Here is a 288,358-nt window from a genome sequence, read left to right as displayed (position 1 = left end):
TAATCCAAGATTTACCTGTGGGTATGCGTATGTAAGAACATGCTTCTCATTTTGGACCTACCTTCGTTACCAATACTACAAGGCAAACATTGACACCTGATTTGGGAACATTGAGAAATATTCTGGAGTTTAATTTTGGGTAGTGCGGATACGGTCTACTCTTCTCTAGGGGGTGTGGAGGCTTTGGCTTTCTTGAAGGCTCCCTTTGAAGGCAGAGATACCAGCTATGCAAAGAATAGGCACTAAATTGGATAAATCGGATGAAATTTGTTCCTTCAAGAGGATCCGGAGGTCAAATCTGGGGATCGGTTTATAGGGGGCTATATATAATTATAGACCGATATGGACCAATTTTGGTATGGTTGTTAAAGACCATATAGTACCACCGCGTAGCCAATTTGAACCGGATTGGATGAATTTTGCTCCACCAAATATGGGGGTCAGTTTATATGGAGGCTATACTTAAAGTGGTCCGATATGGCCCATTTGCAATACCATCCGACCTACATCAATAACAACTAATTGTGCCAATTTTCAAGTCGATTGCTTATTTCGTTCGGAAGTTACCGTGATTTCAACGGACGTACGGACGTGGCTAGATCGACTCAGAATTTCACTACGACGCAGAATATATTTACTTTATGGGGACTTAGAGCAATACTTCGATGTGTTACAACCGGAATGGCAAAGTTAATATACCCCTATCCGATGGTGGAGGGTATAAATATAAAATGGAGAGTCTTTGGAAGGCCCTACAAACTGTTTTTGAGCAATCTTTACATTTTAAACTGAGATCCGAACGATCATTAACACCCTAGGCTTCTCCAACTTTGCCGAACAGGGATCGCTTTTATAATAGCTTCAATCCATTTTTGCAACAAATGGTTAAACTTCAAGGGCCGATGTTGATTTTGAATAAAACACAAACTATTTAGGAAATTATTGTAATTTTATTTTATTATGATATATTGGTATTACTCAATTATGCATGGAACAAAATATCGGCCAAATGGGCGCCGCGACCTCGGTGGCACACCTTCATCCGATGGTCCAAATTTTCGATGACGCTGAGGCATAATGGAGGTTCTATGCCGTTAATGTGCCGAATTATCTCACCCTTTAGCTCTTGAATTGTTGCTGGCTTATCGACGTATACCTTTTCTTTCAAATAACCCCAAAGAAAAAAGTCCAACGGGGTCAAATCACATGATCTTGGCGGCCAATTGACATCGCCATTACCTGAGATAACACGGTCATTGCATTTGTTGCGCAAAAGAGCCATTGTTTCTTTAGCTGTGTGGCAAGTGGCACCGTTCTGCTGAAACCACATATCGTCCACATCTTGAATAAAACACAAACTATTAAGGAAATTATTAAGGAAATTATCCATATCTTCCAATTCGGGCCATAAAAAGTTCGTTATCATCTCACGATAGCGAACACCATTCACAGTAACTGCCTGACCGGCCTCATTTTGGAAAAAATACGGCCCGATGATGCCGCCAGCCCATAAACCGCACCAAACAGTCACTCTTTGTGGGTGCATTGGTTTTTCGACAATCACTCTTGGATTCTCATTTGCCCAAATGCGGCAATTCTGTTTATTGACGAATCCCCTGAGGTGAAAATTTGCCTCATCACTGAAGATGATTTTCTTCGAAAATTGATCATCCACTGTTGCCATTTCTTGGAACCATTCTGTCCATTCACGACGTTTGGAATGGTCAAGAGGCTTTAGTTCTTGAGCCAATTGCACCTTGTAAGCGTGTAAATGCAAGTCACTATGCATAATGTTCATCAACGACGAGCGTGAGAGGTGCAATTGTTGGGCACGATGACGAGTTGAAGTGGACGGCTCTTCAGCCACCCTATCGCGAACAGCAGCAATATTTTCTGCAGTACGAGCTGTACGAGCATGCACTGGTGTTCCACATCTTCTACAGACCCGGTTTGCTCGATTTTTTCCACGATTTTTGCGATTGTACGCACATTTGGACGATTAAATTGACCAAAAAATCACGAAGTGCACGATATGCATTTTGATTTGAACGCCCATTTTAATAATAAGTCTGGATAACTTTAACACGTTGTTGGATTGTGTATCTCTCTATGGATCAAATTGAGTAAGTCTGAAATAGAGAAATGTCAAATAAAATTCGGAAAAAAACTTGGCGTTTAGGTGCGGTTCACATTCAACATCGGCCCTTACAATTTAACCACCCATGCTAACCGTCCAAAAACAATATTTTGCTTTAGGTGGTCATCATATTCCTTCTCTGGGCATACGTTCCATGTAGGATATCGTGCAGTCATGCTTGCCCAACTATTATACGTTTAAACTTTTTTTCTCTATTTTATTCATATAAAGAAAATTCTTTCCAATCTTTAGATAATACAAACATTTTCTTTTTTGCAATCTAGTGTTCACTTTTCTTTTCCTAAATTATATATTCTGATGGCGGTGATGAAATTGCAATGAATCAACGAAACTGGCATTCAAAGCATTCAGTAACCATGGGTTTTGTGCCTAAGGTGTTTATTACGGCAGTGTACACTCTTTACTTTCGTAATTCAGCACGTGTATACGACAATGTTACCTCCACCTTGCCTTTAATAATGAAATTTTAATCACTCGCCTGAAAGAATCTGTTAAAAAGGGAGAAAAAAGCACTGGCATTAAAATATTGCATAAATAAAAATTATATGAAAATGATGAAAAGTAAACAACAGGCAGAAAGGAGTAAACGAAGTGGGGGTCGTAGTCAGTGAGCACTCTACAGAAGCTAATATGAGCAGATAAGTAAAATCTCATTACTAAATGATTTTGAAGGTAAGTTAGTTCAAAATTGGTAAGTACTTACAATTAAATGGAAATCTAGTTTACTTTTACAAGGACATGTCCTATGAGGAAAGTACTTCCCTAGAGCATTACCGTAAGCTAAATTATAGGCATGAATGAAATATGAGTAAACATAATAGGTTGCGAGAAGCAAACAACAAATGTAAGTACTACGTGTACTGAAAAAAAGGCTGCCCGATTTCACAATTTTTGTCTTTGCACTAATAATTTAGCTATTGATTCCGAGCCAAAGAAGCGGAGAAGTGATCGTTTAATTTAATTTACTTGATTCTAGAAAACAAATTTTAATACATTCGTTATTTCATCTTTTTTCCTTCATGTGCTAGCAATGTTTTTTATAATCGTGTTAACGACAACTTATATTTCCAAATTCAGACTCGACTTCAAGCAGAAATTATTTCATCACGTAAAACGCGTCTTGAAAATAAAGTGTTGAAAAATATCTCCTGTTTTTAAAATCTTGTTTGCTTTGTAGTCAAGATAAAAAAGTCAACATATTTTAATACGATTTTATAAATTTTTAAGAATTTTTCTAAATTATTAAAGTCAAGATGAGATTAGTCTTTCATTTTCTTACAAAGACAAAGGGACTTTGCATACGTATTTTCAGGACATGAAATCTTTGGCCTAATGACACTATTTTTTCTGTATGAAAGTACGCATCAAAATCTGCTGTTGGGTTACCCAAACCATCAAGTGATGGTAAGTCAATATTTCCAAGCACATTGCATTGCTGGGGATATGGCATAAGGGCTCTGGGTAAGCAGTTTTTCACCCAACATAGTAACCAAATCTATACATGATTGCAAACAACTTCAGGTTACTATCGTTTCGCTCAACTGACAGCTAATTTCATATATACCAATGATACTTCAATGATATTTCTATCAAAAATTTTCTATAAAAAATTTTGTCACAATTCTATTTCTATAGAAAATTTTGACAAACTTTTCTATAGAATTTTAGAAATAAAATTTTGACAAAATTTCCTATAGAAATGAAAATTTGAAAAAGTTTCCTATAGAAATGAAATTTTGAAAAAAAAAATCCTATAGAAATGAAAATTTGACAAAAATTCCTATAGAAATGAAATTTCGACAAAATTTCCTATAGAAAAGTAATTTTAACAAAATTTTGCCAAAACTTCATTTATATAGGAATATAAATGAAATTTTGGCAAAATTTTCTATAGAAATAAAATGTTGACAAAATTTTCTATAGGAATAAAATTTTGACAAAAGTTTCTATAAAAATAAAATGTTGATAAAATTTCCTATAGAAATAAAATTTTAACAAATTTGACATTATTTCCTATAGAAATGAAATTTTGACAAAATTTCTTATATAAATGAAATTTATACAAAATTTCTTATAGAAATGATATTTTGACAAAATTTTCTATAGAAATGAAATTTTGACAAAATTTCCTATAGAAATGAAATTTTGACAAAGTTTTCTGTAGAAATGGAATTTTGACAAAATTTACTACAGAAATAAAATGTTGACAAAATTTTCTATAGGAATAAAATTTTGACAAAAGTTTCTATAAAAATAAAATGTTGATAAAATTTCCTATAGAAATAAAATGTTAACAAATTTGACATTATTTCCTATAGAAATGAAATTTTGACAAAATTTCTTATATAAATGAAATTTATACAAAACTAGCGTAACCCGGCCCGCTTCGCTGCGCCTTCCGAAGCATATTTGGAGGAATATTTTGCGTTAACTTAGTCAACTATATACTTCGTGCTGAAAACAAATTCGAAAAGTTTTGAATTCTTTTAAACAAATCGGACTACTTGATTTTTCGTTTATTGGTACAAATACGGCGGGAGAGGGTGTACCTTCTTCTATATTTCTTGTGAATTTTAAGTGTGGTTTGTCAAGGAAAGGTATCCTTCTCCTCAACATATCTGAAAATTAAGCACTATATTATAATGACATACAAAGAATTACTGTTTCCCATGCAATAAATCGGAAAAAGCAAAAATAGTAAAAAGTTTTACCACATTAACATTTGCCAAAATGTTGGAAAATGATGCACCCTCTACGTTGGCTGCCAATTTCATGTAAATTTAAGTTCTTTACTAAAAAGAAGTCTGGCAGAAGCCTGTGCAAAAATCATAAAATTATGTACCAAGTTCCCATTTACGGACAACCCTCTACTTTCAATTTAAGAAAAAACCAGTAAGGAAAGTCTAAAGTCGGGCGGGGCCGACTATATAATACCCTGCACCACTTTGTAGATCTAAATTTTCGATACCATATCACATCCGTCAAATGTGTTGGGGGCTATATATAAAGGTTTGTCCCAAATACATACATTTACATATCACTCGATCTGGAAGAATTTGATAGACTTCTACAAAATCTATAGACTCAAAATTTAAGTCGGCTAATGCACTAGGGCGGAACACAATGTTAGTAAAAAACCAGTAAGGAAAGTCTAAAGTCGGGCGGGGCCGACTATATAATACCCTGCACCACTTTGTAGATCTAAATCACATCCGTCAAAGGTGTTGGGGGCTATATATAAAGGTTTGTCCCAAATACATACATTTACATATCACTCGATCTGGAAGAATTTGATAGACTTCTACAAAATCTATAGACTCAAAATTTAAGTCCCATAAAAATATGGGAAACGTTTAAATCTGAAGCAATTTTAAGGAAACTTCGAAAAAGTTTATTTTTGATTTATCGCTCGATATATATGTATTAGAAGTTTAGGAAAATTATAGTCATTTTTACAACTTTTCGACTAAGCAGTGGCGATTTTACAAGGAAAATGTTGGTATTTTGACCATTTTTGTCGAAATCAGAAGAACATATATATGGGAGCTATATCTAAATCTGAACCGATTTCAACCAAATTTGGCACGCATAGCCACAATGCTAATTCTACTCCCTGTGCAAAATTTCAACTAAATCGGAGTTAAAAATTGGCCTCTGTGGTCATATGAGTGTAAATCGGGCGAAAGCTTTATATGGGAGATATATCCAAATCTGAACCGATTTCAAGCAAATTTTGCACGCATAGTTACAACGCTAATTCTACTCCCTATGCAAAATTTCAACTAAATCGGAGCAAAAAATTGGCCTCTGTGGGCAAATGAGTGTAAATCGGGCGAAAGCTATATATGGGAGCTATATCTAAATCTGAACCGATTTTGCTGATATTTTGCAAGTTTTTCGAGACTCATAAAATATTCGGATGTACGGAATTTGAGGAAGATCGGTTGATATACACGCCAATTATGACCAGATCGGTGAAAAATGTATATGGCAGCTATATCTAAATCTGAGCCGATTTTTTCCAAAATCAATAGGGATCGTCTTTGAGCCGAAACAGGACCCTATACCAAATTTTAGGACAATCGGACTAAAACTGCGAGCTGTACTTTGCACACAAAAATACATCAACAGACAGACAGACAGACAGACAGACAGACGGACATCGCTAAATCGACTCAGGATTTAATTCTAAGCCGATCGGTATACTAAAAGATGGGTCTATGACAATTATTTCTTGGCGTTACATACAAATGCACAAACTTATTATACCCTGTACCACAGTAGTGGTGAAGGGTATAAAAACGGACAAAAGGGAACCCTCCCCCCACCTTCGCTCCACTCCGACCTGATATCGGACTATCCCTATAAATTCTATCGGACTATGGTCCCTATAAATTCTATCGAAGTAAATCGACAAAGTTTATTTCAATTTTCCCCTTCACCAACCAGATATCGAAATCATATACTAATTTAAAAATCATGTATAAATTTAATCACCTCCTCCCACGTTCCCTGTAAATTTCAAGTAGATCGGCGATGTTAAATTTTGCTCTATTGTTTTAAAGGGACGTCACTTTCGACAAACACCGTAGTGAATAGCACCCCTAACCTTCCCTGAAAATTCTTGAAACTTTCCTTCAAGTGTGGGGCAAGGAAGGTTGCCTCTTCGTTCATAACCTTCCCCCACTGCCTATGTATATTTCAAGAAAACTTAGGAATTGTTGTTTTTTTTGCAGTTTTAGAGGAGGACCTCCTCCCCGATTAAATATCGAAAAGTGATGTAGCGTACCTTTTGTAAACGTCCCAGAAAATGTCAAGCAAATTATAAGCCTAAAAGGGCGACCTCTCTTCCGTCCAAATATCACAAAATCAGGTATCAACTATTAATATCGTAACCTCTCCCCAGTCCTCTGTAAATTTCAAGTAACTCGGTAAAAGTTTAATTGTTTCTCTGTATGTACTTAAGAGAAGCGGATGTCTCCCTATGCCCTTTTATTTTTATTAAAAAATCGAGAACCTGATATAAATTTCATAACCCATTTTTTCCATAAAATGTCAGTCGGGGGAGTTTAGTTTTGTTTGTACTTTCAAACAAAAAAATTCGGGCAAAGGGGTGGTCCCCCTCCCCGACCAAATATCGAAAAATAATGTACCTGATTTTTGTCTAGATGCCAACCACAACATTCAATGAAAATTTCAAGCAAATCGCATAATTTTGTTCAAAGTTTCAAAAAGTAGGGCAAGGGGGAGGTTCCCCTCCCCAACCACCTATGAAATCATCGGGTACCCCATATTAATTCCATAACCTGACCACATGATCTCTGTAAATCTCAGATAATTTAGAGAATTTTAGATTTTTCACTGTACTTAAAAAAAAAGTCGAACAAAGGGGAGGCCCCCCTCCACCACCAAATATCGAAATAAAAAGTAGCAGATCTTTGTCTAGATGCCAACCCCAATCTTCAATGAAAATTTCAAGCAAATCGGTCAACTTTGGTCCAATTTTCAAAAAGTCCGACAAAGGGGAGGTCCCCCTCCGCGACCAGGTGTCAAAAAATGAGGTACCCCATTTTCACCACATGAACGCTCCCTACGATCTCTGAAAGTTTCAAGTAAATCGGTTCAGCCGTTTCGGAGCCAACTCGGAACATACAAACAAACAAACAAACAAATAAACAAACATAGATTGAATTTTATATATATAGATTTCTTATAGAAATGATATTTTGACAAAATTTTCTATAGAAATGAAATTTTGACAAAATTTCCTATAGAAATGAAATTTTGACAAAGTTTTCTGTAGAAATGACAAAATTTTCTATAGAATTTTATTTCTGTAGTCAAAATTGTATTTCTGTATACAGTATACGGTGTATTTACAAACCTCTTGTGATTAAGTTCATTGTTTTTATACCCTGCGCCACACTGTGGAACAGGGTATTATAAGTTAGTGCATATGTTTGCAACACCCAGACGAAGGCGAGATAGACACATGGTGTCTTTGGCAAAAATGCTCGGGGTGGGCTCCTGAGTCGATATAGCCATGTCCGTCTGTCTGTGAACACATTTTTGTGATCAAAGTCTAGGTCGCAGTTTTCAAATTTGGCACAAATATGTGTTATGGCTCAGAAAAGATCCCTATTGATTTTGGTTGAAATCGAACTTATAATACCCTGTTCCACAGTGTGGCGCAGGGTATAATTATGACAACATTTTCTACAGAAATAAAATTTTGACAAAATTTTCAATAGAAACAAAATGTTGAAAACATTTTCTTTAGAAATAACATTTTAAAATTTTGAATTTGGTCCAATTTTGGCAAAATGTTGGTCCATACAAAAACTTCGTCGTGGCAACGTTGTGGTAGATATCACAAATCTAATGTGGTCTCCATAAGCGGAATTGTTACCATTTATACCGATTTTCTTGAAGGGGTACATTTCATCAAATCATTCTTAAATTCATGTACCTCGCTACGACGAGATTTTCTGAAAGGAAATTATTTTATTTGATCCGTGGTGGTAGGTATTCAAAATTTAGCCCAGCCGTATAAACTTGTTGTCAGTTAAGAATAATAAGTTTATTAAGAAACTTAGTTATTTAATGATAACAAAAAAAAACAAATCTAGAAAATTATATTTGTTCATTAACATCGTAAGCATAGTCGACATAACAAAACTAATATACTTATGTACTTTTTATCTCCACTTTAGGCTTGAATTAAGCCTAGTACTATCATATCTCTTATTATTAAAAAACTAATACAATTATTATATTTCGTGCTCAAAATAATCAAAAATCATCTATAAATCCCTTCGAAACTTAAGCCTTTTCTTAATAAACTTATTTCATTCCATAGCTTCAAACTTATAACCCCTTCTAAGGGAAAACAACAATTGCAATAATAAGCACTAATGAAAATAACCAACTTTCGGTAGGGTGCTGTGCAGATAAATTAAGCGGAAGGGAAACTTTTTTGTTTTATTAAAGAAAAATCAACAAAAATTGATAAAAACGAAAAGTACAACCCAATGATTTCTTTCCATTAGAACCACAGAACTTGCCATTCCGTTTGTATATTCATCTTTGCTTCATCTCAAGGCTATGCAATAGGAATGACCAAACAATCCAATATGGTATGGACGAAGAATAGGGGGTAAAAATTAACAGAAAATATCCTTAGAACTTGATTCAGCTCTTGGAATGGCAGCAAGGATTTCATGAAAGAAAGTTCCGAAAAAAACAACCTCAAAGATGTTGCTAAACAAATAGACCAGCTAAACAACCGAACATTATGGTTGTATTCTGTTGCCACGTTGCCATAAATTTGAGGTAAGACATCACACCAGAATGCGATACCATTCATGGTATCCATTGAAATATGAAGGTGCAGATGAAGATGAAAGAATTCCAAAAATCAACATTCACCGAAGAAAAAATGAAAACGAAAAAGAAAGAAGAGACATGGTATTCAATTTACCTGTGTTAAATTGAATTTACCTTTGGCGTCCTTGGTAGCAAGGAGCATGCTAGCTGGCCCAACCATCTCATCTTACCTTGGTTGCTTGTGGTCTTTCTCAAAATTACACATTCCTTTATCGTTCACGGCTAGTTGTTTAAGCTAACGCATTTGCTTTTCTGGCTCTTTCGTCTCATTTTACATTTTTAGATTAACATTGACTAACACCTATTCCACAAAAGAGATTCAAAACCAGCACAGGAATGGCTAAGGTCAAGCGAAACCGACTGCGCTGGAACCTACTGTAACTGCACATTATAAAAGAATTCCAACAAGCCTGGCTAGAGGACCTACAAAGATATATGTGCCAATTCTTCATATTCAACCAAAAGTGTGTTTAGGACCTAGCAGACTGGTTTCTACGTTAAGGATCCAGTGATTCCTAAGGAAATTACTAAATAGAGTAATGACTAAGAGTTTGGTCGTTCGAGCACGGTTGCCACAGTTGTCAGAATTCTACCAAAATTGGTAGACTTTTTAAAATTTTTAGGAAAATATTCCTCACCAACTACATTTTGACATTTTTATAAAAATAAAATGTAGATAAAAATGTAAGAAAAATGTTGGCAATAATTTCTATAGAAATAACATTTTGGCACAATTTTTTTATAGAAATAAAATTATTTATTATATTTATTTATTGTTTATTTTAATCATACAGCAAATGTATGATAAAAAGAGAAAAGCATTGTCAAAATTTTCGATAGAAATATTTTTTTTTTAATTTTGCTAAAATCTTCTATACACAGAAAAAAATTTCACGAAAATTTTTCCAATTAAAATCTTAATTGAGTTTTAAAAAATATTCAATTAAAAATAAAATCAATCACACAAATTAATAATATCAATTAATTTTTAATTGACTGTCAATTAATTTTTTCAATTGAAACTATCATTTCTGTGATTGAAGACATTTCAATTAAAAAATTAATTGGATCAATTAATTTCGTGATTGAATCAGAAAAAAAATTTTTTGTGTGTAGAAATAAAATTTTGACAAAATTTTCAATAGAAATAAAATTTTGACAAAATTTTGCCAAAATTTCCTATAGAAATAAAACCTAGACAAAATTTTCTATAAAAATAAAATTTTGACAAAATTTTACCAATATTTTCTATAGAAAAGGGATCCCCGTGGTGCAATGGTTAGCATGCCCGCCTTGCATACACAAGGTCGTGGGTTCGATTCCTGCTACGACCGAACACCAAAAAGTTTTTCACCGGTGGATTATCCCACCTCAGTAATGCTAGTGACATTTCTGAGGGTTTCAAAGCTTCTCTAAGTGGTTTCACTGGAATGTGGAACGCCGTTCGGACTCGGCTATAAAAAGGAGGTCCCTTGTCATTGAGCTTAACATGGAATCGGGCAGCACTCAGTTATAAGAGAGAAGTTCCCCACCGTGGTATCACAATGGACTGAATAGTTTAAATGAGCCTGATACGTCGGGCTGCCACATAACCTAACCTAACCTAACCTTCTATAGAAATAAAGTGTAGGCAAAATTTTCTGTGGAAATAACATTTTGACAAAATTTTCCATAGAAATAAACTATTGACAAAATTTTTCATAGAAATAAATTTTGACAAAATTTTCTATAGAAGTAACATTTTGGCAAAAAGTTTTATAGAAATAAAATATTGGCAAAATTTTCTATAGAAATATATATAGATATATATATTTTTTTTAATTTTGACAAAATTTTCAATAGAAATAAAATTTTTGCAAAATTTTGCCATTATTTCTATAGAAATAAAATGTAGATAAAATTTTCTATGGAAATAAAATTTTGACAAAATTTTCTATGGAAATAAAATTTTGGCAAAATTTTTTATAGAAATAAATTTTTGACAAAATTTTCTATAGAAGTAAAATTTTGACAAAATCTTCAATAGAAATAAAATTTTGACAAATTTTTCTTTAAAAATAAAATTCCCACAAAAAATTTTCTATAAAAAAAATTGACAAAATTTTCTATAGAAATAAAATTTTGGCAAATTTGACAAAATTTTCTATAGAAATAAAATTTTGACGAAATTGTCATTAGAAATAAAATTTTGACAAAATTTTCGATACTAATAAATTTTGCCAATATTTTTCTATAGAAATAAAATTTGGACAAATTTCTTTAAAGAGATAAGACGTAGAAAAAAATTTTGTATAGAAATAAAGTGTAGACAAAATTTTCCATAGAAATGTTTATTTTAAAATTTTTTATAGAAATAAAATTATGACAAAATTTTTTAAAGAAATAAAATGTGGACAAGATTTTGTATAATAGTAAAATTTTGACAAAAATTTTCAGAAGAACCCAGCAAAAAAAGCGTCGCCAAAAAAGTAATGAAAATGCTCTCTTTGGATCCGGAAGTGGTGCAAAATTGACGCAGAAGCGATGAATTTAACATGGGCTTGTCACTGAATTTGCATCACTTCTTTAGGTGTGATCCGAATTCAATGTTTTGGATGTAAATTAAAAAATTCTGTGATATTTTGTCAAATAAATATTTTTTATAATTTTTAATGGATTCTAACGCTTGTCGGAAACGTTTGACCTCAAATATTTTCAAAAACTCACAATTTTTTCAAATTGGATTTAGCATTTTTCTTACTCTGTTTTTAACCTATTTGAAACAAAAAAAGGTAAAATTACCCATTAAAAGTATTAAAAACCCAAGTTATAAAACATTGAATTAAAAGAACTTCCTGGATAGTGAAAATAAAGAACATCATTGGGAGTGCATCTTCTTGAAGTGCTTTTAAAGTTGTGCCTTTGGAAGAACTTCCAAATTTTTTTGCTGGGAAATAAAATTTTTACAAAAATTTCTATAGAAATGAAATGTTGACGAAATTGTCTATAGAAATAACATTTTTCTATAGAAATAAAATTTTGACAAAATTAATTATATAAAAATAAAACGTAGACAAAATTTTCTAAAGTTACTATGACCAAATATAGGACCCAAAATTCGACCTGCAAGCGAGAAGACAGACTGTGTGATCACTTTAGTGAATTGGGCTTTACTTAAGCCAATATCTTCAGAAGAAGAAGGTAATCCTATGAGATGTATTTCTACTGAAGCTACTAAATGGATCAGTGACCAATAAATAGAATCTAAGATTCGGCCTGAAGAGAAATTGACAGATGAGAGATCCTTTTGACGATTTGGGTTATACTTAGGCGTATATCTTTAGAACTTAATCTCTAGAGAAAGACTACCGTACGACCAACTTTTCCAGACTTATTATCAACCTGTCGATACGTCTGTAGAAACGCGATCCACCTTCAAACTGAGGTAATCCCTCACCTTTAAGTATGTTTAAGGTTCATTTGACTGATTTCTATCGAAGTTACTAAATAGGAAAATAAGCATGAGTGAAGACGTAAAAGTGCTCTCACAGTCAGAGAATGAAGCCAACCCATTTTTGTCGGCGGCGGCTGACACTAAATTTTTTACTCTGGCGGCGGCGGCTTGACGGCTAAGCTGATATAAATTTGTCCATTCTGCGGCGGACAATTATCCATTATAAAATTAATTTGAATTTATTCGAATGGTAATGAGATTAGTTGTACAACCAATCTTACAATCAAATTTTCATTTCGTTCAAATTTTCTGAGCTAAATTTTTGTAAAACTAATATAGCAGCTTGAAATTGGTTGATTGTGGGTGAAAGGTTTGAAATTTTGGCAAAAACTATGACATATGAGTCCATCATGTACTGACTTCAAAGTCCTATTGACGAAAGGAGGTATGGTTTCAAAGGGTTCAATTACCAGGCATAAACAATGAATTTCTTAAAAAGACAAAAACGCATAGAAGGAGAACTCTAGTGACTGTGAAGCCACGGAGTAATTGTGCCAGTCAATGGTTAGCATGCCCGCCTTGCATACACAAGGTCGTGGGTTCGATTCCTGCTACGACCGAACACCAAAAAGTTTTTCAGCGGTGGATTATCCCACCTCAGTAATGCTGGTGACATTTCTGAGGGTTTCAAAGCTTCTCTAAGTGGTTTCACTGCAATGTGGAACGCCGTTCGGACTCGGCTATAAAAAGGAGGTCCCTTGTCATTGAGCTTAACATGGAATCGGGCAGCACTCAGAGAAGTTCACCACTGTGGTATCACAATGGACTGAATAGTCTAAGTGAGCCTGATACATCGGGCTGCCACATAACCTAACCTAACCTAACCTAATTGTGCCAGTCACTGGTTGGATTTTCACATTAGTTATTAAAGGTTTTAAAGTGTCCGAGGGCTGACATGACTGTCGATTTTGATATAATCTCTCTGACTTTGGCTTTTTATACCCTCCACCATAGGATGGGGGTTATATTAACTTTGTCATTCCGTTTGTAACTCATCGAAATATTGCTCTAAGACCCCATATAGAATATATATATTCTGGGTCGTGGTGAAATTCTGAGTCGATCTGAGCATGTCCGTCGGTCCGTCCGTATGTTGAAATCACGCTAACTTCCGAACGAAGCAAGCTATCGACTTGATACTTGGCACAAATAGTTGCTATTGATGTAGGTCGGACGGTATTGCAAATGGGCCATATCGGTCCACTTTTACGTATAGCCCCCATATAAACAGACCCCCAAATTTCGCTTGCGAGGCCTCTAAGAGAAACAAATTTCATCCGATCCGGCTGAAATTTGGTACATGGTGTAAGTATAGGGTCTCTAATAACCATGCAAAAATTGGTCCATATCGGTCCATAACTATATATAGAACCCATATAAACCGATAACCAGATTTGACCTCCGGAGCCTCTTGGAAGACCAAAATTCATCTGATTCAGTTGAAATTTGGTACATGGTGTTAGTATATGGTATCTAATAACCATGCAAAAATTGGTCCATATCGGTTCATAGTTATATATAGCCCCCATATAAACCGATCACCAGATTTGATCTCCGGAACCTCTTGGAAAACCAAAATTCATCTGATTCAGTTGAAATTTGGTACGTGATGTTAATATATGGCCTCAAACAAACATACAAAAATTGGTCCATATCGGTCCATAATTATATATAGCCCCCATCACCAGATTTGACCTCCGGAGCACCTTGGAAGAGCAAAATTCTTCCCATTCGGTTGAAATTTGGTACGTGATGTTAGTATAGGGTATCCAACAACCATGCAGGAATTGGTTCCTATCAGTCCATAATAATATATAGCTCCCATATAAACCGATCCCCAGATTTGACCTCCGGTGCCTTTTGGAGAAGCAAAATTCATCCGATCTGGTTGAAATTTGGTCCGTGGTGGTAGTATATGATATTTAACAACCACGTGAATTGAAATTTGTGGATGACAGTCGTTCGTAGAAGTTTCTACGCAATCCATGGTGGAGGCATAAGCGTAGGAAGGTCTCTGGGGAGGGGGCTTAGACCCCCCAGAAAAATTTTAGCCCCCTCAGAATTTGAAAACCTATTTACGACTATTCTTTCATAAATTAATATCTTAATAATGCTGCAAAAAAGCGTAGCCAAAAAAGAAGTGAAAATGTTCTTTTTGGGTCCGGAAGTGGTGCAAAATTGACGGAGAAGCGATGAATGTAATATGAAATTGTCATAGAACGAATGTCCACCGTTTCAACAGCCGTTGCAAGAAATTTGCATCACTTCTTAAGGTGTGATCCGAATTCAGTGTTTTGAATGTGAATTAAAAAATTTTGTTATATTTTCCCAAATAATTAATTTTTATATTTTTTTATGATTTTTAATGCATTCTAACGCTTGTTTGAAACCTTTTCCCTCGAATATTTTCAAAAATTCTATAAAAAATTTCTATCATGAATTTAGCATTTTTGTGGCAAAATTTGAATAATTTGTACCATTTTATTTATTCTTACTTTTTTTAAAGAAAACAAAAAATTACGCATTAAAATATGAAAAAAATGAAGTAATAAAACTTCCTGTGTAGTTAAAATAATTAACTTCTTCGTAAGGACATTTTTGGAAGTGCTTTTAAAGTTGTGCCTTTAGAACAACTCCCAATTTTTTACTGGGAAAAGTGTGGAACTACTTTTAGTTGCTTTATTATAAATTAATTGTCGAGTTATTTTGATGTATATATTGTTATTCATTTTTATGAAATAAAACATTAATTGAACCTATAAGTTGATTCTATAAATTTTCAGCTAGGGGGGCTATAGCCCCCCCTAGGAAAATTGTCTAGCTACGCTAATGGGTGGAGGGTACGTAAGATTCGGCCTGGCCGAACTTACGGCCGTATATGCTTGTTTATTCTGGATTATGAAGTTGTTTCCTGGTATTATTATGGGTGCTCTTTGAGCCCCATAATAATACTAGAAAAATGGAGGGCAGCAAAAATTTTGGTGCAAAGCTTATCCTCATTCTTTCGTAAGATTCTCGGCTTTATTGAAGACTTACTTTCTATTAATGAATACGCAATTGTTACATTAAAGATGTATTCAATATCTTCGGTTAATCCCAAAGGAGAAGTTCTATCACCTTTAGTTAGAAATTTTGCATTAACGATTGCAGTTTTAGAGGCGAAGTTTCTATCCAAAATATGAACTTATTGTGTAACCTCCATGTGTTAATTTTATTTTCTGAATCTATATGGTAACTATACAGAATTATTAGTTGTCCTTAAGCATGATCTATTTATATTATACTTCAATCTCTTACAAAATGAATGAATAACTTATGATACCCTCCAATATCTCAGGAAGCATAGTACAAAAAAAGATCTAAAATATTCCTTCAAATCAAACAAACAAAAAAAATTAAATGTTCCCTTTTGTGGTTATGTTTAGACATGGCATAACCGACAAAGTGCCAAAGTTATCGTAAATAATTAAATTAAAATTTTATTTAAATAAATGAAAATTGTACACAAACAAAAAGAAAATATCCCATCGTAGGCCCAAAAACGCTAAAGACTATTTGGAAGCAAAAAACATGTTCTACGATTTAGACCTTATAGCGAATGTGTTAGAATGGAAAATAAAAAGGTATATTTGCTTTTAGGAAGCCAACGAAAAAAAATACATAAATGGTTACTTTTTTCCATTAGGACTTTTCCGTACAAAAGGACAATAAAACCAATGGTGCTATCGATGGTCCGGACAAGTACCGAAAACAATTTTGTTCGTTTTAATGAATTTTCCGAGAATTAGGAAACATTATGTCCACGGTAAAATAACAAAACAACAAAAAGAAATACACAAAAATAGGAATATTTTGGTATCTCTTATCGTCTTACAATGTTGATTTAGGCTGGTTGGTTGAGCTTTAATTCATAGGAAGTCCAACAAAAAAAAAAACTCAAAACTTAATGAATAAGACAAACTGATGGTTAACTAAGGAAATGTATATATTTAAATTTATTTAAAAATTTTAATAGAAATAACAATTAAATTTGTACCTTTTTCTCTTGAGATTTGTATTTAAAAAAATTTTTAAATGTTAGATATGTAGCCAAGTCCAAACGGCGTTTCATTTACGATTAAACCACTTAGAGAAATTTGATACACTTAGAAAAATTTGTCAAAGATCGGTCGAAACAGAGTTTGAACCCATTATCCATTGGTAAGGCGGGCATGCTAACCATTGCACCACAGTGGTCCCCCAAAAAAAGTTCTAATGTGACTACAGGTACATCAGAAGTCACCCTTAACTCCAGAGAGAGAGTTGGATGACTTCTAGTTTCGGGTATTCTCTTATTTGCTTTAGAAGGCTCATAGTGAACTGATTTTATATTTAAATTATCTTTAAATTTATCACTAAATAAAATAATTTTCTGCCCCCCTACCACCATGTCCTAAACATATGACCCAATTCCTTTGTAAGCCCACAAGTTAAACTTCTATGAAAATTAAAATTTTCGCCACTTTACCAGAAAAGTTAAATGAATCCAATTCAAATAATGACCAACTGTTTATTTGGACAATTTCGAGTGAAAACCATTTCCTTGCAATTTGATGCTCGAGTTTTACGTTTTCCTTTCATACCACATCCAGTGTTCCATTTTCATTGTGTCATAGAGACCACCAGAAGGCGTAAGGCCTAAGATTAGTTGAATAAATTGCGGCTTATTTGTTATGAGGTTTAGTTTGTTTTTTTTTTTTGGGTTTTCTATGCGTCCGCCTCCTGGTTTATGCCTTTTGGCCATTGTTTACAGTTCTATTTGTCAACAGGCAGACATTTATTAAAATGTGTTTGCCACATTTTTTTTTTTTTTGTGGAAAGCTTGCTAAAGCAGTGAGGAATGATATATAAACAGATGAAAATGAGATGGGAGATTTTACAAATGGCACTGGGAGAAAAATATGAGATTTTAATTTAATGGGTATTTCTAATGAAATTTCCAATTTGCTAAATATCAATCCATATCTTGGTATATAAATATAAGCTCACCTTAGGTTAGGTGGCAGCCCGATATATCAGGCCCACTTAGACTATTCAGTCCATTGATACCACAGTGGTGAACTTCTTCTTATCACTAAGTGCTGCCCGATTCTATGTTAAGCTCAATGACAAGGGACATTTTTATAGCCGAGTCCTAATGGCGTTCCACATTAAAGTGAAACCACTCAGAGAAGCTTTGAAACACTCAGAAATGTCTCAAAGCTTCTCTAAGTGATCTCACCTTGGATTCTGTCCATAGGAAAAAGTCCTAAACCTCGGCCGAAGGAAGGCCTCATATACCCTTTAGTCCACTTGGAATTCTGTCCCTAGGAAAAAGTCCTAAAGACTGGCCTAAGACAGGCGACATAAATCACTTCGGACTCTGTCCATAGGAGTAATTCCGAAACCCCTGCCGAAGACCAGCAACTAGTATTTCTTCTGAATCACTTTAGTCATCTTTGGACTCTACTCATAGGAGATAGTCTTTAAATCCCTGCCAAAGACCGGCAACTTATATCACTTTAGAATCTCGTTGGTCTACTTTAAACTTTGTTCATAGGAGAAAGTCCTAAAACACGGCCGAAGGCCGGTCAATTATACATTGAAATACCCTTAGCCCACTTTGGACCATGTCCATGGGAGAGAGTCTTAAACCCTGAAGACCAGCACCTTATATGACCTTGGAATAGATGTAACCGACTTTGGAATCTGTCCATAGCAAAAAGTCTCAAACCACGGTCGAAAACCGGCCAATTATATAACATTAGAATCACGTCAGACCACTTTGGTGTCTGCCCATACGAAAAAAGTCATAAACCCTGGTCGAAGACCGGCAACTTTGAATTATTACATTGCAATCGCATTAGTCTTCTTTGGAGTCTGTCTATGGTAGAAAATCCTAAACCACTTTGGACTCTGTCGGTATAGGAAAAAGCCTTAAAATCTCTGCCGAAGGGCGGCCACTTAAACCACGTTAGTGCCCACTACATTCTGTGGCAACCGTGGTTTTAAGACCTTCTCCTAGTCTTAAAACCACGGTTGCCACAGTTGATAGAATTCTACAAAAAATGATAGATTTTTTACTGTTTGGTAGATTGGTAGAATTCTTCATGTTTTGGTAAATTTTGCAAAATATTTCTCTGTGACAAAATTTCTATAGAAATAAAATTTTGACAAAATTTTCTATAGAAATAAAAATTTGAAAAAATTTTCTGTAGAAATAAAATGTTGACAAAAATTTCTAGAGAAATAAAATTTTAACAAAATTTTCTATAAAAATAAAACTTTTACAAAATGTCATATAAAAAAATTTTTGACGAAATTTTCTATAAAAATAAAATTTTGACAAAATTTTTTATAAAAATAAAATTCTGACAAAATTTTTTATAAAAATAAAATTTTGACAAAATTTTCTATAAAAATAAAATTTTGACAACATTTTCTATAAAAAGAAAATTTTGACAAAACTTTCTATAAAAATAAAATTTTGAAAAAATTTTCTATAAAAGTAAAATTTTGACAAATTTTCTATAAAAATAAAATTTTGACAAAAATTTGCATAACATTAAAATTTTCACAAAATTTTCTAAAAAAATATTTTTTTTTTATAAAAATGTTTGAAAAAATTTTCTATAGAAATAAGATTAGGACTAAAATTTCTATAGTAATTAAATAATGACAAAATTTTTATAGAAATAAAATTTTGACAAAATAAGATTTTGTTGGTTGGTAGGTTTTTGGTACAATTTGCTTAAAATTTTTATACCCTTCACCACTACTGTGGTACAGGGTATAATAAGTTTGTGCATTTGTATGTAACGCCAAGAAGGAAAAGTCTGAGACCCATCGTTTAGTATACCGATCGTCTTAGAATTAAATTCTGAGTCGATTTAGCGATGTCCGTCTGTCTGTCTGTCTGTCCGTCTGTCTGTCTGTTGATGTATTTTTGTGTGCAAAGTTCAGTTCGCAGTTTTAGTCCGATTGTCCTAAAATTTGGTATAGGGTCCTGTTTCGGCTCAAAGACGATCCCTATTGATTTTGGAAAAAATCGGTTCAGATTTAGATATAGCTGCCATATATATTTTTCACCGATCTGGTCATAATTGGCGTGTATATCAACCGATCTTCCTCAAATTCCGTACATCCGAATATTTTATGAGTCTCGAAGAACTTGCAAAATATCAGCCAAATCGGTTCAGATTTAGATATAGCTCCCATATATAGCTTTCGCCCGATTTACACTCATATGACCACAGAGGCCAATTTTTTGCTCCGATTTAGTTGAAATTTTGCACAGGGATTAAAATTAGCATGGTAGCTATGGGTGCCAAATTTGGTTGAAATCGGTTCAGATTTAGATATATCTCCCATATATAGCTTTCGCCCGATTTACACTCATATGACCGTAGAGGCCAATTTTTAACTCCGATTTAGTTGAAATTTTACACAGGGAGTAGAATTAGCATTGTAGCTATGCGTGCCAAATTTGGTTGAAATCGGTTCAGATTTAGATATAGCTCCCATATATATGTTTTTCTGATTTCGACAAAAATGGTCAAAATACCAATATTTTCCTTGTAAAATCGCCACTGCTTAGTCGAAAAGTTGTAAAAATGATTGTAATTTTCTTAAACTTCTAATGCTTATATATCGAGCGATAAATCATAAATAAACTGTACATCCGAATATTTTATTAGTCTCGAAAAACTTGCAAAATATCAGCCAAATCGGTTCAGATTTAGATATAGCTCCCATATATAGCTTTCGCCCGATTTACACTCATTTGCCCACAGAGGCCAATTTTTTGCTACGATTTAGTTGAAATTTTGCACAGGGAGTAGAATTAGCATTGTAGCTATGCATGCCAAATTTGGTTGAAATCGGTTCAGATTTAGATATATCTCCCATATATAGCTTTCGCCCGATTTACACTCATATGACCACAGGCCAATTTCTAACAGTTTTTTGCTACGATTTAGTTGAAATTTTGCACAGGGAGTAGAATTAGCATTGTAGCTATGCGTGTCAAATTTGGTTGAAATCGGTTCAGATTTAGATATAGCTCCCATATATAGCTTTCGCCCGATTAACACTCATATGACCACAGAGGCCAATTTTTAACTCCGATTTAGTTGAAATTTTGCACAGGGAGTAGAATTAGCATTGTAGCTATGCATGCCAAATTTGGTTGAAATCGGTTCAGATTTAGATATATCTCCCATATATAGCTTTCGCCCGATTTACACTCATATGACCACAGGCCAATTTCTAACTCCGATTTAGTTGAAATTTTGCACAGGAAGTAGAATTAGCATTGTAGCTATGCGTGCCAAATTTGGTTGAAATCGGTTCAGATTTAGATATAGCTCCCATATATATGTTTTTCTGATTTCGACAAAAATGGTCAAAATACCAACATTTTCCTTGTAAAATCGCCACAGCTTAGTCTAAAAGTTGTAAAAATGACTCTAATTTTCCTAAACTTCTAATGCATATATATATTTAGCGAGAAATCATAAATAAACTTATGCGAAGTTTCCTTAAAATTGCTTCAGATTTAAATTTTTCCCATATTTTGTTTCCTAACACTGTGTTCCACCTTAGTGCATTAGCCGACTTAAATTTTGAGTCTATAGATTTTGTAGAAGTCTATCAAATTCTGTCCAGATCGAGTGATATTTAAATGTATGTATTTGTGACAAACATTTACATATAGCCCCCAACATATTTGACGGATGTGATATGGTATCGAAAATTTAGATCTACAAAGTGGTGCAGGGTATAATATAGTCGGCCCCGCCCGACTTTAGACTTTCCTTACTGGTTTTTGACTAAAATTGTGTTTCACCCTAGTGCATTAGCCTACTTAAATTTTGAGTCTATAGATTTTGTAAAAGTCTATCAAATTCTGTCCAAATCGAGTGATATTTAAATGTATGTATTTGGGACAAACCTTTATATAGCCCCCAACACATTTGACAGATGTGATATGATATCGAACATTTAGATCTACAAAGTGGTGCAGGGTATAATATAGTCGGCCCCGCCCGACTTTAGACTTTCCTTACTTGTTGTAGTTTATTTTTGGCTCGAGTGTCAACCGTGCTTACAACAACTGACGAAGGCCGCTTACTTATTCTACTTTTGAAAAGCCTTCAAATCTCTGCCGAAGGCCGGCCACTTATACCACTTTGGAATTGCCACTTATACCACTTTGAAATCACATTAGCCCACACTGGATTCTGTCCATAGGAGAAAGTCTTAAAACCCGTGCCGAAGGCCGGCCACTTATACCACTTTGAAACCACAGAATCACTGGATTCTGTCCACAGGAGAAAGTCTTAAAACCCGTGCCGAAGGCCGGCCACTTATTCCACTTTTGAATCGCATTGTCGTACATAGGACTTTATACATAGAAAAAAAACCATAGAAAACCACGTCCGAAGGCAAGCCTCTTATACCACTTTCAAATGGCATATGCTCACTATGGACTCTGTTCATAGGAATATTTTTTAAATCCCCCTGCCGAAAGCCACTTCATAATTTGGAATTGTGTCAGCCCACTTTGAACTCCGTCCATTGGAAAAAATGCTAAACACCGGCCGAAGACTGTAAACTTGTGTTTCGCGATAACCCACTTTGGATTCTGTCCAAAGCAGAAAGTCTTACAACCCCTGCCAAAAGCCGGCCACTTATACCACTTTGGAACTGCATTAGCTAACTTTGGTATCTGTCCATAGGAAAGGTCTTAACACCCCTAAAGAAGGCCGGTAACTTACATCACTTCGGAATAGCGTAAGCCTACTTTGGAATCTGTCCATAGGAGAAGGTCTTAAACCCCCTTCCAAAAGACCGACCACTTATACCCCTTTGTATCGTTAGCCCACTTTGGACTGAATGTGTTGAAAACCCCTCCAGAAGGTTGGCCACTTATATTACTTTTGAATCCCGTTAGCCCACTTTGGATTATGGGAAAAAGGGCTAAACCACTGCCGAAGACCAGCAGTGTCCTCTGTTTATAGGAAAAAGTCCTAAAAATCTGGCCAAAGCTAGCCACTTATAGCACTTTGGAATCGCATTAGCCCACATTGAACTCTATTCGTAGGAGTAAGTCCTAAACCCAAGCTAAGTGGCGTCCACTTATGATAGTTATGATCGCGTTAGGTCCTAAACCACGCCCAAAGGCCGTCCACGCATACATCTTAGCCTATTTTGGAGTCTGCCATGGGAGAAAGCCTTAAAATCCCTGCCGAATACCGACCTATTATACCACTTTGGAATCGCATTAACCCACGTTGGACACTCTCTATAGGAGAACGTATTAAAACCCCTAGTGAAGACCGACCACATATACCACTTTAGGATGTCGTTATCCCACTATGGACTCTGGCCATAGGACAAAACCTTGAACCCCAACCAAAAACCGTCCATGGTCGCGTTGGCTCAATTTTGAATCCTTCTCTGGGAGAAAGTCTTAAACCTCGCCATCCATATCAAATCTGTTGCAATATAATGCTAATCGAAGCAACAAAAAGATGTTGAGTTGCCACCATTGTCAAATCCCACTTGTAAACGAAGCACAATCCCAAAAACGAAATTTGGAGGTAATTTTCATTTGAAATACTGGGGATTATTTTCATAATGCAAATGGGTCCCAAAAATAAAATGAATTTGAACCCCAAAATACATTAAACATTTTTTGTTGTTGTTTTCCATATAATTTTTAGGGTCGTACTTCCTTTGGATTTTGAGACACCTTTTCATGGGGTCAATATTCATAACACCGATTTTGGCGGCATAGAAATGGGCCCAATGAAAATTAGTTCTACAAATGAAACTAAGCCCAAAATGTGGGGAGATTCTTCATAATAAATACGAGCTCCATAAAAATGGGCACCAGCAAAACGTAACTGAAGCGTGAACATCGATCCGACCGAATTATAATTTTCACTTTTAATATAAACGACTGTGTGACAATGCAAGGAAATCGGGGTCAATTTTCGACCTTATCAAATTGGGCTCCAAGAGAATGAGCCTCAAAACCAAAGAAATCAGGACCTCAAAAATAGAGATATAATGAATGTGAACCCCACGAAAATGAGCCCAAAAAGCAAATAAAAATCGACGCCAAAATAAAATTGGGACTCATTTTACTTTTGATTTGAAAAACCATGTGAAAATTAATTCTAACTTAGGGGGGGGGGGGGAATATGAAGTTTTAAGAAAAAACTTAAATGTGTGTTGCTGAGTGCGAATCTCTTGGGAATCGCATTATCCATTGTTTTGAATATAATTTTTTAGGGACCTATTTTATTGAATTCTCGGGGATAATTTTCATGGGACCCATATTCATAGCGCTTAAATTTTTTTTTGAAATATTGGGACTCGTTTTTATAATGCAAATGGGCCCCAAAAATAAAAGAAAGTTAAACCCCAAAAAGCAGAACATTTTCGTGTTACTTTTTTCATTGATCTTTTTTTTTTGCCTACTTCAGTCTACTTTTAATGGGGATTTTCTGGACTAAAATCGACAGCCGTTTCATTTGGTCAAATCTATAATTGAAGGTACATATATCAGTATGGGTCTTCATTAACTTCGAATAATTCCTAATAAATATTTCCTTATGGACTCTAAAAATTCCAATCAATTCATTGGCCTAATCTACTCCTCAGCTACCTTTTCTTATCGCTTTTCTCGATGTAAAATACTATCCTTTAGTCCTTAGGCCAACTCTTCAGCAATTCACATAGCAAAATTATTAATTCTAGGGACTTCCGCGTAAAAATGTCCAATATAGGTCATCATTTCAAATGGCATGACAATATGACAGGCGGGTGATGTGGACACACACCACCGGTCTATTTCAAAAGGTTTTTTTTGATGATGACACATTTCATTCGTTTGCTTTTATTGCTTCCTGTCCTTTTTAAGTTCTCTTTAGTTAGAAAATACAGAAATGGTGAGTGATGACAGACAGACTAGACGACACAAGAGGAAGTAGTTTTATTTAATAATCAAAATCTCATCAAAAGCAAAACCGTCAAACTATTTAAGTGGAAACAAACTAAAAAAACAACAACCTAATGGTGAAATGAGACCGGGTTAATGTACGCAAAATAACGTTTTTTTTTCTGAAAGTTTACTTAATACAGTCTAAAGTAGGTTGAAATATGCAATAGTTGCTAGTTTTGAGAGTGTGTAGGTATATGGATGCGTTTGTATCAAAAAATGTCCTTATTATGGTTATGACCAAATATTATAAAAACAACTAGCTAGCTTTGACAAAAACAAAAAATTCTTTGAGATCGAAATCTTAAAATTTCCGTAAATAGAATGTAGCGTCTTTGTGAAAGGCAGCAAAAGTAGAACTCAAAAATTTTAATATTTTCCGAAAGGTTTTGTTTTAGCAAAACGGTAGTAGATTGGAGGTAAAAGATGGCCCACTTAATTTTTAAGATAATGTAAATGAATGCAATTTTTTAAATCCTATATTTTTTTAAAAAGTAAACTCCATTAAGTATGTAACTGTAAATCTCCCGCCATAATATCCCACAATTCTGAGAAACTAACGGTATTTACCATTTTCGTAAAAATTTTTAATTTTTATTTTAGTTTTGTCCTTTTAATAGCCAATGCTTAAATATAACGCATCGAATCGTAACTCAGGCACGACATTTAGTTGGTTAGTCACGCTCAAGCACACTCACGGCGTTGTCATCAGTGTGACTCACGATTCATCTTGTATCTTGGTGCCCTGAATATGGTGCTCTCGACATGGTAACTTTTTCCGATTTGCCTGAAATTCAAAATTTAGATGTATTGGAATCGAATCGTAACTCAGGCTCGACATTTAGTTGGTTAGTCACGCTCAAGCACACTCACGTCGTTGTCATCAGTGTGACTCACGATTCATCTTGTATCTTGGTGCCCTGAGTATGGTGCTCTCGACATGGTAACTTTTTTCCGATTTGCCTGAAATTCAAAATTTGGATGTATTGGAAAATGGTTCTTATCGGTCCATGTTATCCCACTATGAAATCCGTTCATAGGAAAAAGTCTTAAACCATATCCGAAGGCGGTCAACTTGTTCCACTTTGGAATCGCGGTAGTCCACTTTTAACTCTATCCATAAGAAAACATCCTTAAAACAAACTAATGACAGACAATTTATATTACTTTGGAATGGCGTTAGTCCAGCTTGAATTCTGTCCATCAAAAAACGATGGAACGCTGCCACTTATACCAGCTTGGAATCGCGTCACTCCGTTCATTGGAAATATTCCTAAATATTCCGGCCGAAGACCGGCATTTTATGTTACTTTGGAATCGATTTAGCCGACTTAACTTCTTGAACTTCTAGGCATCGCAAATTTTATACCCTGAACTTCTAAGTGGAGCCGAGCATTATGAGTTAGTACAACACCCAGAAAGAAACGAGATGGAGTATTTGGCAAATTTGCTCAAGGTCGGCCCCAGAGCACGGTCACCACTCGAGCCAAAATAATCTACCAAAAATTAGAGCAAGTGTAACCAAAAAACTACCAAACTAAAAAATCTTATTTCTATTGGAAGTTCTCTCAAAATTCTAATTATATAGACAATTTTATTTCTAAAGAAAATTTTGTCAAAATTTAATTTCTATAGAAAATGTTGTCAAAATTTTATATCTATAGAAAATTTTGTCAAAATTTTATTTCTATAGAAAATTTTGTCAAAATTGTATTTCTATAGAAAATTATGTCAAATGTTATTTCTATAGAAAATTTTGTCTATAATTTACTTGTATACAAAATTTTGTCAAAATTTTATTTGTATAGAAGATTTTGTCAAAATTTTATTTCTATCGCGAATGTTATGCTTTTTTTTCTATAGAAAATTTTCGAAAATTGTATTTTTATAAAAAGTTTTGTCAAAATTATATTTCTATAGAAAATTTTGTCATCATTTTATTTCTATAGAAAATGTTGTCAAAATTGTGTTTCAATAGAAAATTTTGTCAAAATTTTATTTCTATAGAAAATTTTGTCAATAATTTAGTTGTATAGAAAATTTTGCCAACATTTTATTTCTATAGAAAGTTTTGTCAAAATTTTAATTTAAACTGCCTGAATTTATTCTGATAATTGGTTGATAGTTTTGCTGCAAGTAGAGGATGCTGATGAGGAATGTGGTAATTCCGAAACGTGCATCCATCCAACCATCTTGCAGTCTATAGGGCTTTGCCCAAATAAATTTGACAAACATTCTTTTCCTCTGTTGGTTAAGCTACAATTGTAGTTTAGTCAATGTATGGTTTTAAGCTGAAATAAAAAACAACAACAATGCTTAAAGAACAAAACCAACAATAACAAAACAAAACAAATAAAATTTTGACAAAATTTTCTATAGAAATAAAATTTTGACAAAATTTTCTGTAGAAATAAAATTTTGACAAAAGTTTCTACAGAAATAAAATTTTGACAAAATTTTATATAGAAATAAAATTTTGACAAAAATTTTCTATAGAAATAAAATTTTGACAAAGTTTTCTATAGAAATAAAGTTTTGACAAAATTTTCTATAGAAATAAATTTTTTTGACAAAATTTTCTATAGAAATAAAATTTTGACAAAATTTTCTATAGAAATAAAATTTTGTAAACAATTTCTATAGGACTAAAATTTTGTAAAAATTTTCTATAGAAATAAAATTTTGATAAAATTTTCTATAGAAAAAAATGTTGATAAAATTTTCTATAAATATAAAATTTTCCGTAGAAATAAAATTTTGACAAAATTTTCTATTGAAATAAAATTTTGACAAAATTTTCTATAGAATTAAGATTTTGACAACATTTGCTATTGAAATAAAATTTTGGCAAAATTTTCTAATGAAATAAAATTTTGATAAAATTGTCTATAGAAATACAATTTTGACAAAATTTTCTATAGAAATAAAATTTTGACAAAAGTTTCTATAGAAATAAAATTTTGAAAAAAATTTCTGTAGAAATAAAATTTTGACAAAATTTTCTATAGAAATAAAATTTTGACAAAATTTTCTATAGAACTAAAATTTTGTAAAAATTTTCTATAGGACTAAAATTTTGTCAACATTTTCTATTGGAATAAAGTTTTGACGAAATTTTCTATAGAAATACAATTTTGACAAAATTTTCTATAGAAATAAAATTTTGACAAAATTTCTATAGAAATAAACTGTTGAAAAAACTTTCTATAAAAATAAAATTTTGACAAAATTTTCCGCACAAATAAAATTTTGACAAAATTTTCTATAGAAATAAATATTTGACAAAATTTTCTATAGAAATACAATTTTGACAAAAGTTTCTATAGAAATAAAATTTGAAAAAAAAAATTCTATAGAAATAAAATTTTCTATAATAATAAAATTTGGACAACATTTTCTATAGAACTAAAATTTTGTAAAAGATTATATATATTATGTATATATAACTAAAATTTTGTAAAAATTTTCTATAGAAATAAAATTTTGTAATATAAGATTTTCTATAGAAATACAATTTTGTAAAATAAGATTTTCTATAGAAATACAATTTTGAAAAAAAATTCTATAGAAATACAATTTTGAAAAAAAAATTCTATAAAAATAAAATTTTGTAAAAAATTATATATATTATATATAGAACTAAAATTTTGTAAAAACTTTCTATAGAAATAAGATTTTCTATAGAAATAAAATTTTGACAAAAGTTTCTATAGAAATAAAATTTTGAAAAAAAAATTTCTATAGAAATAAAAGTTTGAAAAAAAAACATTTCTATAGAAATAAAATTTTGACAAAATTTTCTATAGAAATAAAATATTGACAAAATTTTCTATAGAAGTAAAATTTTGCCAAAATTTTCTATAGAACTAAAATTTTTTAAAAAATTTCTATAGAACTAAAATTTTGTAAAAAATTTCTATAGAAATAAAATTTTGTAAAAATTTTTTATAGAAATAAGATTTTGACAAAATTTTCTATTGAAATAAAATTTTGAAAAAAATCTATAGAAATAAAATTGTGACAAATTTTTCTATAAAAATAAAAATTTCTTTCTAAGTTGTGTAATCTATTATATTAGGTCAATGGTATAATAAAAACGATCCTTTCCAACTTAATTCCACAAAATGTTTCGTATAAATTTATTTTTCGATTAAATTCAGACACTGTTCAAATCTGACGTCAGCAACACACAATCCTTTGCACCACCAATACTTTACGAGATAATGGTATAAATGACATAAATGATGCCTCCGGCAATGTTTGTATTAGTGTATTTAGACAGTGGTGATACTATGAGGCCGCCTCCAGTTTATGATGCTCTAGATTTGCACACTGTCCTTCCCTTCACTCTTCATCACCAACACAATTCTCTAATATCTGATTCTTGGTAGGATTCCGTCATCTAATGAAAAATTCTTGAAAATAGAAAACATTTCCAAAGCATAGTAGTATATGAGAGGCAGCCTAAAGTTGTAGAACAAAGTTTCAAAGAAAGAGTTTCATTTCATTTAATTGAAATCTGCGGCAAACGTGAAATCAACTGAAACTAAAAGCGATTTGCTTAGGAAATTTGCCCTTTTATGCATACAAATGAACATGACCTATCATCGTTTGGCACTATTACAACCATCCAGCCAACGTCATCCAGACTTGCTCAAGAGTATCCAGAGTAATATCCTCTTGGTAGATGGAAGTTCTTAGTTGAATCTATGGTATGGTGTGTTGTGCAAAGCAATCGTTTCCACATGCTTACTTAATGGTGTCTATGGCTTTGAGCGAACTATAGCACACGCGTGCAGAACACCATACAACCAAATCATATCCTTTCGCGTTGTAGAACCCTTAAGATGATTTTAACCACACGCACACACACACACATGCATACTCTCTGTCACACACTGCCGCCCCATGTTGCCCCGTTACTAGCCCTGAATATCTAACTAAGAAGTGCTGCTACAAAAATTTAACGTACGTCAAAGGTAGCTAAGTAATCCGGTGTAAAGTGTGTTAGATGCCGTCATTAAAGTCTATAACGACCAAATGACTCCCTACCTAAAAAGGTGCTAATAATTACCATTAGTTAATAAAGAAAAGTCCTTTATTTTAATCTTTCGAAAACAATGTTTAATTGAAAATCATTAGCTAAAATATGAAGTGGATGAGATGATGGGAAGGTCCTAAGAAAGGTGGAAAAGAGAAGTGAATTTTAAGGAGAAAGAAAGTTTAATTTTTAATGTTAGAAAAATTCTCGAAAAAGGTTATAAATGTATGTAAGAGTTATACCTCTTAGTTATGTTTTAAAAGGAGTGTCCCCTAATTAGGCATTCGCCAAAGATGATTTATATAAGGCATTGATAAGATATGCAAAAACCAAAGGGTAGTAAACCAATTCTTTTTACCATTAAAACAAAAAACACTACTCTTAATTAGAGTTTGGGGGAGTACCACGGATAAGCTACAATGGAACATTTTCGTAGCCTACTTTCAGGCGGCACATGCATACGATATAAGAAGGGAAATATGATTATAAATTCAAACTTACCCATGTCCGTAGAGCAAATTTTTTATAAAAATTTTAAAAATAAAATTTTCTATAGAAATAAAATTTTGAAAAATTTTTTTATAGAAATAAAATTTTGGACAAAATTTGACAACAACATTTTACAGAAATAATATTTTGACAAAATTTTTATAGAAAAAAATTATGATAAAATGTTCCAAAGAAATAAAAAGTTGATAAAATGTTGCTAAATTTTTCATAGAAATAAAATTTTGCTAAATTTTTCATAGAAATAAAATATTGCTAAATTTCTCTGCAGAAATAAAATTTTGACAAAATTTTCTATAGAAATAAAATTTTGACAAAATTTTTTATAGAAAAAAATTTTGACAACATTTTCAATAGAAATAACATTTTGAAGACATTTTCTATAGAAATAAAATTTTGAAAACATTTTCTATAGAAATAGCATTTTGACAAAAAATTTTTCTATTATAGTTGTTCAAAATTGTTTATTGAAAAAAATGTTAATAAAATTTTCTAAAGAAATAAAATGTTGACAACATTTTCTATAGAAATAAAATTTTGATAAATTTTTCCATAAAAATGAAATTTTGCTACATTTTTCTATAGAAACAAAATTTTGACAAAATTTTCTATAGAAATAAAATTTTGACAAAATTTTTTATAGAAATAAAATTTCGACAAAATTTTCAATAGAAATAACATTCTGACAACATTTCCTATAGAAAAAAAATTGTGACAAAATTTTTTATGGAAATAACATTTTGACAAAATTTTTTATAGAAAAAAATTATGATAAAATTTTCTAAAGATATAAAAAGTTGATAAAATTTTGCTAAATTTTTCTATAGAAATAAAATTTTGCAAAATTTTTCTGCAGAAATAAAATTTTGACAAAATTTTCTATAGAAATAAAATTTTGGCAAAATTTTCTATAGAAATAAAATTTTGACAAAATTTACTATAGAAATTATATTTTGACAAAACTATCTACAGAAATAACATCTTGAAAAAATTCTATAGAAATAACATTTTGACAATTTTTTTTTATTATAGTTGTTCAAAATTTTTTACATAAAAAAATTTTGATAAAAATTTCCAAAGAAATAAAATGTTGACAAAATTTTCTATAGAAATAAAATTTTGCTAAATTTTTCCATAGAAATAAAATTTTGCTAAATTTTTCTATAGAAATAAAATTTTGAAACATTTTTAATAGACATTAAATTTTGACAAAATTTTCTATAGAAATAACATTTTGACATATTTTCTATAAAAATAACAGTTTGACAAAATTTTTATAGAAATAAAATTTTGACAAAATTTTCTATAGAAATTATATTTTGACAAAATTTTCAACAGAAATAACATTTTGCAAAAAAATTTCTATAGAAATAACATTTTGACAAAAAAAATTATTATAGTTTTTCAAATTTTTCTATAGAAATAAAATTTTGACAAAATTTTTTATAGATATAAAATTTGGACAAAATTTTGTATAGAAATAAAATGTTGACAAAAGTTTTTATAGAAATAAATTTTTGACAAAATTTTCAATAGAAATAAAATTTTGACAACATTTTCTATAGAAATAAAATTTTGACAACATTTTCTATAGAATTAACATTTTGACAAAATTTTTTATAGAAAAATGTTATGATAAAATTTTCTAAAAAAATAAAAAGTTGATAAAATTTTGCTAAATTTTTCTATAGAAATAAAATATTGCTAAATTTTTCTGTAGAAGTTAAATTTTGACAAAACTTTCTATAAAAATACAATTTTGACAAAATATTCTATAGAAATTAAATTTTGACAAAATTTTCTATAGAAATAACTTTTTTTTAAAATTTTCTATAGAAATAATATTTTGACAACATTTTCTATAGAAATAACATTTTAACAAAATTTTTTATAAAAAAAAAAAATAGAAAAAAATTGATAAAAATTTTCTAAAGAAATAAAATTTTGCTAAATTTTTCTATAGAAATAAAATTTTGATAAATTTTTCTGTAGAAATAAAATTTTGACAAAATTTTCTATAGAAATAAAATGTGTACAAACTTTTCAATAGAAATAAAATGTTGGCAAATTTTGCTATAGAAATAAAATTTTGCTAAGTTTTTCTATAGAAATAAAATTTTGACAAAATATTCTATAGAAATAAAATTTTGACAAAATTTTTTATACAAATAAAATTCTAACAAAATTTTCAATAGGAATAAAATTTTGACAACATTTTCTATAGAAATAAAATTTTGACAAGATTTTCTATAGAATTAATTTTTTTTACAAAATTCTTTATAGAAATAAAATTTTGATAAATTTTTCTATAGAAATAAAATTTTGACAAAATTTTCTATAGAAATAAAATGTTGACAAAATATGCTTTAGAAATTAAATTTTGACAAAATTTTGTATAGAGATAACATTTTGACAAATTTTCTATAGGAATAAAATTTTGACAAAATTTTTTATAGAAATGTGATTTAAACAAAAGTTTTTATAGAAATAAAATTTTGACAATGTTTTCTATAAAAATAAAATTTTGAATAAAAATGTCTATAGAAATAATGTTATTCAAAATTTTTCTATAGAAAAATAAAAACAAATATTTTAAAAATATAATGCATTACATAGAGACCACTATGAATTCCAAAAACAGATTTAGGCTTTTGAATACAAAATGTTCATTTTAAAAACAATCAATAAACGTTTTTAAACAATATGTTTTGCAAATTGTTCTCAATTTTTTAATAAGTCTAAAACCTCCCAACAGTTGTTACAAATCCAAAGAAAAACAAAGTTTATCGTTTACCTAAAAATACATCCATACTAAAATCATTATAAGAAGTTTCAAAAACTAACATAACTTTCTTTGCCTTAGCGTTACAGAAAATATACAAACCATACATTTATGAACAATGCACACACGCATATACAAATATAGCAAAAAGTAATATTAAATATTCATTAGTATAATCTAAGAGTCAAGACGCCAGAGCTTGATATCATATGCACTGCCACGGCCAACACCATTAGCGCGTGTTTCGTGTAACTAGGTGGCCGCTATGCAACGGCAACACATTTTTATCTCTAAGGGCACATTCGCAGGAGCATTCAATCACGCACACCATTACGTAGGGAGGCTGTGAAGTATTTAATGTACTTAGTAAGTTTTTTTTACCTACGAGTTGAATATATTGTAATTCAAGGGGAAATTATGTTAAAAATAACTCATCATATAGTCAAATGGGACGGATCTATTGAAAATTTGCACCAACTCTATTTTATCAGAGAGTAGTTATACAGTGTGGCTTAAGTTAGTTTAGATTAGGGATAGTGGCCGCCTAATATATCAAACTAACTTAGACTATTCAGTCCATTGTGATATCATTGTGAGGAGAACTTCTCTCTTATCACTGAGTGCTGCCCCATTCTAGGTTTATCAAATGACAAGGGATCTCCTTTTTATAGCCTATTCCGAAAAATTTTGAAACTCTCAGAATACTTTTTGGTGTTTGGTGGAAACTTAGATTATACCCACGGCCATGCAAACAGAGCATCAGTTTACATTTGTTCGAATTTGCTAACTTAATAAACAAATTATGACCTTCAAATGGCCGACAAAGCCATCACACACTGAAAGAAAGTGGCCCTGCGGTATTTTGATCCATTCTCGGCAAATCAACGACTTAAGATTATCGCCACTTCGGTATTTTTTAGTGTCAACCTTAATGCCCCAGGCGCATTAAGATTGCTGTTGGAATGTCCATGGTCTGCCTCGAAATGGTTGCCTGCCCAAGGGTCGAAATATTGGTCTCAGCCCCCAACAGGTATATATTCTGGATCGTTGTGAAATTCTCGACTTGGCAATGTCCGTCCCTCCATCGATCCGGTTAAAATTTCGTACGTGATTTAATCCTATTCACTCTAAACAGCATGAAAACATAGAACTATATCGGCCCATAATTATATATAGTCCCCATATAAACCGATCTACGGATTTGATCCGGGCCTCGTAGAGTAGAAAATTTCATCCGATCCGGTTGAAATTTGGTACGTGATGTTAGTATATGTATGTCGTCTAACATTCATTTAGAAATTGGTCCATATCGGTATATATAAACCGATCCCCAGTTTTAATATCTGGAGCCTCTCGGATGAGTTAATTTCATCGGATAAGATTGACCTGGCCGAACTTTCGGCCGTATATACTTTTTCAATATATAACTCACGAATAAGTTTCGACCAAATCTAGCCTTCACTTTTCGATTCATTTATACCGTGCGCCTCCCTGATCTAACCAAAGCCAAGGCCGTCCGTCTGTCTGTGAACCCATTTTTGTGATCAAAGTCTAGGTCGCAGTTTTAGTCCGATCGACTTCAAATTTGGCCCAAGTATGTTTTTTGGGTCAGAATAGAACCCTAATGATTTTGAAATCGGTTCAGATTTAGGTATAGTTCCCATATACATATATTTCGCTTCATATGTACTTATATGACTCCAGAAGCCAGAGTTTTACTCCGATTTTGCACAAAGAGTAAAATTAGCATTCTAACTGAGCATGCCAAATTTGGTTAAAATCGATTCAGATTTATAGCTTTTATAGCTTCCATATATAGCTTTCACCCGATTTACACTCATATGACCACAGAGATAAAAGTTTTACTCCGATTAACTTAGAATTTTTCACAGGGAGTATAATTGACATACTTACTGTGTATACCAAATTTGGAAATCGGTTCAGATTTAGATATAGCTTTCATATATAGCTTTCGCCAGTGGTCATATGATCACAGAAACCAATGTTTCTTTTCGAATATTTTGACATTTTGCCTAGAGAGTGCAATTTACATTTTAGCCAAGCGTGCCAAATTTGGTCAAAACCGGCCTAAATTGAAACAAAGCTCCCCCATATATGTTCTTCCGATTTGGTCAAATATGACTAAAATAGATCAAAATGCTTTTGTAACATGGTAAATAATCAGCAATCTGAAGTTAATTGCGATACATATCATCCACCTCGTATAGGTTATTCATAAGACGAACTTGGTTTGTTGTGTTACAATAACATTCAAAAACATTTCTCTCAAACTCTCTCACTTCTCCCCTCGCACATTAGTCATCATCTAAGGTATGCATTTGTAAGCATGTGTGATCATATAAAGAATTTCGGCCCTTAATAGCTTTTACATACCTCAGAAGGGAACGTAGAGTTTATATTCATATATAGTGAATGACTCTCTCACTCTCTCTCTCCCCTAGCAGTCCAGTTAAAGAAGTTTACAGGAGAAGCTACATAGAGTTTATATTCATATATAATGAATGACTCTCTCACTCTCTCTCCCCTAGCAATCCAGTTAAAGAAGTTTACAGGAGAAAGAATATCTTAAGATAACGGAGTATGTTCTCTTGTAACATAATCTCATAGAAGAGATATGAAGTTAAAGATGTATTTATGTGCATGCTTGTGTGAAATGCACATGTATCAATTGGTTTCTGGCTAACTCAAATTGAACAATGAAAGAGAAAAATCATTTAAGACGCACACACACACACGCATTGCAATACATTCGACATTAATATTTGGTTTGTAAATATAGCTTAGTGTGTGCGAAACGCACATATATGTTTTTTTTGTGTTCTCTCGAATATTTGTGAAATTTTTACTCCTTCTTTGAGTTTGAGTTGTACGTGATGAGAATTCACAATGAATTCAAATTTATTTTACTTTAGAAAAGTTTATTTGTCTTTAACCAACACCTAAACAAACACTAATGCATTTGTTTGCCTATTTGTGTGAAAGCTAGGTGAATGTATAAATGATTACCCTAGGTTGTAACGAAATTAATATTTGTTATTGGATCAAATTAAATTCGATTTATATATGTTCTATCTTATTACATCTGGGTTAATATGAATGCAAATGCCAAAACATCTTTTGTGGAAAATTTGTTTTCTTTTCTCCTTGGAAAAAAATATCATGGGAAATAATTACAAATAATTGAAAATTCAAGGGAGCTATTTTTCAAATTTGTAATATAATATTGTTTACAGAAATGGTCCAATAAGTACCTGGTCTACACTGAGAAAAAATTTGTAAAGAAGATTAATTTTACGCTAAATTAATAAAATTTGGTATTTGGACTAATGCTCCCCTGTTGCGCTCATTGTGAATTGGGCCAAGCCACTATCTAACGCTTGAACGAGTAAGCTTTACTGAAAACTCACTATCTGTTAATTAATACACAATTTTGGCTTTTCTAGATATCCAAGGGGCATTCTATAACGTCCATCCGAGTTCGTTGGTAAATGTTTTGTCAACTCTGAATGTTTATCAAGGAATACTGAAGCTTGTAGTCGAACTTCTAACGAAGAGACGTATTGTAGGCACTCTAGTGCAAGCAAACATTTAATGTGAGTACCTCTTCTCACTTTAAGGAGGAGTTCTATAATCTCTACTTTGGAATATTTTTTTAATAAACAAACTTCTAGTTTTCCTAGAAAAAGAAAAGATAGAAGTGGTACCAAACGCAGATGATGTGGTTTTTGATATATTGAGATATCATACCGAGAGCCCTCAGGATGACTGAGAAATAGTCGAAAGAGAATGGTCTAGGGATAACTCCTACAAATACCATTTCTGTCTTTGTAGGAGTTATCCCTGTACTGCGAAGAAAATTTCCGAATATGTTCGTGACTATGTTTGTATCACAGTCGAATTCAGTAAAATAGGAATACATTGCCTTAATGTCATGTTGCCTCTATTGCCTTTCGATATATTGGCCAAACAGTCAGCTGCAGCAACGGATGTACGGTTTCGTGAGTTATCGCTCTGGTCTATAACAAAGCCCCAACACAAACTATAATGTTTTTCTGTCTGAGTTTATGAAGGTATTAAATAGCAACAAGTATATACGGCCGTAAGTTCGGCCAGGCCGAATCTTATGTACCCTCTACCATGGATTGCGTAGAAACTTCTACGAAAGACTGTCATCCACAATGGAATTACTTGGGCTGTGTTATCTTAAAACTTCTTAACATCGTTTTCTAAATTGTGAGTTAGTCCATACGTGGTATATATTAGACAAAAAAGGTATGTCTACAAATAATTACGAATCGATTTGGACTTTTGCACGGTACGAAGAGAGCCAGAATTAAAATATGGGGGTCGCTTATATGGGGGCTATATAAAATTATGAACTTGATATGGACCAATTTTTGTGTGATTGCGGATCGATTTATCTGAGGGCTATATAAAACTATAGACCGATATGGACCTAGTTAGGCATGGTTGTTAACGGCCATATACTAGCACAATGTACCAAATATCAAACCAAATCTCGGGATCGGTTATATGGGGGCTACATATGTTTATGGATTGATATGGACCACTTTTGGCATGGTTGTTAAATACCATATACTACCACCACGTATCAAATTTCAACCAGATCGGATGAATTTTGCTTCTCCTGCATGTTTGTTAGATACCATATATAAACACCAAGTACCAAATTTTAACTGAATCAGATGAATTTTGGTCTTCCAAGAAGCTCCGGAGATCAAATTTGGTGATCGGTTTATATGGAGGCTATATATAATTATGGACCGATGTGGACCAATTTCATTCATTAGAGACCATATACTAACACCATGTACCAAATTTCAGCCGGATTGGATCAAATTTGCTTCTCCTAGAGACTCCGCAAGCCAAATCGGGGCATCGGTTTATATGGGGGCTATATATAATTATTGACCGATGTGGATCAATTTCTGCATAGTTGTTAAAGACCGTATACTTACACCATGTACCAAATTTCAACCTGATCGGATAAAATTTGCTTCTCTTAGAGGATCCGCAAGCCAAATCGGGGGATCGGTTTATATGGGGGCTATATATAATTATGGGCCGATGTGGACCAATTTTTGCTTGGTTGTTAGAGACCATATACTAATACCATGTACCAAATTTCAGTCGGATCGGATGAAATTTGCTTCTCTTAGAGGCTCCGCAAGCCAAATCGGGGGATCGGTTTATAAGGGGGCTATATATAATTATGGACCGTGGTGGACCAATTTTTTCTTGGTTGTTAGAGACCATATACTAACACTATGTACAAAATTTCAGTCGGATCGGATGAAATTTGCTTCTGTTAGAGGATCCCCAAGCCAAATTTGGGGGTCCGTTTATATGTGGGCTATACGTAAAAGTGGACCGATATGGCCCATTTGCAATACCAAATTTCATCCGATCCGGTTGATATTTGGAACATAGTGTTAGTATATGTTATGGTCTCTAACAACCATACCAGCATTGGTCCATATTGGTCCATAATTTTATATAGCCCCCATATAAACCGTTCTCCAGATTTGACCTCCGGATCATCTTGGAGTATCAAAATTCATCCGATCCGGTTCAAATTTGGAACGTGGTAGAAGTACGTATATGGCCGCTAACAATCATACCAAAATTGGTCCATATCGGTCTATAGTTATATATAGCCGATCCCCAATCACACAAAAATTGGTCCACATCGGTTCATAATCATGGTTGCCACTCGAGCCAAAAATAATCTACCAAAATGTTATTTCTATAGAAAATTTTGTCAAAATTTTATTTCTATAGAAAATTTTGTCAAAATTTTGTTTCTATAGAAAATTTTGTCAAAATTTTATTTCTATAGAAAATTTTGTCAAAATTTTATTTCTATAGAAAATTTTGTCAAAATTTTATTTTTATAGAAAATTTTGTCAAAATTTTATTTCTGTAGAAAATTTTGTCAACATTTTATTTCTGTAAAAAATTTTGTCAATATTTTATTTCTATAGAAAATTTTGTTAAAATTTTATTTCAATAGAAAATTTTGTCAAACTGAATTATATATGTATTTAATCGGTCTTTTTTAATTTAATATATACCACGTATGGACTTACTTACAATTTAGAAGATAACTTGCCATCGGCAAGCGTTACCGCAACCCAAGTAATTCGATTGTGGATGGCTGTGTTTAGAAGAAGTTTCTACGCAATCCATGGTGGAGGGTACATAAGCTTCGGCCTGGCCGAACTTACGGCCGTATATACTTGTTGAATTAATCAGTTTGGCTCTACGGAAGAAAATAATCGGCTGGATTCAGCAGTAAAAACTAAAAGTGCTTACATGTAATAGGGTTTTAAGTTAATTTGGTAAAACAATGGTCTGAATAGTCTAAGTGAGCCTGAAAATAAGGCGGGATGCCGCTCCAATACCAGTCTCAAAGACCAACTAACTAACATTTCTACACGAAAACAATGCTGACTTTATATAAACTATGTCAAATTCTCAACTTATTCTAATATCGTGGCGACTATTGCCTTCTTTTAAAAGCTTCATTATGCAGCGTATCTACAAAGAGACTCTTATGAAAAATCTTGTCTACAAAAATAATCAACATATTAACTCCTTTATTTTAAGCAATTTTATAAGGATTATTTCCCAAAGCAAACCTCTGTCCCAAAACAACATGAAATCACTGAACTTCAAAATTCCTATAACCCCAAATGACTGCTCGATTTTTCTTTGTGTACACACGCACTCAATCCCAGAAAAGCCAAAAAAAAAATACAACAAAATTCAAATATGCGTAGGTCGTTAACGTAAACAAATGTTGCTGCGTAAAACATCAAACATCCGGTTACATTTTCAATATGAACGCACGAACGGCAACAACTTTTGTATTTACCAAAGCATTTTATGTCTGAGTGAACCTGTATTGGTATATCTGTGCTGTGAGCGTATATATGTATCTGTGTTTGTATGTGTGTGTCTGTTTCTTGATGTTTTTGTTTATTTTGCATTTTATGGATTTTGCAATTAAATATAATACATTCTTAATTTTGTTTGTTTGCCCAACATGATTTATGTACGCATGGACAGACACCGGCATAGAATACCAGAACTGACATAAATCCCTTCCGGCACTGTTCTGTGTACTTTACGGTTTTACGATTCTTGTATTTGGTTAACGAATAAACATCAAAGATTTACTCCTTTAACTGGCCATAAAAAAACAGGTAACAATAAATTTGAGGTGCGGAAATTTAAACCCACAAAATTAAATCATTTTTAAGATCTTAAAGAATATTCGAATTTCTTGAAGGAGGGGGTGGGTAAAAGCTGGTCTTTTGGCGACTGTCAAATATGAGGGTGGATCGATCTAGAACTTAACCTAGCAAAAAAAGGACATGTATTTGCAAATATGGCTATTTAATTTTCAATATGGAAACCCCCATGCTGCAATGGTTAGCATGCCCGCGTTGCATAACATACAAAGGATCATGGATTCAATTCCAGTTTCCATCTAACACCATAAAAATTTTCAGCGGATTATCCCCTCTCAGTAATGCTGGCGACATTTCTGAGAGTCTCAAAGCTCTTCTTAGTAGTTCCACCGCGATGTGAAACATCGTTGGGACTCGGCCCTAAGAAGAAGATCCCTTGTCATTGAGCTCAACATAGAATCGGGCAGTACTCAGTGATAAAAGAGCAGTTCACCTCTTGTGGTATTACAATGGACTGACCAATCTAAATGGACCTGAAATATTAGGCTGCCACTATACTTAACCAAATCTAACCTATGAAGTGTGGCTGATATGTATTGCAACCAAATTCAGGTTGATATAATTTCTAAACCCCGCGTCGGACAGATTTATACTAGTGAGTCCAGTTTATCATCTTGTTTACAATCCTTCAAAAGCATTTTGATTTATTTCTTGCTGATATAAAGTATTTTCGTGATGGAATTCAAGCGCTATAGTGTGATTGCTTTATATTTGATTGGAAAAACACAAGAAACTATGGTTAGAGCACTCCAGCATTTCAATGGGAATAGATCTTTTGATTCTCGAACCATTTAACGATATCATTATACTGGTACTGCATCGTATCCAAAAACTGGACAAACTGGAAAAACAATACCAGACATGATCCCAAAAGTTATAGCCTGATTTGATCGAAATCCAAGACGATAGAGGATTTGTTCATGAGCTGAACTTATCGCGAAAACGTATGCAACCCCTAATTAAAAATTATCTTGGACTAATGAGATTGAAATTCCAAAAGGGCCAAGAGCTTACCGATGCACCAAAAAATAACCATGGAGTTACTTCGCTTTTACCAAAATGACCAGTTACCGAATTTAGTTTTCTCCGATGAGAAACCATTTCAAATTGAGCAGCTTGTGAAAAAAAGTTGATGCGGTCACCCCCCAGTTTTGTAGCATATTCGAAGACAATTTCAGAAAACAAAAATCCTACGACCCCCGAAATACAATTTATTGTGCTGTGACGTCATTTGAAGTCCGATCGAAAAGAAACGCATATCGTTGTTCGTGGTTGATCAGGGGCTATATTTCGTGCATTGGTCATTTTTGACTCCGACGTCAAATTTGATTTTAATTTTTTTATTTCGCTTCGTATACCCCTATGATGGCCATTTCTGATAACCATTATAAAGATCTTAACAAAATATGAAACTTTTGCTTTTGAACTATTTACTTATATTCATAAACAAAAAAGTTACAGATATTTTAAAAAGTCAATAGGTCACCCTACACACGACCAAATAGCACAAATAGGGGTCGTAGGGTGCACGGAAAACAAAAGTTTATGTATTCTGAAATTGTTTTCGAATATGCTACAAAACTGGGGGGTGACCGCATCAACTTTTTTTCCTTTAGGCCGTGACCCTATCTAATGATCATGTCTACTTGCCAAAGAGGTTTTCGATTGGCCACAAGAAATCAAGCGCTTGGGGCGTAGGCCGCCGAACGGCCAATGGACGCTCCGTGATCGTAGCCATTGACCTCGCCGAATAATATTCGGAAAGTATCCTAAAGGCAGTATTAAAATCATATGCAGACATACATTTCTATAGCCATTCCAACTGGACTCCATTGCAATGCATTGCATCTAGCACGCCTCAACCAAAAATGGTTTAAAAAGGACGTTCCTCGCTTCATTTCTACCACATAATGGACACCAAAATCTTCGGATCGCAATCCCTTGGACTTTTAACTTACAAGTTTGTGGGTTCCAAGTGGGTTCTCGGGTTGCCCTATAGTCGTTGAAATTTGTTCAACTCGGTGTATGAAATTTTGGTTTAGCTGCTAAATCCGCAATTATGAATTGATTTCCATGATTTCGAGTTTTGTTTTGCAAAATTTTAACAATATGGGGTCAGTATTTTGGACTTAGGTTAGGTATAGTAGCAGCCCGATATTTCAGGCTCACTTAGACTATTCAGCACATTGTGATACCACATTGGTGAATTTCACTCTTATCACTGAGTGCTGCCGGATTCCATGTTCAGCTCAATAATAAGGCACATTCTTTTTATAGCCGAATCCGAACGGCATTTCACAGTCTATTTTGGACTAGAAAGGCCGTTTTTGAGTAAATTCTTATTTTCTTGTCTTAGCAGCATTTTGACGCATTTTAGAAGGAAGGAATTTGTATACCTACATGCTTCAGATTAAAAGTTGTAGAGTCCACAATTTGGTTGTAAGCCAAGTTAGTTCTTCTTCGGTTAATATAGAGGAGTCTAAAAAAATAAAAATGCACCGATATGAAATTTTTCGGCAAAATTCCAACCATATCGGATGAACATATCAGGTTTGGCAGGGCAAGCACGTGGTCCTTGGTTATAGATAGTACACACGTCAGCTAGGCTGCTATTAAACACTGATAGGTAGGAGTTGAAGCGGCTGCACTTGCCTGATCTTAGTAGGGTCAAAACTACGGGTGGTCCGCTGCGGGAGGTCTCTTTCCTCCGGTGCTATGGCTGGTGGGCGAGCTCCGAGAACAGGATTAACCTTGTAGCATCTCATCGCTTCAGCTACAGTAACCTCATGAATCCTGTTCAGACCAGGTTGGCATGCTGCCTGATCTAGAGGTTCTTTTTTGTAACGCTGGATCTCGTGCTCTAGTTGGTGAAGATCAACTCTTAAATTCTTGGGTGGTGGTTGCCTATCCACAAGATGGTGATGGCTACTTCGATAGCAAACCAGGAGGTACTGCTTATACAACATGTAGTTGTGTCTATGTACTGGGATGATCTTAGTCTCCCCATAAAGGTGATCCTGTGGTGTACTGCGGAAACAATCCGTCACAGTTCTAAGGGCAGCATGTTATTCCATTGCGTGTCGCTTTTTTAGATGTCCACAACACGGTTTCCTTGTCTGCGCCCCAAGTGCTGTCGTCAAGTGACTTGAGGACTTTGTTTCTACCGCGGAGCTTATTACAAATTGCAGTTGCATGAGCAGACGACCTAAGGGATGTCGAATGTGACCCCGAGAATCTTGGGGTAATTTACTGTTGGTATTATTTTGGCATTGACTTTTATATTCAATAGCCTGCGTACCTCCACCGTCCATGTGTGAAAAGTGTGGCTGAGGATTTGGAGGCAAATATCCTCAAATTTCTAGCAATTCTAGAAATAACTTGTAAGATCAGCGAGGTAAATGTTTATTCGATCGCATATGTCATCAACAATGGACTCGGATGCCATGATTGTGCAGTCATCAGCATAAGATACAATCTCGACGCCGCGGCGTGAGGAGGGTGTGGGATAGAGGACAGGTATAGATTGAACAGTGCCGGGGATATTATTCCAACTTGGGGAACTCCCAGTTTTACTCTACGGAGTTTTGACTTTTTATCTGTAAACTCCATATACGACTGGCGTCTGCACAAATAACATAATTTAGAATCCAACGCTTTATTCCTGCCGGTAGGGACCTATTCTCGATGTCTTCGAAGAGGAATAAAAATATTTATATATAGCATCCAACACGTTTGACGGACTTGATATGGTATCGAAAATGTGGATCTACAAAGTGGTACAGGTTATAATATAGTCGGCCCTACCCGACTTTAGACATTCCTTACCTGTTTAATTTTAATTATTTTATTTAATTTTTTTTAGTCAAGAGTTTTCCACATTCTTTCTGAAATAGGTTTAATCTTAAAACAAATAGTAAAAATTCCATAAACAAATTTGAATCGTAATTTTACTTCTACAAATCCTAGACTTAAAGTTTGTTTTCTAATTCTCCTCCAATTTTAGTTAAAGAATACAAACTTTAATGATGGTTGACTTTTATGATTTTCCCCTTTATGGATTTTAATATTATTCTCTACAAAAACAAAACAAATAAAAAACCACCACTTTATCACTAGTTTTTTTTTAATACTTCTAAATCATAAAAATATGACTTTCATTGCATTGTTCGTTTTGCCGATAAAAAGCTTACTTCAGGAGTTATGATTATTGCAGCAATTTTGTAAAAAAAAAACTCACACACAAAAACTTTTCAAAATACTTTTCATATTCATTTCGCATTTAATGGCATTTTTACTGTTCTCCAACACACACATACACGCTCACTCAAACTCAAAATGCCTAAACCAAATTCAAAAAAAGAAAATTCCTTTTGTAGTTTATTTTTACTGCAGCTGCTATTGTAGATCTGGAAATCCCTGCTCTATTGTTAAAGTCACCCATTTACAATGTTAGTTGGCTGTTTTAACAATTTCTACCACACAAATTTAATAATTTTAACCCCAAAACAAGAGACTAGTATGCTTTACTATCTTTTGGTCATTGTTAAGTATCCGAATAACAATGTCAGCAACACAACAATGGCCTTTTGTTTTCTTATGATAGAATTCTTTTGTTTTCTCACAAATTTAATGAGAGTTGGGAGAATGAGAGTGAGAGTGAGAGTGAGAGAGCAATAGAATGAAAAACACCTAAACACACACACATACACACATACCCAAGTCTTATGAAATATGCAAATTAAATTTCATTTCATGAAATGTCTTTCGGCTTTTGGACCGGAGAAACATTTTTGCAAGAATATAATGAACTCATAAATGTACTCGGTCTTGTCTATGCTAATCGGTCATCTCATTTTTGGGAAGTATTTATTACTGGCACATAGCATTTAAGCTTCTAGGTTCTGTTGGATACTATCCGGGCTGGTACTTGTGACTTGTAGTACACTTTATGAGAGAGTAGTATGGACTCGTCGATATTTTTGACGGAGAGACTGAAGATACTAGAAATTCGTGTTAAGGCTACACGTTTTGATAATACTGCTATTGTTTTAACCCTAGGATAGGCGATAAGCTTTCGATCATTAAGCGCTCAAAGTCAAATTTGGTCTGGCCAGACCAAGTAGTCTATCCTAGGGTTAAGGATAATGGACTGATCAGTATCTGGAGTTAGCGTTGAATCGGTTCGACATAGCATAGTTCTGTGATCGTTGTACATTTCACCAGGTACTCGATATCACCAGGTACTCGAAGTACAATTTGTGACTATAACCTCTCCATACAATGGGACAGTCTTAAGCATTCTTCAGGGCAAGTTAGAAGCAACTTTCCGTGATTGATCCATATTTCTTCGAATGAGACGAAACGCCACAGAAATGCCCTTATATTGCTTTGAAGTGTTGTCATGGTTTTGTTTTTCGGAACAAGCTAACGTGGCACCTCTCGAGATCAAAATTTAATACGCAACTTTCGATCTTTTGAAATGTCTCAACTATGTCGCCCATTTTCATTCGACGTCAATCTTACTGATGATGTGCACCTTTGTGGCAAATTTGCACCTTATTCAGGCTCCAGTAAATGACATACTTTTTATACCCTGCGCCACACTGTGGAACAGTGTATTATAAGTTAGTGCATATGTTTGTAACACCCAGAAGGAGACGAGATAGACACATGGTGTCTTTGGCAATAATGCTCAGGGTGGGTCCCTGAGTTGATATAACCATGTCCGTCTGTCCGTCTGTCTGTGAACACATTTTTGTGATCAAAGTCTAGCTCGCAATTTAAGTCCAATCGCCTTCAAATTTGGCACATGTTCCTAATTTGGGTCAGAATAGAACCTTATTGATTTTGGAAGAAATCGGTTCATATATATCTTTCGCCCGATATGCACTAATATGGACCCCAGAGATGGTCTGTATCAAACTTTTTTAGGTTTGCGACTGTCGCAAAGTTGTAAACGTCGTAAACGTCACATACGCGTCGTAAATGTAGAAAAAGTAACAAAAGTCGCAAACTGAAAATACTTTAGTCGCGTCGGCTAGGCAGCGAATTCGATGATATCCAAGACGATGGTAGGTGCGAAGAAGTTTCAATTCTTAGGAATGTTCCAATTTTCGGTTTTAGTCCCCACATTTTCCCTATTGCTTTTTGCACGAGTACAGGGTAACCGTGGATTTCCTCGTCCTTTCTTAGCTTTAAGTTCAGTCTCCTGTCCAATATAACTCCAAGGTATTTTACACACTCACTAACGGGAATTTCGATACCACCTAAGAAAATAGGCTTGACCATGGGAAAACTTTCACAAATTTCTGCAGAAACTCACAGCAAATGCTGTCAAACTAAATTAAAAAATGTTCAGGATTTCTTCTATTCAAAATTTGGTTTTCTACAGTAGGTTTACGACTTTTGCGACATACGTATTATACCGTCGCAAACGTATGTCGCAAAAGTCACAGTTTGTGACAGGCCAACCCCGATGGACCCAGCAGCCAGAGTTTTATACCGATTTGCTTGAAATTTTGTACAAACATAACACTTCGTCGTATAGTCAAGTGTGCAAAATTTGATTGAAATCGGTTCAGATTTAGATATAGCTCCCATATATATCTTTCGCCCGATATGGACTAATATGGTCCTAAAAGCCAGAGTTTTGGCCCAATTTGGTTGAAATTTTGCACAGGGAGTAGATTTAGCATTGTAGCCGAATTTGGTCGAAATTTTGCACTAGGAGTACAATTAGTAGTATAGTTAAGTGTGCAAAATTTGATTGAAATCGGTTCAGATTTAGATATAGCTCCCATATATATATTTCGCCCGATATGGACTAATATGGTCCTAAAAGCCAGAGTTTAGGCCCAAATTGGTTGAAATTTTGCACAGAGAGTAGATTTAGCATTGTAGCTATGCGTGTCAAATTTGGTTGAAATCGATTCAGATTTAGATATAGCTCCCATATATATCTTTCGCCCGATATGCACTTATATGGAACCAGAAGCCAAAGTTTTATCCCGATTAGCTTGAAATTTTGCACAAGGAGTACAAATGGTACTATAGTCATGTGTGCCACATTTGATTGAAATCGGTTCAGATTTAGATATAGCTTCCATATATATTTTTCGCCCGATATGGACTTATATGGCCCCAGAAGCCAGATTTTTGGCCCAATTTGGTTGAAATTTTGCACTAGGAGTACAATTAGTAATATAGTCATGTGTGCCTAATTAGATTGAAATCGATTCAGATTTAGATATAGCTCCCATATATATGTTTTTCTGATTTCGAGAAAAATGGTCAAAATACCAACATTTTCCTTGTTAAATCGCCACTGCTTAGTCGAAAAGTTGTAAAAATGACTCTAATTTTCCTAAACTTCTAATACATATATATCGAGCGATAAATCATAAATAAACTTTTGCGAAGTTTCCTTAAAATTGCTTCAGATTTAAATGTTTCCCATATTTATACCCTGCGCCACACTGTGTTCCACCCTAGTGCATTAGCCAACTTAAATTTTGAGTCTATAGATTTTGTAAAAGTCTATCAAATTCTGCCCAAATCGAGTTATATTTAAATGTATGTATTTGGGACAAACCTTTATATATAGCACCCAACGTGTTTGACGGATGTGATATGGTATCGAAAATTTAGATCTACAAAGTGATGCAGGGTATAATATAGACTTTAGACTTTCCTTACTTGTTACAATATTGTGACACTTTCTTGCCAACTTTGAGACACTTTTTAATAAATTCCTATTATTAATATATCCCTTGTTCTCGAAGAATTATAATTCAAAATTTGCATATGCTAATCTGACGGTAAAAAATTTAACTCGAAAGAGAAGTTAAAGAAGCGTTGAGTTATTGGCTAAATAAAATTTTGTGTGTTTCTGAATTCTTAAACCGAGTTACCAGAAGTTTTTCACCAAAAACCGCTAGATTTTCCAAAAATAACTCAAAAAAAAAGCCCGAAAAAAAACACCAGACTGATTATTGGATTCAGCTTGTGGGACACTTTATTCTGGTAGCAAGAATTAGATAAAAAATGCAGTTTTGTTCATAATTCAATAGAAACATGTCGAAAAAAGAGCTTTTTAGTATTTTTATGATTATTCTGATTTTTAGCTTTGTTCCTCCTGGGATCATAAAAAAAAACAATTTTGATTTGGAATTTTGTATGTGAGTGCGTGTGCTGCTTTCCATTCCGACAGTTAGCGTTTAAAGGCCAAAACTATATAGCCATGAAATGAATTTTTCTGCTCTAAAAATCTAGAGGGAAAAACTTGGCAATGCTGGTAATCAGGTATCTTCCATGAAATGTTAACTTACTAGGAGTGATTTTCTGTGCAATGGAAATAAAACTATTGTTAAAATAACATAGATCAGATCTAATTTTAAAATTCTACAAAATTCCGCTATGATCAATATTTTGGCATATTTTAGTGCCAATTTTACTCTCCAAAATGCCCTAGGCCAAAAAAGCCAAAGGATTGAAATTACGGCTACCACAGTTGGTAGAATTCTACCAAAAATTGTACATTTTTTACTGTTTGGTAGATTGGTAGAATTCTTGATGTGTTTGTAGATTTCGCAAAATATTTCTTTTCTACATAGAAATTAAATTTCAACAAAATTTTCTATAGAAATAAAATTTCTACAAATCTAAATCTGAACCGATTTCAACCAAATTCGGTACGCATATTTATAATGTTAATTCTACACCCTGTGAAAAATTTCACTTAACTTGGAGTAAACCTTTGGCCTCTGGGGTCATAGGAGTGTAAATCGGGCAAAAGCTATATATAGGTGATATATCTAAATATGAACCGATTTCAACCAAATGTAGTGTTCGTATTTATAATGTTAATTCTACTCCCAGCGCAAAGTTTTACGTAAATCGGAATAAAAGATTGACCTCTGGTGCCGTAGGAGTGTAAATCGGGCGAAAGCTATATATGAGAGCTATATCTGAGTCTGAACCGATTTGACTGATATTCTGCAAAATTTACGAGAATCACAAAATATTCGACTATACGAAATTGGAAGAAGATCGGTTGATAAATACGTCATTTATGACTGGATCGGTTAAAAATACGTATGGCAGCTATATGTAATCAATAAGGATCGTCTTTGAGCCGAAAAAGAACCCTATGCAAAATTTGAGGACGATCGGACTTAATCTGCGAGCTGGACTTTGCACACAAAAATACATCAACAGACGGACAAACAGACAGACGGATATCGCTAAATCGACTCAGAATTTAATTCTAAGCCGATCGGTATACTAAAAGACGTGCTTATGACTACTCTTTCTCGGCGTTACATACAAATACACAATCTTATTATACCCTGTACCACAGTATTGGTGAAGGGTATAAAAAATTTTTGCATACAATTTTCTAAAGAACTAAAATTTGACAAAATTTTCTAAAGAGCTAAAATTTTGACAACATTTTCTATAGAAATAAAGTTTTGGCAAAATTTTCTATAGAAATAAAATTTTCATAAAATTTTCTAAAGAAATAAAATTTTCATAAAATCTTCTAAAGAAATAAAATTTTCTAAAGAAATTCAATGTCGACACAATTTTTATAGACATAAAATTTTAGAAAAATTTGCTATAAAAATAAAGTTTTGACAAAATTTTCTATAGACAAAATTTTTAGCAAATTTTCTAACGAAATACCATTTTCATAAAATTTTCTATAGAAATAAAATTTTCATAAATCTTCTAGAGAAATAAAATTTTGACAACATTTTCTACAGAAATAAAATGTTGGCAAAATTTGCTAAAAAATAATTTATATAAATATATTATTAATTAAAAATAATTTAATTTGGTAAAATTTTCTATAGAAATAAAATTTTTGCAAAATTTTTCTATAGAAATAAGAGAGAAGTTCACCAATGTGGTATCACACTTGGACTGAATAGTCTGAGTGAGCCTGATACATCGGGCTGCCACCTAGCCTAACCTAACACACAGAAATAAAAGTTTTGCAAAATTTTCTAAAAAAAAAAATTTACAAAATTTTCTATAGAAATAAAAGTTTTGCAAAATTTTCTAAAAAAAAAATTTACAAAATTTTCTATAGAAATAAAATTTTGACAAAATTTTCTTTTAACTGCTGTAGGGCTTTAACTATAGCCATTTGTAGTTTTCCATCCAAATATAAAGCAATCACTTTATCAGGTCTGAATTCTCTCACGAATAACTTTATTTCTGAATGCAATCGGTCAAAATGCTTTTCTAAGCTTTTAAACAATAAAATGAACGTTCACTGGAATAATTCGTCAACCAGCTGTCAGACGAGCAATTTAGAAATGATAACAATACATATCAGCCACCCTGTAATTCTTATTTATTCCCTTCTCCACTACTGTGGTACAGGGTATAATAATTTTGCGCATTTACCAATGTTATTGTAACTTTCAGAAAAACGAATTAAAATAGCTTAAGTAAACCAACCCATTTATGTCTTTACTATATAAGAAAATGAGTTATTTATGCCCTGCAAAAATTAGGCAATTTTATAGACAAACAAAAAATTAAAATTTTTCAGAATCAAAATTTTAGACAAAAACATTTCTTTTAGGGTACAACAAATTTCATTCATACCAACTCCTAATGGTCATTTCAAATGTAAGAGCTGTGTAGTAATTGTCTTGATTGCTTGTCATTGTGGTGTTTTTGAGAAGGTTTTATTTCAGTTTGTGAGCTCTTTTTGGAATGGAATTGAAAATGTCCTTAATGTTGACAACAATAGACGATGTTGTTGTCGTTGTTGTTGGTCTTTTAAAACGCATTCAATTTTATTCGCCACAAGCAACAACCGAACACAAATATCAAAACTCTGTCCCCTATAACACTTAATTTTCCAAATGTCCACATTTTACACACTTTGTTAACACATACCAAGGACCAGAATATTATGGTGGGAGTGAGGGGAGGGGTGCAGATAATTGAAATGGGGGTATGGGTAAATACCAGAACCCTATGTTTACCACACTCACACTCATTTAAATTTGTATTTTATATGGAAAATACGGAAATACATATTTTCAGTTACTAACACTTGAGGGACTTAATAATTGAAGAGAAGATATGCTCCCAGCAGGACATTATTCTCATTTTCCAGGATTGTATGTGCAATACCATCAAAGGCAAACATCAAAATCTTCCTACTTTCCCGTATCGTTCATTTCATTGTGCTATTTCTCTCTTCAACCTTATCATCATTTCTAGCCATGCTTCAGCACCCCTCAATAGCTTCAGGACCTAGCCTAGTTAGCCAGCCATGGACCCAGGACCATAGATGGTTTCACTGTTGGAGAGTATTTGTTTGGTTATGCAATTATTGAATCGTCTCTAATGTGTTGTTGAATTTATCTAAGCGTTTGTGTGTGTGTGAATGTATGTACGATTATAAATATTCACCAGTGGTATATGGGCATGTGTGTGTGTGTGCATTCTAGTTTGTGTAAATACTGAATACGATATCCTTAAGCACTCGAGAGAGTTCTTTGAATATATCTATGCATATTTATATTTGAAAGAATATATCTGTGTATGGCTGAGTGTTTATTTGAGAGCGGAGGAGAAACAGATTATGTAGGTATGTGTTTAGCAGCGTTGCCACAACGAATTTTTATTTTGGACCAACATGCTTCGATAGAAAATGTTCTTATTTCTCCTTATTTCTATAGAAACGTTTGAAAAATTTTATTTTATAGAAATTTTTGTCAAAATTCTATTTCTATAGAAAATTTTGTCATCATTTTATTTCTATAGCAAATTTGGTCAAAATGTTATTTCTAAAGAAAATGTTGTCAAAATTTTATTTCTATAAATTTTTTTCAAAATTTTATTTCTATGGAAAATTTTGTCAAATTTTATTTCTATAGTAAATTTTTTTCAAAATTTTATTTCTATCGAAAATTGTGACAAAATTTTATGTCTATAGAAAATGTTAACAAAATTTTATTTCTATAGTAAATTTTGTCAAAATTTGATTTCTATAGAAAATTTTGTCAAAATTTTATTTCTATGGAAAATATTGTCAAGATTTTATTTCTATAGAAAATTTTGTCAAAATTTTATTTCTATAGAAAATTTTGTCAAAATTTTATTTCTATAGAAAATTTTGTCAACATTTTATTTCTATAGCAAATTTGATCAAAATGTTATTTCTAAAGAAAATTTTGTCAAAATTTTATTTCTATAGCAAATTCGGTCAAAATGTTATTTCTAAAGAAAATTTTGTCAAAATTTTATTTCTATAAATTTTTTCCAAATTTTATTTCTATGGAAAATTTTGTCAAATTTTATTTCTATAGTAAATTTTGTCAAAATTTGATTTCTATAGAAAATTTTTTCAAAATTTTATTTCTATAGAAAATTTTGTCAAAATTTTATTTCTATAGAAAATTTTGTCAAAATTTTATTTCTATAGAAAATTTTGTCAACATTTAATTCCTATAGCAAATTTCGTCAAAACTTTATTTCTAAAGAAAATTTTGTCAAAATTTTATTTCTATAAATTTTTTTTCCAAATTTTATTTCTATAGTAAATTTTGTCAAAATTTTATTTCTATAGAAAATTTTGTCAAAATTTTATTTCTATAGAAAATTTTGTCAAAATTTTATTTCTATAGAAAATTTTGTCAACATTTAATTTCTATAGCAAATTTGGTCAAAATTTTATTTCTATAGTAAATTTTGTCAAAATTTTATTTCTGTAGAAAAATTGGACAAAATTTTATTTTATAGAAAATTTTGTAAAAATTTTATTTCTATAGAAAATTTTGTCAAAATTTTATTTATATAGAACATTTTGTCAAAATTTTATTTTTATAGAAAATTTTGTCAAAATTTTATTTTTTTAGAAAATTATTGCAAAATTTTGTTTCTATAGAAAAGTTTGTCAAAATTTTATTTCTATAGAAAATTTTGTCAACATTTTATTTCTATAGCAAATTTAGTCAAAATGTTATTTCTAAAGAAAATTTTGTCAAATTTTTATTTCTATAAATTTTTTTCAAAATTTTATTTCTATTGAAAATTTTGGCAAATTTTATTTCTATAGTAAATTTTGTCAAAATTTTATTTCTATAGAAAATTTTGACACAATTTTATGTCTATAGAAAATGTTAACAAAATTTTATTTCTATAGTAAATTTTGTCAAAATTTGATTTCTATAGAATATTTTGTCACCATTTTATTTCTATAACAAATTTGGTCAAAATATTATTTCTAAAGAAAATTTTGTTAAAAATTTTATTTCTATAAATTTGTTTCCAAATTTTATTTCTATGGAAAATTTTGTCAAATTTTATTTCTATAGTAAATTTGTCAAAATTTGATTTCTATAGAAAATTTTGTCAAAATTTGATTTCTATAGAAAATTTTGTCAAAATTTGATTTCTATAGAAAATTTTGTCAAAATTTTATTTCTATAGAAAATTTTGTCAACATTTAATTTCTATAGCAAATTTGGTCAAAATGTTATTTCTAAAGAAAATTTTGACAAAATTTTATTTCTATAGAAAATGTTAACAAAATTTTTTTTCTGTAGAAAATTTAGTCAACATTTTATTTCTATAGAAATTTTTGTTCAAATTTTATTTCTATAGAAAATTTTGTCAAAATTTTATATATCTTTATAAGATTTTGTCAAGATTTCATTTTTATAGAAACTTTTGTCAAAATTTTTTCTGTGGAAAATGTCGTCAAAATTTGATATCTATAAAAAATTTTGTCAAGATTTTATTTCAAAATGTTTAAGCCAAAATGTTATTTCTATGGAAAATTTTGCCAAATTTTATTTCTACATACAATTTTGTCAAAAAAAAAATTTTCTATAGAAAATTTTGCCAAAATTTTATTTCTATAGAATTTTTTGTCACAATTTTACTTCCAAAGAAAAATTTTATCTTCTTCAATATATATAAAATTCAATCTATGTTTGTTTGTTTGATTGTTTGTTTGTATGTTCCGAGTTGGCTCCGAAACGGTTGAACCGATTTACTTGAAACTTTCAGAGATCGTAGGGGGCTTTCATGTGGTGGAAATAGGGTACCTCATTTTTTGACACCTGATCGCGGAGGGGAACCTCCCCTTTGTCGGACTTTTTGAAAATTGGACCAAAGTTGACCGATTTGCTTGAAATTTTCATTGAAGATTGGGGTTGGTATCTACACAAAGATCCGCTACTTTATATTTCGATACTTGGTGGTGGAGGGGGGTCTCCCCTTTGTTCGACTTTTTTTGAAGTACATTGAAAAAACTAAAATTTTCTAAATTATCTGAGTTTTAAAGAGAACATGCGGTGAGGATATAGAATTAATGTGGGGTACCTGATGATTTCATATGTGGATGGGGAGGAGGACCTCCCCCATTGCCCTACTTTTTGAAACTTGGAACAAAATTATGCGATTTACTTGGAATTTTCATTGAATGTTGGGGTTGGCATCTAGACAAAAATCCGCTACATTATTTTTCGATATTTGGTGGGGAGGGGGACCACTCCTTTGCACGATTTGTTTAAAGTCCACTGAAAACAAAAATAAACTCCCCCGGCTGAAATTTTACGGAAAAATGGGTGAGGTTACGAAATTTATATCAGGTTCCTGATTTTTTAATACAAATAAAAGGGCATAGGGAGACATCCGCTTCTCTTAAGTACATACAAAGAAACAATTAAACTATACCGAGTTACTTGAAATTTACAGAGGGCTGGGGAGAGGTTACGATATTAATAGTTGATACCTGATTTTGTGATATTTGGACGGAAGAGAAGCCGCCCCTTTAGGCTTATAATTTGCTTCACATCTCCGGTCTACTTGAAATTTACAGGGAACGTGGGAGTAGGTGAATTTTTACATGATTTTTAAATTAGTATATGATTTTTCGATATCTGGTTGGGGAAGGGGAAATTTAAAATAAACTTTGTCGATTTACTTCGATAGAATTTATAGGGACCATCGATATCAGGTCGGGATGGAGCGATGGTGGGGAGAGGGTTCCCTTTTGTCCGTTTTGTCCGTACCTATAAACGAAAAAGCAAGTAGTCCGATTTGTTTGAAAGAATTCAAATCTTTTCGAATTTGTTTTCAGCACGAAGGATATGGTTGACTAAGTTAACGCAAAATGTTCCTCCAAATACGCTTCGGAAGGCGCAGCGAAGCGGGCCGGGTTACGCTAGTTTCTATATAAAATTTTGTTAAAATTTTATTTCTATAGAAAATTTTGTCAAAACTTTATTTTCAAAGAAAATTTTGTAAAAATTGTATTTCCCAAGAAACTTTTGTCAAAATTTTATTTCTATAGAAAATTTTGTAAAATTTTATTTCCATAGAAAATTTTGTAAAATTTTATTTCCATAGAAAATTTTGTCAACATTTTATTTCCATAGAAAATGTTGTCAAAAGTTTATTTCTATAGAAAATTTTGTCAAAATTTTATTTCTGTACAAAATTTTCTTACTATAGAAAATATTGTTAAAATTTTATTTCTATAGAAAATTGTGTCAAAATTTTATTTCTATAGAAAATTAAAAAAAAAATATATCGGTTTGACGAAAATGGACCAAAATCAACCAAATTCCATTTGATCCGACCATCGGACCAAGAAAAAACAATTTATAATTTATTGGACCACTTAAAGTCCGATCGGACCAAAATGGCAACCCTGGTGTGTGGAATGTTCATTGTGATTCTATTTGCATTTCCTGAGTGTTTTGTTGTTATTGGTGGTTTTTGCTTGATGGGTTTACTTCGTTGTTGGTTTATGCATGAGTGTATGTCATTTGCAGGGTTTTTGCAAATGTTGTCTATGTTGGCATGTATACATGTGTCTGCGTGTATGTGTTTTTATTCTCTGCTTTGAGTCTTTACCAACGATGGAGGGTAATTTTATATCAACCGTATACAAATTAAACAAAGTTTTACTACACAACAAATAAAGCTATCATAACTATTATTCCATAAGGATAGATTTACACTGACAGAAATTCTATTCCATCAGGATAGGATTTCTAATGATTTATTTCATCAACAATGCAACACTAATTAGACATTTTGTTATGATGTGGTGATATGGGGAAAACGTATGATTATATGCAAATTTATCATTTTAATTTTATTGTAGGCATGATGTACATACAGTGAGGAAAAGATCACAAAAAATAAGAGAATTGGTGAAAATCAAGAAGGAAAGTCATGAGCGGCATATATACGAAAAAAAAACAATAATTATGTATGTTATCAAGTGGATTGTACAAGACTATTTGTTACACTAATAGAAAAAATTGAGTTTCACAATCGTGAACGGACGTTGTCAAAATGAAACGGAAACGTTCACAAAAATATCAAAACGGAATGTTCACGATTTCGTCCACGGGCGTTCACGATTTCATGAACGGCATTCGTTTTTCTTTGGCCATGAAAAGTCTTAAAATATTCGTTAGACGTTGTTATAGCAACTCCGCTGTTGGTACTATGTGCTAAGGCGACTGTTAACGCGTATCGTGCAGGCAACACAGGTTCGAGTCTCGGTAGGGGAAATCTTTTTTTTAATTTTGTTTATAAATTCGTAACCATTACGTTTTCAGATCATGAACGCTGGTTGTTGTTTTGACAACGTGTGGTGTCATTTTTACGTTGTCAGATTGTCTCCATCTGTTTGACAACACATGTGTGTTGATTCACTTTCATGAACGGATCGTTTCGAAATGACCACGCCGTTCATGATTTTTTCTATGGGTGTAGAACGGAGAACAACGGCACTCCATGCTCTCAAGAAATCAAGGATATCAAGTGGCCACATAAGTTAGAGTATTGCAAGAAAACGGGGAGTATATAGTGAAACGTCTCAAACTTGGCCACTCTGAAAACCGAACACCTCTCAAAAGTGGACAATTGCCGTAAGATGTTAACACATTAAAATTAGCCTCTCAAAATTGGACACCTCCCAAATGTAGACAAAATTTAGCGACCTTGTCCATTTTTCAGATGTTTCACTACAATAAATTTGCCATTCCGTTTCTAATACCGCCTGTGTGTTGATCTGTTAACATATAACACTGAAAAATATTTATCGTGAGGAAAAAATATTGTGGAGAGGCTAACGATTTCGTGTCCTTAAAATACAACTCTGAATTTTGATTGGCATAGAAGACACATTTCTCTGACATAATTTTTTTTCCTTGGCCAAAAGTAATTTTGTTCTTATTAAGGGTGGTTAAAATGTCAAGGGCCGATGTTGATTTTGAATAAAACACAAACTATTTAGGAAATTATTGTAATTTTATTTTATTATGATTATTGGTATTATTCAATTATGTATGGAACAAAATATCGGCCAAATGGGCGCCGCGACCTCGGTGGCACACCTTCATCCGATGGTCCACACACATTTCGATGACGCTGAGGCATAATGGAGGTTCTATGCCGTTAATGTGCCGAATTATCTCATTCTTTAGCTCTTGAATTGTTGCTGGCTTATCGACGTACACCTTTTCTTTCAAATAGCCCCAAAGACGAAAGTCCAACGGTGTCAAATCACATGATCTTGGCGGTCAATTGGCATCGCCATTACGTGAGATAACACGGCCATTGAATTTGTTTCGCAAAAGAGCCATTGTTTCGTTAGCTGTGTGGCAAGTGGCACCGTCCTGCTGAAACCACATATCGTCCACATCCATATCTTCCAATTCGGGCCATAAAAAGTTCGTTATCATCTCACGATAGCGAACACCATTCACAGTAACTGCCTGACCGGCCTCATTTTGGAAAAAATACGGCCCGATGATGCCGCCAGCCCATAAACCGCACCAAACAGTCACTCTTTGTGGGTGCATTGGTTTTTCGACAATCACTCTTGGATTCTCATTCGCCCAAATGCGGCAATTCTGTTTATTGACGAATCCACTGAGGTGAAAATATGCCTCATCACTGAAGATGATTTTCTTCGAAAATTGATCATCCACTGTTGCCATTTCTTGGAACCATTTAACACGTTGTTGGATTGTGTATTTCTCCATGGTTCAAATTGAGTAAGTCTGAAATAGAGAAATGTCAAATAAAATTCGGAAAAAAAACTTGGCGTTTAGGTGTGGTTCACATTCAACATCGGCCTTTACAATTTAACCACCCTTTAGTTAAATGATTCGACTTAAACTTGGGTATCCTAATATGAAAGGTAATTTTGTTTGACTAAGGTCAAATTTTGTCAAAATTTTATTTCTATAGAAAATTTGGTCAAAATTTTATTTCTAGAGAAAATTTTGTCAAAATTTTATTTCTAGAGAAAATTTTATCAAACTTTTATTTCTAGAGAAAATTTTATCAAAATTTTATTTCATAATAATAAATTAATGATTTTTCAAGCTCGAGGTCTTTTTTTGAATATTTTATTTATTTTCCCAATATTTCGCGATTGCCATATTGAATCGATTCTATAGGGGATCTACAATAGATTTTAAGAAATTGCATTTCATAAATATCACAGTATTAAAAAATTATAACATTTTAAATAAGTCTATAAATTATTTTCTTTTAATCAATAATTAATTGTCATTAAAAGAAAATAATTTATAGACTTATTTAAAATTTTATAATTTTTTAATACTGTGATATCTATGAAATGTAATTTCTTAAAATGTATTGAAGATCCCCTGAAGAAGCGAATGAATATGACAATCGCGAAATATTGGGAAAATAAATAAAATATTCACAAAAAGACCTCGAGCTTGAAAAATCATTAATTTATTATTATAACATAAAAAAGGTCGAATAAAATCAAATAAAATAATAAAATTTAATTTCTATAGAAAATTTTGTCAAAATCTTATTTCTAGAGAAAATTTTGTCAAAATGTTATTTCTATAGAAAATTTTGTCAAAATTTTATTTCTATAGAAAATTTTGTCAAAATTTTATTTCTATAGAAAATTTTGTCAAAATTTTATTTCTAGAGGAAATTTTGTCAAAATTTTATTTCTTTAGAAGATTTTGTCAAAATTTTATTTCTAGAGAAAATTTTGTCCAAATTTTATTTCTATAGAAAATTTTGTCAAAATTTTATTCCTATAGAAAATTTTGTCAAAATTTTATTTCTATAGAAAATTTTGTAAAAATTTTATTTCTATAGAAAATTTTGTAAAAAATTTATTTCTATAGAAAATTTTGTAAAAATTTTATTTCTATAGAAAATTTTGTTATAATTTTTTTCTATAGAAAATTTTGTTATAATTTTATTTCTATAGAAAATTTTGTCAAAATTTTATTTCTATAGAAAATGTTGTCAAAATTTTAGTTTTATAGAAAATTTTGTTAAAATTTTATTTCTAGAGAAAATTTTGTAAAAATTTTATTTCTATAGAAAATTTTGTAAAAATTTTATTTCTATAGAAAATTTTGTAAAAAATTTATTTCTATAGAAAATTTTATCAAAATGTTATTTCTAAAGAAAATTTTGTCAAAATTTTATTTCTATAGAAAATTTTGTCAAAATTTTATTTCTATAGAAAAGTTTGTCAAAATTTTATTTCTAGAGAAAAGTTTGTCAAAATTTTATTTCTAGAGAAAATTTTGTCAAAATTTTATTTCTATAGAAAATTTTATCAAAATTTTATTTCTATAGAAAGTTTTGTCAAAATTTTATTTTTATAGAAAATTTTGTAAAAAAAATTTTATTTCTATAGAAAATTTTGTCAAAATTTTATTTCTATAGAAAATTTTGTAAAAATTTTATTTCTATAGAAAATTTTATCAAAATTTTATTTCTAAATTTATTTTATATTATATTTTATTTTACTAATATACATGAGACAAGGCGAGTGAGAAAAAACACATAAAGATCTTAAAAAGAATAACGATACTTGATAATAAATACCCACCCCATAAAATCAATTGCTTTGCTCTACAACATTCATACCACTGTCTATAGCTGTTTTAACCACAATACGTTTTGTGTGTTAAATGTCTGTGTCAAAATATTTTATTATATTACCGCTGCAATTCCAAAAAATGTCGTCATTATTCCATAAATGACATAAACAGGTTCATACTCCATGCTTGGCGCGTGAAAAACCCCCGAAAATAACTCTGACATTCATATTACATCCAGCCGGTTATAATCCAGATTGTCTCAGCCTAAGTTTGGCCACTTGCCTGCCTGCCTGCCAGCTTATCTGAGATATGTCATTGCTATGACGATAGCAAAGCTGTAGCATCAACAAAATTTCTGAAAATGAAAATATTCCAAGCTACAGCATGCCATGTCACAAAACGATGAAATATTCCCTTCATATGAATGGAAATAAGATTTAGTAGAATTTTTTTGTCTGTTGATTTTTTTCTTTTTTTGCGGGTTTTTTGTTTTTTATCTCCTATATTTAAGAAGAGCTTAAACAACAAAAGTTGTAATATTATTTTAGCAGCCATCATGTAGCCTGTGCCAACCACCTATCATTCCATGCTGTGCCTACGCAGCTCAGCATCGCCTGTAAGAGGAACTCACATGGAAATTCCAAAAACAAAAATTAAAATCGCTCTCCAACTGATGGTAAAGATGCCATGTGGTATCTGTATATCTCGGTATCCGGAAATTTTGTATAAAATTGAAAAAAGGCAGAGGGGATATTTTGGGAGGCTTTCCGGATAAAGGCCTAATTAAAATCTTCAAAAAATGAACTAGAGCTAAATTAAATTTAAAGAAAAAATAATTAAAAAAATGCTAGGCCGACAGCTTGACGACTATAAAAATATGATTTTGGTCAACACTGAAAATTAATACAAGATAAATTAATTCCCAACACGTCCATCGGTAGGATGGTCCTCTTGCAATCAAAGCGGACTCGGAGAGAAGGTTGATTGCGACTTTTGACAATGCAGCCCTTTCTGCTTGCAGTTACAATTCTATCAGTGGCTCATTGCATATCGTTCTACTCGTAAAATGGTTCCAATTTTAAGAGATCTATGAAATCCGTTCCTGTGCACTTAATAGGCAGAGAAGGAATAAAATCACCCTGAACATGTTTCAAGAGAATAATATTTCCTTTTTAAGGGGACAATGTAACATTTTCGTCCCAAAAATATTGTTTTCTCGCCAAATAACCGAATTCAGAAACATAATTCACAACACAATAACATGGTTTATACAAACATGTAACATATTCCCTGTGAAAAAGTCATATTATGTTCTTGAAATATGATTGAGGTGATAATATTCTTTCTCCGAGTATAGTATCGCTGGCCTTCAGTTCAACCGCAGACAGGTCTACATTTCCAGCGTTGGGATCTTGCTTGCATGATAGTCATCACATAGCTGACTAGTTGCCCGGAGCTTTCACCGACCCGAAAATGCTTGTGAATCAAAACAACCACCAAACTGCTTCCAATACCGTAGCTGAAGCCAGACCACTTTTACGTGTCATTTCCGAGGCAATAACAACAATCAACTTTTGCAACTCAAATGCGCAGATCTTCTCAGTAGTTCCCAATTAACTAGAAATCGATTAACTACAAATTGAAAATACACCATTTTTTCCGATCACTAAAGAACCGAACTACTCAGCAATGACTAATCATCTACCCTTCAGTGAATTCAAAAAGTCCCCATTATCAACATCAACATTTAATCTCTAACGAACCAAGGTTCTTATCTCCATAATTGCTGGCCATTTACGAACAACATTCCGAATCGCTCCGAAGTTCTTATTAACTACCGATCATCAACAAACCGCACGATCAACTCCCTATCATCTACGGACCGGAGTTCAGATCTGAAGTTCTGAAAAACTACTAATCACCAACAAACCGAAGTTCATATCTACCTGAAATTATCTGTAAAGCAAGCAACCAACCGAGCAACGGTAGGTTAGGTTAGTTAAGGTGGCAGCCCGATGTATCAGGCTCACTTAGACTATTCAGTCCATTGTGATACCACATTGGTGAACTTCTCTCTTATCACTGAGTGTTGCCCGATTCCATGTTAAGCTCAATGGCAAGGGACCTCCTTTTTATAGCCGAGTCCGAACGGTGTTCCACATTGCAGTGAAACCACTTAGAGAAGCTTTGTAACCCTCAGAAATGTCACCAGCATTACTGAGGTGGGATAATCCACCGCTGAAAAACTTTTTGGTGTTCGGTCGCAGCAGGAATCGAACTCACGACCTTGTGTATTCAAGGCCATTGCACCACGGTGGCTCCCACCGAGCAACGATAAAAACTAGAAGTTCTCTTAAAATACCTGATTATTTTCGAGCAGAATTTCCTATCACATTCGCGTGAAACGAAGTTCTGATGATATACCGATCATCAACGACTCATCGACTACCGATAATTGAATAACCAAATTTCTCATCAACGAAACAACGTTCTTATCAACGAACTAAAGTTATCGCCAATTCCTGATCATTTACGAACCGAATTTCTCATCTACTTCAGATCGTCAACGAAACTACCGGTCATCAACAAACCGAATTTCCCATCAAATACTTATCATATATGAAGCCTCTGCAACCTCTGCAACCAATCATCAATGAACTGACCCGCGAATCATTTGTAAAACAACCAATATCCGATGAACTTCGTATCATCGACCGAAGTTCACATCAAGTACCGAAAATTTTGGAGCAAAATTCCTCATCAACTTGCAGTCGTCGAGAACCAAAGTTCTGATGAAATATCGATCATCGACTACCAATCATCGAATAGCCAGCATTATCATCAACTAAAACGAAGTTCTAATCAATTGATCATCAACGAAAACGAAGTTCTCATCAATTGCTAATCATTTACGAACAGATTTGCTCATCAGCTTTCGATCGTCAACGAATCGAAGTTCTAACCAACTTTCGATCGTCAAGAAATCAAAGTTCCCATCAACCTCAAATTATCTGTAAAGCGGTCAACAACCGATTAACGTAAAACCTCGACAAAATTCCTCATCAACTTGCAGCCTCGAGATTCAAAGATCTGATGAAATACCGATCATCAACGATCATCGACTACCTATCATCGAACAACCAGCATTCTCATCAACGAAACGAAGTTCTCATCAATTGCTGATCATTTACGAATCGATTTTCTCATCAACTACCGATCTTCAACAAATCAAAGTTCCCATCAACCTCAAATTATCTGTAAAGCAAGTAACCAAGTGATCAACGGTAAAACCTCGTCGTTTTTCTATCATCTACCGAGGTTCTCTTCAACTACCGATAATTTTCGAACAGAATTCCCTATCAACTTCCGGCTGTTCATGAACCGAAGATCTGATGAAGTACAGATCGTCAACGACTAATCGAATACCTACCGAATATCAACGAACTGAACCTCCAATCACTTTTAAACCAAACAATTCCCGATCTACTCCCTATCATCTACCGAAGATATCATCAACTACCGATCATTTACAAAAGAGAATTCCTCATCAACTTGTCGAGAATCAAAGTTCTGATTAAATGCCGATTATCAACGAAACAAAGATCTCGTCCACTATTTATTATTGACAAACCTGATTTCTCAACATCTACCGGTCATCAATGAACTGAACTTCTCATTAACTACTGATCAACTAAACTGCCATCAACCACCAACTGCAAAATATCGTAATCTCTCCATCATCTATCTACCAACGAATTCAATATTTTCCGACCAAATTTCTCATCTACTGCTGATCAACGAACTAAACCACCATCAACCAAAGATTATACGTCAACCAACCAAACCCCCATTCAATTGCAAACTTTGGTAATCTCCTCATCATTTACCTACCATCGAATTCAATAGTGTCCGACCGAATTTCTTATCCGATCACCTTCGCCATCTACCGATCATCAATGAACTGAACTTCTCGTCATCTACTGATCAACGAACTAAACCACCATCAACCAACGAACACACAATCAATTGCAAACTATGGTAATCTCCCCATCATTTACTTATCAACGAATTCAATAGTTTCTGACCGAATTTCTCATTAACTTCCCATTAACTTCACCATCTACCGATCATCAATGAACTGAACTTCTTGTCATCTACTGATCAGCGAACTAAACCACCATCAACCGCCAATCATTGGTAGACCAACGAACACACAAACAAATGCAAACTATGGTAATCTCCCCATCATTTACCTACCAACGAATTCAATAGTTTCCGAAAGAGTTTCTTATCAACTTCCGATAACTTTCGTCTCAGCGAAAATACCAGTTCCCGGTCATCCATATGCCGAATCCTTGCCTCTATTACATCCATGATTGAAAAAATTGCCTTAAAGCATACAAGCAGATTATGAAATAATTTTCGTCTATAAAACCAAGAAATTCACTTGGTTTTATCAATATATCACTCGAGAGAGGGGTTCTTTACCGAGAACAACGTTTAAATTTAAATTAAACAAGTATATATGGCCGTAAGTTCGGCCAGGCCGAATGTTAAAGACTGTACTTAAGACTGTCATCCACACTCGAATTACTTGGGTTTCGGTAACACTTGCCGATGGCAAGGTATCTTAAAACTTCTTAACACCGTCATCCCAATTGTAAGTTAGTCCATATGGGGTATATATTAAACAAAAATAAAAAAGGCCGATTAAATACATATATAATTCAGTTTGACAAAATTTTCTATAGAAATAAAATTTTGACAAAATTTTCTATAGAAATAAAATTTTGACAAAATTTTCTATAGAAATAAAATTTTGACAAAATTTTCTATAGACATAAAATTTTGACAAAATTTTTTATAGAAATAAAATGTTGACAAAATTTTCTATAGAAGTAAAATGTTGACAAAAATTTTTATAGGAATAACATGTTGACAAAATTTTCTATAGAAATAAAATTTTGACAAAATTTTCTATAGAAATAACATTTTGGTAGATTATTTTTGGGGATCGGCTGTATATAACTATAAACCGATATGGACTAATTTTGGAATGGTTGTTATCGGCCATATACTAGCGCAAAGTACTAAATTTCAACCGGATCGGATGAATGTTGCTCCTCCAAGAGCTCCGGAGGTCAAATCTGGGGATCGATTTATATGGGGGCTATATATAACTATGGACCGATATGGACCAATTTTTGCATGGTGTTTAGAGACTATATACTAACACCATGTACCAAATTCCAACCGGATCGGATGAATTTTGCTCCTCCAAGAGGCTCCGCAAGCCAAATCTGACCGTCGGTTTATATGGGGGCTATACGTAAAAGTGGTCCGATATGGTCCATTTGCAATACCATCCGACCTACATCAATAACAACTACTTATGCCAAGTTTCAAGTCGATAGCTTGTTTCGGAAGTTAGCGTGATTTCAACAGACGAATGGACGGACATGCTTAGATCGACTCAGAATTTCACCACGACCCAGAATATATAGATACTTTATGGGGTCTTAGAGGAATATTTCGATGTGTTACAAACGGAATGACAAAGTTAATATACCCCCATCCTATGGTGGAGGGTATAAAAACTCAAGGGCCCTGTGTTGCAATATCTACAACCCGAAAATCGTACGCTATGAAGTTGACACACACATACACTTGTAACATAGACAAGACACACATGTCACGCAACCAACATTTCCATACATATTATTTGATTTTATAATTTCCGTACCTCCCTCAAGGGATATTCGCTGTATTTTTCTGTTTTTAAATTAAAAAAAAAAAAAAAACAATTCAACACATGTATACAATCGCATGTATTACGCGACCAGCACCAGCACCCTCACAACCAGCCAACATTTCGTGCCAGGGAACACCTGTACCAATTGAATGAATGAATGAAAGATTGAATACCATCACCACCGCCACTAACACCAACAACTGATGGCCTCACGGGATGCCAATCATTCAAGTGTTGCATCTGTGACAAAATAATATGGAATGTGATGTGAGGAATAAATATTTATATTGGAGGTGTTTGCAAATACGGATATTGTAGAGGACATACAAGCTGATGGGATGCATTAAAGTGGTATGGATTTGACAACAGCCAAAATGGATGTAGAACATATGAATGAGCGTTATAGTCTATTTTGTCCTTGCTATACTCGTAATCACCCAGTTTTATGTAAATAAATGTACTACACGTTGCATTCGGTGTTACAAAATGTTAATTAATTATCCTATTACGATAGTTGAGTGACCAGATTAAATGGTGTGAATGGTGAAATTTCCCAGAAGGAAAGGATGGAAAATCTAAAGAAACTTAGATTGTAAGCATGAAGGTTAGTAAGATATTGAAATAATTTTAACCTAAAGCACCATATTGTACCATATTACATATAGGGAAATTTTTTAGCTATTTGCTTTTTCGTAACATTGGTTTAAACAGTTGACGCACGTTTCCAAATTATTGAATTTTATTATCAAAATACGTGCTCAGTTAAAAAAGTTCATCGCGCGCTTCCTCCACTTTATGGACAATTTAATCGTGCCACTGATACAATAGCCTATTTGGGCTATTGTGACAAAATTTCACAATATGTTTACATTGTTGAAATAACTGAAGAAAATATTAATCATCGATTCGTCGCCGTCACTCTTTTGGTCAACAAAAACTTTTGCTGAAGTATTTAAGTGTGAAGTCTTTCAAAATAAAGCTGGAGCAAGAATTGAAATCGAAGGAACTACCGCAATTCAGAATTTTTGCCAAGATGGCCGAAGATCTACTTTTTATACCCACACCCTCAAAAAAAATCGCTTCTCTAACATATGTTCCAAACATACTTTGCAGGAAGCACATATATTAGTGGATATTGCCGAAACATTATTATGTTTGTTTTATGTGAACATATTATATGTTTGGAAGCATTTTGAGCCCAAAAATATTATATGCTTGGAAGAATATTCTCCCCAAGAAGATTGTGCTCATTCCATCACTTAATTTTCACTTCCACGAAATTTTTAGTTCTTGGCACCTTTTTCTGTAATACAAATAATGTTGAAGAAATTATTCAATTTTATAATTTTTTAAATTTTACCTCTCGCCTGGACGGAGAATCGAACCGCGAACCATGCAATTTGTAAGCCAACACACTACCACTGGGCTACGTAGCTGTTATAGTCACCAATAGACAATTATCGTTATAAGTTACATTTATATAGCATAGTTTGCAGCGCCCACGAGCCCATGCAAACATAACATTATTTAACAGAAACATACATTTGTTGGCCACGTGGAGCAGTGGTTAACATACGTTCCGATTTCTTTTAACGAACCAACAACAAAAATTGTGCCCATAATGCCAAAATGATAAACAAAACACATGTCCACACATACATAAAATGCTGCTCTCAAGACGAAAACACACACTGTTTTTTTTTTTTTTTCAAATGTCTATTCTCTTGGTTCCGTATGTCTATTCTCTTTACGCCGAATACTCATTCTAATATTAAAATTTATTTAGTTTTAATATTTAGACTTAAGCATATAAAATTTTTGGCCTTATCATAAAACAGTTTTCCGAAACAACATACAAGCGGTTTCACAGAAATTGTTTTGATTCTCTTGCTGTGTTATGTTGATATCTTTCGTCAACCCTCCCGTCCATCTCTATTTCTTTCTCTATACTCTCTCTCTCTCTCTGTCGCTCTCTGAATAAAATATCACAACATATATATGTTTAGTCGAAATTTGTAAATTTATATATGTTTACATTCACACATATTATTTTTATAAAATATTCATGCCCCAAACATAATATATTCTAACATATTAACATATGTGTCCCAAACATTTAGTGTTAGTTTAGGAACATTACATGTTTGCACTTAAATATATTGTGTTTAGAAATTGTGTCCGAAACACATTTTGTTTATGTCGGAACATACGAAAAACATATTTTTCTAACAGTGCACCAGGTGTAATAAAATAGCCTCAATAGAAATCGACCCAATAGAAATCAAGACACCGCAATTAATATCCTATTTGCCTAAAATTGGAAATCTAGAGTTATTGCCCGAATTTTGACAACATTTTCTATAGAAATAAAATTTTGACAAAATTTTCTATAGCAATAAAATTTTCACAAAATTTTCTACAAAAATAAAACCTTGACAAAATTTTCCAAAGAAATAAAATTTTGACAAAGTTTTCTAAAGAAATAAATCTTCGACAAAATTTTCTATAGAAATAAAATTTTGACAAAATGTTTTATAGAAATAAAATTTTGACAAAATTTTCTATAGAAATAAAATTTTGGCAACATTTTCTATAAAAATAAAATTTTGACAAAATTTTCTATAGAAATATAATTTTGACAAAATTTTCTATAGAAATAAAATTTTGACAAATTTTTCTATAGAAGTAAAATTTTGACAAAATTTATATAGAATTACAATCTTGACAAAATTTTCAATAGAAAAAAAATTTGAAAAAATTTTCAATAGAAATAAAATTTTGACAAAAATTTTATTTCTATAATTTTGACAAAATTTTCTATAGAAATAAAATTTTCTATTAAAATAAAATGTTGACAAAATTTTCAACAGAAATAAAATTTTGACAAAATTTTCTATAAAAAAAAATTTGACAAAATTTTCTATAGAAATAAAATTTTGACAAAATTTTTTATAGAAATAAAATTTGGACAAAATTTTCTGTAGAAATACAATTTTGACAAAATTTTCTATAGAAATAAAATGTTGACGAAATTTTCTATAGAAATAAAATTTTGGTAACATTTTCCATAGTTAACATATAAAATTTTGACAAAATTTTCTATAGAAAAAAAATTTTGTATAGAAATAAAATGTTGACGAAATTTTCTATAGAAATAAAATTTTGGCAACGTGTTCTATGGAAATAAAATTTTGACAAAATTTTCTATAGAAAAAAATTTGACAAAATTTTCTATAGAAATACAATTTTGACAAAATTTTTATAGAAATAAAATTTGGACAAAATTTTCTGTAGAAATACAATTTTGACAATTTTTCTATAGAAATAAAATTTTTTATAGAAATAAAATGTTGACGAAATTTTCTATGGAAATAAAATTTTGGTAACATTTTCTATAGTTAACATATAAAATTTTGATAACATTTTCTATAGAAATAAAATTTTGTATAGAAATAAAATGTTGACGAAATTTTCTATAGAAATATAATTTTGACAAAATTTTCTATAGAAATAAAATTTTAACGAAATGTGCTATAGAAATAAAATTTTGACAAAATTATCTATAAAAAAATTTTTTTGACAAATTTTTCTATAGAAGTAAAATTTTGACACAATTTATATAGAATTACAATTTTGACAAATTTTTCAATAGAAAAAAAAATTGACAAAATTTTCTATAGAAATAAAATGTTGACTAAATTTTTTATAGAATAAAATTTTGACAAAATTTTCTATAGAAATAAAATTCTGACAAAATTTTGTATAGAAATTAAATGTTGACAAAATTTTCTGTAGCAAAAAATGTTGACAAAATTATTTCTAGATTTAAAGAAATAAAATTTTGACAAAATTTTCTATAAAAATAAAACTTTGACAAAATGTTTTATAGAACCAAAATTTTGACAAAAGTTTCTATAGAAATACATTTTTGACTAATTTTTCTACAGAAACAAACATTTTAACAAAATTTTCTATAGAAATAAAATATTGAAAAATTTTTCAATTGAAATAAAATTTTGAAAAAACTTTCTATTGAAATAAAATTTTGACAGGCCTTCGGTCTATGGCCGGAGTCCCATAGGATCTAACGTAATTCCCAAGAGATTCGTACTTCGACATGCCCCCCACATACCATGTTTCTCATAAAAAAAATTCTATAAAATTCGTTTACTCACCTGAGTATTTGTATGGTCACTTTAAAATGCACACAAACCAACTTCATTGTATCACTATTAATATCAATTTTGTAAAATGAAATTAAATTCCTTGTATTCTCTTTTAGGCCAAATCAAAGCAGACCAAAAAAACGAGAATGTAATTCGAAAATATTCAATAAATGAATATTAAACAATATCAATAAACAACTACAAAAGTGGTAGTACAAACAGCAAAACAATAACTGCCTATAAAAATGGCAACAACAAAATATACTATTAAAAACACCATTATTTCATTTAAATAAAAATAATAACGTCACAGTTATATTAAATTAAACATCACACAATCCACACAGACAAATGCTATGTCTACACGGATGAAAAAGACTGTTTTTCATATGTTTGGCTATAAACATTATATGTTTGGAACACAAATTTTTAAACACAATATTTTTGAGTGCAAGCATATAATGTCCATAAACTAGCATAACATGTTTGGGACATATATGTTAATATGTTAGAACATGTTATGTTTGGGACATAAAATGTTTGTAAATATAATATGCTTGGATGCAAACATATATTAATTTAGAAATAGCCTATAAACATAAATGTGTTTAGTAGCTTGGAGCGCTATTTAACAGGGAGCGATATTGAATTAAGTTGGTGGTTGTTGCTTGTTATTACAAAATTAACATTTTATTTTTCCTTGGGCAATTGATCAGCTACTTCTTTGATCCTTACAAACTGTGTGGTCCGCTGTTCGAATCCCCGTCCGACAAAAGGTAAAATTAAAATAAGAAAATATTATACAATTGAATAATTTCTTCTACAATGTTCGTATTACAGAAAAAGTGCTAAGAACTAAAAAATCTCGTGGAAGTGAGAAAGATGTGGGGGAATATACAATTGGGCAGAAACAACATTTTGAGCATTCAGGTCGAAAACCTATGTTGTTAGCACCTATATTACCTGTTTATTTTCATAATTCATTATGATTGTAAATAAATAAATAAGTAAATAAAATTTTGAGCACAATATTGTTTGGGAGAATTTTTTTTAAGCATATAATATTTTTGGGTGCAAAATGCTTCCAAACATATTATATGTTCACATAATAACATATTGTTTTTTGGAAGACAACATTATTGAATTTGGATGCAAAAATACAAAATGTTTGGAACTTAAACTACCCAAACATATATTGTTTAGACCAATGTGCTTTCAAACATATTATATATTGGAAGAGATCAAACATATAAATGTTTGGGCAATACCCAAAAATGTATATGCTTGAAGCAAAATATGTTTGGGAGTATATGTTACAGAAGCGATTTTTTGTGAGCGTGTAGCATATGGCATACGGCAATGGCAGTATTTCCTGCATATTGTATACTCGTATAAGCATGTCAACATGAAGACAATTGCAATAGTGTTAGTGAACGTTTTGGTTGGAATTTAATTTCATTGGGAAAATACCAATTGTGTGATAGGATATTTCATATGTAAATGAAATATCCTAAATCTCCATGGATTTAAATGTTAAGGGTGTGCTGTAGAAAGACTTCTACTGACGAATAATAAACGGAAGGATGCTCCCCCAAAGAACTTTTTATACCCTTCGCCACACTGTGTAACAGGTTACATGGATATGTTTCCACACTCAGGGCCGGCCACTGAAGACGGTTGCCTCTCGAGCCAAAAATAATCTACCAACATTTGATGAACATTTTACCAAAAAACCACAAAATAAAAAATTTGTGGTTATTACACAATTTGCAATCACAAAAATTATAGTATCAATCAAAGTTTTAATTGGGCATAACAAAAATACTAGATTAGAAATTAATTGATTTCAATTAATTTTTTAATTGACTCAGCTAAAAATTTAATTGATGCTGATTTCTAAACTTAGTAAATTTTTTAATTTTAACTATATTCAATTACTTCCTTAACTGACTTTGAGTTTTTAGTTTGATTTGATTGTTTGAAATAAATTTTTATTTAAAAATTAAAAAATACATTTTTAAATGACTTAGTCTACCGAGTTTGATTAAAAAGTTAATTGTATCAATCATTTTTCTTTTAATTTAAAAATGTCAATCATTGACTTAATTTAATGTTTCTATCTTGATTAAAACATTAATTGTATCAACTAATTTATTAATTGAAAATGTTTACCTTCAAACAACTGTTTAATTGGAAATATTTTGGTGATATTGGATATTACATTTTTTCCTGTGTATAAAATCAATTTTGTTTGAAACAAATGATTTATTATTTTATTTTAGAAGTTATTTCTTGTTTTAATAGAACATTTTGTCCATTTTTTTAATAGAAAAATTTCTTAAAATTTCATTCCTTTGGAAAACTTTCTGTAGGACATTTTGTCAAATTTTTAGTTTTATAGAAAATTTTGTCAAAATTTTATTCCTAGGGAGATTTTTGTCAAAATTTTATTTTTATAGAGAAATGTGTCACAATTTTATTTTTATAGAAAAAATTGTCAAAATTTCATTGTTATAGAAAATGTTCTTTCGGACACTTTTATAAAAATTTTATTACTATAGGATTTTTTTTATGTTATTTCTGTAGAAAATTTTCTCAAAATTTTATTTTTGTAGAAAAATTTGTCAAAATTTCATTGCTATAAAAAAATTTTGTAGGACATTTTGTCAAAACTTTATTTCTTTAGAAAATTTTATTTAAATTATATTTGTATACAATTTTTTTCAATATTTTATTCATAGAGAAAATTTTGTCAAAATTTTATTTTAATAGAAAAATGTGTCAAAATTTCATTGTTATAGAAAATTTTCTGTCGGACATTTTATCAAAATTTTATTTCTATAGGATTTTTTTAAGTGTTATTTCTGTAGAAAATTTTCTCAAAATTTTATTTTTATAGAAAAATTTGTCAAAATTTCATTCCTATAGAAAAATTTTTTAGGACATTTTGTCAAAGTTTTATTTCTATAGGAAATTTTGTTAAAATATTATTTCCATAAAAAATTTTGATAAAATTTTATTTCTAGAGAAAATATTGTCAAAATGTTATTCATTGAGAAAATATTGTCAAAATTTTATTCATTGATAAAATTTTGTCAAAATTTCATTCCTATAGAAAATTTTCTGTAGTACATTTTGTCAAAATTTTATTTCTATAACAAATTTTGCTAGGAAAATTTTGTTCATTGAGAAAATTTTGTCAAAATTTTATTTCTAAAGAAAATCTTTTTTGCAAAATAAAGCAAAGCATCAAGAATTCTACCAATCTACCAAACAGTAAAAAATATACCATTTTTGATAGAATTCTACCGACTGTGGCAACCGTGCCCCTGAGTCGATCTAGCCATGTAGGCCTGTCCGTCTGTCTGGGAACACATTTTTAATGTCAAATTTCAACTGACTCGGATGAAATTTGCTCCTCCAAGAGGCTCCAAAACCAAATCTCGGGATCGGTTTATATGGGGGCTATATATGATTATGGACTGATATGGACCACTTTTGGCATACTTGTTAAATATCATACCACCACGTACCAAATTTCAACCAGATCGGATGAATTTTGCTTCTCCAAAAGGCACCGGATGTCAAATCTGGGGATCGGTTTATATAGGGGCTATATATAATTATGGACTGATATGAACCAATTCCGGCATGGTTGTTGGATACCATATACAAACATCACGTAACAAATTTTAACCGAATCGGATGAATTGTGCTCTTCCAAGAGGCTCCGAGGTCAAATCTGGGGATCGGTTTATATGGAGGCTATGGACCCACTTCGACCAATTTTTGCATGGGTGTTTGAGACCATATATTAACACCACGTACCAAATATCAACTGAATCAGATGAATTTTGGACTTCCAAGAGGCTCCGGAGTTCAAATCTAGTGATCGGTTTATATGGGGGCTATATATAATTATTGATCGATGTGGACTAATTTTTGCATGGTCATTAGAGACCACATACTAACACCATATACCAAATTTCAGCCGGATCGGATGAAATTTGCTTCTCTTAGAGGCTCCGCAAGCCAAATCGGGGGATCGGTTTATATGGGGGCTATATATAATTATTGCCCGATGTGGACCAATTTTTGCATAGTTGTTAGAGACCATATACTAACACCATATACAACATTTCAGCCCGATCGCATGAAATTTTCTTCTCTTGGAGGCTCCGCAAGCCAAATCTGGGGATCGGTTTATATGGGGGCTATATATAATTATGGACCGATGTGGACCAATTTGTGTATGGTTGTTAGAGACCATATACTAACACCATGTACCAAACTTCAGCCGGATCGGATGAAATTCGCTTCTTTTAGAGGCTCCGAAAGCCAAATCGGGGGATCGGTTTATATAGGGGCTATATATAATTATGGACCGATGCGGACCAATTTTTGCATGGTTGTTAGAGATCATATACTAATACCATGTACCATATTTCAGTTGGATCGGATGAAATTTGCTTCTCTTAGAGGGTCTGCAAGCCAAATTTGGGGGTCCGTTTATATGGGGGCTATACGTAAAAGTGGACCGATGTGGCCCATTTGCAATACCATCCGACCTACATCAATAACAACTACTTGTGCCAAGTTTCAAGTCGATAGCTTGTTTCGTTCGGAAGTTAGCGTGATTTCAACAGACGGACGGACGGACATGCTTAGATCGACTCAGAATTTCACTACGACCCAGAATATATATACTTTATGGGGTCTAAGAGCAATATTTCGATGTGTTACAAACGGAATGACAAAGTTAATATACCCCCATCCTATGGTGGAGGGTATAAAAATTGTGCCAAATTTGGTTCAAATCGGTTCAGATTAGATATAGCTCCCACATATCTTTAGTCGGATTTACACTTATAGGACCACAGAGGCCAAAGTTTTAATTCCAATTTGCGTGAAATTTTGTACAGGAATTAATACTCGGTTCAGATTTAGATACAGCTCTCATATATATCTTTCGCCCGATTTACACTCATATGACCACCGGAGATCAAAATTTTACTCCGATTCACTTTAAATTGTTCACAGAAAGTAGAATTGCCAGTAGATTGGGATACCCATAGGGACAACTATTTTAGGCTCTATTACACGGATTAAAATTACAGTGTCTTGAAGCGCAAGAAATTAATTAGTACGGAGGATATACCAAACCATGGACCGATTCACGCTATCTTCAGCTCACATGCTAACTGATCTAAACTGCTTCTAGATTTCCATTCTCAAGCAAATCCGATAAAAGATTTGAAGTCTAGAAGCTTAAGAAGTCAAATCAGGAGATCGGGGGCTATATCAAGACATGGACCAATACACACCATCTTTAACACACTTATTTACGGACCTAAAAATCTCTAGTATTCCAATTTCAGGCAATTCGGATAAAAATTGCCGTGTCTAGATACTCAAGATCCCAAATCGGTGGGTCGATTTGTATGGAGGATATATCAAAACTTGGACCGAAATAGCCCATCTTCGAACTTGAGCTGCTAGCTGACAACAAATGAATCTGTGCCAAATTTCTGCACGATTATTATATTATTGAAGGTTATAGCCGGAAGAGATAGACGGACATGATTATCTCGTCTCATAATACCTCCTTGATCAAGAATATAGCATATATACTTTATATAGTCGGTGATTCATATTTCGATTTTTTACAATAGAATGGCAGACTTATTAAAGCGTCATCACCATTCTATGGTGGAAAGTATGAAAATTAATCTTTGTCAAATTTGCGTGTTGCGTGAATGCAACAGACAGACGTACATTCTTGGATCGCCTTGGAATTTTTTTTATTTAGTCCGAAATAGCTATTTCAATGTGTTACAAACAAAATAACAAACTTATTATACTCTCATGGTGATGAGTATAAAAACTGAGTGTCAGGGCAACAGCATAATCCAATCAAATTTAACAATTTTTCATTACGCCTCCATAACACACATGACCACGAAAATCAAATAACAAAAGATATATATTGTAAAATTACAAATATTCATTCACACACACAAACTCAAAATTATTTTATATGTGCATATGCATATGTGACTTGAATCCAGATACCCATGGTGTTATATGTGAGTATATGTGTGTATGTAAACTATTAATAGAAGTAAAACAACATGCATACAAAACTCTTGTATAAATTTATTATCTATGCAATGTAAACACACCTACTATTACTAAGTACTAACACACACACACAAACACACAACTTCATTCGTGTATACAACACTCAACACTTTTACCAGAAATACATTGTGCCATTGAGAACAAATATTTGTGTGAGGTCATGAAAGCTTTAAAGCATCAACAACAATGTTTACTTTGCAACCCAATCGAGGTGATGATATATTGCATCTGCCCTTTATACATGTATAGTACACGAGTGTGTGTGTGTATGTGTGTATATGGTGGAGAGTAATATAGTGTATGTGTGTGTAAGTATCTCTCTAGGTAAGTGTTACCTATAATCTGATAATAATGAAATATACCAAACCCAAGAACTTAAGTAACCAAAATACATACGCACATTGATAACGCAACACTTATCTATGATCGAGAGATCTTAATATGGTGAACAAGTACTAAACCAATTGAGAATGTTAAGATGAATTGCATTCTTGTAGTGAAATTACAAAAGGATTATGGGTGTACCTACATCGTTCTCCATTGCAATTACAATTTCTCAAGAATTAAGGATGCACCAATGATAAAGGGTCATTTATTTCGTATCAATAACACAAAATAGCATTAACGATAATGTTTATCTTCTATTACAGGAATTTGGAATACGAACAGGTAAATGGTGATTTTTTAAAAATTAAAAAAAACATTAAAATTTAGAAAAAGGCATGCAACTTTTATTTGAATCGTACAATCCATATTAGCGGTCTGCACAAATCCATATGTATACGCAGAGTACACGTGTATTTGCTCCAGTTGCAATCACGGTTGCCACAGTTGGTACAATGCTACCAAAACTGGTAGATTTTCTACTGCTTGTTAGATTGGTAGAACATTTAATGTTTTGCTAGATTTTGCAATTCATAAATAGAAAAAAATTAGACAAAATTTTCTATAATTTTTTTTTACAAAATTTTCCATATAAAATAAAATTTTGACAAAATATTCTATAGAAATAAAATTGTGTCAAAAATTTTCTATAGAAATAAAATTTGGTCAAGATTTTCTATAAAAATAAAATATTGTCAAAAATTTCTATAGAAGTGAAATTTTGTCAAAATTTTCTATAAAAATAATTTATTTTCTAAATTTTCTATAGAAATAAAATTTTGTCAAAATTTTCTATAGAAATAAAAATTTGTCAAAATTTTCTATAGAAATAAAATTTAGACAAAATTTCCAATAGAAATAAAATTTGTCAAAATTTTCTATAGAAATAAAATGTTGTCAAAATTTTCTACAAAAATAACATTTTGTCAAAATTTTCTATAGAAATAAAATTTTGTCAAAATTTTTTATAGAAATAAAATGTTGTCAAAATTTTCTTTAGAAATGAAAATTTGTCAAAATTTTCTATAAAAATAAAATTTTTTCAAAATTTTCTATACAAATAAAATTTTGTCAAATTTTCTATAAAAATAAAATATTGTCAAAATTTTCTATAGAAGTGAAATTTTGTCAAAATTTTCTATAAAAATAAATTTTTTCTATCGATAGAAATAAAATTTTGTCAAAATTTTTTATAGAAAAAAAAATTTGTCAAAATTTTTTATAGAAAAATAATTTTCTACAGCAATAAAATTTAGACAAAATTTTCAATAGAAATAAAATTTGTCAAAATTTTCTATAGAAATAAAATTTTGTCAAAATTTTCTACACAAAGAACATATTGTCAAAATTTTCTATAGAAATAAAATTTTGTCAAAATTTTTTATAGAAATAAAATGTTGTCAAAATTTTCTATAGAAATGAAAATTTGTCAAATTTTCTATAAAAATAAAATTTTTTCTAAATTTTCTATAGAAATAAAATTTTGTCAAAATTTTCTACAGAAAAAAGGGATATGTTTGTACGAATTTATTTCCTTTTTTCGGAAGGTTCAAGTGTAGTTTACTTTTGAGTTTAGGGAACTGCCTGAATTTATTCTGATAATTGGTTGATAGTTTTGCTGCAAATAGAGGATGCTGATAAGGAATGTGGTAATTCCGAAACGTGCGTCCATCCAACCATCTTGCAAACATACCGCTTTGCTCAAATAAATTTGACAAACATTATTTTCCTCTGTTGGTTAAGCTACACTTGTAGTTTAGTCAATGCATGGTTTTAAGCTGAAATCAAAAACAACAACCACGAAATGGAATTTTGTCAATATTTTCTATACAAATAAAATTTTGTAAAAAATTTTCTATAGAAATAAAATGTTGTCAAAATTTTCTATAAAAATAAAATTTTCTCAAAATTTTCTATAGAAATAAAATTTTGTCAAAATTTTCTATAGAAATAAAATTTTGTCGAAATTTTCTATAGAAATAAAATTTTGTCAAAATTTTCTATAGAAATGAAAATTTGTCAAAATTTTCTTTAGAAAAAAATTTTGTCAAAATTTTCTATAGAAATGAAATTTTGTCAAAATTTTTTATAGAAATGAAATTTTGTCAAACTTTTCTATAGAAATAAAATTTTGTCAAAATTTTCTATAGAAATAAAATTTTCTCACAATTTTCTATAAAAATAAAATTTTGACAAAAATTTCTATAGAAATTAAATTTTATCAAAATTTTTTATAGAAATAAAATTTTTTTTCCTTTTTGTTTGTTATTGTTGGCTTCTCTTCAATCGTTATTGTTGTTTTTTTGTTTTTTTGATCTCAGCTTAAAGCCATGCATTGACTAAACTACAATTGTAGCTTAACCAACAGAGGAAAAGTATGCTTGTCAAATTTATTTGGGCAAAGCCCTATAGACTGCAAGATGGTTGGATGTACAGCTGTTTCGGAATTACCACATTCCTCATCAGCATCCTCTACTTGCAGCAAAACTATCAACCAATTATCAGAATAAATTCGGGTAATTCACTCAACCCAACGTGAACTACACTTGAACCTCCCGAAAAAGGGTTTGATAGTCGACTACTGCCTAAACAAATTTGCCAGCATATCTCTTTTCCTTTGCCAAACTCAAATCATCGATTTGTATGTATTTGGCTGGGTTTGTTTTTGAGCGTGCTTCCTCTATCTTCATTCGTTTTGTTTGTTATTGTTGGCTTCTCTTCAATCGTTATTGTTGTTTTTTTGTTTTTTTGATCTCAGCTTAAAGCCATGCATTGACTAAACTACAATTGTAGCTTAACCAACAGAGGAAAAGTATGCTTGTCAAATTTATTTGGGCAAAGCCCTATAGACTGCAAGATGGTTGGATGTACAGCTGTTTCGGAATTACCACATTCCTCATCAGCATCCTCTACTTGCAGCAAAACTATCAACCAATTATCAGAATAAATTCGGGTAATTCACTCAACCCAACGTGCATGGCTTTAAGCTGAGATCAAAAAAACAAAAAAACAACAATAACGATTGAAGAGAAGCCAACAATAACAAACAAAACGAATGAAGATAGAGGAAGCACGCTCAAAAACAAACCCAGCCAAATACATACAAATCGATGATTTGAGTTTGGCAAAGGAAAAGAGATATGCTGGCAAATTTGTTTAGGCAGTAGTCGACTATCAAACCCTTTTTCGGGAGGTTCAAGTGTAGTTCACGTTGGGTTGAGTGAATTACCCGAATTTATTCTGATAATTGGTTGATAGTTTTGCTGCAAGTAGAGGATGCTGATGAGGAATGTGGTAATTCCGAAACAGCTGTACATCCAACCATCTTGCAGTCTATAGGGCTTTGCCCAAATAAATTTGACAAGCATACTTTTCCTCTGTTGGTTAAGCTACAATTGTAGTTTAGTCAATGCATGGCTTTAAGCTGAGATCAAAAAAACAAAAAAACAACAATAACGATTGAAGAGAAGCCAACAATAACAAACAAAACGAATGAAGATAGAGGAAGCACGCTCAAAAACAAACCCAGCCAAATACATACAAATCGATGATTTGAGTTTGGCAAAGGAAAAGAGATATGCTGGCAAATTTGTTTAGGCAGTAGTCGACTATCAAACCCTTTTTCGGGAGGTTCAAGTGTAGTTCACGTTGGGTTGAGTGAATTACCCGAATTTATTCTGATAATTGGTTGATAGTTTTGCTGCAAGTAGAGGATGCTGATGAGGAATGTGGTAATTCCGAAACAGCTGTACATCCAACCATCTTGCAGTCTATAGGGCTTTGCCCAAATAAATTTGACAAGCATACTTTTCCTCTGTTGGTTAAGCTACAATTGTAGTTTAGTCAATGCATGGCTTTAAGCTGAGATCAAAAAAACAAAAAAACAACAATAACGATTGAAGAGAAGCCAACAATAACAAACAAAACGAATGAAGATAGAGGAAGCACGCTCAAAAACAAACCCAGCCAAATACATACAAATCGATGATTTGAGTTTGGCAAAGGAAAAGAGATATGCTGGCAAATTTGTTTAGGCAGTAGTCGACTATCAAACCCTTTTTCGGGAGGTTCAAGTGTTGTTCACGTTGGGTTGAGTGAATTACCCGAATTTATTCTGATAATTGGTTGATAGTTTTGCTGCAAGTAGAGGATGCTGATGAGGAATGTGGTAATTCCGAAACAGCTGTACATCCAACCATCTTGCAGTCTATAGGGCTTTGCCCAAATAAATTTGACAAGCATACTTTTCCTCTGTTGGTTAAGCTACAATTGTAGTTTAGTCAATGCATGGCTTTAAGCTGAGATCAAAAAAAAAAAACAAAAAAAAAGAAATAAAATTTTCTCACAATTTTCTATAAAAATAAAATTTTGACAAAAATTTCTATAGAAATTAAATTTTATCAAAATTTTCTATAGAAATGAAATTTTGTCAAAATTTTCTATAGAAATAAAATTTTTTCAAGATTTTTTATAAAAATAAAATTTTGTCAAAATATTCTATAGAAATAAAATTTTTTCAAAATTTTCTATAGAAATGAAATTTTGTCAAAATTTTCTATAGAAATGGAATTTTTTTCAAAATTTTCTATAGAAATAAAATTTTGTTAAAATTTTGTATAAAAATAAAATTTTGTCAAAATTTTCTTTAGAAATAAAATTTTGTCAAAATTTTCTTGGTAGTTTTTTTGGTAAAGTTTCAATTTTCGCACGAAGTAGTTCATTCCTCCTCTAAAACAGTTTACGTTGTTACTTTGTATCAATTTATAGTAATCTAATCAATTCACCTGCTATTATTAATTTGGTTATTTTTCACATTTCTTTTATGAATAATGAACAAACTGTTTATTTATTAATATTCCGTTTTGCAAAAGACATCCATTTTGCATTTCATTGAATGTGCCATAAGCAATTTATCCTATTTGTTGCCTTTTTGTAGGATGCTACTTTTAATTTTGTTTTTTTGTTTTTTTCAGATACAAACAAAATATTTACCTGCCTTTTGTGCTTCTACCTCTCATTAAAACATTCCAACTCAGTTATGTTCAAGTTGATGCAAAGTTTTCTTTACTTTCGTTTGTTTTTTAATTTAATTTATTAAACATTAATAAATGTTTATATAACAAATTATTCATTCATAAGTATGAATGAACAAAAGGTAAAAGTTTAAATACCTTTTTTTCTTTTTTGTTATTGTGTATGCCAAATAATTACAATAGACTTTGGAGGAGGTGGCAAAGGTGAAAGGGAAGAGCGTAATCTGAAAGACAATAGGATATTATGTATGCATGTTTTATTTTCAAATAACACATAAAACAATAATAAAAAGAGCTTACAGTTTGAAATATAAGAAAAAATAGCTAACGATATTTTTTTTGTATTGTAAAAGTAACCAAAAAATAAAGCCATTAACCCCCATTTTCATGAAGCTCCGTTAGTACTACGTTAGCTAACGAACTTTTAAACCGTACTATGGAAAAATCTGCCATCTTGATAATATATTCAAAATGCCAGTTAGGAACTTAACTGTTAAAAATTTTTCAGTTAAAGTTAACCGGAGAGAAGATATTTTCATTTTACTTTCTGTTAACTGGGAGTTAAAGTCTAACGGAGCTACATGAAAATGGCCGTAAGTAGGGGAATTTTAACGTTAAGTGAGTATACCCTACATTGCTCTATAGGTCAACATTTAGATCTTGTAATTGAAGAAGTCCATATACAAATATAATTCACCATACGTAAACCAACCAAGACATATGCCAACGATAAAAGGTAAATGCTTAACCTACAACATCATTTAACTCATTTTACTTGGATTCTTGGTACATACAAGCAGATTCTATACAATTTCCTCTGAATTGTTATGTTTTCTTTTTTTGCTCCAGAGAATTACCATTTAATATGATTATTATTTTCGTTTTTTTTTCTCTTTTCACAGCAAAAATATTTCATTAAAATTATGTGGCTGTTATGGCATCTTTTAGAGGTTATAATGAAGGTATTTTTGTTTTTGTTGTAGTCACCTACATTTTTTCTATGCTCCGCAAGTAAAACAAGTATATACCGCCGTAAGTTCGGCCAGGCCGAATTTTATATACCCTCTACCATGGATTGCATAGAAACTTCTATTTTGACAAAATTTATTATAGAAATAAAATTTTGACAAAATTTTCTATAGAAATAAAATCTTGACAAAACTATATATAGTAATAAAGTTTTGACAAAATTTTCGACAGAAATAAAATTTTGACAAAATATTCTATAGAAATAAAATCTTGACAAAATTTTCTATAGTAATAAACTTTTGACAGATTATTTTTGGTGATCGGCTATATATAATTATAGACCGATATGGACCAATTTTTGCATGGTTGTTATCGGCCATATACTAGCGTAATGTACTAAATTTCAACCGGATCGGATGAATGTTGCTCCTCCAAGAGCTCCGGAGGTCAAATCTGGGGATCGGTTTAAATGGGGGCTACATATAATTATGGACAGATATGGACCAACTCCTGCATGGTCATTAGAGACCATATACTAACACCATGTACCAAATGTCAACCGAATCGGATGAAATTTTCTTCTCTTAGAGGCTCCGCAAGCCAAATCTGGAGATCGGTTTATATGGGGGCGATATATAATTATGGACCGAGCTGGACCAATTTTTGCATAGTGTTTAAAAACCATATACTTACACCATGTACCAAATTTCAGCCGGATCGGGTGAATTTTTCTCTTCCAAGGGGCTCCGGAGGTCAAATCTGGGGATCGGTTTATATGGGAGCTATATATAATTATGGACCGATATGGACCAATTCATGCATGGTTGTTAGAGACCATATACCAATACCACGTACCAAATTTCAACCGAATCGGATGAAATTTCCTTCTCTTAGAGGCTCCGCAATCCAAATCTGGGGATCGGTTTATATGGGGGCTATATATAATTATGGACCGATATGGACCAATTTTTGCATGGTTGTTAAAGACCATATAATAACACCATGTACCAAATTTCAACCGAATCGGATGAAATTTGCTTCTCTTAGAGGCTCCGCAAGCCATATCTGCAGATCGGTTTATATGGGAGCGATATATAATTATGAACCGATGTTGACCAATTTTTGCATGGTTGTTAGAGACCATATACCAACACCATGTAGCAAATTTCAGCCGGATCGGATGTATTTTGCTCCTCCAAGAGGCTCCGAAAGCCAAATCTGAGCGTGTGTTTATATGGGGGCTATACGTAAAAGTGGTCCGATATGGCCCATTTGCAATACCATCTGACCTACATCAATAAGAACTAGTTGTGCCAAGTCTCTAGTCGATATCTTGTTGCGTTCGGAAGTCAGCGTGATTTCAATAGACGGACGGACATGCTTAGATCGACTCAGAATTTCACCATGACCCAGAATATATATACTTTATGGGGTCTTAGAGCAATATTGCGATGTGTTATAAACGGAATGGCAAAGTTAATATACCCCCCATCCTATGGTGGAGGGTATAACAAAAAGGGGTCGTCTATGCGTATTTGCACTGAACACTGAACTGTTAACGTTAACTCTCTCACAAACAACACGCACACACAAACATAAAGGATCAGACAACAACCGTTATGGACATTCAATACACACACATATGCTTAGTACTCACTGTACTAATAGAATTGGTAAGAGAAATTAAAACCATGTAAATACGTATGTTATTTCGGTGGAGTCGAAATTAACGTAGCCTCTACATGGAATCGCATATAAGAAAATTCAACAGGCACGGAAACTTTGAAAATGGACTACATACACGTGTTAGTTCCCTGGTATATGTTAAAAAAATTGACAAAATTTTGTATAGAAATCAAATTTTGACAAAATTTTATATAGAAATAAAATTTTGACAAAATTTTCTATAGAAATAAAATTTTGACAAAATTTTCTATGGAAATAAAATTTTGGCAAAATTTTCTATGGAAATAAAATTTTTACAAAATCTTCTACAGAAAAAAAAATTGGCAAAATTTTGACAAAATTTTCTATAGAAATAAAATTTAGACGAAATTTTCTATAGAAATAAAATTTGAACAATATTTTCTACAGAAATAAAATGTTGACAAAATTTTCTATAGAAATAAAATTTTGACAAAATTTTCTATAGGAATAAAATTTTGGCAAAATTTTCTATGGAAATAAAATTTTGACAAAATTTTCTATAGAAAAAAAAATTGCAAAATTTACTATGAAATAAGATTTTGACAAAATTATCTAAGAAATAAAATTTTGTTAAAATTTTCTATAGAAAAAAGTTTGGACAAAATTTTCTATAGAAATAAAATTTTTACAAAATCTTCTACAGAAATAAAATTTGACAAAATTTTTTTACAAAAATAAAATTTTTACAAAATTTTCGCAGAAATAAAATTTTGACAAAATTTTCTATAGACATAAAATTTTGACAAAATTTTCTATAGAATTGAAATTTGGACAAAATTTTCTATAGAAATAAAATTATGCAAAATAAGATTTTTTAGAAATTCAAAAAAAATTGTCCAAATAGGTCTAAATTTATTGTACACTTTCGCAATAGTCTTTAAATTTGATATTATATAATTTTAGCACCTTTTGGCTTCGAAAAGTACATTTTTAATACATTTTTAGTACTTTAGTACCCCCTCACTATTTGATTTTTTCGTTTGTTTGAAATGATTAAGTACCGAATATGGCTCACATTAATGCGTTTTCTATTCGAATCTCGATCTAGATCAACATTGTCCATAAAATATTTTAGACAATATAATTCACCCCCTTACTATTCGACTTTTTTACGAACACTTAGTAAGTATTTTCAACGTAGTGTCTCACATAGTCTCCCACATGTTTTCCAGAGTTGTATAACCCAATTTGAAAAATCTTTTCTTGTCCTACAATTAAGGGCAACTACCCAACCTAAACATTCCTCAAACTACCTTTTCACAAGCCTTTTAGTCCTTTGACAAAGCTTCATATGTGTTGTTGGTGTTGTGTTCACCTACATATAAACCCATTACAACATGTTGCTGTCAACATATAGCTTCAACCTGGCTCATGATCTTTGTACCCGTATGCATGAGAATGTATACTGGTGTGAATGAGTGGCTAGATTTTTGCCCTGTTGAATGGTATGTGGGTGTTAAATTCATTTATAAAGAGGTTACTCTTTCTCACTCCCTCTCTCTCTCTCCCTCGTCGATGGTGTTGCGTGAGTGTAAGTTCGTAAAGAAAATTTGTATGCTCAAGTAAAGAGCATTAAAGATTACAATTTGTTTAACAAAAATTACATTTAATATAAAATACAAAATGCCATTTTCAAAGTGTTGATATAGTATACATGTATGTATATGTATATGTTTGTGAATTTTTCATCGGATCCTTGGCTATGTGTATTGTAAAGTTTTTTTTTTGTCTATATTACCTTCACCGTGTGCAGCCAGTAAGTGAGTGAGTGAAACAAAATGGATACAATAACCAAGTAAATTGAAAGGAATAATGAAAACATTGAGAGAAGTTAAAAAAGAACACTAACCACTTACATTGTAAGACCAAAATGAAAGAGTGAGAGCAGCCAGGCAGCTGTGTAAGCAAGCATGCCAAAGACCCCCTTCAATGAAATTATAAACCTCATATTAACGTAAATGCTCTTACATTTGCACATGTGGCACCAATAAATTCATTAAAAATATATAATCCCAATTAAATATAATAAACAATGAAAATAACAAAGTAATATAAAATACAAGCCGCTTATATGAATTCGAAAGACCTTAAGAGAAATTATGCATATAAGCAAATGATGAAATTTACTTCAATGTAATGGATTATAATTAAATGTGGACTTCCTTAAGATGATAATAAATGGACCATGATATCAATAAAGCGATCCAAAGGCATATACCTGCATGGATTGCGAAGCTCTATGCAAGAAAATGCTCTTCAAATTTCTGATTGAGGGACATATTATATTGGTGATCTGGGAAAGAACCATTGTTGATCATAATGAGGGATTGTTTAAATTAACTTAGGTTCAAAATCGGACTAAAAGCCGAGGAGAAGAAAGACGAGATTCACCTTTAAAGGATATACCGGGAACTGCGATATGACACTGATGCTCAAGTATGGCACTAATGATAAGGAAATAATTCACGCTGACGTGGAGCTGAGACTCCCTTTATGATTGATGAAGATCAAAACGAGAACAAATACTTACATATTCCCGTAAGAGGGTAACCAATAACACGGGATCGAGAGGATGTGTCTTAGGCTAGGGCTGGATAAAGAAAGAGAAAGTAAAAATGTAGTTGTAATAGAAGTAGAGAAATACTTTGAACAAGCATACTTTAGTGGGATCTACATAAGTTGCTCAGGGTGTAATGACTTTGAAATGCATCCATCCTAAATATTAGTCGTAGCTCCCACATCGTCTTTCATGTCTAGCAAATGCCTACAGACGAATTTTCATAATTTTAAATAGGACAAATTTTCCAAATTTGGATTACAATACTGTTGCCACTCGAGCCAAAAATAAACTAGCAAACTTTGAAGAAAATTTTAATAAAAATCTAAGAAACTAAAAAAAAAATTTATGTTTTTGATCATGTTTTTGTGCTTAGTAGGAAATGAAATAGTAGAAATTTTTGTCAAAATTTTATTTCTATAGAAAGCTTTGTCAAAATTTTATTTCTATAGAAAATTTTGGCAAAATTTTATTTCTATAGAAATTTTTTTCAAAATTTTATTTCTATAAAAAATGTTTTCAAAATTTTATTTCCATAGAAAATTTTGTCAAAATTTTATTTCTATAGAAAATCTTGTCAAAATTTTATTTCTGTACAAAATATTATTTCTATAGAAAATATTGTTAAAATTTTATTTCTATAGAAATTTTTTTCAAAATTTTATTTCTATAAAAAATGTTTTCAAAATTTTATTTCCATAGAAAATTTTGTCAAAATTTTATTTCTGTAGAAAATTTTGTCAAAGTTTTATTTCTATAGAAAATTATGTCAAAGTTTTATTTCTATAGAAAATTTTGTCAAAATTTCATTTCTATAGAAAATTTTGTCAAAATTTTATTTCTATGGAAAATTTTGTCAAAATGTTATTTCTATAGAAAATTTTGTCAAAATTTTATTTCTATAGAAATTTTTGTCAAAATTTTATTTCTATAGAAATTTTTGTAAAAATCTTATTTCTATAAAAAATTTTGTTAAAATCTTATTTCTATAGAAAATTTTAATTCCAGATTTAAATTCTGTAGAAAATTTTGTCAAAATTTTATTTCTATAGAAAATTTTGTCAAAGTTTTATTTCTATAGAAAATTTTGTCAAAATTTCATTTCTATAGAAAATTTTGTCAAAATTTTATTTCTATGGAAAATTTTGTCAAAATGTTATTTCTATAGAAAATTTTGTCAAAATTTTATTTCTATAGAAAATCTTGTCAAAATTTTATTTCTATAGAAATTTTTGTCAAAATCTTATTTCTATAGAAATTTTTGTCAAAATCTTATTTCTATAGAACATTTTCTCAAGATTTTATTTCTATAGAAATTTTTGTCAAAATTTTATTTCTATAGAAAATTTTGTCAAAATCTTATTTATATAGAAATTTTTTTCAAAATTTTATTTTCATAGAAAATTTTGTCAACATTTTATTTCTGTAGAAAATTTTGTCAAAATTTTATTTCTATAGAAAATTTTGTCAAAGTTTTATTTCTATAGAAAATTTTGTCAAAATTTCATTTCTATAGAAAATTTTGTCAAAATTTTATTTTTATGGAAAATTTTGTCAAAATGTTATTTCTATAGAAAATTTTGTCAAAATTTTATTTCTATAGAAATTTTTGTCAAAATTTTATTTCTATAGAAATTTTTGTAAAAATCTTATTTCTATAAAAAATTTTGTTAAAATCTTATTTCTATAGAAAATTTTGTCAAAATTTTATCTCCATAGAAAATCTTGTCAAAATTTTATTTGTATAGAAAATTTTGTCAAAATGTTTTTTCTATAGAAAATCTTGTCAAAATTTTATTTCTATAGAAAATTTTGTCAAAATTTCATTTCTATAGAAAATTTTCTCAAGATTTTATTTCTATAGAAAATTTTGTCAAAATCTTATTTCTATAGAAAATTTTGTCAAAATTTTATTTCCATAGAAAATCTTGTCAAAATTTTATTTCTATAGAAAATTTTGTCAAAATGTTTTTTCTATAGAAAATCTTGTCAAAATTTTATTTCTATAGAAAATTTTGTCAAAATCTTATTTCTATAGAAAATTTTCTCAAAATTTTATTTTCAGAGAAAATGTTGTCAACATTTTATTTCTGTAGAAAATTTTGTCAAAATTTTATTTCTATAGAAAATTATGTCAAAATTTTATTTCGATGGAAAATTTTGTCAACATTTTATTTCTGTAGAAAATTTTGTCCAAATGTTATTTCTATAGAAATTTTTGTCAACATTTTATTTCTATAGAAATTTTTGTCAAAATTTTATTTCTACAGAAAATTTTGTTAAAATCTTATTTCTATAGAACATTTTCTCAAGATTTTATTTCTATAGAAAATTTTGTCAAAAGTTTATTTCTATAGAAATTTGTTTCTAAATTTTATTTCTTTAGAAAATTTTGTCAAAATTTTATTCCTATAGAAAATTTTGTCAAATTTTTATTTCTATAGAAAATTTTCTCAAGATTTTATTTCTATAGATAATTTTCTCAAGATTTTATTTCTATAGAAAATTTTCTCAAGATTTTATTTCTATAGAAAATTTTGCCAAAATTTTATTTCTATAGAAATTTTTGTCAAAATTTTATTTCTATAGAAAATTTTGTCAAAATCTTATTTCTATAGAAAATTTTGCCAAAATTTTATTTCTATAGAAAATTTTGCCAAAATTTTATTTCAATGGAAATTTTTTTTTATTTCTGTAAAAAACTTTGACTTTTGTATAACTTTTTCTGTTTCTTGTTTTTCTCAGTTCACCCTCGTAACATTAACAAATGCAGCTTCAATAATCTGAGGGCAATGGGTAATAAGTGAAACTAAACTTTCGTTTCAATTCATTGGCATGAAGTCAAGAAATGTCTACAATGTTATTATAAATAAACAATCAATCTTGTGATCCCTTTCCTCAGTTGTCCTGCTTCTATACAGCAATGCCCAGCTTTTCATTTCACATATACTTACACACACACAAGGTGAAATCACATCTGGCGGCAAACAAATATAAAAGTTGAGAATAATGTAGATATTATTCAATAGGAAAACCACTTGGTTCAATGCAGAATGGTAGCAAATAAATTACCTAAAAGTATGCTATAATTTCTATTGAAAATAGGTAATGAGGAGAAACATTTATTTGTTCCCGCACCAATCCATCTACAACACACTTACTCCCCCCTCACAGAACCATTTCATTTTGGTAATGCAAACAAATGGGTTTGAGTTGTTGTTGTTTATTTGTTTACCCGAGTTATTGTGTGATAATCACAAAAGTAGATTCGATTAATTCCGTTAATTTACCAATAATAAAGAGAGAAAGAAGAGCGAGTGAGAAAAAGGGGGAGAAAGCAAATGAAAAGAGTACCTTATTGCCGCGCTATAAGCAAAATAATAGAAGGTCTTTGAAGTATGCAAATAGTGAGAACTCATTAAGAGAAATTTTTCACTTAAGATGTAATAAAATGGTGTTTACAAAATAGATTGAAGATTTCAAGGTTTAGTTTAATGATCAATAATGATTAGGAAAATTGACACTGGGAATTAACTTGCACTTATTACACTGTATGATGGTAAACAAAAACACACTGGATTACATTCACCAAGCATATTTATCGAAATGTTTATATGAATTTAAAGCTAGTCGGAGGGAGAGAGAGATAGAGAGACGGACAGAGGGAATTCATTCTAGTTGACTAAAGAAAAATTTAAATCCAATAATGGAAGTTTAAAGTGGTACGGGCTGATTACAGTGGATCCTATCAGTAGCAGATGGTTGCTTATGTTTTGTCCACTTATCGATACTACTCAATGATAATATGTCTGTTCGCGTATTTTTCCAGTAAAAAATATTCAGTACAAACTAGAAAGAGAGTATGTGTGCTTAAAATTGCTGAAAAGTACGCGAACGGCATCCAGTAACTTTTTTCACATTCAAAATTTTATGCTATGGTTTGATGTTACTGGAGAAAAAAATTCCTAGCGAAAACCTGCAACTTCTCTACCACATAACTGTCAAATATAGTCTCTCTCCGGCTCTCTTTTACTGGCTTTTTGGTGTAAACGAACGACTTCCAGTAAAAATTTCTCACGTTCTCTTTGAGGTGTATGAGCTTGCCACCAACAGCCAGTTTTCCAACCACTTAGAATGCAATCAGCTTGCCTCAAAAAATCGTCCCCTACCCGATCATACCATCTTCGTTTATCTCTTTCATACCTTTGGGGCAATAAAAATAATAATGACATAGTACACGATAAAAATTTTGACATAGTTTTTCTCCAGTACTATTCTATCATTTTATCTAGGTAACCTTTAATTGAAATTGAAAGGCAAAAGCAACGATGTCAATCAGTACAATTGGACAAAACGAACAGAAGACGCATTGAAATTTATAATGAGAATTTTATTTGGGAATTTCCAAAAGAAGCTTCGAACTTTTCATTTTGTTATTCATTTTGAGTTTCTTTTGCTATGGCTGAAAATGTGCCAAATTTTTTGGTAAATGAGTTATTGACAGAAAGCGGAAAATGGTCTTAAAATTTATCCATAGGAAGTTTTAATTAAAATTGATTTTTTGTCTCGTACGAAAAAAGACAACTTTGTTTGAATTTTAATTATAATCGCAAAGAGAAACAGTTTGTTAAATAAAAACTAATTGTACCAAAATGAAATTATGGCCCTATATTGGGTTGATTTAACAAGTCATCATAAGTTTTGACCAATGATGAATGTAGGTTAATTAATATTTAATGACACTACAAAAATAATTTAACTACTATATTACTCGAGTACTATAATTATAAGATTTTATCTTGTTGTACTGATCATACCATTGAAGAAATAAATGAACTGAAATATTTAATTTATTTAAAAAATCTATACCATGCTTTGGAAGAAAGAAAAAAACGAAGGTTTAGATATATTATGACAGAAATTTCGGCAAACATAAATGAACATGAAATTCTCCTGTTGAGAATATCTCTTCATTGAACATCAGGAACATGGATTAAATATGATTTTTATACCCTCCACCATAGGATGGGGGTATATTAACTTTGTCATTCCGTTTGTAACACATCGAAATATTGCTCTAAGACCCCAAAAAGTATATATTCTGGGTCGTGGTGAAATTCTGAGTCGATCTAAGCAAGTCCGTCGGTCCGTCCGTCCGTCTGTTGAAATCACGCTAACTTCCGAACGAAACAAGCCATGGACTTGAAACTTGGCACAAGTAGTTGTTATTGATGTAGGTAGGATACAGAGAATGAAGCCGACCCATTTTTGTCGGCGGCGGCTAACACTAAATTTTTGCCTCCGGCGGCGGCGGCTTGACGGCTAAGCCGATAAAAAATTGTCTGTTCGGCGGCGCAAAATTATCTATTATAAAATCAATTTGAAGTTTTCCCAATTGTAATGTGATTAGTTGTACAACCAATCTTACAATCAAATTTACATTTCATTCAAATTTTTTGAGCTAAATTTTTGTAAAACTATTATAGCAACTTGATACTAATTGATTAAAAGTGGAAAGTTCAAAATTTTGGCAAAAACTATAACAAATATTATTAAATTTTTCTGATATAAATCAATATTTTAGATTAATTGGCGGCTAAATTTGAGTCGAGATGAGTCGACATATTCGGCGGCGGCGTCGACTGCTAAAAACGGGTCGGCGACGGCTAAAATCGGCGGCGCGACTCGGCGGCTTCATTCTCTGGTAGGATAGTATTGCAAATTGGCCATATCGGACCACTTTTACGTATAGCCCCCATATGAACCGACGCTCAGATTTGGAGCCTCTTGGAGGAGCATCGGATCCGGTTGAAATTTGATACATGGTGTTAGTATATGGTCTCTCACAACCATGCAAAAATTGGTCGTCATTGGTCCATAATCATATATAGCCCCCATATAAACCGATCTCCAGATTTGACCTCCGGAGCCTCTAAGAGAAGCAAATTTCATCCGATCCGGCTGAAATTTGATACATGGTGTTAGTATATGATTTTTAACAGACATGCAAAAATTGGTCATCATCGGTCCATAATCATATATAGCCCCCATATAAACCGATCCCCAGATATGGCTTGCGGAGCCTCTAAGGGAAGCAAATTTTATCCGATCCGGTTGAAATTTGGTACATGGTGTTAGTATATGGTCTCTAATGACCATGCAAAAATTGGTCCACATCAGTGCATAATTATATATATCCCCATATAAACCGATCACCAGATTTGACCTCCGGAGCCTCTTGGAAGACCAAAATTCATCTGATTCAGTTTATATTTGGTACGTGGTATTAATATATGGCCTCAAACACCCATGCAAAAATTGGTCGAAATCGGTCTATAATTATATATAGCCCCCATATAAACCGATCCCCAGATTTGACCTCCGGAGCCCCTTGCAAGAGCAAAATTCATCCCATTCGGTTGAAATTTGGTACGTGATGTTAGTATATGGTATCAAACAACCATGCATGAATTGGTTCATATCAATCCATAATTATATATAGCTCCCATATAAACCGATCCCCAGATTTGACCTCCGGTGCCTTTTGGAGAAGCAAAATTCATCCGATCTGGTTGAAATTTGGTACGTGGTTTTACTATATGATATTTAACAACCATGCCAAAAGTGGTCCATATCAGTTCATAATCATATATAGCCCCCATATAAACCGATCCCGAGATCCCCATATAAACCGATCCGAGTCAGTTGAAATTTGGTACATTGTGCTAGTATATGGCCGTTAACAACCATGCCTAACTAGGTCCATATCGGTCTATAGTTATATATAGCCCTCAGATAAATCGAGGGCCAATCACACACAAATTGGTCCTTATCTAGTTCATAATTGTATATAGCCCCCATATAAGCGACCCCCATATTTCAATGCTGGGTCCCTACGTACCGTGCAAAAGTCCGTATCGATTCGTAATTATTTGTAGACTTACCTACACATACCTTTTTTGTCTAATACATACCACGTATGGACTAACTCACAATTTAGAAAACGATTTAAGATACAACAACCCAAGTAATTCGATTGTGGATGACAGTGGAGGGTACATAAGATTCGGCCTGGCCGAACTTACTGCCATATATACGTGTTTTTTTTGTCATATTAATATTCCCTGAACCAAAGTGATTTATGGCAAAATTATCTTTTATTCGCTCGTTATTGGCATCTCTAACTTTAGGGCACATAACTTGTTGACTTAAAGCGTTTTTTGCTGCAAAAACTAAACGTACGTGAAACAGAGCAACAGCGAAAACACATTTTAAAATAAAAACAAAACAAAACCTTTAAAAGCATTGCAATAACATTTGCAATGACCAACAAACATCAACCCACAACACGCAAACAACATAGCCCTAAATATTAACCGGTTTTGGTTTTAGGCCAACATAAAGCGAGTTATCCTGAATTGAGTGTGGATTAAGAGAAATTGAGAGAAGAAGGGATTGTAATAAATGTAGGGTTGCCAAATAGAATTTCAAATTATTTTTGCCAGAGATATCAGTCCAATCCCTATTAGACACGTTTCCTTACTGAACTCACTATAAAGAGAAATTTCCTAAATTCTATTCCAGTACAAAATTTGCTTTAAGACAGGGGGCCGAAAAAATACTAAAAATAGTAAATGCTAAATATCAATATCTGTTAATGGGCAATATTTCATATCTTGTAAAAGGCAACTGTCGAAATTTTAGCCAGTTCGGTCTCGGGTTTTAGTTTTTATCCAGTGAAAGCACATGGGAGATTATATTCTTGTTTTTGATGAGTTTCAACATTGTCATATGACCAAGAAATTGGGAACTAAAACCGGCTAAAGTGCCATTTTAGAGTAGCATTTTTAGCTTTTTAACAGCAACCCAAGATAATTTCTAGTTTATTTCCTCGAGGAAATATAGATCCTCTGGCACAGAGACCAAGAAACAGTCGAAAGAGTGGACCGAAACCGGCGAAAGTACCTATAGAGTGTAAGACATGTCCCATCGTCCAGAAAGGATAATGCCACACTTTGTGAGATTCACAAGGTGCCGTGAATTACCTACCTGTGGAAGGCATTTCATGACAACAAAACTCTGAATTAGAGAAAAACGAACTGCTATCACGGTTGCCATGAAACATGTTCCATCGTCCAGAAAGGATAATGCCAGACTTTGTGAGATTCACAAGGTGTCGTGAATTACCTACCTGCGGAAGGCATTTTATGACAACAAAACTCTGAATTAGAGAAAAACGAACTGCTATCAAATAATCTACCAAAATTTGAAGAAAATTTTACGAAAATACTACCAAATAATAAAAAATCTTATTTTGCAGTTTTTGACAAAATTTTTGTGGTTTTATGAAACAAATGATTTATTACTATTTATTACACTCTTAATAACGGCAATTTATTTCGGTGTATACATATCCTTTAAATGTGCCAAAGTTTTAAATATTTTTAGCTTGCACCAACAAGGGAAAATTGCTACTTCTACAAGAAAGGACAACTTGCCCGCAATGGACTTTGATAGTATGACCTAAAACGAGAAATCATTTTTTAAAGAAGTTTTCTTAACATTGACTTTATAGACAATTTTGTCAAAATTCTATTTTTATAGAAAAAATTGTCAAAATTTCATTTCTATAGAAAATTTTATTCCTAGAGAAAATTTTGTAAAAATTTTATTCCTATAGAAAATTTCATCAACATTTTCATACGAAAATTTCTAAAGAGTAAATTTGTCCAAATTTTACTCTCAGAGAAAATTTTGCTACAATTTTAGTGCCAGAAAATTTTGTCAAAATTTTTGTCAAAATTTTATTCTTATACCTCATTCACATTACACTCAAAATCCACATTTTCGAGATTCCACATATGCTTTTTATAAGGCAAATGAGAGCTGAAATCTAGTTAAAGTGGATTTTGGAAGTATAATGTGTATGCCGTATTAGAGAAAATTTTATCAACAATTTATTCCTAGAGAAAATTTGTCGAAATTTTATTTATATAGAAAATTTTGTCAAAATTGTATTTCTATAGAAAATTTTGTCAAAATTTTATTTCAATAGAAAATATTGTCAAAACTTTATTTATATAGAAAATTGTATTTCTATGTCAAAATTTTATTTCTATGGAAAATTTTGTCAAATTTTATTTCTTCAAAAATTTTTGTCAAATGTTTATTTCTATAGAAAATTTTGCGAAATTTTATTCCTATAAAAATTTCGTCAACATTTTGCTACAATTTTATTCGTAGAGAAATGTTTATCAAAGTTTTATTCTTATACCTCATTCACATTACACCCATAATTCACATTTTCGAGATTTCACATATGCTTTTTATAAGGCAAATGACAGCTGAAATCTAGATAAGTGGATTTTGGAAGTATAATGTGTATGCCGTATTAGAGAAAATTTTATCAACAATTTATTCCTAGAGAAAATTTGTCAAAATTCTATTTCTATAGAAAATTTTGACAAAATTTTATTCCTATAGAATATTTTGTCAAAATTTTATTTCTATAGAAAATTTTGACAAAATTTTATTTTTATAGGAACTTTTCTTAAAATTTTATTCCTATAGAAAATTTTGTCAAAATTTTATTTCTATGTCAAAATTTTATTTTTATAGAAAATTTTGCCAAATTTTATTTCTACAGATATGTTTGTCAAAAGTTTATTTCTATAGAAAATTTTGCGAAATTTTATTTCTATAGAAAATTTTGTCAAAATTTTATTTTTACAGAAAATTTTGTCAAAATTTTATTTCTATAGAAAATGTTGTCAAAATTTTATTTCTACAGAATATTTTATCAAAATTTTATTTCTATTGAAAATATTATCAAAATTTTATGTCTATAGAAAATTTTATCAAAATTTTATTTTTATAGAAAATTTTGTGAAAATTTTATTTCTAGAGCAAATTTGTCAAAATGTTATTTCTATAGAAAATTTTGGCAAAATTTTATTTCTATAGAAAATTTTGACAAAATTTTATTTTTATAGAAAATTTTGCCAAATTTTATTTCTGCAGAAATGTTTGTCAAAAGTTTATTTCTATAGAAAATTTTGCCAAATTTTATTTCTATAGAAAATTTTGTCAAAACTTTATTTTTACAGAAAATTTTGTCAAATTTTATTTTTACAGAAAATTTTGTCAAAATTTTATTTCTATGTCAAAATTTTATTTCTATTGAAAATTTTGCCAAATTTTATTTCTACAGAAATGTTTGTCAAAAGCTTATTTCTATAGAAAATTTATCAAAATTTTATTTCTATAGAAAATTTTATCAAAATTTTATTTCTATAGAATTATTATCAAAATTTTATTTCTATAGAAAATATTATCAAAATTTTATGTCTATAGAAAATGTTGTCAAAATTTTATTTATATAGAATTATTATCAAAATTTTATTTCTACAGAAAATATTATCAAAATTTTATGTCTATAGAAAATTTTATCAAAATTTTATGCCTAGAGAAAATTTGTCAAAATTTTATTTCTATAGAAAATTTTGTCAGAATTTTATTTATATGTCAAAATTTTATTCTTAGAGAAAATTTGTCAAAATTTTATTTCTATAGAAAATTTTGACAAAAATTTATTTCTGTAGAAAATTTTGTCAAAATTTTATTTTTATAGAAACTTTTCTCAAAATTTTATTACTATTGAAAGTTTTGCCAATATTTTATTTCTATGTCAAAATTTTATTTCTATAGAAAATTTTGCCAAATTTTATTTCTACAAAAATGTTTGTCAAAAGTTTATTTCTATAGAAAATTTTGCGAAATTTTATTCCTATAAAAAATTTCGTCAACATTTTGCTACAATTTTATTCCTAGAAAAATTGTTGTCAAAATTTTATTATTATACCTCATTCACATTACACCCAAAATCCACATTTTCGAGATTTCACATATGCTTTTTATAAGGCAAATGACAGCTGAAATCTAGTTAAAGTGGATTTTGGAAGTATAAAGTGTATGCCGTATTAGAGAAAATTTTATCAACATTTTATTCTTATAGAAAATTTTGCCAAAATTTTATTCCTATAGAATTTTTTTTCAAAATTTTATTTTTATAGAAACTTTTCTTAAAATGTTATTCCTATAGAAAATTTTGTCAAAATTTTATTTCTATAGAAATAAAAATTTGACATAGAAATAAATTTCTATAGAAAATGTTGTCAAATTTTTATTTCTATAGAACATTTTATCAAAATTTTATTTCTATAGAAAATATTATCAAAATTTTATGTCTATAGAAAATTTTATCAAAATTTTATGTTATAGAAAATTTGTCAAATTTTTATTTCTATAGAAAATTTTGTCAAAATTTTATTTCTATAAAAACTTTTGTCAAAATTTAATTTCTATAAAAAATTTTGTCAAAATTTTATTTTTATGTCAAAATTTTATTTCTATAGAAATAAAATTTTGTCAAAATTTTATTTCTATAGAAAATGTTGTCAAATTTTTATTTCTATAGAATATTTTATCAAAATTTTATTTCTATAGAAAATATTATCAAAATTTTATGTCTATAGAAAATTTTATCAAAAAATTTTATTACTATCGAAAATTTTGCTAAATTTTATTTCTACAGAAATTTTTGTCAAAATTTAATTTCTATAGAAAATTTTGCCAAATTTTATTTCTATAGAAAATTTTGTCAAAATTTAATTTCTATATAAAAATTTTGCCAAATTTTATTTCTATAGAAAATTTTTTCAAAATTTTATTTCTATAGAAAATTTTGTCAAAATTTTATTTTTACAGAAAATTTTGTCAAAATTTTATTTCTATGTCGAAAATGTATTTCTATAGAAAATTTTGTCAAAATTTTATTTCTACAGAAAATGTTATTTCTATAGAAAATTTTGTCAAAATTTTAGTTTTATAGAAAATTTTGTCAAAATTTTATTTTTATAGAAAATTTTGTCAAAACTTTATTTCTATAGAGAATTTTGTCAAAATTTTTTTTCTATAGAAAATATTATAAACATTTTATTTCTATATTTCTCAAAAACGTTTAAAACCTTTAAAAGCATTGCAATAACATTTTATTTCTAAATTATCAAAATGTTATTCCTATAGAACGAAAACTATTGTAGAGGGACTGTTTTGGGAATGTAGTGGAAAGTAGTGAACTTTTTTATCCTTGTAAGGTAAAACGAAAAATTTTCCTGGCAACACTGCCAAAATATCATTATAATCTCTATTTGCAGTTCTCTAAACAATTTTTGTATGTAGTCGTTGTCATTCAGACTTATGATTATATTTTTTGTAATGAAGCTAGGATTATAAATAATTTCATTCCTCAAAAAAAATCATACAAGTGAAGTACATAATTTTACTAAATTCGAAGTTCGTACCAAATAGTTCATATTTTTCTGAAACAAGTCAATCTTATTTATATTGTCTTCATACGTTTCTAAAATGAATAAATTTGACTGAAATTCTCTCCGTCTTGACTTTGTAAAGATATGTTGACAATTTTAATACCAACATTTTCTCTTAATAATTTATTATTTTAATAAAGTTTCTTTAACTCGGCAAAAAGTATTAACTTATTTATACCATGGTGGAATTAGTACATTTGTATAGCTAAATTTTTCTAATGTAAATCTTCATTTTCAAAAGTTTTTATTTAGCATTCCAATTAATTCATTTTCTTCCAAACGCAAATGGCAACCCTTCCATTTAGAGCTTATGGTCTTTTTTGCAAGCTCAAATCAATGTACATGTGTGTATTTTCTTAAATCCTGCTATGTTTACTGTATAGTCAAATTAATGATCAACAACATATGTTCTCAATTCACATAACTCTCATTTGTAAATTGTACGGGTCTCCCTCTCTCACTCTCTCCACTTAATATCATAAATATTGAGAATTCATTAGAGATCTTAAAGATACTCATCTTCGAAGCCAGTTCAATACAAGGCAAACGAATCTTATGTAGCTCAGTTTCATTTGGGAATCGAAAGTGTTAACATTACCAAGTCAATTGAAGACAACAACAAAACAAGAAATATTCTAAAATCCAAAGAACGAACAGTGTACAATTAAGTGACCACAGTCAATTTTCTATTCCTCACACAAATGGGATGGCTTAATTGATTTTGAGTTGATCGCAAGGAAATTAAAAAAGAGCGATTTAATATCAAAACCCTTTGGGATATTCATATTACAATGAGTTCCCATTGATCAATAAGTGTGTGCATGTGTGAATTATGAACCTCACAGAAAGTAGACGACAGCCTAAGAAAACAAAAAAATTATTTAACTCTAATGAATGTCGTCTATTGGTTTCGGGGTCAATTTCAATTAAACAATTAAGTGAGTAAATGGTGCATCGTCATCAGTATCAGAGAACTACGCTTTTGACATTCGCTGTTCTCATCGTCATATGTCGCATACGCAATTTGCAATAAAGCCGAAAAAAAACAACTAAAAATCTTAAAAACCAAAATGTTCACCATGAATTATTTACTACTACTCATCATCCCAGCTTTCTGCGTTTTAATGGTGTCTGCCAATAAAGAGCCTAAAATTTGTAAATCAATAACAATAAGAACTTTTGAAGATTTTCAAAAATTGGACAATTGTACCATACTTGCTGGACACATTCGTATAGTTCATATGGATTTTAATGAGACTACTTTAACGATGCTAAGACCTTTAGCCATTGAAGAAATCACCGAATATTTATTAATCTATCGTGTTAATGGTTTAGATACTTTAGAGAGACTTTTCCCCAAACTTTTGGTTATACGTGGTATTAAGTTACTTTATGAAAAATATGGATTGGTGATTTTGGAAAATCGAGATTTATTGAATATTGGCTTGGTGGAATTATTAAGAGTCTTCCGTGGTTCTATACGCATTGAATCGAATCCAGTGTTGTGTTATACCCATACCATCAATTGGGTATCGATATTGGGTAATAGGACTAAAAAATATCATTACATATTGAAGGTAAGGAAAAATTGAATGCAAACAATCACCATCTCTATGTGGTGTTAATGTTAATATCTATATTGGACTTAGGTTACGAGTTGTGTCAGATCGTTATTTTACGCTCACTTAGACTATTAAGTACATTGTGGTACCACAGGTGGTGAACTTCTCTCATATCAATGAGTGCTGTCCGATTCTATTCAAGGCACCTATACTATTCTTTTCATAGCCAAGTCCGAACGGCGTTTCACCTTGCCACTTGGAGAAGCTTTAAACACACAAATTTTTAATTGTACCAATTAAAAAATTAATTAAATGTGCCGAATACCAATTAACTATGCTTTTATCAAGTAAATTTTTTTATTGCCAATTAATTTTGTGATTGATACTATCATTTTCGTGCTTGACGAATTTTCCATTAAAAAATTAATTGGATCAATTAATTTCGTGATTGTATCAGAAAAAATCCATCATAGGATGGGGGGTATATTAACTTTGTCATTCTGTTTGTAACACATCGAAATATTGCTCTAAGACCCCATAAAGTACATATATTCTGGATCGTGGTGAAATTCTGAGTCGATCTAGCCAAGTCCGCCCGTCAGTCTGTTGAAATCACGCTAACTTCCGAACGAAATAAGCTATCGGCTTGAAACTTGGCACAAGTAGTTTTTATTGATGTAGGTCGGATGGTATTGCAAATGGGCCATATCGGACCACTTTTATATATAGCCCCCATATACACCGTCCCCCAGATTTGGCTTACGGACCCTCTTGGAGGAGAAAAATTCATCCGATCCGGTTGAAATTTGGTACGTATATGGCCTCTAACTCCCATGCAAAAATCTATCCAAATCGGTCCATAATTATATATTTCCCCCATAAACGGATCCCAAGATTAGACCTCCGGAGCCTCTTGGAGGAGCAAAATTCAACCGATCTGGTTGAAATTTGGTTCGTGGTGTTGATATATTGCCTCTAACACCCATGCAAAAATTGGTTCAAATCGGTCCATAATAATATAAGGCCCCCATATAAACCGATCCCCAGATTTGACCTCCGGAGCCTCTTGGAGGAACAAAATTCATCCGATCCGGTTGCAATTTGATACGTGGTGTTGATATATGGCATCTAACTCCCATGCAAAAATTGGTTCATATCGGTCCATAATTATTTATAGCCCTCATATAAACCGATCTCCAGATTTGACTTCCGGAGCCTCTTGGAGGAGCAAAATTCATCGTATTTGGTTGAAATTTGGTACATGGTGTTTATATATGGCCTCTCATATCCATGCAAAAATTGGTCCAAATCGGTCCATAATTATATATTGCCCCCATTTAAACCGTTCCCCATATTTGACGTCCGGGCCTCTTGGAGGAGCAAAATTCATCCGATCCGGTTGAAATTTGGTACGTGGTGTTGATATATGGCCTCTAACACCCATTTAAAAATTGGTTCATATCGGTCCATAATTATTTATAGCCCCATATAAACCAACTCCCAGATTTGGCTTGCGGAGCCTCTTGAAGGAGAAAAATTCATCCGATCCGGTTGAAATTTGGTACGTGGTGTTGATATATGGCCTCTAACACCCATGTAAAAATTGGTCCAAATCGGTCTATAATAATATAAGGCCCCCATATAAACCGATCCCCTGATGTGACCTTCGTACCTCTTGGAGGAGCAAAATTCTTCCGATCCGGTTGAAATTTTGTACGTGGTATTGATATATATCCTCTAACTCCCTTGCAAAAATTGGTACAAATCGGTCCATAATAATATAAGGCCCCCATATAAACCGAACCCCAGATTTGACCTCCGGAGTGTCTTGGAGGAGCAAATTTTAACCGATTTAGTTGAAATTATGTATGTTGTGTCGGCTTTTTTGTCTAATATATACGCCGTGTGGACTAAGAGTTTTTTAACATACCATGACATCGGCAAGTATTTCCACATCCTTTGGAGGAGCATATGTCATCCGATGCCGTTAAAATTTAGTATGTGAATTTAGTATATCTCTCTCCAGATTTGACTTCCGGAAGCGTTTGGATGATTAAATTTCATTCGATCCGTTTGAAACTTCATATGTGATGTCAGGTTGTGCTTCGTCATACCCATGCCAAAAATCGTCTATACCGATATAGAAACCGATCACTGAATTTAAATTCCGGATCCTCTTGGAAGAACAAATTTCAAGCGATCTGTTTCATTTTAAAAACTAGAAAAGAAAAGTTTTTGGAATATTTTAAATAGTCTATTGTTATTTATTTCAGAAAACGTTTACATCCAATAATATTTTAATATCAAGAGAGTAGGTTAGGTTAGGTTAGGTGGCAGCCCGATGTATCAGGTTCACTTAGACTATTCAGTCCATTGTGATACCACATTGGTGAACTTCTCTCTTATCACTGAGTGCTGCCCGATTCCATGTTAAGCTCAATAACAAGGGACCTCCTTTTTATAGCCGAGTCCGAACGGCGTTCCACATTGCAGTGAAACCACTTAGAGAAGTTTTGAAACCCTCAGAAATGTCACTAGCATTACTGAGGTGGGATAATCCACCGCTGAAAAACTTTTTGGTGTTCGGTCGAAGCAGGAATCGAACCCACGACCTTGTGTATGCAAGGCGGCCATGCTAACCATTGCACCACGGTGGTTCCCTCAAGAGAGTATGAAAATCAATAAATTATATTAAAATCTAAAAAATGGCTACAAACTGGAACACCGGCGCCAGTCCTGTGATAAGTCCGTCAGTGGAAATTTACACCAATTTCCCGTTGAGAAACTCCACATACAATTTAGAAGACATTGTTGAGAATTAAAACTATACCTTGCCATCGGCAACTATTGCCAAACCCCAAGTAATTCGATTGCAGATGACAGTCTTAAGTAGAACCTTGTACGCAATCCATAATATCCGGCCTGGCCGAACTTTCTGTTGTATATACTTCTTTTAAATTCATTTATTACTACAACTATCTTTTTTTTTCAGAACAACAAACCACCCAACTTTTGCCCTCTGTGTCATGGTCCTAAGGCTTCGGACGGGGATCGTTATCGTCAATGTTGGTCTTTGGGAAAAGAACAACGTCTACCACCAATTAGCCAATGTAAAAAGAAGCGTAGCGAAAATTGTTTGACAGGATGCTATGATGAAAATTGCAAAGTTTGCATTGGTATAACCAATGGCAAGAAATGTATTAATAACTGCTTCCCTCCATATGCTTTGGTAAGATTGATAAATATTTTATCATATCAAATGAAATGATATAAGTTCACGTTCCATTTAAAAAACATCGAAATATCTATTTCATAAAATTTAGCTACGATCTAGAGATGTCCATCTTTCTATTTGGCCATTGTAATCGCGCTACTGCCTTCAATATTTCAAATATCTTAAACTCTCAATGTATATAAAATTTTTCTCTTAAAATATTGCCCCATTTCCTCTCTTAGGCCTTTGGCAGACAATGTGTTGCCTATTGTTATACCTATAATCTTCTTCGATATGGTTCGGAATGTGTGGATCATTGTCCTGAGCTGTATCAACCAGTCAAAGCAAATGATGGTGAAATTACCTGTACACTCAATTGTAATGGTAATTTCACCATAAAATCATCAGAAGATTTGAAAGGGTTTGAAGATTGTGTTATCCTTGAAGGATCATTGACACTGGAACTAACAGATATTAAAAGTAAGTTATTTCCCACCAAATCGTTTCACATAACATAGAAATCATAGAGCCTAAACAAATACCATTTGCAGAAACAAAAATCAATGATTTGGATATAGCTTTCACAAATCTTCGTGAGATCAAAGGCTATTTGAAAATTATCAACTCACCTCAGATAGTTTCGTTGCAATTCTTTAAAAATCTCCATACAATTGCCGGAAATTATCTAGTGGAAGATAAGTGAGTTCAAAAAATGGAATATCATTGAATATCATAGTTAACATTTGCATTTTTTTTACTTTTTTTCCAGATATTCATTTTATGTAGTAGATAATCATCATTTGGAAAGTCTTTGGAATATTAATCAAAAAGTTTCTATACCCAGAGGTCATGTCTTCTTTCATTTAAATCCACGTTTGTGTTATAATAAAATTCAAGACTTGAAACCCCATTTAAAGGAGTCTGATATATCTGTGACAGATGCTTCAAGAAATTCGAATGGCGAGCAGGTGTACTGTAAGAAAAATATACGAAACCATGAAATCCCCTCCTTCTTCCTTATGTATATATACAAAAACTATATTTTTCTATTCTTCAGGTGACAGCATTGTCAGTGATTTAAATGCCACCATTGATTCTGTAAATGCCAATGAAGCTCTTATCCTTATTGACTATTTAACACCCGAAGCTTTAACACCTCTAATCGGTTACATTTATTACTATAGGGAAGCTCCAAGACGTAATCTTACTACCTATGATAATCGACATGGATGTGGTCAAGATAGGTGAGTATCATGTTATCTTGGTGATAATGCAGGTGATGGAATCAAGTCGGGGAAAAGAGGGTAGTGAGGCCGTTTTTGTTTTCAATTCATCGTCGGATTATCCCAATAACACTAAATAACAGGTTGGCTGATAAGTCACCGATCTACCAAAGAAGAACACATTTTTTTGTCAAAATTCGTTTTTATTATTCAACATAGTTCCCTTCAAGAGCGATACAACGATTATAACGACCTTCCAATTTTTTGATACCATTTTAGTAGTACTCCTTCGGTTTTGCCTCAAAATAGGCATCAGTTTCGGCGATCACCTCTTCATTGCAGCCAAATTTTTTCCCTGCGAGCTTCCTTTTGAGGTCTGAGAACAAGAAAAAGTCGCTGGGGGCCAGATCTGGAGAATACGGTGGGTGGGGAAGCAATTCGAAGCCCAATTCATGAATTTTTGCCATCGTTCTCAATGACTTGTGGCACGGTGCGTTGTCTTGGTGGAACAACACTTTTTTCTTCTTCATATGGGGCCGTTTTGCCGCGATTTCGACCTTCAAACGCTCCAATAACGCCATATAATAGTCACTGTTGATAGGTTTTTCCTTTCTCAAGATAATCGATAAAAATTATTCCATGCGCATCCCAAAAAAACAGAGGCCATTACTTTGCCAGCGGACTTTTGAGTCTTTCCACGCTTCGGAGACACTTTTTTCTTCTTCATATGGGGCCGTTTTGCAGCGATTTCGACCTTCAAACGCTCCAATAACGCCATATAATAGTCACTGTTGATGGGTTTTCCTTTCTCAAGATAATCGATAAAAAATATTCCATGCGCATCCCAAAAAACAGAGGCCATTACTTTGCCAGCGGACTTTTGAGTCTTTCCACGTTTCGGAGACGGTTCACCTGTCCACTCAGCCGACTGTCGATTGGGCTCAGGAGTGTAGTGATGGAGCCATGTTTCATCCATTGTCACATATCGACGGAAAAACTCGGGTGTATTACGAGTTAACAGCTGCAAACACCGCTCAGAATCATCAACACGTTGTTGTTTTTGGTCAAATGTGAGCTCGCGCGGCACCAATTTTGCACCGAGCTTCCGCATATCCAAATATTGATGCATGATATGACCAACACGTTCCTTTGATGTCTTTAAGGCCTCTGCTATTTCGATCAACTTCATTTTTAGGTCATTCAAAATCATATTGTGGATTTTTTTGATGTTTTCGTCGGTAACCACCTCTTTCGGGCGTCCACTGCTTTGAATTTTGCATACCAATCAATTATTGTTGATTTCCCTGGAGGCAGAGTCCGGAAACTCATTATCAAGCCAAGTTTTTGCTTCCACCGTATTTTTTCCCTTCAGAAAACAGTATTTTATCAAAACACGAAATTCCTTTTTTTCCATTTTTTTCACAATAACAAAAGTTGTTTCACAAAAGACGCTCTATCTCACAAACTAATTGACTTACAGACGTCAAATTTTGACACGAATCATTTGAAGGTTGGTACTATATAAAAATATTATGCATTTAATACTAGCGACGCCATCTATGTTATCAGCTAACCTGTTAATACAGTCCTCTGTCCCATGACCTTTCCTGCCGTTGGGCCAGTCTTCGTATTCTTCGAAGCACTTTCGCCAATTGCAGCCCATTGTTTCGACGGTTCCCTGGGTTCTGACAAGTACAAATGAACACGTATGGTTAAGCTGGGTATAGCCAAATGTCGTGAACGTCTCTCTTATCAATGAGTGCTGCCGGATTCTATGTTTAGCTCTTTCTGCACCATGATGGCTTCCAAAATAGATCCATCTTTCGTAGACTATCACAAAACGATTCAGAGACTCCTTCAGATTGTCCTTAATCGCGTCAAATACCGCTCTCAAATTTTCTCACGGATTTGTTTGTTGTTCTCCAAGTAAAATAGTAAAAGGGATCTACCGTATTATAATAAACTACCATATAAACCGATCCCCAGATTTGACCTCTGGAGTCTCTTGGAGGAGCAAATTTTAACCGATTTAGTTGAAATTTTGTATGTTGTGTCGGCTTTTTTGTCTAAAAACGATTTAGAGACTCCCTCAGATTGTCCTTAACCGCGTCAAATACCGCTTTCAAATTTTCTCACGGATGTGCATGTTGTTCTGCAAGTAAAATAGTAAAAGGGATCTAACGTAGTGTTGGGCATTATAGTTCAGTGTAGTGATCGCTCACTTCAGCTCTTTTTCGATCAACGAACTAGTTGGGTCAGTTAGTTCATTTTCGGTCGGTGACTGGTTCATTTCGACTTCTGTTGTTGATTTAACATATTAGCCTTGCGTTGATTTATGCATCCCAAAAAACCCATGTGAAAAGAATCCCGAACAGCTTATGTGTAAAAAATATCGATATGAGCGTAAAGGCAGAAAATTGTCCAATTATCAAGGAAAGTGAAAATAACTAAGCGAACAAGCTGATACAATGTGCTTAATTAGCTAAACTGACATGTTGAACGGAAAAGAACAATAGATGTGAACTAGTTCAGCTCGCTCATTTCAGTGAACCGTTCAATTGAACTAGTTCGTTCGCAAACTACTCATTTCTAATCTTCCATCTGCATTCAAAAATCGATTCACTTCAAATTTGCCATTGTTCCGAATAGGGTTTGGTACTGGTCTATCTATTTTAAACGTATCTTTCACTCCGGCATCCATAAGGTTTTTCGAAATCCTACTGAAAAACGTTTTTATATCACATATAGGTTAGTAATTTGCATAGTTTCACCCCTTTACGATGTTGATAATTGTCCAAGGTTCCTAAATTAAGGACTTAGCCGTCAGAGCGCTGCTTGCCTTGTTTTCTCTCCGGTGTGAATTGATATGGATATCTTGTCATATTTCCTCCTGCAGAATTGTTGATTTCCTCGATAGCCCATCTTTGGTTTCTATTCCTAACATTTCGACTTACCATCGGTGTCTTCCTTGCGTGATTCCTCGAAAGCTTTTGGCCTATCCCTTTCTTTTCCAGAGCTCATTCTGTTTTGTTGAGGAAGGACGAGGAGATCTGGTGCCATCGCAACACAAAAAGTTCTATCTCTATGACTCCCATTTATTTACGTCCAAAACTTTGTTCCATGGTCTCACAACCTTAAGAATGCGTCTTATTGTACATGTCTGCAGTTACGATAGGAGACATTCTGTAGTCGTAGTTAGTTGTTAATATCTCTCTTCCTTTCTTGTCTCTTAATGTCTCCTCCTTTGTTGGGCGATTTTCATCTGTGTTTTGCTGCAGTTTCTTCAGACATCAGTCCACTTTTCCTCGTATTCCTCCTCCTTAGCATACATTTCGATCGATGCGCGTGATATCTTCGCATCCGGGCCACAATTACCGACCTTCTTCGAATTTTGTTCTTTACAGACTGGGAATAACACTTGTGCTAGCAGAAATTGTTCTTCCCAACTTAGTTGAAATAGTGGAGCTTTTTTTTTCTTCATCTATATAGCACTGTTCTGCTCTTCCGGAAATCTGACACTCTTCCTGAAACCTGGAGTTAAGAGACATTCTGTAATCGTAGTCAGTTGTGAGATCTCCCTCTTCTTTTTATGTATCCTCCGCTTTTGAGGGATTCTCATGCGTGTTTTACTGCAGGTTCTTCAGTCCACTCCCTCCAAACATCAGTCCACATTCTCTCGCAATCCTTCTTCTAATTCAATGGATGCGTGTGCTTTATTTGTCGACGTCTTTCTTCGAATTTTGCTCTTTACAGACTGAGAGTAGCACTTGTGGGAGCACAAATTGCTCTTCTTGGAAATCGTGTTGTTTTTTTGTCTTCATCTGTATATCACTGTTCTGCTCTTCCGGAAATCTGATTCTCTTCCTGAAATCTTATAACTGTCTGGAGTTACGATAGGAGACATTCTGTAGTCGTAGTTAGTTGTGAATATCTCTCTTCCTTTCTTGTCTCTTAATGTCTCCTCCTTTGTTGGGCGATTTTCATCCGTGTTTTGCTGCAGTTTCTTCAGACATCAGTGCACTTTTTCTCGCAATCCTCCTTCTTCCCATACAACTCGATGGATGTGTGCACTTACTTCGCATCTGGGCCGAAAGTAACGTTCTCCTTTATACTCTGATCTTTAGAGACTGTCGTGGAAGTAGCACTTGTTCTTCCCAGCATACTTGAAATCTGTTTCATATTTTTAAACTTTCGTCGCAGTGTTCCTTAGTCTTTGGCAGTAGTCTTCTGTTTGATGCTAAATTGTCACCGATGCTATTGGCCATAACGTACACCTCTTCACACTTTCAGTAATCATTGAAGTGTCGGTAGGAATCCGATTTCATAACGCTGTTTTAAGGGGGGGGATGGACTTCACCTCCCCCGATCTTCTTTATCCTCTTCAGGTGGATAATATGGACATATCACACTAAATTATCACAGATGCCATTGGCCATCTCATAGACATCTTTAAGTTGTCTTTTAAGTCTGGGTCTGGGTTAGATCCTGTATCTCTGTTACAAGGGCGGGAATGACTTAAACTCCCCTGATCCTCGTTATACTCCTCCGCTGGATTATATTACCATCGGTATCTTCCTTGCGTGATTCCTCGGGAGTTTTTCGCCTATCCCTTTATTTTCCAGAGCTCATATCACGTTCATACTATCGACCTATATGTCACCTACGCACGGGACCGAGGCGAATCTAAATAATAGGACTACTTTATTCTCACATTCAACCGAAAATGTCATCACCTTCTCCCTTTAATCCTTGAATAATTTAATTTTTTTTATATTCTCTATATCGCAGTTGGTTCGTGGATACAGCACCCAGTAAACAAAGACGTCATGTCCTACGACACCTGAGGCCCAATACACAATATGCCTACTTTGTGAAGACATTAACCATAGCCGATTATCATTACCAGGTGGATGCTTCAACCGAAATTCAATATTTTCGAACTGCTCCAGCTAAGCCAGGACCATTGCAAAAAATCTACTATCGCTCATTGTCACCCAATGAAATAGTAAGAAATTAAAAAAAAAATAATAATAAAAATTTATGAAATTAATAATGTTTTCTTTTTTAAGGAAATACACTGGTGGCCACCACGTTTGACAAATGGAATACTCGAAAAATATCTTTTGAAATATGAGAGAGCTGATACCAGTAAGTTTAATAAAACGGGGAGCAAATCAAAGAAATTTCTAAAGATAATCAAAAAAATTATGGCCACCAAAAAATTTATTTGGAACACATTTTTTCCCACACGAAACGAACGCTTTCGTTCGACTGAAAAGCCAAATATATCGGACTTCTCGTTACATATTCAGATATTTTGGACATTCTAGTTGTATGAAAGCATTCGCTTCGAATATGGAAAATTGCCAATTAGTTATAAACATTTTTTTTTCATATCCCATTTTTGTCAATTAGATCACTCCGTTGACTCGTTAAACGAGAAACCATCATCACAAACCAATTTTAGTAATGAAATGTGTCATTGCCCAAAATTGGATCCGGAATTAAGTGGTCCCATGCCCGTCGATAAAGATTACTTTCATCGTGAGCAAATGGTCTATGATGAGGCTATGTACAATTTTGTCTATGTGTAAATATTTTTCCATAATATGCCAACAAAAAATCCTTTCTTATTAATTAAAAAAAAATATTTTCTTCAATTGTTTTGCAGACCCTCGAAAAATAAAAATGTCAATAAAACAATTACCTTGGAAGAAGTTCAAGAGAATTTCCAACGTGTCCATGAGGAAATGTTAAATGCTTCCATCAAGGAACAAGATCATGGTGAAAATGCCTTTCACATCAACACTCCTCAACCACTGTGCAAAATACATAGTCCTTCGGTGGCTTATAAAATGGAGAATAATTGCCAAGAAGAGGAAGTATTTGAGGAATATAAAACATTTCCGCCTAATACTCACACATATACTCTCACAAATCTAGAGCCTCATACAACATATCGTATTAGTATACGTGCTTGTGTAGAAGGTTTGGTTAATGGATGTGGACCCGATACGATTCTATGGGCGGAAACTCTAAGCGAACAATATGTGAATATATTAAAGAGTTTTAATCTCACACCTGTATTAGAAAATAGTGGTGTGGATAATTAAGAGAATCAGAGAGATAGAAACAGCGAGAGCGAGAGGGCGTGTGTGTGTGCAAAAGATTGTAAGAGAGTAAAATCAAACATATTGTGATGTATTCGAATAAAAATTCCTATTGTTTTAGAGAACAACAATAAATTGTGATTATCATAATGAAATAAGTAAACATTTATTAATTTCGTATATATTGATGTAGCGAGGCATTTTCTCCTATAAATACTTTTGTTCCGAAGGAAGAAATACGAAGGAAAATTAAAACATACAACAGCCTCATGTTTTACAATTTTTTTTATACCGTCCACCATAGGATAGGGGTATATTATCTTTGTCATTCCGTTTGTAACATATCGAAATATTGCTCTAAGACCCCATAAAGTATATATATTCTGGATCGTGGTGAAATTCCGAGTCGATCTGAGCATTTCCGTCAGTCCGTCCGTCTGTTGAAATCACGCTAACTTCCGAACGAAACAAGCTATCGACTTGAAACTTGGCACAAGCAGTTGTTATTGATGTAGGTCGGATGGTATTGCAAATGGGCCATATCGGTCAACTTTTACGTATAGCCCCCATATAAACGGACTCCCAAATTTGGCTTGCAGATCTTCTAAGGAAAGCAAATTTCATCCGATTCGGCTGAAATTTGGTACATAGTGTTAGTATATGGTCTCTAACAACCATGCAAAAATTTGTCCACATCGGTCCATAATTATATATATCCCCCATATAAACCGTTCCCCCGATTTGGCTTGCGGAGCCTCTAAGAGAAGCAAATTTCATCCGATCCGGTTGAAATTTGGTACATGGTGTTAGTATATGGTCTCTAACAAACATGTAAAAATTGGTCTACATCGGTCCATAATTATATATAGGCCCCATATAAACCGATCCCCCGATTTGGCTTGCGGAGCCTCTAAGAGAAGCAAATTTCATCCGATATGGCTGAAATTTGGTACGTGGTGTAAGTATATGGTCTCTAACAACTATACAAAAATTGGTCCACATCGACGTATCAAATTTCAACCGAATCGGATGAATCCAATGGGTTTCTGAGGTCAAATATTGGGATCAAATCTGGGGACCAATGTTTGCATGGTTGTTAGAGACCATAGACTAACACGACGTACCAAATTTCAACCGGATCGGATGAATTTTGCTCCACCAAGAGGCGCCGGAGGTAAAATCTGGGGATCGATTTATATGGGGACTATATATAATTATGGACCGATATGGACCAATTTTTGCATGGCTGTTAGAGACCATATGCTAACACGACGTACCAAATTTAAACCGGATCGGATCAAATATGTTTCTCTAAGAGGCTTCGCAAGCCAAATCTGGGGGTCGCTTTATACGGGGGCTATACGTAAAAGTGATCCAATATGGTCTATTTGCAATACCATTCGACCTACATCAATAACAACTACTTATGCCAAGTTTCAAGTTGATATCTTGTTTCGTTCGGAAACAAGCATATCCGGAAGGACGGATGTGTTACAAACGGAATGACAAAGTTAGTATACCCCCATCCTATGGTGGAGGGTATAAAAATGCCCATTTATATCCAATAAGAAGTGTCCCAACAAAAATAGCGTCGCCAAAAAAGTAGTACAAATGTCCTTTTTGTATCCGGAAGTGGTGCAAAATTGGAGCAGAAGCGATGAATTTAACATGGGCTTGTCATAGGACAAATGTCGACCGGCTGTCGTCAGTGTTGCCGGGAAAATTTTTCGGTTTACCCTACAAGGACAAACAGAGTTCCCTACTTTCCCATACATTCCCCAAAAATGTTCCCTACAATATTTCTCATTAAATTTAAACAAAATTCACAAAACAAAAATGGTTCTATGTGCTTTATTATCTTAAAAAATAAATTTGTATTACCACCACGGTTGCCACTGTTGATATTCTACCAAAAATTTTTGACTTTTTTCTGTTTGGTAGATTGGTGGAATTCTTGATGTTTTGGTAGATCAAATCTCTATAGAAATAAAATGTTGGGAAAAGTTTATATAAAAAGAAAATTTTGGAAAAAGTTTCAATAAAAAAATGTCTATAGAAATAAAATTTTGACCGAATTTTCTAAAGAAATAAAATTTTGACAAAATTTTCTATAGAAATAAAATGTTGACCAAATTTTCTATAGAAATACAATGTTGACAAAATCTTTTATAGAAATAAAATTTTGAGCAAATTTTCTATAGAAATAAAATTTTGACAAAAAAGTCTATAGAGATAAAATTTTGACAAATTTTTCTATAGAAATAAAATTTTGAGCAAATTTTCTATAGAAATAAAATTTTGACAAAACTTTCTATAGAAATAAAATTTTGACAAATTTTTTTATAGAACTAAATTTTCTATAGAAATAAAATTATGACAAAACTTTCTAGAGAAATAAAATTTTGACAACATTTTCTATACAAATAAAATGTTGACAAATTTTTCTATAGAAATAAAATTTTGACAAAATTTTCTATAGAAATAAAATTTTGACAAAATTTTCTATAAAATTTTGGAAAAAGTGTATATAAAAATAAAATTTTGGAAAGAGTTTCAGTTACAAAAAAGTATATAGAAATAAAATTTTGACAGAATTTTCTGTAGAAATAAAATTTTGGCAAAATTTTCTATAGAAACAAAATATTGATAAAATTTTCTATAGAAATAAAACTTTGAGCAATTTTTCTATAGAAATAAAATTTTAACAAAATTTTCTATGGAAATAAAATGTTGACAAAATTTTCTATAGAAATAAAATTTTGACACAATTTTCTATAGAATTAAAATTTTGACACAATTTTCTATAGAAATAAAATTTTGACAAAATTTTCTATAGAAATAAAAATTTTTGACAAAATTTTTTATAGAAATAAAATTTTGACAAAATTTTCTATAGAAATAAAACTTTGAGCAATTTTTCTATACAAATAAAATTTTAATTTTGACAAAATTTTCTATAAAATTTTGGAAAAAGTTTATATAAAAATAAAATTTTGGAAAGAGTTTCAGTTAAAAAAAAGTATATAGAAATAAAATTTTGACAGAATTTTCTGTAGAAATAAAATTTTGACAAAATTTTCTATAGAAACAAAATATTGATAAAAGTTTCTATAGAAATAAAACTTTGAGCAATTTTTCTATAGAAATAAAATTTTAACAAAATTTTCTATAGAAATAAAATGTTGACAAAATTTTCTATAGAAATAAAATTTTGACACAATTTTCTATAGAATTAAAATTTTGACACAATTTTCTATAGAAATAAAATTTTGACAAAATTTTCTATAGAAATAAAAATTTTTGACAAAATTTTTTATAGAAATAAAATTTTGACAAAATTTTCTATAGAAATAAAACTTTGAGCAATTTTTCTATACAAATAAAATTTTAATTTTGACAAAATTTTCTATAAAATTTTGGAAAAAGTTTATATAAAAATAAAATTTTGGAAAGAGTTTCAGTTAAAAAAAAGTATATAGAAATAAAATTTTGACAGAATTTTCTGTAGAAATAAAATTTTGACAAAATTTTCTATAGAAACAAAATATTGACAAAATTTTCTATAGAAATAAAACTTTGAGCAAATTTTCTAAAGAAATAACATTGTGAAAAAATTTTCTATAGAAATAAAAGGTTGGCAAATTTTTCTATAGAAATAACATTTTGAGCAAATTTTCTATAGAAATAAAATTTTCTATAGAAATAACAATTTGAGAAAATCTTCTATGGAAATAAAATTTTGACATAATTTTCTGTAGAAATAAAATTTTGAGCAAATTTTCTATAGAAATAAAATATTGACAAAATTTTCTATAGAAATAAAACTTTGAGCAAATTTTCTATAGAAATAACATTTTGACAAAATTTTCTATAGAAATAAAATTTTAACAAAATTTTCTATAGAAATAAAATTTTGACAAAATTTTCTATAGAAATAAAATTTTGAGCAAATTTTCTATAGAAATAAACATTTCACAAAATTTTCTATAGAACATTATATGTATAGAAATAAAGTTTTGACCAACTTTTCTATAGATATAAAATTTTGATAAAATTTTCTATGGAAATAAAATTTTGACAAAATTTTCAATAGAAATTAAAATTTGACAAAATTTTTAACGGAAATAAAATTTTGTCAAAATTTTCGAAAGAAATAAAATTTTTGTCAAAATTTTCTATAGAAATAAAATTTTGTCAACATTTTCTATAGAAATAAAGTTTTGTCAAAATTTTCTATAGAAATAAAATTTTGTCAAAATTTTCTATAAAAATAAAATTTTGTTAAAAGTTTCTATAGAAATAATGTTTTGAATAATTCTGTAGAAATAAAATGTTGACAAAATGTTCTATAGAAATATTTTGTTCCTCTAGAGCCACCAAAATGTAAAAATTGTGTTGAGTGAAAAACTCCCTACATTGTGCTCCTACGTCCCTACAAGACGCTAAATATTAGAAAAAAAACTATATGTAGGGAATTTCCCCTAATTTTGGCAACACTGGCTGTCGTATTGGTGGACATCCGTCCGATGACAAACCCATCTTAAACGACCCTAATTGCCACCAAATACAACACTATGGTGTGCTTATCGAAGACACACTCCATAGCAAATTGAGTTAAAATAAGTGAAAAAAGTATGCCACAAAAGTTAATAATTGAATATCAATCAGAGCTACCGTTGCTAATATATTAAAGTGTCATAGGGGGTTATTTCGCAGGAACAACTAATGCCTAAATTATAGAAATTGCATTGTAATCTTTGCAATGCAACAAATATGTATAAACCTAAACCCTTACTGTCATACACATTAATAACAAAATCTTTCCTCCAGGACGAAATTTAAAATCTCTCATAAAGTATTTTCGTTTTCAGCCAAAGGATATATTCTTTTTCTCTAACCAGATTTAGTAGGGAATAGTTTTTAAGTTCATTCAAAAAATTTGTTTGTCTAAAATTTCGTTCCTGACAAGAGGAATCTCTTCTTTCAGTGAAGAAGCTTCACTATTCTGAAACTATATATTTGGAATATTATTCAGAAGCTATAATAACGAATATTAGTTTTGGTTGCCTTTTTAACTTTTTCCTATTCTCGGTACATGATTTTTAAATAAATTCACTATACGTAAAAGTAAGTACTATGTTCGCTTTTCGAGTTGAAATTTTTGCGGTTAATTTATTAAAGCACTTCAATATAAAGCAGATAAATTAGCTCAATTGATGCGCAGTTTCTTGTTCCTCTAAATTTTGGCAAGACGTTATGTGAATATGTTTGTTTTAATTTATAATTTTGATTATTTCAGGAAAAGTAATCGCGAAAATAATTTGATGATAATTGAATGATTTTCAACTCGAAAACCGAATATAGTACCCACCTTAATGGTGTATTTTATTGGACACATAACTAAATCATTTTTTAAGGCTCTGCTCACATTCGTAAACCTAACGGGATATTTAAAACTATATGGTACTTGTATAACAATACCCAAATCAACCATAGATAAACGCCAATACAAAATCATTGAAACTATTACATAGAGCGTGCTTTGGTGATATTTAAATTTAGCTTTATTATCTTTGTAACAATTGGACATATGAAAATTTGATTTGAAATAAAAGTGAGATAAAAATCTCACAAAAGGTATTTTGAAAATGTGTCTGGTCTATTTAGTGCGAATTGTCACTACGGCAACATTGTCATGAGTGCAAGTTCAGAAATTAATTTTTCCAATGAAATGAAAAATTGGAACCATATTCACTAGAGTCCCCTGTTGTTCATATTCTACATCTGAAGTGAGGCATCTTTAGGAAATTTGCATAGTTGATAACATAAATGAGAAAATCAGTGCGACATCTATAGCTTGTTTTGGGGAATTACATTTTGAATAACTAGCAAAGTCACAAACCGTGAGATAGTTTTACTTGGAAACAACATATGTCGCCTACCTATGAAATATCTGGCAAGACAATAGCCGAAACCGAAAATTTTAATTTATATATTAACAAACTTCGGTCAGTTCATTTAATCTTAAAGCGTTTAAGTTCACTTAGGGCCGGTTTCTTAATGTCTTTTTATTATTTATTGTTTCTGTCAGCTGATACCATGCACAATTTTTACTAACCTTTAATCAATCCTCCGGTTAAGTATTAACCTCTTAATCTTGAAAACAATATGAAATAAAAATGATCGGTGCAAATTTTATTACAATTTTATGAGGTATGATCCAAAGCAACAATTTAAAAAGTTTATATTCATTAAAATTAATTATTAAAGAAAAGCAATCATGAAAAATATTCCCATTTCCACTCAATAATGCGAAATTAATATCGGCAATGTACTAGCAAATGATGGGACCCACCATCTAATTATACCCTACACCATACCGTTCATACTAACTTTGTCATACCGTTTATAACACTTCGAAATATTGGTCTCAGACCCATAAAGTATATATATTCTGGTACATGGTGAAATTCTGAGTCGATCTAGCCATGTCCGTCCGTCTGTTCGATGCACGCTAACTTCCTAAGGAAACAAGCATATAAACCAACACAAATTTGGCTACCGGAGCCTCTTGCAAATTTCATTCGATGCCTTTAAAATTTGGTACGTGATGTCAGTATATGCCTTTTAACTAGAGGTGTGCGCGTGACACGAAACTATCGTGACACGCGTGATTCACGCGTGAATCACGTGACTCGTGAACAAAATCTGAAGAAACTTTCGTGAATGTGCGTGAGTGGGACTAAAAATAATATGTCGTGCGTGAGCGTGCGTGAGAAATAAAATCGGTTCGTGAATGTGCGTGAATAAAATTTCTGCAAAATCACGCTCACGAAAAAAATCAAGATTTAATTCTTTCTGATATGATAACTGAATTCTATTTAGCTGTCGAACTATATCCTATTTATTAATTTAGTTACCTTTCCTCTTTCCCGGTTGGAAAATGTCGTGAGGCTCGTGAATTTGTCGTGAGTCATGTTAATTGTCGTGAATCGTGCGTGAGCGTGAGTCTTTAAAAGTAGTTCGTGCGTGAGTACCGGTTTACATTTTGTGAACGTGCGTGAGTGTGACTGGCTACCAAACATATCGTGCGTGAGCGTGCGTGAACAAACATTTTGCTTCGTGAATGTGCGTGAGTGTGAATGAAATTTCACTCACGCGCACACCTCTACTTTTAACAACCATATAAAGCTTGGTCCATAACGGTCCATAATTTTATATAGCTTCCATATAAACCGATCCACGGATACCTTTAAAATAACGCAACTTAATTCACAAAAAACGATTGCAGTGTAGAAGGAATTAATTGAAAAGTTGCACAAGATGACAAAAAAGAGGCACAAAAAATTAAAAATGTGCCACTGACAAAACGATAACACTACTTGCAACACTGACTTTTACTGCCTAGTATCACGTATGCATGATGAAAAGTGTTATCAAATCCCACCTAACTAAGCCAATTGACCAATGATAACTTTTTAATTACAAGCCATCATAGAAAAAACAAATCTAAAACTCCCATATGTATCATTGTGGACTAGGGTTGGTCATGGTATAATAGCCATATTAAATAACAACAATTTTTTGATTTTACCAATTTAACGAACGGCTGGATGCCAAGAGATTTCCCGTAAAAGAAAGATAAAAGCGAAATATAACCAGAGGCCACTTAAGATGTCTTACCCAAGCGAACATCATTGAGGTGTCAAAGCGTCTTGCCAATACAATGATGGCCAAAAATTGCAAAAATCACTTACTTGTTAACCAAGAGTATCGCAATGAGTAAACAAATAAAAAACCCAACTATAAACAAATCTAACAGTGTTTTGTCTATTTCTTTTTTTGTTCAATTTGGATTGTGGTGGTTTTTGGGTTAAGGTCTTCGATAGCAATGAACTCCACATAATTTCCTATTTAAATTCCACAGTCCACATTTAAAACAGTCCACATTTAAAACATGGTTGTACTTGCATTTCATTTGAATGACAATAAGCTAATACAAGTGTTAAAAGTAAAAGTAATATACGTGGGTGGTACGATAAGACACTTTGCCAGATCGGACATATTTTTGTATTGGACGAGTATTGAAGAGGCAGAGTCCCGGGAGGGCTTTTTCTCCGGAAATGTTTTTTTATACCCTCCACCACAGGATAGGGGCTATACTAACTTTTCATTTCCAATTGTGACGCATTGAAATTTTGGTCTCAGATGGTTAGTGATTTCCGTTCGTTCGTCCGTCTGTTGAAGTTACGCTAAACTTCCGAACAAAATAAGCTATCGACTTGAAACTTGGTACAAGTAGTTTTTACTGATGTAGGTATTGCAAATGGGCAATGTCAGACTACTTTTACGTGTATCTTCCTTATAAATCGACCCCTATGTTAGATACAGTGTTGCCAGAAGTAGGGGAAATTCCCTAAATGTAGGAGTTTTTTCTAACAATTAGCGTCTTGTAGGGACGTAAGGGCATTTTTTTTTCTGTAGAAAATTTTCTCAAAATTTTATTTCTATAGAAAATGTTGTCAAACATTTAGCGCCTTGTAGGGACGTAAGGGCACAGTGTAGGGCCTCTTCACTCAACACAATTTTTAATAATTTTTACATATTGTTGGCTCTAGAGGAGGAAATTAGAAGCCGGCATGACCTGATCATTAACAATGTGTGGTAACCACGGTTACCACTCGTGCCAAAAAAAATCTACCAAAATTTTAAGAAAATCTTACCAGAAATCTACCAAACATATATTTCTATAGAAAATTTTCTCAAAATTTTATTTCTATATAAAAATTTGTCAAAATTTTATTTTTATAGAAAAATTTGTCAAATTTTTATTTCTATAAAAATATTTGTCAAAATTTTATTTCTATAGAAAATTTTGTTAAAATTTTATTTCTATAGAAAATTTTGTTAAAATTTTATTTCTATAGAAAATTTTGTCAAAATTTTATTTCTATAGAAAATTTTGTCAAAATTTTATTTCTATAGAAAATTTTGTCAAAATTTTATTTCAATAGAAAAATTTGTCAAAATTTTATTTCAATAGAAAAATTTGTCAAAATTTTATTTCAATAGAAAAATTTGTCAAAATTTTATTTCAATAGAAAAATTTGTCAAAATTTTATTTATATAGTAAATTTGGTCAAAATTTCATTTCTATGGAAATTTTTTCAAAATTTTTCTTAGAAAATTTTGTCAAAATTTTATTTCTATAGAAAATTTTGTCAAAATTTTATTTCTATAGAAAATTTTGTCAAAATTGTATTTCTATAGAAAATTTTGTCAAAATTTTATTTCTATAGAAAATTTTCTCAAAATGTTATTTCTATAGAATTTTTTCATAAAATTTTATTTCTATAGAATTTTTTCACAAAATTTTATTTATAGAAAATTTTCTCAAAATTTTATTTCTATAGAAAATTTTCTCAAAATTTTATTTCTATAGAAAAATTTGTCAAAATTTTATTTCTATAGAAATTTTTGTCAAAATTTTATTTCTATAGAAAATTTTGTCAAAATTTTATTTCTAAAGAAAATTTTGTCAAAATTTTATTTCTATAGAAAATTTTGTAAAAATTTTATTTCTATAGAAAATTTTGTCAAAATTTTATTTCTAAAGAATTTTTTCTCAAAATTTTATTTCTAAAGAATTTTTTCTCAAAATTTTATTTCTAAAGAATTTTTTCTCAAAATTTTATTTCTATAGAAACATTTTCCATTTTTTTTATGGAAACTTTTCCAAAATTTTAATACTATACAATAATAAAAATAATTATTTTTACATAATATACGTTGCATTTTCATATGTTTTAAGATAATAAAGCGCATATAACTATTTTTGTTTTGTAAATTTTGTTTAAATTTTACGAAAAATATTGTAGGGAAATTTTTTTGGGAATGTAAGGGAAAGTAGGGAACTTTGTTTGTTCTTGTAGGGTAAACCGAATATTTTCCCTGGCAACACTGCCTAGAAGTGCAAATTATATCCGATCCCGGTTGAAATTTTGTACATGATATTAGCATTTACCCTTGAAAAAATTGGTCCATATCGATGCACAATTATATGTTATATATGCCCTATACAAACCGATCCGCAGATTTGATCTCCGTAGCCTCTTGTAGGAAGAAATTTCATCCGAGCAAGTGGATATTTACTACGACGTCAGTAAATACCATCTAACAACCTTACCCATATGCCTTATACCTTACCTATATGCCATATACCTTAGTATATGCCCTCTAGTTACCATACAAAAATTGGTCCATATCGGTCTATAGTTATATATAGACCCTATATAAACCGATCGCCAGATTTGATTTCTGGAGTCCCGTGAAATAGCAAATTTAATATGCAAAATTGGTTCATATAGGTCCGTAATTTATGTAGCCCCCATATAAACCAATCCAGAGAATTGACCTCAAGAGCCTCTGTGTGGAGTAAATTTTATCGGATCCGTTTGAGACGTTAGTACTACCACCTAACCACCATGCTATATGCTTTAGTACATATCGATCTATATATAAAACTCCCATATAAACCCCAACTCCATATTGGCTTTCAAAGCCTCTCAGAGGAGTAAATTTCATCAGATCCGGTTGAAATATGGTACGTGATATTAGTGTATGTCCTCTAAGAACCATGGAATTTTTTTTCAATGTTCTTTTTCCATATCGGTCCATAATTATTTATAGATTCCATATAAACCGATTTCCAGATTTGACCTCGGGAGATTCTTGGTGGAGTGAATTTCATCCACTCCGATTGAAATTTGATACGCGATGTTAGTGTATGCCATCAAAGAACAATGGAAAATTTGTCCATAATTATATATAGCACCCATATAAACCGATCTCCAGAATTGAACCTCAGGAGACTCTTGGTGGTGTGAATTACATCCAATCCGATTGAAATTTGGTACGTGACGTTAGTGTATGCCCTCAAAGAACTACGGAAATTTGGTCCATATCGGTCTATAATTATATATAGCCCCCATAAATTTTGTCCATGGTTCTTTTTCTATATCGTTCCGTAATTAGATATAGCGCCCCATATAAACCGATCTCCAGATTTCACCATGGGAGACTCTTGGTGGAGTGAATTTCATACAATCCGATTGAAATTTGATACGTGATGTTAGTGTACCATATGCTCTCTAAAACCATGGACAAAATGGTCCATATCTGTCCATAATTATATATATCCCCCATATAAATCGACCTACAGATTTGACCTCGGGAGACTCTTGGTGGAGAACATTTCATGCGATCCCATTGATATTTGGCATGCGATGTTTGTATATGTCTAACTACCATGGAAAAAATTGGTCGACATAGGTCCATTATAATATATATAGCGCCCCATAGAAACCGATCTCCAGATTTGACAACCGGAACCTTTTCTAAAGAGCAAATTTCATTCGACCCGCTTGAAATTTGGTACGCGAAGTCCAACCATGCAAAAATTGGTCCATATAGGTCCATTATTGTATGTAGCCCCCATATTCGATTCGCCTCAAATTTGAAATCTAAAGTTTCCTTATAAGAATATAAACAGTATTTCAATCCGATAGATTACCAATCCAAATTCCGATGTGAAAGCCAATGGAAGTTGTATTATACGTATTTGCTTATTCCTTAAATGAAGATGATATCAGTCCCAGGAGTTACCATATTTAAATACCATTTAGTTAGGAATTTCCTCTATTGCTGTGTTTTCTTTTGGAACACATTTCCTGAATGATTAACAACTTCACACGGGCCATTACCAGCATCTGCAGCATGCAGTTAACTGGTCGAACAACATCACAAACGCCCCATTATTACCCACCACTACCTACCAACCTACCAGGCGTCCAAACAATGTACCATACCTCCATAAACATTGGACAAAACAACATCCGAGTGGTGGAACAACTTTCGATGATACTCGCTACCTCTGCTCTTGTCACTTTTTCCCGATTAACAGAGTGACTTAATGTCATGGTTTATATTTTGCATTTGCATCATCATCGATCGACCATCCAGCTGCCATATTATGATTACAACTACTATCCAGTTGCTCTGCCGGTTAATATTATCCAAATAACAAAAGAAGCCCGGCCATTATTGGAAATTCACTTATGTACATGGGCATGGGCATGGGCATGGATGGTGTTTCGCATGGTCAATTTCATCCAAGACATGCAAGACGCTGCAGCGCCATTGGCACGCTTCCGTCGTTAGCATTGTTACATCAATGCAGAAACCCGAAAATAAGCAACACATATCTCAATGAAATGAATTTCTAGCTTAATTGGTATTAGTCGAATTGAATTATCTCTACTATTGGGTAATAATTAAGATGTATGAAGACTTACTCAATGTAATGTGTGGTGAATATTTCTTCCATCGAAAAGTTCGCATTCAGTGACAAGAGAGAAGCTCACCACTGTGGTATCCCACTCAATGAAATGAATTTTTTGGTTAATTGGTATTGGTCGAATCGAATTATCTCTACTATTGTGTAATGATTAAAATGTATGAAGACTCACTGAGTGTATTGTGTGGTGAATATTTCTTCCATCGCAAAGTTCGAACTCAGTGGCAAGAGAGAGGTTCATCACTGTGGTATCCCACAGTGGACTGAATAGTCTATGTGAGCCCGAACCTAACCTGTAGACATAAAAAAAATCTGTTAAAACAGCAGTTAATGTTTACTGCTATATACAGGGTGGCTCATATGTAATGTAACAATGTGAAGTGTTATATATATATTTTTTAATTTTATGTTGGAAATAACATAAAATTTTGGAATCATTTTAGATTTGTTCGAATTGGCTAAATTTGTTCGAATTGGCTAAATTTGGCCCGAATTGTGGGACTCCAAACAACTAACAAAGGCATCACGTGCTAATTGGCTCTGCAGTATTTTGGCCCACCCCCCGGCGAAACGCCATCTTGAGATAATTGACCTTTTTTATTTTGTAGTGCTTACTCTCCAAAATGCCTAAGGTACAAAAATCCAACGGATTGAGATTCCAAGACGGGCAATGTCCAGTAGAAAAGAAGCTAGGAAACTTTTTCTAAGCAGTTCTTGCCTGACTCTTGCTGAGTGCTATGGTTGTGAGTTTTAGACAATCGTCCGTGGTCTACCGCCGATATGTTTGTCAGCTCCAGGCTTCAATACTGTCTTTGGGACAATTTCCCGATAATATTCGGCATTTATTTTGAACCCACGGTCGATGAATACGAATGGGGAATGATCGCCGTAACGGCTGACCCACATTATTAACATCGGTCGCGCTTTAGATCTGGTGGTGGGAGCCACCGTGGTGCAATGGTTAGCATGCCCGCCTTGCATACACAATGTCGTGGGTTCGATTCCTGCTTCGACCGAACACCAAAAAAGTTTTTCAACGGTGGATTATCCCACCTCAGTAATGCTGGTGACATTTCTGAGGGTTTCAAAACTTCTCTCTGAGCTTAACATGGAATCGGGCAGAACTCAGTGATAAGGGAGAAGTTCACCAATGTGGTATGGACTGAATAGTCTAAGTGAGCCTGTACCTGGCTGCCACATAACCTAACCTAACCTAGATCTGCTGCCCGCCTTGCATACACAAGGTCGTGGGTTCGATTCCTTCTTCGACCGAACACCAAAAAGTTTTTCAACGGTGCATTATCCCACCTCAGTAATGCTGGTTACATTTCTGAGGGTTTCAAAACTTCTCTCTGAGCTTAACATAGAATCGGGCAGCACTCAGTGATAAGGGAGAAGTTCACCAATGTGGTATGGACTGAATAGTCTAAGTGAGCCTGTACCAGGCTGCCACATAACCTAACCTAACCTAGATCTGGTGGCCAATCGAAGGTGTGCATTTTCAGCTAACCGATCATTTTGTTTGTTCACAAACTGCTGGTCCCATAAGTGGTCCCATTCGTGCAAGCAAAGCCACTCCTTGATCTTTTCAGTCGATTTTTGCTTCGATGCAAAAGTCCACGAATTGAGATCTGATTATTTTCGTGGCCTTTGAACGGTAGAAATGAAACATGGAATCTCCCCTTTAAGCCCTTATTGGTTGACGAGTACTGAGTCCTGATAGAATGTCCATGATATGCGGCCGAAATGTATGTTTTCGCGGGTCTTCGTGTCTCTAGGACATTTTCCCGATTTTAAACTCCACGGTCGATAAATAGAAGCGGGGTGCGACCAGTGGCCCACATTTGTCGGAGCATTCTGATGTTGATGCCGTTTTTGTTTTGTCCACTTTTTGGACGCAATGCAAAACTGCCAGTACTACGGTAGCGAGCAACGTACGAAAATTGTATATTTTTATTCAAAAAATAAATCGTAAAATCGTTCACGTCATGAAACAATGAAAACAGTTAGAAACCAAATTTTGGCATTCTCAGCTTCATATTCATTCATTTATAGCTTCACTTTCCAGCAAAAACAAAGCGTCGCCAAAAAATTTTCTTTTTGGATCCGAAGTGGGTGCAAAATTGGCTCAGAAGCGATGAATTTAACATGGGCTTGTCATAGGACAGATCTCCACTATTTTTACAGCCGTGGCACTGAATTTGCATCACTTCTTAAGGTGTGATCCGAATTCAGTGATATGATTTTTAATGAATTCACGTCTAAAACGTTAGGCCTCAAATATTTTTAAAAATTCGACATTTTTCTAAAATTGTACAAATGTTAGCATTTGTACCATTTTATGATTTTTTCCCCCGTTTTCAAAATATTTCAAACAAAAAAGCCAAAACTACCAATTAAAAATATGAAAACAAGCGAGTTATACAAATTTGAATGAAAAGAACTTCCTGTGAAGTTAAAATAAAGAACATCTTTTGGAGGACATTATAGAAATTGTTTTCAAAACTGTGCCATTAGGAAAACTTCGACATTTTGTTTGCTGGGTTGACATGCATTACTCACGAATAGGTTAGGTTAGGTTAGGTGGCAGCCCGATGTATCAGGCTCACTTAGACTATTCAGTCCATTGTGATACCACATTGGTGAACTTCTCTCTTATCACTGAGTGCTGCCCGATTCCATGTTAAGCTCAATGATAAGGGACCTCCTTTTTATAGCCGAGTCCGAACGGCGTTGGAACGCCGTTAGAGACATTGCCGTATCTAGACATTTTTAACCAGGGGGGCTATAGCCCCCCTATCTATACTACAGTAACAATATATAATGGAAAATCATATATAGGTTTTCACATTCTAGGGGGGGGGGCTAATTTTTTCTGGAGGGGGCTAAGCCCTCCCGCCAGAGGCCTTACTACGCTTATGCTTAGAGAAGCTTTGAAACCCTCAGAAATGTCACCAGCATTACTGAGGTGGGATAATACACCGTTGAAAAACTTTTTGGTGTTCGGTCGAAACAGGAATCGAACCCACGACCTTGTGTATGCAAGGCGGGCATGCTAACCATTGCATCACGGTGGCTCCCTCACGGTGACTCGACTCACGAATAACGTCCTTTTTAATTCAACTCAGATGCATTTTATGGCTTGTAAACAATATAATGAGCTATCAAATAATGTGTAGCTATAATTTTTAGTTTGAGATATAACACTGTATAACACTTCGTGTCAGCTACCCTGTATAAGCTGTCCTAGAGACATATCTAAGTAATTCACAAAGTGGTGTTCGAGCTCAGCTCTAAGGAGGTTCCAAAATGTTGATCTAAGAAAATAATATGGTTGCGACAAACATGCTACATGTTTCCCTTCAAAAAAAACACGTTGCTCTTGAAATATTTTTGCACTCAGAAAAGGAATATGATCATCCCAAAAATATTTCAAGAGCAAAATGTTATTTTTGGAAATTGAACATGGAACATATTTGTCGCAGCCATGTTATTTTCTCGAAGATTATGTATCCGATTTCGGCAATCATGTATATCTTTGCCAAGAAAACAACATTTTTGTGAAAAAAAAAATTTCAAATCTAGGTATGAGGTGATCGTATTCCTTCTCTGGTTATGGACTAGTCCAAAAATTCATAATCCAAAATAAAACGTTCGAAACAAACTAGCACCTTAGGTAACCCAACATACATCTATCAATGTAGAAAATGTAATAAGGGGATTGAACCTTGGAATTTAAATTGGAATATATCTCATGCCTGATTAAATTTAGGCCTCTTACAAATGCAATGACGAAACGATCATGCAAACTCCCATACATTATTACTGGACAAGATGCCATGTTATTGTATAGTAGCATTCAAATCTTTTGGGGAAAGATTGAAACAATAAAACTTGAACTGAAATGTTTTCAAGTGGTTTTCGTTGTTGTCTTGTTTGTTTGGCTTATTTGGTTGGGATTTACCTGGTGTTACGAATTTTTACAAAATACAAGATTCAGTTTCATTTGAAACGTTAACGGTTGTGGACGGCCTAGGCGGTTAATTTAAATTCCAAATCGAATGTTATAAAACCAATAGCAAATATAGGAAATTAAAGGATATCTTTACCAATAAAAAAGAACAATGTTAAATCACATAAAAAATTTGGAAATAATTTTTATTTTCTATATATTTTATATAACAACGGTGATGGCATTTACTCGTGAAATTATTAACAATAAACCGCAGCTATCAGAAAGGCGTAAGAATTTCCTAAACCAATATCGTATACAAATCGACATTCGATTTTAAAATCAAATAAAATATTTCAATATCTGGTGAACAATAAAAAACAAGTGAAATAAATATAACTACGAAAGAATTTATAAAAATTAAATGAAATGAATATAATAACAACTGAACGAATAAGCCTATAATAATAGCCCAATAATTTTGAGGCTATTTTATGATCAATTGACTTGTGTGTATAAGGGAGAAGTTCACCACTGTGGTACCACAATGGACTGAATAGTCTAATGGAGCCTGAAATATCGGGCTGCCACTGTACCTAACCTAACCTATGATTACTTGACATGTGATACTCGCATTGCAAAAAAAAAAACATACAACAGAACAACGACAAAATATAACAAAATTTAAAAAATAAAATATAGTTCTGATCAAATTATTACACAAATTTAAATTAAAATATTTTTTTTTAATTTTATTTATTGGGAAACATAAAATATTTCAACAAAAATTTACAGACATGAAAATTTCTAAAAACAACCTCAATATTTTAATTTAACATAACATTTTCTATGAAAATTCGACTAAAATCAAATTTTCTATGAAAATTCGAATTAAATCACATTTTCTGTGAAAATTCGATTAAAATCAAATTTTCTATAAAAATTCGAATATCATCAAATTTTCTATGAAAATTAGATTATCATCAAGATTCGATTAACAAAAAATTGTTTAAGAAAATTCTATTAGCTGTAATATATTATATAAAATCTCGCAACTTTGTAAATATTAACTGAACAAATGGTAAACAAAGATGAATATATAAATTGAAATAAATTGAAACAAGTATATACGGCCGTATATGTATATGTTATGTACCCTCCACCATGGATTGCACAGAAACTTGAACTAAAAACTGTCATCCACAATCGAATTATTTGGGTTGCGTGATGGCAATGCATCTTAAAACTTCTTAACACCGTCTTCTCAATTGTAAGTTAGTCCATACGGGGCATATATTAAACAAAAAAGGCCTATTAAATACGTATATAATTCAGTTTGACAAAATTTTCCATAGAAATAAAATTTTGACAAAATTTTCTATAGAAACAAAATTTTCTATAGAAACAAAATTTTCTATAGAAATAAAATCTTGACAAAATTTTTTATTGCAATGCATCTTAAAACTTCTTAACGCCGTCTTCTCAATTGTAAGTTAATCCATACGAGGCATATAAAGGGTGATTTGTTAAGAGCTTGATAACTTTTTAAAAAAAAAAAACGCATAAAATTTGCAAAATCTCATCGGTTCTTTATTTGAAACATTTACTTTTTGAAGATAATTTCATTTAAATGTTGACCGCGGCTGCGTCTTAGGTGGTCCATTCGGAAAGTCCAATTTTGGGCAACTTTTTCGAGCATTTCGGCCGGAATAGCCCGAATTTCTTCGGAAATGTTGTCTTCCAAAGCTGGAATAGTTGCTGGCTTATTTCTGTAGACTTTAGACTTGACGTAGCCCCACAAAAAATAGTCTAAAGGCGTCAAATCGCATGATCTTGGTGGCCAACTTACCGGTCCATTTCTTGAGATGAATTGTTCTCCGAAGTTTTCCCTCAAAATGGCCATAGAATCGCGAGCTGTGTGGCATGTAGCGCCATCTTGTTGAAACCACATGTCAACCAAGTTCAGTTCTTCCATTTTTGGCAACAAAAAGTTTGTTAGCATCGAACGATAGCGATCGCCATTCACCGTAACGTTGCGTCCAACAGCATCTTTGAAAAAATACGGTCCAATGATTCCACCACCGTACAAACCACACCAAACAGTGCATTTTTCGGGATGCATGGGCAGTTCTTGAACGGCTTCTGGTTGCTCTTCACTCCAAATGCGGCAATTTTGCTTATTTACGTAGCCATTCAACCAGAAATGAGCCTCATCGCTGAACAAAATTTGTCGATAAAAAAGCGGATTTTCTGCCAACTTTTCTAGGGCCCATTCACTGAAAATTCGACGTTGTGGCAGATCGTTCGGCTTCAGTTCTTGCACGAGCTGTATTTTATACGGTTTTACACCAAGATCTTTGCGTAAAATCTTCCATGTGGTCGAATAACACAAACCCAATTGCTGCGAACGGTGACGAATCGACATTTCACGGTCTTCAGCAACACTCTCAGAAACAGACGCAATATTCTCTTCTGTACGCACTGTACGCATTCGTGTGGTTGGTTTAATGTCCAATAAAGTAAACTGAGTGCGAAACTTGGTCACAATCGCATTAATTGTTTGCTCACTTGGTCGATTATGTAGACCATAAATCGGACGTAAAGCGCGAAACACATTTCGAACCGAACACTGATTTTGGTAATAAAATTCAATGATTTGCAAGCGTTGCTCGTTAGTAAGTCTATTCATGATGAAATGTCAAAGCATACTGAGCATCTTTCTCTTTGACACCATGTCTGAAATCCCACGTGATCTGTCAAATACTAATGCATGAAAATCCTAACCTCAAAAGAATCACCCTTTATTAAACAAAAAAAGGCCTATTAAATACGTATATAATTCAGTTTGACAAAATTTTCTATAGAAATAAAATTTTGACAAAATTTTCTATAGAAACAAAATTTTGACAAAATTTTCTATAGAAACAAAATTTTCTATAGAAACAAAATTTTCTATAGAAATAAAATCTTGACAAAATTTTGTATTGCAATAAAATTTTGACAAAATTTTCTATAGAAATAAAATTTTGACAAAATTTTCTATAGAAATAAAATTTTGGTAGATTATTTCTGGGGATCGGCTATATATAACTATAGACCGATATGGACCAATTTTGGCATGGTTGTTAGCGGCCATATACTAGCACAATGTCCCAAATTTCAACCGGATCGGATGAAATATGCTCCTCCAAGAGACTATATAGCAACACCACGTACCAAATTTCAGCCGGATCGGATGAAATTTTCTTCTTTTTGAGGGTCCGCAAGCCAAATCTGTGGATCAGTTTATATGGGGGCTATTGATAATTATGGGCAGATGTGGACCAATTTTTGCGTGGTTGTTAGAGACCATACACTCACACCAAATTGCAGCGCGATCGGATGAAATTTGCTTCTCTTAGAGGCTCCGCAAGCCAAATCGGGAGATCGGTTTATATGGGGGCTATATATAATTATGGACCGATGTGGACCAATTTTTACATAGTTGTTATAGACCTTATACTTACACCATGTACCAAATTTCAGCCCGATCGGAAATCTGGAAATCGTATTATATGGGGGCTATATATAATTATGGACCGATGTGGACCAATTTTTGCGTGGTTGTTAGAGACTATATACTAACACCATCCCAGCAAAAAAAGCGTCGCCAAAAAAGTAATGAAAATGTTCTTTTTGGATCTGGAAGTGGTGCAAAATTGACGCAGAAGCGATGAATTTAACATGGGCTTGTCGTAGGACGGAAGTCCTCCCTTTCAACAGCAGTTGCACTGAATTTGCATCACTTCTTTAAGTGTGATCCGAATTCAATGTTTTGGATGTAAATCAAAAAAATCTGTGATATTTTGTCAAATAAATAATTTTTTTTAATTTTTAATGGATTCTAAAGCTTGTCGGAAACGTTTGACCTCAAATATTTTCAAAAATTCACCATTTTTTTTCAGATTGGATTTAGCATTTTTTCGACAAAATTTAAATGATTTGTACCATTATATGAATTCTAAATTACCCATTAAAAGTATGAAAAATCCAAGTTATAAAAAATTGAATTAAATTTTCTATGAAAAATTGATTAATATCAAATTTTGTATGAAAATTCGATCAACAAAAAATTTTCTATGAAAATTCTATTAGCATGAAATTTGCTATGAAAATACAATTAACAACAATTTTTTCTATAAAAATTCGATTAAAGATCACATTTTTCTGTAAAAATTCGATTAACAATCAAATTCGATCAACAACGAATTTTCTATGAAAATTCGATCAACAAGAAGTTTTCTTTGAAAATTCGATTAACATCAAATTTTCTATATAAACTTGGATATCAACTTTTCTATAAAAATTCTATTATTATCAAGATTTCTGTGAAAATTCGATTAACAACAAATTTTCTAAGAAAATACAATTAAGATCAACTTTTTTAGAAAAACATTAAATTTTTTATGAAAATTCGATTAACCAACAAATTTTTATACCCTGCTCCACACTGTGTTTTGGCTCAGAATAGATCCCTATTGATTTTGGAAGAAATCGGTTCAGATTTAGATATAGCTCCCATATATATATTTCGTCCGATATGGACTTATATGGCCCCAGAAGCCAGAGTTTTACCCTAATTTGCTTAAAATTTTGCACAAGAAGAACAATTAGTACTATAGTCAAGTGTGCCAAATTTTATTGAAATCGGTTCAGATGTAGATATAGCTCCCATATATATCTTTCGCCCGATATGGACTAATACGGTCCCAGAAGCCAGAGTTTTACCCCAATTTGGTTGAAATTTTGCACTAGCAGTACAATTAGTAGTGTAGTTATGTGTGCCAAATTTTATTGAAATCGGTTCAGATGTAGATATAGCTCCCATATATATCTTTCGCCCGATATGGACTAATACGGTCCCAGAAGCCAGAGTTTTGCCCCAATTTGGTTGAAATTTTGCACTAGCAGTACAATTAGTAGTGTAGTCAAGTATGCCAAATTTTATTGAAATCGGTTCAGATTTAGATATAGCTATCATATATATCGTTCGCCCGATTTACACTCATATGACCACAGAGGCCAATTTTTTGCTCCGATTTAGTTGAAATTTTGCACAGGGAGTAGAATTAGCATTGTAGCTATGCGTGCCAAATTTGGTTGAAATCGGTTCAGATTTAGATATATCTCCCATATATAGCTTTCGCCCGATTTACACTCATATCACCACAGAGGCCAATTTTTAACTCCGATTTAGTTGAAATTTTGCACGGGGAGTAGAATTAGCATTGTTGCTATGCGTGCCAAATTTGGTTGAAATCGGTTCAGATTTAGATATATCTCCCATATATAGCTTTCGCCCGATTTACACTCATATGACCACAGAGGCCAATTTTTAACTCCGATTTAGTTGAAATTTTGCACAGGGAGAAGAATTAGCATTGTTGCTATGCGTGCCAAATTTGGCTGAAATCGATTCAGATTTAGATATAGCTCCCATATATATCTTTCGCCCGATAGGCACTTTATGGACCCAGAAACCAGAGTTTTATCCCGATTAGCTTGAAATTTTGCACAAAGAGTACAATTGATAATATAGTCATGTGTGCCAGATTTGATTGAAATCGGTTCAGATTTAGATATAGCTTCCATATATATTTTTCGCCCGATATGGACTTATATGGCCCCAGAAGCCAGAGTTTTGGCCCAATTTGGTTGAAATTTTGCACTAGGACGACAATTAGTAATATAGTCATGTGTGCCAAATTTGATTGAAATCGGTTCATATTTAGATATAGCTCCCATACAAATGTTTTTCTGATTTCGACAAAAATGGTCAAAATATCAACATTTTCCTTGTTAAATCGCCACTGCTTAGTAGAAAAGTTGTAAAAATGACTCTAATTCTCCTAAACTTCTAATACATATATATCGAGCGATAAATCATGAATACACTTTTGCGAAGTTTCCTTAAAATTGCTTCAGATTTAAATGTTTCCCATATTTTTTACTAAAATTGTGTTCCTCCAACTTAAAGCCAACTTGAATTTTGAGTCTATAGATTTTGTAAAAGTCTATCAAATTCTGTCCAAATCTAGTGATATTTAAATGTATGTATTTGGGACAAATCTTTATATATAGCACCCAACACATTTAACGGATGTGATATGGTATCGAAAATTTAGATCTACAAAGTGGTGCAGGGTATAATATAGTCGGCCCCGCCCGACTTTAGACTTTCCTTACTTGTTCTGTGTAAATTCGATTAACATAAAATTTTCTATGAAAATTAGATTAACATCAAAATTTTTATGAAAATTCAATTACCAACAAATTTTCTATGAAAATACGATTAACATATTTTTTTTGATAAATTTCTTTTAGGAAAATTTTTTATGAACATTCAATTAATGATCAAATTTTTCAGTGAAAATTCGGTCAACATCAAATTTTCTATGAAAACTCGACCAACAACAAATTTTCTATAAAAAATCGAATATCATCAAATTTTCTATAAACATTCGATTAGCATCAAGATTTTTGTGAAAATTCGATTAATGATCAAATTTTTCTGTGAAGATTCGATTAACATCAAATTTTCTATGAAAATTCCATAAATAACAAATTTATCGATGAAAATTCGATTAATAAAAAATTTTCTATAATAATTCGACCACATCTCATTTTCGATTACAATCTTTTTTTCTATAAAAATTCTATCTTGATACATATATCATGCATACAATTTTTTTCGGATTTTTTTTTTGTCAATATTTGTTATTTAGATTTGTCATATGGCAAACGTCATTACGAAATTTCATTAATTATCGTTAAAAGTAAAAAAAATCTAAAATTATTTTATAAAAATTGTAATTAATAGCAAGTGACCATCGGAAAATATGCGATTTTATCCAACCACAGATATAAATTTCTACTACGATATTCCCCCCAGTTGGAGCCTTTATTGCCGCAATCCACATAAATCATGGAAACGTGTCACACCACCTCCTCGTACAATTTTCGTGTATCGTGATCTTGAGGGATCTGTTTTAAGAAGAGTTATGCATAAACATCTCTACTTTGATAAGAGAGAATCTCGGATACGTTATGAAGCCTGTTTGCCCTCTTATTATGGAGTAGGAAGTCGTTTCATACGTCTTCAAAAAGCACCTCCATTGGGATTTAAATGCTCTCCTATGCCAATTAGTCTTAGGGAGGTTCGTGCTCTAAATGCCTATTACACAAAATTAGCTAAGATGGAGGCCAAACTACAAAAAGAGCAAAATAATGAAAGTTCTTCGGATAATCGGGAAAAAAGTAAAAATACCAAAAAGAAGAAAAAATGATGGAACTCGAAAATATTTGGATTAATTTCCTATGAACCTATAATGGATGTAATTATTCAGGAAGTGTTTGAAATCTGTAGTAAAATTTCAAACATATCTTGAATGAATCTGTAAACGTAAATTTTAATAAGTTTGTATCTCAATTGTGAAGTCCCCTTTTTAATTGTTTAGTCAATAAATTAGTAGTATTGAACTTATTGTGCAATTATTCCCAAGATATGCGATAGACGTGGCGGTTTTTGAAAATATACTATTGTTGCGTTAAACAATCTTTTGCTCTCTTTAGAAGAAAAAAGATTAATCAATGACCCATATTTATATATATTGTTTGCCAATATGTCAAAGAAGAAGGTTTCCATACCACAATTCTACATTTCGAATTTTCTTAGAAAATTTGATGATAATCGAATTTTCATATAAATTTAATCGAAGTTTCTTAGAAAAATTTTTGTTAATCGAATTTTCATCGAAAATTTGGTCTTCATCGAAAATTTGGCCCGATGTGTCAGGCTCACTTAAACTAACATATTCAGTCCATTGTGATAGCACAGTGTTGAACTTCTCTCTTACCACTGAGTGCTGCCCGATTCCATATTAAGCTCAATGACAAGAAACCCACTTTTTATAGCCGAGTGAACGGCATTCCACATTGCAGTCTTGATCGAAGTTTTTTTCATAAAAAATCGTTGTTAATCACATTTTCAAAGAAAATTTGTTGTTATCCGAATTTTCATACAAATTTTTTTATTAATTGAATTTCCTAAAAATTTTGTTATTAATTGAACTTTCATACAAATTTTGAGATTGATCGATTTTTTATAGAAAATTTGATTTTAATCGAAAATGTGATGTAGTCGAATTTTCATAGAAAATTTGTTGTTAATTGAATTTTTATTAGAAATTTTGTTTTTAATGGAGTTTTCATAAAAAATTCGATGTTAATCGAATTTTCATGGAAAATTTCATGTTGATCGAATTTTTATAGAAAATTTGTTGTTACTGGAATTTTATAGAAAATTTGATGTAAATCGAATATTCATAGAAAATTTGATGTAAATCGAATTTTCATAGAAAATTTGATGTAAATCGAATTTTCATATAGAATTTGATGATAATCGAAATAATCGAAATTTGTTTTCGATCAACTTTTCATAGATAATTTGTTGTAGATCGAATTTTCATAGAAAATTCGTTGTTAATCTAATTTTCGTAGAAAATTTGTTCTTGATCGAATTTTCATAGAAAATTGTCTAGTATCGAATGTCTATAGAAAATTTGTTGCTAATCGAATTTTGATAGAAAATTTGTCGTTGATCGACTTTCGCAGAAAATTTATTGTTAATCGAATTTTCATAGAAAATTTGATGATAATCGAATTTTCATAGAATATTTCATGTTAATCGAATTTTTAATAGAAAATTTGCTGTTACTGGAATTTTATAAAAAATTTGTTTTTAAACGAATTTTCATAGAAAATTTGATAATCGCATTTTCGTAGAATATTTCATGTTAATCGAATTTTTAATAGAAAATTTGCTGTCTATAGAAATTTTATTGTTAATCGAATTTTCATAGAAAATTTGATAATCGAATTTTCATAGAATATTTCGTGTTAATCGAATTTTTAATAGAAAATTTGCTGTTACTGGAATTTCATAAACAATTTGTTTTTAAACGAATTTTCATAGAAAATTTGATGTAAATCGAATTTTCATAGAAAATTTGATGTGAATCGAATTTTCATAGAAAATTTGATAATCGAATTTTCGTAGAATATTTCATGTTAATCGAATTTTTAATAGAAAATTTGCTGTTACTGGAATTTTATAAAAAATTTGTTTTTAAACGAATTTTCATATAGAATTTGATGTAAATCGAATTTTCATATAGAATTTGATGATAATCGAAATTTCATAGACAATTTATTGATTGGATTTTCATATAAAATTTAATGTTAATCGAATTTTCATATGTAGGATGTTTGTTAGAACTTGATGTTGATCTAATTTTCATGGAAAAATTTTTGTTAATCGAATTTTAATAAAAAAAAATTGTTGTCGATCAACTTTTCATGAACAATTTGTTGTTGGTCGAATTTTCATAGAAAATTTGTTCTTGATCGAATTTTCATAGAAAATTGTCTAGTATTGAATGTCTATAGAAAATTTGTTGCTAATCGAATTTTGATAGAACATTTGTTGTTGATCGACTTTTCGCAGAAAATATATTGTTAATCGAATTTTATAAAAAATTTGCTGTTACTGGAATTTTATAAAAAATTTGTTGTTAAATGAATTTTCATAGAAAATTTGATGTGAATCGAATGTTCATTGAAAATTTGACGTAAATCTAATTTTCATATGTAGGATGTTTGTTAGAACTTGATGTTGATCAAATTTTCATGGAAAAATTTTTGTTAATCGAATTTTCATAAAAAAATTTGTTGTCGATCAACTTTTCATAGACAATTTGTTGTTGATCGAATTTTCATAAAAAATTTGTTGTTAATCTAATTTTCGTAGAAAATTTGTTCTTGATCGAATTTTCATAGAAAATTGTCTAGTATCGAATGTTTATAGAAAATTTGGTGCTAATCGAATTTTGATAGAAAATTTGTCGTTGATCGACTTTTCGCAGAAAATTTATTGTAATCGAATTTTCATAGAAAATTTGATAATCGAATTTTCATAGAATATTTCATGTTAATCGAATTTTTTAATATAAAATTTGTTGTTACTGGAATTTTATAAATACCCCTATTCTAAATATTCCCTGGGGAATGCCTTCCCTGGGAATTGATTTTCCCCGGGAATAAAATCCTCCTATTCTAAATAGTAAGGGAAGGGAACAACTAGGGAGAAATAATTTTGAGTATTCGAAATCAGCTGTTTTGCTTCAGCTGTTTTATTTTAGCAAATATTTACACACAATTTTTAAACTGAAATTGTATTGATTTGACGTAGTAGTTTATTTAAAGGAGAAAGTGTGAACAAAATGTTTAGTGCAGTGTTTATGATAGTAGCTGAGGAAGAGGAGCATCAACGTAACAATGTCCAAAGGATAGAAAGGAGAAAGCTTCGCGATGCCATCAATCCATTTGAGTTGCCTGAGACTTTGTAACTACATAATTGTTCATGAAGGGCTTGTTACTTAGTTATTGCTTTCCTTTTGAAGGTTTCACAAATATTATAGGGTAAATAAGCCGGCCTTCAAATACCTGTTGGACGTGTTAGCAGCCCATATTCCTCCTCAACGCAAGTCATTTGGATTATCCCCATTAGTAAAACTAAGTGCTGCTCTACGCTTTTTTGCCGAAGGTGGCTACCAGACGGGTGTAGGAAAAGATCGAGACGTATCTGTGGCTCAATGTAGCCTAAGCAAAGTTCTCAAAGATGTCTTAAATATATTTGAAGAACACCTATGTCCAAAATGGATAAATTTTATCAAAACGGAAGAAGAAAAACAGAAAATTTCTTTAGCTTTTTACGTCAAGCATGGAATTCATAGCGTAATAGGATGTGTTGACGGGACGCATGTCCCGTCAAAATTTTGGTCGCAACTCCCTCGAATTTTTTGGCGGAATTATTCCCAACAAATGTAATCGTTTTTCCCTTTTTTTTGACATTCGTAATACCAATTTTCTCCCAAGGGAAGAGTTTCCCATTTTCGAAGTAAGTTTAGAATAAGGGAAAAGGGAAAAGAGAAAAATTCCCTGGGGAGATTTCGTTTAGAATAGGGGAACAGGGAATAGGGAAAAAATTCCCAGGGAGTTGCTATTGAGAATTGGGCTAAAAAAATTTGTTTTTAAACGAATTTTCATAGAAAATTTGATGTAAATCGAATTTTCATAGAAAATTTGATGTGAATCGAATTTTCATAGAAAATTTGATGTAAATCGAATTTTCATAAAAAATTTGATGATAATCGGTTTTGCATAGAAAATTTGATGATAATCAGATTTTCGTAGAAAAATTTCTAATATAGTATAGAAAATTTTATAGAAAAATTTAATGTTGATCAAAGTTTAATGGACAATTTGTTTTTAATTGATTTTTCACAGAAAATTTGTTATGATATGATGATAATCGAAATTTAATAGACAGTTTATTGATTGGATTTTGATATAAAATTTGATGTTAATCGAATTTTCATAAAAAAAATTGTTGTCGATCAACTTTTCATAGACAATTTATTGTTGATCGAATTTTCATAGAAAATTTGTTCTTGGTCGAATTTTCATAGAAAATTTGTTCTTGATCGAATTTTCATAGAAAATTTGTTCATGGTCGAATTTTCATAGAAAATTGTCTAGTATCGAATGTCTATAGAAAATTTGTTGCTAATCGAATTTTGGTAGAAAATTTGTCGTTGATCGAGTTTTCGCAGAAAATTTATTGTTAATCGAATTTTCATAGAAAATTTGATGATAATCGAATTTTCATAGAAAATTTGACGATAATCGAATTTTCATAGAAAATTTGATGATAGTCGGATTTTCATTGAAAATTTGATGATAATCATATTTTCGTAGAAAATTTTCTAATATAGTATTTTTTATAGAAAATTTAATGTTGATCGAAGTTTAATGGACAATTTGTTTTAATTGATTTTTCACAGAAAATTTGTTATTTAGATTTTGTATATATTTGATATTAAAAGAATTTTTAGAACATCGATGTTATTCAAAATGTTATAAAGAACATTTTATGTAATCAAATTTTCTCAGATTATTTTATTTAAATCGATTATTATCAAAAAAAAAATTGAATTTCAATGTAATCGAATTTTTAAAATTTTCCGAAAATTGTTTCAGTTATTAATAAACCCATACCAGAAAAAAACAATCGTATATATTTTGTGTTTTATATACATATAATATTTCTATATTATAATAAATATTACAGCATAATTACATTGTTTTGTATTTTTTTTTTTTCAAAAATGTATTTGAAGTTTTTCTATTTTTTTAAAAATCGATTTTTTTGTTTTATATTTTTTCTTAATCTTTCCTGTTCCTTTTTTAAAAGTTTGCGTTCTTTTGCTAATCGTCTGTACAAAGCTTTAACTTCACGGGCTTCTTGTAAATTCAATGGTATTTGACAACATTTAAAACCAGCTGGTTGATCTTTTTCCAAACATATAAAACGTTGACCCACGCCATAATACAATGGCAAACAAGCTTCAGGACGGATGCGTGATTGAGACCAGCCTTTAATACTTAAATCGTTACGTTTGATTTTTGTCATTTTGGCTCCTTCTATATCTCTCCAATAGGCTATGGCATGTTTGGGTTCCATATGGGATTTATTTTTCCAAGATTTTTCCGGGGAACGGGTACATAAGTCCCAAGAATTTAACTCCCAATAGATGTTGATATCGCCATTAGGATAGTAACGCATAGTGGACGGAAGATGGAATGAAAGGGAAAGGGTTTTTTTTTGATTTTTTTTTTTCTAAAGATTATAGAAACACACAAAAAATTTTGTTCTTTTCGGGATAGTATAAAAATGAAAATTATTTCAAAGTGAACTAAATATTTCGAAAAGTTTGAAAACGTCACTTCAATGCATCACCAAATCAATAAGCAAAAGAATTTAAGGTTTGATTGGGTATTTTTCCGGTATTACAAGGCCGCGTCTATTGTGGTACCACAAGCGGCCAGCGCCTCCCTTATCAACGAGTGCTTCCCCATGCTATATTTAGCTCTTTTCGGGCACACAAAATATCACCAGTATTACTGAGAGCAACTAAACCACGATCCCAATTTAATCTAATATTTCACGTTTTTATTTTTTTTTTACAGCCCCATGGTTGAAAACATGTCCTCGCTCCAATCCCAATGAGGACAAATGCTTTCGTAAACTCTTCGAAGGATGTTTTCCTGCCTTGGCCGCCGGCATTCCAGAAATTGGTGTTAATGGTTTCGAGCCACTACATATCGATCAAGTGTCCGTTCAAAAGGGCAGTGGTAATTTAATATTAGCTGGAGGTTTTCAAAATCTGGTCATAAGAGGCCCATCAAATGCCACTGTAAAAAGAGCTACGTGAGAATCTACAATAAGCTAAATTAAATTTCAACTATATTAAAATTTTAACTAAACTTCTAATTTCTTCAATTCATTTTATTACAGCCTAGATTTAGATAAGAAAATATTGAATTTTGAATTGGAAATTCCATTGCTAAGGATACGAGCCAAATATAATTTAAATGGTCATATATTAGTATTGCCGCTAGTGGGAAATGGAGATGTACGTTTGGCTTTAAAGGATGTGAAAACAGCTGTTCATACGAAAATAAGTTTCCGTAATTCCCCAGAGGTATGTACATATGGGTGGGATCAGCGTTGTCACAATGATTTTTTGTTTTTTGGACCAACATTTTTCCAAAATTGGACCAAAATTCGTACCAGCGGACCATTTTTCCAAATTAAATTAATATAATTTAAAAGTTAAAATTTTTCCAAAATTTTTACTTCGATAGGAAATTTTGTCAAAAATTTTATTTATATAGAAAATTTTTCCAAATTTTATTTCTATAAATTTTGTTAAAATTTTATTTCTATAGAAAATTTTGTCTACATTTTATTTCTATAGAAAATTTTGTCAAAATTTCATTTCTTTAGGAAATTTTGTCAACATTTTATTTCTATAGAAAATTTTGTCAACATTTTATTTCTATACAACATTTTGTCAAAATTTCATTTCTTTAGAAAATTTTGTCAAAATTTCATTTTTTTAGGAAATTTTGTCAAAACTCCATTTCTATAGAAAAATTTAGCCAAAAATTTATTTTTATAGAAAATTTAGCCAACGTTTTATTTCTATAGAAAGTTATCGCAAAATTTTATTTCTATAGAAAGTTATCGAAAAATTTTATTTCTATATAAAATTTGTACAAAATTTTTGTATAATTTTGTATCTCTACCAAATTTTTTAAAGTTTGTTTCTGAACAAATTTTATTTCTATAGAAAATTTTGTCTACATTTTATTTCTATAGAAAATTTTGCCAAAATGTTATTTCTTTAGGAAATTTTGTAAAAATTCCATTTCTATAGAAAATTTTGTCAAAATTTCATTACTTTAGGAAATTTTGTCAAAATTCCATTTCTATAGAAAATTTAGCCAACATTTTATTTCTATAGAAAATTTAGCCAAAATTTTATTTCTATAGAATTTTTTGTCAAAATTCAATTTCTATAGAAAATTTAGACAAAAATTTATTTCTATAGAAAATTAAGCCAAAATTTTATTTCTATAGAAAGTTATTGCAAAATTTTATTTCTTTATAAAATTTGTACAAAATTTTTGCATAACTTTGTATCTAGACAATTTTTGTTCAAGTTTATTTCTGCGCAAATTTTATTTCTATAGAAAATTTTGTAAAAATTTATTTCTATAAAAAATTTTGTCAAAATTTTTTTTCTATAGAAAATTTTCTCAAAATTTTAATTCTATAGAAAATTTCTATACAGAATTTCTATATAGAATTTCTATAGAAAATTTTGTCAAAATTCCATTTCTATAGAAAATTTAGCCAAAAATTTATTTCTATAGAAAATTTAGCCAACATTTTATTTCTATAGAAAATTTAGTAAAAATTTTAATTCTATAGAAAGTTTCTATAGAAAATTTTGTCCAAATTTTACTTCTATAGATAATTTTGTCAAAATTTCATTACTTTAGGAAATTTTGTCAAAATTCCATTGCTATAGAAAATTTAGCCAACATTTTATTTCTATAGAAAATTTAGCCAAAATTTTACTTCTATAGAATTTTTTGTCAAAATTCAATTTCTATAGAAAATTTAGACAAAATTTTATTTCTATAGAAAGGTATTGCAAAATTTTATTTCTTTATAAAATTTGTACAAAATGTTTGCATAACTTTGTATCTAGACAATGTTTGTTTAAGTTTATTTCTGCGCAAATTTTATTTCTATAGAAAATTTTGTAAAAATTTATTTCTATAAAAAATTTTGTCAAAATTTTTTTCTATAGAAAATTTTCTCAATATTTTAATTCTATAGAAAATTTCTATAGAACATTTTGTCAAAACTTTATTTCTATAGAATTTTTTGTCAAAATTCAATTTCTATAAAAAATTTAGACAAAAATTTATTTCTATAGAAAATTAAGCCAAAATTTTATTTCTATAGAAAGTTATTGCAAAATTTTATTTCTTTATAAAATTTGTACAAAATTTTTGCATAACTTTGTTTCTAGACAATTTTTGTCTAAGTTTATTTTTGCACAAATTTTATTTCTATAGAAAATTTTTTAAAAATTTTATTTCTATAGAAAATTTTGTCAAAATTCCATTTTTATAGAAAATTTAGGCAAAATTTTATTTCTATAGAAAGTTATTGCAAAATTTTATTTCTATATAAAATTTTTGTATAATTTTGTATATATACAAATTCTTTTTCAAATTTATTTCTGTACAAAATTTTGGCAAAATGTTATTTCTATAGAAAAAATTTTTAAAATTTATTTATTTAGGATAAAAAGCTTAATTTTTCAGCTCCATTGTGAAGAAAACGAGAAACGATTCATACAAAAAAAAAAACAAACGAGTAAATGGGGGGAATGTATAGTAGTTGGGAACAGACTGATGAGACCTATATTGCTATATGGCGTGCGATATGGTTTGGTGATAAGCCATCAATATTAAAAAAAAAATGTTTAACGAACACTGTGCTCTTTTAGCTTAGGTGCCTTTAGTGAAATACATACTCGTACACTACTGAATATACTCAAATAAATATCTTAAATTTCTGAAAAAATTAAAAATACTAATAAAAAGTATTTTTAATTTGGGTTTTTGACTGTTGTTTTAATTTGTGTTTTATTTTCTTAATTTTCAGGAGGTCATCAACATTGACGATATGAAAGTAACCTTCAATGTCGGCACTATGCGAATTCATTTGAACAATCTTTTTAATGGCAATGAAATTTTAGCAGCATCCATAAACTCTTTCCTCAATCAAAATGGCAATGAGGTGATTTCAGAATTACGACCCGATTTAGAGAAAGGTCTAGCGGATATCTTTCATGGTCTTTGGAATAATGTATTTTCAAAAATGCCGCTTAAATTGTGGCTAGTGTAAAATTTCTTTTACCACTCATATATTGCTTCATTAATTTTTAAATCGTTGTCTATTTTTTTATTATATTTATTGTAGTCCTAATTAGTATAGATTTAGATAAATAAAATTTAAAAAAAATTAGAATTTTGTATTCTCGTTGTAATTTAATACTGGTGAGAATTTTTATCAAGTGTAACAAACGGGTGACTCACAATAATGATGTTGTAGTAATTTAAAAAAAAGTGAATTTGAATCGTGATCACGGTTGCCACTCGTGCCAAAAATAATCTACCAAGATTTGAAGAAAATATTACCAAAAATCTACCAAATTTACAAAATTTGATAAAAAATTTGCCAGTTTATTTCTCTAGAAAATTTTGTCAAAATTTTATATCTATAGAAAATTTTGGCAAAATGTTATTTCTATAGAAAATTTTGTCAAAATTTTATATCTATAGAAAATTTTGTCAAAATTTTATATCTATAGAAAATTTTGTCAAAATTTTATTCTATAGAAAATTTGGTCAAAATTTTATTTTTCTATAAAAATTGAAGTGCATCATAATTGAAGAGGAATATTTGGCAAAATATATCAAAATATCAAGAATTCTACCTATCTACCAAACAATAAAAAATCTACCATTTTTGGTAGAATTCTACCAACTGTGGCAACCGTGATCGTGATGTAGTAGGTTAGATTAGGTTAGGTTAAATTGACGTAGTAAAACTATGGAATCTCTGAATGGCCGTAAGTTCGGCAAGGCCGAATCTTATGTACCCTCCACCATAGATTGCGTAGAAACTTTAACGAAAGACTGTGATCCACAATCGAATTACTTGGGTTGTGGTATCTTAAAACTTCTTAACATCGTTTTCTAAATTGTGAGTTAGTCCATACGTGGTATATATTAGACAAAAAAGTTGTGTGTAGGTAAGTCTACAAATAATTACGAATCGATATGGACTTTTGCACGGTACGTAGGAAGCCAGAATTGATATATGGGGGTCGCTTATATGGGGGCTATATACAATAATGAACTTGATATGGACCAATTTTTGTGTGATTGGGGATCGATTTATCTGAGGGCTATATAGAACTATAGACCGATATGGACCTAGTTAGGCATGGTTGTTAACGGCCATATACCAGCACAATGTACAAAATTTCAACTGACTCGGATGAAATTTGCTCCTCCAAGAGGCTCCAAAACCAAATCTTGGGATCGGTTTATATGGGGGCTATATATGATTACGGACTGATATGGACCACTTTTGGCATGGTTGTTAAATATCATAACATATACTACCACCACGTACCAAATTTCAACCAGGGGCCAAATCACCGCATTCGTCATCGAGTTCTGTTTCGTATCGAGAAACATTTCGATCGCTGTAAAACTTTTGAATCGATCGTAATTTATTTTGTCTACTACTTTTTTTTACATTGCTGAAAACATATGGTAATAAGAAATTGGAAGCAAAAGATGATTTCAAAATAACTTTTTGTGATCAAAATATGTTTATGTGTAAAAATTATTATGAATCCATGTGTTTTTGTTTTCCTCGTCTTCGGATTCAGAGGATGAGTACAAAGTGGCATTAATAAGGAAAAATATTCGAGACAAAATCAGTCGTTTAGCATTGCCTGTGATTCTATTTTGAAGTGAGTGTTTTGAACTAATTGTGTTTTTAACATCCATAGATTTAAAAGACGCTTTCGTCTGTCAAAAGAAGCTTTTAAATATGTTCTTGAAAAAATGAGTTTTTTTTTGAAGCGGCTACTGAGCATTACTTTCTTTGTTCCGTTTCCCTAAATGCAAGTAATATTATATTTTCTTAAATGTATTTTGCCAAAATATATAAATACTTCCATTTTCACCAACTATTTGTTTCTTTTTGTTTATCTTTTTTCTGCTCAAAAATCACTACATACTTCGTTTTCGATAGCATGCTACCTATCGTGTTCAACTTCGAGTAGAAACAATTCGATAACGACTGCGGTGATCCGCGTAAACTACATTACGACGACGAAGTACTCGATTTCGACTGCGGTGATTTGGCCCCAGATCGGATGAATTTTGCTTCTCCAAAAGGCACCGGAGATCAAATCTGGGGATCGCTTTATATGGGGGCTATATATAATTATGGACTGATATGAACCAATTCCTGCATGGTTGTTGGATACAATATACTAACATCACGTACCAAATTTCAACCGAATCGGATGAATTTTGCTCCTCCAAGGGGCTCCGGAGGTCAAATCTGGGGATCGCTTTAAATGGGGGCTATATATAATTATGGACCGATTTCGACCAATCTTTGCATGGGTGTTTGAGTACATATATTAACACCACGTACCAAATATCAACTGAATCAGATGAATTTTGGTCTTCCAAGAGGCTCCGGAGGTCAAATCTGGTGATCGGTTTATATGGGGGCTATATATAATTATACACCGATGTGGACCAATTTTTGCAAGGTTGTTAAAGACCATATACTAACACCATGTACCAAATTTCAGCCAGTTGGGATGAAATTTGCTTCTCTTAGAGGCTCCGAAAGCCAAATCGGTGATCGGTTTATATGGGGGCTATATATAATTATGGAACGATGTGGACCAATTTTTGCATGGTTGTTAGAGACCATATACTAACACCATGTACCGAATTTCAGCCGGATCGGATGAAATTTGCTTCTCTTAGAGCGTCTGCAAGCCAAATTTGGAGGTCCGTTTATATGGGGGCTATACGTAAAAGTGGATCGATGTGGCCCATTTGCAATACCATCCGACCTACATCAATAACAGCTACTTGTGCCAAGTTTCAAGTCGATAGCTTGTTTCGTTCGAAAGTTAGCGTGATTTCAACAGACAGACGGACGGGCATGCTCAGATTTCACCACGACCCAGAATATATATACTTTATGGGGTCTTAGAGCAATATTTCGATGTGTTACAAACGGAATGACAAAGTTAATATCCATCCTATGGTGGAGGGTATAAAAAACAAAAAACTCATATTTAAATCCTGTTAAAAAAGTGTATTACAAAAAATATTACGTTGATTATGAAAAATTAAAAAATTGTTTTCAAATTTACAATAAATAAATATATCAATAAAAAATATATCCTGAATATAAATTAAATTAAATAATTTCTACGTTTACAATGTGATTATTTGGGCAACAAATCATCATAACTATATGCCTTGAATAATTTTTCAGTGGATGTTTTGACCACACGCGAAAGTGCCTTCTCCAATAGTGGTCTCAATTCCTCAGACAAAGAATCCCAGTTTTCATTTAAGAATTCATTCATGCGTTCACCCAAAGCTTTGTCACCATTGAAGAGATTATCCAAATGAATCTTAACTCTATCGACCTTATAGTTAACATCAATATCCTTAACCTTTAAATAGGTTTTGCCATTTTTCTTTTGACGTTCACCCAAAATTACAGTGGTCATGGTAACATCAGCTATTCGAAATAACAAGAAAAAATTAAACACACAAAATTAATTTAAAATTCACAATTTCTAGAAATGTGTAAATTATCAAATTTAAATACTACACTAAGAGAAAACACGGTAGAACTACATCAAGGACATTAATTCAGGAATCCAGAAAAAATCAAGAAGAAACTCAGAAAAATCAAGAAGAAACATTGTGTTTCGTAAACGAGCGTTTTTGACTTGTTGATCAAACATTCGATTTCCCTGAACCTTTGTTGTCTACAACAAATCTTAAAGTTCTCTTGATGTTTCTCTTATCCTCCATTCATTTTTCCATTGCAGCACTGAAGATATAAAAATTCCATATACTTACTAAAGTTTGCATTACATTGTCCCGTTCCCACCATTGGCATCATCATTATTTTACCATCAATGTCATAATCAGCGTTCATGGTGAGACTTGGGAAATGCATAACAGTTGTAAATTTCATTTTGTTTGTATCAATGTTAAATGATTTCACATTGAATTTCGACATGCCATAGAGTTCAACATTGCGATAGGTAGATTTCAAATAAACCGCACCAGTATCTTGATTCATTTTTATTTCTGGTATAATCAATGGCTCTAAAGGTGGTATATATAGCTCAGGAATACCATATGCTAGACGATCCTTTAGGGTATTCAATGAATTGCGAGCACATTTGTTTAGTTGGGGATCTGAGCGGCGACATACTTTTAAGAATGAGGCTGAAAAAGGAATAAAAGAATTAAAATAGAAAAAAAGTAGTAAAAATTAAAAACAAAAAAAAAACATAACATAGTAGCTGACACGAAGTGTTACAAACACAAAAGACTTTTTTAATTTACTTGATTCACTCACATTTGTGTAATCTAATTCACGCACGATATATGTGGTACCAATTCCCTCTCTCACACAGACCTAGTCACGCACGAATAACTTTTAAAGTATCACACTCACCCACGATTGACAGAAATTCTCGTGACTGACGACAATTATAGTGATATGAAAATTTTCTCGGTTCACGATATTTTTCCTGATATATGCTACCACAATTCGTCAGCGTGAATTTAATAGTGGACGTAATTTATGTGCACGCAGAGAAGGAATATGATCACCTCAAACATGTTTCAAGAGCAAAATGTTATTTTTGTATGGTGTATGGTGACCATGTAACATGTTTGTCACTAAAATGTTATTTTCTCGTCAAATATAACCTGCTTGCCGAAATCAGATACATGATTTCCGAGAAAATAACATGGTTGCGAAAACCATGTTATATAGTCACCACCCAAAAATAACATTTTGCTCTTAAAACATGTTTGAGGTGATCATATTCCTTTTCTGGGTGTGGTGAATGTGAATTTTTACGCGATCGTGATTTTGAAAAATGCTCACGCATATTCACAAAATGAAGAATCATATTCAACGCACGAACAACGTTTAAAGACTTACTCCCATGCTCGCTTCACAACAATTCTCATGGCTAACGACAATTGGGAAAGTGAAGCTACAACTTTCCTAGTTCACGACATACTTCTTGACCCGACAATTCTCGTGATGATATAAAAATTCGTGAATTTAAATTCGTGATCGTGATTTTGAAAAGATTTTCCTCAAGTGCATTCACGAACAGATTTTGTTTTCCGTCGAAAAATATTGTCTCATTCCTATTCAGGCACATTCACCTGTGTTGCTTTAAATTTTGCTTACTACTAACGTGACTCACACGTGTCACAACAATTCTCATGATCCATGACAATTTTCGTGACACAACAATTCTTGTGATTCACGATATTTTTCCTGATAACACCACAATTCGCGAGCGTGCATTTTATCGTGAATGTGATTTTTTTTCGTGATCGTAATTTTACAAAATTCTCAAGCACATTTACAAAATAAAAAGACGTATTCACGCCCGAACAACATTTAAACATTCACACTCATCTTCGTAACTAAATATAATTTTAGTGAAGAGAGTAGTGAAACTTTCGTAGTTCACGACAAATTTTGTGACATGAAAATTCTCGGGATTCGCAAAAATTTTTGTGATTATACGACAATTTGTGAATTATAATTTCTTTGTGATCGTGATTTTGAAAAAAAAATATTACCCAGGCACATTCATAAATATTTGATTTTAATATACACTGACTCGGAAAAATTTAGTTGCAGTCCTATTCGGGCACATCCATCTACTTTAAATATTGCTCACGACTAACGTGACTCACACGTGTCACATCAATTTCGTGTCCTAAGCAAATCTCTAACTTAAATGTCTGAACGCATTCACTTTTGCTTGGTACCTTCAACACACATTTTTTTTTTCATTTGATTCAATAAAAAATATTGTGACAAAATAAATATTAAAAAATTATATGAATTGGAAACACTTAGTGTCAGCTACCCTGTACATTGAAATTCGTTGTTTGTGATCCAAAAAAAATTGCTTTAACTAGGAAATACCATAAAGATAGTAATTCTCTATCAATTTGAAGAATTTAGGATATCGCAGTGAGTCTACTACTGTGGGCAAAAAGTAAATTGTATTTCAAATTCAAACTTTTCGTGGTGTGCTGCACCACGAATATTGCCGATCCCATGATGGTATGATCCAAACGAGCCAAGCCCAACCGGTTAGATTTCAGGAAAGAGATAAGGTCAATTGACCACTTGATCAGAGATGATAGTAAGGAGGGAATAGGGTCAGCATTGAGGGCGGCACACACGGCAGTGGTTCAGAAGGCAATAGACCACACCCTGTCTGCGATGACATAGACGGCTGCATAGAGAGACCAGGACGATGCTATCTCAGCTAAGATCTGGAATCTCTAGGTATTTAAGCAGTTACCTATCCCTTCTGAACCCGGCAATTTAAGATGTTTGCCCAAATTGTGGACATTATCCTCACATAACGACCTACAGACCTGACATCTACTTCACTCTGAACTCATCCGGTAGAGGCAGCTCACTTCCTCGAAGTGGATGTAAAAGCTTAAATGTCTAATCCTTATAATTTGTTTTGTCTTTTATTCTACCTATTTGTTCTCATACATCAATTCCCAGGGGCTACAACAAAAATTCCGTTCCACAACCAACATATTCGCCTGATTTGCCACTTTTTGTGACTTATGTCTAGTCTCAACAGCTAAGAGACCATTCCGAGGATTGTGTTTCGAAACCATTGAGGAGATAAATCAAGAAAGAGATAAAAGCTGAATGGAAAAAGGCGCTGATGGCTCTACCAGAAAGGGGTAATTTGGCATGTATCGAGAATTAGAAAAATCTTCTGCAGAAGTGTATTTTATCGGCAGGCGATCACTTTGAAGATAGAATAAAAAAAAAATTTTTCATTTTGCAAACAAATTTAACTAAGTTTTTGCCTACAGTAATATGTCTAATGTCTACAGGGTGGATCAAGGCTTAGTCTTTGTATTAATACATCGTTTATACTCACGTAATCTGACTCTTTTACTGGACACCGAAGCTGCTTCTATCGAAGACCACAGGAATACAACAAATAGTAAAATTGTAATCTGTTTTAAACTTGACATTTTGTCCCAACTAAAATCCAAAACGTAAGAATGAAATCAAACCCCAAACCAAGACTGTTATCAAAAGTCATCAACACCATCCATTAATAAAGCATTTTTATGCTGACTACCACAAAATTTGGTGACATTGTTAATGAAAAGTAAAAAACTAGAAAACGTGACATCTTTTTTGTCTTTCTGAGAAAACACACATATTTTTTATTGCATTTTCTTCAATTTTATAAAAAAAAAAAAAACAATATTGTCATGTATTTATCGTACGTTCAACGTACATATGTATGTAGTGGAGTAAATATTATATATGTAACAATGGTTATAGTATGAAACAAGAAATAAGAAATATTTAATAATAAAAAATCAGTTTACAAACATAAAATTACATGTATACAAAAATTTTGTAAAATAAAATTGTGATAGACTACAAACTTACTCGTGTGAGACTAAACATTCATTTGAATAAAAGATACATATATTATAGCCTTAAAATTAAGTTTTGTAAGAAAGTGTACGACTAAAAAAAGTAACGTACGTGGCTAGTATGGGAGATACGGGGTGTGCCAAGGCACACCTCCCACCACGGTTGCCACTCGATTCAAAAATAATCTACCAAATGATGAAGAAAATTTTATTTCTATGGAAAATTTTGTCAAAATTTTATTCCTATAGAAAATTTTGTCAAAATTTTATTTCTATAGAAAATTTTGTCAAAATTTTATTTCTATAGAAAATTTTGTCAAAATTTCATTTCTATAGAAAATTTTGTCAAAATGTTATTCCTATGGCAAATTTTGTTAAAATTTTATTCCTATGGAAAATTTTTACAAATTTTATTCCTATAGAAAATTTTGTCAAAATGTTATTTCTATAAAAATGTTTGTCAATATTTTATTTCAATAAGAAATTTTGCCAAAATTTTACAAAATAAAAAATTTTGTCAATATTTTATTTTTATAGAAAATTTTGTCAAATTTTATTTCTATAGAAAATTTCGTCAAAATTTTATTTCTATAGAAAACATTTTGTCAAAATTTTATTTCTATAGAAAACATTTTGTCAAAATTTTATTTCTATAGAAAACATTTTGTCAAAATTTTATTTCTATAGAAAATTTTGTCAAAATTTTATTTCTATAGAAAATTTGTCAAAATTTTATTTCTATAGAAAATTTTGTCAAAATTTTATTCCTATAGAAAATTTTGTCAAAATTTAATTCCTATAGAGAATGTTGTCAACATTTTATTCCTATAGAAAATTTTGTCAAAATTGTATTCCTATCGAAAATTTTGTCAAAATTTTATTTCTATAGAAAATTTTGTTAAAATTTTATTCCTATAGAAAATTTTGACAAAATTTTATTCATATAGAAAATTTTGTCAAAATTTTAAAAAATAATACATTTTGTCAATATTTTATTTCTATAGAAAATTTTGTCAAAATTTATTTCTATAGACAATTTTGTCCAAATTTTATTTCTATAGAAAATTTTGTCAAAATTTTATTTCTATAGAAAACATTTTGTCAAAATTTTAATTCTATAGAAAACATTTTGTCAAAATTTTATTTCTATAGAAAACATTTTGTCAAAATTTTATTTCTATAGAAAACGTTTTGTCAAAATTTTATTTCTATAGAAAATTTTGTCAAAATTTTATTTCTATAGAAAATTTTGTCAAAATTTTATTTCTACAGAAAATGTTGTCAAAATTTTATTTCTTAGAAAATTTTGTCAAAATTTCATTTCTATAGAAAATCTTGTCAAAATGTTATTCCTATGGCAAATTTTGTTAAAATTTTATTCCTATGGAAAATTTTGTACAAATTTTATTCCTATAGAAAATTTTGTCAAAATGTTATTTCTATAAAAATGTTTGTCAATATTTTATTTCAATAAGAAATTTTGCCAAAATTTTACAAAATAAAAAATTTTGTCAATATTTTATTTTTATAGAAAATTTTGTCAAAATTTTATTTCTATAGAAAATTTTGTCAAAATTTTATTTCTATAGAAAACATTTTGTCAAAATTTTATTTCTATAGAAAACATTTTGTCAAAATTTTATTTCTATAGGAAATTTTGTCAAAATTTTATTTCTATAGAAAATTTGTCAAAATTTTATTTCTATAGAAAATTTTGTCAAAATTTTATTCCTATAGAAAATTTTGCCAAAATTTAATTCCTATAGAGAATGTTGTCAACATTTTATTCCTATAGAAAATTTTGTCAAAATTGTATTCCTATCGAAAATTTTGTCAAAATTTTATTTCTATAGAAAATTTTGTCAAAATTTTATTCCTATAGAAAATTTTGACAAAATTTATTCCTATAGAAAATGTTGTCAAAATTTTATTCATATAGAAAATTTTGTCAAAATTTTAAAAAATAAAAAATTTTGTCAATATTTTATTTCTATAGAAAATTTTGTCAAAATTTATTTCTATAGACAATTTTGTCAAAATTTTATTTCTGTAGAAAATTTTGTCAAAATTTTATTTCTATAGAAAACATTTTGTCAAAATTTTATTTCTATAGAAAACATTTTGTCAAAATTTTATTTCTATAGAAAACATTTTGTTAAAAATTTATTTCTATAGAAAACGTTTTGTCAAAATTTTATTTCTATAGAAAATTTTGTCAAAATTTTATTTCTATAGAAAATTTGTCAAAATTTTATTTCTATAGAAAATTTTGTCAAAATTTTATTCCTATAGAAAATTTTGTCAAAATTTAATTCCTATAGAGAATGTTGTCAACATTTTATTCCTATAGAAAATTTTGTCAAAATTGTATTCCTATCGAAAATTTTGTCAACATTTTATTTCTATAGAAAATTTTGTCAAAATTTTATTCCTATAGAAAATGTTGACAAAATTTATTCCTATAGAAAATGTTGTCAAAATTTTATTCATATAGAAAATTTTGTCAAAATGGAGAGGAATATTTTGCAAAATCTACATAAAGAATTCTACCTGGCTACAAACAGTAAAAAATCTACCATTTTTGATAGAATTCTACCAACTGTGGCAACCGTGCGTCAGGAATTGTAGAACACTGATTGACGGCTCCTATACTGGTCACCTACGTTACTTAAAAACTCTTCATACATGCAGTAAATACCCAAAGCTAGTTTTTTTTAAGCAAACCAAAACATAAATATCTATCTATATATCCACTGTATGCCTTTTTTGCAGAAAATCGTCAACAAAAAATTTGAATCTATGGCTTAAGTTACTCAATTAAAAGAATCTGAATATGTGGATTCTAAAAAATTTTGAGATTATCAAGAAGTCGTAGCGAAAGATTAATCTATATGAACAATAAATTAAAGAATGTCTAACGGTATGGTCCAACTGAAATTGAGAAATATCATTAGGAGTATTTTAACAAAAATTGTATCCCGATATTTCGAAAATGATCTTAGAAAGATGTTTGGCATTAATTTTGGTTAAATATTTGCCGAGTTCGACTGTTTGTAAAATTTCAAATGTCCGTCCAATTTTTATTGAAATTGTGTATTTTATATTAGTACACAATCAACAAAACCATTGGTCATTTATCCGGAAAGTTATATCTCTCGAAGAGTTGATCACAATTGGTATCCCAAATCGACTGTTTGCAAAATTTTAAAATATTCGGCAAATTTTTGTTGAAATTGTGTCTTGTTGAAAAATTTCCGAAGTGTTGTCTCTCGAAGAGTTGATCACTGGTTAAATATTTGCCGAGTTCGACTGTTTGTAAAATTTCAAATGTCCGTCCAATTTTTATTGAAATTGTGTCTTTTATATTAGTACACAATCAACAAAACCATTGGTCATTTATCCGGAAAGTTATATCTCTCGAAGAGTTGATCACAATTGGTATCCCAAATCGACTGTTTGCAAAATTTTAAAATATTCGGCAAATTTTTGTTGAAATTGTGTCTTGTTGAAAAATTTCCGAAGAGTGTTGTCTCTCGAAGAGTTGATCACTGCTGCCCACTGAAATATTGTGATTTAACAGCATCAGATTTCTCCCTCTGGGTCAAATGAATGATAAGATCTTCGAAACAACTGAGTGTAGATTCCACACCTCAAAGTTGGAATTCATTAATTGAGATCTAGAGATCAGTCTATATTGAACAATGTTGAAAAACTCAAATCTGGATACCGGCGGTCTATTAGCCCCTACACTTCGAATTGTCGTGGATCGATAGAAAAAATATTTAGCACAACTCTTTATGGATCTAAAATAACTTTACACCAGAAAATGAGGCCGACCCATTTTCGTCGGCGGCGGCTGATACTAATTTTTTGTCTCCGGTGGCGGCGGCTTGACGGATAAGCCGATATAAATTTGTCTTATCGGCGGCGGACAATTATCCATAGTAAAATAAATTTGATGTTATCCGAATGGTAATGAGATTAGTTGTACAACTTATCTTACAAGCACATTTACATTTAATTCAAATGTTCTGAGCCAAATTTTTGCAAAATTATTATAGCAACTTGATACGGACGGATTTTGGGTGGAAAATTAAACATTTTGGCAAAGAATGCAACCATTATTAATTAATTGGCGGCTAACTTTGAGTCGAGATGAGTCGACAAATTCGGCGGCGGATTCGACTGGTAAAAACTAGTGAATATTTCTATCGTGGGGAATTTAAAAATTTTGTGCATATCGCATTATTTTTATATATAGCCCCTATATAATCCGACCCCCGATATGAATTTCGCAACCTCTTGGAAGAGCAAATGCCCTAACACCTTGCAAAAATTGGTCCAAATCGGTCCATAATTAGACATAGACCCCATATAAGCAGATCCCCAGATTTTACTTCCGGATCCTCTGGAAGGAGTAAATTCATTCGATCCGGTTTAAATTTGGTTCATGATGTCAGTATGTGCCCTCTAGCAAACGTGAAGAAATTAGTCCATGAACCGATCCCAGGATTTAACCTTCCGAGACTCGTGAAGGAGCAAAATTTCATTCGATGCATTGAAACTGGTTCATATCGGTTAATAATTTTAAATAGGCCCAATAAAAACCGAGCAAGATTTTACTTCTGAAGCCTCACGGAGGCACAAATTTCATACGGTCACGTTGAATTTGGCCATCTAATTACCATGTAAATATAGCTTCATATCATTTCCTAGATATAGATTCCTCTATATAAACTTAAACTGACTTTTCTTTATCTAACACTAAAGACTCCATATGGACTAGGTTAAATTTAGTAGACAATTTGAAGAAGGCTTAAAATATATTTGCCATAGGCAACTGTTATCAAAACCCAAGTAGTTCGATAAGAATAAGATTCGGTCTTCCCGAAAATTCGGCTGTATTCAATTGTTATATTTTTTATTTCCATATTTTGTTCTTCGTAGTACGAAAATATAAATATAGCTTTGGGAATTTAATAAATAAACCTGTTCATTGCAAGTTTTCATACAAAACTTAACTCTTAAACTAAACATACATAAAAGAAATTATAGATAAAAAATAGATCATAAAATAAATCAGTTATGATTTATAAAACCGAAATATCATACTAAATTGGTTTTAAAGTTCTTTGCAATATTTTGAAATATATAATAACTTTTATAAAAACTCTACCCGATACATGGATATTTTGCAATATTTGCATATATAATAAACTTTATGAGTTCTTATAAAATCTCTGCATCAAATGCATGGATATTTTGTATAAAAATTTCAATCATTTCATTTATATTTATCTTAGTTTATATACATTTACATGAATATGACACGTTTTTTATGATTTTATTTCCTGAATAAGTTTCACTTATAACTGCATATTAATATTCATATTAAAATCAATTGATAGAGAATTTGTCAAAGGAATTTTTATTGCAAAAGTAGGTTTAAAGTTACCCATAATTTTTTGCATATGAGGTTAATAACTTAAAACTAAGGAAACAAAATGGATCTAAAACTGTTTTCATATTCTCTATGAATATTACAGATAAAGAAAATTACTAAACAAAAAATATTTTATTAAAAATTTATTCAGATTCGTTGATCCATTGGTAAAATTTTTTCGAAGAACAATTTTTTTTAATGCTCAAATCTCTCCTTTAAGTATTTTGAATATTTATAACAAGTATTATATATTATGAAAGGGATCTACAAAACACTACTAATAAAATTTAGGTCCAAAAAAATCGTAAGCCAACATCGTTTTTTCGAATGGAAATTCATAAAATGTTTATTTATTTTTTTTAGAAAAAAATATAAAATTAAAAGCCTACTTTTCGTTGGCTTTGTAACCGACTAACCGGTATCATTCATAATTTTTAACAATTACTGAAATCGTATAACTAACTCTTTTTTATGAGCTTGTATTTTTGCACCATCTGTGGTGTAACTATAGACTGAATGCCATCAATCACAACCACAACCTAAACTATGTGGCACTGCATTAGAAATGAACTAATAAACTTTTTATGACCCTAAATATCATTTAATCTCTCAATTGCGAAGTTTAATACTTGTGAAGTTTAACAAATACAAAGTTTTTATAAGCATTTTCTTTTCCTAAGAAAATCGATGTCTCAACTTTTTGTCAAAGTAAAACAGTAGAAAAATCAATGTTAATGTGTCAATCTTTTTTCCCTTTTGGTTTTCTAATTTTTTGTTTATTGATTTTGATTTGTAGGGAATATTAATTATATTTTTTTATTGCACATCTAAAATCGATTTACTTTTCACGAATTTCAAAGTCGACTAATAGACCGATTTTTTTTTAAATTTAATTAAATCAAAAAGTTTTCCTCTATATAAGAAAATGACTATAAGGACGAACGGATAACTTCTCGTAACACTGGCCAAAATCGTGTAGCGTCATAGTAGAATCATGCAGTCACAAATAAATATTAAAATAAACTATATTCATAATACGTATATAGAACTATGTGCTCTTAAAGCTCTCCAATAGTTGTAGGTATATTTGCAGTATTCTCATCTATACTCATTGAAGAGTTTTCATCGTCACCACCATCTTGCCAAACTTTGGATATTAATTGGGTTCTGAAACGGAAATTTAGAAATATTCCAAATAAAATAGGTGAATTTAATTATTAATAACAATAGTAGAGGCAAGTAAGAACAATTATATACGGCCGTAAGTTCGGCCAGACCGAATCTTATGTACCCTCCACCATGGATTGCGTAGAAACTTCAATTAAATGTACAAATTCGAGAAAAACGTCCTGGCTTACAACACAAAAAAATAACTTTTTATCAAGACAACGCACCAGCGCACAAGAGTGTTTTAACAATGGCTAAAATCAACGAATTAAAGTACGAGTTGCTAGACCACCCTCCTTATTCTCATGATTTAGCTCCCAGTGACTTTTACTTGTTCCCAAATCTAAAAAAATTCCTTGCTGGCAAGCGTTTTACCTCAAATGAAGATGCAATTACAGTTGTAAACCACTATTTTGAAAACCTTAACCTTTTCACTACCGATGTCCACTACAGAGGACATTCGAAAACGACTCCAAACTCTAACTCCCTACTTAGTTTCGATTTATTTCTCTATATTATTTCAAAGAAGAGGCTCTTATCTAAATAAGCTATAAATATTTTCCATATTGCTGGGCACTAAAATGTATTTTCATAACATTTCTTGACAATAAACGAAAAATGCACAATTTTGGGACAATTTTTCGACAGTACGTCTCTAGTAAATGGATTTTCATATAAAAACTATAGCCTATGTTATTGCAGATTCCTTTTTGATTTCTTTCCCAGACTTCAACATACATTACAGGCCAAATAGCATTTAGTTTCGTATGACCATTTGGTCACAATTCAAGAATTAAGTTTTCAAAACAAGCACACGCTTTATAAATAATTGAGGTAGGCCTTCAAAATTGCAATATTTTTTCTACATGCTATTAGTACAAGTAGAAACAGAGGAAAAATTAAAGTTTTTAACATTAGGTTTTATTCGGTAGTGAAAGGGTTAAGGAAAACTATTTTAATCAAGGGATAGAATTGCTAGAAAAGCGTTGGACTAAGTGTATTGAAGTTTCAGGAGATTATATTGAAAAAAAAAATATTTTTGAAAAACTAACTATTCTCTTTCATTGATAGGCTAAGACGTTACCGAACCGCCCTCGTATAGAAATGAACCGATGTGGACCAATTTTTATGTGATTGGGGATCGGATTATCCGGGGCTATATATAGCTACAGACCGATTTAGACCACGTTTGACATGGTTATTAGCGTCCATATACTAGCACAATGTACCAAATTTCAACCGAATCGAATGAATTTTGCTCCTCCAAGAGGCTCCGGAGGTCAAATCTGGGGATGGGTTTATTTGGGGGCTATATATTACTATGGACCGATATGGACTAATTTTTTTTATAGTTGTTAGAGACTATATACTTACACCACGTACCAAATTTCAACCAGATCGGATGAAATTTTCTCTTAAAAAAGGTTGCGGAAATCAAATCTGGGGATCCGACTATATGGAACTCTATATAATTATGGACCGATATGGATAAATTTTTGCATGGTTGTTAGATACCTTATACAAACAACACGTGCCCAATTTTCAACCGGATCGGCTGAATTTCACTCCTTCAAGAGGCTCCGGAAGTCAAATCTGGAGATCGGCTTATATGGGGGCTAAATATATTTATGGGCCGATATAGACCAATTTTTGCATGGTAGCTAGAGACCATATACTAACACCACATACCACATTTCAACCGGATCGGATGAATTTTCCTCCTCCAATAGGCTCCGTAGGTCAAATCTGGGGATCCGACTATATACGGAATTTATATAAATATGGACCGATATACATTACAGGCCAAATAGCATTTAGTTTCGTATGTCCATTTGGTCACAATTCAAGAATTAAGTTTTCAAAACAAGCACACATAGCTTTATAAATAATTGAGGTAGGCCTTCAAAATTGCAATATTTTTTCTACATGCTGTTAGTACAAGTAGAAACAGAGGAAAAATTAAAGTTTTTAACATTAGGTTTTATTCGGTAGTGAAAGGGTTAAGGAAAACTATTTTAATCAAGGGATAGAATTGCTAGAAAAGCGTTGGACTAAGTGTATTGAAGTTTCAGGAGATTATATTGAAAAAAAAAATATATTTTTGAAAAACTGACTATTCCCTTTCATTGATAGGCTAAGACGTTACCGAACGGCCCTCGTATAGAAATGAACCGATGTGGACCAATTTTTATATGATTGGGGATCGGATTATCCGGGGCTATATATAACTACAGACCGATTTAGACCACGTTTGGCATGGTTATTAGCGTCCATATACTAGCACAATGTACCAAATTTCAACCGAATCGGATGAATTTTGCTCCTCCAAGAGGCTCCGGAGGTCAAATCTGGGGATCGGTTTATATGGGGGCTATATATTACTATGGACCGATATGGTCTAATTTTTTTATAGTTGTTAGAGACTATATATTTACACCACGTACCAAATTTCAACCAGATCGGATGAAATTTTCTCTTAAAAAAGGTTGCGGAAATCAAATCTGGGGATCCGACTATATGGAACTCTATATAATTATGGACCGATATGGATAAATTTTTGCATGGTTGTTAGATACCTTATACAAACAACACGTGCCAAATTTCAACCGGATCGGCTGAATTTCACTCCTTCAAGAGGCTCCGGAGGTCAAATCTGGAGATCAGCTTATATGGGGGCTAAATATATTTATGGGCCGATATAGACCAATTTTTGCATGGTAGTTAGAGACCATATACTAACACCACATACCACATTTCAACCGGATCGGATGAATTTTCCTCCTCCAATAGGCTCCGTAGGTCAAATCTGGGGATCCGACTATATGCGGAATTTATATAAATATGGACCGATATGGATAAATTTTTGCATGGTTGTTAGAGACCTTATACTAACAGCACGTGCCAAATTTCAACCGGATCGGATGTATTTTGCTCCTCCAAGAGGCTCCGGAGGTCAAATCTGGGGATCGGTTTATATGGGGTCTATATATATTTATGGACCGATATAGACCAATTTTTGCATGGTAGTTAGAGACCATATACTAACACCACGTACCAAATTTCACCCGGATCGGATGAATTTTGCTCCTCCAAGAGGGTCCGGAGGTCAAATCTGGGGATCGGTTTATATGGGGGCTATACATAAACGTGGTCCGATATGACCCGTTTGCAATAACATTCGACCTACATCAATAACAACTACTTGTGTCAAGTTTCGTTCGGAAGTTAGAGTGATTTCCACAGACGGACGAACAGCCGGACAGACGGACGGACGGACATAGCTAGATCGACTCAGAATTTCACCACGACCCAGAATATATATACATTATGGGGTCTTAGACCAATATTTCGATGTATGACAAAGTTAATATACCCCCCATCCTATGGTGGAGGGTATAAAAACGCACCAATCAAGAAATGAATTTTTAATTGAAATCTCTTCAATCACAGAAATGATAGTATTATCAATCATCGACGTTAAGTAAAAATTTATTGATCCAATTAAAATTTGTTTTAATTAAAATCAATTCAATTTTTAAATATTTGTTTTATAATTCAATTAAAACTTTAATTGAGAATTTGTTGATGATATTTTCTATACGCAGTTCAGTCGCTACGATGAATGTGGATTTGAATCCTTGTTGGTCTTGGTCACCTTACTTTGCGGGTCGAAATATGAATCAGAATTGTATAACTGAGCGATCGATATAAATAGGGAATACATTATTACATGATGCAAAATTAGCTGCAGTAAAAATAACCATTGGCAAATCAAGAAAAACATCAAACTCTAATTAAAAAAAGTGGGATACTAATTACGGCAAAATTTCGCCCAGGTCAATTCAAATGAAATTGCAAAAATCATTTTGAAGGTGGGATGGCTACAAATACAGTTGGAGAAGTGACGATATATTATTGTTCCAGATACAGTTTTTTTTATCCCGCCTGAAAAATACGTTTTCGCGAACCGTAAAAATCATATCCATGGTTGAATAAATATGAGCACTTACTTTATTCTACTACTTTTGGCAAAATAGATTTATTAGAGAAACAGTTAATTGCACATATATTACTACTTACAAATTTTCAGTGTTTTCAATCAATTTGTCAACACTGCCATATTCACTGTCTATATCACCATGACCATTCATTAAGGAAAATGGTAAAGTTCCATTTGGCATAGACGGCGAATCAGCCATGCACAAAGTATCCATTTGTTGCGAAAGCTGTTCAGCCTTAAAATCATATCTTAAGCATTTCACAAGATTTTCAGTCTCCATTTCTAGTTCATTTTTATATTTAGCTATAAGACCTTGCGATTGTTTCACACTTTCCTTTATTTTGCGAAATAGTTCATACTGGACAACTATTTCTTTGTGTATTGTTGCAATATCGTAAGGCCATGATGATGCTTTAGAAGCCCAATTATCAAAGTATTGGAGGCATTTAGTCATTCGATCTTCATTTTTAGTCATTTTGTTCGTGCGTGCCTCTTTTAAAATTTTACGAAATTTAAGGCTGCAATTAAAAAAAGAAATATGTATATAAGAAATGTATATTAAAAGCAAAATGGGATGGAAACGTTATGTTGTACCCTTCACCACGTACCATACCTACATTATTCATTATCAACATTTTTGTATTTAATTCAATGTATAAAAAAAAATTTCAAATTCGTAAATGTCAATTTTTCGACTCTAAAAAAATATAAATCTTTTACGATTACTATTTTTATGTTATCCTGATATCAACACAGGCCGGTGTTTTGTCCAAATCAATTACTTTACGGATTATTACAATTTTAATGCGAGCTAATTGGACATGAAGTTTAAGGAATTGATATTATTAAGTTATAGACAAGAAAATGCCTGATATCCAACTTACAAGCCTGACTATACATATGTTTCAGTGTCGGCCAATCCACATTTCCATAGTGTCTAGTAAGATCTGGCTGGATGAGATGATTTAATTTGGGTCTTATATGGTAATTTCCTATGAAAATTACATACGAGAATCATTTCTCCCAAGTTGAACCAGTTTTTACGATTACTAAAAAGTCGACCTTTGTATTTTTCAGCTACATGTCATTCCCTTTTGAGTTCGACTTTGGTCACTATAAAAAGTCGAATAGTCGATTTCGACAAATATAAACAATCGATTAACCGATTTGACGATTTTCAAAATATTCAAAAATCTATTAATCGATTTTAGGGACTGCAAGAAGTCAACTTTGATTTTTCAACGTTTTTGAGAACAAGTGGATTTTATCTATTACAAGTAAAAAATTCATTGTAAAGTAAAATGTAAAGTAAAATTAGGATCTTATTCACCCCCTAAGTGGTTATTGTCGCGGAACCTCCAAGTGAACGAAAACTTCTGAAATGTTTCGAAAATTGAAGGCCTGAAATGAACGAAATCCACATATTCAAAGTATCCTGCACTATCTTACACCACAGCAAAAGAGCAAAGTAGTTGCAGCGCATAACCGAATAAATTACTCAACTCCCAAAATGACCGATAAGCTCGGTACGCAACTGTACATCTACAAATGGTCATATTTCCATCTGAAGAGATGGTATAAGATGGCCGAAGCCCGCTCTCTAATCGTTGCTATAAGACCTGGCGTCAAAGTAAGTATGAGTTATTTTGGGGAAAACATTTTGGAACCGTGAGACGCAAAGATTTCGGTCATTGACCATGGCCCCACGTTGGGCGCCACTACTAAAATTCTGAACAAGTATTTTTATTTCCCTCTGAAACCGTTATAACAGTCTCATAAAGCACGTGTAAACTAAGAACGGCAACAAAGGCGTGGTCCACGCTTCATTATGTCCACCCAATTTGTTTGGAATAGATTAAAAATATACCAACCTTGTTTAAGGTTGTACTTCCAGGAATTTCTATCTATTTAATCTATTAAAAAGATATTCTCACACCATTAATGAAAAATATTTTCACATGGGAATCAACCCTAACCTAAAAAAAACTCTACAGCATCATAGATTGGATTCAATCGTCTCGCGACCTTATTCTGACTAATGTTGCTAAAGTTACAAAAGTTGCTTGCGTCTGGCTCATGTACATCCACCATAGGATGGGGGCATATTAACTTTGTCATTCCGTTTGTAACACATCGAAATATTGCTCTAAGGCCCCATAAAGTATATATATTTTGGGCATGTCCGTCCGTCCGTCCGTCTGTTGAAATCACGCTAACTTCCGAACGAAACAAGCTATCGACTTGAAACTTGGTAGAAGTAGTTGTTATTGATGTAGTTCGGATGGTATTGCAAATGGGCCATGTCGGTTCACTTTTACGTATAGCCCCCATATAAACCAATCCCCAGATTTGGCTTGCGGAGCCTGTAAGAGAAGCATATTTCATCCGATCTGGCTGAAATTTGGTACATGGTGTTAGTATATGGTCTCTAACAACCATGCAAAAATTGGCCCATATCGGTCCATAATTATATATAGCCCCCATATAAACCGATCCCCAGATTTGGCTTGCAGACCCTTAAAGAGAAGAAAATTTCATCCGATCCGGCTGAAATTTGGTACATGGTGTTGGTATATGGTCTCTAACAACCATGCAAAAATTGGTCCACATCGGTCCATAATTATATATAGCCCCCTTATAAACCGATCCCCGGATTTGGCTTGCGGAGCCTCAAAGAGAAGCAAATTCTATCCGATCCGGCTGAAATTTGGTACATGGTGCTGGTATATGGTCTCTAACAACCATGCAAAAATTGGTCCACATGGGTCCATAATTATATATAGCCCCCATATAAACCGATCCCCAATCACAGAAAAATCACGATTGCCACTCGAGCCAAAAATAATCTACCAAAATTTTATTGCCATAGAAAATGTTGTCAAAATTTTATATTTCTATAGAAAATTTTGTCAAAATATTATTTCTATTGAAAATTTTGTCAGAATTTTATTTATGTAGAATATTTTGTCAAAATGTTATTTCTATAAAAAATTTATGAAGAATTTCATAGTTGTAATTTTAAATCCACTTATCGAATTTTGATAGATGCTTATCTGTCTTTAACGAAAAAACTTGAAAAAATGGCCAACGTGTTGTAGATCTTTTAATGCTGGTAACTTATCAAAAAGCATAGGTGAAATGTAAATTTTCAATTTTGAAAAAAATTGTCTCTTTGATTTTTCATTAGAATCTCTAATTTGTACCCGGTGTCGCGCGGTTTTTGGTGAAAGAAAAACTAAATTTAAAACAGTATACATTTTGTTACTTACACTCCATAGATATCTTCCTTGGGTAGACTTTTAAAAACAGAATTATTAGCAAGCTCTTTACAATGTCTGAAAACAGAATCGTATCTTTCTCTAATTTTTGTTGCGACATTATTTCTAAGTTTACAACAGATTGTGTTATAGTAAATGGCTTTATCGAGCCAATCCTAGAAATAGACAGAGATATTTTTAATTAAAGTTTTCTGATATAATTCATTTACGCCTACAAACCTTGTTGCTTTGACATTTTTGTATTGTTGCGTCGAATTGCTCGATTCGGCCAGAGAGCACAAGAGTATCTTCATAAATTTTTGTTATAGCTGATTTAAAATGAAACACTTCCTCCTCTATGGATATGGCATGCTCATGCAGACCATTTGTATAGCAATCTAAATATCGTTTTTCTTCAGACAATAAATAATGGATATGCCTCTCAAGTTTTTCCAATAACCAAATAGGTACCTTATGGTATTTATTCTTATCGACCTTTATGCATTCTTCTATGATCGTAGTAAAATTTTTGTATACATTGCGGTCGCATTGTCTTATTGTAACATTTGAAACATATAACATTACCGGGGGATTATCGGGATCACTTGTATCACACCAATCGGCTACATAAAAATCACTAGGGACCTTGGCTTGTTCGATGGATTTGATCGGATGTGATGTTGGCAGAGTCATATACATTTCTGTTGTAGGTATACGAGTATCTCTAGATATCGTTTCGAAAAATTCTTTCAAATCTCTAAAGCAACTTATATCATAGTAAAAATATTCGTATGTATTTAGTGAAAATATACCAATTATTTTTGTATCTAGAATGTCATCAATGCTGGTATAAAATTTTAATACACCTTGATCTGAGCCTCTTGTATTGTAGTCTCGATCAAGTGCCAGTTTTAACCATTTTTCAATTTTTCCAATAAAAATTGGATTACAACGATTTTGAGCGAACACTTTATCATGAAATTGAAAGTTGTTGCCATGTTCAGATTCAGTTATAGCAATACAATCTTTGGGTTTATTCAGCACATTTTCAAGAATAATTCGAAAATCTTTGAGCGGTAGGAAGGGTCGAACTCCACATATTAGTTCAAATATTACGATACCAACAGACCAATAGTCTACAGTGTTATTATATTGCCCTGGATCGATAACTTCTGGAGCCACATAATGTCTGGTACCCACAACACTTTGAGCCACTGTGTTTTCGGGAATTTCACGTGCATAGCCGAAATCTGTCAGCTGCAAGAGAAAAAAAATGAAATTAAAATTGTGTATAAAAGTAATATCATCACAATTTTGGTTCAAAGCATTATACGATTTTTTATTGTTAAATCCTGAAAGAAGAATTCCAAGTTGTCTCTATGTTATGAACACCGAATGAAATTTTCAATTTAGAATTTAATTACGCTAAGTCTCTCTTATTAACAATTTTTCCAAAATAAGATAGACTCTGAAAGGAGACAGATGCAGACTTGCATCATCCAGTTTGCAGATTGTTGTCAATTTTTCCGCACACAAAAAATATTTTTTGTCTTCAATCACGGAATTAATTGATCCAATTAATTTTTAATTGAAATGTCTTCAATCACAGATTAAAAAATTAATTGATACTATTAATTTTTGTGATTGTTTTTGTTTCAATTAAACACATTGTTGAATCAATTAAAATTTTAATTGTATATTTGTTAAAACTCAATTAAGACTTTAATTGGAAATATTTTTGTGAATTTTTTTCTGTGCGTCAATTTTTTTTACACGTCAATTTTTTTACACGTGCTAACGTATTATTTCCACACACTCAATATTTTTTGTCTTCAATCACGGAATTAATTGATCCAATTAATTTTTAATGGAAATGTTTTCAATCACAGATTAAAAAATTAATTGATCCGATTAAAAAATTAATTAATACTATTGATTTTTGTGATTGTTTCAATTAAACAAATTGTTGAATCAATTAAAATTTTAATTGTATATTTGTTAAAACTCAATTAAGACTTTAATTGGAAATAATTTTGTGAAATTTTTTCTGTGTAGGACGATTAGTCAATTTTTTTAAAAGTGCTAACGTCAATTTTTTACACGTGCTAACGTATATTTCCGCACACAAAAAAATATTTTTTGTCTTCTATCACGGAATTAATTGATCCAATTAATTTTTAATTGAAATGTCTTCAATCATAGATTAAAAAATTAATTGATCCGATTAAAAAATTAATTGATACTATTAATTTTTGTGATTGTTTTTTGTATCAATAAAACAAATTGTTAAATCAATTAAATGTTTAATTAAATATTTGTTAAAACTTAATTAAGACTTTAATTGGAAATATTTTCGTGATTTATTTTTTTCTGTACAGGACGATGACACCTTCGCGCTTACAGTTCCCTAATTTATACATTGGGAACGACAGTTCCTTTAATAAGATCTTACCCCAATAACAACTGCGGACTTAAAGGCCCCCCCTCTTTCGTATTGGGGTTGTACATTCCTTTATTGAAGCCTAGAGTTCCCCCACTAAGTTATCCCAGCGAAACCTTGGCATCGAAAGTTGCCTCACTGAAATCTTAGCGGCTACAGTTCCCCCACTAAGACCTTTGGGCCTTGGAATCGACAATTACTTCACTGAGACCTTAGAGCCTACGGTTCCCTATACACAAAAAATTTTTTCTGATTCAATCATGAAATTAATTGATCCAATTAATTTTTTTATTGAAATGCCTCCAATCACAAAAATGATAATATCAATCACAGTTTTAATTGGGCATAAAAAAATACCTGATTAAAAAATTAATTGATTTCATGAGCAAATTTCAATTAATTTTTTTAATTGAATCAATTAAATATTTAATTGATGTTGATTGCAAAACTCAATACAGTTTTTAATTACAACTATTTTCAATTACTTCCTTAACTGGCTTTGTGTTTTTAGTTTGATTAAAAGATTTATTGTTTGAAAAAACAAAATTTAATTAAAAAAAATATCCATCAAAATTTTTAAATGACTTAAGGTTGAGTTACATATCATGCGTTAATCCGTGCGTTGATGGAAGGGTTGATATTTTTCAGTTTGAAGCACTCTAACAAAACTTTTGCTTTCGAAGATAAAATTCAACTCTTCAATCAACGGACGCATTAACGCATGGCATGTAACGTCTTCCGAGTTTGATTAAAAAGTTAATTGTATCAAGTATTTTTTTTTAATTTAAAAAAATTCAATCATTAACTTAACGTAATGTTTCTATCTTGATTAAAAAGTCAATTGTATCAATTAATTCATTAATTGAAAAACTTTTTTTTTAATTGGAAATATTTTGGTGATATTTCCTCGAGAAAACAAAGTCACACATTTGGTCCGATCCGAAATTCAAAGGTATGACTTCCTAATACTCAGAAGTATTAGAAGATCATATCTGTATCTTTGTCACATAACAGGTTGGCTGATAAGTCGCCGGTCTGACACATAGATGGCGTCGCTAGTATTAAATGCATATTATTTTTATATAGTACCAACCTTCGTGTCAAAATTTGACGTCTGTAAGTCAATTAGTTTGTGAGATAGATAGATAGTCTTTTGTGAAGCACCTTTTGTTTTTGTGAAAAAAAATGGAAAAAAAGGAATTTCGTGTTTTGATAAAATACTGTTTTCTGAAGTGAAAAAATACGGTGAAAGAAAAAACTTGGCTTGATAATGAGTTTCCGGACTCTGCCCCAGGGAAATCAACAATAATTGACTGGTATGCAAAATTCAAGCGTGGTGAAATGAGCACGGAGGACGGTGAACGCAGTGGACGCCCGTGGTTACCGACGAAAACATCAAAAAAACCCACAAAATGATTTTGAATGACCGTAAAATGAAGTCGATCGAGATAGCAGAGGTCTTAAAGATATCAAAGGAACGTCTTGGTCATATCATTCATCAACATTTGGATATGCGGAAGCTCTGTGCAAAATGGGTACCGCGCGAGCTCACATTTGACCAAAAACAACAACGTGTTGATGATTCTGAGCGGTGTTTCCAGCTGATAACTCGTAATACACCCGAGTTTTTCCGTCGATATGTGACAATGGATGAAACATGGCTCCATCACTACACTCCTGAGTCCAATAGACAGTCGGCTGAGTGGACAGCAACCGGTGAACCGTCTCCGAAGCGTGGAAAGACTCAAAAGTCCGCTGGCAAAGTAATGGCCTCTGTTTTTTGGGATGCGCATGGAATAATATTTATCGATTATCTTGAGAAGGGAAAAACCATCAATAGTGACTACTATATGGCTTTAGTGGAGCGTTTGGAGGTCGAAAGTTCGCAGTAACAATTAAAAATATCCTACACTATGGAAATATCATACAGGTTGCCTTCCGGATGAGTGAGAAGTATGTTAGGCGAGGCGATGATCTAGTATTCAAGGACTTTAAAATTCCATTACGGTCCAATATCCACAATAACCAGTTGTCACATAACAGAGTAAAAATTCGGAAATATCATACAAAGAGCCCACCGGATGACTGAGAAATTGACGAAGCGATGGTCTAGGATGTAAGAAACTTGAAATAGCCGAAATTCAAAGATACACCGAACAAAAAGTGAACTGTTTTATAGGAAGAATGAACTACCTCGCACGAAAATTTAACTAAATTTTACTCCACATTTTGAGAGATTTTGTGTTAAAACGAGGAAATTTTAATGCCCTGTTGTACTTTTTAACTGCAGTTCACGAAAATGCATCATCTCTTCTTTACTAAAAGTAAAGAAGTAAATCATTGGCGCTAAATCATGACCGTTTTACCCATACAGAACTTCATTCTTACTATTTTTGGGAATCGTACGAAAATCTTCTTTTGCTTTAGTTCATATTGAACTTATGTGTACGGTCATTGAACTTTATACTCACGTTTAGTTCATAAAATTTTTGAGACATACTTAAGATTTCATTAAGCTATGGAAAATTTCGATAAAAATAATAAAATTCAACTACAAGCAAGTAAATTTTTTTCCAACAAAAATAAGTTAAATTTAGCGCTAGTTTAACAACGAAAATTTTTTCTGTGTATCATCCCCGAACACTGAGAATATGAGAATGATATGTATCATTGTCGTGAGTGGTAAAAAGTATTAAATGAAATTTAAATATTCTCGGTTAGCACGTTATGTTCTATTTTTTACTTACTTTGTATATCGTTCCAGTGTCACTTCGATGTATGACAATATTTTCGGGCTTTATGTCGCGATGTTCAATATTGCATTCATTATGCAAATATTCAACGGCATGGCGTAATGTCCGCAATACACCTAGTACATTTTGTTCATATAATCCATTGATATGTTCTTCCATTTCCAATTGGCTACGCAAATCTCCACCATTACAATATTCCATAAAAATTACAGGTAATTGTTTATAAAAATGTTGGCTTTGAAGATATTGCATAAATTCCGTATCCAATTTGACGGTACCCACAATATATAATGTACCCAATGATTGCATCCAATTGTATTCTTGTATCCATCGTTTTTTGAATATTTCAAGTTCCTCTGGTCTTAGTCTGGCGTTAGGTTTTAACATTTTTGTCGCTAGAAATAAAAGAATGGCAAAAGCATATATCAATGTAATAGTGTTGATTGGAAGTTTGAAACTGGTTAAATAGATCCAAAACGGTTAAGTATAATGGCAGGCCGTTATTTGTGGCTTTCTTAGCCACATTCAGTCCATTGTGGTACCACAATGGTGAACTCTCTTATCACTACAATCCAAAAAAAAAGTTCACTCGGATTTTTAATCTTCCTTAAGGATTTTGGTAATGATTCCGAGGAGTATGTTAACTTTGTCATTCCGTATGTAACACATCGAAATATTGCTCTAAGACCCCATAAAGTATATATATTCTGGGTCGTGGTGAAATTCTGAGTCGATCCGTCCGTCCGTCTGTTGAAATCACGCTAACTTCCGAACGAAACAAGCTATCGGCTTGAAACTTGACACAAGTAGTTGTTATTGATGTAGGTCGGATGGTATTGCAAATGGACCATATCGGCAATGGGCCATATCGGCAATGAGCCATTACGTATAGCCCCCATATAAACGGACCCCCAAATTTGGCTTGCCGATCCTCTAAGAGAAGCAGGAGGATGGTATTGCAAATGGACCATATCGGCAATGGGCCATATCGGAAATGAGCCATTACGTATAGCTCCCATATAAACGGACCCCCAAATTTGGCTTGCCGATCCTCTAAGAGAAGCACATTTCATCCGATCAGGCTGAAATTTGGTACATGGTGTTAGTATATGGTCTCTAACAACCATGTAAAAATTGGTCCATATAGGTCCATAATTATATATAGCCCCAATATAAACCGATCCCCAGATTTTGCTTGCGATCCTCTAAGAGAAGCAAATTTCATCCGATCCGGTTGAAATTAGGTACATGATGTCAGCATATGATCTCTAACAACCATACAAAAATTGGTCCACATCGGTCCATAAGTATATATAGCCCCCATATAAACCGATCCCCAGATTTTGCTTGCCGATCCTCTAAGAGAAGCAAATTTCATCCGATCCGGCTGAAATTTTGTACATGGTGCTAGTATATGGTCTCTAACAACCATGAATAAATTGGTCCACATCGGTCCATAAGTATGTATAGCCCCCATATAAACCGATCCCCCGATTTGGGTTGCGGAGCCTTTAAGAGAAGCAAATTTCATCCGATCCGGCTGAAATTTGGTACATGGTGTTAGTATATGGTCTCTAACAACCATGCAAAAATTCGTCAAAAACGGTCCATAATTATCTATAGCCCCCATATAAAGCGATCCCCAGATTTGGGTTGCGGAGCCTTTAAGAGAAGCAAATTTCATCCGATCCGGAAATCGGTCCATAATTATCTATAGCTCCCATATAAACCGATCCCCAGATTTGACCTCCGGAGCCCCTTGAAAGAGCAAAATTCATCCGATTCGGTTGAAATTTGGTACGTGGTGTTAGTATATGATATTTAACAACCATGCCAAAAGTGGTCCATATCAGTCCATAATATATAGCCCCCATATAAACCAATCCCGAGATTTATACTACGTTCGCACTAGACACGAAATCCTCGTAAACGAGAATTTTGGCCGAAATCCTCCTAAATCTCAGTAGATTTGCAATAGGCAAATATCAGCTGACTCATAGAGGATTTCAACAAAATCTGTTTCAAAATCCCCTATACTGCCTTGTACAACTGTGGTTTTAGTACTAAAAACGCGCTTTTTGCAACCCTGCCCCAATTTTCCTTGTAGGTGAATGTGTGTGTGCGTTGTGTTGATATATTTACAAACAGCTGTTAAAGCCCTAAATCTACGAAATCTCGTATTTGGCCAGTCCGAACACTTGAGATTTGTAAAGAGATTTGAGTTTTAAATAGAGAGATTTCGTGCCTAGTGCGAACGTAGTATTAGTTTTGGAGACACTTGGAGGAGCAAATTTCATCCGAGTCAGTTGAAATTTGGTACATTGTGCTAGTATATGGCCGTTAACAACCATGGACCTAGTTAGTCCATATCGGTCTATAGTTATATATAGCCCTCAGATAAATAGATCCCCAATCACACAAAAATTGGTCCATATCAAGTTCATAATTGTATATAGCCCACATATAAGCGAACCCTATATTTCAATTCTGGCTCTCTAGGTACCGTGCAAAAGTCCATATCGATTCGTAATTATTTGTAGACTTACCTATACATAACTTTTTTGTCTAATATATACCACGTATGGACTAACTCACAATTTAGAAAACGATGTTAAGAAGTTTTAAGATACCACAACCCAATTAATTCGATTGTGGATGACAGTCTTTCATAGAAGTTTCTACGCAATCCATGGTGGAGGGTACATAAGCTTCGACCTGGCCGAACTTACGGCCGTATATACTTGTCAAATTCATTTCATTTCATTCTCTTTTTAGGTCAATATTTATACCCTGCGCCACTCTGTGGAACAGGGTATTATAAGTTAGTGCATATGTTTGCAACACCCAGAAGGAGACGAGATAGACATACGGTGTCTTTGGCAAAAATGCTCAGGGTGGGCTCTTGTGTCGATATAGCCATGTTCGTCTGCCCGTGGACACATTTTTGTAATCAAAGTCTAAGTCGCAGTTTTAGTTCAATCGACTTCAAATTTGGCACAAGTATGTGCTTTGGCTCATAATAGAACCCTATTGATTTTGGAAGAAATCGGTTCAGATTTAGATTTAGCTCCCATATATACCCAGCAAAAACTAGGTAACCACATCTCATTACAATTGACATTACCAGGAGTAAAGCTGTCATTACACGATGCATTACATTGCGGCGAGTTATAATGACTAACTTGTAATGACAAAAATAATATATACTTCTCGGTAATTTTCGAATTGTTATTCTCAAATTTTTAGGCAGTTGTAGTTAATATAAGTATTCACATAATCGAGCACTTACATAAAAAATTAAAAAGAATATGTAATGTAACGGTAATTCTGAAGATTTTTCCGTTAAGAATTTTTTATCACAAATAGTTCATAATAATTGTGTTTAATGACATTATCATATTATGTTTTAAATAAATGCTTTCTTATACCTCATTGACATTACACTTCCAAAATGCGCTTAAACTAAATTTCAAATGCCATTTGCCTTATAAAAAAGAGACTTAAAATCCACTTTTAGTAGATTTCGTGAATTGGCTATTGGATATATTATAACGTAATTCACGAATTCAACTCCCTTAAACAACCTACATTTATTTCTATTTTAAGTGTGAAATTAATTTGAGTGTAATCTTATTGAGATTATTTATTAGAATTTTTGTTTATTTATACAATATTCGTTTCTATTCAAGTAGTTCTCCTATTACAGCACCACTCGCCATATTTTGATCCATTGTAATCGGCGATAGAAAGCAATATTTTCGAGATTTGGTTTCCTGAGACAATAAGTGGCTATTTTGCAAGCTTTGGTGTTTCTACGAATAAGCCATTAGATATTAGGTGATTATATGCTTTAAATGCACTACTTATTTTATGGCCGAAAGTATGCCTGGTCAGAAGTACTTTCCTCCTAGGATATGCGTATGTAAATGTAATCCGAAGCGATGCCAATTAATAAGTGGTTATTAATTATACCCTTCACCACTACTGTGGTACAGGGTATAATAAGTTTGTGCATTTGTATGTAACGCCAAGAAGGAAACGTCTGAGACCCATCGTTTAGTATACCGATCGTCTTAGAATTAAATTCTGAGTCGATTTAGCGATGTCCGTCTGTCTGTCTGTCTGTCTGTCTGTCTGTCCGTCTGTCTGTCTGCTGATGTATTTTTGTGTGCAAAGTACAGCTCGCAGTTTTAGTCCGATTGTCTTAAAATTTGGTATGGGGTCCTGTTTCGGCTCAAAGACGATCCCTATTGATTTTGGAAAAAATCGGTTCAGATTTAGATATAGCTGCCATATATATTTTTCACCGATCTGGTCATAATTGGCGTGTATATCAACCGATCTTCCTCAAATTCCGTACATCCCAATATTTTATGAGTCTCGAAAAACTTGCAAAATATCATCCAAATCGGTTCACTCCTTTGTCCACAGAGGCCAATTTTTTGCTCCGATTTAGTTGAAATTTTTGCACAGGGAGTAGAATTGGCATTATAGCTATGCGTGTCAAATTTGGTGGAAATCGGTTCAGATTTAGATATAGCTCCCATATATAGCTTTCGCCCGATTTACACTCATATGACCACAGAGGTCAATCTTTTACTCCGATTTAATTGAAATTTTGCACAGGGAGTAGAATGAGCATTGTAGCTATGCGTGCCAAATTTGGTTGAAATCGGTTCAGATTTAGATATAGCTCCCATATATAGCTTTCGCCCGATTTACACTCATATGACCACAGAGGCTAATTTTTTGCTCCGATTTAGTTGAAATTTTGCACAGGGAGTAGAATTAGCATTGTTGCTATGCGTGCCAAATTTGGTTGAAATCGGTTCAGATTTAGATATAGCTCCCATGTATATGTTTTTCTGATTTCGACAAAAATGGTCAAAATACCAACATTTTCCTTGTAAAATCGCCACTGCTTAGTCGAATAGTTGAAAAAATGACCCTAATTTTCTTAAACTTCTAATACATATATATCGAGCGATAAATCATAAATAAACTTTTGCGAAATTTCCTTAAAATTGCTTCAGATTTATATGTTTCCCATATTTTTTTACTAACATTGTGTTCCACCCTAGTGCATTAGCCGACTTAAATTTTAAGTCTATAGATTTTGTAGAAGGCTATCAAATTCTGTCCAGATCGAGTGATATTTAAATGTATGTATTTGGGACAAACATTTATATATAGCCCCCAACACATTTGACAGATGTGATATGGTATCGAAAATTTAGATCTACAAAGTGGTGCAGGGTATAATATAGTCGGTCCCGCCCGACTTTAGACTTTCCTTACTTGTTTTTAAATAGGCTTACCTACAAAATTACCGCCCGATATGGACTTATATGCCACCAGAAGCCAGAGTTTTACCCTAATTTGCTTAAAATTTTGCACAAGAAGAACAATTAGTACTATAGTCAAGTGTGCCAAATTTTATTGAAATCGGTTCAGATTTAGATATAGCTCCCATATATATCTTTCGCCCGATATGGACTAATACGGTCCCAGAAGCCAGTATTTTACCCCAATTTGGTTGAAATTTTGCACTAGGAGTACAATTAGTAGTGTAGCCAAGTGTGCCAAATTTTAGTGAAATCGGTTCAGATTTTGTACAATTAGTAGTGTAGCCAAGTGTGCCAAATTTTAGTGAAATCGGTTCAGATTTAGATATAGCTACCATATATATCGTTCGCCCGATTTACACTCATATGACCACAATGACCAATCTTTTACTCCGATTTAATTGAAATTTTGCACAGGGAGTAGAATTAGCATTGTAGCTATGCGTGCCAAATTTGGTTGAAATCGGTTCAGATTTAGATATAGCTCCCATATATAGCTTTCGCCTGATTTACACGCATATGACCACAGAGGCCAATTTTTATACCCTGCGCCACACTGTGGAACAGGGTTTTATAAGTTAGTGCATATGTTTGTAACACCCAGAAGGAGACGAGATAGACACATGGTGTCTTTGGCAATAATGCTCAGGGTGGGTCCCTGAGTCGATATAACCATGTCCGTCTGTCCGTCCGTCCGTCCGTCTGTCTGTGAACACATTTTTGTGATCAAAGTCTAGGTCGCAATTTAAGTCCAATCGCCTTCAAATTTGGTACATGTTCCTAATTTGGGTCAGAATAGAACCCTATTGATTTTGGAAGAAATCGGTTCAGATTTAGATGTAGCTCCCATATATATCTTTCGCCCGATATGCACTAATATGGATCCAGCAGCCGGAGTTTTCTACCGATTTGCTTGAAATTTTGTACAAACATAACACTTAGTCGTATAGTCAAGTGTGCAAAATTTTATTGAACTAGGTTCAGATTTAGATATAGCTCCCATATATATCTTTCGCCCGATATGGACTTATATGGCCCCAGAAGCCAAATTTTTGGCCGCATTTGGTTGAAATTTTGCACTAGGTGTACAATTAGTAGTATAGTCAAGTGTGCAAAATTTGATTAAAATCGGTTCAGATTTAGATATAGCTCCCATATATATCTTTCGCCCGATATGGACTTATATGGCCCCAGAAGCCAGAGTTTTGGCCCAATTTAGTTGAAATTTTGCACAGGGAGTAGATTTAGTAGTATAGTCAAGTATGCAAAATTTGATTGAAATCGGTTCAGATTTAGATATAGCTCCCATATATATCTTTCGCCCGATATGGACTTATATGGCCCCAGAAGCCAAATTTTTGGCCGCATTTGGTTGAAATTTAGCACAAGGAGTACAATTGGTAGTATAGTCATGTGTGCAAAATTTGATTGAAATCGGTTCAGATTTAGATATAACTCCCATATATATATGTTTCGCCCGATATGGACTAATATGGTCTTAATGCCAGAGTTTTGGTCCAATTTGGTTGACATTTTGCACAGGGAGTAGATTTAGCATTGTAGCTATGCGTGCCAAATTTGGTTGAAATCGATTCAGATTTAGATATAGCTCCCATATATATCTTTAGCCCGATATGCACTTATATGGACCCAGAAGCCAGAGTTTTATCCCGATTAGCTTGAAATTTTGGACAAGGAGTACAATTGGTAGTATAGTCATGTGTGCCAAATTTGATTGAAATCGGTTCAGATTTAGATATAGCTCCCATATATATGTTTTTCTGATTTCGACAAAAATGGTAAAAATACCAACATTTTCCTTGTAAAATCGCCACTGCTTAGTTGAAAAGTTGTAAAAATTACTCTAATTTTCCTAAACTTCTAATACATATATATCGAGCGATAAATCATAAATAAACTTTTGCGAAGTTTCCTTAAAATTGCTTCAGATTTAAATGTTTCCCATATTTTTTACTAAAATTGTGTTCCACCCTAGTGCATTAGCCAACTTAAATTTTGAGTCTATAGATTTTGTAAAAGTCTATCAAATTCTGTCCAAATTGAGTGATATTTAAATGTATGTATTTGGGACAAACCTTTACAACCCAACACATTTGACGGATGTGATATGGTATCGAAAATTTAGATCTACAAAGTGGTGTAGGGTATAATATAGTCGGCCCCGTCCGACTTTAGACTTTCCTTACTTGTTTTTCAGTGTAGATCTGTAACAACAACATACATACCAACTATATGGTAGATTTTTGAGCCTATCGGTAGATTTAAATGTCTCTCAAGCAAAGATTGTTCTTTGAAGTTGTATGTCCCATTATAATACACTAACCTCATAAAGTATTTTTCCCCTTGGAATACAATAATATTTTGTGATGAAAAAAAAAATAAACATATGCATTTTTTAAGGGCTTCATGCATAATAAACTTTTGTTTTGTGGTTTCAAATTTCACTACAAAAGTATCAACTACAGTTCTCATATACCTATATAAGAGTTTTTTTTTTTTGTTGGTTGTTGGTACGACAAAGGGGCATCATAAACAATTTAATAGTGCACCAAATTCAAAAATATCCATGGATGTTTTGAAAACAAACATTCATTTGTTACACATTTGTTCAAAACAGCTATTCCAGTTAACAATTTCTTTGGTTAACGACATCATATACTTGCATATTTTTTCCTTAATTACATTTTGACGTGAGGTTGCCAATTGGCAAATTTATGAATAACTAAACCAACAACGGACATATTTTCTTATAGAACTGAATAGACAAGCTGCGATGAATTAAAGGAAATCATAAAACAAATGTATCTCCTTTTCACTCCGGAGTGGACCAAAGTGTTATAAATCGCCATGGTAGTTTCTTGCTCTTGTTATAATCTTGAATCAGGCTGTGAGGCTAAACTCTTATCGGACCACCCTCCCAACCATGTCTCCAACTTTGCCATATGATTTTTGTAGTATAATCTTACTCTACTTCAAAATAGACCTCATTTTTGTCATTCAAAAAAGATTTGTTCACCATGAGCTTCCAAATTTGAGTACAGCATCCGCTGGGACCACATCTTATGAATATAGGGGATGCAGAAGTTACACTGAAAAAAAATATTGTCGTGACGCCAAAGATTTCAAGTCCTTAAAATACGAATGTAAATTTTGTTTAACTTAGAAGACGCATTTCTCTAATATAAAGTTTTTTTCATTGTCCAAACTTTTAAATGAAGTCGTATTGTCCTTATAATTAAGCGATTTGACTTAAAAATGGGTATCATAACATGAAAGAAAAAATTTTTGGGCTAAGGTCAACTTGACTTTAATAATTCATAAAAATTCTTTAAAAGGCTAAAGTCTAGTTAAGCTATACCTCTCAGATTTCTTCCAAAACTTCATAGATGGTAGAACTCTAAGAGTAGATTACAACAACAATTTTTCCCCTGGCGGCGGTTATTCAGTTCTAAAGTCTAAGTAAATAATCGTTAATAAAACCGGTTCTGATGAACCGATTACTTTGAAATATACATCTCTAGCAAGCTAATGATAACCCCTTTCAAATTATGCATAAATCGATCTATTCGATACATCCGTTCCGGATATACAGATGAAACCGTGTTTTTTGGAACCGGTTTTTTTACAAAACATCTCAAAACTCAAAAACTACTCGATATAAAGGTGCTAATTAACTGATTCCATTTTGTAGCTAACATTTTTACCTATCCATCATAGTTAAATTTAGGCGAATATCACCACTAAAACCGTAGATATTAACCGGTTTATTTTCATATCCGGTTTACAAAGTAAATTGAAAAAAATCGCGCGATTTATTTGAAAAAAATTTCGCCGGCGGCGCTTTTAACAGTCAAATCGTTGTTATAACTGCTTTTTTCATTTAATTACTTCATAAAATCGAAGATTTTTGCCGATTTATATTCATATTAGGTTTGCAAACAAAATGAACATTTTTTTTTCAAAAAAATCGCGCGGTTTTTGTTATAACTGCTTCTTTCATTTAATTACTTCATAAAATCGAAGATTTTTGCCGATTTATATTCATATTAGGTTTGCAAACAAAATGAAAAAAAAATTCGCCTGCGGAGCTTTGTATATCCAAATTGTAGTTAAAACCGTAAAGATTTATTCATTTGCATCAATAGCCAGGTTAAAAAATACTTTCCGTCTGAGGCGCTTTTTACATTTACATTCTTCTTACAACCGAATATATAAACCGATTTATATCCATATCCGTTAAACAACAAGTTCGCCCGCGACGCTTTTTACATCGAATTTTTTTTAGAACCAGATATATTAACAGATTCATATCCGTATCCGGTTTAAAAAGTTTTTTTTTTCAAAAATTCGCGTGTTTTTGCAAAATGTGACTTTCCAAACAAACGATTCACTACAACCATGTTGCCATAACCGGTTTCAAACCACTTCTGTTTTATTCTACCCGAAAAACAACTTTTAAATAAAAATTAGTATAATAGTATACTATGCAAAAGTCCAACTTTTCACGGATACAATTAAATTGGTGCATAACTCCGGTTCTGGCAGAGATATCTGCCTAAATGTAACTTCAGCGGATAAGCGGAAGTGTTGGGTACATTTCCAACCGGTTAATTAGTACCATTACATCGAACACTTTTTGATTTATAGCCAGTTTTGTAAAAAAAACCGGTTCGAAAATTCACATTTATTAACGTGGAACCTAGACCGATAGCCGGATCATACCTCATTTGAAAGGTGATAGCTTTACCCTTTTAGTGATGTACATATAAAAGTAATCGGTTCAATAGAACCGGTTTTATTAACGAATATTTACTTATACTTTAGGCTCGAATAACCGGTTATCCGCTTACGACCGCAAACCGGTTACTTTGTTATTTCGACATCAAATTTAATTCTCTATCGACCCAAAAAAACAAAAAAAAATTTAAGCGGTATAGCTAAATTAGAGTTGCTCCCTTTAAAATTAATGAAATTGTCTTTAAATTTGTTGTCTTTTTGCATCTTGACTACAAAAAATTGTTCAAAAATAGGACATGATTTTCAACACTTTATTTTAAAGACGTTTTTTTTCTTGAAACATAGCATAATTTCTACTGGAAGTCGAGTCTGAATTTGGAAAATAAAGTTGTCATTAACTCGTTTTTAAAGGACTTTGATAGCATATGAAGAAAAAAAGTTGAAAAAACAAAAAATTAAAATTTGCTTCCTAGAAGCAAGTACCAAACCCCAAATTTAAAAGAGAATCGTGTCTTAAAAGTATCCTTACTTGTATTCTCCGCTTCTTTGGCTCGGAATCAATACCAAAATTATTAAAGTAAAGACAAAATCTTTGGAACCGGGTATGCTTTTTTCAGTGTATACAAAACCCGACTTTTGTCAAACAAGTCGTGGTTACTCTTCGATAGAAGTACAAGAATTTAACCAAAATCTAACCAAAGATTTTTTTTTTCTTAAAAAATGGGCCTTATTAACGGCAAACACTTTGAAAACTGATCTGGCAATCCCACTGCGGTGTCTTCTCTGGCTGGGATTGACCCCATGGATCCAACTCATTCGCCTGCGGCTGTCACATCAGCGTACGTGTTGCCAACGACGGCAGTAGTGGGTCATCCGACTACATGATCCACCGCAGCATCTTACACGGAATATTATTGTACAAGTTCCGGAGAGGGCATCATTTTTGCAATTTAATTGCAACAGGCTCCGAGATAAGATAAGCGACAATGAATCGCAAGAGAATCAGGGTTGCGGCGATCAAATAGACAAAGCTAAATGCCACCTGTAGCTTGCGCCATTGTGATGGATACAATGTGCTATGTAATGATCGCACAAGGAATGGAGGTGGAGGCCTGGCTTTCATATTACACCGTTCCGAGCAGTATAGACTTATCTCGCCGGAGTCAGACACTAGTGGCCCCTACATGGAATGTATGGGTCATGTAGTTGACTCCACATTTTGCATGGTGAACGAAGAGGAATTATGGGTGATTACAGCAGTTCGTCAGATATATCTTTAGCGTCACCTGACGCTGAATGATGTATCGTGGTAACCCGTAATTTCACTCGGATCATACCACCTCCCCATAATTCTCACCATTGACCGACCCTCCGATTTTATAATCTCTGAACGCCGGACATTCATAAAGTAGAATAAAGTCTACTGGGACGGCTTCAGAGAGAAAACTAGTCTGGATCCATGCACTGGAAAAAATATTTACGTGATATTAAAGATTACGCAACCTAAATTTTAGGATGCGGAATTTACAAAATATTGAGGACAAATTTCTTTTTAATTTTTAATTAAAATAAAGATTATAATCTTTGCTTCAAAAAATTTTTTTTATTAAATTTAGGACCCAAATTTTGTAAATTTGCGTCCCTCCGTTAAAGTCGTATGTCTTTGAACTAAGTCTAATTTTCCTTAAAGTAAGGAAACACATTTTCTATTTAAAGAAATTGCCCTTAAATTAACTGAAATATTAAAACTTTAGATTTAAGATAAAGACGCTTCAAATACAGGCTAAGATTTATTTTGAGGATTTAGCATCTTTGGTTTGAATTTTTTGGAATTAAGAGGTTGGCTGATAAGTCCCCGGTCTGACACATAGATGGCGTCGCTAGTATTAAATGCATATAATTTTGGAATTAAGAGGTTGGCTGATAAGTCCCCGGTCTGACACATAGATGGCGTCGCTAGTATTAAATGCATATAATTTTTATATAGTAACAACCTTTAAACGATTCGTGTCAAAATTTTTACGTCTGTAAGTCAATTAGTTCGTGAGATAGAGCGCCTTTTGTGAAGCAACTTTTGTTATTGTGTAAAAAATGGAAAAAAGGAATTTCGTGTTTTGATAAAATACTGTTTTCTGAAGGGAAAAAAATACGATGGAAACAAACACTTGGCTTGATAATGAGTTTCCGGACTCTGCCCCAGGGAAATCAACAATAATTGATCGGAATGCAAAATTCAAGTGTGGTGAAATGAGCACGGGGGACGGTGAACGCAGTGGACGCCCGAAAGAGGTGGTTACCGACGAAAACATAAAAAAAAAATCCACAATGCGCATGGAATAATTTTTATCGATTATCTTGAGAATGGAAAAACCATCAACAGTGACTATTATATGGCGTTATTGGAGCGTTTGAAGGTCTAAATCGCGGCAAAACGGCCCCGTATGAAGAAGAAAAAAGTGTTGTTCCACCAAGACAACGCACCGTGCCACAAGTCATTGAGAACGATGGCAAAAATTCATGAATTGGGCTTCGAATTGCTTCTCCACCCACCGTATTCTCCAGATCTGGCCCCAGCGACTTTTTCTTGTTCTCAGACCTTCAAAAGGATGCTCGCAGGGAAAAAATTTGGCTGCAATGATCGCCGAAACTGAGGCCTATTTTGAGGCAAAACCGAAGGCGTACTACCAAAATAGTATCAAAAAATTGGAAGGTCGTTATAATCGTTGTATCGCTCTTGAATAATAAAAACGAATTTTGACAAAAAAAATGTGTTTTTCCTTGTTAGACCGGGGACTTATCAGCCAACCTGTTAAATTCGTGTCTCCCACAAAATAATTTAGAATTTTTTTAAAATTTGTAAATTTTACCAATAATGCGCCCATCTTGAACTTCATATGGCACTAAAGACATTTTTGCAATTTTGAACTCCAATTTTTTCCTTCAAACTACAAACTTTTCTTTAATAAGTGAAAAATAATAATTTTGTCCAATAAATTTTCTTGAATTTGAAAGTTATTTACTTATTTTTGTAAAATCGACATCTACCTTTCTAATACACTTTAGTTAAAATTTTCTAAAATTAATCTATTTTTTCTAAGATTAACTAAAATTTACTTTCCTGAAAAACACAGTTTTTTCAGTGTATACATATTTATAAATTATAATAAATTGACAAAAAAAAATACTAGCATCTAAAGCTATATGCTTTTTAATTAAATTTATTTAAAGTTATTTTCTCTTTTGTTTCACTGTGTTCAACCGTCAATAATAAATCTATAATGGTAAAGTAATAAAATTATAGTTTATTCGCCATATCCAATGGATGCGGTTTCATACCCTCATAGAAAAAGGTCAGCTAAAAACAACGGTCAAAGTCTTCTGTTACATTTTCGTACTTCATGATCTAACAAAGAACTATTCCAAAAATATTTAGTTTTGAGGTATTTTCAAGAACAAACAATAATTTTTTTCTATACTCTTGACCTTTAAAATTTTTAAAGGCTCCTAAAAGCGATCAGAAAACATTTTTTTTCTTTTAGCAAATACAAGACATACTTCTAATATTTTTTTTTTTGCGATTTCAGTGACTGCTTTCCCTTTTTCAACAGGCATTTTGTTGTTTAAACAGATTATTAACAAATTTCTTTGAGTGTATATAGCAACATAAGTCGAGTAATATGCAATTAGCTATTACATTGTTTCAACAACAAACGTTTTTTGCTCTCATCTATCGCCGCACGTGTCGATTTAAATTTTAATAAACCACAACAGGAATATTTTATTGATAACGTTTGAAATTCAGTTCTTACGTTTATTAGCAAAATTGTGTGTGTATACATTTTCTTTGCTATACACTCCGGCCATTCTCTAAATTACTGGCTAAATTCCAAGAATAGAAATGTAAATAAACAAACATCTTCTAAGCATTAGGAGCAATACAAATTGAACTAAGTTTGAGAATTGTTAGAATTAGTGATTATTTAACATAGTTCACACAGCTTATTGTATTGCTTCCAAGCCAACAATAACATTTGCATCTAAGTTTATTTAAAAAAATATATGTATATATTCACGATGATATTATTGCATTATTTTTGAATTGCGGATATTTTTGTCGATCCGAATGACATTTCTATTTAGGCATAAACACAAGGACAAAAAAACTGTATTTTGTATGTTTCGGTGAAAACATTATATGTTTGGAACTCAAAGTGCAAGCATATAATATTCATAAACTAGTCTAATTTGTTTGGGACATATATGTTAATGATTGGGACATTACATATTTTTAAATATAATGTTTTTGGATGCAAACAGATATTATTTTAGAAATTTCGAATAAACATAGAAACATCGGAGAGAGCAAGAGAAAATAGAGGAAAGAGATAAAGATGGCGATGGAAATAGATAACGAAAACATGTCAAGATATGTAATACTGCAAGTTTAATTGCAACAAATAAAAGTGTGGGTTAGGCTAGGTGGCAGCCCGATGTATCAGGCTCACTTAGACTATTCAGTCCATTGTGATACCACATTGGTGATCTTCTCTCTGAGTGCTGCCCGATTCCATGTTAAGCTCAATGACAAGGGACCTCCTTTTAATAGCCAAGTCCGAACGGCGTTCCACAATGTCTCACCAGCATTACTGAGGTGGGTTAATCCACCGCTGAAAAACTTTTTGGTGTTCTATCGAAGCAGGAATCGAACCCACGACCTTGTGTATGCAAAGCGGGCATGCTAACCATTGCACCACGGTGTGGGTTGATGAGTAAATATTCATGAATCATGATTGCTTATCGGCTTACATATTTTGTATATAAATAAATGTGTTTTTTTTTTTTTTGTATACCAACTCACTTATATTTAAGATATTTGGCTGCAAGCAAACAAATGTTTAGAAACTGGAATTAACTATTTGGGGCCTTGAAAACGATATGATTAGGATGAAACATAATATAAGGAGAAAAATTTGCTAAAATAGCAAAACGTCTGCAAAAAAGTAAACTATGTTATGGGGGAAAAAATAACTAGCTCGTGCGAAAATTAAACTAAATGGTATTCCAAATTTTTAGATTAATTAAATTAAAGAAAATTTTCTGACACTTGTGGATTTTTAACTACCATTTATGAAATGCATCCTTCTCTAAAAGCAAAAATGAACTAAAAATAAAGGAAAAATCTTACCAATTAAACCTAACCTAACTTAAATTAGGGAATTTAAAGGTTTTAAGGATATTTTAGGCTGGAACAAAACTTTGCGTTAACATTTTAAAACCTAATTTTACACAACAAAAAAGTAAACTATGTTATGGGAAAAATGAACTATGTCGTGCGAAAAATGGCCAAAAATTATATTGCAAATTTTGAGAATTCATTCTCAATCTCATTTTTATTAAACAATTCAGGTCTATTTCTTACTACATATTGATAAAAAATACAATTCATGAGACATATAAAGATATCCTAAACTAAAATTTAAAAATGCAATTTCCCTAATAAAATCTAACTATTTAAAATTTAAATGCGATAAAGTTGTAGGGAGACGATTTCAAAGCCTACACTGAAAAAAATATTTACGTGATATTAAAGATTACGTAACCTAAATTTTGAGATGCGAAATTTACAAAATATTAAGGACAAATTTCTTTAAATTAATGAAAATTTAATTAAAATGAAATTTATAATCTTTACTTCAAAATTTTTTTTCATTAAATTTAGGACACAAATTTTGTAAATGTGCGTCCCTCCGTTAAAGTCACATGTCTATGAACTAAGGCTAATTTTTCTTAAAGTAAAGAAACACATTTTTGATTTAAAGAAATTGTCCTTAAATTAACTGAAATTGTGAAACTTTAGATTTAAGATAAAAACGCTTCAAATATAGGCTAAGACTTATTTTGAGGATTTAGCGTCTTTGGTTTAAATTTTTTTTTGGAATTAAAAAAACATTTTTTACTTTGAGGTATCCGTCGTAATTTGGATTTTTAAACTGGCATTTATTTGTACGTGAGCACCTTTATAAATAAACCTCGAAAAGAGAATGAAAATTTGATAAATGAGATCTGTATCCTAATTTTAATTTTATTGATCCTAGATTCAAAGCCAGATAGGTCGCTAAAAAATGTATTTATTTTAAAGAAGCCGCATCTTTGGCTCGGAATCAATACCAAAATCCTTAAGTTAAGGTCAAAATCTTTGGATCCAAGTAAACTTTTTTTTAGTGTAGAAACCACTGTTGGTCGAATTCTACCAAAATTGTAGATTTTTTACTGTTTGGTATGTTAGATTGGTAGAATTCTTGATGTTTTGGTAAATTTTTGCAAATACTTCACAAATTTTCTATAGAAATAAAATTTTGATAAAATTTTCTATACAAATAAATTTTTGAAAAATTTTTCCATAGAAATAAAATTTTGTATAGAAATAAAATTTTGAAAAAATTTTCTATAGAAATAAAATTTTGACAAAATTTTCTGTAGAAATTAAATTTTGACAAAATTTTCTATAGAAATAAAATTTATTTGGGAAAAGTCCTATAGCCTGCAAGACGGTTGGATGGACAGCTGTTTCGGAATTACCACATTCCTCATCAGCATCCTTTACTTGCAGAAAAACTATCAACCAATTATCTGAATAAATTCGCGTAATTCACTAAACCCAAAGTGAACTACGGGAGTTTCAAGTGTAGTTCACTTTGGGTTTAGTGAATTACCCTAAACAAATTTACAAAATTTTCTATAGAAATAAAATTTTGACAAAATTTTCTATAGAAATAAAATTTTGACAAAATTTTCTATAGAAATAAAATTTTGACAAAATTTTCTTTAGGAATGAAATTTTGACAAAATTTTTTATAGAAATAAAACTGTGATAAAATGTTCTATAGAAATAACATTTTAGCAAAATTTTCTTTAGGAATGAAATTTTGACAAAATTTTCTGTAGAAATAAAATTTTGAAGAAATTTTCTATAGAAATAAAATTTTGAAGAAATTTTCTATAGAAATAAAATTTTGACAAAATTTTCTATAGAAATAAAATTTTGACAAAATTTTCTAAAGAAATAAAATTTTGACAAAACTTTCTATAGAAATTAAATTTTGACAAAATTTTCTACAGAAATAAAATTTTGACAAAATTTTCTAAAGAAATAAAATTTTGTTTTGTTACTGTTGGTTATTTTTTTTCATTGTTGTTGTTTTTTGATTTCAGCTTAAAAACCATGCATTGACTAAACTACAGGTGTAGCTTAACCAACAGAGGAAAAGAATAAAATAAAATGTTCAATAGAAATAAAATTTTGACAAAATTTTCTATAGAAATAAAATTTTGACAAAATTTTCTATAGAAAAAAAATTTTGACAATATTTTCTATGGAAATAAAATTTTGAGAAAATTTTCTATAGAAATAAAATTTTGACAAAATGTTTTAATGTTGTTGTTGTAATGTTTGCAAAATATGAATTTTTTGTTTGTTAGTTTTTTGGTAAAATTTTCTCCAAATTTTTGGCTCGAGTGGCAACCGTGTGAGCGTTCAAAAATTTCTCGATTGAAATGCTCTATTAAAATCTGATAATTTCTGTTGGAATTGAGGAATTAAAAGTTAAGATGATATGATATGGGTCTGCCCTATTTCATGACCCGGAAAAAGTGTTATAGACACCTTGAACTTATAAAGTCATAAAACGAGCATCCTAGAAACTCCTTACCGTAATGTTCATAGCCATTCCTACAGCGATTACCATAGACAAATCACAATACACGATGACGACAGTCACCGTATATTAGATCTTAAAATGTCAGAGACGACTTGTATGCCGTGTGTCAGATGTGGCATCACTAGAAACTGGGTCAATATGTACCTTATGTGATCAGAAAAAAAAATATTTAAACTGTACAATTTCTCCAAAGTAAAATTAACCTTTGAACAAATACGAAAGCTACATGGTCCGTAAAATTTAGATTACGGTCAATATCAAAACCTAAGCATGTAAGATCATTAGTTGAAGTTGTTGTCTTGTTATGAGTAGTATTGTCCGAGTTGCTCATTTTAGCTACTTCAAAAAGTCTTGTCGAGGTTAAATCTTATTTTGTTAGCGGAAGCCCAAATGAATACACGTCTAATATCTTCATCGAGTCTAGGAATATATTGAGGATGTGAATGGGTAATGTAAGAAAAATGTATATGATGGAATACGTTATGGACTAAATAGTATTGGTCCTATTATAGAACCTTAGGAACCCCAGAATAGATTACACAAGTTCGAGTTCTGACCATTATTTGAATCAAATTGTGAACGTCGTGACAGGAAAAAATACATCAAATAACAAGATGTATAAATAAAGTTAATTTTATCATCAGTTTAACAACGAACTTTTTTCTTTGTACAAAAGACACCGACTGCTGTTTTTAGCTGACTTTTTTCTATCAGTGTATATAACTATATATCTGTGTATATAACTAAAAATAAAGTAAATTTTAGCATCAGTTTAACAACGGACTTTTTTCTGTGTACAGCAGACACCGACTGCTGTTTTTAGCAGACTTTTTTTCTATCAGTGTATATAACTTTTGTTTACTAAAATTAAAATGAAATGGCCTTAGAATAATTTGTCGACTTTTTTGTGTGCAGAAAAAGTATTGTGCAATTTCTTTATAGGAATTTCCACACAATCTAATTTGTGAAAATTTTGAATTTTTAAACATTTTGTATAGTTGTACTTTTTTCCTTTTCAAACAATGGTCTACATACTTATGTATATATAAATAAATATGTACATACATATAAGAAAAATGTTCTCAAAATTGCGTGTCGTATACGTTTTTTTGTTTGTTTTTGATTGAGAAAACTTATTCTAAAAATAGGTGCTTTGTATCCGGCAAACCAAAGGGAGTCCCCATTCATATAAAAAATGATTTTGGATCATATCAATAATTAAAAAATACCCACATTTCAGACTATTAGCGTATGACATGGGTTGAATATTTATAAAAAAAAAATCTTACATGTAAATTCTATAGCGTCCGAGTAGACTTCTCCGATGCGAGAGAGTGATAATCTTTCAATAAAACATTGTTGGAGGGAAAATGATTCATTCGATTTAAGTTTAGCGTACAGTTCTTATTTCTGTTTTGCGATGCAAGCAATATTTGCATGTATTAGAGATGCTAAGATGAATTTAAATAAACGTGAATACACAAATCTAGAAACTTATAAGTATAAACGAACAATAAGTTATTGTTTTTTTATTTCCTTTTTCACCGGTTTCGGAATAGTGCTAGTAGTACTTTGATAAGACCACCGATAGCGAAATGGTTTCGGAAAAAATTTGATGTTGGGGCAAACAATTCAATAGATTTCGATAACTATATTAAATTCAGTCACTGAGGACCGACCGGCTTTTTCTGTGAATTTGTTATCTAATGCTTATTTGTTTTATTATTTTATGAAAAATGCAGTTACAAATAGCATTGCGGTTTTTTAAGAATACAAACTTAAGTACAAATGGAGTGTTAAAATGTATCTCTTTGTTTGACAAAGACCTTACATTTTGTTATGACGTAACCAATAATAAATGATTGTAAAGACAGTAGAGCGATGTGTTGCTAATTTAAAGACTTTATTTCTTTGGATGGAAATATAGTTTTACTGATTAAGTTTTGCTTGATATGACTATTGTCTTGAGTCTATCAAAAAGGAGTTGCAAGCTGTTGCATTTCAAAACTTCTCTAAGTGGTTTCACCCTAATGTTAAATGCGGTTCGGACTCGGCTATGAAAAGGAAATCGCTTGTCATTGACGATGGCAAGGCTTCTTAAGCCTTGTTAAAATTGGCTACAAAATTGCATCCTAATCGATATGGCGTCTTTGTAAAATAAAAGAAGGAAGATTATTAAATACCACTTTATATTCTTGATCGATTTTTGTAGAAGTATCTATACTTTTGAACCGATATGAACCAACTTTCGCATCGTGATTCAATGCGACCGGACAAAATGTGTTCCTCCATGAGGTTCCAGAAGTAAAATCTTGGGAGTCGGTTTATATTGGTCCATATAAAATTAATGATCCAAAAATAGGGATCAACTTTTTGCATGATTATTTACAAGCTTATACTGACATCACGAACCAGATGAAATTTGCTCCTTCCACAGGATCCTGAAGTCAACTCTGGGGATCGGTTTATATGGGGGCTGTATATATTTATTTGGATCAATTTGACCAAATGTTGTATGGTAGTTAGAGGGCATATCATGTACCATGATATGCCCTCTAACCTCTTGTCGAATCGGATGAAATTTGCTTCTTCCAGAGAATCCGGAGGTCTCTAAATAATTATGGGCCTTGTTAAAATTGGCTACAAAATTGCATCCTAATCGATATGGCGTCTTTGTAAAATAAAAGAAGGAAGATTATTAAATACCACTTTATATTCTTGATCGATTTTTGTAGAAGTATCTATACTTTTGAACCGATATGAACCAACTTTCGCATCGTGATTCAATGCGACCGGACAAAATGTGTTCCTCCATGAGGTTCCAGAAGTAAAATCTTGGGAGTCGGTTTATATTGGTCCATAAAAAATTATTGATCCAAAATTATGGATCAACTTTTTGCATGATTATTTACAAGCATATACTGACATCACGAACCAGATGAAATTTGCTCCTTCCACAGGATCCTGAAGTCAACTCTGGGGATCGGTTTATAAAGGGGGCTGTATATATTTATTTGGATCAATTTGACCAAATTTTGTATGGTAGTTAGAGGACATATCATGTACCATGATATGCCCTCTAACCTCATGTCGAATCGGATGAAATTTGATTTTTCCAGAGAATCCGGAGGTCTCTAAATAATTATGGGCCGATTTTGTTAGAGGGCATATAAGTATCAGGTCCAAAATATCAGCCGTAGCTTATGTTAGGTTAGGTTAGGTGGCAGCCCGATGTATCAGGCTCACTTAGACTATTCAGTCCATTGTGATACCACATTGAACTTCTCTCTTATCACTGAGTGCTGCCCGATTCCATGTTATGCTCAATGACAAGGGACCTCCTTTTTATAGCCGAGTCCGAACGGCGTTCCACATTGCAGTGAAACCACTTAGAGAAGCTTTTAAAACCCTCAGAAATGTCACCAGCATTACTGAGGTGGGATAATCCACCGCTGAAAAACTTTTTTGGTGTTCGGTCGAAGCAAAAATCGAACCCACGACCTTGTGTATGTAAGTCGGGCATGTTAACCATTGCACCACGGTGGTGCAGCCGTAAGTCAAATCTTGAGATTGGTTCATATGGGGGCTATATTTAAAAGTGGTCATATATGATGTACTTGCATTACTGGAACAAAGTTTCATGTCGATAACTTGTTTCTTTCGGAAGGTAGCGTGATTTCAATAGATGAACTGACAGATGGATGGTCTTCGCCAGATCTGCTCAGAAAATAAAAAAGTCTATCCGATTTCAATAGACACTTTTGTCAAAATTGTATGTCTATAAAAAAAAATTATCAAAATTTTATTTCTATAGAAAATTTTGTCAAAATTTTATTTCTATAAAAAATTATGTCAAAATTTTATTTTTATAGGAAATTTTGTCAAAATTTTATTTCTATAGGAAACATTTTGTGCAAATGTTATTTCTATTGAAAACATTGTGTCAAAATTTTATTTATATAGAAAACATATTGTCAAAATTTTATTTCTATAGAAAACATTTTGTCAAAATTTTATTTCTATAGAAAACGTTTTGTCAAATTTTTTTTTTCTATAGGAAACATTTTTTCAACATTTTATTTCTATAGAAAACATTTTGTCAAAATTTTATTTCTATAGAAAACGTTTTGTCAAAATTTTATTTCTATAAAAACATTTTGTCAAAATTTTATTTCTATAGAAAACATTTTGTCAAAATTTTATTTCTATAGAAAACATTTTCTCAAAATTGTATTTCTATAGAAAACATTTTGTCAAAATTTTATTTCTATAGAAAATGTTGTCAAAATTTTATTTATATAGAAAATTTTGTCAAAATTTTATTTCTATAGAAAATTTTGTCAAAATTTTATTTCTATAGAAAATTTTGTCAAAATTTTATTTATATAGAAAATCTTGTCAAAACCTTTATTTCTAACTTTGTTAAAATTTTCATTGTAATTGTATTACCGCCAAGATTGATATACTTTGGTTGGTTTATTTCGGGTCAGACACAGAGAGGGCAATATCCTTGGATCATTTTAATTAAATACGATTATACAATTGTATTTTTATTTCATCCGATATCTATAAAAACAAATATTCATGGTTCCTAATCCAAAAACAATGTAAATGAACAAATGGACATATCTAAATCGAATTATCTCTGGGATCTTAGTTAGGCTTGCCAGATGGCCGGGATTCGCGTGGATTGTCCCGGAATTTCATCTCCAGGAAGTGTCCCGAACCTTTCATAAAATTTGCCAAAAATTCCGGAATTGGTGTGTATCGGTCTATGGTTCTCTATAGCCCCCATATAGCCCGATCACCTAATTTTACTTCTTGAGCGTCTAGAAACCGTAGTTTTTATCTAATTTGCTCGAAATGTAAAATCTATAGTTTTTTGAGGACCATAAATAGGTGTTCCGAATAAATTGTGTATCGGTACAGATATTGATATATCCCCCATATAAAACCGCTCTCCGATTTGGGGTCTAGATTCTGTAGGGTTTTCAGAACCACAGTTAGGTGTGCTGAATCTTGTGTATCGGTGCATGTTTTTGGCAAAGCAACCATATAGATTGAATTCCCGATTTAACTCCTTGGGCTTATATAAACCGTAGTTTTTATCGGATTTGCCTGAAATTGTAACGGATTTAGTTTTTATTGACACGGCTAGATCGAAATAGAATTTCACCACGACCCAGAATATATATACTTTATAGGGTCTTAGACCAATAATTCGATGTGTTACAAACGCAATGACATAGTTAATATACCCCCACATCCTATGGTGATGGGTATAATTCAACACAAACAAATCTCTTTCTGTCTAAAACAGCAACAACACAAAACGTTAATAGAGGGGGTACAGGGGTGATGTGTATCGAATAATGCAAATCCTGGAATTCTATATAGACAGTGCAATAAAATCACTTGTTGCGCGCCAGCTGCTATAGGTGTTATTACCTATATATCCATAAAAAATGGCGAATGATCGGAATCTTACCCATTTCTTGGCGAGTTATGGTATGTCGCCATCTGTGGACCTGGCCGAAAGCACCTTCCCCAAGTGCTTCGACCATCTCCCAATCAGAATATGAACGAAATTGTTGCATTATTATTTTTTTTTTATTATTTTGTTTTGCTTTTTATGTTTTCTTTTACACTATTTTTGTTTGTGATTTTAATATAGGTCTCTAAATTTAAACTAACATTCCCACACAAAGTACGAAAGTCGCGACCAGCTTTCCGAAGTGATATATTCAAAAATTCATACGAAATTTCGTTTTTCCGCAAATCGGTCTGAATTCCAAGATTTTCTTCGACGTTTTAACAAAACAACAGAGAGGATTCTTTCTTGGAGGCCAATCGCCAATGTCAGCTGATTTATAGTCACCAATTATTGCCAAACGTATTGTATATGTTTCACGTATAGATAGAGATGTCAATATAGGAATCTCCTTAGTAGTAGGATTGGGATAAATCCCGCCCCAAAATCCAGGGATTTTCAGGAGGGGATTAATCCCGAATCCTAGGATTTTTCGGGAACTAATTGCAATCGGTTACTTTTGTGTTTTTTTTTTGGAATTATTTATTAATACATTGGAGTCTTCATTCAGTGCAAATGGCCCCTTGATTTCATACCCGACAAATTGATTTAATAAACATATATGATACACCTTCAGTGCAAATGGCCCCTTGATTTCATTCCCGACAAATTGAGTAAATAAACACATATATGATACACTTTGAGTAGGAATTTATTGAACATGAGGTTTACTATAAAAAGCACAATTTCATAAAAAAAGAATAAACGATAAGGTCCTTCTTTGAACAATGGAATTCGTACCATATAAAATAAAAGACAATGATAAAGGATCCGTCGACAACATGAAAAGATCGTGTTTATCTGATAAAAATTTGGATGCATTGATATTTTTAATAGCCCCCATATAAACCGATTCGCAGATTTGGCTTCCAGGGCCTCTTGAAGGATTTTCACCGCTCCCTACACACAAAAAAATTTCACAAAAATTTTTCCAATTAAAATTTTAATTGAGTTTTAAAAAATATTCAATTAAAAATTTAATTGATTCAACAAATTTTTTAATTGAAACAAAAATCAATCACAAAAATAATAGTATCAATTAATTATTTAATTGGATCAATTAACTTTTTAATTGACCTTCAATTAATTTTTTAATTGATACTATTATTTCTGTGATTTAAGACATTTCAATTAAAAATTAATTGGATCAATTATTTCGTGATTGAATCAGAAAAAAATGTTGTTGTGTAACAACCATGCAAACATTGGCCCAATTCGGTCCTTCAAAAATATATGTAGACCCGATATAAACCAATTCCTAGCTTTAAACTCCGAATTTGATGTCATCATATGCCCTTTAAAAGTCCTATCAATCCATAATTATCCCTGCCAGCATTTCAAAGTTCCATTTCATCTTCATCGCTACCACAGACTCATAAATGTCACTACAACAATCGCCAACTGTAATGGGGGAAGCATATCAAAAAGTACAAAATGTACATGAAAGTATTTTGCCATCACTATTGTTAGAAGAGCCATTTTATATTTTGTGAAACGCCAAGTGCAACTAGCTTATTATAAATTATTTAAATAAAAACGAATATAAAGTACTGAAAACATAGTTATTACGCTTAAAATTGTGAAAGGTATATGGTGAACAATTTTCGAGAATAAACAAACGGCTGATAGACGCTGCAACATGTAACTTGCTACGTATAAAACAAAAAAGTTATGTTAAATGTGATGAGAGATAATTTAAATGTGATGAGATAAAAGTAAGAATTTATAAATCTTTAATCAAATTAATAAATTCTTCTTTTACAACTACCTTAAAATGCACTTTTTCTGATAGTTTGAAGGGGCTCTTATTGGCGTCGTTCTAAATTGATCTAAAAAGGCACCTAATAATTGCTTTAATGAGAAACTTTTTCGTAGTAACTTGGCATTGTACAACTTCCCAATAGTGACTTTTCCCATGAGTTTTTGACGTCGTATACGATTGTTTTCGACGTGGTGGAGATTCTCAGTAGTGCCGTCAAAATCAAACAAAAATTGGCAGGGTTCTTAAATTCATTGTTGGCAGTCTAAGATGTATTTATTGTTGTTTAATTCAAATATTTTTCTTATGTTGTATGAAGTCAATAAATGTATAATTTCTCGTGCAGTGTGTGTAATCTCGTAATCAAATTTCATCCCTGTTAGTTTTTGCTAATTTTTTATTATGTATTATTTATTGTAATTATTATTTTATCAACAAAAATTCCATCACTGGCCACATTTTGTACCTTTTTTATATCACGCCGTTATTTCCCAACAAACACACCCAATAAACACAAACGTTTGAAAAATGCTAAATTTCAACAATTTTTCAAGCATTTTTTCAAAGGATTAGGGTAATATTCAAGTTGAGAAATTGTTGAGAAAATCGCGTTCTCAACAAAAAACAGACATTACCCTCAACAGTGAAATTCAACACATTAGCAATAATATCTCAAGTGTTCTCCTCAAATTGAAATACGTCGCTACTCAATACTTTGTCAAACAATTTTCGATGCGAGTCAAATTCAAAATTAACATCGTCGCAAATACTTTTCAAACTAAATTTGTATGAATGATATCCCCACTTCAAATTGAAAGTCAAAGCCAAAATTCTATGAATTTTGTATAATTTATTCATTTTCATCAAAAAAAAATATATACTAATACACTACACTGCATAATACACTACAATACCAATTGATAAATAATAATCTTATTAAACATATCAACAAATAAGAACAAAAAAAAAAAAACAAAACAAACAACAAAACTATTAAGTTTTGTTTGATTTTTGGTCGACCTTTTTGTTAGAATTATAAATTAATGGTTCTTCAAGCTCGAGGTCTTTTTAAAATATTTTATTTATTATTCCCAATATTTCGCGATTACGATATTGAATCGCTTCCTCAGGGGTATGTATAGTATCCACAACACAAAATACTTAAAGCTACTGTAGATTCACTACCCTCGTCAGTGCAATACAGACAGCTGACGAGGGTAGTGAATCTACAGTAGCTTTAAGTATTTTGTGTTGTGGATACTATACATACCTCTGAGGAAGCGATTCAATATCGTAATCGCGAAATATTGGGAATAATAAATAAAATATTTTAAAAAGACCTCGAGCTTGAAGAACCATTAATTTATAAACAACAAAACTTTAAATATCTTCAACATTATTAGTAAACACTTTTGCATTGATAATTCGATTTCCTTCCTTTTGGTGTCATAAAACAGCATTAAAATTTATTAACATGCGGGCAATTTGAAATTAGGAACGTACTGGACCGCGTGTTAGAATTGATTTCCAGCAGAAGCAATTCACAAAATATCCATTTTAAACTGATAATAGCATATGAATTAAACTGACGAAGTGATGCACATTTTCATCCAGAAGTTGTTGATTTCAACAATTTGTTGTTTTTAACAATTTTATTTGGTTGCACTTCTAACGTTTCTGGAAACTTTTTCTTGTCGATAAGCCACTCATTTTTCATTGGTCAGCTTCTTATTGTTTGCAAGGATGTAGCATCCAAAGATTTTAGTTTTCTGGAAAGAGATTTAAATTTAGTGACTTCTTTAAAGTGTTGATTTAATTTTTCATATTGACGTACCAATTATTATAAACTATTTGAAGCAGTTCCAGTTAATTGTCCACCATTTTTTCATTGGTCAGCTTTTTAATGTTTTCAAGAACGTACAATCCATAATTTTAGTTTTCTGCAAAGAGATATACTAAATCACTAAATGACTTCCTTAAAGTTTTATTTCATTTTTTTATTTTCACTTACCTATTTTTATAAACTATTTGGTTATTTGCTTAAATTTTCCATTTTTTTATTTCTTGCAATTGACCACGAACTTCGTTGCACAAATAAGTATTGAAAGCCACATGGTTTTTTCGTTGCATTTTAGGGTAGTGTTTTGTCAAAGTTTTCTCATATTATCTTCAACACCTTTTCAAAGATTTCGTCAAGAGTTTGGCAAATTGGAAGTAATTCGCAAACAATTTGAAGATGTATTGAAGATGAGCTATTTCAAGTCAAGTTGAATTTATGTTGAAAATTATATTTACACTCAAACTGAAAAGTTGTTGCATTTGAAAAACGCTCATCCTGTGTTTACTGGGCAACGATGAACATTTTTCGTAGGTAACGCCATATCAATTTGATAGTGAATCCCATCTTCAACATTAGTTCAAATGGCCTTGCATATTGCTTGCCTTCAACAAATGTTCCAATGGGTTTGAAGTATTAAAAATAAATTTAGTTTGAAAAGTTGTTGCTACTATGTTGAGAAATTGGTACTCGTGTTGAATTCTACTGTTGAGGTTAATGTCTGTTTTTTGTTGAGAACGCGATTTTCTCCACAATTTCTCAAATTGAATTTTAAGGTAATTCTTTGAAAAAATGTTTGAAAACGTGTTGAATATAAGCATTTCTCCAATGCTTGTGTTTATTGGGGATACTGAGAACCAGTGATGCCAACTTCCGAAGGGCAAAATGCGCTTTACAGACTATCAGTTAGTGTGTAAATATAACCATAGCGATAGGCGGTAGGCGAATACTTATTTACGTGTATTTCATATGGGAAGCCCAAAATCCGCGACGGAATACCGTGACGGCTAGCGGCGTATCGCTAAATTAAAACTTATTCTAACTCGTTGGCGAAAACTGGTATAGTTTGCCATCGCTTATCAATTTTTTTAACTCACCACTAGGAATTGCTGTTGCCTGGACATGTGTAGATTATTTTTTCTTGAAATAACTCAACAAATAACAAGCCATTGTATGTTTTTATTCAACTTCATTGTTTAATATTGTCAAAGCATGCTGTATTGACAACAAAAACGCTAGGAAACGTGAAAAAGGGAATTATTCGCCGTCAAGCTTATTGTATTTGCCGTTGCGGCAAAAATGTTTCGCCTACCGCCTATCGCTATGGTTATATTTACACACTTATTCCGGACGGAATGTCGGTGTTTGTAAAGAATCTTACAGTGTGTCGGATCGATACGACTTGTCGGCGATGACTAAATAATCGGTAAATGTGTTATCAATCCCATAAACATGCATCAGTATCGATTATGACTTCGGACTTAACTTATAATGTGCACAATATATGGGATATGTTCGACACGAGCACTGTCGTCAGGAATAACTGATAGTCTGTAAAGCATAAAACGCACCAAAAATATATTATAAATTCTAACATACCAGTTCCCGCTACAAAAACTATTCCTACTCAACCAGCTAAAATTACTACTACTACTAAAACAAGTAAGGAAAGTCTAAAGTCGGACGGGGCCGACTATATTATACCCTGCACCACTTTGTAGGTCTAAATTTTCGATACCATATCACATCCGTCAAATGTGTTGGGGCTATATATAAAGGTTTGTCCCAAATACATACATTTAAATATCACTCGATCTGGACAGAATTTGATAGACTTCTACAAAATATATAGACTCAAAATTTAAGTCGGCTAATGCACTAGGGTGGAACACAATGTTAGTAAAAAAATATGGGAAACATTTAATCTGAAGCAATTTTAAGGAAACTTCGCAAAAGTTTATTTATGATTTATCGTTCGACCCTACCAACATTTTTTGAATTTGGGGGCACTTCTGAGAATCCCCACTACGTCGAAAACTGTCGTATACGATATCCAAAACTCCTCGGAAAAGCGCCGTCACTATTGAGAAGTTCCCTGCCAGCATTTCAAAGTTCCATTTCATCCTCGTCGCTACCACAGACTCGTAAATGTCACCACAACCATCGCGAACTGTGATGGGGGAAGCATATCAAAAAGTACAAAATGTACATGAAAGTATTTTGCCATCACTACTGTTATTTTTATTTTTTGTGAAACGCCAAGCACAACCAGCTTGTTATATTTTATTTAAATAAAAACGAAAATAAAGTTCTGAAAACATAGATATTACGCTTAAAATTGGGAAAGGTATATGGTGAACAATTTTTGACTTTCCAAATGGAATAAAGTGATAGTTTTTCAAATATTTTTCCAGACACGCTGCCTCCATTGGGAATAAAAGTACTGGCTGATAGACGCTACAACATTTAACTTACAACTTGTAACTCAACATCAATCTCTTATTAATGCATAAAAATGTGTTAAATGTGATGTGATAGTCGTATAAATGTTATATTTATGAGAATTTATAAATGTTTCATAAAATTAATAAACATCTAAACAATCGTGTTTTACTTGACCACAATGATTCTTTTACAATTATCTTAAAATGCACTTGGTCTGATTGTTTGAAGGGGCTCTTATTGGCGTCCTTCTAAATGTATCCAGAAGGGCTCCTAATAATTGCACTCATGCGATACTTTTTTGTAGTAACTTGGCGTGGTACAACTTCTCAATAGTGACGGCGCTTTTCCGAGGAGTTTTGGATATCGTATACGACTGTTTTCGACGTAGTGGGGATTCTCAGAAGCGCCCCCAAATTCAAAAAATGTTGGCAGGGTTGTACCACGCCAAGTTACTACAAAAAAGTATCACATGAGTGCAATTATTAGGTGCCTTTTTTTAATAAATTTAGAACGATGCCAATAAGAGCCCCTTCAGAAAAAGTGAATTTTAAGATAGTTGTAAAAGAATCATTGTGGTCAAGTAAAACCCGATTGTTTAGATGATTATTAATTTTATTAAACATTTATAAATTCCCATAAATATAACATTTATACGACTATCACATCACATTTAACATATTTTTATGCATTAATAAAAGATTGATGTTGAGTTACAAGTTGCAAGTTACATGTTACATGTTGTAGCGTCTATCAGCCAGTGCTTTTATTCCCAATGGAGGCAGCGTGTCTGGAAAAATATTTGAAAAACTATCACTTTATTCCATTTGGAAAGTCAAAAATTGTTCACCAATATACCTTTCACAATTTTAAGCGAAATAACTATGTTTTTAGCACTTCATTATCATTTTTATTTAAATAAAATATAAGAAGCTAGTTGTGCTTGGTGTTTCACATAATATAAGTGTGTAAATATAACCATAGCGATAGGCGGTAGGCGAACACTTATTTACGTGTATTTCTTATGGGAAGCCCAAAATCCGCGACGGAATACCGTGACGGCTAGCGGCGTGTCGCTAAATTAAAACTTATTCTAACTCCTTGGCGAAAACTGGTATAGTGTTGCCATCGCTTATCAAGTTTTTCAACTCACCACTAGGAATTGCTGTTGCCTGGACACGTGTAGATTATTTTTTCTTGAAATAACTCAACAAATAACAAGCCATTATATGTTTTTATTCAACTTCATTGTTTAATATTGTCAAAGCATGCTGTATTGACAACAAAAACGCTAGGAAACGTGAAAAAGGGAACTATTCGCCGTCAAGCTTATTGTATTTGCCGTTGCGGCAAAAATGTTTCGCCTACCGCCTATCGCTATGGTTATATTTACACACTAAAATGGCTCTTGTAACAATAGTGATGGCAAAATACTTCCATGTACATTTTGTACTTTTTGATACATTTACCCCATCACAGTTGGCGATAGTTGCAGTGTCACTTATGAGTCTGTGATAGCGATGAGGATGAAATGGAACGTTGAAATGCTGGCAGGGTATGGGAGCTATATCTAAATCTGAACCGATTTCAATCAAATTTTGCACACTTGACTATACGACTAAGTGTTATGTTTGTACAAAATTTCAAGCAAATCGGTATAAAACTCTGGCTGCTGGGTCCATATTAGTGCATATCGGGCGAAAGATATATATGGGAGCTATATCTAAATCTGAACCGATTTCTTCCAAAATCAATAGGGTTCTATTCTGACCCAAATTAGGAACATGTGCCAAATTTAAAGGCGATTGGACTTAAATTGCGACCTAGACTTTGATCACAAAAATGTGTTCACAGACAGACAGACGGACGGACGGACATGATTATATAGACTCAGGGACCCACCCTGAACATTATTGCCAAAGACACCATGTGTCTATCTCGTCTCCTTCTGGGTGTTACAAATATATGCACTAACTTATAATACCCTGTTCCACAGTGTGGCGCAGGGTATAAAAACTACTACTACTGCTATTAAAAAACTTCCAAAGATGTATTATAGAACTTGTGGGTATTGGTTTCATTTTAAGCATTTTTAGTCTTATGAAATTATGAACCTCTATCCAAGTGTACATCTTATATTTCAAAATATGTGTTTCGGAGGAGAAAACAAATGTTTCAACATTAAATTTGGAAATATTAATATTTGCAGGTGGTCTATTTATCATTTCAGTTATGAGTGCTCTTGTGAATTTAATATTAACGTTTTTAATGCCATCTTTTTCGAGTTCAAAAATTCTACTCGTCGCTAAACTTTATAAAAAAAATACCATAAATAACTATATTGATTAAAAGGATCAATACCACCTTCATAAAAATCAAATTCTACGGCAATATAATTGAGTTTATGAAGCTTTTGATGGTCGAATCAGAATTTTTGTATGGAAGATGTCGTCAATTAAACTCAATACTAGGGCTGTTTTCTTTTAGCACTGGATATGCTAAGCCGTTAAGGACTAAAAGAAAACAGAGTACTCGTTTATGCAGGACAACTCAAAAAATATGGAACACTGTCATCAGCTGTTTAAAAACAATCACAGAAAAGAAGTGAAATCTTGCATTTTTAATGTATGAAATGCTCCAATTAGTAATAAATATTTAATGCTGCGATTATTTATGACACTGTATCACTTTGAATTTCATGTTTTTCGATAAAATAGTCACAATAAATTGCTATTGTGAATCGAAGAAGCGTCACTTTATCCAAATACAATCTGGCAACATCGGCGCGACTTGCGCTGATGAGATGTTCTGGATAGAATACCAGTGCAACGATGTTCTGGATAGCCCATAGAAATGTTGCATCCAGTGCAAAAAGAAAACAGCCCTACTGTTGAAATTGGAAAAAGCACTAAAGAAAACGCCAGAAAACACCAAGTTGGTGCTTTTTTGAAAAGGCACTAAAAAGCCAGCTTGGGGCTTTTTGGAAATCAAAAAGCACTAAATTTGGTGCTGAAAGCACCAAATTGGCATCACTGCTAAGAACGTCGTCATTATTTTGTCACCCGGCTATTACAAATATTTGCAAAATTAAAAATGTCAGTTTGATTTCGAAAGCCGGCCGCTAAACAACGAAACAGCTCATTAAAGTTGTATAGATAGAACGAAGTAGTAGCAAGTGTGGTTTTACAGAACAAAGTGCAACAGTATATTTTTTCTAATTCTTATTTAAATAAACTACAAAGCATTTAAAACAACAATATGTCTTACCACAAACCTGAAGCTAAAGCTATCCAGGAATTGAAAGATATCGCACAACGTTTGCGTATCCATTCCATTACCTCAACTCAGGCCTCCAAATCCGGGTAAGCTAAACTTTTATATATTTCAATATTGTATCATATTTCAGGTTAACAGTGCATTTTAATATGTTCTCATATTTTATACATTGAATAAAGCCTTCATATATATTTTTAAGTTGTAAATAGTGGACATTACTTATGATTTCAAATAGGAGTAAAAGTAGTTTATCCTTGGTCTAGTAGTAACACCAGAGAAAACACACAATATGTTGAACATTTACAGCTTTATTGGTTATTGCAAAAAATGTTGCAAATGTATGCAGGCAGTGTGAGCCAGTATGGGTAGCTATCTTTGGAACACGTGGTTTCATATCGCATAACATGACTATATTTTTAAAATTTTGGTTTTCAAATTAAATTTAAACCGCATTTTGTATCATTTTTTTGATAACTTGCTGCAATCTCTATTGTGACCTTTTTCGACCTTGACTAGTGATAGTGTCTAGCTAAGCACAAAAAAAAATACTCACTAAACTTCTCACACCACTGAAGTTTGTATTTGAATGTTTGCTTGCATGACATGGGTCTCCAAGATGTTCAAGTGCTTCCAATTAGATTTTATGTGACACCTTGAAACTAAATATAATAACAGTTTGGGAGTATTTCTTTTGGGTATTAGGTATTGCATTGTCAGCTTAAATGTACTTAGCACAAGTTATCCGGATAGGTCCAATTTTTGGCAAAGGCATAGATTTTTTATTTTGAACTCAATGTAATGTTCCACCTTTTGTCAGAAAGGGCATATTTGCGAAGTTGCAGACCCTGGATACTACCTTATTGCTTATATTGGTTTTGGTATCCAACACACCAAATCTACCCCAACTACAGTGAAATCTCTGAAAGGTGCACACCCACTGTCGCCTAAATTTTGTCCACCTTTGAGATGTGTCCAGGGTTGAGAGATTTTAATGTGTTAATATAGCAAACGTCCCCAGACAACTGTCCATGTTTGGGAGGTGTCGGGTTTTCAGAGTGTCCATGTTTGAGAGGTTTCATTGTATAATGAATATGGTATCAAAATAAAGTGTAATATATCGTATATGGTCAAAATGGGGACCCCTTCCCATATAAGCATTATTGTACTCATATTAGAGCTAACTTAGAGTACATTGCGAACTCGATAAAAAAAAATATGTAGAGGGAACTTTTAAAAACATCACCAATTAAACCAATTTGAAAAAATCAAAAAATCTACACGAAACTTTGGATCATCACGTTAAGGTGAGTACTATGTTCGATTTTTTCACCAAAACACTAAATTAAAAGTGCAAAAATATATATGAAGACGATAACATTTTTGTCAAGTCTCTTCAAATTATGGATGGATAAGATCCAATGTATTGATTGCGAACCATTTAATATTTCGAAAGTAAATGATTAAAAAAAGTAACCGTGAAAATAAGCTGGTTTTCAGCTTGAAAACTGAACATAGTACTCAGCTTTAATCAAAAAAGTTATAATTTTAATTTGCTTTTACAGTTTTTAAATTTTTAATTTACTTAATATTCTATCCTTAAAATACATTCTCTTGCACCTACTTTGTTCCGCATGATCAATTTTCGACATTGTTTTGCTACCACCCAATTCTAATCCCAATAAAAATGGGTTCTGAATTTATGGTAAAACAAGATTGTGATTTGTATCCATATTGTTTTGTTGGGATCTTAAGAATGTGTACCACTGTGAGGACCAACATTCCAAGCAATTCGTCAAAGCGGATTGGTACAAATATTTTAAGAATAATCTTTGGATTATTTCATGCGCTAATTTAGTTTCGAATTATAACAAAGTCATGCATCAGAACAGGTAGTATAATCAGGCTGGTGCGATATGGGTTTATTTTCATCTTGTATGCAGATCACGGAATATTTCGACTCTGACGGGATTTCCCAAGGCGGTACAAGGACATGAATGATGCGTGTCATGTGACGGTAGGTTACATGGGGTCACATGTATGTTACGCTGCAATCAATCACAGGTAAATAAGAGTTCAGACGGCTGCACTGGCCAGATCTTAGTACGGCAAAAACTAGGCTGGTCCGCGGGTTTTTCGCCCTCCAGTAATATGGTTTTACTCCCATATTACGACTGTTCTGTTCGCTTCTTGTATCCTGCCTGGTCAAGAAGCATACTTTTATAACGCTTTCTATGTAATAATATCAACCCTGACATTCCTTCGTTGTGGTTACTTGTCGACAGTGTGGCAATTAGGATGATCACTGCGATAACATCCTGTGCTATTGTGAAAACATGTACTGTCTTCACATAGGGATTATCAAAGTAGTCACATAAAGAAGATCCAGGGAAGTGCTGCAGCTCAAGCGTTGCCAACATGTGACTTGAGGATTTTTTGTCCACCTTTGAGCTTATCAAAATTAACAGTGATATGAACAGTTTACTATGAAAGTCTGTGTTACCGAGAATATCGGGGTATGTTCCGATATTCGGAATTGCAAATCGCAAAATGTTTGTTTTGCCATATTTTCTTAACCCCAAAACATATAAATTAAAAATTTGGCAACATAGTTCTCTTTTTTTGGCCTTGAGGCTTATTTATTATTTTGTGGATAATAAATAAGAAGTTTAAATAGAAATTGAATTTAAGTCCAATAGTATCTCAATACTTTTCTTTATAAGAAAACTAAATTCTGGCGATTTGCGATTCCGAATCGGAATATGGGGGATTATAACGTTTTTTTTTCTTAAATTCTTTTCGCCATTGACTCTGATGTCAAATTGTATATTGATTTGATCTTTTCATGTAGTGAACAATGAGGCTGACAAGTAAAATACAATGAAAACTCTCAGAATTGGACACTCACGGTCGGCTAAATTTTGTCCACATTTAACCAGTTATGAAAGGTTAATTTTAATGCGTTAATATAAAAAAGGTTTACAGGAATTGTTCACTTTTAGAGAGGTGTTTCAGAGCGTCGCAAGTTTGGCGTGTCATTGGCCCGGAGGCAGCAAAAAAACACAATGTGAATAATGACATCGTTGATGTATTGTTCCTATAGTGAATGCTAGCCAAAAATCATTTAGAATTTATCATTCATCCTACTGACGTTGTTGCTGAGCCTAAGTTAAGTCAGGTGTTCCAAGGTAGATAAATTTCTCGACTATTTTAAATTTTTAATTTTCAACTTCAACAGTTCATATCAACAGCTCGATATCATCATCTGTGCTTTATCCCCTTTTACTGAGAGATCCATGAAATGTTAGACTGATATATTTAACGTTCAGACTGATGATTATGAAAATCGTTTGATAATCTTAAATATATTTTAAACAAGTTAGAAATCAAAAGAACTAATGATGGCAACTCTAATATCATTATCTTCATATGTGATTGAATAACTATGAATTATTTAGTTTTATGTGCCTTTTCTTCCACTGCTTCGTTTCGAAAGTATACCGGCATTATCAATAGGGCTTTTTGATTATCGTCATTTTTCCCGCTTGTTTATTGCGAATATTTTACCTCAGATTTTGCTCGTATACAATATTCGCACATAGAAAGTAGAAAGCAGTAAAAGAAAAAAAATCAAATGAATATCAACAAGCACAGATAATCAACAAAACTATAGCGTCAATGTTTGTCGCACCAAATACAGACAAAGATTACGTTTAATTTTAACAATTATACACGGTATTAGAAATGAGTTAGTTGAGTTATATATAATTAGATTTTAATAAGAAATTTATCATAATATTATATGTTCCTTTTGGCAAAATACAAAAAACTGTTAAATCATTGACTTCTTTTTCATTTCATTTATTTAACAATACAGTAAGCCTTCGTGGCCAATAAATCGTATTGTTCTTAAAAATAGTAATTGTAAAGTTATCAATACTAATCATTAATACTTAAATTACCCTACACTCCACCATCCTCACTTTGGCCAAAGTCACATAGAAAACTAATATTAATAAAAGTAAACTAACACCTACCATTGGTAAATAACAGCCAACATTAAATATATTCATTCGAACTAGTCAGTAGCAAGTTCCTAAATTGATTCTCAGGAAGCCCAAAATCCCTTACTGCTACAGGAAGATTGTTCCAAACCCTAGCAGTAGTAACAATAAACCCCTTCTCAAAAAGGGAACAATTTATTCGTGGTATAATTATCTGCGGATTTCTCACCGATCTTTTTTTTTTTTTTTTTGATTCGATATCTTAACAATTCATCCTTCATGTCCCAAAAAATAAAAATAAAACTAGAAAAACATTTTACAACATAAATAAAAGTAGAAAGCTTAATAACTAAATATAAACTTAAACTGAACCTACTTCTTTATTGTATCTGGACTTATTATTATTCCAATCTATAAATTTTTTAAAAATTTTTTTTTGATTGGAAATCATTAAAAATATACAAACTTTTCAAAATATATTTTTTACATATTCATGTTTAACTTCAACTAATAGTAGCCATTTCTTCCGGAGGGAAAAATCTACTCCGACTTTTGTATCCCCAAAATATTTCTTGACCGATTCTCCTTCAATTTTGTATGGTTTTTTAAATCTAACTGCACCCCAATTGTCACCAGATTATGTGCGTGAAGATAAATTCCAAAATTGAAATTTCCAAAAACTTAGCCGAGTTTATGAAAACTGAGTTCAAGCCCTGTCCAATGAACCTAGTCTACACCCCACTTGGCTTATTTTTGGCATAGTGGGCTCCGTAATAAAAAAATGTTGAAAAATTATTTTCAAATTTGCACTTCAAATTCCTTTGTAATGAACACTTTAATGATTATGAAAACTGCGCTCAAGCTCTTTCCAATAAATCTAATCCCTATACCGCACGCGGCTTAGTTTTGTCATAGTAAGACCAAACACTAAAAATTCAAATTTGAATTTGAAAAACTAAAATTCGAATTTAAGCAGCAAATTTCAAATTAGAATTTTTTGTTTAAAATCGAATGAATTTTGTAGATTTGGAAGTCAAAATAAATCAGATGGAGCCAAATCAGTAGAATACATTGTGTGGGACAGCAGCTCGTAGTCAAACTCGACGTTTGTAAGAGGGGTGATGTAAGCTACTGTACTTCTTCAAAATATTGGGCGTATTAAAAAGAAATTCATTCTTTTTTCCCAAATCCAATCCATTGCAATTAACCTACCTCACAAAATTTTTCATTAGATACATGCTTTGTTTTTCAAAATAGGCTAATTCCTACCCCACAGAAAACTATAATTCTATTCTCTTTTTTGCCCGCAATATTAATGGGATGCAATATTTTACCACCTGTCGATGAGAGAAATTCGATTATCAAGAGTCTACTGATAAAAATCGTAAATATTATGAACACTTTCGCTTTTACTCTTTTTCATTCATTAATTAATAAAATTTTAATACTATTGTCATATCAATGCGCTACTCTTCTCATTTTGAGATGATAGTCTCATATATATATCATCGAATGATCTTATAACAAATCATTCACGCAGACACATACACACATACCCAATGTCTGTGTTTTCGAATGTTTACTGCATCTCATATAAACAAATAATAGTAATTTTTCATACATACTTTGCTATTATTACCTTCTATATCAGCAAATTTTTTCGCTGATATGAAAGTGAATGTGGGGTTCTGTCACACATTGTCTCATTTAGCAACCGTGTTCAATATGATTTTTGTGGTCGTTGGTGTTTTGTCAAGAACGAAATTTACCATTTGTATTATGTTCATTAACATTTTTTGTTAAGTAGAATTGTCAAATTAAGTTGAAATTTCGATAAATTTGTTTAAATACAAATTCAGTATAGGGATTTAATGTCATAAATGTAATTAGAATCAAATAGTCGACTGTTTAAAATTTTTTTTTGACAATTTGGAAAATGTATACATTCATATTTAGAGTATTTCTGTACAAATGAATTACTTTTAAACTATAACAATTTCACATTTTCTAAAGTCGATTTCCACCCGATTCTGGCTAACACCAAAAGTCGAATTTGAACATTTCGAAAAGCCTACCTTGACAAAAATTGGAATATATATACTATAGTAATTCTCTAAAACATCTTTTATATAACCAAAATATTTTTCGAGATATATTGCCAGAAATATTTAACCACGACCGTCTGTCTGTTGTAATCACGTTAGAGTCTTCAATAATGAAGCAATCGTGCTAAAATTTTGCACAAACTGGTCTTTTGTCTGCAGGCAGGTGAAGATCGAAGATGGGCTATATCGGTCCAGGTTTTGATATAGTCCCCATATAAAGCGACCTTACCCATTTGGGGTCTTGGGTTTATAAAAACCGTAGTTTTTTCAATTCGCTTGAAATCTTGAGGTATTTTGGGACCATAAAGAGGTGTGCCAAAAATGGTGAGTGTCGGTCCAAAACATTTTCCGATTTTACTTCTTGGGCTCCTAGAATCCTTAGTTTTTATCCAATTCGCTTGAAATTGGAAATCTATAGGTATTTTAGAACCATAAAGAGGTATGTCAATCTCTCCATGTTTTGGTATAGCCCCCATATAGACCTATCTTCTGATTTTACTTCTTGGGCTTTTGGAATCCGTAGTTTTTATCCAATTTGCCTGAAATTGCACATCTAGAGGTATTTTGAGACCACAAAAATGGTAAGTATCGGTCCATGTTTTGGTATAGCCCCCATATAGACCGATATCCCGATTTTACTTCTTGGGCTTATAGAAACCGTATTTTTTATCCAATTTGCCTCAAATTGAAAATCTAAAAGTATTTTAGGACCAAAAAAAGGTGTGCCGAAAATTGCTTGAAACTGAATGTAAAATTTGCAGATTTTACTTCTCGTAATCATTTAAATAATGGGGGTAAAAATCTACAGATTTTAGATTTCAAATCAAGGAGTAATTTCATCATCTTCTTGCACGCTTACACGACATGTTTATGATTCCTCTAAAACTCAAACAAAATTGGTTCTTATAAATCCAGAATCTGATATAGTCTTCGTAGGTAGAATCTTTAAATTTATCGTCGGGAAGTTTACTGGTTGAACTGCTCTGTTTGAGAGCATCTATCATCAAACCCCCCTGAAATTTTCAAAGGAAACTATAATATTTGATTCATGGTGGTGGGTATTTAAGATTCGGCCCGGCCGAACTTAATGCGGTGTATATTTGTTTGGTATTGTTTTTTTTTTTTTTTTTTTTTTTTTTTTTTTTTTTTTATACCCACCACCATAGAATGGTGATGGGGATATAATAAGTTTGTCATTCCGTTTGTAACACATCGAAATATCGATTTCCGACTATATAAAGTATACATATATTCTTGATCAGGGAGAAATTCTAAGACAGGTGCATGCATGTCCGTCTGTCTGTTGTAATCACTCTACATCCCTAAATAATGGCGCTATCGTCCTGAAATTTGGCACAGATTCGGTTATTGTTTGCAACCGATCTACCGATTTACGGTCTTGGGCTTATAAAAACCGTAGTTTTCATTTAGTTTGTCTGAAATTGGAAATCTAGAGGTATTTTATGACCATAAAAGGGTGTGCCTAAAATGGTGCCTATCGGTCCGTGTTTTGATATAGCCCCCATATAGACCGATCTCCGATTTTGCTTCTTGGGCTTCCTGATTTTTCTTCTCGGGCTCTAGAAACTGTATTTACTATCCGATTTGCCTGATATTGAAAATCTAGAGGTATTTTATTGGGTATATCCCCCATGTAGACAATTTGTCTGAAATTGGAATTCTAGAGTTATTTGAGAACCATTAAGAGGTGCGTCGAAAATGGTGAGTATTGGTCCATGTTTTGGTATAGCCCCCATATAGGCCTACCTCCGGAATTTCTAGGACTTCTAGAATCCGGCTGACCACAAAAAGGTCAGCTGAATATGGTGTGTGTCGACCCATGTTTTGGTATAGCCCCCACATAGCCCGATCTCCCGATTTAACTCCTTGGGCTTCTAGAAACCGTAGTTTTTATCCGATCTGCTCGATATATACATATATAAATATACTGGTATTGTAGACTCTCAAAAATATGTATTGCATTTATTCTTACCGGTCCATATGGTAAGGCATCGATATAGACCGATTTTTCTTCTTGAGGGTACACCCAAAGGAAAAATATTTTCCTTCGGAATGAAATTTTAAACAAACGAAAATCCCCTTTCGTATAAAATATTTTCGTTTGGATACGAATTTAATACGAATTTTTGATAAGCGATTCAACGATTGTCTCTAAAATTTATGGTAAAAGGAAACTTTGCTTGTATAAAATTTCGTTCATCAGAAAAGAAAACTCTTCTTTCAGTGTATAGCAGGCGAACTGTTCATGAAAATTGCTTGAAACTGAAAGTACAATTTCAAGATTTTACTACTCGTAATCATTTAAATAATGGCGGTAAAAATCTATAGATTTAAGATTTCAAATCAAGGCGTTATTTCATCATTTGCACGATATGTTTATGATTTCTCTAAAACTCAAACAAAATTAGGTCTTATAAATCCAGAATCTGATCTAGTCTTCATAGGTAGAACTTAGTACTGTATATATTTGTTTTTAATTAAAATTTAAAATTGAAAATTTTTGGAAATTTCATTGAAGAAATTTAGATAATACAGTTGTTGGTATACCGATCGATTTAGGATCGCCTTCTGAGTCTATGAACCTTTTGGTATCCATATGTCAGTGCATCTATTTGTTGTTTCGTAGGATACACACCCCAATTCTTCATCTATTTTATCCAATTTTGTGCACGCTATATTTTTGGCTCAAAGATGCTAGCGTTTAAATTTAGATATATCCCCCATATACAGGTAAGGTTAGAAAAGGTTTAGTAGCAGCCCGCTATTTGGAATCAACTCATTTTGATGGAAACTGGGATTGATCCATGGACCGGCATATTCTTTAGTCGTTACCTTACTCTTTAAAATGATAGCCCAAAACGGAAAATTCTATCTTATTGGCGACTGATCAATTGGACAGCCACTTGTCCATGATTTATAAAGGGTGATTCTTTTGAGGTTAGGATTTTCATGCATTAGTATTTGACAGATCACGTGGGATTTCAGACATGGTGTCAAAGAGAAAGATGCTCAGTATGCTTTGACATTTCATCATGAATAGACTTACTAAGGAGCAACGCTTGCAAATCATTGAATTTTATTACCAAAATCAGTGTTCGGTTCGAAATGTGTTTCGCGCTTTACGTCCGATTTATGGTCTACATAATCGACCAAGTGAGCAAACAATTAATGCGATTGTGACCAAGTTTCGCACTCAGTTTACTTTATTGGACATTAAACCAACCACACGAATGCGTACAGTGCGTACAGAAGAGAATATTGCGTCTGTTTCTGAGAGTGTTGCTGAAGACCGTGAAATGTCGATTCGTCGCCGTTCGCAGCAATTGGGTTTGTGTTATTCGACCACATGGAAGATTTTACGCAAAGATCTTGGTGTAAAACCGTATAAAATACAGCTCGTGCAAGAACTGAAGCCGAACGATCTGCCACAACGTCGAATTTTCAGTGAATGGGCCCTAGAAAAGTTGGCAGAAAATCCGCTTTTTTATCGACAAATTTTGTTCAGCAATAAGGCTCATTTCTGGTTGAATGGCTACGTAAATAAGCAAAATTGCCGCATTTGGAGTGAAGAGCAACCAGAAGCCGTTCAAGAACTGCCCATGCATCCCGAAAAATGCACTGTTTGGTGTGGTTTGTACGCTGGTGGAATCATTGGACCGTATTTTTTCAAAGATGCTGTTGGACGCAACGTTACGGTGAATGGCGATCGCTATCGTTCGATGCTAACAAACTTTTTGTTGCCAAAAATGGAAGAACTGAACTTGGTTGACATGTGGTTTCAACAAGATGGCGCTACATGCCACACAGCTCGCGATTCTATGGCCATTTTGAGGGAAAACTTCGGAGAACAATTCATCTCAAGAAATGGACCGGTAAGTTGGCCACCAAGATCATGCGATTTGACGCCTTTAGACTATTTTTTGTGGGGCTACGTCAAGTCTAAAGTCTACAGAAATAAGCCAGCAACTATTCCAGCTTTGGAAGACAACATTTCCGAAGAAATTCGGGCTATTCCGGCCGAAATGCTCGAAGAAGTTGCCTAAAATTGGACTTTCCGAATGGACCACCTAAGACGCAGCCGCGGTCAACATTTAAATGAAATTATCTTCAAAAAGTAAATGTCATGGACCAATCTAACGTTTCAAATAAAGAACCGATGAGATTTTGCAAATTTTATGCGTTTTTTTAAAAAAAAAAGTTATCAAGCTCTTAACAAATCACCCTTTATATGCTTGACTTCGAAAAAAAAATATTGCCCCCATATACAGGTTAGGTTAGGTAAGGTTTATTGACAGCCAGATAGTTAGTTAGACTCATTCTAGTTTTGTATACTGGGTTTCATCCCTGGATGTTTGGATGCAAGGCGGGTGTGCTAACTATTACACCATGGTGACTGACATGAAGTACCACCGGCATTTTCTTTAGTCGTTACCTTTCTGGTAATGAGACCCCAAAACGAAAAACCGTTCTAACTGTTTTATATTGGCCTAAAGGCTTGGTTATTTTTACAATAAATATAAATAAATAAAAATAAAAAAGTCTATCTTGTTGACATTTTACTTGTGGGCGAAATAAAGTACGGAACATGAGCTTCTAGCTGTTATACATGCTTTATGCGACCGTGTCAAGCGTCGTTGGAGCGTCCATGGTCTACCGACCATGTTTTTGTCTTCGATTGTCCTTACGTAGGGCCACATTTTCGTGCATACGTTAGGTTAGGTAAGCACGACTTTTTTATGCGAATATTTGGTGGGTAGTAAATAATACAATGAGCTGTCTATAGAACGGCAAGAATTGGAAACGTGTGGTTTATTTAAACCCATAAGATATGGATTATGGCTTTTATCACCTTACTTTAAAATATAGACCCCTTAAAGGCGAAAATTCTCATTAATTCTGTTTTGATTTTTTTCTTTAATTTTAGACATCCAACATCATGTTCCTCGATTGCTGAAATAATGTCGGTATTGTTTTTCAATACCATGCGTTTGAATTTGAAATTCCCACGCGATCCTTCTAGCGATCGTTTTGTATTGTCTAAGGGTCATGCTGCTCCCATCTTGTATGCTGCCTGGGCAGAAGCTGGACTTTTCCCCGTGGAAGATTTGCAGAATTTACGTAAAATCGATAGTGATTTGGAAGGTCATCCCACACCTCGTTTGAATTTCATTGATGTTGGTACTGGATCTTTGGGTCAGGGTGTTGCTGTTGCTTCCGGTATGGCCTATGTGGGCAAAAATTTCGATAAAGCTGATTACAGGTAAATACATTATTGGTGAAATTAAAAATAAAACTATAAAATGATTTTTTTAGGACTTACGTTGTTGTCGGTGATGGTGAATCCGCTGAAGGTTCCATTTGGGAATCTCTTCACTTTGCTGGCCATTATAAATTGGACAATTTATGTGTTATCTTCGATGTTAATCGTTTGGGTCAATCGGAGCCCACATCTTTGCAACATCAAATGGATGTGTATCGCAAACGTTTGGAGGCTTTCGGTTTTCATGCTCTGGTTGTTGATGGTCACGATGTTGAGGAATTGTGCAAGGCTTTCTATGAGGCATCGATCACAAAGAATAAACCAACTGCTATTATTGCCAAGACATTCAAGGGTAAATTTTTCCCCAACATTGAAGATTTGGACAATTGGCATGGTAAACCTTTGGGTGATAAGGCCAATGAAATCATTAAACATTTGCAAGGATTGATGGTTGACTCATCTGCCAGGCCACCAGCTTTGGCTCCTCAAACTCCCACCAAGAGCAAGCCAGCTCCTCCTGTAGATATCACCAATGTGAAATTGGCTTCTCCTCCAGCTTACAAACTGGGTGAACAAGTGGCAACACGTTTGGCCTATGGAACAGCTTTAGCTAAGCTGGCACAACACAATGATCGCGTCATTGCTTTGGATGGTGATACAAAGAATTCCACATTCTCCGATAAATTGAAGAAAGCTTTCCCAGACCGTTACATTGAATGCTTCATTGCCGAACAGAATTTGGTAGGCGTAGCTATTGGAGCTGCTTGCCGTGATCGTACCATTGCCTTCGCCTCCACCTTTGCCACCTTCTTTACTCGTGCCTTTGATCAAATTCGTATGGGTGCCATCTCTCAGACAAATGTCAATTTTGTTGGATCTCATTGTGGTGTGAGCATTGGTGAAGATGGCCCCTCTCAAATGGGTTTGGAAGATGTTGCCATGTTCCGTACCATTCCCGGTAGCACTGTTTTCTATCCCTCGGATGCAGTGAGCTGTGAACGTGCCGTGGAATTGGCTGCCAATACTAAGGGTGTTTGTTTCATTCGTACTTCACGTCCCAATACCGCGGTGTTGTATGACAACAATGAGCCCTTCGTAATTGGTAAAGGTAAAGTGGTCAAACAAAGTGCCAATGATCAAGTTTTATTGATTGGCGCTGGTGTTACACTGTACGAGTGTTTGACAGCCGCAGCTGAATTGGAAAAGGCTGGTGTTCATGCCCGTGTTATTGATCCATTCACTGTTAAGCCCTTAGATGCTGACTTGATTGTTGAAAATGGTCGTGCCTGTGGCGGTCGTGTTGTTGTTGTTGAGGATCATTACCAGTAAGTTTGTGAAAATCTTGTTTTAAAGGAATTCCTAATAATGCCCTACATTTTTTTTTTTGCAGACAGGGTGGTTTGGGTGAAGCTGTTCTCTCTGTATTGGCTGATAAACGTGATTTCGTTGTTAAACACTTGTTTGTCCCCGGTGTACCACGCTCTGGACCACCTACTGTTCTTTTGGACATGTTTGGTGTATCGGCCCGTCATGTCGTGGAAGCTGCCAATACCGTTTTGAAATTGTAAACTGGCAAATGGTCACTGCCCATGAATCTATTCAATTTACGCACCAGCATTGCCCATTTGGATAATGCCGTTTTCAACATCCCATATAGAATTTACATAGCCATCCACCCCTAATCTTTAATATTTTTATATCATGTTTTTGTATCTATCTATAGTTTTTCCGTTTCATTTAAGTTTCACTATATAACCTGGTTATATGTACTATTTATGCATGAATGTTATTTCCATAGAAAAAAACACAAAAATCTTAAAGATTTCATTCCTCTCAACAATATTATCATTGTCAATTGCAGCATTTATTAGTGTGCATTTTTAGTAGAGTTTTATTGCCTTTTTTCATTTTGTATAAGGTACAAATTTAAAAACAGATTTAATTTTTGTACGTTTCTTTTGTGTTTTGGAATTCTATAAACATTTTGAACTATTTACATACATATAAACATATAACAAAAAATTAAACATGTGTCTTTTATTAAATCGGATTGAATTCTGTGTGCAGAGCCATGCAGAAAAAATTGTGTTACCTTGACCGATGTTGTACCTCTCTTATCACTGGAATCAACAAATATGTTTGCATCGTAGGGAATGTGTAAAGGATCAATGGGGTCTTGAAAGACCATCTTTTCGTCATATGCGATTTATGTGTCGTTGAGGATTTGAACAGGTAGAGGATCTGGGAATAAACACCAGCCACTGTGCTTTCAGTTTATAGCTTACCGATGGTGGTATATTTTATTGCGGCAACCATGATCCTGGTTTTCCCAAATAGAAAAAATACCTTAGATTAGGTACGAAGTGCTGTGTAAGGATCTTGTCAGTAACTATGGTGGGAGGATTTCGAAGACTTTAATGCCCACGACGAACTATGGCATTCCCTTTAAGATAATGACTAAAGAGGAATAATCATGGATGAGAAGGCCACCACAAAAATATAGGTGACTGCAACAACTCGCCGGACTTTCGATTAGCTTTATATGCTCTGTTAATTGATGTAATCTGAGAATCCATCATTTCATTGGATTTGGGACCCTCCCATTAGATCTCATAGTCGATTTCACAATCTCTGAACGCGCAACATATATCAATAAAAAGACAACACTAAGAGTCTTTTCAGTGAAACCCCTCTTATGAACACAGAAAAAAATTTCACCAAAATATTTTCAATTAAAATTTTAATTAAACTTCCAAAAATATTCAATCAAAAATTTAATTGATTCAACAAACTTTTTAATTAAAACAAAAATCAATCACAATAATTAATAGTATCCATTAATATTTTTTAATTGGATCAATTAATTTTTAATTGACTATGATGATTGATACTACCATTTCTGCGATTGAAGACATTTCAATTAAAAATTAATTGCATCAATTAATTTCGGGATTGAAGTTAAAAAAATATTTTGTGTGAACGCAGCAACCGCTTGGTTTATATCTGCCGATCTCATTCTTCATGAGCATCAATAAGTGAACCGACGGCACAAGTATAAATTGTGGAACACTGAGAATAACCTCCCGAACACCGACAGAAAGAATGGCATAGCTTTAGTCACATTGGCGACGGACGGTGCCTGAACCCAAGTATCAGGCATTCCTAAGACTATGACTTAATGCCATCTGTGATAAGTTAAAAAAAAAAACTACCCTGCTTATATTTCCAGTTATAGCTACTGATGACACCACCACCAAATCTTCGGTTGTTGTTGTTGTAACAGTTTATTGTGATTTCATCCATTTTTATGTTATACGCTTTGGTACTTCAGCTTGTGGCCAGATCGAGGAACACTGCGACTAAGGTGGGGTGCGTCCAGAGTGACCTGGCGGTAAGTCGGGTTGGTTTAGCTGGGCAAGAGAAAAGATGACGCGTGTCGTGTGGCCCTTGGTTGCAAATCGGACATACGTCAGCTACGCTGCTATCAATCACCGATAAATAGGAATTGAGGCGGCTGCACTTGCCTGACCTTAACTGGGCTAAAACTACCCTAGTCTGCCGTGGGAGGTCTCTTTCCTCCGGTGCTATGGGCGGTGGATGGATTCCGAGAACAGGTTTAACCTTGTAGCTTCTCACCGCTTCAGCTACAGTATCCTCATGAATCCTGTTCAAACCTGCCTGGTACGCTGCTTGATCTAGAGGTTCTCTTTTGTAGCGCTGGATCTCGCGCTCTAGATTATGTATATCAACCCTTACGTTCCTGGGTGGTGGTTGTGCATTCATGAGATGGTGGTTTGCATGATTACTGCGATAACAACCCAGGAGATACTGCTTTGACAACATGTAGTTGTGTCTTCGCACAGGGATGATCTTTGTCTCCAAATCTTTGGTCACACAGTTTTCCTCATGGATCACAGAAGTAGAAACTCGACTGAATACCAGAGTCGATGGATTCTGTGGGTCACATTCGAGAGCCTTTGCAAGTAATCAGGCCCAAGATACTAATGTCACTTACCGGCAGGCGTGTGCAGCGTAGGGATACAAAAACGGTCCAGCAGTCGAAGTCGACTTTTTGGGGGTCAAATTCGAAGCTTTGTGTAGTCTCGGTAGCTCTCCCTTTTGGCTTTCTTTAGATTGATGTACGGCCTGTCTTTAGAGATTGCAATTGCCAGGTAGGTCGATTGCGAGATGTATGCGGAAGTGCTCTCAATCCTATGAAGGGACGGGAACAGACCAGACGATTTTAATGAAATGTCTGGCCATATTATTCTTGAGGAGGTTTCCTCATTCGCCATGCAAGGTACCCACAGTGATCGACTATATTAACGCCGGTGCAAAGTCAGCTTCTCTAAACTAGAAACAAAATTAAATAGAAGTGTAGATAACAATTTTCACATCATCGTGTAGTAACATGTTTAGTTCCCAAATATCTGCCATTACCACCCATTAGCGGCCTGCGACATTGTTATTACGAACAGTAGTAAAAGAAAAGTTAAAACTGAGACTAGAATATTTTTTCAAACCCCAAGAAGAAAAAACCATTCCAAACTCCGATCTAGTATATATGTATATCGATGCAATTATCATTTTTATTATATATAAAAAATTAGTTTCGTTGTGAACAGAATGAAAAAAAAAAAACTTTTAAATAAACAAATCTATAATTGTATAACGACAGCGATGGCAAAACAAACTATGCAAATGAAGGATGGGCTATAAAAATTCTATTATAGATGATATAAGGACACAAAATAAATATGTATGTATATGCTGATTATTCCTTTTTTCACTGGTATTTAAGGAACTTCAACCTGTATTGATTTCAATACGGCCTTTTCACTATCTGTCAAATGACCAGCAAACATAGGGAAATGTTCGCTACTAGAGAAATTCTGTAAAAATTTCGTTAGATTTTCTTCCATATTAGTTTGAAATAGAGGATCCTTTAGAAGTTCCTGTGTTAATTGATCATCATCGTCGTTGTCATCTTCATCATCATTGAAATACAAATCCGAGACAAAACGTGCTTTTGGTGGAGAATTACCAGCTGGTTTTTCAGCAGCTCCCGATGATGGATCTTCATCGTCTTCGGATTCGGTCTCGTACTCATCCAAATTAGCCTCTTTTAAATGATAGAGTTCATTTATCAATAGCTTATACATTTTTACTAGAGCTGGTATGGTAACCCATTGATGGTTTGCTTGAGATTGGGAACGAGTTTTTACCCTGGGTGTATTATTAGCGGCCTCATTAACTACCAAATCTTTAACGTTAATGGATGTTATGCGCGTGTCTTGTGTTGTTACACCATATTCGAAAAGTTTACACAAAGCCATTGTGGTGACTTTACGTTCATAGACACCAAAGAAGGAGGTTTGTTTGGACAACCAGTTATTGAAAACAAACTGCATGGCAGGTTCTCCAGTTGGACCAGGGACCGTAGAAAGGAAATTCAATACGGCATCCATCTGGGTTAAAAACAGATGGGCAAATACAACCACAAGACTCATAATTACTCTCAAACACTCAACTAATTGCATTTTACTTATGACAGCTTTCAAAAGTAAATCAACATTTTCACCCAACATATTGCCCATTTTGGTGATGATAGTTATGACCAAACGACCAATCTGACCAGCAGTCAATTCGTTGTTCATGGGATTCAATAGCATAGTGGTCAATTGCATGATATAATTAAGACCTTCGCCATTATTGTAGGAGCATATTTGTTCGGGTGAAACGAAAATAAATGCCCGTAGACATTCTCCACCAGCCATCATAACGGCATGATCATCTGAACGCAAGACACATTGTATCATTGCTGGAAAAGCTGTATCTACCAATGCCGGGGGTAAAGGAGCTTTGGAATATTTAACAATTGTGGTTAGGACATCAAGAGCAATATCTTGTTTGGCCGTATTAGCTTGTTCACCCTGCAAAGCCAATATGCTAACTATTGTGGGTATGAATTTCTCTTGAAGCGGTTGGAAACAATGGGGATTTTGACAAAGAACTTTGATAACATCTTGAACCGTTTCAAATATGAAAGGATCCTCAGGGTATTTGAGAAAAACTGCAATAGTCAATGGAATTATTTTCGTTTGTGCCTGGGCCGCAAAGGCAGGATCGAACTGGAAATAAAAAGAAGTATAACACAATTATTTATGTCGACGAATATATTGATGTAAGTATAATCATTCAACTTACAGTTATAATGGTCGTTAAAGCCTCTAAAAGCATACTCAATACAGAGCTTTTGCAACCGGGAATTAAGGATAGAATACCTTCGACAAAACCAGGTAATTTGGCTTGGATCAAAGCTCGTTTCTCTCCATCAGATTTTTCGTGAGCCTCTACGAATCCATGTATAGCTCTAAAAGAAATGGATAAATGACAAAATAATTATATTATTGTTATATAATTTATAGAAATTGGGAATAGAAATATTTCATTATAATAAAAATTCGACCATTGAAATTTTATAGAAAAGTTTTGATCATAATGGAATTTTCATAGAAAATTTCCGTTATTGAATTTTCACAGAAAATTTCAATAATAATTGAATTGTCAAAAAATTTCGATGATAATCGAATTTTCATAGAAAATTTCGGTGATAATATAATTTTTATGGTAATCGAATGAATATACAAAGAAAATTCAGATAATAAACGAACTCTCACAGAAATGTTGTGATAATCGAATTTGCATAAACAAATTCCGTCTATTGAGTTTTTGTGGAAATTTCGATGATTATAGAAATTTCATAGAAAATTTCGATGATAGTTGAACTTTCATAGAAAAATTTGGGTGATAGAATTTGGGTGATGGTAATCGAATATTCATCTTAATTAACTTTTCCCCTTACAAACTCTAATTATTATAATTTTAACTTTTTTTCACTTACCTCACAGCACTAATTTTCAAAACAATTGCCTTGTCGGGTTGCAAACACTGCAGTGTGACATTTAAAATTTCCTCCAACATCTGTGGATTGTATAACTTTGATTTGGAATAGGTGCTTAAAGTCCACAGAGCACGTCCCACTAAGTGGGGACATTCTTGATTGTTCAACCAATTTCGTACCAAAGTTAGATAATTTAACAATTCAAATTTTTCTTCAGAATCTAAGATAAGATCGCGGAAAACGTGGACAGCAACCATACAAGCTTCTTGAATTTTCCACCAATTTGGATTGCCTGCAGCTTTTTCAGCTTCTGCAACATTCATATGACGGCCCAAAGCCTCTTGGAGGGCTGTCAAGGCCTTAGGACCCAACTCTTCATTTAAAGCCTTTATGTATGGATGAAAAAATATTAATTGTAATTCTTTAATTACATTATCATTCATGATAGCATACCGCTAAGACATCTTGACCCGAGACACGTATGGTCAGTTCAACACCACCATCATCTTCATCCTCTACAAATTTCTCAGGATCTTCATGCCAGTCTTCGATTTGTTCCACAGGAACTTGGATATACACAATCATAATGTAAATTAAATCTGTTAAAACATTTTTAATAGTTGAACGGAATTTTCCAGCACCAATTATACATTGAACAAATTCGATTATTTGAATAATCATAGCAGAGAAATTATTGAGTTCATCATCGTCTTCATTATCAGCAGCAGGGAATGGGCTTGGCTCGGTTTGATTAACTGTAACTTTAACATAAGTCTCAGCAACTTGTGTTAGTAGTTGCCAAATAACGGGCAAAATACGATCCATATGACATTGTATATATTTGGGCATTTCGGTTACAAGGTATGTGAGAACTAAGGAATAAATGAAGAGGTTTTCTATAGAAGAAATTTTATCGTTTTTTATATAACTTACGTTTAACAATTTCCATGCGCAACATAAAATTGGAAGCAGCCCCACTATTCATAGACAAATAGTGGATTAGTTTCTCCATGAAATTGTTCAATATGGAATTTGCCATAGTGGCCTGTTCTTGTTTATCCATTATGTTAATGCATATGGAAGTAAATAAAGGTTTCAATATGCGTATGGCCGATGTGCGGGTTTTGATCGAATAATTCTGTTCCGATTCGAATATACGATAGACTTCTGAGATAACAACTGGTCCAAGTTCTTTTATTTGTTTTTCATCATAGGAAAAATCTTGTAAAATTTGCATGGCTCCATGTATAGAGTCTTCATTACCACCCAGACATTTAATGATGATATCAAACAATTCGGTCCAAACACCAGGCCATTCAGTTGCAGCAATTGCTGAAATAGCATGGGCCACTGATGATCTTATCTTAGAGTTGGGATCATACAGTCCATTGGGTAAAATGTTGCGAATTGTACGTTTGGCTTGGTCGGTGGCAACACTTCCAGCATCATTAGGATTTCCATCTTCATCCAATTCACCCCAATGATTTTCCACATAACGTGTTAACATAATACAAGCAATTTGTCTCAACGGAAGATCGAAAGATTGATTCATTATAAGTTCAGCGAGGTAAACGCCATAGCCTAGATAGGAAGAAAATATGGGTTTAATAAAATCTGCAAATGAATATAACAAAGCTAACTACTCTTTAAAAACTGAAGGTCTTAATAATGAAATAATGATAGTTAGGAATATACCGAATATACCACCGTGGTGCAATGATTAGCATGCCCGTCGTGGGTTCGATTCCTGCTTCGACCGAACACCAAAAAGTTTTTCAGCGGTCGATTATCGATGATACATCGGGCTGCCACCCAACCTACGTCCTACCTAAGTATTTATAGGACTATCCACTCATAATTCGAAGTTTTGGTATGGTGTTAAACCCAGCCACAGAAAAACGAATATCCTAAGTTATACATCGTAGATTAGTGGAAGGGATTCTACAGAAATTTCAAATAGCCACGGCCCTAAAAATCGAATTTTCCGGCATTTCTGGTTTGTGAATCTGCAAATCGCATATAACTAAAACTCGTAGATAATTCCATATTTTGGATTTTGCGAAATTTAAATCAGGGTTATAGATTGGGGATCTAAAAACAATCTTTGGACTTTTTATTAAAAAAGGCGGGCGAAGACAAATTTTATAATTTACAGGGACAGCAGCCTGACTATTACAATTGGCTAAGGTCAGCTGGGTGTCTGGTTAAAAGGGGTCGTTAAAACTACTGGACTATTGTAAAACCAATCGCCTCACATCAACAGGGCTTCCCCATCCCCTTTCTTATGTCAATTATTAAGACTCTTCCATTCACTTCAGTGTTCCTTTAGGTAGACATATAATATCTAACGCCACGTTGAAATGTCACTATTGTTACCAAGGGGTTTCTTATATGTTTTAACTTTCATTGTAATGAATAATAACAAAACTATCTACTCCAATGCAATTTTTTCCTCCAGTGGCCCTTGCAGAAGTTAACAACACCAGAATCATAACCTTAAAATCACGCCATTAAAACATGTTTTTCGTAAATAAACAAACCTTCTGTGAACTCCAATTGTTTCATTCGTTGTTCGGCCGAGATCCTTACTGTGGATTCCGAGCTAAGTAGATTTTGTAGCTCTTCGAATAAGGCCTGCTTCACAGACTCGGAATCATTTTGAAATGCCAAAGACATCTTTCTTGCCTGAAGGAATTTTACTTGTATATTGGTCCGAAGAATAGAATTTACCACAGTTTCGCCCGATTTCCAGGAGAACGACTTATCCAATTCAGTAAGTAGTTAATGATCCACAATATTTCTAATATTTTATCAAACAAAATTCTCAATGGACGGGCGCGTGGTCTTATATTCCGTTGCCAGCGATAGTTTGTTTGATGAAGATGTTCTGTTTATGGTAGGTTTGCAAATTTTAGCGCGCAAAACGAAGGAGGGTGTGCAACAGTAATGGGAGCAAAATATCGATAATGTACAAAAATGCAAAATACATTTATCAACAAAGACAATCAGTGTTGCCACAGCTAGTCTATCGAAAGTGCTAAAATACTTAAAAAGTGTATCGGCCATGTTGTCGAAATATATAATATAGCAGCAAAATATCGGTAATGTACCCGAATGTTGTATAAAAATATTTATATATTACATATAAAAATCAGTGTTGTTAATTGGGAAACATGCTAAAATACCTCGAAAATGTAACTTTACTTTAAGAAGCCAGAAAAAAGGTTATCTCTTAAAGGCGTGTACTATGTTCGATTTTCGAGTTGAAAACACTTTATTTTCGCGATTACTTTTATGAAATTATCAATATTATAAATGAAAACAAACATATTCCAGTAAAATCATTCCAAAATCTATAAGAACAGAAACTGCGCATCAATTGTGTTAATTTGTCTGCTTTATATTGAACTGTTTTAATAAAGTAACCGCGAAAATTTCAAATCGAACAGCGAACATAGTACTTACCTTAAGGTTGAGTTACATACCATGTGTTAATGCGTCCGTTGATTGAAGAGTTGAATTTTCTCTTTGAAAGCAACATTTTGTTAGAGTGCTTCAAACTGAAAAATACCAACCCTTCCATCAACGCATGAATGTAAAGCGGACCTTAGACGGTCGGATAAACACTCCGACAGAGGTTCGTCTATTTGTTGTGTGTTCGTTCAAGATTTGCCCTTATGCGCTTTACAGACTATCAGTTATTCCGGAGGGAATGTCGGTGTTTGTAAAGAATCTTACAGTGTGTCGGATCGATACGACTTGTCGGCGATGACTAAATAATCGGTAAAGGTGTTATCGATCCCCTAAACATGCAGCAGTATCGATTATGCCGTCGGACTTAACTTATAATGTGCACAATATATGGGATATGTTCGACACGAGCACTGTCGTCCGGAATAACTGATAGTCTGTAAAGCGCATTACACTGCACGAACAAATGTGATGACAACATGAAAAAATAAGAAGAAGCATAAACAAACAATGAAGTTGTACGAAGATTTATGGGTGAAACCATTTTTTACTGAAAAAATGGAAGAAAATAATAAAAAAAATCCTGGTATATGTGTCAAAACAATGATTCCTGAAGTAATCCACATTTAATATATTACAAATTACTTGATGAATTTAAAATACTTGTCGCCTGGTTTCCCATTGATTGGAAGTGGATATTTTCCACGTTTTTGCCACAATACTAGTTTAGATTTATATATTTCTTTAATTTTCAACCAGAATTGGCGATCCATCATTAATTTCAATGCAGAAATGCCTGTTTTTAATGTAAAAATAAATTTGTCTTTGATAATGTTTGTCGAACATTCCCTTACACTCAATGATTAGTACCACCCATCCAGAAAAAATCAAAGTTGTTTTGATTTTATGCCAACACGTCCCCGCGACAGCCGAACACGACCTTATACAATCGGATTTGTCGCCGCAACGTGTTGTGTCGCAGGGTTTATCCGACCGTATAAGGTGCCCTTAACTCAACCTTTATTGAAAGTTGCCAAATAAAACTGATCCAAGATCTTCTTTACAGTAAAGAATTGCAAAGTGTAATAAATCATTTTGAGCTCCTTTTTGAGCTCATTATAACTCTAGCTTCTACTATTCCATATTGCAGTTCAATAATAACATAAAATTTGAATATAAGTTAAGTCCGAAGGCATAATCGATTCTGCTGCATGTTTATGGGATCGATAACACATTTACCGATTATTTAGTCATCGCCGACAAGTCGTATCGACACACTATAAGATTCTTTACAAACACCGACATTCCGTCCGGAATAACTGATAGTCTGTAATGCGCTTTACAGACTATCAGTTATTCCGGACGGAATGTCGGTGTTTGTGAAGAATCTTATATTGTGTGGGATCGATACGACTTGTCGGCGATGACTAAATAATCGGTAAATGTGTTATCGATCCCATAAACATGCAGCAGTATCGATTATGCCTTCGGACTTAACTTATAATGTGCACAATATATGGGATATGTTCGACGCGAACACTGTCGTCCGGAATAACTGATAGTCTGTAAAGCGCATTAAAGACTTTTCACATTTCAAAAATGTGAAAAATTTTAAAATGAGTTGAAAAACAGTAGGCAGTAGTGGCCCCATCATAGTTTACACTCACAAGCAGAGAATGAAGCCGACCCATTTTGCCTCCGGCGGCGACGGCATATAATATGTCTCTTCGGCGGCGGAAAATTATCCATTTTAAAATAGATTTGAAGACATCAGAAATGTAATGAGATTAATGGTGTTTTCTTTTCTGAAAAAAGTGCTTTGCCGTCATTTTGTCTGTACAGAATGCGCATTTTTAAAATGTTACCAGCAACCTAAAAAAATGCTATCATTTCAGCGGGCAAAAAAGAATTCAAAGAAGGAAACAGGGCAATCGCAGCACTCTCGTTTGTTGGCAGTGCTGAAAATGCCCGTAATTTGACTCTATGCGTGGCACTATTTTCACAACAGAATTCGAAGCCTTTTCGCACTTTGCCTGTTTTTTTAGAAAAGAACTTAAAAAGTACATTTTCCGGCCAAAATGCAAAAAAAAAGTGCGCATTTTTCATAAGAAAAGAAAACGCCATAAGTGTACAACTAATCTTACAATCAAATTTACACTTCATTAAGATTTTCTGCTCCAAAATTTTGCAAAATAAGTATAGCACCTTGAAAGGTGAAATGTTCAACATTTTGGCAAAAATACGACAATTATTAATACATTCTTCTGATTTGAACCGATATTTTTGAATAATTGGCGGCTAAATTTGAGTCGAGATGAGTGGACATATTCACCGAAGGCATCGACCATAGCCATTATAATACATAGATGATCCACTCTTCTCTTAAAAAAATGTGTCAGTTCCAAAAATTAATTTTCTGACATTTCGTTTTGATTTTTTCGTAAAGAGTCAGTCCCAAATATCAATTTTCACGCATTTTGTGTTGTTCGTAAAGAGCAACGCTGCTCAAAATTAAATTTGGTATTTTCGCGGTTTTGGTCACAATAAGAACTTTTAATATATTAATTTACTTATAAATCCTCTGTTGCATCAGAAACGTTCTAATTTTGTGTAAAATTGGCAAACTACAAAAAGGAAAACGAAAGAGATTGTAAGCGTGCTCTTATTTTTCTCGTTTATTTATATTATATTCGGAACTGTCAAACTTAGTTTGACACCCATGGCTCATCTGCTAAAAAAGGGACAGCAGTCACTGTTTGCTGAAATAGCAAACATTTCCTGCTATTTTTAAAACGTGTTTTATTTTGGCTAAAAGAAATAAAAATGTCAACTTAGGAGCTATCCTAACATAATTAAAACAATATTTTATGAATATCTATAGTATTTGACCAAAAATCTGAATATTTATCGAATTGAGGCATAACAGCAAGCAATATGTTTGCTGATCGTATTTAGGAGCTTGTAAGTATATTACAGTGCAAAAATATATCAAAAACTACTTTTGGTTCTTAAATATGCTTTGGGGAAAAATTTATAATCTAAAAATTTTATAAATTGTTGTTCATTTGGCCCTGAAGTACAAAAATATAACAGCAGACATCGACTGCTCTTTTTTCTATGAGTGTATGTATTATAATGTCTATGGCATCGACTGGCAAAAAGTGGTCGGCGGCGTAACTTGGCGGTTTCACACTCTGCTACAAGGCTTTAGAATATATTTTATTTGGTAGGCTGTGAAAGATTTCATTCGCCAACTTTCTAACGGTTTTAAGATTTTGCTAAAAAAATTCGATCGAAAAGGCTTGTCATAATACATAATACACGATATTATCCTTTTTGACTTTTGAAAATTTGCCATTTGATATCTCTCTATTTTTCTAAATAGAGAAATACACATAAACAGTCGCCCATCGACATTCGCTATTATTTTGCTAACACTATTATACAACCTTGTAATCGATTACAAATAAAAGCGATAACAATCAACTGTTGGTTGTAACGGCAATATATTGTAGACGTTATTGTTAAGGTACATTTTGATGTATTAAAGAATTCAGTTGTGAGAAAAAAGCAATTTTTAATTAAGTGGTGTTCAAAAGAAGTATTTTACTAAGATTTTAGCTCTTCCGATATCAAACTTGGATACCTGTAAGTTTTACATTTGATATGAAAATTATATTCACTAATCTCCCATTCTCGATCAATTTCCATAGGGCTAGATGTTGAATTGAATGAATATGACACTTCATTTATAAACAGGTATGTATTTCGATATTTCGACTATGGTTTATACTCAAAGAATGTTCACCATTTGTGGTATCACAATGGACTAGGTGACTCTATGTGAACCTAAAATAACAGGCTTCCACCAGTTTACAGCAAAATATATGTATGCTACAATTTGGTGTACTACTTAGGCTATGGTCACACTAGGCAAATATTTGACCAAAATGAGTGTCAAAATTTTTTCCATAACCATTTTCCAAATATCTGGATATAATTTTTGGAAAATAATCATACCATGATATTATATATCCAATATGAGCTAAAAATGTTTCCTGGCTGTGGCGACGGATGTTTTTTTTTGATTTCTGTCAAATATTTGCCTCGTGTGACCATAGCATTAGTATGTTCCCTTGGCCTTTGTTCTTGTCGGTCACTTAGTTTTTGTTATTCATTTGTGTATCCATATTTTGTCGACGGTCACAGAAGACACAGAAACTTTCCTGGATTGAGCTGTTCTAAAATAGTTTGAGCTCTTTCGCGCATTATTAAACTGCGAAGTAGGTTGTTTGTCATTTTATTTTCTGTGGTAGCAGTTTTACAAGTAACTGAACATGGCTCATCACAATCCACGATGAGACCATGTTGAAACTGTGTTTACAAAAGACAAAGTCTACTACTTGTGGTCTTCAAAATCAACTTTTGAATATTTTGAAAATTGAATCAAACCGACTAAGCGACTGTTTATGTTGGCCAAGCTCGACTTTTTATAGTGACCAAAAGCGACTAATCGAACTTTAACAAAAAAGATAAAAAGTCGAATTTAAAACATAAGAGGAAAAAGATTTATATATTTTATTTATATTTTTATTTATTTATGTTATGTAATTTTATTTAATTTATAATTATATTATTATTTATGATTTTTCGGAGCCAAAGTTTCATTAATCGCAAAAGTTGATCTCGATTTTATCAATTGAATACCCGATTTTTTTTGTCGGGAAGTCGAAAAGTCGACTTTTGGAAAATTCTAATTTTCTACTTGTCTACTTTTTCCAAGTTTGGAAAAATTAGAAAGGCCAACAATTTGATTCTCGTTACAATGCCTATTTGAAACGTGTTAAACCAATCTTCCGGTAGCCATCTAAGGAGGAAAGTCGCCATACACAATAAAGCTTTTTGATTTTGCAGCGCGATATATTTTCCAAAACCAGGGTTCGGGACACTGGCCGATTTTGCTATTGGTAATTTTTTCTAAAATCTGCCTAAAATTTTACGATAATAAATCATATAATTATAAATTGCTTTCGCATTAGGAAGAAAGGCAAAATGCTTTTCGGACCATCTTCGTAATATGATCGCTATAAATCATGACCTTAATTTCCATTAGGAGGTTCCATGTACATCCAATACCTCGCAACATTAAATGCAAATGCAAACTTGTCAGCTTTACAATAATATCCATAAAAGCTCCGTTTACCTCGTATGCATTTTCGGCCATTTATACATTAGAAGTTTCACTACAGCACTATTTGCCAAATAAATCCCCCAAAGCATTTAGACGGAAGGATGGTGGTGCTCAAGAAAGACTTTAGCTTTGGCAGCATGAGTTTACCTTCGTTTGTTAGTAAGCCTCTATGTATCTTCTACCTGGTTGAATATGAGTCGGGATGATTTTGTGTATACGTATGCGAGGTAATTGTTTAGCCTAGGTATGTTAACTTGGCCAGCATATGTTGAGTGCTTACCACCCACACAGTTGTAAAATCCTTCTCGCCGCAGAAACGGAAACGGATGTTAACAAATAGCCAACGGAAATTATGCTGATTAGATTGCTAGAGGGTAGAAATTTCAACGTGTTACAGTCACTATCAAGATATAGTCCTTGAATGCTGACAACATGTAAGGCCATGGCTTTCATCATTATAGCCTACGACGGTGTAGTCAGAAGATTATGAAGATGAATGAAATTAATTTTTGTTATTTAGTAAAGAGGGAGCGGTGTTCCGTAATATACACAGAAAAAAGTGAACTGTTTAATGGGAAAAATGAACTACCTCGTGCAGAAATTGAACAAGATTTCATACTCCATAGGTCTACATTAATGTTTTATTTTAATATCGACAAATTACATAAATTTTTAGATTTTTAACTACCGTTTACGAAATTCTTATTCTTCATGGGCCCGTCATTGATGTTTCATTCTTTGCTTCATTGTTCATGACTATGAAGACTCTGAGATCATCTGTACCTTCTCACAAAACTCTCGCATTATTGTCCTTTATCACCTTTACTGTCACAAAGTTAAATGAGTTTGTAAGGTTAAGAGGTATTTAGACACTGTCACAACTCCATTGAATATCGGTATGTGTGAAGTGGCGTATTTAATCTGCTCATGCAATTCTGTGTTTCTAGGCAATTAAGGTCCATGGGACTTCGGTTCAGCGTAAATGCTGAGAAACTTCATTGTTGGATATGCAATCGCAATCATATAATGGTCACATTAGGCGTATACCCACTCCTCCAAAAAGGTGATTCACGAATAGATAAGAAAAAAAAAAACAGTCAAATAGAAATGCACAGAAAAACAGGCTTGTCGGGTTCCAATAACTTTGTGTTTCCGAACCAGAGAATCAAAGAATTGCACACTAAGGATGTATTTAGATTTGAATTTTAAATTTCTATGGCATGGTGTATAATTAATAAAAATTAATAAAAAATAAAATTAAACAGTGTTTTGTAGATGATATAGAGCTGTTTCGAATTAATATATACTAGGACCACCCAATATTTGTGAAAAAATTTAATCTGATGATAATTCGTACAGATGTTAGTACGATTTTAATCTCGAATTTAATTGATACAATTATATTTTCCATTTAATTGAAAATGTGTTGATAATAATTTGTCTACACCGACTTATATTTGTCCAAATTGTTAGTTTAACTTTTCGAAATAAACGGACCTCATTGAAAATAATTGATCTAATATATGGCCAATATTGGCTCGATTATAATGGATTAAATAAATAAAAAAAAAAAAAAAGATGTTTCTAGGTTGGACTGTGGCAACGATTTCGTATTTTAAGCATTTCAGGGTAATAATCACCAATAATTCGTTGGACCACCAAAACCAATGACAAATTTATGTTAGCACATCCCCCATTCTATGGTGGAGACTAGAAATAGTTGCGTATATAAACTTCAAAATATATTTAGTATCTTTAAACCATACAATCTACATCATCATGGAAACCTTTTTTTTTACTACTTTTGAGTTTACATCAGGAATTTTATTGTATGAGCTAAGTTGGTGTGTAAAATCCTATTGACTTGAAATGTCGAGCAATTGGACATTTTTGGTTTCCTCTTGCCATTTTTGAGACACATATCGGAAAAATGGTTTTTTGTATATGTGTGTGTGTCTTTCCTAGGATCGAATAGTAAAAGAATATTTGCAACAAATACTCGCTCACATACTCGCTCACATACGAAACACATAAAATAGCAATAATAATAGCAACAGCGACCAAACAACATTGAATGCATTGATCTTGATTTAGTATGTGTGTCATTTCAAATACCATTTCCGATTTCCGCTAGCAATTGATATGTTCATTTTTCTTTGCAATAGCCAACGTGAGTCACAAAGCAAATAACAGCGAGTATGAAAAGTTAGACTGAAGGCCTTTTTTTATATATATATAGAGTTCTTATGCGTCATAATAAAATTAATATATGTACACAGAAAAAAATATCACGGAAATATTCCCAATTAAAAAATTAGTTGATACTAATAAACTTTTAATCAAACTAGAAACATTTTACGCAATGATTGAACATTTTTAAATTTTCAATTAAAAAATAATTGATACAATTAACTTTTTAATCAAACTCGGAAGACTAACGGACATTTTCATGCAGCTCCGTTAGGCTTTAACTCTCAGTTAACAGAAAGTAAATTGCAAATATCTTCTCTCCGGTTAACAATAACTGAAAAATTTTCGACAGTTAAGTTCCTAACTGGCATATGGAATATATAGGCAACATGGCAGCTATGTCCATAAAACGGTTTAAAAGTTCGTTATTTAACGGAGCACTAACGGAGCTTCATGAAAATGGGGGTAAGTCAGTTAAAAATTATGGATTTTTTTAATTAAAAATGTATTTGAAAAAAATCAATATTTTAATCAAGCTAAAAAGTGTTTAAAAATATTTATAGAAAGTAATTGAAATATAGTATAGTGATTAAAAATAGTTATGTTTTTAATTAAAAAATTAATTGCATTTATAAATCAACATCAATTAAACATTTAATTGAATCAAATTGAAATTTGGTAATGAAATCAATTAATTTTTTAATCAAGTATTTTTTTAATGCACAATTAAAACTGTGATTGATACTATCATTTTCGTGATTGCAGACATTTCGATTAGAAAATTAATTGGATCAATTAATTTTTTGATTGAATAAGAAAAAAATTCTGTGTGATGGAGCAAAATGTTATTTTTGGATGGAATATTTTTGCCGCAAAATATATTGTTTTCTCACCAATCATAACATGGTTGTCGAAATCAAATACATAATGTCCGAAAAAGTAATATGGTTTCGACAAACATGTTATATATTCACCATCATATTCCTTCTCTGGATGTATACTTTTACCAAGGGCCTTTTACAATAAACTCCCAATCAATTTGCAGCTGTACTGTTGCGACAAACACGTTATAAATTCACCATCAAAAAATTGCTCCATAAGGAATATGACATCTGTTGCGACAAACACGTTATATATTCACCATCAAATAATAGCTCCAGAAGGAATATGATCATCTCATATTCCTTCTCTGGATGTATAATTTTACCAAAGGCCTTTTTCCATAAACTCCCAATCAATTTGCAGCTGTACTGTTTTTTTGTCTTCGATCTCTTCGCATGTGGTCGTAAGTTTATTTTGCTGAAAAATCCTCCACTTCCGGTCGTTGAATTACAAAAGGGTGTTGGCAATTTGCTCTGACTTTTGTTCCGCTTATGCCACCATTCACTCCCCCTCATTCTTCACGTCACAATGAAAGAAACAGTGATAACCATTATTTCTAACGCTTTCAAAAAAAGACGATAACAAAACTGAACATTTAAAGTCAACATTTGATGAAGCCGTTTAAATGGTGAATTGGAGGAGTATTGTATGTGTGGTCGGTGCATATACCCTACAAGCATTTGGGAATTCATTTTATCGTCTTTGGCTAGAATGGCACTTTTTTGGATCACTAGGAAATTTTCTTATGGTAACAACAACAACAATAATAAGCACTATCCTGTGTGGTGTTTTCGTTTCGAAACAAATTTGACTCGAACAGAAGACTATCGACCAGAGAATGATGCCACCGAATCGTGTCACCGACTTTATTCGCCACCGATAAATTTTTCCCAGCCGATACCGCCGCTGATTACTCCAGCGTTGATAGACTAGTATATAGTTGCTAACTTATCTAAAATTTCAATATCTATCAAAATTATCATCACAAAAATGAAAAAAATTTAACCAAAATAAAATTTTGCTCAAATCAATGATTAGTGGCAGAGAATGAAGCCGCCGAGTTGCGCCGCTGATTTTAGCCGCCGCCGACCCTTTTTTGGTAGTCGACGCCGCCGCCGAATATGTCGACTCATCTTGACTCAAATTTAGCCGCCAATCAATCAAAAATATTTATTAAAACTAGAAAAATGTATTAATAATTTTTGTATTTTCTGGCAAAATTTTGAACTTTCGATCTACAATTATTCAATAATAGGTTTTTATAATAATTTCGCAAAAATCTTGCTCAAAATATATGAATGATATGAAATTTTGATTGTAAGATTAGTTGTACAATTAATCTCATAATCATTTCGATAACGTCAATTTGATTTTATAATGGTGAAATGTCTGCCGCCGAATATACAAATTTATATCGGCTTAGCCGTCAAGCCGCCGCCTCCGGAGGCAAAATTTTTGTATCATCCGCCGCCGATAAAAATGGGTCGGCTTCATTCTCTGATTAGGTGTCATTTTAAATATTAGTTGGGGAACTAATCTTAAAATTGTCCATAAACCATATTTCCAATGGGTATGCTAGTATGGTATTAGTTACCTGTAAAAGCTCTTTCTTCCTTCGCGAATATACTGTCAGAGAAGAAACATGGTCATTCTGGAGCAAAATGTTATTTTTTGATTACCAAACATATAATGGTTGTCGCAATCAGATTTAAAATGTCCGAGAAAATAGCATGGTTGCGACAAATATATTTTATGTTCACACATAACTTTTCTGGATGTACTTAGATATTTTTTCCATATAAAATGTTTGCATGGTGGGTGTATGTGAGCAAATACGTATTGTCTGTATGTATGTTAGTGTTTTGTTAGCATTCGGCCAACTTCACCATAACTGCAGTGTGAGTTTACGGAAATGATTGTTGGTTTTTGCTGTTTGCTCTTGCCTGACTGAACTCCTCACTCACTCAGTTTCTCTCTTACTCTGTAAACTCCTCACTTTTCTCACTAGCATTGTTTTGCTTGCCAATTTGGCACAAATACCATTTAAATTGAAATTATAATTGTTTGAGGGAATGAGAGGGAAATGCATACAGAAATATACACAGGCACTCACATAAACTCAAGCTGTTCTATATTCCTAATTGAAGATTGCATGGGTATGAATTTAAGTTCTTTTCTTTGCCATTTCAAAAAGAAACAATCAAAGAGGTTTTCTTATAAAGTTCTTTGTTTCCTTTTTTTCCGTTTGTACAATATCATTTCTATATTTCCTACCACATTTGTAGTTGCTATTGTTATTGTGCATTTTACTATACGAGTAGGTATTTATGTACTCAGATGGTCTTTAGCGTGTTTGAACTTTTTGTTTTTGGCTAATTTGACTGGCACCTTAGAAATGTCTTATTTAGGGGAAATTTCGTATCTACAATTTTGATTGAAACAAGGAAATTAATTGCTTGAATAGTCGGTTCGCATGGTATATCTCTAAGAGGCTAAATATCTCTCTAGGAGGCTAAATATTCCGTGATTACGGCTCCTTCAGGGGATACTTCAGTTCTGAATTCAAATGAATTATAGTTGCCTGGTGTATTCCCACTACCAAGGACTCACATTAGGTGGATTTTGAACTGCTCAACCATCTCGTCGAAAATGTCGCGACATCCAATTTTAGTTTTGACTGTACACTAAAAACCAGTTTACTTTGATCCAAAGATTTCGACATTCCCTCAAGGATTTTGGTATTGATTCTGAGCCAAAGGGGCTGCCTTTTTACATGCAAAAAAAAAAAAACGTTTGGAAAAGGTGTACCGAAAACGTTTTTCATTTGTTAGAGTTTTTTGAATTTCTTCGAAAATTTTAAACTTTTATCACAAAAAAAAATTCGTTTGTTAAAAAATTTTTATTTTTTTCAATAAAAAAACAAGTAAGGAAAGTCTAAAGTCGGGCGGGGCCGCCTATATTATACCCTGCACCACTTTGTAGATCTAAATTTTCGATACGATATCACATCCGTCAAATGTGTTGGGTGCTATATATAAAGGTTTGTCCCAAATACATACATTTAAATATCACTCGATCTGGACAGAATTTGATAGACTTCTACAAAATCTATAGACTCAAAATTTAAGTCGGCTAATGCACTAGGATGGAACACAATGTTAGTAAAAAACAAGTAAGGAAAGTCTAAAGTCGGGCGGGGCCGCCTATATTATACCCTGCACCACTTTGTAGATCTAAATTTTCGATACCATATCACATCCGCCAAATGTGTTGGGTGCTATATATAAAGGTTTGTCCCAAATACATACATTTAAATATCACTCGATTTGGACAGAATTTGATAGACTTACAAAATCTATAGACTCAAAATTTAAGTTGGCTAATGCACTAGGGTGGAACACAATTTTAGTAAAAAAAAATATGGGAAACATTTAAATCTGAAGCAATTTTAAGGAAACTTCACAAAAGTTTATTTATGATTTATCGCTCGATATATATGTATTAGAAGTTTAGGAAAATTAGAGTCATTTTTACAACTTTTCGACTAAGCAGTGGCGATTTAACAAGGAAAATGTTGGTATTTTGACCATTTTTGTCGAAATCAGAAAAACATATATATGGGAGCTATATCTAAATCTGAACTGATTTCAATCAAATTTGGCACACATGACTATATTACTAATTGTACTCCTAGTGCAAAATTTCAACCAAATTGGGCCAAAACTCTGGCTTCTGGGGCCATATAAGTCCATATCGGACGAAAAATATATATGGAAGCTATATCAAAATCTGAACCGATTTCAATCAAATTTGGCACACATGACTATACTACCAATTGTACTCCTTGTGCAAAATTTCAAGCTAATCGGGATAAAACTCTGGCTTCTGGGTCCATATAAGTGCATATCGGGCGAAAGATATATATGGGAGCATATCTAAATCTGAATCGATTTCAATCAAATTTCAACCAAATTGGGCCAAAACTCCGGCTTTTAGGACCATATTAGTCCATATCAGGCGAAAGATATATATGGGAGCTATATCTAAATCTGAACCGATTTCAATCAAATTTTGCACACTTGACTATACTACTAATTGTACTCTTAGTGCAAAATAGGGTTCTATTCTGACCCAAATTAGGAACATGTGCCAAATTTGAAGGCGATTGGACTTAAATTGCGACCTAGACTTTGATCACAAAAATGTGTTCACAGACAGACGGACGGACAGACGGACATGGTTATATCGACTGCGGGACCCACCCCGAGCATTATTGCCAAAGACACCATGTGTCTATCTCGTCTCCTTCTGGGTGTTACAAACATATGCACTAACTTATAATACCCTGTTCCACAGTGTGGCGCAGGGTATAAAAAAATATAAAATCGAATAATTTGTGAGAAATTTTTCTATAGAAATAAAATTTTGACAATAAATTCTATAGAAATAAAATTTTGAGAAAAAATTCCACAGAAATAAAATTTTGAGAAAATTTTTTATAGAAATAATATTTTGAAAAAAATTTCTATAGGAATACAATTTTGACAAAATGTTCTATAGAAATAAAATTTTGACAAAATTTTCTACAGGAATAAAGTTTACCACACATTATTAAAGATCAAGCCTTGCCGGCTTCTAATTTCCTCCTCTAGAGCCACCAAAATGTAAAAATTATTACAAATTATTTTGAGTGAAAATGTCCTACATTGTGGCCCTACGTCCCTACAAGACGCTAAATATTAGAAAAACCCTACATATAGGGAATTTCCCCTACTTCTAGCAACACTGGCTGTGTTGATATTGCGCCTACGGAGTTAGTATGCCACTAATATTGAGCCCATTATTAAAAAAGAGAAAATCGTTAAATTAGTGTGGGTAATAAATCAAAATTTGTAAAAATCGAGCAATATTCTTATGTAAAAGCTACAAGTACGTATAAGTACGATCGGCTAGTACATCAAAATTTGAAATTTGAGTAAAATTGGTTAATAAATAAGAGTATTATGGCCAAATTTGGGAAAATAGAGCGATGCATATATATGGAAGCTATATCTAAATCTGAACCAAATTGCATAATATTTTGCGGGTTTGATTAATACCACAAAATGTTATCTTGTGCAAGATTTGAGTAAGATCAGTTAAGATATGAGGCCTGTATGGTCAAACATACGGTTATTAGGGGCGAATTTTTCAAAATCGGGTGATACATATATGGGAGCTATATCTACATCTGAACCGATTTCGATGAAATTTTGCACATATAGTTAGTACTATAGAGGACTGAATCTAGCAAACTTTTAGTAAGATCGGTTAATAAATAAGGGTTCTATGGCCAAATTTGGGAAAATCGGGCTATACATATATATGGGAGCTATATCTAAATCTGAACCGATTTCGATGATTTTTTGCACATATAGTAAGTGCTATAGAAGACTACATTTAGCCAAATTTGGGTCAGATCGGTTGATAAATAAGGGTTTTATGGCCAAATTTAGAAAAATCGGGCGGTACATATATATGGGAGCTATATCTAAATCTGAACCGATTTCGATGATTTTTGGCACATATAGTAAGTGCTATAGAAGACTACATTTAGCCAAATTTGGGTCAGATCGGTTGATAAATAAGGGTTTTGTGGCCAAATTATGGAAAATCGGGCGATACATATATATGGGAGCTATATCTAAATCTGAACCGATTTGGATGAAATTTTGCAGACTTGAAGAGCGACGGAAAAGATTTTGCCAAATTTGGTGACGATGCGTTTGCAAAAACGCGCAACGTGACCCCATTTGTCGAAATCGGGCGATACATATATATGGGAGCTATATCTAAATTTGATCCGATTTCTTCCAAATTCAATAGCGTTCGTCCTTGTGCCCAAAAAACTCCCTGTACCAAATTTCATCAAAATCGGTTAATAATTGCGACCGGAACAACAAATACATGGACAGACGGGCGGACACCAAGCGCTAGATCGACTCAGGAGGTGATTCTGAGTCGATCGGTATATATTTTATGGGGTCTAAAATCAATATTTCTGGTAGGCACATTTTTTGGCCGATCAAACTTATTATACCCAAACCACTATGTGGTTTAGGGTATAAAAAGGTGAAGAAAAATATTTATTCACGCACGCTCACGTACGATACGTGTGGTAGCCAATCCCACTCACGCACCTTCACGAAATGAAACCAGTACTCAAGCACGCTCACTCACGAATTTCTTTTAAAGACTCACGTTCACGCACGATTCACGACAATTCACGTGATTCACGACAAATTCACGAGACTCACGATATTTTCCAAACGGAAATCAGCAAAGGTAACAACATTCAAAAATAGAATATAGTTCGAGAGCCTAATTAATTTCAGTTAACATACGAGTGTGAATTAAATCTTGATTATTTTTGTGAGCGTGATTTTGAAGAAATTTTATTCACGCACATTCACGAACCGATTTTATTTCTCACGCACGCTCACGCACGCTCACGCACGCTCACGCACGCTCACGCACGCTCACGCGCGCTCACGCACGCCCACGCACGAAATATTTATTTTAGTCCCATTCACGCACATTCACGAGAGTTGTTTTGGATTTTGTTCACGACTCACGTGATTCACGCGTGTCGCGAGAATTTCGTGTCATGCGCACACCTCTATTCAGTATATTAATTTAATTCAAATACGTTTCTCTTTACTTTAAAGGAAATACTCCTTAATTCAAAAACATACGACTTTAACGGATGGACGCAAATTTCTAAGCTTCGTGTCCTAAAATTAATAAAAAAAATTTAAATCAAAGATTATAAACTTTCTTTTAATTTATATTTTATTATTTTCAAGAAAATTTCCTTTAATATTATGTGAATTGCGCATCCTTAAATTTAAGTTGCATAATCTTTCATATTAGGTCAATATTTTTTTCTGTGTAGCTAACCTTAATAACCATTCAGAAAAATGGAAATTTATATATAATTCACAACTTTCGACCATTAATGGTTCAATGAAATCTCTTGCATTCGTCTTGGAAAATTTCATATCTTTTGGTGAAAAAAAAATTGATCCTAATCCTTATGGAGCAACTTTAAGGATTTTCTATCCATTATTTTCTTCACTCATCCATAGATGGTAATTTCTTGGTCTTTTAATTCTTTTTACATCGTATAGCAGTCACTTACTTTGGCATGATGTTTGCCAACTCCTTCTCTTTCGCCTTTACTTTTATGTTCACAACCAACTGACTGGCACACGCACCATGTGAAAGAGGGCTCTCCCACAATGGAAGTACTTCCGAATGGAGAGTAGAAGGCCACATTACAAATACTATGGTGAATAGCATAGAATATTATAGGTAGCCATGTGGAAGAGGTGGTGCCATGTGGAAGAAGTCACTTGTGCACCTAGAATTTATTTTGTACTCTGTTGTTCGCGTTGATTTCTGATTTTTCAATTACCTTCATATCTCGCTTCCTGTGTTGCTCCGTATGATTGACGTTTAATTTAATTCCTACTTTTGCGCTTCGCTGGCGATTGTTGTCTTATGTTATGTTGGAATGTACTCCTGAGACACGTTTCATTTAAATTAAATTTGAAAGTTACATTCTATGCAAGTGGTATGTTTAGAATTTCGCCATCATCTCCCTATTTTGGGATTTGCATGGAAAATTTAATATGGGCATTATAGATGATTCTTGGAAAATGAATTTCCGATGAATTTGAATGTGCGTTTTGGGACAATTGGAAAATCAATTTTGATTTAAGTGGGTAGGTGATCAGATGGCTTCAACAGTGTAAAATGGCAGTGAAATTAGAGCTCCCATATGTAGCCATTCTTCGGTAGGTTCGAGTTGAGTTCACAGAATTTATAGTAATGATTTGTTGATATATTAACTCAATAGCAGTGCATCGCTTAGCTTAATTAAATTTTTGGCGATGAAGTTCTGTTAAGAACCAGTGTTAATCGATAGTATGGTGAATTTAACCGAGGTCGTAGTTCATTCCAAGACGAATTTCATGAAGGTCGTCGAAAATCAGTTGTTGTTCCGGAAACAATTGGTACTGAGTGTCAATTGATATTGCAAGACCATCTCTGGTCACATGGCGACTGTCGCAAAGTTGTAAACGTCGCATACGCGTCGTAAATGTAGAAAAAGTAACAAAAGTCGCAAACTGAAAATACTATAGTCGCGTCAGCTAGGCAGCGAATTCGATGATATCCAAGACGATGGTATGTGCGAAGAAGTTTTAATTCTCAGGAATGTTCACAATTTTCGGTTTTAGTCCCCACATTTTCCCTATTGCCTTTTGCACGAGTACAGGGTAACCGTGGATTTTCTCGTCCTTTCTTAGCTTTAAGTTCAGTCTTCTGTCCAATATAACCCCAAGGTATTTTGCACACTCACCAACGGGAATTTCGATACCACCTAAGAAAATAGGCTTGACCATGGGAAAACTTTCACAAATTTCTGCAGAAACTCACAGCGAATGCCGTCAAACTAAATTAAAAAATGTTCAGGATTTCTCCTATTCAAATTTTGGTTCTCTACAGTAGGTTTACGACTTTTGCGACATACGTATTATACCGTCGCAAAAGTCACAGTTTGTGACAGGCCAACCCTGCATGTGACATATCGTGAGATTGAGACAACCTTAGGCATTAGTGATACCAGCATATATTCAATATGATCGTAAAAAAATCGCTCAAAAATAGCTCGTGACGATTTGTCGGCGATTCCAAATACTTATATGACATCGTGACAGGTGATGAATCTGTGTTTATGCGTATGGGCCAAAAAGTAAACAGCAGTCGACAGTATAGGTGTTTCAGGATAAACCAAATCTATTAAAAATTGCTCATGCACGAAGCACTTCCACACAAATGATCGTTTGTTTTTTTTTTTTTGGGAAAAACTGGACATGTCGCAATCGTACCACTAGAAGAATAGTCAATTCTGAGTGGTACACAACCATTTGTTTACCAAATGTCTTCCAAGAAATCAGGAAAACCAACAGCCGAAGACGGATCCCTCTTCACCACGACAATGCGAGCTCTCATAATCCGCCATAATATCCTAATTGGGCCCCGAATAACTTTTTATTTATTTCAGTACGTCAACGTTTTTCGACACCTGAAAAAGCGGTTGATGCGTTGAAGAATGCATGTTTTGGAGATACTTCAATGAGAGTGACAAAAGTGCCTCTATAATTAGTTCTACCACGCAGACCATGCACATTACTCAGCATCATCGCCAAGAATGTCTTAAAAATAATATCCCTCGCCTCATTTCTACCACACAATGGCCACAAAAATCTTCGAATCTCAATCACTTGGACTTTTGCGCATGTTCCTTTTTGAAGAGTAAGAGAAAGAGTTAAAAATACCAAAGTGTCGATCATCACAAGACAGCGATTCGCCGGAAACAGAGATGGTGTGTCTCAAACTGTTTTAGATGTGCGACTTTCGTAAAGTTGTAAACATCGTTAATATCACATATGCATCGTAAATGTAGAAAAAGTAACAAACGTTCCAAATTCAAAAAATTTTTGGAACACTTCGTATTTCTTATATTTACACTACGTTGAGATTCCATTTTCATCTAAGTACCACCTTTAGACTTGTGCGGAATTGAACTGAAGCCTATAAAAACTACATTTTTAGAAATTATCGTCTATAAGTGAGTCTTTTGATGAAATTTTCACTCATTGCAGAAACTGACAGCGAAGGAAAAAGCAATGAAACCCTTAATGGACATCATGGACCAAGCAAACATGGAATAGTTTGAAGTTGCGCATGAGAGATGTAAGTCTAGCAATATTTTCAATAAATACATATTTTTCGGGCCTTTTGTATCAGGAAACCAACAATAACCCTTTCACTACCGAAATAAACCTAATATTAAAAACTTTAATTTTTCTTCTGTTTTTACTTGTACTAACAGCATGTATAACAAAAATTGTCATTTTGAGAACCTTGTTCTGAAAACTTGATTCTTGAATTGTAACCAAATAGCCTTACGAAAATAAGCGCTATTTGGCCTATAATATCTTTCACAGTATGAGAAAAAATACAAAAAAGAACCCGTAAAAGTATCAGCTATAGTTTTTGTATAAATTTCCATTTACTAGAAACATACAGTAGATGTAAAATTGTCTCAAATTGTCTTATTTTTCGTTTATTGTTAAAGAAGTTTAAAAAAATGCATTTTAGTGCTCACTAATAAGGAAACTATTTATATCTTATTTAGATTAAAGCCTCTATTTTAAAATAACATCGAGAAATAAATCAAAAATAAGTGGGAAAATAGAATTTGGTGTCTTTTTCGAATGTCCTTCTAAGTGGACATCGGTAGTGAAAGGGTTAATGTAAAAAAAATAAACTTAAAAAATTCTACACTAGGTTTTCGAACTTTGCGACATACGTATTACACCGTCGCATATGATAGCTTTGTCGGACGTTTCAATGTCATAATACGTGCCAAAGGTGGCCAATTCGAACAAATCTAAACTGATTCTAAAATTCTTTCATATTCCCGACATCTTTTGCTTCTAAACAATTAAAAGTAAAAAACAAAATAAAAAAATATAGGGCTTTACTTTGTTGCATTATATATCCGCCACACTGTAGAAGACCCAGCTCCCGAATTAAATTCTTAAACACTTAATTTTTAAATTTCATTCATTAAAAAATATAAGAAAACCAAAATCTCTCATAAACAAAGCGATTCCATTTCCCTCCCCCCATAACAGAACCATGGAATCCCATTTGCATTGGCAATAACAAAAATAAGCTTTAAAAATTAATTCCATTATAATGGGGATTTATTGCATGTCCCCGAAAAATACTTCTCCTCTTATATATTCTCCCCTTTTGTGTATGTCATTTGGTAAAGCCATCATGAATGAAGTGTGACCTTAACCCTACAACAATGAATAGACAATAAGGGCATGCGATTAAATAGACCATAGCCCATTCGGTTTTGTGGACAAACATCTGACCATACCCACTGTCTCCGACATTCTGTATGGTGACCCATTTCAAATGTCTGTACATTGAACCCACTGTCAGCATAAAATTCGAATGTCCATAGCGACTCACCTTTGGTCCATAGACTCATCCTCCTTTTATTTTTGTACGATGGAATAATTGATGTCGTTCAATTAATGGACTATTCCTCGAGTCATGGTGGTATTATGGTGAATGTGTGTAGTCAATTTGTTAAAGAATTATGGAACACTTGTAAATTGATTGGATTCAAAAAAGGATAGAAACACAAATATGAGTGGAGGAAGAAAACATTTATGACGAAAAAAATTATGGCACCACAATTTGTTTGAATTGTAGTATTAATGGGTAAATAAAGGCTAAGGGTTGGACTTAATTTATAAATTGAAAGCTTAATTTAAAGCTTTGAACGGTCGTATGTCCCCATGGACTGACGTAAGGAATCCTAAAGCAATTAGCGTAGCTAATATTTTAATTTAGGGGGGCTAACCCCCACCCTAAGATTCCCTGGAAGGGACGAAAGCTCGGATATGTCAATAGCATTGATATAGCTACAAATTTTTCCTATATTTACAGTATCATGTGCAAATATTATTTTTTCAAAGTTACTTTTCTTCAATAATTCTGTTTAAATAAAATAGTTAATTAATTACTCCTCGAGTCATGGTGGTATAATGGGGAATGAGTTCATCCATTACGCTTTAGGACGCTTAGTTTAGGAGTGATGGCCAAAAGAAATTTTTTTGGAGGTGGCCGCGAATTCGAATCCTTTTCGCTCAAAAACGCTTAGTTTAGGAGATATGAACCAAAAGATGTTTTTCATATAAAAATTTCAATTTTCTTAGAATTTGGGTGAAATTTTAAATTTGTTTTCGCTCTAGGATTTAGGAGATATGGCCAAAAGAAGTTTTTCATATAAAAATTTCAATTTATATAGGATTTGGGTAGATTTTTAATTTTTTCAAGGGTGGTCACGAATTAAAGTCCTTTTCGATCTAGGACGTTTAGTTTAGGAGATATTAGCAAAATAAGTTTTTCATATAGAAATTTTAATTTTTTTTAAGGTTTAGGTGGATTTTTCAATTTTTTGAGGGTGATCACGAAATAAAGTTCCTTTCGCTCTAGGATGCTTAGTTTAGGAGATATGGCCAAAAGAAGTTTTCATTAAAAATTTCAATTTTTTTAGGATTTGGGTGGATTTTTAAATTTTTTGAGGGTGGTCACGAATTATTGTCCTTTTCCGCTCTAGGACGCTTAGTTTAGGAGATATGGCCAAAAGAAGTTTTTCATATAAAAATTTCAATTTTTTTAGGATTTGGGTGTTTTTTTAGGACGCTTAGTTTAGGAGATATGGCTAAAAGAAGTTTTTCATATAAAAATTTAAATTTTTTTAGGATTTGGGTGGATTTTTCGATTTTTGAGGGTGGTCACGAATTATCGTCCTTTTCGCTCTAGGACGCTTAGTTTAGGAGATATGGCCAAACGAAGTTTTTCATATAAAAATTTCAATTTTTTTAGGATTTGGGTGGATTTGTCGATTTTTTGAGGGTGGTCACGAATTATTGTCCTTTTCGCTCTAGGACGCTTAGTTTAGGAGATATAACCAAAAGAAGTTATTCATATAAAAATTTCAATTTTTTTAGGATTTGGGTGGATTTTTCGATTTTTTGAGGGTGGTCACGAATTATCGTCCTTTTCGCTCTAGGACGCTTAGTTTAGGAGATATGGCCAAAAGAAGTTTTTCATATAAAAATTGGCTGGTTTTTCCGTTTTTTTGGGGTGGTCACGAATTATCGTCCTTTTCGCTCTAGGACGCTTAGTTTAGGAGATATGGCCAAAAGAAGTTTTTCATACAAAAATTTCAATTTTTATAGGATTTGGGTGGATTTTTCGATTTTTTGAGGGTGGTCACGAATTATCGTCCTTTTCGCTCTAGGACGCTTAGTTTAGGAGATATGGCCAAAAGAAGTTTTTCATATAAAAATTTCAATTTTTTTAGGATTTGGGTGGATTTTTCGATTTTTTGAGGGTGGTCACGAATTATCGTCCTTTTCGCTCTAGGACGCTTAGTTTAGGAGATATGACCAAAAGAAGTTTTTCATATAAAAATTTCAATTTTTTAGGATTTGGGTGAGTTTTTCGATTTTTTGAGGGTGGTCACGAATTATCGTCCTTTTCGCTCTAGGACGCTTAGTTTAGGAGATATGGCCAAAAGAAGTTTTTCATATAAAAATTTCAATTTTTTTAGGATATGGGTGGATTTTTCGATTTTTTTGAGGGCTTGGACTTAATTTATGAATTGAAAGCTTAATTTAAAGCTTTGAACGGTCGTATGTCCCCATGGACTGGGGACATACGATTTGGATTTGTCGATTTTTTGAGGGTGGTCACGAATTATCGTCCTTTTCGCTCTAGGACGCTTAGTTTAGGAGATATGGCCAAAAGAAGTTTTTCATATAAAAATTTCAATTTTTTAGGATTTGGGTGAATTTTTCGATTTTTTGAGGGTGGTCACGAATTATCGTCCTTTTCGCTCTAGGACGCTTAGTTTAGGAGATATGGCCAAAAGAAGTTTTTCATATAAAAATTTCAATTTTTTTAGGATTTGGGTGGATTTTTCGATTTTTTGAGGGTGGTCACGAATTATCGTCCTTTTCGCTCTAGGACGCTTAGTTTAGGAGATATGGCCAAAAGAAGTTTTTCATATAAAAATTTCAATTTTTATAGGATTTGGGTGGATTTTTCGATTTTTTGAGGGTGGTCACGTATTATCGTCCTTTTCGCTCTAGGACGCTTAGTTTAGGAGATATGGCCAAAAGAAGTTTTTCATATAAAAATTTCAATTTTTTTAGGATTTGGGTTGATTTTTCGATTTTTTGAGGGTGGTCACGAATTATCGTCCTTTTCGCTCTAGGACGCTTAGTTTAGGAGATATGGCCAAAAGAAGTTTTTCATATAAAAATTTAAATTTTTTTAGGATTTGGTTGAAGTTTTCAATTTTTTGAGGGTGGTCACGAATTATCGTCCTTTTCGCTCTAGGACGCTTAGTTTAGGAGATATGGCCAAAAGAAGTTTTTCATATAAAAATTTCAATTTTTTTAGGATTTGGGTGGATTTTTCGATTTTTTGAGGGTGGTCACGAATTATCGAACTTTTCGCTCTAGGACGCTTAGTTTAGGAGATATGGCCAAAAGAAGTTTTTCATATAAAAATTTCAATTTTTTTAGGATTTGGGTGGATTTTTCGATTTTTTGAGGGTGGTCACGAATTATCGTCCTTTTCGCTCTAGGACGCTTAGTTTAGGAGATATGGCCAAAAGAAGTTTTTCATATAAAAATTTCAATTTTTTTAGGATTTGGTTGAATTTTTCGATTTTTTGAGGGTGGTCACGAATTATAGTCCTTTTCGCTCTAGGACGCTTAGTTTAGGAGATATGGCCAAAATAAGTTCTTCATATAAAAATTTCAATTTTTATAGGATTTGGGTGGATTTTTCGATTTTTTGAGGGTGGTCACGAATTATCGTCCTTTTCGCTCTAGGATGCTTAGTTTAGGAGATATGGCCAAAAGAAGTTTTTCATATAAAAATTTAAATTTTTATAGGATTTGGGTGGATTTTTCGATTTTTTGAGGGTGGTCACGAATTATCGTCCTTTTCGCTCTAGGATGCTTAGTTTAGGAGATATGGCCAAAAGAAGTTTTTCATATAAAAATTTCAATTTTTTTTAGGATTTGGTTGAATTTTTCGATTTTTTGAGGGTGGTCACGTATTATCGTCCTTTTCGCTCTAGGACGCTTAGTTTAGGAGATATGGCCAAAAGAAGTTTTTCATATAAAAATTTCAATTTTTTTAGGATTTGGATGGATTTTTCGATTTTTTGAGGGTGGTCACGAATTATCGTCCTTTTCGCTCTAGGACGCTTAGTTTAGGAGATATGGCCAAAAGAAGTTTTTCATATAAAAATTTCAATTTTTTAGGATTTGGGAGAATTTTTCGATTTTTTGAGGGTGGTCACGAATTATCGTCCTTTTCGCTCTAGGACGCTTAGTTTAGGAGATATGGCCAAAAGAAGTTTTTCATATAAAAATTTCAATTTTTTTAGGATTTGGGTGGATTTTTCGATTTTTTGAGGGTGGTCACGAATTATCGTCCTTTTCGCTCTAGGACGCTTAGTTTAGGAGATATGGCCAAAAGAAGTTTTTCATATAAAAATTTCAATTTTTATAGGATTTGGGTGGATTTTTCGATTTTTTGAGGGTGGTCACGTATTATCGTCCTTTTCGCTCTAGGACGCTTAGTTTAGGAGATATGGCCAAAAGAAGTTTTTCATATAAAAATTTCAATTTTTTTAAGATTTGGGTGGATTTTTCGATTTTTTGAGGGTGGTCACGAATTATCGTCCTTTTCGCTCTAGGACGCTTAGTTTAGGAGATATGGCCAAAAGAAGTTTTTCATATAAAAATTTAAATTTTTTTAGGACTTGGGTGGATTTTTCGATTTTTTGAGGGTGGTCACGAATTATCGTCCTTTTCGCTCTAGGACGCTTAGTTTAGGAGATATGGCCAAAAGAATTTTTCATATAAAAATTTCAATTTTTTTAGGATTTGGGTGGATTTTTCGAGTTTTTGAGGGTGGTCACGAATTATCGTCCTTTTCGCATTAGGACGCTTAGTTTAGGAGATATGGCCAAAAGAAGTTTTTCATATCAAAATTTCAATTTTTATAGGATTTGGGTGGATTTGTCGATTTTTTGAGGGTGGTCACGAATTATCGTCCTTTTCGCTCTAGGACGCTTAGTTTAGGAGATATGGCCAAAAGAAGTTTTTCATATAAAAATTTCAATTTTTTAGGATTTGGGTGGATTTTTCGATTTTTTGAGGGTGGTCACGAATTATCGTCCTTTTCGCTCTAGGACGCTTAGTTTAGGAGATATGCCCAAAAGAAGTTTTTCATAAAAAAATTTCAATTTTTTAGGATTTGGGTGAATTTTTCGATTTTTTGAGGGTAGTCACGTATTATCGTCCTTTTCGCTCTAGGACGCTTAGTTGAGGAGATATGGCCAAAAGAGGTGTTTCATATAAAAATTTAAATTTTTTTAGGATTTGGATGGATTTTTCGATTTTTTGAGGGTGGTCACGAATTATCGTCCTTTTCGCTCTAGGACGCTTAGTTTAGGAGATATGGCCAAAAGAAGTTTTTCATATAAAAATTTCAATTTTTTAGGATTTGGGTGAATTTTTCGATTTTTTGAGGGTGGTCACGAATTATCGTCCTTTTCGCTCTAGGACGCTTAGTTTAGGAGATATGGCCAAAAGAAGTTTTTCATATAAAAATTTCAATTTTTTTAGGATTTGGGTGGATTTTTCGATTTTTTGAGGGTGGTCACGAATTATCGTCCTTTTCGCTCTAGGACGCTTAGTTTAGGAGATATGGCCAAAAGAAGTTTTTCATATAAAAATTTCAATTTTTATAGGATTTGGGTGGATTTTTCGATTTTTTGAGGGTGGTCACGTATTATCGTCCTTTTCGCTCTAGGACGCTTAGTTTAGGAGATATGGCCAAAAGAAGTTTTTCATATAAAAATTTCAATTTTTTTAAGATTTGGGTGGATTTTTCGATTTTTTGAGGGTGGTCACGAATTATCGTCCTTTTCGCTCTAGGACGCTTAGTTTAGGAGATATGGCCAAAAGAAGTTTTTCATATAAAAATTTCAATTTTTTTAGGACTTGGGTGGATTTGTCGATTTTTTGAGGGTGGTCACGAATTATCGTCCTTTTCGCTCTAGGACGCTTAGTTTAGGAGATATGGCCAAAAGAATTTTTCATATAAAAATTTCAATTTTTTTAGGATTTGGGTGGATTTTTCGAGTTTTTGAGGGTGGTCACGAATTATCGTCCTTTTCGCATTAGGACGCTTAGTTTAGGAGATATGGCCAAAAGAAGTTTTTCATATCAAAATTTCAATTTTTATAGGATTTGGGTGGATTTGTCGATTTTTTGAGGGTGGTCACGAATTATCGTCCTTTTCGCTCTAGGACGCTTAGTTTAGGAGATATGGCCAAAAGAAGTTTTTCATATAAAAATTTCAATTTTTTAGGATTTGGGTGGATTTTTCGATTTTTTGAGGGTGGTCACGAATTATCGTCCTTTTCGCTCTAGGACGCTTAGTTTAGGAGATATGCCCAAAAGAAGTTTTTCATAAAAAAATTTCAATTTTTATAGGATTTGGGTGGATTTTTCGAGTTTTTGAGGGTGGTCACGAATTATCGTCCTTTTCGCATTAGGACGCTTAGTTTAGGAGATATGGCCAAAAGAAGTTTTTCATATCAAAATTTCAATTTTTTTAGGATTTGGATGGATTTTTCGATTTTTTGAGGGTGGTCACGAATTATCGTCCTTTTCGCTCTAGGACGCTTAGTTTAGGAGATATGGCCAAAAGAAGTTTTTCATATAAAAATTTCAATTTTTTTAGGATTTGGGTGGATTTTTCGATTTTTTGAGGTTGGTCACGAATTATCGTCCTTTTCGCTCTAAGACGCTTAGTTTATGAGATATGGCCAAAAGAAGTGTTTCATATAAAAATTTCATTTTTTTTAGGATTTGGGTGGATTTTTCGATTTTTTGAGGGTGGTCACGAATTATCGTCCTTTTTGCTCTAGGACGCTTAGTTTAGGAGATATGGCCAAAAGAAGTGTTTCATATAAAAATTTCATTTTTTTTAGGATTTGGGTGGATTTTTCGATTTTTTGAGGGTGGTCACGAATTATCGTCCTTTTTGCTCTAGGACGCTTAGTTTAGGAGATATGGCCAAAAGAAGTTTTTCATATAAAAATTTCATTTTTTTTAGGATTTGGGTGGATTTTTCGATTTTTTGAGGTTGGTCACGAATTATCGTCCTTTTCGCTCTAGGACGCTTAGTTTAGGAGATATGGCCAAAAGAAGTTTTTCATATAAAAATTTCAATTTTTTTAGGATTTGGTTGAATTTTTCGATTTTTTGAGGGTGGTCATGAATTATCGTCCTTTTCGCTCTAGGACGCTTAGTTTAGGAGATATTGCCAAAAGAAGTTTTTCATATAAAAATTTCAATTTTTTTAGGATTTGGGTGGATTTTTCGATTTTTTGAGGGTGGTCACGAATTATCGTCCGTTTCGCTCTAGGACGCTTATTTTAGAAGATATGGCCAAAAGAAGTTTTTCATATAAAAATTTAAATTTTTTTAGGATTTGGGTGGATTTTTCGATTTTTTGAGGGTGGTCACGAATTATCGTCCTTTTTGCTCTAGGACGCTTAGTTTAGGAGATATGGCCAAAAGAAGTTTTTCATATAAAAATTTAAATTTTTATTGGATTTGGGTGGATTTTTCGATTTTTTGAGGGTGGTCACGAATTATCGTCCTTTTCGCTCTAGGACGCTTAGTTTAGGAGATATGGCCAAAAGAAGTTTTTCATATAAAAATTTAAATTTTTTTTAGGATTTGGTTGAATTTTTCGATTTTTTGAGCGTGGTCACGAATTATCGTCCTTTTCGCTCTAGGACGCTTAGTTTAGGAGATATGGCCAAAAGAAGTTTTTCATATAAAAATTTCAATTTTTTTAGGATTTGGTTGAATTTTTCGATTTTTTGAGGGTGGTCACGAATTATCGTCCTTTTCGCTCTAGGACGCTTAGTTTAGGAGATATGGCCAAAAGAAGTTTTTCATATAAAAATTTAAATTTTTATAGGATTTGGGTGGATTTTTCGATTTTTTGAGGGTGGTCACGAATTATCGTCCTTTTCGCTCTAGGACGCTTAGTTTAGGAGATATGGCCAAAAGAAGTTTTTCATATAAAAATTTAAATTTTTTTAGGATTTGGTTGAATTTTTCGATTTTTTGAGGGTGGTCACGAATTAAAGCCCTTTTCGCTCTAGGACGCTTAGTTTAGGAGATATGGCCAAAAGAAGTTTTTCATATAAAAATTTCAATTTTTTTAGGATTTGGTTGGATTTTTCGATTTTTTGAGGGTGGTCACGAATTATCGTCCTTTTCTCTCTAGGACGCTTAGTTTAGGAGATATGGCCAAAAGAAGTTTTTCATATAAAAATTTCAATTTTTATAGGATTTGGGTGGATTTTTCGATTTTTTGAGGGTGGTCACGAATTATCGTCCTTTTCGCTCTAGGACGCTTAGTTTAGGAGATATGGCCAAAAGAAGTTTTTCATATAAAAATTTCAATTTTTATAGGATTTGGGTGGATTTTTCGATTTTTTGAGGGTGGTCACGAATTATCGTCCTTTTCGCTCTAGGACGCTTAGTTTAGGAGATATGACCAAAAGAAGTTTTTCATATAAAAATTTCAATTTTTTTAGGATTTGGGTGGATTTTTCGATTTTTTGAGGGTGGTCACGAATTATCGTCCTTTTCGCTCTAAGACGCTTAGTTTAGGAGATATGGCCAAAAGAAGTTTTTCATATAAAAATTTCATTTTTTTTAGGATTTGGGTGGATTTTTCGATTTTTTGAGGGTGGTCACGAATTATCGTCCTTTTTGCTCTAGGACGCTTAGTTTAGGAGATATGGCCAAAAGAAGTGTTTCATATAAAAATTTCATTTTTTTTAGGATTTGGGTGGATTTTTCGATTTTTTGAGGGTGGTCACGAATTATCGTCCTTTTTGCTCTAGGACGCTTAGTTTAGGAGATATGGCCAAAAGAAGTTTTTCATATAAAAATTTCATTTTTTTTAGGATTTGGGTGGATTTTTCGATTTTTTGAGGTTGGTCACGAATTATCGTCCTTTTCGCTCTAGGACGCTTAGTTTAGGAGATATGGCCAAAAGAAGTTTTTCATATAAAAATTTCAATTTTTTTAGGAATTGGTTGAATTTTTCGATTTTTTGAGGGTGGTCATGAATTATCGTCCTTTTCGCTCTAGGACGCTTAGTTTAGGAGATATTGCCAAAAGAAGTTTTTCATATAAAAATTTCAATTTTTTTAGGATTTGGGTGGATTTTTCGATTTTTTGAGGGTGGTCACGAATTATCGTCCGTTTCGCTCTAGGACGCTTAGTTTAGGAGATATGGCCAAAAGAAGTTTTTCATATAAAAATTTAAATTTTTTTAGGATTTGGGTGGATTTTTCGATTTTTTGAGGGTGTCCACGAATTATCGTCCTTTTTGCTCTAGGACGCTTAGTTTAGGAGATATGGCCAAAAGAAGTTTTTCATATAAAAATTTAAATTTTTATAGGATTTGGGTGGATTTTTCGATTTTTTGAGGGTGGTCACGAATTATCGTCCTTTTCGCTCTAGGACGCTTAGTTTAGGAGATATGGCCAAAAGAAGTTTTTCATATAAAAATTTAAATTTTTTTAGGATTTGGTTGAATTTTTCGATTTTTTGAGCGTGGTCACGAATTATCGTCCTTTTCGCTCTAGGACGCTTAGTTTAGGAGATATGGCCAAAAGAAGTTTTTCATATAAAAACTTCAATTTTTTTAGGATTTGGGTGAATTTTTCGATTTTTTGAGGGTGGTCACGAATTATCGTCCTTTTCGCTCTAGGACGCTTAGTTTAGGAGATATGGCCAAAAGAAGTTTTTCATATAAAAATTTAAATTTTTATAGGATTTGGGTGGATTTTTCGATTTTTTGAGGGTGGTCACGAATTATCGTCCTTTTCGCTCTAGGACGCTTAGTTTAGGAGATATGGCCAAAAGAAGTTTTTCATATAAAAATTTAAATTTTTTTAGGATTTGGTTGAATTTTTCGATTTTTTGAGGGTGGTCACGAATTAAAGCCCTTTTCGCTCTAGGACGCTTAGTTTAGGAGATATGGCCAAAAGAAGTTTTTCATATAAAAATTTCAATTTTTTTAGGATTTGGTTGGATTTTTCGATTTTTTGAGGGTGGTCACGAATTATCGTCCTTTTCTCTCTAGGACGCTTAGTTTAGGAGATATGGCCAAAAGAAGTTTTTCATATAAAAATTTCAATTTTTATAGGATTTGGGTGGATTTTTCGATTTTTTGAGGGTGGTCACGAATTATCGTCCTTTTCGCTCTAGGACGCTTAGTTTAGGAGATATGACCAAAAGAAGTTTTTCATATAAAAATTTCAATTTTTTTAGGATTTGGGTGGATTTTTCGATTTTTTGAGGGTGGTCACGAATTATCGTCCTTTTCGCTCTAGGACGCTTAGTTTAGGAGATATGGCCAAAAGAAGTTTTTCATATAAAAATTTCAATTTTTTTAGGATTTGGGTGGATTTTTCGATTTTTTGAGGGTGGTCACGAATTATCGTCCTTTTCGCTCTAGGACGCTTAGTTTAGGAGATATGGCCAAAAGAAGTTTTTCATATAAAAATTTCAATTTTTTTAGGATTTGGGTGGATTTTTCGATTTTTTGAGGGTGGTCACGAATTATCGTCCTTTTCGCTCTAGGACGCTTAGTTTAGGAGATATGGCCAAAAGAAGTTTTTCATATAAAAATTTCAATTTTTATAGGATTTGGGTGGATTTTTCGATTTTTTGAGAGTGGTCACGTATTATCGTCCTTTTCGCTCTAGGACGCTTAGTTTAGGAGATATGGCCAAAAGAAGTTTTTCATATAAAAATTTCAATTTTTTTAGGATTTGGGTTGATTTTTCGATTTTTTGAGGGTGGTCACGAATTATCGTCCTTTTCGCTCTAGGACGCTTAGTTTAGGAGATATGGCCAAAAGAAGTTTTTCATATAAAAATTTAAATTTTTTTAGGATTTGGTTGAAGTTTTCAATTTTTTGAGGGTGGTCACGAATTATCGTCCTTTTCGCTCTAGGACGCTTAGTTTAGGAGATATGGCCAAAAGAAGTTTTTCATATAAAAATTTCAATTTTTTTAGGATTTGGGTGGATTTTTCGATTTTTTGAGGGTGGTCACGAATTATCGAACTTTTCGCTCTAGGACGCTTAGTTTAGGAGATATGGCCAAAAGAAGTTTTTCATATAAAAATTTCAATTTTTTTAGGATTTGGGTGGATTTTTCGATTTTTTGAGGGTGGTCACGAATTATCGTCCTTTTCGCTCTAGGACGCTTAGTTTAGGAGATATGGCCAAAAGAAGTTTTTCATATAAAAATTTAAATTTTTTTAGGATTTGGTTGAATTTTTCGATTTTTTGAGGGTGGTCACGAATTATAGTCCTTTTCGCTCTAGGACGCTTAGTTTAGGAGATATGGCCAAAATAAGTTCTTCATATAAAAATTTCAATTTTTATAGGATTTGGGTGGATTTTTCGATTTTTTGAGGGTGGTCACGAATTATCGTCCTTTTCGCTCTAGGATGCTTAGTTTAGGAGATATGGCCAAAAGAAGTTTTTCATATAAAAATTTAAATTTTTATAGGATTTGGGTGGATTTTTCGATTTTTTGAGGGTGGTCACGAATTATCGTCCTTTTCGGTCTAGGATGCTTAGTTTAGGAGATATGGCCAAAAGAAGTTTTTCATATAAAAATTTCAATTTTTTTTAGGATTTGGTTGAATTTTTCGATTTTTTGAGGGTGGTCACGTATTATCGTCCTTTTCGCTCTAGGACGCTTAGTTTAGGAGATATGGCCAAAAGAAGTTTTTCATATAAAAATTTCAATTTTTTTAGGATTTGGATGGATTTTTCGATTTTTTGAGGGTGGTCACGAATTATCGTCCTTTTCGCTCTAGGACGCTTAGTTTAGGAGATATGGCCAAAAGAAGTTTTTCATATAAAAATTTCAATTTTTTAGGATTTGGGTGAATTTTTCGATTTTTTGAGGGTGGTCACGAATTATCGTCCTTTTCGCTCTAGGACGCTTAGTTTAGGAGATATGGCCAAAAGAAGTTTTTCATATAAAAATTTCAATTTTTATAGGATTTGGGTGGATTTTTCGATTTTTTGAGGGTGGTCACGTATTATCGTCCTTTTCGCTCTAGGACGCTTAGTTTAGGAGATATGGCCAAAAGAAGTTTTTCATATAAAAATTTCAATTTTTTTAAGATTTGGGCGGATTTTTCGATTTTTTGAGGGTGGTCACGAATTATCGTCCTTTTCGCTCTAGGACGCTTAGTTTAGGAGATATGGCCAAAAGAAGTTTTTCATATAAAAATTTCAATTTTTTTAGGATTTGGGTGGATTTTTCGATTTTTTGAGGGTGGTCACGAATTATCGTCCTTTTCGCTCTAGGACGCTTAGTTTAGGAGATATGGCCAAAAGAATTTTTCATATAAAAATTTCAATTTTTTTAGGATTTGGGTGGATTTTTCGAGTTTTTGAGGGTGGTCACGAATTATCGTCCTTTTCGCATTAGGACGCTTAGTTTAGGAGATATGGCCAAAAGAAGTTTTTCATATAAAAATTTCAATTTTTATAGGATTTGGGTGGATTTGTCGATTTTTTGAGGGTGGTCACGAATTATCGTCCTTTTCGCTCTAGGACGCTTAGTTTAGGAGATATGGCCAAAAGAAGTTTTTCATATAAAAATTTCAATTTTTTAGGATTTGGGAGAATTTTTCGATTTTTTGAGGGTGGTCACGAATTATCGTCCTTTTCGCTCTAGGACGCTTAGTTTAGGAGATATGGCCAAAAGAAGTTTTTCATATAAAAATTTCATTTTTTTAGGATTTGGGTGAATTTTTCGATTTTTTGAGGGTGGTCACGAATTATCGTCCTTTTCGCACTAGGATGCTTAGTTTAGGAGATATGGCCAAAAGAAGTTTTTCATATAAAAATTTCAATTTTTATAGGATTTGGTTGAATTTTTCGATTTTTTGAGGGTGGTCACGTATTATCGTCCTTTTCGCTCTAGGACGCTTAGTTTAGGAGATATGACCAAAAGAAGTTTTTCATATCAAAATTTCAATTTTTTAGGATTTGGGTGGATTTTTGGATTTTTTTAGGGTGGTCACGAATTATCGTCCTTTTTGCTCTAGGACGCTTAGTTTAGGAGATATGGCCAAAAGAAGTTTTTCATATAAAAATTTCAATTTTTTTAGGATTTGGGTGGATTTTTCGATTTTTTGAGGGTGGTCACGAATTATCGTCCTTTTCGCTCTAGGACACTTAGTTTAGGAGATATGCCCAAAAGAAGTTTTTCATAAAAAAATTTCAATTTTTTAGGATTTGGGTGAATTTTTCGATTTTTTGAGGGTAGTCACGTATTATCGTCCTTTTCGCTCTAGGACGCTTAGTTGAGGAGATATGGCCAAAAGAGGTGTTTCATATAAAAATTTAAATTTTTTTAGGATTTGGATGGATTTTTCGATTTTTTGAGGGTGGTCACGAATTATCGTCCTTTTCACTCTAGGACGCTTAGTTTAGGAGATATGGCCAAAAGAAGTTTTTCATATAAAAATTTCAATTTTTTTAGGATTTGGGTGGATTTTTCGATTTTTTGAGGTTGGTCACGAATTATCGTCCTTTTCGCTCTAAGACGCTTAGGTTAGGAGATATGGCCAAAAGAAGTGTTTCATATAAAAATTTCATTTTTTTTAGGATTTGGGTGGATTTTTCGATTTTTTGAGGGTGGTCACGAATTATCGTCCTTTTTGCTCTAGGACGCTTAGTTTAGGAGATATGGCCAAAAGAAGTGTTTCATATAAAAATTTCATTTTTTTTAGGATTTGGGTGGATTTTTCGATTTTTTGAGGGTGGTCACGAATTATCGTCCTTTTTGCTCTAGGACGCTTAGTTTAGGAGATATGGCCAAAAGAAGTTTTTCATATAAAAATTTCATTTTTTTTAGGATTTGGGTGGATTTTTCGATTTTTTGAGGTTGGTCACGAATTATCGTCCTTTTCGCTCTAGGACGCTTAGTTTAGGAGATATGGCCAAAAGAAGTTTTTCATATAAAAATTTCAATTTTTTTAGGATTTGGTTGAATTTTTCGATTTTTTGAGGGTGGTCATGAATTATCGTCCTTTTCGCTCTAGGACGCTTAGTTTAGGAGATATTGCCAAAAGAAGTTTTTCATATAAAAATTTAAATTTTTTTAGGATTTGGGTGGATTTTTCGATTTTTTGAGGGTGGTCACGAATTATCGTCCGTTTCGCTCTAGGACGCTTAGTTTAGGAGATATGGCCAAAAGAAGTTTTTCATATAAAAATTTAAATTTTTTTAGGATTTGGGTGGATTTTTCGATTTTTTGAGGGTGGTCACGAATTATCGTCCTTTTCGCTCTAGGACGCTTAGTTTAGGAGATATGGCCAAAAGAAGTTTTTCATATAAAAATTTAAATTTTTATAGGATTTGGGTGGATTTTTCAATTTTTTGAGGGTGGTCACGAATTATCGTCCTTTTCGCTCTAGGACGCTTAGTTTAGGAGATATGGCCAAAAGAAGTTTTTCATATAAAAATTTAAATTTTTTTAGGATTTGGTTGAATTTTTCGATTTTTTGAGCGTGGTCACGAATTATCGTCCTTTTCGCTCTAGGACGCTTAGTTTAGGAGATATGGCCAAAAGAAGTTTTTCATATAAAAATTTCAATTTTTTTAGGATTTGGTTGAATTTTTCGATTTTTTGAGGGTGGTCACGAATTATCGTCCTTTTCGCTCTAGGACGCTTAGTTTAGGAGATATGGCCAAAAGAAGTTTTTCATATAAAAATTTAAATTTTTATAGGATTTGGGTGGATTTTTCGATTTTTTGAGGGTGGTCACGAATTATCGTCCTTTTCGCTCTAGGACGCTTAGTTTAGGAGATATGGCCAAAAGAAGTTTTTCATATAAAAATTTAAATTTTTTTAGGATTTGGTTGAATTTTTCGATTTTTTGAGGGTGGTCACGAATTAAAGCCCTTTTCGCTCTAGGACGCTTAGTTTAGGAGATATGGCCAAAAGAAGTTTTTCATATAAAAATTTCAATTTTTTTAGGATTTGGTTGGATTTTTCGATTTTTTGAGGGTGGTCACGAATTATCGTCCTTTTCTCTCTAGGACGCTTAGTTTAGGAGATATGGCCAAAAGAAGTTTTTCATATAAAAATTTCATTTTTTTTAGGATTTGGGTGGATTTTTCGATTTTTTGAGGGTGGTCGCGAATTATCGTCCTTTTCGCTCTAGGACGCTTAGTTTAGGAGATATGGCCAAAAGAAGTTTTTCATATAAAAATTTAAATTTTTTTAGGATTTGGGTGGATTTTTCGATTTTTTGAGGGTGGTCACGAATTATCGTCCTTTTCGCTCTAGGACGCTTAGTTTAGGAGATATGGCCAAAAGAAGTTTTTCATATAAAAATTTCAATTTTTTTAGGATTTGGTTGAATTTTTCGATTTTTTGAGGGTGGTCACGTATTATCGTCCTTTTCGCTCTAGGACGCTTAGTTTAGGAGATATTGCCAAAAGAAGTTTTTCATATAAACATTTAAATTTTTTTAGGATTTGGGTGGATTTTTCGATTTTTTGAGCGTGGTCACGAATTATCGTCCTTTTCGCTCTAGGACGCTTAGTTTAGGAGATATGGCCAAAAGAAGTTTTTCATATAAAAATTTCAATTTTTTTAGGATTTGGTTGAATTTTTCGATTTTTTGAGGGTGGTCACGAATTATCGTCCTTTTCGCTCTAGGACGCTTAGTTTAGGAGATATGGCCAAAAGAAGTTTTTCATATAAAAATTTAAATTTTTATAGGATTTGGGTGGATTTTTCGATTTTTTGAGGGTGGTCACGAATTATCGTCCGTTTCGCTCTAGGACGCTTAGTTTAGGAGATATGGCCAAAAGAAGTTTTTCATATAAAAATTTAAATTTTTTTAGGATTTGGTTGAATTTTTCGATTTTTTGAGGGTGGTCACGAATTAAAGCCCTTTTCGCTCTAGGACGCTTAGTTTAGGAGATATGGCCAAAAGAAGTTTTTCATATAAAAATTTCAATTTTTTTAGGATTTGGTTGGATTTTTCGATTTTTTGAGGGTGGTCACGAATTATCGTCCTTTTCTCTCTAGGACGCTTAGTTTAGGAGATATGGCCAAAAGAAGTTTTTCATATAAAAATTTCATTTTTTTTAGGATTTGGGTGGATTTTTCGATTTTTTGAGGGTGGTCACGAATTATCGTCCTTTTCGCTCTAGGACGCTTAGTTTAGGAGGTATGGCCAAAAGAAGTTTTTCATATAAAAATTTAAATTTTTTTAGGATTTGGGTGGATTTTTCGATTTTTTGAGGGTGGTCACGAATTATCGTCCTTTTCGCTCTAGGACGCTTAGTTTAGGAGATATGGCCAAAAGAAGTTTTTCATATAAAAATTTCAATTTTTTTAGGATTTGGTTGAATTTTTCGATTTTTTGAGGGTGGTCACGTATTATCGTCCTTTTCGCTCTAGGACGCTTAGTTTAGGAGATATTGCCAAAAGAAGTTTTTCATATAAACATTTAAATTTTTTTAGGATTTGGGTGGATTTTTCGATTTTTTGAGCGTGGTCACGAATTATCGTCCTTTTCGCTCTAGGACGCTTAGTTTAGGAGATATGGCCAAAAGAAGTTTTTCATATAAAAATTTCAATTTTTTTAGGATTTGGTTGAATTTTTCGATTTTTTGAGGGTGGTCACGAATTATCGTCCTTTTCGCTCTAGGACGCTTAGTTTAGGAGATATTGCCAAAAGAAGTTTTTCATATAAACATTTCAATTTTTTTAGGATTTGGGTGGATTTTTCGATTTTTTGAGGGTGGTCACGAATTATCGTCCTTTTCGCTCTAGGACGCTTAGTTTAGGAGATATGGCCAAAAGAAGTTTTTCATATAAAAATTTCAATTTTTTTAGGATTGGGTGGATTTTTCGATTTTTTGAATTATCGTCCTTTTCGCTCTAGGACGCTTAGTTTAGGAGATATGGCCAAAAGAAGTTTTTCATATAAAAATTTCAATTTTTTTAGGATTGGGTGGATTTTTCGATTTTTTGAGGGTGGTCACGAATTATCGTCCTTTTCGCTCTACGACGCTTAGTTTAGGAGATATGGCCAAAAGAAGTTTTTCATATAAAAATTTCAATTTTTTTAGGATTTGGGTGGATTTTTCGATTTTTTGAGGGTGGTCACGAATTATTGTCCTTTTCGCTCTAGGACGCTTAGTTTAGGAGATATGGCCAAAAGAAGTTTTTCATATAAAAATTTCAATGTTTTAGGATTTGGGTGAATTTTTCGATTTTTTGAGGGTGGTCACGAATTATCGTTCTTTTCGCTATAGGACGCTTAGTTTAGGAGATATGACCAAAGGAAGTTTTTCATATAAAAATTTAATTTTTTTTAGGATTTGGGTGAATTTTTCGATTTTTGGAGGGTGGTCACGAATTATCGTCCTTTTCGCTCTAGGACGCTTAGTTTAGGAGATATGGTCAAAAGAAGTTTTTCATATAAAAATTTAAATTTTTTTAGGATTTGGTTGAATTTTTCGATTTTTTGAGGGTGGTCACGTATTATCGTCCTTTTCGCTCTAGGATGCTTAGTTTAGGAGATATGACCAAAAGAAGTTTTTCATATAAAAATTTCAATTTTTATAGGATTTGGGTGGATTTTTCGATTTTTTGAGGGTGGTCACGTATTATCGTCCTTTTCGCTCTAGGACGCTTAGTTTAGGAGATATGGCCAAAAGAAGTTTTTCATATAAAAATTTCAATTTTTTTAGGATTTGGGTGGATTTTTCGATTTTTTGAGGGTGGTCACGAATTATCGTCCTTTTCGGTCTAGGACGCTTAGTTTAGGAGATATGGCCAAAAGAAGTTTTTCATATAAAAATTTCAATTTTTTAGGATTTGGGTGGATTTTGCGATTTTTTGAGGGTGGTCACGAATTATCGTCCTTTTCGGTCTAGGACGCTTAGTTTAGGAGATATGGCCAAAAGAAGTTTTTCATATAAAAATTTCAATTTTTGTAGGATTTGGGTGGATTTTTCGATTTTTTGAGGGTGGTCACGAATTATCGTCCTTTTCGCTCTAGGACGCTTAGTTTAGGAGATATGGCCAAAAGAAATTTTTCATATAAAAATTTCAATTTTTTTTAGGATTTGGGTGAATTTTTTGAGGGTGGTCACGAATTATCGTCCTTTTCGCTCTAGGACGCTTAGCTTAGGAGATATGGCCAAAAGAAGTTTTTCATATAAAAATTTAAATTTTTATAGGATTTGGGTGGATTTTTCGATGAGGGTGGTCACGAATTATCGTCCTTTTCGCTCTAGGACGCTTAGTTTAGGAGATATGGCCAAAAGGAGTTTTTCATATAAAAATTTCAATTTTTTTAGGATTTGGTTGAATTTTTCGATTTTTTGAGGGTGGTCACGTATTATCGTCCTTTTCGCTCTAGGACGCTTAGTTTAGGAGATATTGCCAAAAGAAGTTTTTCATATAAACATTTCAATTTTTTTAGGATTTGGGTGGATTTTTCGATTTTTTGAGGGTGGTCACGAATTATCGTCATTTTCGCTCTAGGACGCATAGTTTAGGAGATATGGCCAAAAGAAGTTTTTCATATAAAAATTTCAATTTTTATAGGATTTGGGTGGATTTTTCGATGAGGGTGTTCACGAATTATCGTCCTTTTCGCTCTAGGACGCTTAGTTTAGGAGATATGGCCAAAAGAAGTTTTTCATATAAAAATTTCAATTTTTTTAGGATTTGGGTGGATTTTTCGATTTTTTGAGGGTGGTCACGAATTATCGTCCTTTTCGCTCTACGACGCTTAGTTTAGGAGATATGGCCAAAAGAAGTTTTTCATATAAAAATTTAAATTTTTATAGGATTTGGGTGCATTTTTCGATTTTTTGAGGGTGGTCACGAATTATTGTCCTTTTCGCTCTAGGACGCTTAGTTTAGGAGATATGGCCAAAAGAAGTTTTTCATATAAAAATTTCAATTTTTTAGGATTTGGGTGAATTTTTCGCTTTTTTGAGGGTGGTCACGAATTATCGTTCTTTTCGCTCTAGGACGCTTAGTTTAGGAGATATGACCAAAAGAAGTTTTTCATATAAAAATTTCAATTTTTTTAGGATTTGGGAGGATTTTTCGATTTTTTGAGGGTGGTCACGAATTATCGTCCTTTTCGCTCTAGGACGCTTAGTTTAGGAGATATGGCCAAAAGACGTTTTTCATATAAAAATTTCAATTTTTATAGGATGTGGGTGGATTTTTCGATTTTTGAGGGTGGTCACGAATTATCGTCCTTTTCGCTCTAGGACGCTTAGTTTAGGAGATATGGCCAAAAAAAAATTTTTCATATAAAAATTTCAATTTTTTGGGATTTGGATGAATTTTTCGATTTTTTGAGGGTGGTCACGAATTATCGTCCTTTTCGCTCTAGGACGCTTAGTTTAGGAGATATGGCCAAAAGAAGTTTTTCATATAAAAATTTCAATTTTTTTAGGATTTGCTTGAATTTTTCGATTTTTTGAGGGTGGTCACGTATTATCGTCCTTTTCGCTCTAGGATGCTTAGTTTAGGAGATATGGCCAAAAGAAGTTTTTCATATAAAAATTTCAATTTTTATAGGATTTGGGTGGATTTTTCGATTTTTTGAGGGTGGTCACGTATTATCGTCCTTTTCGCTCTAGGACGCTTAGTTTAGGAGATATGGCCAAAAGAAGTTTTTCATATAAAAATTTCAACTTTTTTAGGATTTGGGTGGATTTTTCGATTTTTTGAGGGTGGTCACGAATTATCGTCCTTTTCGCTCTAGGGCGCTTAGTTTAGGAGATATGGCCAAAAGAAGTTTTTCATATAAAAATTTAAATTTTTATAGGATTTGGGTGGATTTTTCGATTTTTTGAGGGTGGTCACGAATTATCGTCCTTTTCGCTCTAGGACACTTAGTTTAGGAGATATGGCCAAAAGAAGTTTTTCATATAAAAATTTCAATTTTTTAGGATTTGGGTGAATTTTTCGATTTTTTGAGGGTGGTACGAATTATCGTCCTTTTCGCTCTAGGACGCTTAGTTTAGGAGATATGGCCAAAAAAAGTTTTTCATATAAAAATTTAATTTTTTTAGGATTTGGGTGAATTTTTCGATTTTTTGAGGGTGGTCACGAATTATCGTCCTTTTCGCTCTAGGACGCTTAGTTTAGGAGATATGGCCAAAAGAAGTTTTTCATATAAAAATTTAAATTTTTTTAGGATTTGGTTGAATTTTTCGATTTTTTGAGGGTGGTCACGTATTATCGTCCTTTTCGCTCTAGGATGCTTAGTTTAGGAGATATGGCCAAAAGAAGTTTTTCATATAAAAATTTCAATTTTTATAGGATTTGGGTGGATTTTTCGATTTTTTGAGGGTGGTCACGTATTATCGTCCTTTTCGCTCTAGGACGCTTAGTTTAGGAGATATGGCCAAAAGAAGTTTTTCATATAAAAATTTCAATTTTTTTAGGATTTGGGTGGATTTTTCGATTTTTTGAGGGTGGTCACGAATTATCGTCCTTTTCGGTCTATGACGCTTAGTTTAGGAGATATGGCCAAACGAAGTTTTTCATATAAAAATTTCAATTTTTTAGGATTTGGGTGGATTTTGCGATTTTTTGAGGGTGGTCACGAATTATCGTCCTTTTCGGTCTAGGACGCTTAGTTTAGGAGATATGGCCAAAAGAAGTTTTTCATATAAAAATTTCAATTTTTGTAGGATTTGGGTGGATTTTTCGATTTTTTGAGGGTGGTCACGAATTATCGTCCTTTTCGCTCTAGGACGCTTAGTTTAGGAGATATGGCCAAAAGAAATTTTTCATATAAAAATTTAAATTTTTTTTAGGATTTGGGTGATATTTTTGAGGGTGGTCACGAATTATCGTCCTTTTCGCTCTAGGACGCTTAGTTTAGGAGATATGGCCAAAAGAAGTTTTTCAATTTTTATAGGATTTGGGTGGATTTTTCGATGAGGGTGGTCACGAATTATCGTCCTTTTCGCTCTAGGACGCTTAGTTTAGGAGATATGGCCAAAAGAAGTTTTTCATATAAAAATTTCAATTTTTTTAGGATTTGGTTGAATTTCTCGATTTTTTGAGGGTGGTCACGAATTATCGTCCATTTCGCTCTAGGACGCTTAGTTTAGGAGATATGGCCAAAAGAAGTTTTTCATATAAAAATTTCAATTTTTTTAGGATTTGGGTGGATTTTTCGATATTTTGAGGGTGGTCACGAATTATTGTCCTTTTCGCTCTAGGACGCTTAGTTTAGGAGATATGGCCAAAAGAAGTTTTTCATATAAAAATTTCATTTTTTTTAGGATTTGGGTGGATTTTTCGATTTTTTGAGGGTGGTCACGAATTATCGTCCTTTTCGCTCTAGGACGCTTAGTTTAGGAGATATGGCCAAAAGAAGTTTTTCATATAAAAATTTCAATTTTTATAGGATTTGGGTGGATTTTTAGATTTTTTGAGGGTGGTCACGTATTATCGTCCTTTTCGCTCTAGGACGCTTAGTTTAGTAGATATGGCCAAAAGAAGTTTTTCATATAAAAATTTCAACTTTTTTAGGATTTGGGTGGATTTTTCGATTTTTTGAGGGTGGTCACGAATTATCGTCCTTTTCGCTCTAGGACACTTAGTTTAGGAGATATGGCCAAAAGAAGTTTTTCATAAAAAATTTCAATTTTTTAGGATTTGGGTGGATTTTGCAATTTTTTGAGGGTGGTCACGAATTATCGTCCTTTTCGCTCTAGGACGCTTAGTTTAGGAGATATGGCCAAAAGAAATTTTTCATATAAAAATTTCAATTTTTTTAGGATTTGGGTGAATTTTGTGAGGGTGGTCACGAATTATCGTCCTTTTCGCTCTAGGACGCTTAGTTTAGGAGATATGGCCAAAATAAGTTTTTCATATAAAAATTTCTTAGTTTAGGAGATATGGCCAAAAGAAGTTTTTCATATAAAAATTTCAATTTTTTTAGGATTTGGTTGAATTTTTCGATTTTTTGAGGGTGGTCACGTATTATCGTCCTTTTCGCTCTAGGACGCTTAGTTTAGGAGATATTGCCAAAGAAGTTTTTCATATAAACATTTCAATTTTTTTAGGATTTGGGTGGATTTTTCGATTTTTTGAGGGTGGTCACGAATTATCGTCCTTTTCGCTCTAGGACGCTTAGTTTAGGAGATATGGCCAAAAGAAGTTTTTCATATAAAAATTTCAATTTTTTTAGGATTTGGTTGAATTTTTCGATTTTTTGAGGGTGGTCACGTATTATCGTCCTTTTCGCTCTAGGACGCTTAGTTTAGGAGATATTGCCAAAGAAGTTTTTCATATAAACATTTCAATTTTTTTAGGATTTGGGTGGATTTTTCGATTTTTTGAGGGTGGTCACGAATTATCGTCCTTTTCGCTCTAGGACGCTTAGTTTAGGAGATATGGCCAAAAGAAGTTTTTCATATAAAAATTTCAATTTTTATAGGATTTGGGTGGATTTTTCGATGAGGGTGGTCACGAATTATCGTCCTTTTCGCTCTAGGACGCTTAGTTTAGGAGATATGGCCAAAAGAAGTTTTTCATATAAAAATTTCAATTTTTTTAGGATTTGGGTGGATTTTTCGATTTTTTGAGGGTGGTCACGAATTATCGTCCTTTTCGCTCTAGGACGCTTAGTTTAGGAGATATGGCCAAAAGAAGTTTTTCATATAAAAATTTCAATTTTTTTAGGATTTGGGTGGATTTTGCGATATTTTGAGGGTGGTCACGAATTATTGTCCTTTTCGCTCTAGGACGCTTAGTTTACGAGATATGGCCAAAAGAAGTTTTTCATATAAAAATTTCAATTTTTTAGGATTTGGGTGAATTTTTCGATTTTTTGAGGGTGGTCACGAATTATCGTTCTTTTCGCTCTAGGACGCTTAGTTTAGGAGATATGGCCAAAGGAAGTTTTTCATATAAAAATTTCAATTTTTTTAGGATTTGGGTGGATTTTTCAATTTTTTGAGGGTGGTCACGAATTATCGTCCTTTTCGCTCTAGGACGCTTAGTTTAGGAGATATGGCCAAAAGAAGTTTTTCATATAAAAATTTCAATTTTTTTAGGATTTGGGTGAATTTTTCGATTTTTTGAGGTTGGTCACGAATTATCGTCCTTTTCGCTCTAAGACGCTTAGTTTAGGAGATATGGCCAAAAGAAGTTTTTCATATAAAAATTTCATTTTTTTAGGATTTGGGTGGATTTTTCGATTTTTTGAGGGTGGTCACGAATTATCGTCCTTTTCGCTCTAGGACGCTTAGTTTAGGAGATATGGCCAAAAGAAGTTTTTCATATAAAAATTTCAATTTTTTTTGGATTTGGTTGAATTTTTCGATTTTTTGAGGGTGGTCACGTATTATCGTCCTTTTCGCTCTAGGACGCTTAGTTTAGGAGATATGGCCAAAAGAAGTTTTTCATATAAAAATTTCAATTTTTTTTGGATTTGGTTGAATTTTTAGATTTTTTGAGGGTGGTCACGTAATATCGTCCTTTTCGCTCTAGGACGCTTAGTTTAGGAGATATGGCCAAAAGAAGTTTTTCATATAAAAATTTTAATTTTTTTAGGATTTGGATGGATTTTTCGATTTTTTGAATTATCGTCCTCTTCGCTCTAGGTCGCTTAGTTTAGGAGATATGGCCAAAAGAAGTTTTTCATATAAAAATTTCAATTTTTTTAGGATTTGGATGAATTTTTCGATTTTTTGAGGGTGGTCACGAATTATCGTCCTTTTCGCTCTAGGACGCTTAGTTTAGGAGATATGGCCAAAAGAAGGTTTTCATATAAAAATTTCAATTTTTTTAGGATTTGGTTGAATTTTTCGATTTTTTGAGGGTGGTCACGTATTATCGTCCTTTTCGCTCTAGGACGCTTAGTTTAGGAGATATTGCCGAAAGAAGTTTTTCATATAAACATTTCAATTTTTTTAGGATTTGGGTGGATTTTTCGATTTTTTGAGGGTGGTCACGAATTATCGTCCTTTTCGCTCTAGGACGCTTAGTTTAGGAGATATGGCCAAAAGAAGTTTTTCATATAAAAATTTCAATTTTTTTAGGATTTGGGTGGATTTTTCGATTTTTTGAGGGTGGTCACGAATTATCGTCCTTTTCGCTCTAGGACGCTTAGTTTAGGAGATATGGCCAAAAGAAGTTTTTCATATAAAAATTTCAATTTTTTTAGGATTTGGGTGGATTTTTCGATTTTTTGAGGGTGGTCACGAATTATCGTCCTTTTCGCTCTAGGACGCTTAGTTTAGGAGATATGGCCAAAAGAAGTTTTTCATATAAAAATTTCAATTTTTATAGGATTTGGGTGGATTTTTCGATTTTTTGAGGGTGGTCACGTATTATCGTCCTTTTCGCTCTAGGACGCTTAGTTTAGGAGATATTGCCGAAAGAAGTTTTTCATATAAACATTTCAATTTTTTAGGATTTGGGTGGATTTTTAGATTTTTTGAGGGTGGTCACGAATTATCGTCCTTTTCGCTCTAGGACGCTTAGTTTAGGAGATATGGCCAAAAGAAGTTTGTCATATAAAAATTTCAATTTTTTTAGGATTTGGGTGGATTTTTCGATTTTTTGAGGGTGGTCACGAATTATCGTCCTTTTCGCTCTAGGACGCTTAGTTTAGGAGATATGGCCAAAAGAAGTTTTTCATATAAAAATTTCAATTTTTTTAGGATTTGGGTGGATTTTTCGATTTTTTGAAGGTGGTCACGAATTATTGTCCTTTTCGCTCTAGGACGCTTAGTTTAGGAGATATGGCCAAAAGAAGTTTTTCATGTAAAAATTTAAATTTTTTAGGATTTGGGTGAATTTTTCGATTTTTTGAGGGTGGTCACGAATTATCGTTCTTTCCGCTCTAGGACGCTTAGTTTAGGAGATATGGCCAAAGGAAGTTTTTCATACAAAAATTTCAATTTTTTTAGGATTTGGGTGGATTTTTCGATTTTTTGAGGGTGGTCACGAATTATCGTCCTTTTCGCTCTAGGACGCTTAGTTTAGGAGATATGGCCAAAAGAAGTTTTTCATATAAAAATTTCAATTTTTTAGGATTTGGGTGAATTTTTCGACTTTTTGAGGGTGGTCACGAATTATCGTTCTTTTCGCTCTAGGACGCTTAGTTTATGAGATATGGCCAAAAGAAGTTTTTCATATAAAAATTTCATTTTTTTAGGATTTGGGTGAATTTTTCGATTTTTTGAGGGTGGTCACGAATTATCGTCCTTTTCGCTCTAGGACGCTTAGTTTAGGAGATATGGCCAAAAGAAGTTTTTCATATAAAAATTTCAATTTTTTTAGGATTTGGTTGAATTTTTCGATTTTCTTACCGAATTATCGTCCTTTTCGCTCTAGGACGCTTAGTTTAGGAGATATGGCCCAAAGAAGTTTTTCATATAAACATTTCAATTTTTTTAGGATTTGGGCGGATTTTTCGATTTTTTGAGGGTGGTCACGAATTATCGTCCTTTTCGCTCTAGGACGCTTAGTTTAGGAGATATGGCCAGGAGATATCGTCCTTTTCGCTCTAGGACGCTTAGTTTAGGAGATATGGCCAAAAGAAGTTTTTCATATAAAAATTTCAATTTTTTTAGGATTTGGGTGGATTTTTCGATTTTTTGAGGGTGATCACGAATTATCGTCCTTTTCGCTCTAGGACGCTTAGTTTAGGAGATATGGCCAAAAGAAGTTTTTCATATAAAAATTTAATTTTTTTTAGGATTTGAGTGAATTTTTCGATTTTTTGAGGGTGGTCACGAATTATCGTCCTTTTCGCTCTAGGACGCTTAGTTTAGGAGATATGGCCAAAAGAAGTTTTTCATATAAAAATTTCAATTTTTATAGGATTTGGGTGGATTTTTCGATTTTTTGAGGGTGGTCACGTATTATCGTCCTTTTCGCTCTAGGACGCTTAGTTTAGTAGATATGGCCAAAAGAAGTTTTTCATATAAAAATTTCAACTTTTTTAGGATTTGGGTGGATTTGTCGATTTTTTGAGGGTGGTCACGAATTATCGTCCTTTTCGCTCTAGGACGCTTAGTTTAGGAGATATGGCCAAAAGAAGTTTTTCATATAAAAATTTCAATTTTTTAGGATTTGGGTGGATTTTGCGATTTTTTGAGGGTGGTCACGAATTATCGTCCTTTTCGCTCTAGGACGCTTAGTTTAGGAGATATGGCCAAAAGAAATTTTTCATATAAAAATTTCAATTTTTTTAGGATTTGGGTGAATTTTGTGAGGGTGGTCACGAATTATCGTCCTTTTCGCTCTAGGACGCTTAGTTTAGGAGATATGGCCAAAATAAGTTTTTCATATAAAAATTTCTTAGTTTAGGAGATATGGCCAAAAGAAGTTTTTCATATAAAAATTTCAATTTTTTTAGGATTTGGGTGGATTTTTCGATTTTTTGAGGGTGGTCACGAATTATCGTCCTTTTCGCTCTAGGACGCTTAGTTTAGGAGATATGGCCAAAAGAAGTTTTTCATATAAAAATTTCAATTTTTTTAGGATTTGGGTGGATTTTTCGATTTTTTGAGGGTGGTCACGAATTATCGTCCTTTTCGCTCTAGGACGCTTAGTTTAGGAGATATGGCCAAAAGAAGTTTTTCATATAAAAATTTCAATTTTTATAGGATTTGGGTGGATTTTTCGATTTTTTGAGAGTGGTCACGTATTATCGTCCTTTTCGCTCTAGGACGCTTAGTTTAGGAGATATGGCCAAAAGAAGTTTTTCATATAAAAATTTCAATTTTTTTAGGATTTGGGTTGATTTTTCGATTTTTTGAGGGTGGTCACGAATTATCGTCCTTTTCGCTCTAGGACGCTTAGTTTAGGAGATATGGCCAAAAGAAGTTTTTCATATAAAAATTTAAATTTTTTTAGGATTTGGTTGAAGTTTTCAATTTTTTGAGGGTGGTCACGAATTATCGTCCTTTTCGCTCTAGGACGCTTAGTTTAGGAGATATGGCCAAAAGAAGTTTTTCATATAAAAATTTCAATTTTTTTAGGATTTGGGTGGATTTTTCGATTTTTTGAGGGTGGTCACGAATTATCGAACTTTTCGCTCTAGGACGCTTAGTTTAGGAGATATGGCCAAAAGAAGTTTTTCATATAAAAATTTCAATTTTTTTAGGATTTGGGTGGATTTTTCGATTTTTTGAGGGTGGTCACGAATTATCGTCCTTTTCGCTCTAGGACGCTTAGTTTAGGAGATATGGCCAAAAGAAGTTTTTCATATAAAAATTTCAATTTTTTTAGGATTTGGTTGAATTTTTCGATTTTTTGAGGGTGGTCACGAATTATAGTCCTTTTCGCTCTAGGACGCTTAGTTTAGGAGATATGGCCAAAATAAGTTCTTCATATAAAAATTTCAATTTTTATAGGATTTGGGTGGATTTTTCGATTTTTTGAGGGTGGTCACGAATTATCGTCCTTTTCGCTCTAGGACGCTTAGTTTAGGAGATATGGCCAAAAGAAGTTTTTCATATAAAAATTTCAATTTTTTAGGATTTGGGTGAATTTTTCGATTTTTTGAGGGTGGTCACGAATTATCGTCCTTTTCGCTCTAGGACGCTTAGTTTAGGAGATATGGCCAAAAGAAGTTTTTCATATAAAAATTTCAATTTTTTTAGGATTTGGGTGGATTTTTCGATTTTTTGAGGGTGGTCACGTATTATCGTCCTTTTCGCTCTAGGACGCTTAGTTTAGGAGATATGGCCAAAAGAAGTTTTTCATATAAAAATTTCAATTTTTTTAGGATTTGGATGGATTTTTCGATTTTTTGAGGGTGGTCACGAATTATCGTCCTTTTCGCTCTAGGACGCTTAGTTTAGGAGATATGGCCAAAAGAAGTTTTTCATATAAAGGGTGATTTGTTAAGAGCTTGATAACTTTTTTAAAAAAAAAAACGCATAAAATTTGCAAAATCTCATCGGTTCTTTATTTGAAACGTTAGATTGGTCCATGACATTTACTTTTTGAAGATAATTTCATTTAAATGTTGACCGCGGCTGCGTCTTAGGTGGTCCATTCGGAAAGTCCAATTTTGGGCAACTTTTTCGAGCATTTCGACCGGAATAGCCCGAATTTCTTCGGAAATGTTGTCTTCCAAAGCTGGAATAGTTGCTGGCTTATTTCTGTAGACTTTAGACTTGACGTAGCCCCACAAAAAATAGTCTAAAGGCGTCAAATCGCATGATCTTGGTGGCCAACTTACCGGTCCATTTCTTGAGATGAATTGTTCTCCGAAGTTTTCCCTCAAAATGGCCATAGAATCGCGAGCTGTGTGGCATGTAGCGCCATCTTGTTGAAACCACATGTCAACCAAGTTCAGTTCTTCCATTTTTGGCAACAAAAAGTTTGTTAGCATCGAACGATAGCGATCGCCATTCACCGTAACGTTGCGTCCAACAGCATCTTTGAAAAAATACGGTCCAATGATTCCACCAGCGTACAAACCACACCAAACAGTGCATTTTTCGGGATGCATGGGCAGTTCTTGAACGGCTTCTGGTTGCTCTTCACTCCAAATGCGGCAATTTTGCTTATTTACGTAGCCATTCAACCAGAAATGAGCCTCATCGCTGAACAAAATTTGTCGATAAAAAAGCGGATTTTCTGCCAACTTTTCTAGGGCCCATTCACTGAAAATTCGACGTTGTGGCTCGTTAGTAAGTCTATTCATGATGAAATGTCAAAGCATACTGAGCATCTTTCTCTTTGACACCATGTCTGAAATCCCACGTGATCTGTCAAATACTAATGCATGAAAATCCTAACCTCAAAAGAATCACCCTTTAAAAATTTCAATTTTTTAGGATTTGGGTGAATTTTTCGATTTTTTGAGGGTGGTCACGAATTATCGTCCTTTTCGCTCTAGGACGCTTAGTTTAGGAGATATGGCCAAAAGAAGTTTTTCATATAAAAATTTCAATTTTTTTAGGATTTGGGTGGATTTTTCGATTTTTTGAGGGTGGTCACGAATTATCGTCCTTTTCGCTCTAGGACGCTTAGTTTAGGAGATATGGCCAAAAGAAGTTTTTCATATAAAAATTTAAATTTTTATAGGATTTGGGTGGATTTTTCGATTTTTTGAGGGTGGTCACGTATTATCGTCCTTTTCGCTCTAGGACGCTTAGTTTAGGAGATATGGCCAAAAGAAGTTTTTCATATAAAAATTTCAATTTTTTTAGGATTTGGTTGAATTTTTCGATTTTTTGAGGGTGGTCACGTATTATCGTCCTTTTCGCTCTAGGACGCTTAGTTTAGGAGATATTGCCAAAAGAAGTTTTTCATATAAACATTTAAATTTTTTTAGGATTTGGGTGGATTTTTCGATTTTTTGAGCGTGGTCACGAATTATCGTCCTTTTCGCTCTAGGACGCTTAGTTTAGGAGATATGGCCAAAAGAAGTTTTTCATATAAAAATTTCAATTTTTTTAGGATTTGGTTGAATTTTTCGATTTTTTGAGGGTGGTCACGAATTATCGTCCTTTTCGCTCTAGGACGCTTAGTTTAGGAGATATTGCCAAAAGAAGTTTTTCATATAAACATTTCAATTTTTTTAGGATTTGGGTGGATTTTTCGATTTTTTGAGGGTGGTCACGAATTATCGTCCTTTTCGCTCTAGGACGCTTAGTTTAGGAGATATGGCCAAAAGAAGTTTTTCATATAAAAATTTCAATTTTTTTAGGATTGGGTGGATTTTTCGATTTTTTGAATTATCGTCCTTTTCGCTCTAGGACGCTTAGTTTAGGAGATATGGCCAAAAGAAGTTTTTCATATAAAAATTTCAATTTTTTTAGGATTGGGTGGATTTTTCGATTTTTTGAGGGTGGTCACGAATTATCGTCCTTTTCGCTCTAGGACGCTTAGTTTAGGAGATATGGCCAAAAGAAGTTTTTCATATAAAAATTTCAATTTTTTTAGGATTTGGGTGGATTTTTCGATTTTTTGAGGGTGGTCACGAATTATCGTCCTTTTCGCTCTAGGACGCTTAGTTTAGGAGATATGGCCAAAAGAATTTTTCATATAAAAATTTCAATTTTTTTAGGATTTGGGTGGATTTTTCGAGTTTTTGAGGGTGGTCACGAATTATCGTCCTTTTCGCATTAGGACGCTTAGTTTAGGAGATATGGCCAAAAGAAGTTTTTCATATAAAAATTTCAATTTTTATAGGATTTGGGTGGATTTGTCGATTTTTTGAGGGTGGTCACGAATTATCGTCCTTTTCGCTCTAGGACGCTTAGTTTAGGAGATATGGCCAAAAGAAGTTTTTCATATAAAAATTTCAATTTTTTAGGATTTGGGAGAATTTTTCGATTTTTTGAGGGTGGTCACGAATTATCGTCCTTTTCGCTCTAGGACGCTTAGTTTAGGAGATATGGCCAAAAGAAGTTTTTCATATAAAAATTTCATTTTTTAGGATTTGGGTGAATTTTTCGATTTTTTGAGGGTGGTCACGAATTATCGTCCTTTTCGCACTAGGATGCTTAGTTTAGGAGATATGGCCAAAAGAAGTTTTTCATATAAAAATTTCAATTTTTATAGGATTTGGTTGAATTTTTCGATTTTTTGAGGGTGGTCACGTATTATCGTCCTTTTCGCTCTAGGACGCTTAGTTTAGGAGATATGACCAAAAGAAGTTTTTCATATCAAAATTTCAATTTTTTAGGATTTGGGTGGATTTTTGGATTTTTTTAGGGTGGTCACGAATTATCGTCCTTTTTGCTCTAGGACGCTTAGTTTAGGAGATATGGCCAAAAGAAGTTTTTCATATAAAAATTTCAATTTTTTTAGGATTTGGGTGGATTTTTCGATTTTTTGAGGGTGGTCACGAATTATCGTCCTTTTCGCTCTAGGACACTTAGTTTAGGAGATATGCCCAAAGGAAGTTTTTCATAAAAAATTTCAATTTTTTAGGATTTGGGTGAATTTTTCGATTTTTTGAGGGTAGTCACGTATTATCGTCCTTTTCGCTCTAGGACGCTTAGTTGAGGAGATATGGCCAAAAGAGGTGTTTCATATAAAAATTTAAATTTTTTTAGGATTTGGATGGATTTTTCGATTTTTTGAGGGTGGTCACGAATTATCGTCCTTTTCACTCTAGGACGCTTAGTTTAGGAGATATGGCCAAAAGAAGTTTTTCATATAAAAATTTCAATTTTTTTAGGATTTGGGTGGATTTTTCGATTTTTTGAGGTTGGTCACGAATTATCGTCCTTTTCGCTCTAAGACGCTTAGGTTAGGAGATATGGCCAAAAGAAGTGTTTCATATAAAAATTTCATTTTTTTTAGGATTTGGGTGGATTTTTCGATTTTTTGAGGGTGGTCACGAATTATCGTCCTTTTTGCTCTAGGACGCTTAGTTTAGGAGATATGGCCAAAAGAAGTGTTTCATATAAAAATTTCATTTTTTTTAGGATTTGGGTGGATTTTTCGATTTTTTGAGGGTGGTCACGAATTATCGTCCTTTTTGCTCTAGGACGCTTAGTTTAGGAGATATGGCCAAAAGAAGTTTTTCATATAAAAATTTCATTTTTTTTAGGATTTGGGTGGATTTTTCGATTTTTTGAGGTTGGTCACGAATTATCGTCCTTTTCGCTCTAGGACGCTTAGTTTAGGAGATATGGCCAAAAGAAGTTTTTCATATAAAAATTTCAATTTTTTTAGGATTTGGTTGAATTTTTCGATTTTTTGAGGGTGGTCATGAATTATCGTCCTTTTCGCTCTAGGACGCTTAGTTTAGGAGATATTGCCAAAAGAAGTTTTTCATATAAAAATTTCAATTTTTTTAGGATTTGGGTGGATTTTTCGATTTTTTGAGGGTGGTCACGAATTATCGTCCGTTTCGCTCTAGGACGCTTAGTTTAGGAGATATGGCCAAAAGAAGTTTTTCATATAAAAATTTAAATTTTTTTAGGATTTGGGTGGATTTTTCGATTTTTTGAGGGTGGTCACGAATTATCGTCCTTTTCGCTCTAGGACGCTTAGTTTAGGAGATATGGCCAAAAGAAGTTTTTCATATAAAAATTTAAATTTTTATAGGATTTGGGTGGATTTTTCGATTTTTTGAGGGTGGTCACGAATTATCGTCCTTTTCGCTCTAGGACGCTTAGTTTAGGAGATATGGCCAAAAGAAGTTTTTCATATAAAAATTTAAATTTTTTTAGGATTTGGTTGAATTTTTCGATTTTTTGAGCGTGGTCACGAATTATCGTCCTTTTCGCTCTAGGACGCTTAGTTTAGGAGATATGGCCAAAAGAAGTTTTTCATATAAAAATTTCAATTTTTTTAGGATTTGGTTGAATTTTTCGATTTTTTGAGGGTGGTCACGAATTATCGTCCTTTTCGCTCTAGGACGCTTAGTTTAGGAGATATGGCCAAAAGAAGTTTTTCATATAAAAATTTAAATTTTTATAGGATTTGGGTGGATTTTTCGATTTTTTGAGGGTGGTCACGAATTATCGTCCTTTTCGCTCTAGGACGCTTAGTTTAGGAGATATGGCCAAAAGAAGTTTTTCATATAAAAATTTAAATTTTTTTAGGATTTGGTTGAATTTTTCGATTTTTTGAGGGTGGTCACGAATTAAAGCCCTTTTCGCTCTAGGACGCTTAGTTTAGGAGATATGGCCAAAAGAAGTTTTTCATATAAAAATTTCAATTTTTTTAGGATTTGGTTGGATTTTTCGATTTTTTGAGGGTGGTCACGAATTATCGTCCTTTTCTCTCTAGGACGCTTAGTTTAGGAGATATGGCCAAAAAAAGTTTTTCATATAAAAATTTCATTTTTTTTAGGATTTGGGTGGATTTTTCGATTTTTTGAGGGTGGTCGCGAATTATCGTCCTTTTCGCTCTAGGACGCTTAGTTTAGGAGATATGGCCAAAAGAAGTTTTTCATATAAAAATTTAAATTTTTTTAGGATTTGGGTGGATTTTTCGATTTTTTGAGGGTGGTCACGAATTATCGTCCTTTTCGCTCTAGGACGCTTAGTTTAGGAGATATGGCCAAAAGAAGTTTTTCATATAAAAATTTCAATTTTTTTAGGATTTGGTTGAATTTTTCGATTTTTTGAGGGTGGTCACGTATTATCGTCCTTTTCGCTCTAGGACGCTTAGTTTAGGAGATATTGCCAAAAGAAGTTTTTCATATAAACATTTAAATTTTTTTAGGATTTGGGTGGATTTTTCGATTTTTTGAGCGTGGTCACGAATTATCGTCCTTTTCGCTCTAGGACGCTTAGTTTAGGAGATATGGCCAAAAGAAGTTTTTCATATAAAAATTTCAATTTTTTTAGGATTTGGTTGAATTTTTCGATTTTTTGAGGGTGGTCACGAATTATCGTCCTTTTCGCTCTAGGACGCTTAGTTTAGGAGATATGGCCAAAAGAAGTTTTTCATATAAAAATTTAAATTTTTATAGGATTTGGGTGGATTTTTCGATTTTTTGAGGGTGGTCACGAATTATCGTCCTTTTCGCTCTAGGACGCTTAGTTTAGGAGATATGGCCAAAAGAAGTTTTTCATATAAAAATTTAAATTTTTTTAGGATTTGGTTGAATTTTTCGATTTTTTGAGGGTGGTCACGAATTAAAGCCCTTTTCGCTCTAGGACGCTTAGTTTAGGAGATATGGCCAAAAGAAGTTTTTCATATAAAAATTTCAATTTTTTTAGGATTTGGTTGGATTTTTCGATTTTTTGAGGGTGGTCACGAATTATCGTCCTTTTCTCTCTAGGACGCTTAGTTTAGGAGATATGGCCAAAAGAAGTTTTTCATATAAAAATTTCATTTTTTTTAGGATTTGGGTGGATTTTTCGATTTTTTGAGGGTGGTCACGAATTATCGTCCTTTTCGCTCTAGGACGCTTAGTTTAGGAGATATGGCCAAAAGAAGTTTTTCATATAAAAATTTAAATTTTTTTAGGATTTGGGTGGATTTTTCGATTTTTTGAGGGTGGTCACGAATTATCGTCCTTTTCGCTCTAGGACGCTTAGTTTAGGAGATATGGCCAAAAGAAGTTTTTCATATAAAAATTTCAATTTTTTTAGGATTTGGTTGAATTTTTCGATTTTTTGAGGGTGGTCACGTATTATCGTCCTTTTCGCTCTAGGACGCTTAGTTTAGGAGATATTGCCAAAAGAAGTTTTTCATATAAACATTTAAATTTTTTTAGGATTTGGGTGGATTTTTCGATTTTTTGAGCGTGGTCACGAATTATCGTCCTTTTCGCTCTAGGACGCTTAGTTTAGGAGATATGGCCAAAAGAAGTTTTTCATATAAAAATTTCAATTTTTTTAGGATTTGGTTGAATTTTTCGATTTTTTGAGGGTGGTCACGAATTATCGTCCTTTTCGCTCTAGGACGCTTAGTTTAGGAGATATTGCCAAAAGAAGTTTTTCATATAAACATTTCAATTTTTTTAGGATTTGGGTGGATTTTTCGATTTTTTGAGGGTGGTCACGAATTATCGTCCTTTTCGCTCTAGGACGCTTAGTTTAGGAGATATGGCCAAAAGAAGTTTTTCATATAAAAATTTCAATTTTTTTAGGATTGGGTAGATTTTTCGATTTTTTGAATTATCGTCCTTTTCGCTCTAGGACGCTTAGTTTAGGAGATATGGCCAAAAGAAGTTTTTCATATAAAAATTTCAATTTTTTTAGGATTTGGGTGGATTTTTCGATTTTTTGAGGGTGGTCACGAATTATTGTCCTTTTCGCTCTAGGACGCTTAGTTTAGGAGATATGGCCAAACGAAGTTTTTCATATAAAAATTTCAATGTTTTAGGATTTGGGTGAATTTTTCGATTTTTTGAGGGTGGTCACGAATTATCGTTCTTTTCGCTATAGGACGCTTAGTTTAGGAGATATGACCAAAGGAAGTTTTTCATATAAAAATTTAATTTTTTTTAGGATTTGGGTGAATTTTTCGATTTTTGGAGGGTGGTCACGAATTATCGTCCTTTTCGCTCTAGGACGCTTAGTTTAGGAGATATGGCCAAAAGAAGTTTTTCATATAAAAATTTAAATTTTTTTAGGATTTGGTTGAATTTTTCGATTTTTTGAGGGTGGTCACGTATTATCGTCCTTTTCGCTCTAGGATGCTTAGTTTAGGAGATATGACCAAAAGAAGTTTTTCATATAAAAATTTCAATTTTTATAGGATTTGGGTGGATTTTTCGATTTTTTGAGGGTGGTCACGTATTATCGTCCTTTTCGCTCTAGGACGCTTAGTTTAGGAGATATGGCCAAAAGAAGTTTTTCATATAAAAATTTCAATTTTTTTAGGATTTGGGTGAATTTTTCGATTTTTTGAGGGTGGTCACGAATTATCGTCCTTTTCGGTCTAGGACGCTTAGTTTAGGAGATATGGCCAAAAGAAGTTTTTCATATAAAAATTTCAATTTTTTAGGATTTGGGTGGATTTTGCGATTTTTTGAGGGTGGTCACGAATTATCGTCCTTTTCGGTCTAGGACGCTTAGTTTAGGAGATATGGCCAAAAGAAGTTTTTCATATAAAAATTTCAATTTTTGTAGGATTTGGGTGGATTTTTCGATTTTTTGAGGGTGGTCACGAATTATCGTCCTTTTCGCTCTAGGACGCTTAGTTTAGGAGATATGGCCAAAAGAAATTTTTCATATAAAAATTTCAATTTTTTTTAGGATTTGGGTGAATTTTTTGAGGGTGGTCACGAATTATCGTCCTTTTCGCTCTAGGACGCTTAGCTTAGGAGATATGGCCAAAAGAAGTTTTTCATATAAAAATTTAAATTTTTATAGGATTTGGGTGGATTTTTCGATGAGGGTGGTCACGAATTATCGTCCTTTTCGCTCTAGGACGCTTAGTTTAGGAGATATGGCCAAAAGGAGTTTTTCATATAAAAATTTCAATTTTTTTAGGATTTGGTTGAATTTTTCGATTTTTTGAGGGTGGTCACGTATTATCGTCCTTTTCGCTCTAGGACACTTAGTTTAGGAGATATTGCCAAAAGAAGTTTTTCATATAAACATTTCAATTTTTTTAGGATTTGGGTGGATTTTTCGATTTTTTGAGGGTGGTCACGAATTATCGTCATTTTCGCTCTAGGACGCATAGTTTAGGAGATATGGCCAAAAGAAGTTTTTCATATAAAAATTTCAATTTTTATAGGATTTGGGTGGATTTTTCGATGAGGGTGGTCACGAATTATCGTCCTTTTCGCTCTAGGACGCTTAGTTTAGGAGATATGGCCAAAAGAAGTTTTTCATATAAAAATTTCAATTTTTTTAGGATTTGGGTGGATTTTTCGATTTTTTGAGGGTGGTCACGAATTATCGTCCTTTTCGCTCTACGACGCTTAGTTTAGGAGATATGGCCAAAAGAAGTTTTTCATATAAAAATTTAAATTTTTATAGGATTTGGGTGGATTTTTCGATTTTTTGAGGGTGGTCACGAATTATTGTCCTTTTCGCTCTAGGACGCTTAGTTTAGGAGATATGGCCAAAAGAAGTTTTTCATATAAAAATTTCAATTTTTTAGGATTTGGGTGAATTTTTCGCTTTTTTGAGGGTGGTCACGAATTATCGTTCTTTTCGCTCTAGGACGCTTAGTTTAGGAGATATGACCAAAAGAAGTTTTTCATATAAAAATTTCAATTTTTTTAGGATTTGGGAGGATTTTTCGATTTTTTGAGGGTGGTCACGAATTATCGTCCTTTTCGCTCTAGGACGCTTAGTTTAGGAGATATGGCCAAAAGACGTTTTTCATATAAAAATTTCAATTTTTATAGGATGTGGGTGGATTTTTCGATTTTTGAGGGTGGTCACGAATTATCGTCCTTTTCGCTCTAGGACGCTTAGTTTAGGAGATATGGCCAAAAAAAGTTTTTCATATAAAAATTTCAATTTTTTGGGATTTGGATGAATTTTTCGATTTTTTGAGGGTGGTCACGAATTATCGTCCTTTTCGCTCTAGGACGCTTAGTTTAGGAGATATGGCCAAAAGAAGTTTTTCATATAAAAATTTCAATTTTTTTAGGATTTGCTTGAATTTTTCGATTTTTTGAGGGTGGTCACGTATTATCGTCCTTTTCGCTCTAGGATGCTTAGTTTAGGAGATATGGCCAAAAGAAGTTTTTCATATAAAAATTTCAATTTTTATAGGATTTGGGTGGATTTTTCGATTTTTTGAGGGTGGTCACGTATTATCGTCCTTTTCGCTCTAGGACGCTTAGTTTAGGAGATATGGCCAAAAGAAGTTTTTCATATAAAAATTTCAACTTTTTTAGGATTTGGGTGGATTTTTCGATTTTTTGAGGGTGGTCACGAATTATCGTCCTTTTCGCTCTAGGGCGCTTAGTTTAGGAGATATGGCCAAAAGAAGTTTTTCATATAAAAATTTCAATTTTTATAGGATTTGGGTGGATTTTTCGATTTTTTGAGGGTGGTCACGAATTATCGTCCTTTTCGCTCTAGGACACTTAGTTTAGGAGATATGGCCAAAAGAAGTTTTTCATATAAAAATTTCAATTTTTTAGGATTTGGGTGAATTTTTCGATTTTTTGAGGGTGGTACGAATTATCGTCCTTTTCGCTCTAGGACGCTTAGTTTAGGAGATATGGCCAAAAAAAGTTTTTCATATAAAAATTTAATTTTTTTAGGATTTGGGTGAATTTTTCGATTTTTTGAGGGTGGTCACGAATTATCGTCCTTTTCGCTCTAGGACGCTTAGTTTAGGAGATATGGCCAAAAGAAGTTTTTCATATAAAAATTTAAATTTTTTTAGGATTTGGTTGAATTTTTCGATTTTTTGAGGGTGGTCACGTATTATCGTCCTTTTCGCTCTAGGATGCTTAGTTTAGGAGATATGGCCAAAAGAAGTTTTTCATATAAAAATTTCAATTTTTATAGGATTTGGGTGGATTTTTCGATTTTTTGAGGGTGGTCACGTATTATCGTCCTTTTCGCTCTAGGACGCTTAGTTTAGGAGATATGGCCAAACGAAGTTTTTCATATAAAAATTTCAATGTTTTAGGATTTGGGTGAATTTTTCGATTTTTTGAGGGTGGTCACGAATTATCGTTCTTTTCGCTATAGGACGCTTAGTTTAGGAGATATGACCAAAGGAAGTTTTTCATATAAAAATTTAATTTTTTTTAGGATTTGGGTGAATTTTTCGATTTTTGGAGGGTGGTCACGAATTATCGTCCTTTTCGCTCTAGGACGCTTAGTTTAGGAGATATGGCCAAAAGAAGTTTTTCATATAAAAATTTAAATTTTTTTAGGATTTGGTTGAATTTTTCGATTTTTTGAGGGTGGTCACGTATTATCGTCCTTTTCGCTCTAGGATGCTTAGTTTAGGAGATATGACCAAAAGAAGTTTTTCATATAAAAATTTCAATTTTTATAGGATTTGGGTGGATTTTTCGATTTTTTGAGGGTGGTCACGTATTATCGTCCTTTTCGCTCTAGGACGCTTAGTTTAGGAGATATGGCCAAAAGAAGTTTTTCATATAAAAATTTCAATTTTTTTAGGATTTGGGTGAATTTTTCGATTTTTTGAGGGTGGTCACGAATTATCGTCCTTTTCGGTCTAGGACGCTTAGTTTAGGAGATATGGCCAAAAGAAGTTTTTCATATAAAAATTTCAATTTTTTAGGATTTGGGTGGATTTTGCGATTTTTTGAGGGTGGTCACGAATTATCGTCCTTTTCGGTCTAGGACGCTTAGTTTAGGAGATATGGCCAAAAGAAGTTTTTCATATAAAAATTTCAATTTTTGTAGGATTTGGGTGGATTTTTCGATTTTTTGAGGGTGGTCACGAATTATCGTCCTTTTCGCTCTAGGACGCTTAGTTTAGGAGATATGGCCAAAAGAAATTTTTCATATAAAAATTTCAATTTTTTTTAGGATTTGGGTGAATTTTTTGAGGGTGGTCACGAATTATCGTCCTTTTCGCTCTAGGACGCTTAGCTTAGGAGATATGGCCAAAAGAAGTTTTTCATATAAAAATTTAAATTTTTATAGGATTTGGGTGGATTTTTCGATGAGGGTGGTCACGAATTATCGTCCTTTTCGCTCTAGGACGCTTAGTTTAGGAGATATGGCCAAAAGGAGTTTTTCATATAAAAATTTCAATTTTTTTAGGATTTGGTTGAATTTTTCGATTTTTTGAGGGTGGTCACGTATTATCGTCCTTTTCGCTCTAGGACACTTAGTTTAGGAGATATTGCCAAAAGAAGTTTTTCATATAAACATTTCAATTTTTTTAGGATTTGGGTGGATTTTTCGATTTTTTGAGGGTGGTCACGAATTATCGTCATTTTCGCTCTAGGACGCATAGTTTAGGAGATATGGCCAAAAGAAGTTTTTCATATAAAAATTTCAATTTTTATAGGATTTGGGTGGATTTTTCGATGAGGGTGGTCACGAATTATCGTCCTTTTCGCTCTAGGACGCTTAGTTTAGGAGATATGGCCAAAAGAAGTTTTTCATATAAAAATTTCAATTTTTTTAGGATTTGGGTGGATTTTTCGATTTTTTGAGGGTGGTCACGAATTATCGTCCTTTTCGCTCTACGACGCTTAGTTTAGGAGATATGGCCAAAAGAAGTTTTTCATATAAAAATTTAAATTTTTATAGGATTTGGGTGGATTTTTCGATTTTTTGAGGGTGGTCACGAATTATTGTCCTTTTCGCTCTAGGACGCTTAGTTTAGGAGATATGGCCAAAAGAAGTTTTTCATATAAAAATTTCAATTTTTTAGGATTTGGGTGAATTTTTCGCTTTTTTGAGGGTGGTCACGAATTATCGTTCTTTTCGCTCTAGGACGCTTAGTTTAGGAGATATGACCAAAAGAAGTTTTTCATATAAAAATTTCAATTTTTTTAGGATTTGGGAGGATTTTTCGATTTTTTGAGGGTGGTCACGAATTATCGTCCTTTTCGCTCTAGGACGCTTAGTTTAGGAGATATGGCCAAAAGACGTTTTTCATATAAAAATTTCAATTTTTATAGGATGTGGGTGGATTTTTCGATTTTTGAGGGTGGTCACGAATTATCGTCCTTTTCGCTCTAGGACGCTTAGTTTAGGAGATATGGCCAAAAAAAGTTTTTCATATAAAAATTTCAATTTTTTGGGATTTGGATGAATTTTTCGATTTTTTGAGGGTGGTCACGAATTATCGTCCTTTTCGCTCTAGGACGCTTAGTTTAGGAGATATGGCCAAAAGAAGTTTTTCATATAAAAATTTCAATTTTTTTAGGATTTGCTTGAATTTTTCGATTTTTTGAGGGTGGTCACGTATTATCGTCCTTTTCGCTCTAGGATGCTTAGTTTAGGAGATATGGCCAAAAGAAGTTTTTCATATAAAAATTTCAATTTTTATAGGATTTGGGTGGATTTTTCGATTTTTTGAGGGTGGTCACGTATTATCGTCCTTTTCGCTCTAGGACGCTTAGTTTAGGAGATATGGCCAAAAGAAGTTTTTCATATAAAAATTTCAACTTTTTTAGGATTTGGGTGGATTTTTCGATTTTTTGAGGGTGGTCACGAATTATCGTCCTTTTCGCTCTAGGGCGCTTAGTTTAGGAGATATGGCCAAAAGAAGTTTTTCATATAAAAATTTCAATTTTTATAGGATTTGGGTGGATTTTTCGATTTTTTGAGGGTGGTCACGAATTATCGTCCTTTTCGCTCTAGGACACTTAGTTTAGGAGATATGGCCAAAAGAAGTTTTTCATATAAAAATTTCAATTTTTTAGGATTTGGGTGAATTTTTCGATTTTTTGAGGGTGGTACGAATTATCGTCCTTTTCGCTCTAGGACGCTTAGTTTAGGAGATATGGCCAAAAAAAGTTTTTCATATAAAAATTTAATTTTTTTAGGATTTGGGTGAATTTTTCGATTTTTTGAGGGTGGTCACGAATTATCGTCCTTTTCGCTCTAGGACGCTTAGTTTAGGAGATATGGCCAAAAGAAGTTTTTCATATAAAAATTTAAATTTTTTTAGGATTTGGTTGAATTTTTCGATTTTTTGAGGGTGGTCACGTATTATCGTCCTTTTCGCTCTAGGATGCTTAGTTTAGGAGATATGGCCAAAAGAAGTTTTTCATATAAAAATTTCAATTTTTATAGGATTTGGGTGGATTTTTCGATTTTTTGAGGGTGGTCACGTATTATCGTCCTTTTCGCTCTAGGACGCTTAGTTTAGGAGATATGGCCAAAAGAAGTTTTTCATATAAAAATTTCAATTTTTTTAGGATTTGGGTGGATTTTTCGATTTTTTGAGGGTGGTCACGAATTATCGTCCTTTTCGGTCTATGACGCTTAGTTTAGGAGATATGGCCAAAAGAAGTTTTTCATATAAAAATTTCAATTTTTTAGGATTTGGGTGGATTTTGCGATTTTTTGAGGGTGGTCACGAATTATCGTCCTTTTCGGTCTAGGACGCTTAGTTTAGGAGATATGGCCAAAAGAAGTTTTTCATATAAAAATTTCAATTTTTGTAGGATTTGGGTGGATTTTTCGATTTTTTGAGGGTGGTCACGAATTATCGTCCTTTTCGCTCTAGGACGCTTAGTTTAGGAGATATGGCCAAAAGAAGTTTTTCATATAAAAATTTAAATTTTTTTTAGGATTTGGGTGATATTTTTGAGGGTGGTCACGAATTATCGTCCTTTTCGCTCTAGGACGCTTAGTTTAGGAGATATGGCCAAAAGAAGTTTTTCAATTTTTATAGGATTTGGGTGGATTTTTCGATGAGGGTGGTCACGAATTATCGTCCTTTTCGCTCTAGGACGCTTAGTTTAGGAGATATGGCCAAAAGAAGTTTTTCATATAAAAATTTCAATTTTTTTAGGATTTGGTTGAATTTCTCGATTTTTTGAGGGTGGTCACGAATTATCGTCCATTTCGCTCTAGGACGCTTAGTTTAGGAGATATGGCCAAAAGAAGTTTTTCATATAAAAATTTCAATTTTTTTAGGATTTGGGTGGATTTTTCGATATTTTGAGGGTGGTCACGAATTATTGTCCTTTTCGCTCTAGGACGCTTAGTTTAGGAGATATGGCCAAAAGAAGTTTTTCATATAAAAATTTCATTTTTTTTAGGATTTGGGTGGATTTTTCGATTTTTTGAGGGTGGTCACGAATTATCGTCCTTTTCGCTCTAGGACGCTTAGTTTAGGAGATATGGCCAAAAGAAGTTTTTCATATAAAAATTTCAATTTTTATAGGATTTGGGTGGATTTTTAGATTTTTTGAGGGTGGTCACGTATTATCGTCCTTTTCGCTCTAGGACGCTTAGTTTAGTAGATATGGCCAAAAGAAGTTTTTCATATAAAAATTTCAACTTTTTTAGGATTTGGGTGGATTTTTCGATTTTTTGAGGGTGGTCACGAATTATCGTCCTTTTCGCTCTAGGACACTTAGTTTAGGAGATATGGCCAAAAGAAGTTTTTCATAAAAAATTTCAATTTTTTAGGATTTGGGTGGATTTTGCGATTTTTTGAGGGTGGTCACGAATTATCGTCCTTTTCGCTCTAGGACGCTTAGTTTAGGAGATATGGCCAAAAGAAATTTTTCATATAAAAATTTCAATTTTTTTAGGATTTGGGTGAATTTTGTGAGGGTGGTCACGAATTATCGTCCTTTTCGCTCTAGGACGCTTAGTTTAGGAGATATGGCCAAAATAAGTTTTTCATATAAAAATTTCTTAGTTTAGGAGATATGGCCAAAAGAAGTTTTTCATATAAAAATTTCAATTTTTTTAGGATTTGGTTGAATTTTTCGATTTTTTGAGGGTGGTCACGTATTATCGTCCTTTTCGCTCTAGGACGCTTAGTTTAGGAGATATTGCCAAAGAAGTTTTTCATATAAACATTTCAATTTTTTTAGGATTTGGGTGGATTTTTCGATTTTTTGAGGGTGGTCACGAATTATCGTCCTTTTCGCTCTAGGACGCTTAGTTTAGGAGATATGGCCAAAAGAAGTTTTTCATATAAAAATTTCAATTTTTTTAGGATTTGGTTGAATTTTTCGATTTTTTGAGGGTGGTCACGTATTATCGTCCTTTTCGCTCTAGGACGCTTAGTTTAGGAGATATTGCCAAAGAAGTTTTTCATATAAACATTTCAATTTTTTTAGGATTTGGGTGGATTTTTCGATTTTTTGAGGGTGGTCACGAATTATCGTCCTTTTCGCTCTAGGACGCTTAGTTTAGGAGATATGGCCAAAAGAAGTTTTTCATATAAAAATTTCAATTTTTATAGGATTTGGGTGAATTTTTCGATTTTTTGAAGGTGGTCACGAATTATTGTCCTTTTCGCTCTAGGACGCTTAGTTTAGGAGATATGGCCAAAAGAAGTTTTTCATATAAAAATTTCAATTTTTTTAGGATTTGGGTGGATTTTTCGATTTTTTGAGGGTGGTCACGAATTATCGTCCTTTTCGCTCTAGGACGCTTAGTTTAGGAGATATGGCCAAAAGAAGTTTTTCATATAAAAATTTCAATTTTTTTAGGATTTGGGTGGATTTTGCGATATTTTGAGGGTGGTCACGAATTATTGTCCTTTTCGCTCTAGGACGCTTAGTTTACGAGATATGGCCAAAAGAAGTTTTTCATATAAAAATTTCAATTTTTTAGGATTTGGGTGAATTTTTCGATTTTTTGAGGGTGGTCACGAATTATCGTTCTTTTCGCTCTAGGACGCTTAGTTTAGGAGATATGGCCAAAGGAAGTTTTTCATATAAAAATTTCAATTT

General features: G+C 32.7%; 7 protein-coding genes and 1 long non-coding RNA gene across 8 annotated transcripts; 3 read left to right on the top strand and 5 right to left on the bottom strand.

The window, feature by feature from the left end:
* Positions 1-58,269: 58,269 nt before the first annotated feature.
* On the bottom strand, positions 58,270-242,274 carry LOC142222988 (uncharacterized). Its single transcript, XM_075292941.1, has 2 exons — positions 242,161-242,274; positions 58,270-58,752 (listed from the first exon to the last, which is right to left on the bottom strand). The coding sequence occupies exon 2, from the start codon at positions 58,732-58,734 to the stop codon at positions 58,270-58,272; it is 465 nt and encodes a 154-aa protein (XP_075149056.1). The 5' UTR covers positions 58,735-58,752; positions 242,161-242,274.
* On the top strand, positions 100,248-111,952 carry LOC142220543 (insulin receptor-like). Its single transcript, XM_075289730.1, has 10 exons — positions 100,248-101,257; positions 104,235-104,471; positions 104,699-104,936; positions 105,008-105,155; positions 105,226-105,431; positions 105,514-105,700; positions 110,468-110,684; positions 110,749-110,827; positions 111,095-111,269; positions 111,351-111,952. Exons 1-10 carry the CDS (start codon positions 100,751-100,753, stop codon positions 111,790-111,792), a joined length of 2,436 nt encoding a protein of 811 aa, XP_075145845.1. The 5' UTR covers positions 100,248-100,750; the 3' UTR covers positions 111,793-111,952.
* Positions 128,166-144,645, top strand: LOC142220547 (protein takeout-like). The gene is made up of 4 exons (XM_075289733.1): positions 128,166-128,386; positions 141,225-141,465; positions 141,553-141,739; positions 144,286-144,645. The coding sequence occupies exons 1-4, from the start codon at positions 128,269-128,271 to the stop codon at positions 144,526-144,528; spliced, it is 789 nt and encodes a 262-aa protein (XP_075145848.1). The 5' UTR covers positions 128,166-128,268; the 3' UTR covers positions 144,529-144,645.
* Positions 147,526-151,596, bottom strand: LOC142220540 (protein takeout-like). The gene is made up of 3 exons (XM_075289727.1): positions 151,433-151,596; positions 148,329-148,703; positions 147,526-147,981 (listed from the first exon to the last, which is right to left on the bottom strand). The coding sequence occupies exons 1-3, from the start codon at positions 151,527-151,529 to the stop codon at positions 147,680-147,682; spliced, it is 774 nt and encodes a 257-aa protein (XP_075145842.1). The 5' UTR covers positions 151,530-151,596; the 3' UTR covers positions 147,526-147,679.
* On the bottom strand, positions 156,652-194,661 carry LOC142220539 (inhibitor of nuclear factor kappa-B kinase subunit beta-like). Its single transcript, XM_075289726.1, has 6 exons — positions 194,316-194,661; positions 171,001-171,401; positions 166,054-167,070; positions 165,826-165,989; positions 162,637-163,074; positions 156,652-158,556 (listed from the first exon to the last, which is right to left on the bottom strand). The coding sequence occupies exons 1-6, from the start codon at positions 194,422-194,424 to the stop codon at positions 158,448-158,450; spliced, it is 2,238 nt and encodes a 745-aa protein (XP_075145841.1). The 5' UTR covers positions 194,425-194,661; the 3' UTR covers positions 156,652-158,447.
* On the bottom strand, positions 197,777-198,529 carry LOC142238108 (uncharacterized). The gene is made up of 3 exons (XR_012722652.1): positions 198,188-198,529; positions 198,011-198,116; positions 197,777-197,945 (listed from the first exon to the last, which is right to left on the bottom strand). It is a non-coding gene; the product is annotated as an uncharacterized LOC142238108 (long non-coding RNA).
* On the top strand, positions 203,547-217,145 carry LOC142220538 (transketolase-like protein 2). The gene is made up of 4 exons (XM_075289725.1): positions 203,547-203,817; positions 214,783-215,118; positions 215,172-216,443; positions 216,509-217,145. The coding sequence occupies exons 1-4, from the start codon at positions 203,714-203,716 to the stop codon at positions 216,684-216,686; spliced, it is 1,890 nt and encodes a 629-aa protein (XP_075145840.1). The 5' UTR covers positions 203,547-203,713; the 3' UTR covers positions 216,687-217,145.
* On the bottom strand, positions 219,675-224,953 carry LOC142220537 (importin-9-like). The gene is made up of 6 exons (XM_075289723.1): positions 224,563-224,953; positions 222,956-223,603; positions 222,476-222,894; positions 222,023-222,408; positions 221,326-221,491; positions 219,675-221,249 (listed from the first exon to the last, which is right to left on the bottom strand). The coding sequence occupies exons 1-6, from the start codon at positions 224,696-224,698 to the stop codon at positions 219,915-219,917; spliced, it is 3,090 nt and encodes a 1,029-aa protein (XP_075145838.1). The 5' UTR covers positions 224,699-224,953; the 3' UTR covers positions 219,675-219,914.
* Positions 242,275-288,358: the final 46,084 nt, after the last annotated feature.

This window comes from Haematobia irritans, chromosome 1 (assembly GCF_050003625.1).
Source record: "Haematobia irritans isolate KBUSLIRL chromosome 1, ASM5000362v1, whole genome shotgun sequence".
Lineage (NCBI taxonomy): Eukaryota > Metazoa > Arthropoda > Insecta > Diptera > Muscidae > Haematobia > Haematobia irritans.
Note: the sequence above shows the minus strand (reverse complement) of the source record. Positions and strands in the feature narration are given on the sequence as shown.

Excerpts from the sequence above, each read along its gene's own strand:
- LOC142220539 (XM_075289726.1), bottom strand. The coding sequence starts at position 194,424 with ATGCAACAATTTCGTTCATATTCTGATTGGGAGATGGTCGAAGCACTT. Across the intron at positions 165,990-166,053 it reads AAAAATGTCAAAGCAACAAG|GATTGGCTCGATAAAGCCAT; the intron begins GTTTGTAGGCGT and ends GTCTATTTCTAG. Across the intron at positions 158,557-162,636 it reads ATTGAAAACACTGAAAATTT|AACCCAATTAATATCCAAAG; the intron begins GTAAGTAGTAAT and ends TTTCCGTTTCAG.
- LOC142220538 (XM_075289725.1), top strand. The coding sequence starts at position 203,714 with ATGTCTTACCACAAACCTGAAGCTAAAGCTATCCAGGAATTGAAAGAT. Across the intron at positions 203,818-214,782 it reads ACTCAGGCCTCCAAATCCGG|ACATCCAACATCATGTTCCT; the intron begins GTAAGCTAAACT and ends CTTTAATTTTAG. Across the intron at positions 215,119-215,171 it reads TTCGATAAAGCTGATTACAG|GACTTACGTTGTTGTCGGTG; the intron begins GTAAATACATTA and ends TGATTTTTTTAG.
- LOC142220537 (XM_075289723.1), bottom strand. The coding sequence starts at position 224,698 with ATGTCTTTGGCATTTCAAAATGATTCCGAGTCTGTGAAGCAGGCCTTA. Across the intron at positions 223,604-224,562 it reads ACAATTGGAGTTCACAGAAG|GCTATGGCGTTTACCTCGCT; the intron begins GTTTGTTTATTT and ends CTTCCTATCTAG. Across the intron at positions 222,895-222,955 it reads GCGCATGGAAATTGTTAAAC|TTCTCACATACCTTGTAACC; the intron begins GTAAGTTATATA and ends TTTATTCCTTAG.
- LOC142220540 (XM_075289727.1), bottom strand. The coding sequence starts at position 151,529 with ATGTCAAGTTTAAAACAGATTACAATTTTACTATTTGTTGTATTCCTG. Across the intron at positions 148,704-151,432 it reads CAGTAAAAGAGTCAGATTAC|CCTCATTCTTAAAAGTATGT; the intron begins GTGAGTATAAAC and ends TTCCTTTTTCAG. Across the intron at positions 147,982-148,328 it reads ACAATGTAATGCAAACTTTA|CTGATGTTACCATGACCACT; the intron begins GTAAGTATATGG and ends TATTTCGAATAG.
- LOC142220547 (XM_075289733.1), top strand. The coding sequence starts at position 128,269 with ATGTTAAATCACATAAAAAATTTGGAAATAATTTTTATTTTCTATATA. Across the intron at positions 128,387-141,224 it reads ACCGCAGCTATCAGAAAGGC|CCCCATGGTTGAAAACATGT; the intron begins GTAAGAATTTCC and ends TTTTTTTTACAG. Across the intron at positions 141,466-141,552 it reads GCCACTGTAAAAAGAGCTAC|CCTAGATTTAGATAAGAAAA; the intron begins GTGAGAATCTAC and ends ATTTTATTACAG.
- LOC142222988 (XM_075292941.1), bottom strand. The coding sequence starts at position 58,734 with ATGGAGAAATACACAATCCAACAACGTGTTAAATGGTTCCAAGAAATG.
- LOC142220543 (XM_075289730.1), top strand. The coding sequence starts at position 100,751 with ATGTTCACCATGAATTATTTACTACTACTCATCATCCCAGCTTTCTGC. Across the intron at positions 105,156-105,225 it reads AATTATCTAGTGGAAGATAA|ATATTCATTTTATGTAGTAG; the intron begins GTGAGTTCAAAA and ends CTTTTTTTCCAG. Across the intron at positions 105,701-110,467 it reads CATGGATGTGGTCAAGATAG|TTGGTTCGTGGATACAGCAC; the intron begins GTGAGTATCATG and ends TCTATATCGCAG.